The 288,358-nt window shown below is 47.6% G+C and overlaps 1 protein-coding gene and 1 pseudogene across 5 annotated transcripts; both read right to left on the bottom strand.

The window, feature by feature from the left end:
• Positions 1–56,260: 56,260 nt before the first annotated feature.
• Positions 56,261–285,478, bottom strand: SFMBT2 (Scm like with four mbt domains 2). 5 transcript variants are annotated; one of them, XM_045072350.1, is made up of 21 exons: positions 285,370–285,478; positions 264,568–264,719; positions 257,021–257,115; positions 255,111–255,351; positions 176,899–176,987; positions 174,986–175,232; positions 165,508–165,605; positions 142,509–142,610; positions 138,237–138,384; positions 124,075–124,157; positions 117,662–117,788; positions 101,895–102,008; positions 100,351–100,393; positions 98,428–98,498; positions 96,182–96,321; positions 84,782–84,891; positions 73,575–73,750; positions 71,046–71,212; positions 70,486–70,749; positions 69,631–69,759; positions 56,261–61,113 (listed from the first exon to the last, which is right to left on the bottom strand). In XM_045072350.1, the coding sequence occupies exons 2-21, from the start codon at positions 264,665–264,667 to the stop codon at positions 60,973–60,975; spliced, it is 2,685 nt and encodes an 894-aa protein (XP_044928285.1). In that variant the 5' UTR covers positions 264,668–264,719; positions 285,370–285,478; the 3' UTR covers positions 56,261–60,972. The 5 variants fall into 5 exon arrangements, with proteins under 5 accessions (XP_044928285.1, XP_004758005.2, XP_004758004.2 ...); XM_004757948.3 differs by lacking the exon at positions 285,370–285,478 and adding an exon at positions 282,495–284,384; XM_004757947.3 differs by lacking the exon at positions 285,370–285,478 and adding an exon at positions 281,772–282,454.
• On the bottom strand, positions 234,365–234,543 carry LOC123389800 (annotated as a pseudogene).
• Positions 285,479–288,358: the final 2,880 nt, after the last annotated feature.

Below are 288,358 nucleotides of genomic sequence, written 5' to 3'. Positions count from 1 at the left end.
GGTCCTGGGACCAAGCCTTGCATTGGGCTCTCTGCTTGGCAGGGGGAGTCTCCTTCTCTCCCTGCCCCTTCCCCCTGCTCATGTGCTCTCTCTCTCTCTCTAGCAAATAAATAAAATCTTAAGAAAGAGAGGGAGGGAGGGAGCCAGGAAAGAAGGGAAAGAAAAGAAACCACCTCTGCACCGGGCATTGGATGATCCACGTTCTGCCCGTCTGTGGCCCTTTTGGTGTGACGCAATTCTGTCCTGTCCCCGGTTCCTGCTCGAAAAATAAAAGAGTTGAACGAGGCGCTCTGTGATGCCTTTTGCAGCCCTGCCTTGACAGTCCCAGGTCTGCGACATCTGGCGAGCTTCTGCAATCCACTGGGTGTGTCTTTCAAAACTACTCATTTCCCTTTAATGAGCCCAAAGCAATTTCATCCGATGGAAGCGCCAGATTGTCGACGAGCCTCAAGACAACGGGGGAGGAAGGCAAGAAAGAAAGGATGACTTCGGTGCTCCCGCGGGACAAACCAGGCCTGAGCGAGGCAAGTGACTGGGGTCCTCTGCTGCCAGAAAGACGCTAAAATGAAGGGGGTTCCCATCTTCCCCAAAAGGAGGTGAGGGGATGTGGAACCCCACAGGAGTTGTCTCGATGAATGCCATTCCTCCAAGTGGGAGGTCTCCAACTATCCTTTCAGACACAAATACAGATGATAGGGGGCGCCTGGGTGGCTCCGTGGGTTGGGCAGCTGCCTTCGGCTCAGGTCATGATCCCAGCGTCCTGGGATCGAGTCCCGCATCGGGCTCCTTGCTCAGCGGGGAGCCTGCTTCTCCCTCTGCCTCTGCCTGCCATTCTGTCTGCCTGTGCTCGCTCCCCCCCCCCCGATAAATAAATAAAATCTTTAAAAAAAAAATACAGATGATAGGGCTTTGGCCTAGATGCCTTGCTCATATGCTTTTCAGAAAGTTCCCCTGCACGCTGTAGAGACGGGATCTACACTCTCACGCTTTGCTAAACTAACACACACACGCGCACACAGAGTCACACACACACCACACACAGTCACACTTGCACTGATGTGGCACATAGACTTGCCAGACTTATTTTTGGTCTTCAAAGGGAAAGTAAGTCCCCAACTTTTCTCCTGTTTTGCCCTCAAAGCCTAGTTTCATAGGGCTTAACCAACAGGATCACGTCTACACTGGAATGAGGAGAGCAGCTTAGCCCTGCTGAGAAGGGATGACCTTTACCTCTGCCTTGTCAAGCCCCGGGGAAATGAAGAGAGGCACACAGTCCGTAAGCTGCGAAAGGAAATATCTTGCCTCCTATGGTGCTTTACTAAAATCTCAGCGCGCAGGTAAAGTGATGGACGGACGGTCAGAGAATCTTCCCGAGAGTGTGTGGGTTTGCTAAACCGTCAAAGATGGACCTATATGATTGCAGATTCCAAGCTAAATACAAGAAGTAAGGGTTTTAAGACACACACACACACACACACACACACACACACACATGAAATTAGGACAAAATGGCATCTGGTCTGACCAAAAAATGCAAAGCAGTCACCTTAAACAAACAAACAAACAAACTTGCATCTTTTAAATTCCATCTCTCCCTCCACCTGACTTCCCACACGAGTCTTTCCAGTATTTCTGGGCTGCTCATGGCACCTTCCACTCGGTCTGCTCCCCACCACCCTGGGAAGGGCTTAAAGTTTTCCAAAGTTTGAGGGTTTTTTTTTCCTTTTCTTCTTTCCTTCCCTCCTCCCTTCCCTGTTTTACCCACTCCCCCCCCACCTCCCCTCTAACAACCACCACTTCGTTCTCTGCATTTAAGAGTCTACCTGGGTTTTCTGAGCTTTTTTGATATACACCTTTGCATACTCGTCTAGTTTTTTTCTAGGATTAAATTCCTACCTTCCTATACTCCTGAGTCAAGGGCCTGCATGTTTTAAATTTTGCAGGATATTGTTCACAGACCTCCACACCGATTTACACTCTCACATGAAAGAATGAGCCCAGCAACTCTGGGTGGAACACAGCTGGGAAGGAAATCTTAAAATAAGCAGAATTTCACTTTTTCCAACTCATGCTTTTTGACAAAAACAAAACAAAAACAAAACAAAACAAAAAGCAAAACAGAAACAAACAGGGGCGCCTGGGTGGCTCAGTGGGTTAAGCCTCTAGCTTTGGCTCAGGTCATGATCTCAGGGTCCTGGGATCCGGCCCCGTATCGGGCTCTCTGCTCAGCAGGGAGCCTGCTTCCCCCTCTCTCTCTGCCTGCCTCTCTGCCTGCTTGTCATCTCTGTCTGTCAAATAAATAAATAAACTCTTTTTTTTTTAAAAGCAGAAACAGGGACGCCTGGGTGGCTCAGTTGGTTAAGCAGCTGCCTTCGGCTCAGGTCATGATCCCAGCGTCCTGGGATCGAGTCCCACATCGGGCTCCTTGCTCGGCAGGGAGCCTGCTTCTCCCTCTGCCTCTGCCTGCCATTCTGTCTGCCTGTGCTCACTCTCTCCCCCCCCCTCTCTGATAAATAAATTAAAAAAAAATCTTTAAAAAAATTAAATTAAATTAAAAAAGCAGAAACAGAAACAAACATATTCTACAGAGTTTAAACTCCCTTGAAATCTTGGAAATTACAAATTCTGACGAATTAAAGCTGTTACTCCTCTTGCCTAGAAATCGCCGGGGCTGAGAGAAGAGGCAGAAACAGCCAAGCAGAAGAGGATTTTTTGTAAAAAGCACCCCCACATGTAGTCAGCAGATTCTCTTGTCAAGTCACCCATTGCTTCTAGCCCATGCTGGCTGATGAGCCCTCGGCTGTCCTCACGCCCCAGCCTTGCTGCCACGGAAGGTTCCCAGAGGACTGCTACATTCGTATTATTGTTTATTTCCACAGATCGCTAAATCGAAGAGCAAATCCTCATAATTTAAAGTGCAAGAGACTCTGCACAAAATGTGCTTTGAAGTAAACGTGCTTTGAGTTCATATTAAGCAGAGGTTGTATTAAAAACCACAGGATGGCCCGAGAAAGACACCTGCTGGGAACAGTGAGTACCATGATGGACAGTGGTATTCGCCTTGTCAAGGTTTTTTTTTTTTTTTTTTTTTTTTTTTTTTAGTCACGTACGTTGATGAGGATGAGGATTTAAAAAGCATTCTGTAGCTGCCAAAAAAATGTGCACAGACAGAGCAATATTACGAAGGCACAGGCAGATTACTAGGTTCAAGACTATCATTCAGCCTGAGCTGAATAGGCACCCAGCGCCCTGCCCGGCACCAGTCACACTGTCTGATTGTGGGCAGCTCCTCCACCAGGATGAAGGATGACCGTGGAAGGAGAGAAGGTACCTGCTTTGCATCTGGGCTTTGCTAGCAAGTACTGCCATCAGGACTTGGCAAAACGTCTGCAGGACACATCACATGGGGCCGGTACCTCACAGATGGTTCAATCTCTGAATTCGGGGTGGTGACTATTTCAGCCTTGAAGTAACCATCTTCCTGGAACTGTGTTTCAGCTTAAAAGTGACCTCACTACCATCCCCGAGGCCCTCTAATGGGGTGTGTCCAGCTTTGTCTTCCTCTTTCCTAAAGAACACAGTCTCTGTGTTAGCCATGGCCGAGGGAATGAACGGTAGCGTGTCATGTTAGGGAGCCTGGGAGATGTTCTGCACCTTCTCTCTCCAGTGTTCCTTGGAAAGTGTCTGGGTGGGTTTCTCCCACCCTTCTTTGGACAAAGAAGGTGTGGCTCCTAAAGCCTACAGTTCCAGTCCAAGATCATCACAATCCTTAGTGCGATAACTTTAAAATGACTGTTGAGTTTCTAGAAGAGCCTGCTTCCTGATCCAGCAATAAAGAAAGAAATGAAGAATAGCGTCCTCTGGCTGACATGATATCTGCAATTAAATATTGGAAAAGGTGTCCTGGTGAGGAGGAAGTAAGTTTGTGGAGTTGGAAAGGTAAAACGATAGTCTGTGGATTGGAGAGACAGGAAGGCCACTTTGGGCTGAGTGTGAGCATTAGGACTGCTCATTAGTCAGGCTTCTCCAGAGAAACAGAACCAATAGGGGATTGACAGATATGGAGATAAGAGATTTATCCCAGGAATTGGCTCATGAGGTTATGGAAGCTGAGAGGTCCTACAACCTGTTGTCTACCAGCCAGAGACCCAGATGTAAGTCCTAGAGTCAGAAGACCCCAGAACCAGGCACGCCAATGAATCTGAGGGCAGGAGAAAATGGACATCCCAGCCCTGTAAGACAGAGGGAATTCACCCTTCCTCTACATTTTTGAGGTATTCATGACCTCAAGGAATTGGATGATACCCACCCACACTGGTGCTGGGGAGTCTTCTCTACTCTGTCTACCAATTCAGATGCTAATCTTTTCCCGAAGTAATGTATTATTAGCTCTAGGGGCATCCCTTAGCCCAGTCAGGCTGACGCAGAAACTTAACCATCTCAGACTGTGGGTGTGTAGCCTCCCAAGGTTCACAGGTTGAAACCCCGATCCCCAAAGCAATGGTGTTAGGAAATGGGGTCTTTGGGCGATGACATGGTCATGAGGGTGGAGCCTTCATGATGGGACAGCGCCCTTACAAGAGGCTCAAGATAGCTTGCTTCTTGTTCTGCTCTCTGCCCTCTGAGAACACGGCACAAAGCCTTCCATCTGCAAACCAGGAAGAGTGTGTCCACTACGAGCCCGACCGTGCCAACAGTCTGGTCTCCGAAGTCCAGCCTCCAATGCCATGAGAAATAAATGTTTGCTGTTTAGGCCACCTGGTCTGTGGTACTTGTTACAGCAGCTAGAGCTGACACAGTGAACAAGGTTTTCATAGTAATTAGTGCTGGAACAATAAACACTCTGTCAAAGAAAGTAATCAACACAGTTAGGATAATGGGGTTGGGTTCACAAATAACCCCTCAAACTTCAATGGCTTCACACACCCACAAAGTCTCTTTCTTGCTCAGAAAGTGGCCCGATGCGGGTATTCCGGGTCAGCCAGTCCTTTCTTCCACATAATGACTCAGGGCCCCAGGCTCTTCCATCTTGCTGTACTGGCCACTAATTCTCTGGAGTCCTTTGCTTCCATGCAGGAAAGAGGAAGCATAAGGTGGAGGAAAGCAAGCATTTTTTAAAGATGCTGGCCCACATTAGCTCTGTGCACATCCCCTAGCAAGAAGTAATGACATGACCACGTGTGGATGCAAGACCAACCACATGGGAAACATGGGGGCCTCCCAGCCTCCCGCCACGGCCAGCTCCCCAAGGAAGAGGTGAACATCCCACCTTCTCTGGCTCCTCTGGGAAGCCTGATGTCATTTTCACGCTGAGTAGTAAGCCAGGCTACCTGAGCTCTACATTCCCTTCTGATGCTGAGATTTACTGTCGCTAAATCAACAGATAGATACCCTGTGCTAAATGAAAACACTGGTTTTCTCTACCATAGAACACTCTCAGATGCCAACTGTGTGCCTTCTTATCCCAAACGTACCGATTTTTCAACTCTCCAGACACCAACTTTCTACAACACCAACTGGGTGCCCCAAACTTCAGTGCTGACACCATCTACCTGGAGTTAGCACAGGCCCTACAGGTGAAAGTCTCAGTCCCACAAGACTGCCCTCTACTTCTGAAGCCGCTTGTTAAGTCCTGGCCTCCTGTACTTAAGATCAAATAAACCAGGGGTTCCAAAGACTCCCTCCTTCTCTTTGACCATTTACTAGAAGTGCTCACTGAACTCAGGGAACTACATCTACCAGCTTTTTATAAAGGATACAACTCAGGAACATCCAGATGGAAGAGATGCAGAAGGACAGCACAAGGGAAGGGCATGGAGCTCCCATGCTCTCTCCAGGTAACCCACCTTCCCAGGTCCCCCATCTATTTACCCCTGGAAGCTCTCAGACCCCACAGTTTATGGTTTTTTATGAAGGCTTCATCCCATAGGCATGATTGATTATTAACTCAGTCTCCAGCCCCCCTCCCCTCCCTGGATGAGGGAGGTGAATCTGTAATTGCAACCTTCTAATCATGGCTTGGTCTTTCTGGTGAACTAGCCCTATTCTGGCACTATCCAGGAGCCTACCAAGAGTCAACCCAGAACAAAAGATTCCCATCACCCAGGAAATTGCAAGGGATTTAGGAGCTCTATTTCAAGAACCCAGGGACAGGGAGCAAATATATATTTCTTATTGTGCTACTTACTCTACCCATGGCTCACTGTGTCAAGGATTACAAAATAAACCAAGTATACATAAGAACGATCACAGAGAAGCTGAATTCTATAACAGAAAGCAAGACAAATACAAAAAATAAGAGTACACAGCACAATGCGAACTGAGGGTTATAAACACTATGGGAATTCAGGGAAGAATGAGGTCATTTGAAAACTTTTCACTGGAGCAAGTGGTTTCAGGGATGGGCATTGGGAGAAGGGTAGGATTTCAACACGTGGAGATGAGGGGAGGGTCCACAGGGCAAAATAATCAGCGTGCAGAGGGCTCCACAGGCTATTGGAATTGCAATTGCTATTACTTTATTTTTATGAGCCTACATTAATATATTTTCTTATCATAAATAAATAAATGCTTCAATCAATGTTAGCATAGATGATACCCAGTAAATGGAGGCTACTAGTAGCTGTAGGCATAGAAATTCTTAAAGACTGCTATGGATTTCCTTGTTTATTTCTCCGTGTGATCATAATCGGAGGCCCTACAGCTCTCTTAAATCTCCTTGGTATTCAAGGAGACCACCTTCAAAGATCCACCACTAACTCACAGTTTGTATCTGTTAACAAAGAAAAGCAAGAAGTGAATTTCCCCCCAAAATAATATATACAGGGCCACAGCCTTACCTGAATTACTATAAGAATCCCCCCAATTTGGGGGGGGGGCTTAGTTTTGTTTACTGGAGACTAGATACCAATGTCCTAGCATAAATCATTTTACCTTCCCCTACCTTGTTCATCCCCTTGGTTAATTCAAATAATATCCAACAGCATCCACGACAGAATGAGATAATGTCTGTAAAGTGTATTGCAGTCCTTGCCAGAGCTAGCCCATCCCCATGCCCCCAGATGATTACAAACAAATATTTCAATCCTGTCTGAGGTCACTGGTGTGGGTTCTACTTGAGAGGAAGCTTCTCAGAGATTTTCCTAGTTAACCTGCCTGGTATCAGTCCAAGGCATCCATACTGTCCTTTTATAAGTGGATTCACCCTATAAAGTGGTGAGAATCTCTGAGTCTTTACCTCTTCTTGGTTTTCCCACAAAAGCTCAGGGTCTTTAAATCATGAGCAGACCTTGGCAATTAAGGATGAGCAGCAAATTTCGAAGCGTCAAAAAGATCTACCCTAGAAGATGTCACTAGCAGTTGGAACTAACTGCTCATTTTCAGGCAAAACCAATTAATTTTCACTGTCTCCCAAGAATTAACAAGGAATCGATAAGGTAGAGTCAAAATATTATTTGCAAACACATTGTAATTCAATGAGGCTGGATGGATATTTTTGAATGAACTGGACCTCAATTTCTACAACCTAAATGTTTCCATGAATGCTGCCCCTTGAATTTTTAGGGAAAAAAATGTGGAACACAGGTCTCACTTTCTGTGCATTTCCTGGAAGCTGCACAGCTAAGAGCCCATATGGCTTCTACTTGGAAAACCAGGGGTCCTTTCTGTTTCTGTCTGCATTAGAGAGAGTAGCTTGGGATTTTCCAAACCCAGTACACTAGCTCACATTCCCACAACTTAAACACGGCCTCTATAGGGAATAGAATGACTCAGCCTTGGCCACTTTCACTTCACCAAGATCTTACCAACGACATTTCCCAGTTGTCACGGGCAGCCCCTGTGTTCCAGCAAATGTGTGTGCAGCCAAATACTGAAGCAGTTACTCAAACCCTGCCCCCTTCTCCCTCCGGATAGATCAGACCGACCTAATGTGAATTCTGGAAAGAAACAAACTGATCAAACTAAATCAACCAAGTGAGTAAAAACATCCTTACAACACTTTGCCTACCTGGGGTGGTGAATTTTATATCAACTTAGCGGGGCCACAATGCTGAGATATTTGGCAAAACATTATCTTCGACATCTCTTTGAGTGTGTTTTTGGGAAAGATTTATGATAAAATTGGTGGACACTGAGTAGAGAAGATTGCCTTCCCTAATGTGGTGGGCCTCGTTTAATCAGTTGAAGGCCCCAATAGCACAAAGACAGACCTTCCCTGAGCAAAAAGGGATTCTCCAGCTCAAGGCCTCTGAGCTTCATCTAGAGCAGCAGCTCTACCTGGTTCCCCAGCAGAGGGCCTTTGGCCTCAAACTACAACTCACTCCTTAATCTCCAGTCTACCAGCCTCCCATCAGATTTCAGATTTGCCAAGTCTCCACAAGAGCAGGAGCCAGTTTCTTAAACTATAAACAACAAAACAAAACAATAACAGTGACAAAAACTATAAAACTCTTTATATATATATATATATATATATATATATATGTTACATTCACATACACACATATACACACACACATTCTACGTTCTATTGGTTCTCTTTCTCTAGAAAACAAGGATTAATGCATAAATATTTATTTGTTTATAACAAATATTAACAAACATAATTTGTTACATTTTCAATGTAATTAGGATTCACATTTTTTTTTCTCCTAACAGTGCTGTTTATGTAAGGTTCAAAGTCTACTCTATGGCCCCCAGGGATATAGAAAACCAGTATCAAATTTACTCAATCAGGTAGCTGGAAGCTTGCCCTTTTTTGGGGAGGGGGGCAGACTTTGGCTCTTTGTTCAGCTTTTTTGAGGTATAACTGACAAAAGAAATTGTAAGATATTTAAAGTGCCCAAGGGAGGGAGAAGCAAGATGGTGGAGGAGTAGGAGACCTAAATATCAGTGGGTCCCAGAAGTCAGCTAGATGTTACAAAATCATTCTGAACACCTACAAACTTAACAGGAGACTGAAGAGAAAAAGAGCAGTAATTCTAGGAATAGAGAATTGGCCACTTTCTGGAAGGTAGGACGTCTGGAGAAGTGAATCCGAGGCGATACACAGGAAGATAGACCAATGGGGGGAGGGGCCGGCTCCCAGCAAGTGGTAGAGCAGCAGAGCACAAAATCGGAGCTTTCAGAAGTCGGCTTCACTGAAGGACATCACTCCAGAGGCTAAGCAGGGGGTGGACAGTGTAGTCTCAGGACCCACAGGGTCACAGAAAGACCAGGTGGCCTGAGTTCAGCAGAGCTCCCAGGTATCAGAGCGGGGAAGCTGGCAGCAAAGATGGAGTTGGGGAGGGGCCTCTCAGCTCGGGCTTACCTTAAACCATGAGGCACCGTCAGGCCACTGCTCTTTAAGCAGGGACCACACAAGTGGCAGATGCAGCGAGACTCACCTTCCTTCCTCCTCCAGGGGGAGTGGCTCGGGAGTATGCAGTAGGAATCTGCTGGGTTTGGAAACTCCAGATGGGGCCATGCGCCAGAGATAGAAACACTCGGTCACAGGCCAGGTGAGCTCGGAGCGCGGCCAGAGACCAGGGAGACGGAAGGGATTGACTGCTTTTCTCTGAGGGCGCACTGAGGAGTGTGGCCTGAGCTCTCTGCTCCTCTGGCTGGAGAGTGGATGGCCGCCATCTTCCTTCCCCTCCTCCAAAGCTCTAGGGAAAGCAAAGCGTTCAGGGAACAAAAGCTACAAGACCAAAACAGCAGATTACTTAGCCCGGCCCCTGGCAAGGGCCGGGCAGTTCCACCTCGGACAAAGACATTTGAGAATCACTGCAACAGGACCCTCCCCCAGAATAACAGCAAGAACATCCAGCCAAGACCAAGTTCACTGATCATGAGAACTGCAAAACATCAGAGTTCTGGGAATACAGCATATAGAATTCATGGCTTTTTTCCATGATTCTTTAATCTTTCCAAGTTAAAATTTTTTAATTTTATTTTTCAATTTTTTAAAAAATTTTTCCTCTTTCCTATTTTAACCTTTTTAAACTATTTATTAATACCTTTTAAAAAAATCTTTTTAAATTTTCATTGTCATAGTCCTATCCTAACCCTTCATTGTATTTAACCTTATTTTTTGTATTCATGTAGGTTTTTCTTTAAAATTTTGGGATACAGTTTCTTCTAACAGATCAAAGTACACCCTAAATCTAGCACATGGCTTTGTTCTCGTCTCCACCTGATCAGATTCTTTCCTTTTTTTTTTCTTTCTTTTTTCATCCAACTTATCTTATCAGTTCCCTTTTTAGAATCTTTTTAAATTTTCATCTTTACAGTCATATTCCATCCCTTCATCATGTTTATCGTTATTTTTGTATACATGTAAGATTATCTTTCTTTAAAATTTTGGGAAGCAGTCTCTTCTAACAGACCAAAATACACCCAAAATCAAGTGTGTGGCTCAGTTCTATTCACCAGTCTAATATATATATATATATATATATATATATATATATATGATATAATATAAATGTATGATTTATATATTATATATGGCAACTTTAATTTTTAATTTAATTATATATAATATCACTATACATGAATATATGTTTTATATAAATGTATATGGTTATATATAATTATATATAAACATATATGACTTATATAGAAACATAATTATATATATAGATATTACAGATATCAGAGATGATGGGGTGTTGACCTATTTTTCATTGATTTTGAGGGGAGTTCTCTGTGCCTCCTAGATTTTGATACTTGTTCCCAATTATTCTAATATTCCACTCCAAAACTCTAGAACTCATACAGGAATTCAGTAAAGTGTCATAATATAAAATCAATGCACAGAAATCAGTTGCATTTCTATACACAAACAGCAAGACAGAAGAAAGAGAAATTTAAAAGTTGCTTCCATTTACAATTGCACCCCAAACCATAAGATACATAGGAATAAACCTAACCAAAGAGGCAAAGAATCTGTATTCAGAAAATTATAGAATACTCATGAAAGAAATTGAGGGAAACACAAAGAAATGGAAAAACGTTCCATGCTCATGGATTGGAAGAACAAATATTGCAAAAATGTCTACACTACCTAAAGCAATCTACACATTTAATGCAATCCCTATCAAAATACCATCAATTTTTTTCAAAGAAATGGAACAAATAATCCTAAAATTTATATGGAACCAGAAAAGATCCCAAGTAGCCGAGGAATGTTGAAAAAGAAAACCAAAGCTGGTGGCATCACAATTCCAGACTTCAAGCTCTATTACAAAGCTGTAGACATCAAGGCAGTATGGTACTGGCAAAAAAACAGACACATAGATCAATGGAGCAGAATAGAAATGGACCCTCAGCTCTGTGGTCAACTAATCTGCAACAAAGCAAGAAAGAATGTCCAATGGAAAAAAGACAGTCTCTTCAACAAATGGTATTGGGAAAATTGGACAGCCACATTCAGAAGAATGAAACTGGACCATTTCCTTACACCACACACAAAAATAGACTCAAAAGGGATGAAAGATCTCAAAGTGAGACAGGGATCCATCAATATCCTTGAGGAGAACACAGGCAGCAACCTCTTCGACCTCAGCCGCAGCAATTTCTTCCTAGAAACATCACCAAAGGCAAGGGAAGCAAGGGTAAAAATGAAATATTGGGACTTCAGTAAGATAAAAAGCTTTTGCACAGCAAAGGAAACAGTCAACAAAACCAAAAGACAACTGACAGAATGCGAGAAAATATTGCAAATGACATATCAAATAAAGGGCTAGTATCCAAAATCTAGAAAGAACTTATCAAACTCAACACCCACAGAACAAATAATCCAATCAAGAAATGGGCAGAAGCAGGGTGCCTGTGTGGCTCAGTGGGTTAAAGCCTCTGCCTTTGGCTCAGGTCATGATCCCAGGGTCCTGGGATTGAGCCCCGGATTGGGCTCTCTGCTCAGCAGGGAGCCTGCTTCCTCCTCTCTCTCTGCCTGCCTCTCTGACTACTTGTGATCTCTGTCTGTCAAATAAATAAATAAAATCTTAAAAAAAAAGAAATGGGCAGAAGACATGAACAGACATTTCTGCAAAGAAGACATCCAGATGGCCAACAGGCACATGAAAAAGTGCTCAGCATCACTCAGCATCAGGGAAATACAAATCAAAACCACAGTGAGATACCACCTCACATCAGTCATAATGGCTAAAATTAGTAAGTTAGGAAGTGACAGATGTCAGTGAGGATGTGGACAAAGGGGAACCCTCCTACACTGTTGGTGGGAATGCAAGCCAGTGCAGTCACTCTGGAAAGCAGCATGAAGTTTCCTCAAAACATTGAAAATAGAGCTACCCTATGACCCAGGAATGACACTACTGGGTGTTTACCCTAAAGATACAAATGTAGTGATCCTAAGGGGCAGGTGCACCCAAATGTTTATACCAGCAATGTCCACAATAGCCAAACTATAGAAAGAACCTAGAAGTCCATCAGCAGATGAATGGATAAAAAAGATGTGATTGATTTTATATATCTATATATAGATATAGATAGATAGATATAGATATAGATATAGTATATATAGTATATATATTGCATGCATATATTCCATTGCATAAATATGCATATGCAATGGAATACTATGCGGCCATCAAAAAGGAAATCTTGCCATTTGCAACGATGTGGATGCAACTAGAGAGTATTATGCTAAGTGAAATAAGTCAATCAGAGAAAGAGAATTATCATATGATCTCTCTGATATGAGGAATTTGAGAGGCAGGACAGGGAGTTGTGGGGTAAGAGGAGGGTAAAAATGAAACAAGATGGGATCAGGGAAAGAGATAAACCATAAGAAACTCTTAATCTCACAAAACAAACTGAGAGTTGATGGGGTGGGGGTAGGGATGGGGTGGCTGGGTGATGGACATTGGGGAGAGTATATGCTATGGTGAGTGTTGTGAATTATGTAAGACTTATGAATCACAGGCTTATACCCCTGAAACAAATAATATATGCTAATAAAATAAAAATAAATAAAATAAAGTGTCCAACGTAACTCTTTTGTTGACGTTGATGAAAAAACTCTCCGTCAGGTTAATTAACATGCCCAACACCTCACATCTCCCTGCTCCCCCCTTTTATTTTTGGTGAGAACACTTAAATTCTACTCTTAGCAAATTTCAATTAGACAACACAATGTTATCAACCGTGGAAGACTGTTTTAAATGTTAGGGGATTAAAGTATTAATCGTTTCTGATGACACTTAAAAATTAAAAAAAAAAACTTGTTGGTGATTCTATTTGAGGGAGTCTAAATACAAGGAAATCATTACATTTAATATGGAGTGAAGGTCTGGACTCAGACTCAGGAGCTGGTGTTTAATAGTAAGGATTAATAGAGGCCCGGATGACAAAATAATAGCCACCAACTTGGCCTTGGGTGAGTTGAGACGCATGGGCTTTGTGGTCCTGTGGACGGAGACTAGAGTCAGCCCCCAGCAGGAATGTATACATTCTTTCCTTCCCTTACTTAGAAGGGTTATTTATCAGCCTCTGAATGGATGGCTGTGTTTGTTGTGCCAGAACATTACCTAGGGAACATTTCAAGTACAGATGCTCAACCCCTTCCAGTCCTACTGAACCAGATCCCCTGGCCAGCGGTGGCCCAGGCCATGCATTTGCTGGGAGGTGAGGCTGGCACCTGGGGCGTCCAGGCACCTTCCCCCACCCTTGTGCCTTCCCCTCCATCTCTCTTCCTCCTGCACACATTCCCTCTTCAGGGAGGGAATATGTCAAGGTGTCAAGTGTCAAGGTTTCTCCTGCTCACATCTCTCGGAGAGTTAATTGTATGTGTCACCTTGACAGGGCCACTCAATGCCCGGGCAGCTGGGAGAAGGTTACTTCTGGGCATATCTAGAAAGATGTTTCCAGAACACATTATCATTAGAATTTGAAGGCTGAGTAAAGACGACCCTTCCCAGTGTGGGTGAGCTCCGTCCCATCTGCTGAGGGCCTGAATAGAACAAAAAGTGGAGGAGGGGTGAATTTGTTCTCTCTGATGGAGCTGGGACCACCACCTCTGGCCCCTGGATGTCTTTGCTCCTGGTTCTCGAGCCTTTGGATCTGGACAGGTCCTCACGCCATGGACTCCCCCTGGTTCTCCAGCCTTCAGACTTGGACTGAATGACACGACCAGCTTTCTCGAGGCTCCATCCTGCAGAGGGCACAGACTGCCTTCCCCACGGCTGCTCTGATTCTGCAGCACCGAGAGATCAGACAGGTTGTGCCTACAGGCTAACTCCCGCCCTTCACACTTCTCTATGGTGTCTTACTCTTTGTGTGAGGTGAGCACTTGGGACGTATGCTCAACTCAGAGAGAAAATGCAAAGTAAGCAAATACTCTCCCAAATCCCCTTTCCTTTTTAATTCCTCCCCTCAGGACAGCTTCTCCCAATCCAGTAGGGTTTTTTTTTTTCCCCCACCTTCAGACATCAAAACTTGTGCTCAGGAAAAAAGCAGAGCTTAGTAATTTAAAGTTTGATGGGAATTAACGCCACGTGTCGTCTGTACAGTAACAGAGAGACGCCTCAGAGGACCTCCTCCTGTGCTCTTCTGGATGGCTGGAAACCACACCGTGCTCTCTCCCATCCTCAGACAGGCCTCCCGGTTTGTAAGCAGCGGGCAAATTCAACGGAAGAGAGAAAGTACAGGCTTCGATATGAACCTTATGACTAATGGCTTTTGTAACCACAGTTTCCCTGAGATTGGTCTCTGGGTCTGAATCAGATTTCTGTAGGAATCCAAGTCAGCAGACTCCTGTGGACTCTGTTTTTATTTTTTGGCCCGCTGTCACAATAAAGTTGCATGAGCACAAAGGGCCAAATAAGGCAAGGTTCCAGAGAAGTTAGGTAATGAACGTCAGGCAATATCCCATTTTGTGTGATGTGATGAGCACTGGGTATTATATGCAACTGATAAGTTATTGAACGCCACATCTGAAACTAATGATGTACTACAAGTTGGCTAACTGAATTAAAATTTAAAAATGAAATAAATAAAATTGCCTACTAACAGGCAAAAAACAAAACAAAACAAAACACCAAACAACTCACTTTAAGCTTTGAAACATCAGTAGAAGCTCTCATTCCCTTAGAATTTCTCATTAAAAAATAGACAGCACTTTCAGTGTAAAGACTGATGCCCAGAGGAAGGCTATAGTGATAAGGGCCTAATACTACTCAAGAATCGTTTCATGGCGGTGTTTTCTCATATCCGCAGTGCTGGGACACTCAAGCGTGTGGGTGCATTGCTTTTCCGTGCTCCTTCCATTTCATCAGCAAGGTCATGACACCAAGCAAGATGGGGGAAATGTTGTACCAGAGGTTCACCCAGCTGCACATGGGAAGCTGAGAACAGGTTTGTCATTAACTCATCAAGGCTTCAAGGAGCTTCCACAAGACTTCAAGCTGCAAGGGGGTCCTAGGGAAATTTGAATTGGCACTCCTATCCAAAAAAAAAAAAAGTGTGAGATGCTTTGGAACAGGAGATACTTGTGGAAAAGTCAAAAAAAACTGAGCACGTCACTGACCTTCATTCTGTGGGACTGAAGGTAAATATAAGTATGTTGACCAGTTTCGAGAGTTTTCTGGTCTGACTTCATCATCTACTTCTCAAAAGGATAAAGAGGGGTGCCTGGGTGGCTCAGTGGGTTAAGCCTATGCCTTTGGCTCGGGTCATGATCCCAGGGTCCTGGGATCGAGCCCCACATCGGGCTCTCTGCTTGGCGGGGAGCCTGCTTCCCCCTCTCTCTCTGCCTGCCTCTCTGCCTACTTGTGATCTCTGTCAAGTAAATAAATAAAATATTAAAAAAAAAAAAGGTCATAGAAAGCGAACCAGGTCTTAGACAAGTTTTTCAGAGCACAATGAAATTCCATCTGAAGGAGGTTCACCTGCACACACATGGAAATAGGCCAAATAAGGAGAAAAATCTTGCATCATTTCCAATGTCTTCTCTTCTTGTTTCTCTCCGCTTTCCGATTTTTTGACCAGATGACTTGCATATCATAGGGTTTATCCTAAGCCAGCCCTCCTGGGATTGGTTGGTAACTAGCCCTCCAGTGGGCAGATGATTTTGAACTTGAAGAATGAGTCTTGGGGAGTCTCCCCAGTGTCACTGCCTTGCCTCTGTGGAAGACCCCCTTGGGGTTGAGGGGATACTGGGGTTTCACACACCTTTCCCTTTGAATCTAAACTGCCAAAAGAAAAGCTTGAAAGCCACTAGACTCTACTATCCCTAGTCACTGTCGCTCAACTTCCAACTTGTTCTGATGCCATTATATGGGGTGAATTTGGGGAAGGACTCAAAGGCAGAATCGGATAATACTGGGGTTAAACTGTGTCCCTGATAAAAGATATGTTGGAAGTCCACCCCCCTCCATCCGAATGAAACCTTATTGGAAATAGTCTTTACAGAGGTAACCAAGTTACAATGAGTCATCTGGTGGGCTCTCACCCGATGTGACTGGTGTCCTCATAAAAAGGGGAAATTTGGACGGAGCCATCAAAACGAGAAACGCCATGTTAAGAGGAGGGCAGAGGGGATGCATCTACAAGTGGAAGAATGCCAAAGATGGCCTACAAAGCCCCAGAAGTAGGACGGGGCATGGGGCAGATTCCCTCCCACAGCCTTGGGAGGGACCAGTCCTGCCCACACCTCCCCAACTTCCAGCCTCCACAACTTGGGGGCAATAACTTTCTTTTGTTTAAGACACCCACTGGGAACTTCGTAATACAGTGAGTTGAGAAGCTCTTTGGACCTGAGTACAGGGTGGAGATCTGAGGGAGATCCAGATCTTGGGTGGTCACAGGGGGCTTCCTGGAGAAGAGGGCTCCATTTTAGAGGAGGAAGTCAGCAGGAGGAAGGAGGAAGTGGGTTTCCATTTAAGGGAGGAAGTCAGCAGGAGGAAGGAGGAAGTGGGTTTCCATTTAAGGGAGGAAGTCAGCAGGAGGAAGAAGGAAGTGGGTTTCCATTTAAGGGAGGAATTCAGCAGCCCTAGCAAACAGGGCGTGGTCTGGAATGTAACAGCCCCTAAGCATTACAGTAGCATCTCCAGAGCTGGGCAACAAAGAAAGGAATGCTAACCAAACTGCTGAGTTTGAATGTTTCTATAATAAAAAGAATAAATATTCAAGTGTACTCAGTTGTGTGCCTTTATCAGGTACCACCAGGATCAGACAGCAGAACACACACCCGACAGTACAGTCAGGTTCCCAAAAGGCAGAGCCACCATGGTTCACTTCCGTGCACATATCAGGAAACCACTGGGCAGTAAGTGTCGTGACCTCAGGGTTCCCCAGCTCCCACTTTCCTCAACAGATTCTCTTAGAGCTCTGGCTCAGACACCAGCTTCTTCTGTCTTAAAAAGACTAGTCAAGTTTCCCCCACTAAGGAATTGACAGATCTCCTTCTCCTTAGCACATGGCTTTAAGGAACCTTTAGGTGGTTACACCCATCTCCTTCTCCTGCTCTTCCTCACCTCTTTCTGTCTGCACCCTACCCTTCCACCAAAGGTCATCGGTACCATTTTCTCTCTGACTCCCTCATCTTTGCACAGGCGTTTTCTCTTTCTTCTGGAGCACACTTTGCACCCTCCCTGGCCCCATCTGGCTAAGGACTGCCTGTCATTTGCATCTCACTTAGCCACTCTCTTCTCCAGGAACCCTGTGACCACCCAACACTTGGATCTCCCTCAGACCTCCACCCCGTGCTTAATTCCAAAGAGCTTCTCAACTCACTGCACTGAAGGCATCTTGGACACGAATGCTCTACATCATAGGACATGAACATCGCTCACCATGGGTCCCCAGAGTGCGGCACTTGTCTAGCACGGAGGAGCTTCCCCATGCAGTTTGCTGCATAAATAAAGAAATGCCATCTTTAGAGTAGGCTATTGCTAGTCTGGTTAGAAGGTAATTAGGGTCTGAAATAAGATAATGGCAGAGATGATGGCAGGGATCGACTTGAGAAATGTTTAGGATATAGAATTGTCAATATTTAGTGACAGGATATACGGAGTAACGGAGAACAGAGTCTTTCTAGGCTATGTGACTTGGGTTAACCTGTGGACCATACAGGTTAGGAAGGGAGGTAAGAAGCCAGGCAGGCATCCTCCTAGTAAGGCTCCCTCCTGTGGCGGTTTGGAGGTGATAGTGGTGGTTAAGTATTGCTACTGACCGAGGAGTTCATATATCTAGATTCCAGAACTCTCTCTGACATACACAGGACACTTGCTCGCCATGGGCAAGTCATTTATGATATCTGGGCCCGGTTTCTTTTTTGGGAAAATACAGGATTTGATGGGGTTAATGATATTCCTTTGAATTTCAGCATCCCATCTCTGCTGCCCTTGCAGAAAGACCTAGGCCCTCAGTTACCTTCAGGACCCTTAGAGATAGCTCTTCTCTAGAGCACCTGGGAGTCTCTCAGGATATTGGCATTCTTAAAGGTACTTTGGGTATCCCATAAATGCTAAGGATGACCTCCGCTCTCACAAGATACTTGGAAGACTCTGCCTCTGTAGGCCAAACTCTACAATTCCGCCACCCTAAGAAATGCAAATCTCAACCTTGGGCTTACCAAGGAAAAGGGTCAACCACCAGGAATGATAAAAATGCAAACACCATGTATTGGGTTTTGTTCACACCTGCTCTTTCTGAAGGGACCTGAGGCCGTGAGCTCAGGGGATGACACCACACCTCGCCAGTGTGACTCTGGGCAAAACATGGAGACACAAGCGATAGGCAGGAGACTCTAGTGGGCACTGGAAGGGGGCTGCAAGTTAAGGCTATTGCCCCATTAGCAAGATGGTAGTTTCTAGAAGGAAAATGATCTGATTTGTAAGGGAGGAGAAAAGAATCTCTTAAATTTAGGAATTGAAAAGAAAAAAAAAAAGAGAAACGTTAAACCATCCAAGTTCTTGTAGAAACGCAGTTTGGTGAAGTGGTTAAGATCAAGGGCTCTGATATTCATATCAGGTTCAACTACTATTCAGCTGTGTGACCTTGGACGAACCCAACATCTCCTGACTGCATTTTCTCATCTGTAAAGCAGGGGAAATAACAGTGTCAGTCTCACCGGGATGTTATAGGATCAAAGGAGATAAAGATGATCAAAGTGCTTAGCACAATTATTGACACCCGTAAGTCCTCCCTCGGTGTAAGGGATTATACCTTACACAATCAGTCAAGGGGTAGAGGCAGGTACAGAGCCATCCTTAACCTGAATCCCTTTTTAGATGAAAAACTGTATATACTTTTCTTGGTTTTTGACTGTGGCTTCTATATTTGCAGAACCTAATATCAGGAAAAGTGGCTTCTGAACTTCAGAGCACTTTGGGGACAATGGAACAGGGTATTTTTTAAATTCCAGAACGTACGGTGCTGTAATGGTTCTTCTCGTTGAACTGTCCCTGCAAAGAACATGGGCACTAAGAATTTAACAGTCAGTGAATTATTCACAATCACATGAAAATCTAAAGACTGAGAAACTGTCTGACATTGAAGGCCACAAATGCCTCAAATATAACCCGCGGGGTCGACCTCTTCGGGACAGACAGATTTACATTTTATTTGTGTTACCTGTTCAAAACAGGGCAAAGACCCCAGGGATTTATTTTGAAAAAAAAAAAAACGGTATCAGAAAGGCTGCTGTGGTCACTGCAGAGTGTGTGACCTGCCATGAGGCCATCTCCAGAATTCAAGGCCACAGCGACTGCCCACAGAAGATGCAGACCCTTGCTGCATCCTACAGGGTAAGAAGTACCCACCATGTCTTGAAGACAGCAGCCTTCGATTCTCATTCCACAGTGTGTTAGGAGGAGGAAAAAAAAAATCCATGCCGCACAAGTTTATAGACAAAGTTGCCATTGAGGCTCCAAATTATTCTAAAAATATTTTGTTTTCTTGTTTTTTTTTTTTTAATGTATGTGTGGGTTAAGTTTCCTCACCTTGATCTGAAGGGAGCTTTTGCCCCATGCCCACATACAGGGGAATAGAGGGAAAAGTACACTTTGTAGATTTCCGAACACAATAATACAGTGTTAGGTTCTTAAAAAATATCGGAAACTAATTTCCACACAGGGAACTCTCCTTGCAATAAGTAACCGGGATCGAGAAGGAAATGAAAGAGCCCCATTTCTCAACTTGAGCACGACGCGTACAAATCCTCGGGCTTGCCAGATGAGTCTCTGGGTGGACTGTGTGGCTTGGTTGTTAGCACCGAGATGACAGACGAGCTATTTCCAAAGAATATGTACAGCCCCTGTAGCCTAAGCCAAGTGGGATAAAATCGGAATAAAAAGCATACTTAATAAATAATACCAAGGACTAGCTATTGAAGGCTTCTTGGAGGACAGCCAGGTGGTGGATAGGAAATAGAGAACAGTTTTTTATCATGCTTTATCCTAGAGATGGAGTTTCAGTCTCCAGCTGTGGAATTCTATTCAAACCTAACACAGACCATGGAACTGGTACTAGAGCACAGAACCTCAGGGTTCTCCAACTCTGTGCCTTGGTTTCTTCCCCTGGAAAATGAGAATGCTTCTTTGCACCCACCTCAGAGGACCTGTGTTGGGATCTGTGAGCAGATGTAGAGGAAGCACTCAGAGCAGCACCTAAGGGACGCCTGGGTGACTCAGTTGGTTAGGCGTCTGCCTTCAGCTTAGGTCATGATGCCAGGGTCCTGGAATCGAGTCCTGAATTGGGCTCCCAGCTCAGTGGGAAGCCTGCTTCTCCCTCTCCCACTCCCCCTACTCGTGTTCCCTCTCTCTGTCAAAGAAATAAATAAAATCTTACAAAAAACAAAGAACAGTGCCTGACACTCAGCAAGCACTCTCCGCCGTGTGGGCTACGGTTGGGTGACTGCAGCTCAGGCCACCACCCTTGGCGTTGTTGGCCAGACCTTGTGTCCACAGAGAGCTCACCAGGGCCATGGCCGTGGGTCCCCAGGCTTTAGAATGTCGTCAAACCGTAGAAGTGGACATCTGCCACACTGTCGTGGGATTGCCTGCTTTCTGTCTTGGCTGAGGGAAGCCATTGAAAACAAGCCCCCATCCTCTGCCAGGACAGAGAACTTCATCAGGGAGTAAAAGGCAACTGGTTACATGGAATGAATTTACCTTCATGAAAAACTCCATTCCCTTCCTTGTTTTGCAGCAGATAGTGAAAATCTGTGGTGACCTCTAAGAGCCCACCGCCCTATACTTGGAAACTACCGTCCCGTGGGACAGACTCTCACACCAACAGGCTTGGAGAAGACCACGGTAGGCAGGTTCTCAAACATGTACAGATTAAGCCTCCTTTGGCATATCTGTACTTCTTCCTGAAAAATGCTTTCCATTACACAGGAATTTTATATTCTAAGTTACCAAAGGGCCACTCACCTCCAAATTGGATAAAATTGAGAAAAGAGGCCCAAAGCAATTCAGAAAGATAAGACACATATCTTTTAAAAAAAGTTTTATTTTTTTTAAAAGATGCCTGGGGGCTCAATCAGTTAAGTGTCTGCCTTTAGCTCAGGTCATGATTCCAGGGTGCTGGGCTCAAGTCCCATATCAGGCTCCCTGCTCTGCGGGGAGCCTGCTTCTCCCTTTGCCTCTGCCTCCCTCTCTCTCACTCTCTCTCATGAATAAATAAATAAAATCTTTTTAAAAATTAGAAAAAAAAAAGATAAGATACAAGGACCAGGAATTAACTAGTAGCGCGTCTCTAAACGCTCTCCAGCTTGCATTTTTCCCTTAACTGCCTATTCAGACTGTTTTGTTATTCTTGACCTTAAGCGAGTCGAGCTTTATCGGGCTTCAGGGGAACATTCTGGAGCCTCAACATCAAGGCAACTGCCGGGCCCTTTTCCCTGTTCTAGGCATGTGCAGCTTGGAAGGTACCTGAAGCAAAGCCATCAGAGCAAAGACAGAAGAAAATAGGCATGGGGAAAAAAAAAAAAAGAAGAAGAAGAAAGAAAGAAAGAAAGAAAGAAAGAAAGAAAGAAAGAAAGAAAGAAAGAAAGAAAGAGAGAGAGATAATTTAGCCCTTTGGAGTCTCAGTTTCCTTACACAGAAAATTGAGAATACTACTACTACCGAGCTTGGCGGGCATAGAACGTGTTTAGGCCGGCACTCAGCACCCGAAATTGTACATCTCCTGGAAAACACAACTTCGTTTTGTGAAAGAGCTAGGGCTCTCTTCCTTCTTCCGGGCCAACTTGACGCCAACTCTATATTAATGTAAGTTTTTAAAAAATGCCCGAAAATCAGGGGTAGACTTGGTCATAAATTACGAGGTGGCCTCCTCTGAGCCTCGTCTACAAGAGGTGCCCACCACACCCAAGCTGATGAGGAAACTGAGCAATTATGGGAGGCAGGGCTCGTTAGGAGGCTGCATTCACATAGCTGGACACTGGACATAGAGTTTCTCTCCAACGTGACAGTGAAATGCTCCTTGTTCTACCTCTCTGATCTCTGCTGTGAAAATCACTGCCTCCCACCAGTATTTGTAACACCTGGATTGTCAGATACTATGATTTCTGAAAGTGAGCCTACATGTTATCTCGGTTAACTCTGAAAATGCCTCAATTAGAACTTGATTGAAGGAGCCACCAGTTGCCCTGGAACAAACTGTGAGGCTGAAGGCTCAGGTGGGATAGCTTCCCAGAAGCCCAAGAAGGGTTGGGGGGGTGGGGCGTTGGGCAAGACCGGCCAAGCTCTCCGCACACACTCTGGCAGGTGTCAGTCACAGTGAGATGCTCTGCTGACTAGGGGCTGACCTTGATCACCTCCATCCACACCAAGAGAATCACTCCCAAAGAGTGCCTCCATGAATTCTGAATTCTGCTGGGGCTACTCCTGCTTTTCGCTAACATATGCCCTAAATCCTTTCCCCTGCAGAATTGCATTTGCAACCCAGCAAGAGGGACTCCTGTCCATCAAGTTCCCAAGTACAAACACGGCCAATACAGCCTGGCCATGGAGACCTAGAGAAGACACAGCAGCAGTATCTTCTGCAGTGGCATTGGAAACGTCTCTTCTGGAACCATCTGACCCCAACTGTTCAGCTGCCTGGCCCAAGAACACCATTAAGACAATGAAAAAAAAAAAGAAAGGAAAAAGAAAAAAAAAGAATTCTTTTTTTCTTGGTCATTACCACTGCTGAGGTAGACCTTGCCATGTGAGCACACAGCTGAAAATTCTTCATAATTTGTACAATTATAGGTTCTTCTTCCTAAGTTGTTAAGGTGTCCCCAGCTTGGCCACTTCCTCTGCCAATATTTTTATGGTTTCACAGGACTTTCCCCTGTCACTGAGCTATTGCTGAAAATTCAGAACAGGTATTAGCAGACATAAAACACAGAAGGGTGACCAGTCTCCCTTTCCACTCGAGGATCCGCACCTTGAGCAAACAGCTCATTAGTAAGAAGAGAGGAAACTCCTAAAGTTGATAGCAATTTCAGCCACTAAGCTCCTCTCATAAATGCTGAAATCATCACAGTTACAGAATGGCCAAGGGTCACCCTGATCCCACACTTCTTCCGAGTCCCAAAGCTGTTATGTAAGTATGACTATCTGCCTTCCTTCCAGAAAAATCGCTGGAGCAGCCAGGCTGGCCGTGAGGGATGAAGATGTTTAATAAACACGGTCTTTAACCTGAGCCGGGAAGTCTGGTTCTATTGTTACTTTTTTTGTTCTATTAGGATGAAAGAATACAGTTTTCCATTGTTTCTGTAACATAAATTCCCCGGTGGCTTTTGGAAGAATTATTTGCTCACAAAGAGACAGCAGGGTTGGATCAAACAATGCTCTGTGTTTCGATTTCAGTGGGCAGTGTCTTTCGGGCCGTTGTTGCTGGTCCAGGGTCTGCCTGTGAGGGCTGATATGGTGTAGCCCTGGAGGGCACCTTTATATTTATGATAGTTTCCCTTTCTCACAGGGTAACAGCTGTTTCCGGAAGAAATCCCTGAACTCTATGGTGGATCTTCTCACCCAACACCTCTAGAGGGCAGTGGCGTGCAGTGCCCTGGGGAGGAGGTGGGGAGAAATCCCTGATGGGGTCTTGACTTCTAGAACGCTCTTCAGGAAACACTTCTGGGGGAATTCTTCTGGGAGTTTGGGTTTGTTCTGTCTGAGATTCCTAGAGGAACCAATATTTGTGACACAATTAGTGTCAAATCCTTGGAGAACCAGGTGGTATTTCAACAAAAAGTGTTAATACTAACAATAAGAAGAATTAGAACTACCATCCTGGGAGGCCTTGTGTGTGACAGCTCTTCCCCACCATGGAAACCATACCTATGCTATCGCTAACGCCCACAGCAAGCTTGCAAAGTCAACATGCCTGTCCTTACTGTACAAATGTGCAAACAGATTTATAGAGCTTCGGGAATTTCCTTTTATAAGCATGTTGGGGATGCACACAAGATTTGAATGCAGGTCTGAATCCTTTTCAAGCCATGTCCCTTCTGTTCTAACACACTCGTGGAGGATTTATCAGCCATCTTATGGAAATTGCAAGGCAGCAACAACCCCCAGCATTTGGTGGTTTGCAATCACCAATGCATATTTCTCCCTCATGTTACATGCCAGGCATGGGCTGGCTCTGGCTCTGCTCTATGTCTTCTTTCATCCAGGAACCAGTTGGAAGAGCAGCAACGATCTGAGGTGCACTACTCTCATGGCAGAGAGGAACAAGCAGTGCTCCATGATGGCTACTGAAGCTTCTGCTCTACCAGTTCCCATTTCATCAGCCAGAGCAAATCATGTGGCCAACCCAGATAGTAATGGATGAGAGAAATGTCAAGGAAGGTCTTGTAGGGAGGGTTCTGGCAGAAAAACGAGTATTTATTTTTAAATATTTTATTTATTTGAGAGCGAGAGAGTGAGCACCAGCAGGGGGGAGAGGCAAGCAGAGGGAGAGGGAGAAGCAGACTCCCCACTGAGCAGGGAGCTTGATGCAGGGCTTGATCCTAGGGCCCTGAGATCATCATCTGAGCGGAAGGCAGTTGCTTAACTGACTGAGTCACCCAGGCACTCAGAGAGTAGTAAGTATTTAAAACAAACAATATACATTTGACCCTTGAACAATGCAGGGGTTAGGGGTGCCAACCCTATGCAGTGGAAAATCCACATAGAACATTTGACTCCCCCAAACTTAATGACTAAGAACCTTCTATTGACCAGAAGACTTACAAGAACATAAGGAATTAATTAACACATATTTTGTATGTTATGTTATGTTATTTATATTTATACTGTATTCTTACAATAGAGAAAAGAAAATGTTATTAAAACCATAAGGAAATACATTTATACTACTGTACTGTATAATATATATATAATATATATTTATATAGAGAGAAAGAACTGTGCTGTTCAGACCCGTGTTGTTTAAGGGTCAACTTTAATCTATCACAACGTGTCTTCACCTCAAGTTGGTGTAATGTGTCAGGAACAGTGAGTTCCGTCCAACCATCCAAACTCCCAGCCATCAGGTTTAGAAGGTACATACTGGAGTCGGAGAAAGTTTGAAAATTTTTCGTGAACTTAGATTGTAAAGGGCTCCAAATGTTTAGCCAAGAGGGTGTACTTCCCTCAACAGGCAGTGAGGAACAGCCAAGCAGGGGTTCAAAACAAAGGGTGCCTTCGGGTTACAAAGTCACAGCAAGGTCCCACTCTGACATCCTTCCACACCCCCAAACACAATGTTGACAGGTAACACAGAAACAATGCAAATCTAAAAAGGCATAAATAGGCTTAGAAAAACCTGACCTTTTCTATGAATTAGAAAAGGAATGGAAGCACTGAAGAGTGAGTGTTCTTCTGGCACAAGACCCAAGGAGGACCTCTGCCCCACTGGAGTCAAGGATAGTGAAACGCACCCCATATAACTTGGAGGGAAACCCAGAACCAGATGAACTACCTGACACTCAAGGCTTGGGTGAAACTGTCCTCATTTTATGAAAGGAAGAAGCCCTCCACCATAAGAGCCAATGAGCCAAAGGTTGTCCTGCTACCTGGAGTGATGGCTGGACCAGAAACTGGGAGTGTAGGGAATAAACAGATAAAGACACCTTCTCAGGCAAGAACCTGCTACCTTTACCCACTTCATGCCTAGACCTGAAATATCTCTAATATCAATATTCTTAAATAGGATCACAAAACACAGTTTCTAACTGAGACAACAGCAGATGTACAGAGGAAGCCACAAATCTGAAAAACTGTGTAATTGCCAGGCAGAATCTGAAACAAATTGAAACACAGATCAAAATAAAGCAAAAACAGCCTCTTAAAATGAGCAAGCAAACTATAATTCTATAATAAAGGAAGAAATTCCATGCTAAAAATGATATCCAACAAAAATTGACAATAATTGACAACAATTATATGATTGTATTACATTTGTTCAAAAATGTAACTGGAGATACATGAGATATATATTTAAAAAAAAAAAGACTCAAATGAAACCACAGGAGAGTAAAACTGTACTTTCTGAAATGAAAATTAACCTAAGTGGTAAATAATGTAAGACTAGATATTCCAAAAGAAAAGATTAATGACCTTGAAGACACAGTAATAGAAATTATCCAAAGTGAAACATAGAAAGAAATAAAATATAAATAATGAGTTTCAGAGAGTTGTAAAACAACTTCAAGTAGATACTATCCATGTAATTAGAATTCCCAAAGGGAACAAGAGAAAGAGAGAATAGGAAAAAGATAGTTGAAGAAAGGGTTAAATTTTTTCCAAATCTTATAAAAATTATGAATGCACAAATCCAAGAACCTCAAGGAATCCTATGCAAAAAGGAAAAAAAATGAAGAAAAGTGAATTAAAGTGTATCATGATCAACTTAAAGCCAGTGGCAAACAGAAAAGTCTTAGAGTACCAGAGAGAAAAGATACATTTTATTCAAAGGGGAAAAAAACACAAGACACTATAAACAAAATTAAAAAGACAAACTATGGACTATGAGAAAATACTTGCAAAATAAATAACTGGTAAGGATTAGCCTCAAGAATATATTATGAATTACACAGATCAATAAACAAAGGGATTAAAGAGTATTTCAGAGCTTCATTAGAGGAAATATAAATGTAGGCCTTATTCAGGATAGCCATAAAACATATGTTTTATTAACCCATTCGCGGGCTTCCTATTTGATCCTCCTACATTTATGTTGAGCTCTACAGTAGATTAGACTGCTTTCAATAGCTCACTTGCTTCCTGTTATAAAACTGTATATATACATGGCCTCTTCTCTGTGACTCTGTAACAGCTTCCATTCTGAGAGGTGTCAACTTCCCTCCTCTCTGAGGTTCACCTTGGCTCTGAGACTCGCTTTGACTGAGGCAATGTGGGCAATAATTGACTGTGTGTCATTCCTTTTTTTTTTTTTATCACTTTAGCTCATAAACAGTGTCTATTGTTAATTGTCAGACAAAATGAGCCTGAAAATTAATTTATTGCCTTCTGAATTACTTCCTGCCACGAGCGAACCTTTTCGGTTGGCCAAACATAACTGCTTGGCAAGTCATCAGAGACCTCCATGTTGCTGAAACCATTGGTCCATTGTCTTATGTGGCCTGTCAGGAGCACATGACACAGCTGGCCATTCAAACTCCAGGAAATGCTTCCTTCATCTGGTTTCCAGGACACCATACTGCCTAGGTTTTCTTCCTACCTCACCAGTGGCTCCAAGTCCTTTGTTGGTTCCTTCTTTCTTCCTTAACTCTCAAGGCTCAGTTCTTCCAGAACTCTCCATTTAACAGGAGGGACTGTATAGGCTATGACCTCACTGCTAGACATTCCTGTCTCAGCTTAGCCACTGTTTCCTTTAGACGACCTTGGATCCCCTGGTAGGTCTTATCGGTGGTTCCTCCTTGAGGCTCTCCTGATCTCTGTATATGTTCCCCATTAACACTGGTCATGACTGTGTGCCATTTCCAACCTAAGGCCATAAAGAGTGGTGTGTACTTCCTTTGCTCTCCCACAGTCTTGTTGCTGATCAAGAGGAAAGGGTGTTGAATATCTCCTGCCCCTCAACCAAGGTGCCAACGTGAGACACGTGCAAAAGTTTCAGGCTCAACATACAGCCCCGGGTCAAGCCCAGGAGAGAGTCACCTAACCCTAGCCAACCCACAGACTCATAAGGAAGAAAAGTATTTGCTCAGGGGCTGTTACATAGCATCACTACACCAAGAGCTACTTATTAAAGCTCTGTTTTATAAACAGAGAAAGCAAATACAGAGGAGAGAACTGTGCGCCCAAGTAACAAAGCTCAGCATCCAAACCTGGGTCTTCTTGCCTCAAGACTATGCTCTTCTCAGTTGAGGGAGGTGGGAAGAGATCTGAAGACATGAGGTTCCTTCTTCATGAAGAATGAGGGGCCCAAAGACTTAAGTGAAACCCAAAAAGGACAAAGGACGTAACCTTGGAAGAAGTAGGGCTGATCTGGATGAGGAGGGACAAAAGCCACAAACATAATGATGGAGCAGGTGTCCTCTTGAACCACAATTATGAATAATAAACAGGTATTTGAGGGTGAGGAGGTCAGCGGTTTCCAATACAGGAAGTTGTCTCCAACAGCTTTGTGCTCTGTATTCATTCATGAGATCACTGACATCACATCTTCTCTTTAACCTATGTTACTCAGCTTCCTTAGGAACACATGTGCTTGCTCAAGTCACTCAATCACTAATTCATTCATTCATTCTTTCAACAAATATTTATTAAGCAAGTATGTGTACTAGTCTTAAGTCCTCCCTTAAATAACTTAGTCTGGTGCAAGCAATCAAGTTGCTAAGCCAATCAGGAGAAGTGCCCTTGAGCTAAGATCCGAAGGAAGCCTAGAAACTAAGTATGTAAAGAAAGCTGAGGATAACTGTTCTAGACCGAAGATGATGTGCAAAATCCCTGTGGCAGGAATGTAGTACCTTCAGGGAAGTGAAAATAAAGCCAGTACAGACGAAGAAAAATAAACATAGCAGGAGCTGGGAGACCTTAATGGACAAGCTCTTGATCTCTTCCTACATACACAGCAAGATGCTGAAAGACTTTAAGCAGGGCAGAAAGTCATTTGCCAGTATTTCATTTCCCAGATGGAGAAAAGTATCACCTTCTAGGTCAGCCAACTTTGTAAGAAGTAATACATTTATTATTAAAAGTGGACTGTTTCGATGATGGGTGATGGAGACATTTGATCAGGGAGCACTGATGCTTTCTCAACAAGGCATCCGGAGCTAATAAGTTGTGGAGGTAAGCCACAAGTCCTCACCGAGCTTTATAAACACGAGGGATCTAGGAGATCTTTTTGAATGAGGTGACGTCTTCAATGGAACACCAGTCCTTTCGTTTCACAGTTGGATCCCCCTGTATAAAACAGTGCCCCTGTGAGGAGGTGGTTTTTGTAACTGAATCGTGCACTTCTTTCTAGATCTGCGTCTGACTCCATTAGAACAGAAGAGGAAAAAAAAAGATGTCGCTACCAGTTCCATATTGGAAATTCTGGGAAGTATAAATTTAAATTTAGGTTTCAAATGAACACAACCCTGCTATGATCCGTGATTCGACTGGACAAAGATTGGAAATTTATACACGACGATAATGTCATTCTTTCTTCTGAATTTCAGCAGCGGGACCCTTCCTTGGGTGGATCGAGTGGGAGGGTCAGGTAATCACTTTCCTTAGTCTTTCAGAGCGGCTATTCCAGACACTCATTTTTCTGTCTTTTTTTTTTTTTTAAAAAGATTTATTTATTGGGGCGCCTGGGTGGCTCAGTGGGTTAAGGCCTCTGCCTTTGGCTCAGGTCATGATCTCAGGGTCCTGGGATGGAGCCCCACATTGGGCTCTCTGCTCAGCGGGAGCCTGCTTCCCTCTGTCTCTCTCTGCCTGCCTCTCTGCCTACTTGTGATCTCTCTCTGTCAAATAAATAAATAAAATCTTTAAAAAAAAAAGGATTTATTTATTTATTTGAGAGAGCGTGTGGACAATGGGAGGGGCAGAGGGAGAGGACAGAGAATCTCAAACAGGCTCTGTTTGAAACTGACTGTGGAGCCTGATGTGGGGCTCAATCTCACAACCCTGAGATCAGGACCTGAGCTGAAACCAAGAGTCAGACGATTAACCAACTGAGCCTCCCAGGTGCCGCTGTTCTGTCATTTCTATGTCTCAAAATGATACCATATCTGGCGCCATCATTACCAACCCCGTCTCCATAAGCCCATTTTCCTCATCATGGAGAGAAGAGCAGGGAACTGACATTAACCTAGTCTCTGCTCCAAGCTCCAGCATCTCCATGAGCAGAGAAACAAATGCACATACCCACAGAATGTCTTTACAATTAATGATGAAATGACTAATAATGGCTCACTTAAGTCTGCAGTCAAGACTCGCTGCCTGCTCCAAGCATCATATCTTCCCCCAGCTCTGCTGGCTGATGACAGAGCAATTTTGAGGGCTTCATGCGGGTCGCTGATAGTACCCCAGACAGACTACAGCCATCTACAGTTTCCAAATAAACTGGCAGACCCTTTGGATGGATTTTTCACATTGATTTCTCCCTCTTGTTTTGGAACTAGAATGACTTTTCCATGATTTGCTTTAAGAGCTGGTTCAAATGAGACCTCCTCGGGGCTACAGACATTCATTCCTATCAAGTGCATCCCACCTGAAACCTCAGTCAGAGGATGGGGACTGGAAAATACATTCTGCCGGCTAGTCAGTAAACTGAGATCTGTGTTGGGTGACAGTGACAGATGGGCTCACCACATCAGAACCTCTGCTCCCAGATCCCTCGTCTGGATAAACATCCAGGAGTCACAGACGTCGGTGGCAGGCAACTCTGCCCAGCTTAGTGGTGGAAGAGCTCTGTGAGATTCAAACATGCTTACAGCATCGCGAGAGCCTTTATAACGTGTTTAATTGAAGACTGCGGAAGGGAGAAATAAAGCAATGACAATGTTTATGGGAGCATGTGATACTTGGGAAACTCTTGGCCAGGTTGGTGGCGGGGTGGGGGGGGTGGGGTCTGCTGGTCCGAGTTGGAAACAAGGACATCGTCCCAGCACATTTGATTTCATCACCAGGGCCACCGAACCAAATCGAAAGGGGAACAGGTATAAATGGGCGGTGCTGGGATGAGGGTATGAACAGTCAGACCTTGTGAAAGGGATTTCCTGCTCTGGTATTTATATATGTGCAGAGTATTACAGCTCGAACTGCAAGGGTCAGTGGGCAGACTGCAGGGACTGATTATGATTGTGATTTCCCAGAATCCTACATAAGCATTTGTGCACATTTATACATGCACTTTTTAAAGACATGATCCGTTTGTTTTATCAGATTCTCAGAGGGACTAAAGACCCCCCCCAAACTTCAGAATCACTGATTGAGAGCAATCTGAACCTATAACCCCACCTCTTTCCAGGCACGAACACACCTATTCCTCCCTTTTCCCAGCTTCTAATAGGCCCTGGAGCCTGACAGGACTTTTGAGGTCCCACTCTTTGTCCTTCTAGTCCTTCTGGAATGTTCCTGACATGGGTAGTAAGTTTGTATACGGATTTCATAGTCCTTCTCTGTGATACACTCTGTGATCCTTGGAAGGAATGTTGTTATAAGAAATTAATCATCAGAAGTTATCATAAAAACTAATACAGGATGCCCAAGGAGCCCCCAGGTGGGGCTCACCTGGGCTCCCCTATGTTCTGGCCCAGGTAATTAAACAATGGACCAAGGAGTCTCTAGTGTGCCCACTGATGGTCCACATGGGTTACTGCGAGTGTATTCAGCCATAGGTCAGGCAAGTGACACACATAACCCCAATCTCTCCCTCCCTGCTGCTCCGATCTGAGCACTGTGCCTATATATAACTAAGTTATATATAAATATATATATGTTTATATATAACTTAGTACTTGCCTTAAACCATTTTTTCCCTAAGTTTACAGACCATGATACAGAGAAAATAATATTTATGTCAGAATTAGCAGATCCAAGTCCTAGTCAGCATTGTTAAGACCATATATATAAACCATATATATATATATTCTACTTTTAAATCATAACCTACACACACATACAGAAGTTACTTATAAAATATATATACATGTAAAACAATGCTCATGTATATAATACATGTATATTGTCCCATGTAAATACATGTGTGGACATTTAATATCCATGTTACAAAATATATACAGATTGAAACTTGAGGGGCACCTGGGTGGCTCAGTGGGTTAAGCATCTGCCTTTGGCTCAGGTCATGATTCCAAAGTCCTGACATCAAGCCCCACGTCGGGCTCCCTGCTTAGTGGGGAGTCTGCTGCTCCCTCACCCTCTGCCCCTTCCCTCTGCTCATGCTTGCTTTCTCTCCCCTGCACTGTCTTTCTCTCTCAAATGAATAAATAGAAGTTTTAAAAAGGGGAGAAATTTGAAAGATGTGAACTAAAACTTTTAATAATGAGTTATTTGTTGAAGGCACAAAATTGTTCTCCTACTAAGAGCAATTATGGCTAGTATCTTTGGAAGCAAAATATGATGGAATCTTTGCCATAATTTTTAAAGATTTTGGTTAAACATTTCATGATTTAGCAACTTATCTAATTCAGATGCAGGTCTGCCTCTGAATTCAGTCGATTCCTCGATGTGGTTTTAATGGCCCTTGTAATCCAGATGGAGGGAGTCCCTGGTTGTGCCCAGAATTTTTGGTTTTCAGGCCCTTCCATCAGGCATCCAAACGCTAGTTGAAATTCAGCTAATAAACTCTCCTCTTTCCAGATGTTTCCATTTAATAATCAGGAGGTGCTACATTTTTATATTTTTAACATATGGGTTCAAAGTGCCCTGAAACTCTTTTGTTTAAAATTTTGGAGCTGGCGAGAAAATTGTTCCCAAGTTTTTTAAAATATGGAATATGAAAGCCTCTATAAGCGAATCATTGAAGTTACTTTCCTCAAAAAAGTCACCTAATGACAGAAACACTTCCCAAGATCCATTTTTGAAACGCTCTCTCCATAGCACAAGATTCTTTCACAAAGCTGTTTTGTTTCCCTCCCGCCACTGTTATTACATTTACCACAAAAGGACAGATTAAGTGTATTTATTACGGCTAGGTGGCACACTCTGACAGCCACTTTTCATCAAAGGGAAGGTCAACAATTTGAAGCTCTTGCCTTTTTGCGAAAGGAAAAAAAAAATGTGCAACTCATCTTCTGTTCACACCTGTTTTAACACTTTGCCACAAAGTAAGTAGCAAACCTCTGGGGGGTAGAAAAGATATTCATGGTCACTCCTTATCTTCTGAAAAAGTATGCTAAGTATGCTACTATTGAAAACGATGAAATCCACGAAAGCCACTTCCCGGAGCACAAATCCGCTGATTATTCCCCAATATGCGGAAAGCAAGTCCAGACGGAACTGTGCCCCGCAGACCCCCTGCTGGATATTCCACAGCACTGACTCAGAGACCCTCCTGCCACATGATCATCCGACCTGCACATCGAAAGCAAACTTGTATTACATTGTACCCAAAGATTAATTTATTTTTTATCTTTTTGGTATAATGGCATTCAAAATGTTTGTCCCATATGCTAATGACTATCTTAGGCGCCCTCTCTGTTCACGCCCGCAGCCCCGGGGAGCCTTCCTGTTCATCTGTCTGAGGAGCCAGAAGCTTGAGCCCTTTGCCCGTCTATGAAATTCCATATGTGCATTTAAGTAAAGGAGCCTAGAGAAGCGGCCTGTAAAGATGTCTTTTAGAGGGGAAAGCCTGAGGGCTACTGGTGCCTAGTTAGCTCAGCGTGCCTGCAGCAAAGACCCAGTGCTACCGGTTAACCACCCCATCTCCTGCTCCTTCCTCACCCGGCCTTCGATGCCAATGAAAGTTCCCCCAAACCCCAAGGACCCGGTCCGAACGGATCTCACCCTTCCTCGCAGCATCACATCCGTACCCTATGCACACAGACCGCCCCCCCCCCCGACCAGAATCCTCCTCTGCTTAAAGTGATCGCCAAGGGGGTCCTACGTAGACGGGGTCTCATCCCGGCTCGTTGCTCTCTTTTTCCTACAGAATAAAAACGCTCCGGGTCCCTTTTGCAGGCTTCCGTTGCCTGGAGGGATGCCATCGCAGAGGGCTGCATTACCTTTCCCCTTGAAGGCATCATGCGTGCAGTGTTTACGGACAGCGAATCTCCTTTTAAGGTGTGGGTATCTACATATTATAACAAGAACCTCTTTATAAATCAAGAAGCGAAAACTGGGTAACGGCTTTTCAGAGGATATCCAATACACTTTTGAAATTTCTGTCCCATTTTCAAAAGGTCAGAGTGTAATTTAAAAGAATCGAAGTGCTCCAATAAAGTAGCAGCTGCGTAGAATGAATACCTTTTTCTATCCCTACTAAACGGGATTCATATAAAAGCAAAGGTCTCTTAGACTAATGAATAGCTGTTAAAGTTAAAGGTGTGTGCACAGAATAATTTGTAGGTGCAGTTCAGAGAGTTCTGGAATTATAGCTACACTATAATTGAACTCAGGGCTTGCAAAAAGAGCTTTTAAGACCGATTATCTCTGTTTACTCTAGATCAATAAAAGTTTGTGAAACACTATTTCCAATCACTCAGTTTTCCCACTGAACTAAAATCCCCTCCAGGGAAGCCTGGGACGTGCTGTGAAGAGCTTTTTGACAGAGAATGTGGAACTCACGGAGCGGTGAGCCCAGGTCTGATGAGGGATTTTAGGTCTGAGGGGTGGAGATCGGATTAGATAGTCAGAAATCCTGAGCTTCCCCCCGTGCCCCGCAAATTCACCTGACGGTAAAACACAAGTCCTTTTTTTATCCGCGTGCTCGCCTGCGAAATGGAGGTGTGCTGTGTGTTGCCTTCCTTTTCACTGCTCGTCCCTTGGATATTGACAAATAAACCTGGTGCTTCCTACTGGCGGCGCCCACTCCTTCAGGGATTTCCAACCTGTGGCCACAAATATGTTCAAACATGTAAAAAACAGGACGAAATCACGGGGTGATTTGCGCCCTTCATGCTCTGATCGCCCGGTGGAAACAGGAACACTTTGCATCTCGATAGCATTTCGGTTTTGAAAGTAATGAGGGGGAAAAACAGTGGTTCCAGGATCCCAGAGAGGGCACTTCCAGAAAACTCCCCCTGCACAGACTCTTCTCAGGGTCACGCTGGTTGAGCGTGCTGAACCACCGGCGTTTTGAAAGCCACAAAGGATGTAGCGCACCACGTTCCATGTCCCGTCTCCTTCCTGGTCCCTTCATCTGTCGGATTACCTGTGAATACACCCAGGGTACAGATCTCCCCGCCTAAAATCTACAGTTACAAGTCGGTAACTTCCTGCTTGTTAACCACCTACGGTTTAGAAATGCGTAGAGGGTAAAACCCAAATGCTCTCTAAGTGTTACAACCGCGTTTGTTGACAGAGACATGGTCTTGAAGGATGTTAGAGCTGGAAGGAGACCATCTCTTTTAAGCTCCTCATTCTAGGACTCGCAGAGCTCCTCCAGGGAGGTGACGAGTCATTCCCAAGGTCGGCCAGTAGGGATGGCACCAAGCAGAGGTCCAACCCGACCGCACCTGTGCCCTGCCCACCTCGATACCGGGCTTCGGAGAGGACAGAAACATATACTTAAGTGATCTAAATGATTTCCCTGAGTCTTTCCGTCACAAAGCGAATGCCTTAAAAAAACAAAACCAAACACAAACAAACAAAAAACAACCGTTGATACAAAGGCTTTAGAAAAACTACTTTGTGGGACTCACACACACACGGTAGAGAAGCAAGTATCATTCCTGCTCTTCAAACACATGAGTTTACTCTTCTATTCCACAATCTCACAGAACAATCTGTGGCCCCTGGCACGTCTGTCATAAAGCCGGGAGCACGTCGCTGACAGCGCGGCACCGAGGAGAGAACTGGGTAGGATAATGGACAACCGACTCCCTGGGGCCACGTGCCTCCTACAGCCAGCCTGCCAAGGGGTCTTGTCGCGTGCGTCTCTTCTCTTTCAAAGACCCCGTCCGTGACGGTCCTTCCTGGCAGTGACTTTCCCAACCATGGTATTATTTCACTGTGATCCATTTCGTGTCACGTGACGACGACTGGGGGTGGGTCTCTCCTAGACACACCCAAGTTCTGATTTTTATCTTCTGGGAATATGGGATATTTCAGGACACTGGCTATCTGCCCGCAAGTCACCTACTTGAAAGCGACTTGTGTGATTTCTGACAGGTGTATCCGTGCGATGCCAGAAAGTCGATGCTATACCCGCGGAATGGTGGGGTGTGAAATCGGGTCAATAACCGAAGAGCTCCCGTGGCTGGGGTATATATTGGTCAGGAAATATTCACCGGGCGCCGATGTGTGCCAGGCTGTGAAGACACAGCGTCTTTCACCATCTCCAGAATTCACGCTCCATGGCGAGGGAGGTGCGGTAGAGCTTCTCGAGGTAGCAGTAAAGCAAGGGAGGGAGGGTGTCTGAGGCCAGCTGGAGACTTGGGTGAAGTCTCTGGCCCGGAAGGTCATGTTGGAGCTAGAATCCGACAGCCGCGCAGACAGACGGCAGTGGCACCAACGTGCACAAGGCTACGGAGGGAGGGCGCTCTGAACCCGGGGAATTGCAATCAACCCGGCGGGTACTGGAGGCTGAAACAGGGGCTGGCCTTCCCAGGGATCGAGGCAAGGCAGGTGAAAAAGGAGCCACCCGCCCCCTTCCTCCTCTGCAGTTCCTCTTTCCACCCGGCCAGCTCCGAAATCCCGCAGATAACCCCGTATGTCGAGTTTGGTTGCTGAAAGTACTTTTCAGAATTTCTAGATCTCTTTGAAATTCGGCTCCCGAGGACCGGGGTTTTATGCCCCTCCTAAGGGCCGTGGGCAGTCGCTGGCGGGTCTCTGAGTACCGCCCTCGGGCTCAGAGCGGCTCTGTCCCGCGGACACGACGTGCTGAGCACAGCCTTGCCCCACTCGGTGGACAACTTCGGGGGTATTCTCCGGCTCCTCTTAGGGAAAAGCTTTATCCTTTAGATTGTGACTTTTTTTTTTTTTTTTTTAAATTTTCATTTGAATTCCAGCTAGTCAACATACAGGGTAGAATTCCTTCGGAGCACAGCACAGAGAGCAGCATTCACACCCATGACGCCCGGCTCGTCACAAGGGCTGTCCTTCCTCCCCAGCCCCTGGGCCCCCCACGCCCCGCCACCGCCCTCCCCTCCGGTGACCAGCACTTTGTTCTCTAGAGTTAAGACTCTGCTTCTTGGTTGTCTCTCTCTCTCTCTCTTACCCCTTTGCTCCCTTGTTTTGTTTCTTACCTTCCACCCGTGAGTGAAATCATCGGCATTGGTCTTTCTCTGGTGGACTTACTTCACTCTCTAGCTCCAACCATGTCGTGGCAAAAGGCAAGATGGTCTTCTTTCTGATGGCTGAGTAACCCTCCATCGTGTGTACGGACCACCTCTTCCTTTTCCAGTCACCCCCGGGGCTGCCTCCGTGATTTATAGCAGCCTTATCTGCAACGGCCAAATCCCAGCAAAACATGCTGTATTTCAGATGGGCTTTGTTGGGGTCCGTTATCAAAGGAACGAGACCGAGACAAAGTGAAAGTTATGCAAAGCTTTATTCTATGCCAAGCATTAGACGTCAGACTGACCGGCCAGGGCCGCCTCCGAAGAGAGCGACCCTGTCCCGATCTCACAGGCTGGTTTTATAGGGCATAACTGCAGACCCAAGGTATGTGGCTTCTAGTGTTAAGGTGTTTACTCCTGGAATCGATACCCAGGACCCATACTAGGAACTACCGGGGCGCTAATTCCCAGAATGAAGTCCGTGGATGTAAACAACAATATGGCTACCTAGGCAATATGGAGTCGCTCTGGCTAAGCAGGCCCTAATGGTTAAACAGGTTTTAACATTAAATCGGCCCTAACAGGTGTCAAGAGCAAGGAATGGGTGGTCTACGGAATTACAAGTATGTGAACATTTTTCTGTTTTTAGATCTTGGCCAGGCACTTCTTAAAAAGAATTTAAAAATCCAGATTTTTTTTTTTTTTTAAGGAGTAAATAGAAGTCTTGTAACACCTCCCGAATTGCATACCTCAGCTGGATTCAAAGGGGCCAGGTCTCTCTGTGTGGATAATACAGGCCACAGAAAGAGTGATGCATTATTTGGATTGTGTCTTTCCAGGATACAAGAGAAAGAGTAACACCAGCATCATCTTACAAGCCGTTAGTGTGCGATGCAACTGTGCCCTTTCTTCCCCTCCTCTGCTGGGTACTGCTCAATGTCTAACTCTGGCTTAAATTTAAAAGGCAGTAATTAAGCCCTAGAACCTTCTGGTGCCAAAACTGTTCTGCAGTGCTGTTAGAGTGCTATAAATCACCACGATCTCCCCACAGGGCTCCTTCCCAGAAGCTGTCAGAGGCAACTCCCTGTTTATGGGAGAGTCTCTCGACGCTTTATACTCATTGAGATAAAATTAAGTCAAAGAGCATTCAGCTAAAATGGCAGGGTAATTAAATCAGCGGGACTGGGTCCCTCCATTTAGACTGTATCAAAGACTTTGAACTCGAGGAGCGAAGATGTCAGAGCCGTGTTCTCGCGGAGCAGCGCAGGGATGGTACTGTGGGTGTGGGGTTGCTAATGACGTCACGGAAGACCGGAGACTTGAGAGCTCTTCTGCGATGCTCCAGAAAGTGTGAACATTGAGAGGCTCCCAAATCAACTCACAGACGGGGCAAGGAGGCAGGTGCCCCAACTCAGTCACACGCAGCTCTGATGCCTAGTCGGGCATGCAGACAGGACAGAACGGTTGTGGAGTTTACAGGTCAGTAGGGAAACCAAGTCAACAAACGAGGCTGCTCTGAACAAAAGGGACGCCATGGGAATTGCTGGATGCTTGGCCGTGAGTGGTTCGAACTGGAGAAACTTGCAAACGGAGACAGTTTGATAGCCACGAGGGAACCACAGAAACTGTCCAGTCCTGGGTCCAAGGCTTGTCTCAGGGGCTCTGCGCGGAGATTCCAATCACTTTCCCCTCCACGGTGGCCAGGGGATGTGAGCACAGCTGCGAGTGGGAAACTGTCCTCATGTTACACGGAAGCTGTGTTGTTTGCAATCGCTCCGTTCGCAGTGTCAGTGGGATCGCATCCCGCCGCACTACCTACACCCCTGGGAGGAGGTCATGCTACGCCTAGACGGTAGTGTTACTCGGCGAGTGTACACAGCATCCTCCACTCCTCCCGCGGACACCTGAGTGGTGGGCCGGCCAGCGTCCAGGGGCCACCCATCCCTCGCATTTCCACCTCCAACCAGGGTCTACTTCTCCCAGGTGACCTTCCTGGACCAGCAGCCTCTCGTATGCCCCAAAGTGGCCCATATTCAGCTCTGCTAGCCCGGGGCCAATTCTTCTGCTTATCCCCTGACTTCATCTCTGGAACACGTCAGTCTTCAAGAATCGGTATGTTTCCCTTTTCGCACGGTGGACAATTCGGGAGTGTCCTAAGGTGGACATCTGCCATGCTGGAATTAAACAATGAGTCCCTGATGAGCGATTTCTGAATTGCATTCTCCAGCACATTTCAGAAGTGCGTGTTTTACTACATTTCAGTTTACTCCTTCTATCCGTTTGCGTAAGATGAATTCTGAACAGTCCGCCACACCTTCACCAGAGACTCCCCTTCCAATTACCTGAACATTCACCTCCGTATACCTTGCATCCACATCAAGGCCATTTCCTGTTTTCATGCATTTTAAGTTCTGCAAAGATCGAGGAGAGAAGACACCTACGGAATATCCTGATGGAATCTGCCCTAACCGTGCCAAGCCCCTACGAAACTCCATCATCCTCCTTTGGCATTGGACTTTGCTGGTGGCCGGCTCTGCATCAGTCAGAAGACACACGGGGTCACCCTGGTTAAAAGTCAGGTGTTGACGTAATATCTGGATCTCCCCGATTCTGGTGACTTTGTAACTGTTGCTTTTAACTACTCTTGGAGGAAATGCTGGAGGATCGTAGCTACTCTAGGGCCCAGGAAATTGAAGACTTGTTTGCCCACAACAACAGTGTCCCTTGGCTCACTCTGGTCCTTGAAACATTGCCTCTGGGACACTATTCTGGTCTCAGCACCTTGCCCATCTCCACCCTTCGGGAACATCCCTGAGGCTGACATTCCTTCTCTACAGACACTATGTGACTCATTTTCACTAGAAAACGAGTAGCTGAAAAGCAAAAGTTCTAAGTCTGTGTGGAGAGAGATTAAGACTTACACCGAGCTTTAGAGGAAACAGTCATGAGATGGCATTGGCCGTTGCAAGACAAAAAGAAACAGAGAGAACTTGCACACCCCAAGTACGTGGTCAGTGGAGACGTGCACGCCTGCCCAGAACAGCGCGATTCCACAGTACTCATGAAACAACAACCTAGAAAGGGAGTCATCGACACCCACAAGACTCGGACTTTTCCCTACAGATCTTTGATCAGACCGTTCACGTCCTTCTTGGTGTGACTTTTCCCTTCTTTGTGTCCTTTCCACTGTCTGAGAGAAGCTGACGGGCAGTGAGATTAAGAAGGCGAGGTCTTCGGAGATGGGAGGCGGAGTAAGCTTTTGAATGATCAGGAGTTCACTCAGGACACTGATCTCGCAGTGAACGTTGTTTTAGGAACGAGAACCAGATGAAGGTTAACAATTCTGACCCCAGGTGCTCTTTAGATAGGGGTAAGCCACGGAAGGACAGATCCCGTGTGCTGGGCTTACTACATCCCTCCTAACCCCGAGCTCTGGCTCTTTTAAGTAGAGACCACTCACCAACGTGCTGTCGAATAAAATGAGTGAATATTATCATCGCTACCAGCACTGGATTTCCACGTCATTTGCCACAGATAAGCACAAGGAGACATAATCTGATGAAGATAACATCCAGATTTTAAAAAAATACTTCTGGTGGAGCTGAATGTTTCTATTTCTTTAGGACCAAGATGACTAAGAGGCTGAAGACAGATGAGAAAAAAATCCCCTGACATAAAGGAGAGTTAGCATAACATAAAAAAAGCAGTGTTTAGTAAAGAGCATAGACTTTTAAAAAGATTTACACCATTGATTGCCAGAGCATTTGGATATTTCCTGATGGCGCTTTATGTAAAAGCTGAACTTTAAAAAATTTTAGAATTCACTTTAAACCTAATCTGTGCGTTTGTGATTAACCAAGGAATATGCAACTGCGGTAAGACAGCTCGCTAACCGTGCTACCTGGGGATTACACACACTCTGTTGTATTAGGTAGTTGTTCTTTTGCATATTTCTTTTACTCAAAGGGAAAATATTATAATTTGTAATTTCCATATTGCCAGGTTATTGTGCACTCTCCGAGGATGACTCTATTTGTTTGGAATCTGTCAATTTCTGCGCCATTTAATAAGACAATCTGACTTCCCCAGCACCGGGACAAGCCCAGAGGGCTGCATTTCCATTCCGCATCGCAAGGACTACAGTCCCTTCTCGGGAGCACGTGCTCGGCGCCACCGTTCGTTAACCCCCCTCCCTGGGCCATGGCTCCCCCCTCCACCGCCCCAAAGCTTAACTATTTGATTCCGTCTTGCAACAATACAATTTCCCAGACAATAGTCTGCAAGGGGATTTTCAGGCTGAAGGAAGTGATCCGGGAGATGCCGTCATCGTAGGTTTGCTGGATGCCGTCCCTGCATTACCCATGCACATGGGTTTGTGTGGCAATGGAGAGCACCAGCCCTCCCGCAGACTCTCAATTTCCACAGCATTTCATAGCCCAAATGCATTAACAGTTTTGAAAAGTGTTAAGTCGAAGAAACCCTATTCAGCCTCTGCCCGCACGAGGTCCACGCTTTACAGTGCTCTCTCCTCACTGCCTTTCAGTCCCGAAACCAAGATGCTCTTAAGACCGGGATGCAGCGGCCACATCGGCCTGCTTGATTTTGCTTTGCTTCCTCAAGTTGTTCCTCAAATAGGTTTTGCAATCAGTCCCCACGTTGTGTCCGTCATGAGCATCTGTTCAGTCCCACCCCATCAGCAAGGGTTTGTTGAATGCCTCGCTGGGAGTCGGGCGCTGGAAATACGTTGCACGTGCGGTGTGCTGAGCTGCTGGCTTGCTGGAGGCCTGAAGGGTTCTTCCCAGCTTCTTCTTGAAAGGCTCAGCTCCTCAAACCAGAGGGCACAGATGGGCTTCGGTTAACTGGAGCTGACTTTAGTTTTCACACCCATTAGAGGGTGACTGAACCACGTGGGTGTGTTCAACACGACGCCCAGGCACTCCCCATCTGCAGCCTAGGATAGAAACTACAGGCATACACACATTTAGAAACAATCCATGAGATAGCCTCTATAGGCCAGGAGCACGATTTACCAAAACCCAGTGTTTTAAGAGGCAATGTATACCACAGAGGTCAAGGGGAAGACTACTGACGCCAGACTCAAGTAACGGTTGAAGACCATGAACTAGTTAGTTTCTGTACGCTTCCACTTGCTCATCTGCAACACGGACATAGCAACAGAGAAGGTCTGATAGGGCTGTCGGAGGACCAGATGAAATAATACCTTGAATGCACAGAGGTAGCAGCAAATTCAGACGTCCTAGAGGCTTATTTGAGTGCTGAGGCAGAGAGGGCTGGCTCTGGGGGTCGAGCGAGCTCAGCGGAAGAAGAGCCGGCGTGGTTGGTGGCTCACCTTTGAAGGCTCCCCTTTCCAACAAAGGCCACTCCCCCAATCCAGGAGGCTTCTACTCGTCATGTGGTTGCACGGATCTGCTGGCTCCCAGAACCACAGATGAATATGGGGTCCTGCTCAAGCAGAGCTTCCTGTGCTCCTTAAACACTGACCAGAATACACTGTCCATTTATGCCTGGTCCATATTGTAGGTTAAGAAATCAGGAAGTTCTCTTTGCTTCTAAGTCACACCCGCCCCATAAATTCCAGCTTGTGGGCTGGACAATGGGTGTCCAACACCTGCTGGCCACTGAGAGGTGGGCACAGAGTCTGGCCCACATAAAGGCTCGGTAGAAGTCTTGGTGACATCATTGATGATGAAGATGATGGTGACAATAATGTGCTTGAACCCTGGGTACTAACAGCATAGTTCTGAGATAGGGGATTGAGCTGCCTTCTATATGATGTATGGAATTCAAACACACTTAGAAAATTTAAGCATATTCAATTTTGCTTGTGTTGATGCTAGTGAAGGTAAAGATTTTTTTTTTTCAAAAGATTTATTTCTTTATTGGAGAGAGAATGAAGGGAAAGGCAGAGAGAGAGAGAAGCAGACTCCACTGAGCATGGAACCCTGCTCATGGGGCTCGATCCCATGACCATGAGATCATGACCTGAGCTGACATCAAGAGTCAGACACTTAACCAAATGCACCATCCAGGGATGCCCAAAAATTATTAAAAAAAAAAAAAAAGGTCAGTATTGATCTTTGTAAAGTGAAAATGATGCCTTACGTTTCTACTAAAATGATGTTGGACTAGAAACTGGAAGACTCTGTTCTGGCCTCAGATCTTCCTACATCTGATTTTTTCTGTTAGAACATAAGAGCCTTGAGGTCAAGGATTATGCTCTTTAAGGTCCATGCCCAAGACATTGTACAATATCTTGTGATCATTTATAATATATTGAGCACATGAATAAAGAAATCTTCTCATGACTAATCTCAACCCATGATGATCTTTTCATCCTCTGAAGTCTTTGCTCCTCAGACGCTGTATGCAGCACGATCAAGCACTGGGTGACAAAATATCATCTGCTGTTTTCCAGTTCTGTCCTGTATGCGACTGGCTCCTTTCTCTAAATTGTAAACAACCTCGAGGTTGTCTGAACTCCCTTTTCCAAACTGGACACTACACAGTAACTCATTTCCAGATGAATTTTTTAAAGTATTGCTCGAGTTCTGGGGCCCATGCCCAATTCTGGAGATCCATCTTCATAAGGAATGAGATTCAGTGCCTGCCTTCAAGAAACTCCCAGTGCAGTGGGGAAGAGGAGCCAGGAGCCGGGGCTTCAAATGCAGTGGATATAGCAGAGCCTGGGGTTCTGCGGGAACACGGAGGAGGAAGACGTTCCTTGGACTGTGTGCTTCCTAGGGTTGCCATCTGGACTGGATGACAGAATAAATACAGAGCACATGGTGCCTTCTCCCAAAGGTGGATTCACATCCTGTTCACCTTCCTTTCCACCAGTCCTTCCTGCGAGGGACTCTATTACTAGAACATAAATTAAACTGTTTACTTTACAGATGCCAATTATAAGAGCCTTGGTAGATGTGACCACGGTAATATGTCTGGCCTAAAATAATCTGTATTGTATTAACGTCACTGTGTGTCTCTCAACATGATCGCATCACTCTGACAATGGAGCGGAAACCTCTCTCCATGAAGGGTCTGCTTATTGGTCCTAACGCTGGCTCTTGCTTCTGTAGCTCGTGACTACCCCCCGGGCATCCCGAAAAGCAATCAGAATGACCTGTCCTCACGGAGCTGGCATTTTAGTGGGGGAGATAGAAGGTGAATGAACAGACTCCGCAAATACAGTTGGGAGTGTGCGAGAGAGGGAAGAGAAGCGGGAAGAAAAAGGAAACAAAGCAGGAAGAGGAGCAGGAAGGGGACGATGGGAGCCGAAAGTCCGCTGGGGCAGTGATCCCAGCCCCGAGGGGGCATGACCGCCTCAGGCGAACATGTGGTCCCTTCCAGCTGTTTTCCTGGTACACATTTCTGGAATTGGAATCCAGGGCATTCCAAGAAGAAATACAAACAGCCAGTCAACATATGAAAAGCTAAAGTACTTTTAATATTCAAAGAATGAAAACTGGAGAATCAGGACGGCAATTTCTTTTTTCCTATCTGACGGAAGTTAAAGGGAGTCTCTAAGCCTTGCTGGCTAGAGTATACGAAACGAATGTCACTCCCAAACAGCCCATCAGAGTATCAGCTGGGACAGCCTGTTGGAAAGCATTAGCCTTGTTAATATGCGTGTCTTCTAATGTAACAGTTTTACCTAGAAATACATCCTAAGGGAATAAAATACAAAAGGATAAAATATTTCCTACATTTTCATGATTATAATGGCTTAACTGTATCTGTAGACCTTAAAGCCAGAATAAATTAAGGAAGAAGTAAAGATTGGAATGTCCAGAATAATAAAAGAGTGAGGAGTACGTGTTAGGATGTTCCCTGAATCACTGTTCATTAGAAACAACCAAATTGTTGTTGGTAGAAAATTACCAATTACAAACGAATTAGAAACCAAATCAGAGACAGCCAAAATATCTATCATAGGGGATTGCTAAAATAAATTGCCGTATAGCTATATATGAAAACATAGGTAAAAAAGGAAAAAAATAGATTATTTTTAAATAATTGAGATAATGATGTATAAAAGCTCATGGGAAGAGATGTAAGAAGTAACACTAACGTGTTCATTGATTAATGCGAGTGGCAATGAACGCTAACCACAGCAATGGGTGAGAGTACTCCAGGTCTTCACCTCAAGTCAGTTTTCTCCAAGACACGTTGGCCATGGGGTTCTCCAATTTCTTTCTCTTTGGAGAGTCCACTCTTTGAATTTATTTCTTAAGAACTATTTTATTGTTAATAATAGCAATCTTTTGTCATAAAACTACAAATGCTTTTCTAAAACTTTGCTGACTGCCAAAAATCACACCTGTAATTTTATTCTTTTTTGGTATTCATGACGATATTCTCCCATTTGGGTGACTTTAATTACTTTAATGTTCCAGTTTTTAATTCTTCTTGGATTTACTCTGGCTTTATATCTATAGGGATAAGCAACGGTGTTTTAAGTATGAAAATGGATGTAGTATTCCAGTAAATAAAAATGCAGGCATTTAGATAACATTTTATTAGTTTCAAACATCGGTACGTATGATCTCTTAATCCTTACAATGGTTTGGGATTTAGTTCCGTATCCTTATTTGTAGAAGAAAAAATTAGACTCATAATGGAAAAAAAGATTAACTTCCCCTTCCAGCGATGAGGGAGGAACAGGATATTGACCCAGCCTCCCTCCATCAGCAATTAGAAGATAACACACAGGAAACAATTATTTTCAGAAGCAGGAATCACAGGAAACAAAGCTGTCCCTGCTATCACATGCACTTTCCACTGGAAACACCTTCCGGACTGACTACCAGTGACCAGGCATCCTGGTCTGCCCTCGTTTTAGCACCTGAAAGCCTGTGCCCCTGGACACCCCCTCTCCCAGGCAAACTGGGATGGTTGTTCCCACCCCCAAAGAAGAGACTCAAACTCAAACGATGACCTACGTGGAGAGTCCAAGGGCCAGAGGCTAGGGAGACCTAGAAGGCTCTGATTTATGGAGCAGCATAATTGAGAGCAGGGATCCAAGCAGAGAAGCTTTCAGAAATTTGCAGAGAATCCTCTGGAGTCTCCGACTGATTCCAGTCTCTGCTTGTGTGTGGATCTGTTCAAGCTTCTAGAAACCAGAGTGGAGAGGCAGTCTTGCAAACACTCAGCATTCAGTGGAGATCTCAGAAAAGGCCACACCTTGGAAGTAAGGTGATGTTGTCACACTGTCCTAACTCACCCTGAAAGAGCTTATAAACCAGCCTCAAAAGGACAAAGAAGTGGGTCCTGGGCCAGAGGAGAGCACCTGGGAGTGTAAGACCCTTGCTCTACCTTCCAGAAGTCAGTGTCACTTCTATCCATAACCTGTCTGGCCTCCACAGTCATCCCTCCGCAAGTTCCCTACATCCTCGTTCTTCTCCGCACCTTGGCGAGGCTCTTGATTCTCTCAGGGGAATGAATGCAGACACCCATCCCATCCAAATGCCTATAAACTTCCCCAGCAGCTTTTGGCTTCTCCATTCTCCCTGGTGGGGTAAATCCCACCCCTTTCTGATCAACACAGACTGAGTTTATGGTAGCTATTCCCTTGCTCAACCTTGTCATTGTCCCCTGAATTATGCATCCATAAAAATATTTGGTTTAATTTTCATAATTGTGACTGTTTTTGAGTATTTGTAGAAGCAAAATCATCAAGCGTCTGGTTGAGTGCAGCTTCTTTCCCTAGATACTGTTTTTAAATATTCATTCATGCTTTTGTAGACAGCCATAAACGATCCACTTTTATTGTTCTGTGGTCAACCGATTTATCCATTTTACTAATGACAGGCGTCTGGGCTATTGAGGGCTATTACAAGCAATGCTTCTATGAACATTCGGTATATACTGATGTCCATAACAATGCGTTTCTGTGGGCCTATTTCTAATGGTGGGTTATCCCATTTACTCTTCCTGACAACACAATGATCTAGGTGCTGTTAGATCGCATAAACAAGGGCACACAGATGTTACGTTATCCAAATTGCAAAATAGAGATTCACATCTAGACAGCCTGACTCCCAAGACCCTTCACCGCTGCTCTCTAGCACACCCCCGCCATGTTCACCTCCCATTAGACAGTCTCAGAAGAGTGGGTGTCTCGTAGACATCTTGTTACTCGTGGTGCTGCCAACTGCTTGGCACATAGTACGATGCATATGCTGACTGAATGAGTGAATGCTGTTCTATATATTTTATAAGAAAACGTAGTAATAAAGATTTTTCTTGTCCTTTGGCCTTAAAAAATGCATATTTTTTCCTCCTTTGGAATAGAAACCACTCAGAACTACATTATTTGCTATTTTAAAACTTAGAGCCATAACAATGCCACGTTTTTACAGCTTATTACCAGACGCTGTTGTCCAGGCTGCCAGGCTAACATTTCAAAACATAAGGAAAACATTCCGGAGATAAGAGAATAAACAACATATGCAATAACACCACCCAGGGGAAGCTGGAGCCTTCGAGTTTCTATCAGAATTCTCCGTGGATCTGACCCAAAGCAAGCATCTCTAAAGCTCGAATGTACTCTGATTACCTCTAATTGATCGTGTATCCTTTGAACAGGAAACTGAAGTATTATGCTGTTCTATTTCTCGCAGGACACCCAATACATAGTAGATGCTCAATTAATAAGTGATTCCCATCTCTAGCTTATAGCCATGTGCCTACACTGCCCCATTTTAAGAAGCAGGCCCCTAATATAATTTAATTTTGAGGTGCAGCTTATAGTATGTTCCAAGTGAGTTCCCAATGATCTTTGGAAAATCTGAATCCAGATCTGTCCTCCAGAAGTGAATGGTGTCATCTTTGAGCCTCAGTCTTCTCATCTATAAAATGGCATCTAATAATGCCCGAGTCTTCACTGAGCTGCAGGCGTAAGGGGAATTAATGTAGCTCCTGGAACACTCCAGCACACCAGAGCCGTGACGCCTCATCGCATCCCCGTTCCCGTCTTAAGGGTGAAGCAATAGAAAAGTATATGGGTTACTTTACCTGACTCGGACTATCCACGTGGAGCAGACCAAGTCTGGAGAGCCAGCCTCTTCTTTCTCCTGGATTAGACTGGCCCCCACTGAGCCGAGACCCCTGCTCCCAAAGCATAAACATGCGCACACACTTCCTTGCACACCAAAATGATGCAGGAAAGCCTCTTTTTTGACTTTCAACAGTTATGAGTAAGCCTTCAGTTGGGCAAGGATGAATTCTGATGGGTTTTCATTGCTGTCCAAAGAGATCAAAATTTCAGGGCCTTTGAAAAAGTGATCACAAGTCTACTGGGTCAACGCTTCATGTTTATTATCTAATGTAGCTCCCAGGGGGTTGTGTCTGGGTTAAGGGCTTTGCAGGCTTGGGCAAGGCAGAAATCTTGCTCTGGTGCCTGGCCATCCGGCTGGGGCCATTTTCTTTAGCCACTGTCATCCTTAAAGTGTTAGAATTTCTTGCCAGCATCAGACAATCTGGAGATGTGACAAAAGTATCTGGATTTCTAGCTGCCTGTGGCAAATGAGAAGACATGGCCACAGGACAGACAGGCCTCTTTGTGGACAGGTGTGTCCCTCCAGCTTCCCCCAGTGCCCAGCTCCCTGAACCCATTTCTGGTTCCTGGCTGAGCCCTGGAGGATCTAAGCTTCCCGTCACACTTTAAGGTCAGTAACTGGGGCTGGGACTTTGTCCAGGGATTGGAAAAGCAATGTAAGCATCACTTCTCTTCTAAGTTTCAGCCTGAACTCACTGTACACACATCTGCTCTGTCCTCCTCGACAAGGATTTCTGTAAATGCTCTGCCTGCTTCCTATGTGGCTTCTGGCCTTTTATGAGCAGCCTGCACAGGGCTCTCTTGTTCCCTAATGCCCTTGGCACTGTGTACCTACTTTATCGGTCTAAAGCACTTTTGTTCTACAAGGTAATGTCCTCTTTGGTTTCTTATCAGAATATTAGCTTCACACGTGCCTAAGCATCTCATCCAATGTCTCCACTGGAGTTCATTCACAGGGATTATTGGGACAACCTCTATCCGCTCAATTCCATATCAAGGCTGCCCTATTTCAGGTGGGTTGGTGGATAAGGGGCACGTAGCAAAATGTCTGTATTTCAACAGTGTCAACCATTAATCATTCACGCCAATGTTGGGGGGGGGAATGGACCACTTTGCTCCAACTGTAGTAGGTAAGCATTATCAGTGTGGGGCATAGAACAACACAGACTGTTCTCACCTCCAACTCTGACGTCACGCCTCTCAGCTACAGGGGTTATGACAAGTCAGAGGGGATAATACGCAAAGCAGGTTTTTCAAACCATTTGTAGAAAACTGAGGTTTGACTAAGATTTAAACTATGCAGAAGAGACCTTTAGAAATGTCAACTAGCTGAGCACCTTGGGACTTGTTAACTTCTGTGAGCCCCATGTTCATATGAATTTTCATATGGGCGAAAATCTCATTTCCAAATAGCCCATATAATGCAAAATTCAGTTTCATCCTCAGATCATGCTCTCATATGACCTGCTGCTTGGAAGATTTTGTTGTTGTTGTTGTTGTTTTAATAATGAAGAGACTTGTAGTCAAGATGGCTTTTACGGAGAATGACACCCTGAGCTTACTGAGAGACTTAAAAAAGACATGAGTAAATAAATGATTGCACTGTCTTCTGGACAGAAAGATTCAGCAGGATAAAAGACGTCCAGCTCTCTGAATGTTCCCGTATGTTTAATATAATTCCCCTCAATATCCCAACGGAGTATTCTACGGAATTCAACAAGTTGAGTCTGAGATTCATGACCAAGAACAAGACTTAGAATGGCCGAGACGGCTTCCAATAAGAAGATAAGATGGGGAGGTTTCCCGTTCTGAGTCTCAAGGCTCAGTATGAAGCCACAGTACTTAGTGCAGTTATGACACAGGGACGGACCAACAGACCGATGAAACAGAACACTGGGGCCAGACACAGACCACACGTACACGGACGCTGAGCACGTGATGCAGGCAGAACTGCGAGTCCACAGAAAAAGGAGGAATTCTCCGGCCGTTAGAGCAGAGCAGCCTACCTGTCTCCCTCCCGCCCTGAGCAGAGTTTGCACACTCCTCAGACCCGTAACGACGACAAACGCTGCCAAGTCCCGGTGAAGGAGGGAACGTGACACTCACACGGCAGGACTGCGAACCGGGATCAACCCTTTGGATAATATGGGGAATACCAAGACCCCCCCGAAAAGTATTCTGGAGGGGTTGGAAAAGCAAAACTTACTAACTTATGAAAGAAAATAAAAGAGACCCTCTGAATGTCGCCGGGAGTAGAAAAACGTTTCTTAAACAAGGGGATAAAAGCAAGAATCGTAAAGGAAAAGAGTGGTGTGCTGAAGAACATTGAAACGGGTAACTACCAAGGCAGGGTACAGTTGACAGGGCCAAAACCGAGAGGAGAAATGGGTTTACGATGCAGGGGATTAAGGTCAAGAAGTTATTTCAGAAAAGGCTCATCAATCAGAGAGAAAGAAGTGGGGGGAGGAGGGAGGAGGAGACTGTGTACAGGTGCACAGGCTGCGAGCGGGTGATTCACAAGAGAGAAGAGAAATGGCCAGCGAGCATGCATGAAGATGCTAAACTTTGCCAGTAATTATAGAAATGCACACTGAAATGATCTGGAGTTCCCGCGTCCCCACTCAGATCAGCAATAATGAAAAACTCTGCCAGGGGTGGGTAGGGGCACGCAGCAGCGACACACAGCTCCCGCACTCCCAGTAGGGGTGAAACCTGGATGCTCCTCTTGGGACACCCCTGCAATACCCAGCAAGACGGAAAGAGGCGTGGCCCACGACCCGCAATTCCACCTGCAGAGCCAGCGTCTGGGGACACTGCTGCACGTGTGCACCATCAGAACTGTACAAAAATGTTCGTGGCAGCGTTCTTCGACACAGAAAAACAGAATACAAAGGTCCAAGAACCAAAGAATGGAGAAGGAAATCATGCGTTCAGTAGAATTTATGCAGCAGTGAAAATAAATGAATTAGAAAAATACTAACATGCATAAATCTCACAGGCGTAATATTGAGCAAAAAAGAGTAAATTGCATTATGACACAAGGAGCACAACAGTCACGAAAATATCGAAACCCCACAAAACAGAGGCGTGCGCTATCATGCTTATATACAAATGAAGTGATAGTAGAAAAATCCCGCGCACCACTAGAGAATGCCAAAGCCAGAACTGTGGTTACCTCTGGGATAGGAGGGGGGGAAACAGACTTGGGGTGGAGATAAAAGGGGTTTCAACTCCACCTGTAAGATTCTATAGGACACATCAATCAGAAGCAAATACGGCAAACCCAAACTGGGTGGATGGGACACAAACATTTATTACGTTGAATTCCTTAAAAATGTATTGAAACATTAAAAAATAGAGCTAAAAACTTTACCTCCACCCGAGTACATGATTACAAAATAAATTGGTGAGCAGTTTTTAAGTGGTACAAAACTGATTTCAACATCATGTCATAAGCAAACACGGAAGTATGCGAGACTGGTCATTGGACATGATGTGAGAACGGGAGACGGAAGAACGGCTCTTTACTTGCCACATTTTCTAGAACGCACATCCGTTACTTTAATAACGAGAAAGAAGACTTCTAACATGAACTTCCAACCCATGTCTTCAAGTAATTCAGAAAGGCTTCATGTCATGGCAAGAAGACTCAGTGACAGGAGGCTCGTTTGTTTCTTGGGCTCCAGACGACAGCTGGACCGCACCAGGACATTTGACCATCACTATTTATACAGGGCGTCTGCGAGGACAATGACAGCTGCCTCCTGTCTCAGGCTTGGTCCCCGGAAAGAAGACCCTGGAGATGAGCCTAGAAGCTGCAGCTTTACTGGTGGGATCCCAGCTGGGGGAAGGAAGGCGTGGAAGGGGGAAATGCACGGAAGCCAAGGAATAGAGCATTAGAGAAAGCACATGTGGTCGTTCAGACGTGTGGGATATCTGTGGACAGACGTATAGAGCTCCACAGTGGGGACAGGCAATCTGGGGTTGGACGGCAGAGGAATTTACCTGCTGTCTTTCACTGATCGAAGTCTGCCCACAGGACACAAACTGCCAGCATTTTCCAGGTCCAGGTTCTGGGTTCCGATTCTTCCATGGGGAGAAGCTACATCAACAATGCCCAGTGCCTCACCTGGGTGCAGAGACTGAAGGAGTAGAAACTTTGACAGGTCTGGCACCCCAGGATCTGGGGGCCCAAGGGCATGTGGCTGCCCGCATGGTGGTTTGGGACAGCATGCGGTTCCAGTCCTCCAGGGCCAGAGGAGTGGGCAAGATGGCAGGCGGTGTGCACCAGGTGCAGCGGCTGGGCTGTCCAGGAAGGAGGTGCTGGCCCGGGGTGCAGGGGACGCCTAGCACCAAGCACATCTGGGGAGATGCGTTCCTGGACCCAACACCCAACAGTGCATCTGCTGGGCCACTCTTCTGCCCCCTCCAGTGACAGCCAGCCCTCACATGCACGGAACAAGTGCAGGTCCAATGTCCCTGTAAACCCTGTTCTGAATAAGCAGAAGCATCCGCTGAGCCCCGTCTCACAGACTCTACCCAACCTGTTTCCAGCCTTCGGACTTCTTTCTCATGCAATGAAGAGGATGTTCTGGAATTTCCCTTGTGCTCAGTGTAGGAAAAACTCTGGGAACCCTTCCTGGGAATCATCAGACGGTCTCCAAGTTGTCCTTCACAAGAAGGTTAAATCCCAAGTCCCAGGCGAATGTCCCACACCCAGGCTTGTACCCAGCACTGGTCTAATGTCCTCACCTTCTCCCACACCAGCCACATCCTGAAATTTCTGCCATGTGTGGACTGTCCTTCCAGGATCAGGGTTGGTAATTCCCAGTGTGGGCCGTCCGAAGACCCATCTGGTTACCGCGGAGGCAATGATGGGCAGGGAAATTGCAAGACATCTTGAGAATGCTGGCATTTTGCGTTCTGGAGTTTTGCACTCTGTCCTCTGGCAAGGGGAAGGCTGGCCAGCTGGGAGGGCTCAGGGCAATGGAGGGTTCAAGGTTCTGAGCTTACGTGCTCCATGACCCCCCTGCACATTTCAGAGGCTCTTTCTGTCACTGTCAGGAAAAGTCACCATCGGACATCACAGAAGGAAGCCCGAGGCCACACACCTCCTGTCCTCTGCATCTCTGCCGTCCTCCTCACCGGATCCTGAGCCTGAGTTTTCAGCGGGTCTTCCCTGTGGCTGCGTTAAGATGGGAGTACCTCTACAAGCCTCCTTCCGCGCACGCACGCTGGTCATTTGCTTTCCTCAGCCTGCCTCTTTCTAAGCGCAGCCTCTCTGTAGAGTGTCTACTGATATCCTCGCCCATGTTCCCCTGCCCGAGCTAGGGGCCTTGCCCACCTGCCCTTCGTCCTCATCAGCACAGGCAGGGGCTCTAGGGAGGCTGAGCACACCACGGGGCTTGGGCACCCCGCTCCTGAAAAGTGAGAGGGTCCCAATGGCTTTCAGTTGGGTGGCAATCAGATTCCCCAATCCCATCTGGGGAATCTGTTTTCTAGAAAGCTTCCGGCACCCTGGCTAATTCAGGGTTCCAAAGGTAACACAGTTTGAGGCAACACTTATAGGCCAGTATTTGACTGTGGGATACAATTACAAGGCAACAGGCAAGTGGAAAAGAAAGCAGGGAAGAAAGCACAGCAAAAAACCCCAAAAAACAAAAACAACAAGGTGATGTGCTACAGGGTCGGCCTCTGCTTACGAAAACAAAGGGGACTCTCTGGACAGGCCACCTGGAACTCCCACTGTCCTGCAAGCACTCTCCCTACTGCTGCCCTGACCCAAGCTGGAGCTCTAGGACCCTCACCCCCCAGCCCGTGAGGGTCACTACGCTTCTGGTCAACCATCATTCCAGGAAGCGGATTCTGCTCCCACATGGTGTGTGCGTCCCAAGGATCCAGAGGTGGAGAGGTGGGGCCAGGCTCTCCAGGGTGTGACTGGGTCGGGCCTGGGTACCTGAGGCTCCCCCTGCCATGGGCACAATGGACACAATGGTTATGGTCGCCCAGATATTCTGGCTACGGACTATGTGTTTGCGGGCACGGGAGCTGATGTGCCGTGAATCGAGAATTCAGGTTCACCCACTCTGGGTTAGACTCTTGGCTTCGCACCACGTAGTATCTTTAATCCTATCTCGGGAGCATGGATGTATCACCACCTACCTTCGGCAGGCAAGAAAACCGAGGTTGTGTATCACATCCGGGGCATGTCGCAGAACAAGTGTTTCGACCCAGGACTGTCTGGAAAGCACGATACTCCTCCAAGCGGGCACCGTCCGTCTCCACCTGGTCTCTCTCTCTCCCTCCACAATGCACAGCCAATTGTCACACATCTGTCATCTTCCAAATCTTGAAGCCCAAGATGGCAGCGACTATGAGAGCAGAAACTGTGAGGAGGCTGGATGGGGCCGGCGTGGCGGGCGCGCAAATCCAGCCCCGACGGGACCGAGAAGAACGCTCTTCTTCGGGAGTCCGCCAGGCAGGGGACGCAGCACGGCACAGGAGCGCCCCCCCCCCCCCCGTCTGGGCTGACATCACAAAGCCTCCCGACCAAGTGACTCCCTGGAAACCCACGGTGGCCTGGCAATTGTTCAGATGTGGTATTTTCACCTCACGGATGAATCGTCCTGTCTTCCTATGGGAGCCACCCAAGGTCATGTCTGGGTAAACAGCATTTTTTTACGTGGTCTTTGAACCCCCGGGAACCTCCAGGAACCTCCAGGAAGCGCTGTCCCCCCTCGAAGGAGAAGAGGAGCAGCACCCGGTGCCGGAACAAAGGGCAAGGAGCTTCCGAGAACCAAAGTCGAGAAGAGCCTCGCTGGACAGCAGAAACATTAAAACTTGGCTCTTGGTGGCAAGATGGAGAGAAATGGAAGGGTTTTTTTGTTTTGTTTTGCTTTTTTATCTTTTGGGGTTTTCTTTTGCTTTAACTCATCTAATTCAGAGGTCGGGGCAAGTGTTCAGCTCCCACTTTCCCTTATGATACACTCAGTCTGTGTTTCTTTGTCACCAAGGATCTTCAAGCACAAAGAGAAATACCACAATCCTACTTGCTCAGCCCTACAACCTGTGACTTGTTTCTGGTGTATTTGGAGAAAATGAACAGTATGCCTCCCGCTTGTGTCTGCCGTCGTAGGCTTTGATTTTGGCAGTGAGGAGCTGCTGATGGAAAAAGCTTTCATAATTCGAAACAGAACACGACAGAAGCGTCTACATACAGGGCCTGCTTGTGTGTAGGGGCAAGAGCCATAAGCTGAGAAAGAAGCTGTGGATGACCAGGTGGGCCGGGGCTGGAAGAAAGACACGTTCCTCCACCACCTGCCCCCAGGGCTCGTCCCCTTGGCCTTGGCTCGGCCCCTCAGTAATGCCGAGTGTGGAGTGACGGGGGCAGGGAACAGAGCGCATCCCACCGGGGACAGAGACTGCACGGCAGGGCCGGGGGTGAAGGCACCCCTTGCTCTTCTGAGATGTCCGACACCCACTGGGATCATTCACAGGACAAGCATCCACGGAAACGTGGTCGAGCGCCACTCATAGAGCTGTCATCCTCCTGACGCAGCCGGTGGCCACGGAAGAGCCCAGCCACGGCCCCGGAAAGCCCAGAGGTGACTGAGTAGGAGATGCTGGTATGTCTTAACAGAAAGAATTAACACAAATGCCTTGAATAAAAAGTTCCGAAGCCACCAGGTAACTGAGAGATCGCACGGGACTTTCAGAGCCACGGTCATTAAAACCCTACGAACGCGCGCTTTGGTGCATAGCAGGGAGAGACGGACAACACACAACACAACCCAGCAGTAACACCGAGTGCCCTCACACAGACAGACACACACAGCACCGCAGAACTTATTTTTACTTTATTAACAATGTGGCTTACAATTTTTTCAAGTAAAAAGGGTTTCTTTTCAATTAGAATAAAAATTAAAATATAACTCTGATTTAGATTTATTTATTTACATGAGAACATATATACAGAATACAATCTTCCAGCAAACCAACAACATGCCCTTTGTCCTGCAAATTCCAAAAGTAAAAACACGAATTTTTTCCTTTTACACACTGAAACGTACACAATATATGAATCAGATTTCAATACGAACTACTCAAACTGGAATGCAAAACAGTAACGGGGCTTCTGACATTCACGACTTGGGATAGTTTATGCCTCTGGATATCATGCTAGTGCCTTCTGTGAACAACAAGTGAGATAGTTTCTCTCTTCTATCATTTAAAAGAACAATCATCTCCAATTTCCCAACGCAGCAGCTGAGTTTCAGCCCACGCTGCTCCCAGACGTTCCCTTTTCTTCGCAGTATCCATCAGGCGGACCTTGCTCTAGCTTGGCTGCCCAAGACGACTGACGTGCTCTCTGGTCCGGAATCCCCAGCATTTAAAGCCAACAAGGAAGATGGACAGCTGGGATTAGCTGGGATTAGCTCTTATCACCTGAACTAGAGCTGCTTTAAACCAAAACCCAAAGCAGCGATTACAATTTTTAGGTAAATTCAGGGGGTCAAAACTACCACAATTCTTTCATCACGTTCATGTTTTGGGGTACTTGTAAACCAACTCGAGTGATAAAAGCCAAGAGAACCAACTGAAATACTCAATCGAGTTAAAGGGATGAAAGCAATTTCCAGAAAGCTCTTGAACAGAAAAGAACAGGAAACGGCAGGAGAATCATTACATCATTACATTGTCAGAGCTGTGGGTAGAGCTGCTCCTTGCTGTTGGCCATTGCACCAACACACGTGGGCAGTGCTCACATCTCTTCAGCGACTGCTTCCTTACACGCTACAGACACCTTAATGTACTATCTTTCCCTTCAAAAATAATTGCACATGTGATCACAGCTTTCTAAAGACAAAACAGAGTACTTGGATCCTAGATTCACCACCTTAACCAAAAAGCAACCAGGGCGCTCAAACCACAAAGAAGATTTCGATGCTACTGTTTTTACAGTTCTATATACAGAAATAAGCATAAATGGGCGCTCTACGAAAGAAGTTAGGAAACCCCTAGAGCTTGCGAGACGAGGGAGAACGGCTCTCAGGTGTTTGGTCTGAGATAAAAGGCAAATCTCAGAACTTGCCTGATACGACACTCGGCATTCTGAGACGTCAGGACACGGAGACCGAGCTTCGAAGACTGACCCAAACCGACCCGCCAGATTACAGCAGGGGTCGGGGTGGGGGGAGGGTCACAGGTCTGAGACACTCTAGTGTACTGAGGAGCCAATCGAAGCAAACACAGGAAAGACGCGTCCAATACAGGTGGAGCAGGTTATGCGGCCTAACCAGGGTGAGCCCAAACATGGGGGTTGAGCCCCGCTTCCATCAGGAGCCTAACTAAAAGCGATGGGATGTCCTCTGGTCAGTGCAACTTGAAGGAAACAGGTTTCCATTTCCCTTTTTTGGTTTTTTTTTCTTTTCTTTTCTTATTTTTAGAAAAGCAATGAAGGTTGTTTGCAATGCCAGCCTTACCCTACTCTTTAGGTTTTGTTTTCTTGGGTTTTTTGGGTGTATGTTGTTGTGGGCAGGATATTTTCCCAACACAGCACAGACACAGTCAGGAAGGTGGGGGCCGAACCAGCTCACGTAGTTTCTGGATGGGATTGCTCGAGGGCTCTCACCAATGCTGCATTTCTGCTTCTCCCGTTATCCGCACTTCACAGAACTCGAAGTGTCTGCTGGGCCAGGAGAGGAGAACGTGCTTCCCAGCCCGCTCCAGGAGGTAATGGGCAGCTCGGTGGATGCGGGACCCAGCCACACAGAGGACAGGACTTTGGTCCCAAAGTACTATCATAGACACAGAGCAGAGGCTGGAGCGTCTGGGGACAGATCAGTGGGGGGAGAGGCACCCCTTGCTGGTGTTTCAACCGAGAGAGGGGTTTGCCTCGGGGCCACAGTTGTGCTGGGGTAGGAGAGGAAATCATTGTTTCCTGCCTTAAGAGACACCACAGCAAGACAGCAAAATGTGCCTTGGAAATTGGCCCTGTTGATAGGCCAGAAGCCGGTGTCAGGTGAATCCTACAGAGGAACGAACACTCATTACCACTGGTGGCCCACTTGCTACGAGGTGAAGTGCACCCAGCAGTGGAAACCCCCCCAAGAATCCAAGTTCAGGAGGACGTCAGCAACACTCATGCCAGAAGCATCTTCTTGGCCCTGAAAGGTTTACTGGCCAGGAGGGGACACATACGTGACCTCCGTGATGGTGACCCTGGAGCCAGGCCGTCTGCCTCTGGCCCCAGCCTTTCCTTCCTGACCACGCACCACCAAGTGGACGTGGGGGAAGTGACAGGTCACCGCTCAGAGAGACACTGAGGACAAGGAGGTATGGGGCACACAGCCCCTTGGGGAGCAGGACGTGTCCCAGCAACAGAGGCTACATCTTGCCCAGGCTGCCGGGGGGAAGCTTACCAGCTCTCCGGGGGTGGGGGGGCTCCCGAGATGCCTGCAAGAACCCCCACCTCCCACGCAGCACCTCTCCCCTGTGCCGTTCCCGGAAAGGACACGAGGAGGGGACACTCCTTCTGGAAACACGTTACCTTGCAGCCCCCACGTCCCCTCACTCCCGTTTCAGATGCCACAGGAATAGCTCAGCTCGAAAAGGCCACAGTGAAGGCTCGTGAGTGAGTCAGCGCAGGGAAAATGCCGACGATCTGGAAATGGATCCCCTTCCCACGGACTCCACAGGGCGGGCGTGGAAGGCCGGAAGTATGTGGCTGAGAAGCAGGAGTGGGAACCCAGGAGGAGGCGGCGGGAGACAGAAGCTTGACTGCAAGCCAACCAGCGAGTCCCTGTGGGTGCTTCTGTCCTTACCACCTGCCAACGCCACAGGGCAGGACGCCGGTCCTTCCAGCACAGGTCCCCAGGCAGACCCACTTGCCAGACGTTTAAAACCTGGTGGTGGCAATCAGCTGGGTGGGAAGGAGAAAGTCACCTGCAGGACAGGGTTCCCGTCTGCATCTGTAACAGGGACAGACTATGGACACAGGTTCGCATCAGTCGTCAGACCCTGCAACGTCCGACGCATGACCACACCTCCCAACGCACGCGGAGACAGGACAGCTCGTCGGACCAGCCTGGGATGTCCCGCCAGGCAGGAGACCCTAATCAAGGACAGAAGAGCGAGGTCACTGCAGCACAAGAGCAGGAGGCCGTGCTCCCCTTCCGGGTCCATACCCTGACTCCAAAGCTCTGGTGTCCCAGCGCGAATCTTCCCGACGGAGGGCAGCCCCCTGGGTGGGAGTGAGCACACTGGGTCCCTCACAGGCAGACGGAGATCAAGGCCTTGGTACAAAAATAATAATAATAACAACAAACAAACAAACAAACAACTCAGGCAATTCTCAGAGTCACAGATCTCCCCACAAGAGACTTCACTGATCCGATGAACTCCCCGAGAAGCGTCAGGGGCACCCTCTAGGCCACCGTGGGCTGCCAGGAATGGCAAACAGGGCGCGGATGTGATTCTCTTCCACCTCGCCTCGTGTCTCGTGGGGGTGGATCAGACTCTTCCCTTAGCAGGAGCAGAGGCGGACGAGTGGGTCCGGAGAGACATGGTCACCCGAGGTCAGCGGTGGCCATCAGCCATACCAGCAGAAGAGCAGGGCTGAGGCAGGTCACTGATCCAGAATGCTGCCTGGGCTCCCGTCGGGAACATGGCCTTCCTCCGGACAGCCCAGGGCTGGGATCCGAGCCAGTTTCATTGAGACACTCACTGCAGGATACCTCTAAGGGGACACAGCTGGCTTATTAAGAGTTTCCTGAAGCCTCTTCCCACTCCTCTCTGAAATTAAGCTTTTCCTTCGATACACAGCTCAGCACTTCCCCGCAGACTCAAGGACCCACTCCCTGATCTGGTCACAATGAAATGAGAAAGTCAGAAATAAGTGAGGTTCTAGAAGAGACTGCAGACAGAACTCTCCACAGGCTCTAGACATCCATTGCTTGGCAAGACCGGTCTCATTACAATGACATACCGCCTCCTTCAAGCCTCCTACTTCCTGAGAGGCAGCTGGGACAGGTGACGCAGGTTTAGCCCATCCTTTTACAACCACGTCCCAAAACCAATGTGTCTGAGAATGAAGCTGCCACCGAGATCAAATCGGCATCCGTGCAGCCACAGCCACACGTGCATCGTCACCAGCGAGCAGAGCAAAGCCACTGGCTGGTGTCCTCTCTGGGTTCGTGCAGGAAAGACATCACCTGTGCCTTCATTTTCAAAGCCAAGTGGGCCGTGGCTGAGGAGGGCCCTTCGCAGGAGCCTCCTGGCTTGCGGAGGGAGAAAGCCGAGAGGCGGACGTACAGAGCAGCTCTTCCTCTTCCCGCAGTGCCCAGCACTCCAGGGGCCCCCGCCGCGGTGGCGGGTGTGCTTGAAAACGTGGTACTGGCACAGAGGCTGGAGAGGCAGGAGGTCCTCCGTGCTGCCTTCTGGCGCTACTAAGTGCGTGTATCAGCTCCCGTCACCCAAAAAACAAAGCACTGGTCCCCAAACTTTCCCAAGACGCTGCTCCACCACAGCGCCGGTCCCCTCCGAGAGGGCGGCGTCAGTTGGCGTACTGGGCGTAGAAGGCCACTTTAACCCGCTCGATCTGATGGCACAGCTTGATGGCGGGCCCCAGCTTCAGCTCCATGCACTCCTGCACCGTGGGCAGCGTCAGCAAGAGCAGCGCCTGCCCGTCGATGTCCTGCCAGGAAACAGAGGCATGTGAGAGCCCACACTCCGGACACCAGGGGAAGGCAGCTGTCATGGCAGGTTCATCCCAGGGCCCACGGGCGTGCAGGGCTAGCAAGACAGACCAGCCTGGCCTGAGGACTCCCTCCTCCTCCTGGGTAATAAAACCTGTGTGCTCGGAAAATCCCAGCTACCCCGAGGCCACCCAGCTACCCACACCCAGGCCGGTGGGGACGAAGGAGCAGAGCAGGGGCACTGCCGCAGGGCCTCCTATTCCCCAGGCCGCCGGCCCCTCGCCGGGAGAGCCCCCTCACCCCCACGCCTGCCCGGTCCGTCTCGTGTCCTGCTGCGACTCCACATGCGAGCACCAGGGGAGAGCGCTCTGCTAAAAGCAGCAGCTCCGGGTTCCTTGCCAAGGTCTGACATTTCACCATCGCAACGGCTGAGAAGATGCGAGAGAGCCAGACGTAGCACTACCCAGGGCAGCGTGCCACGGAGGACCACACGCGAAGCCAGGCATCTGCCGGCGCACACGTGCACCACCCAGAAGGAGGTGTGCGACCCCGTCTTGTTCCTGTTAGCCCTCGGCAGCCGCGCACCGGGCCGAGGCACGGACAGAGCCGGGAGACACCGGGCAGCTGCATTCCCTGCGGGAGGCGGGACAAGGGCCCGCCCAGAGCTTTAAGATCACCCCAGGAGACACCGCTGCCTCTTCACCAGCTTGCTTCCTCTAACAAACGGGGCTCATTTACGTAGACACCGTTTCCCGGGGTGACTGAGTGTAAGTGCGATCCCTGCCCCCATCCACCGAGGCCGTCTTCACACGGCAGAGGCAGTAGGAGAAGGTAACGGGAAAGACCAGCGGCGGAGGAGAGCACAAACCACACCCCGCAAACGAGAATTTCTGCCCCGGGGCGGAGTGGTGAGCGCAGGGCTGCCGTCAGCCACGGAGACGCCCGGTCCTACAGCCGCACACGAGCCCCTCTGACCTCACTCATGATGACTAACACACAGGAAGCTTATTTTCTTCAAATAATGGTTTAACGGTCTCAAAAATACTCAAACCAAACCGAACAAAACACAACCCAAAATGGGAATAAATGCCAGCCTTTGGGAGGACGAATAGTAGGAATACAATGTCGTGTACCCTGCGTTTCAAAAAGGGCACCCTGACGTGCTCATAATCTCTAGTACGAAGAGCAGCAGTAACAATGCAGCGTTAACCCTTAAGTACCAAAGCAGGTGCCACTTACCATGGTCTGAATTACGTGAGCGCGGCCGTGGCCAGTCCAGGCCACATCTCACCCAAGACTCAAACTGGACCTCCTCAAACCCAGTGTAAACCGACTGGTCTTGAACACACGCCCAACGAATTTTTGATGCTCTCCCTGGTTTTACTTTTTCGGTCGTGCTTTTACATGTCACTCCACTGGCTCTTCATGTGCCACCTCTCAGGCCGGCTGTAGGAAAGGGCAGACCGGCAGTGCTGAGAGACCGTGTTCTGCTCAGGGTCGTGGGCCAAGCCATGGCACCCCCGACCGGGGACCTGGGAGCCAACTGCAACTGCAGAGGCAAACCCACCTACGTTACACCACACCGTGACAGACGGGCACAGGCCTAGGGACACAGTCTTGTGAGCACCACGGGCCTCAGAAAAACACAGCGTGAGCAGGAAACAGGATGACGTCATGAAACCACATGCAGGTGGCTTCGCCATCATGTTCAATGAAGAACAGAACAGAGGCTTACTTTAGGATAGAAGATGCTTTTTTTTAGATGGAAATTAATGCCAGAAAAGCTAGTTGATCTACCTAAGATCATTTAGTAAGAGACCACATCAGAACTAGAGCCACAGTTTTTTTTTGTTTTGTTTTGTTTTGTTTTTTAAGATTGATTTATTTGAGAGAGACTGTGGGGGGGGCAGAGAGAAAGGGAGACAGAGTCCCCCCACGGAGCAGGGAGCCTGACGTGGGGCTCAATCCCCAGATCCTGAGATCATGACCTGAGTCGAAACTAAGAGCCGGACCAACTGAACCTCCCAGGTGCCCCGAGAACTGTGGTTCTCTGATATTAAATTCTGGAAGGAAAACTGCAGCTCCAAACAGCCATACACTTAGTCGTACATACACTGTATGTCCATCCTTGGACATACAGATTCAATTACACTTGAAAGCCGCCCCTAGAATGCTTCCACAACTCTCTACAGACCATTTCAGTGAAGGTGGCCGCCATATGCACCGCATCTAACTGGAGGAGGTCCTTCATTTCTTTACTCAACAAGCACATGTCAGAGGGCCTGCTGAGAGACAGGCACACTGATGGGCTCCGTGGCTACTGCACCGACGGAGACAGATTCCCTCCAGGAGAGCAGGAGCCTCGAGGGAGGCCACTCTGAGGAACAGACCACTACAGTACAGAGAGAATCAAGTGTGGACACAAAGGCACGGGAACACAGCCAGTCCTGCTGGCGTCAAGGAGCGCTTCAGAGATCAGGAGATTCCCGTGCTCAGACCTAAGGGACCACAAGGAATCATTCAGGGAAGGACGGGCCCGTGGAGGACAAGCAGTCGATGACAGCACGTATTCGAGGAGAGCAGAGAGACGCTGAAGGGAAAGCTGAGGTGCGCCCGGACAGCAGCTGGGACACGAGCTTCTGGGGTATGTGACCAGGAAGTCGCTAACAGTCATTAGGCAGAGAAGCCACGTTCCAGGATGTGAACATCCGCAAGCTGCTACTGGACACAGTGTACCGGAATGAGTTAGGAGGCGGGAGGGGAAGCCACGAGGGACTGAAGGGGAGGCCATTTACTAGGGGTCTCAAAGCTGAGCCTGTTCAGAGATAAGATCGCCCAGAAGTGGGGTGTTCCCCACGGGATCTGGTACCGGGCCACGGAGTGGCTGGACCAATCATGAACCATACACTCTGTGTGGATCGGACACGGGATGGCAGATGGACACAGGAATACAAGGCACAACACGATCAACAACGAAAGGACAAACTGTAAAAAAGAGTCTTCCTTGGACAGTGGCTTTCACAGGCGTTCGTCTTCTCAGGGTGCCCCGTCTGCACATGCCTCATGGGCACTCTTCGGGACGCACAAACCATTTCTTAATAAAAATACATGAATGCATCTACGTCTCAGATGCAAGCCAGTATCTGTCATTCTTTCTGAAATGCTTTTAGGTTTCCCCATTTTTCTGATGCCTCACAGCCCAGGAAGGAGGAGAAGGGGATCCCCTTGGGAAATCAAATCTCAGTTTCTGAGCAGGGCCAAGTCTTTAAAGTTGTTTTTCATTTATTTGCAAAATAGGTATTAAATTATTTGTATGTTGGACCCCAACGTAGCTACTGGAGATACAAGGTGAGTGAGACTTGGCTCCCGCGTTCTCTAGCTGGGGAACAGGCACACGTATGCGGCGGCCCAAATCCACACCTTAGCAGACAGAGCTTGAAGCTGAGCCCCGGGACACACCTGGCTGGGGGAGCAGTCAGGGACGGCCTCGTGTTTAACTCACTTGTGAGAAGGCCTGGCAATAAGGGCAAGAGAGCTTTTCTAGTCTGTTTCCGCCGCTCTAATCTCGGCGTCTAGGAAAATACCTGCTGGATGCAGAAGAGGGGCTCGTGAAATGTTTGCTGAGAGACTGAAGGGGAAGACCTGGTCTGGGTGAATTTAAAAGTCAACAGACAGGTAAAGACAAAGTGAGAGAATGTGACACATGGACAGAACTCAGAAAGATGGGGGACTCTGGGGCTGTGAGTCCCCCAGGACACAGTAACAGACACGGCAGGCTGGGGGCCTGGGGAACGACAGGCACTTGGGTCTCACGGCTCTGGAGGCTGGGAAGTCCAAGACTGAGCTGCCGGCAGACTAAGGTGACCAGCGAGGCCCTGCTCCCCAGCTCCGGAGTCCTCACATGGGGGAGGGGCCAGGGAGCTCTCCGCAGTCTCTCTCACGAGGGCACTGATCCACTCACGAGGGCTCCACCCTCCTGACCCCATGACCCCAACACCGTGGGGGACAGCCGCTTCGGTCTACACCGCAGATGCGTCCAATAGGGCCATGGGGCTCCCATCCAGGGAGATGGGGGCTAGGGTGCACACACTGAGGTTTCTGGAAGTGCCTCGGCCAGCTGTCCCCGGCTACCGAAGACCCCCCACTCATCCACGCAGACCTCACGCGGGAAGAAGGACTGGCCCGCAAGGCTGACTCTATTCAGCTCCGCTACCCTCACATTCGCACTCCCGTCTAGTGGTGGGGGTGAAGATGGCCCCTTGCTGGGTCTGTTCCTAAACCTTGCAGGGCTTCTGCCAACGGAGCGCCGAAGCCGTGGGACAGGCCCTGGGAGTGAATGCAGGCTTTACAGAGCCGGAAGCGCCCCAGACGCTTTCCAGGGCAGCCCAAGTGTTCCTCCCGGGGGATGCCAGAGAGCCTCACACCTGCCACCAGGACGCGCCAGTTCCCAGACGCGGACCGTCTGACCCACTTGAACAAACTACTCCTTGACCACCACGCACACGCCCGGGGGATGAACGCGCTTGAACCTGAAGCCCTGTAATGAACGGCCAGAGTGACTGCTGCTTGTTCCAGTCTGCTTGTCCGTATCTGTTTATAAGCCTGCTGCCCCTAGGCGCCTGGAAGCATCTAAAACTGGGGGGCAATAGGGCCATTTCCAGCCCTGGCAAGCAGCCCCCAGACCCTGAGCAGTGGAGGAAAAGCTGCACAGAGAGCTCAGGGCAGATGAAACCAGACGAGAATGATGGCCAGGATCTCTGAACGGCCTCTAGACCTTTATGTGATCACAGCCCCTTCTCACTCCCCCGACACACATTCACTCGCTCATTTCGCAAATGGGCAAAGCCAATGGGAGAGTGTTTCCCAGGCTCTCCCTCCCTCTGCGGGAACAGCGCCCGAAGGGAAAGACATCTGGGTGTTTGGGCCATGGTTGAGGGGTGGAGAGTCCATGCTCTGTGGCACCACCTTCAAGTGTGGGCAAGCTGGAAGGAATGGACGTGTCCATGTCCTCAAACAGGTCCTGCTAAGGGCTGGTGCACGTGGTCATGTGGGGACCGCACGGAGAGCCCTGGGGTGAGTTGGGGAGAAACGCCCGGCCGGATCTGCACAGACTGCCGCGTGCAGGGAGACGGAGACCACAGCGGGCGAGGCACGGCCGTCTCCCTCATCACACACACCGAGCACCCTGTTTGAGACGCGGGAAGAACCAATCAACCACGGGGCTTGAGGGTTCTGTGCGGTCTGTCTGCGGCTGAGCTGCAGGGCCTCTGGCCCCTCATTTCCCGTCCTCCCCGATGACGTGAAACAGAACTCCGCACTGTTCTCGTTTTGAGAAGAATGTGCAATCCAGAATAAAACTGCGCCCCTGATTTCTCAACACCAAAGTGTCCCCTGCCAGGGGCTGGGCTGAGCGACCTGAGCATCAGGCTGTCCCAGAGGTAAGGGCAGGGGTGGCAGCTGGGTGGGGTCAATGTCACAGGTGACCGACAGGTCTGTCCCCTGACTCTCTTCCCATGTGGGCTGCGTGTGGCTCCCACCCACTGCACAGCCCTGCAGCTCGTAGGGCTGCAGGTGCACAGAAGTAACACTGGGCCCCACACTAACAGTACCGCACGGCAAGGAGCGAGGGCAACCCCCTGTTTAAGAGTCTCGTGTTTTTCTTAGAGATGTGTAGAGTTTTACTATATAATGTACACGTTTGCAGCAGCATGAACAGAGTAGAGACATTTTAAGCTGTTGCCATAACATTTCCGAATTAAAGGCATGGCCTCCCATAAAGCGGGGACAGCCCTGAGCTGACACCTTCACGAGGAATGAGTGCACTTTGCTGTCGCCAGACCATGCCCAGGGTTTCTCCCACGTTGGGGAACAGAGCCACTGTCTGCCCCGGGTCATCGGAAACCTCACGCCGTGGCTGGACGGACCCAGTGGAGGCCTCCCAAAGCAGGACCACAGAGCACTTGCGCTCAAAGACGACTGAACAAATTTGCAAAAATTAGTAATGACGGGCCCAACTGAACAGTAAAGGGCTCACGTCCCACGCGCTTTGGACAGCACGGTGGGCAGCAGCTTTTTACCACAGTCAAGGGAAGGCCGACTGTGAGGCTGGAAATGAACCGGAACACAGCTGTGATCAATTAGTCTACGTATTCTTCCGTCTCTAAGAGAAGTAAGAAGGTACATAGTAGGACCGAGTTTTTTTTTTTTTTTTTTTTTTTTTTTTTTTTTTTTTTTTTTAAAGATTTTATTTATTTACTTGACAGAGATCACAAGTAGGCAGAGAGGCAGGCAGAGAGAGAGGAGGAAGCTGGCTCTCCGCTGAGCAGAGAGCCCGATGCGGGGCTCGATCCCAGGACCCTGGGATCATGACCTGAGCCGAAAGCAGAGGCTTTAACCCACTGAGCCACCCAGGTGCCCCTAGGACCGAGTTTTTAACTGGCGTGAGAGGAGAAGGTGAGAGGCAGGGCCCTGCCCACCGCCTGATTCTGGGAGTGGGAAGGCGGCAGCACGCTTCACGTCTTGGACACCTTGGCTTGGGAAGGCTCGGAACTTTCTGGCACACCCTAAGAAGCTGGGCTCAGAAGTGCAAGGAAGGATGACTCGGCACTCGTAGCATTTAGCCTTTCTCCCGAGTCAGCCTTGTTTCCACGTTCTTGCCGAGTCACCAGCCGGTGAGAGCAGCTGCAGGCAAGCCCGTTCCCCTCTCGCCACCCCACTAACGTGGAGTTGGGGCGGGAGAGCGCCGTGCTCTGTTCGGCCACAGCCCGGCTGAAAACCATTTCCAGCCACAAGTGTGCACTGGAGTCTAAAAGTGAAATAAGGCAAAAGCACAGCTTGAGACTAATCTAGAACACGACCCTCCACATCGTAAGGCCCAGAGCAGACACTCTGTCACCGCGCTGAGTGAACCCACGAGCAAACATCCCCCCATGTTAAGCTCTGGGTCACCGGCACTCAGTGGCTTCGCCGGGCCACCACTCACAAGTGGCCGCCTGGGAAAATGCCACGTTAGCCAAAGCTTTGAGCAGGAGTTCAATCTACCGCTTTCTTTTGTTTCCGAGATAGGAGATGGCCCAAACCACACAGGCCTTCGTGGTTCTTAGCAATTCTCTCCCCGTCCGCATGTTTTAAACGAAGGGACAGGCTCGTTACTAAGTTACGTCTGATGCAGCTTTTTCCTATTTGCGTTTCTGCGTCACTCAGAGGAGGTGCTGGTCACGGCAGAGCCCCACGGCCGCCACTCAGGCCTCCACGTGTGCGCAGTCCGTGTCTGGGGCGGCTCTGCGGCGGACCGCACGGGGCCCTGCCCTGGGACGCGCGGGGACTGCAGCCATTTGCTTTCACACGGTGGCCTCGAAGGTCTGGGGGACTCGCCGGGGGCAGCGGCATCGAGGCTTCTCTTTCCTTCCTGACTGAATGCCGGACTCCCCTCTTCCCAGAACATCGGTCTGCATCATCTAAAGAAAGGCCGCCCAGACCCACGTCTACTGGAGTACGTGGTGAACGGCCCCGTCCTTACATCCGAGCGCCCGAGGGACACGCGTACTCCGTGAGGCGCTGTGAGAAGTGACAACCTTCACGCGAACACGGGAGAGCGGCTTCCACTGGAGCTTCCGTGGGAGGCTTGGGTCCAGACGGGCCATTTGTATCCGTATTAATTTAAGGGGCAACATAAAAAAAATTCCTTTTTTGCGGCTCGAAGCACGTCTTACACTTTAGCTAATTCTCCCCGTCTCAGCGGCAGAATCAAAACTCCTCTAACGTATGGATCATCTTGATCATTCTGCGTGGACCTGTCGCTAGCAGGAACCTAACGTCCCACAGGTTTTTAATGTTGTTATAAAGGAAAGAGCGAAAAAGTGAGGCAGAAGCGGCGCAGAGAGCGGCCCTGAGAGAAACGGGGCAGGTGCGGGGCTTCTGCCTCTGCAAGATGAGAGCATGTCCTTCCGTTTCTCCCGCTGAACAGAACGAGAAGCTCTGGACGGTAGGAACCCAACAACCTGAAGTGGGGGGCAGAGACGGCAGACCAGCAGGGACCTGGGGGTGCCGGAGGGCACGGCACTGAGCACCTGGCTGTCAGCGTCCCTCTACATCCAAGACTCGCCGCTACAAGCACGGCCCCTAGTGCTGCCCTGGGCCTGGGTGAAAAGGAGCCCAGGGGACGCCTGCTCTTTCTAGCTGAAGGACTGGGAAAAGGGCGGCCCAGGGAGACAGAAACCTTTCAAAGATGGCTTTCCTGCAGGACGGAGAACCGCCCTGACCCTGACCGCGACGAAGGCCAGATGGCCCAGGCTCTTAGCCCCTGACAAGGGAGCCCGAGCCAGGACTCGCGTCTCTGCTGGGCAGCAAAGGGCCCCCCACGGAAGTGTCAGCGGGAACCACGAGTGAGCCAGGCTTCCGTCCCCCCAGCCCCCTGCAGTCACAAGGAAGCACCTGTGCTCTGCCAGAGCCGGGTCCCAGAAAGCAGCCACGTCGGAAGAACAAAGAACAGAAACGCCGCGGCAGGACAAGCACACCTGTTCCTGAAAGATCTTGGCCAGTGGGGCGCAGTCTGTCAGCTTGATGAACCTCACCACGTCGGTCACGGTCCACTCCAGCGGGTTGCTCTCCAGAACGAGTCTCTCCTCCTCCTGCTGCTTTGTGTCCTGGCGGGAGAAGGGAGGCAGCGGTCACCTGTCACCACCACACCGGCGGGACACTGGTAAACCCTGCGGGCCTGAGCCAGACTTTCCTCCTCCCTCTGGCCTCTCCCCAGGCACCGGACAGACCATAGGGACGTTCAGAGCAGCTCGTCTGGGTTACAGTTTTGCCTCCAATGCCTCGTGTGCCTTGGAGGTTAAAAGAAAAGGCGCCGTGAGGGCAGCTGCTGGAAACCAAGTTCAAGTCTCGGGCCTGCGCAGGGAGGAGCATCTCCAACTGCAGAGAGGACGGTACAAGGTGCCTGAGAACGTGCAGGAGGCAGCCAGCCCTTCTGCGGTTATGCTGCTGCTGACGGTGCCTGTGCCCAAGCTGACTGCTGACGGCCTGAGGGTTTGGGGGAGACGGGATATACTGTGTCATAGCATCACAGAGGTCCCCTGTGAAGGGGAAGCCTCGTGGCCACGGGACCCTGAGGGCCTAGTCTGTCTGTTCCCCTGACAGGGATCCTCAGCAGCTGGAAGAAAACCTTCTGGAGAAACAGGTGCCATGACCTCCCTCGGAACTCCGTCCAGGGTGGGCCATCCCCAGCCCTTCTCCCCAGACTCGGGAACCAGGCTGGAGCTGCCACGACTGCTGGTTTAAACATGGAGCCCCCAAGCAAGGCCTTCCTTCTTCGACACGCTGTGTGCAGCCCCGCCCCCACAGCCCAGCTTGGGGCCCGCGGCCGTTACCTCAGCCGGGTCCTGGCCGGTGGCCACACCCTGCTCTGCCCCCTCGGTACAGGAAGCAGCCTGTGCCCTCCGGCCCCTTCGAGGCCTTTCCACGGGTGGCCGGCGCTCGGGCTCTGAGCTGCTCCTCAGGGTGACGGCCCTCCGGGGCCGCGCGGAGGGGACCTCGGCTGAAGAGGTATCTGTCTGGTCATCGCGGAGCTCAGAGCCGGTCTCCTCACTGCCCGTGTCCTCGTCCACGGCATCCCCATCCTCCTCCTCGCTCTCCTGGGGAGAAGCGACGGCACTGACTCCAGGGAGGCCGTCTCCCACCGAGCTGGCCCCATGCAAACCCTCGGGGGGCAGGGTACAAGGCCCAACCAGCCATCCCCAGCCTGTCCCCGCCGCGGCCCTCTCCTGGCCCACATGGCCGAGCGGGCGGGATCTGCTTTCAGCGGCTAAAGCACCGGGCTCCTGGTACTCGGAGTGTGCAAGCACCTGGCATCACACGTGGGCCGCAGCCCCAGCCAAGAGCCACCGCACGTCCAGGGCGCATGCAGGAAGGTGCCCTAAGCAGGACATACCTCGCCCGAGCCCACGGCCAAGTCCACGGCGGAAGATCTCCGCTTCTTCTGCACAAAGATGGATTTTCGCCGTTTCCTGCGTCTGGCGGGCTTCGGGTGTCCGCTCTCAGTGCTGGCTTCCCCTATCGGGGGCTTCACGATCTTCTTTCTCTTTCCATAGTAATAGGCTGCAAGGAGAGAGGATCCAAAACGTCTTCTCATGATCACACACACGTAGTACGTGGACACAGAGAGCACAGAGAGCAGAGGGAGGTCGGGCAGGAGAGAAGAGAGAGAGAGAGAGAGAGAGACCGGACCATTCTTCCAGTCAGAACGTCCCCCCCTTGCCCTCGTGGTTAGAAAGTGTTAGGGGCAGACCTGTGTGTTTTCAAAATTCACACGTTAAAGCCCTCACCCGCACGGCACTGTATCTGCAGTCAGGGCCTGTGAGGAGGTGATGAAGGTCTTCGAAGCGTGGGGCCTTCATCCCACAGGACCGGTGCGCTTATGGGAGGCGGAGCAGAGCGAGGAAGGGGAAGGTGCACAGAGGGGGAGGTGTGAGGACCGCAGCCAAAAAGAGAGGCCTTTGGAGAAACCAGGCCTGCCAGCACCTCGATACAGGTCTCTAGTCACACGCACAGCACCCGTCAGAGTCAGTTAGCAACTTCCAGTAACGACCGCTACATTTTGTAAATTAAACGTATACTCAACTAATTGAAACCACTGCTAAGGACCCAATTCTCAGTGATGATCCCAATCGAGACCCATCGCCCAAAGTCTCGGCCGTCCCACAACATAACCCCTACTGTTCCATCTAAAACCACATGCAGAAAGGCAGCCTTTAGCTATGGTTGGAAGGAGCCAAGAAAACACCCAAGCACACAGCCCTGCGGCTTCAGTGGAGCACACGCTCTGTGGTGGAGCGTGGCTGCCGTGGGTGCCCGCGCCCCTGCATTCCCCGCGAACGCCACCTGGCCCCAGCGTTCTGTTGTCTCACATGCAGAACGAGACCAGTGCGACCCACAAAGCAGGACGATCACAGCTTCACAGTTGTCTCCGTGGACCAGTCACAAATGAATAAGCACCTGTTCACACCCAAGACCCCGCGTGGGCTAGAACCCGGGGGAGTCAAGAAGGTGGAGGAGCAGGGGACCCTGAGCTCGCCTTGTCCCTCCAGCACAGCTAGAGTAAATATCAAATCCTCAGGAACAGCCAAGAAACTGATCTGAGGGCTGAGAAAACACAGCACACACCTACCAGTGGCTTTCTAGAAGCCAAATGCTGGAAATCTGAGTTTGACCGAATACAACAAAGGGGCAGCACACTTTCAGAATCCTGGGCTTACACTGGGGTGACTGCTGGCCTCGGGGCTCCCAGTCCTTCCCCAGCGTGGTTCTGTCGTCCCCCCAGAGCATCCGTGCAATCTGCAGCGGTATTTACGCTGACCCAGGGGTCTCAGGATTTTGATGTTTCATCACATGGGACCCAGAAAAATCTCCACGTCATTTCGTTCGTATTTAATTGGAGCTGGGGTAACCCGCTTCTTCCCGTCTGTTACTGAACAGCGTACTCCAGGGGGTCTCTCCTCTGGCCCAACGTAATGTGAGGGGAAACAAGTTCTCCAGAGAGGGCGGTGACGTCCCCGTGTCCTAGCAACACACCCCTGGCTGTCCGGGCGTGAGCGCGGGCGCAGAATGCCCAGTGGCCCAACCTCACAGACAAGAGTGCTAACTCCTGGCAGGAATGGGGCGGAAAGGAATTCTTAGGATATCCATGCACCCATACAGGGAAAACTACAAGGAGATTCACACGCCAAATGGTGGCTCAGATTGCTGGTTATGACACACGAATTGATCCGTCTCAGCTGGCTGGGGTTCCCAGCACATGGACCGCACTCCCGTGTCCCGTTCATGCGCCGGTGGTTGGAATGCAGGCTGCGGGAGCAAAGCCCCAGGCCACCGAGCCTGCAAAGGCCAGAGCTGAGGAAGGATGGGACCTGAAGAGGCCACTAAAGGCGGCAGAGGAACCACACGTATGAAAATCCTGCCAGGGAGGGGTCAGAGCAAAGGTGGAGGGAGTGGGGGGCACCCTGAGTGCCGGGAACAGTGCGGGCTGCCTTTGCACCTCGCAGCAGCCTCATCAAGGAGCTCAGAGAAGGAGATACAGATGGGAGGGGGGGTGCAGGCTGTGACAAGGAGCTCCCCCCGTCCCAGGCGGCAAAGGCAGGGTCTGTACTTCCTCAGCCTGAGGACCAAGAAAGCGATGCCCGTTACCAGCTGCAACCGAGAGCCAGCTTCACCCCGCTCTCCCTCAGCCGGGTACGTTTCCAGACTTACCGGTGCCCGAAATTCACAGCCCGCCCTTCCCACCGCTTCTCTGCCATCCTGTCCCTCCGCGGGGCTAGGGACACGTAGCGGCCACAGCAAATTTTAAACAATTCTTTCATAGCAATTCCCATGAAAAATTACTCAAAGGTTTGTTTTTTTTTTTTTAAATCCACCAACGACTTGTAGGCCCCCAGCCCCATCTCCTTTCATTCTTTGTACTTACTGTACTTGGTTTTGGTGTGAATGGAGCAGTTCTCCGGGCAGTTCTCCGAAACCAGCACGGGACTAAACAGATTTGGGCAGCATTCCAGCTTGGCACAAACCCGCCGGCAGAAATCTGCTACCTGGTCAGACGTCCGCACGATCTTGGCCACGGCGCGGTACGTTTTGCCTCTGTACCTAGAAACGAGGAAGAGCGACGACAAGACCGCACCGTTACTCACACCTGCCGGGCACACGGCACGTACTGAAAGTGGCCCCTTTATTTTCCAACCATAAGGTAGGCTGTGTGCGATTCTCCCGTCATTTGCTTTTATCATTCCTTTGGAGCTCGGAGTAGTGTTTTTAGGAAAGCACCACGTGCACCACGACCGCAACGAACCAGTGCTATGGAGCTCGGCGTGGCATCGCTCCCTGCGGTGTCTGCGGTTCAACACCCACTCCAGAACCCTTCAGAAATCCAGATGTTGTCACCTGCTGCTCATCACGTTTGAGGGAAAAAACCAAAAGACAAAAAACAAAACACTGTCTCCTGCTAAGAAAAACCACGGGCAGTGAAGTCTCCAGCATAACACTGGAGACCAGCTCTTCGGGAAAGCAGGCAGAATGAATGCTGGGTTCAAAAATGGGCACGGAGTCCTTGGGCCAAGTACTTACAGGGATAACCACGTAAATAATGCTCGGCTGGAAAGGGGAGCACTTGGATGTAGGTTCGAGCCACATGTCAACACATTTTTAAGATATCACTGGTAGAAAACACTTGCACACATCTCTGTTCGACCAGTGTTGATTTAAATGACACGTCACAGAACCCAGAATCCACCGACACAAAGAATGCATCAAAACCACGGGGCCTGTTCAACTATGCCCAGAGGTGCACCCTGATTTTCAAGTTGAAATCCTTTTTAAAGGTATTGTTTATTTTATTATTTGAGAGAGAGAGAGGGAGAGAACAAGAGGCGGGAGAGCAGAGGGAAAGGGAGACGCTCCCTCCCTCCCGACGCGGGGCTCCACCCCGGGCCCTGAGATCATGACCTGAGCCAAAGGCAGACACTCAACTGAATGAGCCACTTAGGGGCCCTCAAGTTGAAATCCTGAACAACAATGTATGTTCCAGGAAGACAGTGGGACCTTTGGTAGGTAACACTCGGGTTAGTTTTGGGAAAACTAACCACCATCCAGAGGCATAAACTGCCAAGTAAGCCAACACTGCCGTCCTGCTCGTCCCCATCTGTAGGGGTGATGGGCACGAGCTCTCTGCCAAACCTGCTTTGCACACTCGTGTTGCAGGTTTCCAAGAGCCTGCCGCAAAGCAACAGGGACACCAGGTAATTCGTGCAAATGGCGTAACGTAAGGAGAGCATCGCTTCGGTAATTTGCAAGTGAAGTATTACGTTCAAAACCTAGATCTGGTTCCCTAAGAGTAAGGCAGTGATAAAAATAAAAGGAAAATAAAAAATAAAAAATAAAAAAAATAGAGCAAACTGATCCTGAGTTGCGTTCAAGTAGGCTTTCTCTGTATGCCTCTGAAGACCAGAAAAATACTCCTTTTCCTAACAGATCGTTGTTTTTGTTTTTGTTTTTTTGTTTTTTAACAGTATCAACAGCAAAGAAATTAAATTCTAAGTTAAAAAAACCGGACTTCGTGTTCATTCTGCGTCTGGTCTCTCTGATCCCAGCCCCTCTGCACTCTTCTTGCATTTCTCTGAAGTGCCTAGCTTGGCTTTCTGTGTCTTGAGAACTAAAAAGCAATTCTTTATAGATAAAGATCATGCTTTAAATCGCATCACCCTTGAACAACTGTTGATTTTTCTAGGACCTCTCCTGACCCTAGATGTAGGCACACAGTTCGCGCTCCACTGAGGACTCTGTGGTTCACGTCTGGCTGGCTTGTGCTCCGAGCTTTTGTTATGCTTCACGGTAAAACCAGCACAGGTCCGCGGACACGGGGTAGCCCTCCTGCTCTGGGGAAGGCTTCCCTTACAGTTGTACCCACTACGGTTTTGTAGCCCTAGGGCTCCCTCCCTTCTAAAGAGCTCTATATCAAAATTCTTCAAGCTCCTTAAAAAATTAAATGATATCAAATTTTAAAATAAAGGCAAGAGAAATGTGAAAATCGGGTCCAATTCCAACCTGTGGAAGTCGGGCCCGAAGACAGGTGTCTGAGACCTCCAAATTCCGAAGCTTCCAGAAATACATTAGAAGGACGTGAAGAGGACAAGAGCAAATGCCCACGGGAGAGAGAGAAGGCTCAGCTTCTTCTTCCCTTCTGGTTTGGGACGACCCCGTGGAAGCAAGCGTTTTAGTAAACCTTTCCCATTTAGGAAATGTCAATCCAAGTTTATGAAAACAGGATCCTGGTATAGTTAGTTTAAAAGTAAGAGAATCCCCTCTCCTTGCCTGCCCTTCTGGAACAAGCCCATCAAAGAGCTATGGTGATGGAGGAGGAGGGCAGGGAGACTGGGCAGGGAAGGTGTGCAGGCAGGAGAGGCTGGGTGTCCTGGCCCCGGGGTGGGTGGATGCGGGAAACACTGGTGGTGCTGCCAGGACCTCCCATTCCCACTGCTGGCCCAGACGCAGGCCCTAGAGGCTCTGTTCAGCTCCAAGAGCTCGCCCCCTCCCCTCCTGTGGGCATCCCCCATGCCGCGAGTCACTGTAATGGGGCAAAAGGGCCCGACCACTTGGGCCCACCTCGGGACGACCATGGAGGGCCATTCCAATGCCAGAGGGGCCCGTGGGCTACGGTCCGTCTCCCCCTCTCCCTCAGGTGTTGTTCCAAGGGCCCTCCTTAATTAAGAGGATCCAGACGCGTGGCAGGTGAGGACGGAGGCAGGATGACAGCATCTCCGCCCCGCTCAGAACGCAGAGGATGTCTGCCCCTGCGGACAGCCCGGCATGGGTCAGGTGCGAAGGCCCGGATGGGGGTGAAGGGAACAGAGGGACAGGAGACAGGTTCCAGAGCGGGACCTGACCAAACACAACAGACTAGAGACAGGCCAGCCAGGTGTCCCCTGTGTGTTGGGGGTGGGTGCAAATATAGGAGAGAAAAGGCCAGAGGGGACCCCCCCCACCCACGGTGTTAGGCAGGTCGGAGAGGGGGAATCAGAGCTCGAATTCGGTCACAAGCGTGCAAGAAAGGCCAGGCTTGCGGGCCTGACGTTGCAGTCTCTAGAGAAGCTAGTCACTGTGGCTGGTGTCTGGGAACCGCATTTTGGAGGTTATCCAGGTGCTGAACTGCGCCCGGCGTGGGTGAACCATGTGTTTTGTGCTGAAAACGGGACCTGCTTGCTTGGCTGGCCCATGCCAGGCAGCGTGTTGCCCGTGGGACCAGCCCACAACAAGAGCCTTGGCCTGGGCTTCTCTGGATGGAATCATCCCATGAAAGTCACTTCCGCTGCCGGGGAAGCAGAGCAAGCAGGAGGACGCCTGACATGGAGATTCTTCCAGACCCCACCGGCCTCTCTCCTCCTCACGACCTCGCTGCGTGTCCTTACTACGTCACCGTGATCAGTTTCAGCCCACAGTAAAATCATAGCACTCAGTCCCCACAGCACTTGTAGGAAAATTCAGACCATGGAAGAGGTCATGAGGTCTCCCGACCCAACAGACACAGAAGTAAATATAAATATGTTTCTTTTTGTACATGTGTATGTCTAGACACTCACATGTGTATGTCTGTCTACACACACACACATACACACACACAAATGTCACTGCTCTGTCCAACGAGAAAGCCCAAGAGACACAACACCTCAACAGCAATGCACTTAAACGTGTCTAAACCTGGCTGCTAAATATCGTTTTTCACCTCCGCCCACCAAAAACAAACAACAACAACAACAACAAAACAAAACAAAACCCAACCAAGTCTCCTTAGAGAGGTGGCTAAGTCCAGGACGAGGCAGAGAAAGAACAAGATGATCTGGGAACAGTTCACTGGGTGAGAAAATAACCAAGTATCAAACACTGATGAGAAAGGTCAAGGCGATAAACACAAAGCCTGCTGGGGTAGCGTGGGGGGCGCCTGCGTGGCTCCGTCCGTTAGCTTCTGGCCATGGTATCGGGTCCCAGGACGGAATCCTGCATCCGGCTCCCTGCTTCTCCCTCTCCCTCTCCCCCTGCTCGTTCTCTCTCTTCCCTCTCTCAAAAAAAATAAATAAAAATAAAAATAAAATAAATAAAAATAAAAAATAAATAAAATCTTAAAAAAAAAAAAAAAGCCTGCTGGGTATGGTTCCCACTGGCCAAATCTGGGCCAACCCGAGCGTCAGAGTAAGCTGATGACGTCACCCCACTGAACGAACGTGTAGCCCCTGAACTCACACAACACAAACAAGGCTCTGAAAAGACTGAAAGCCTGACAAAGAGGGATATTTACGTAGTACAGAGCGTGCCCCCACCAGCTGCCTCTGCCCCACAGCAGCGTGGCAGACGTCCCTTAATTAGGTGATCAAAGTCAACACCCCCAGGGAGGGGTGCACAGAGACGGGCGTCAGCCAGCAGGGTGCTGTGGGAACATCCTTACTCCTGGGATACTCCCCACACACCCCCTGAACCCCGTCATGCAGAAACATGAAAGAAACTCCCAAAGAAGCAGCGTTCTGCAACGTGGTCCCTACCCTCCACAAATATCAAGGTCATGAAGGTCAGGAAAAAGTCCGAGTAACTGTTGGGGCGCAAAGGGACCCTAAGAGACAGGGCAGCCCAGTGCCCCGGTTCTGCCCGAGGGACAACACTGGGACAGTGGAGACACGAATGCTAGTACATAGCACTCGTGTGCACCACCGTTCTGATTCTGATTATGTGGGAGAGCGTCCTTGCTGGTAGGAAATGGTTATGGACTGGGCGGCGATGGGCCATCATGCCAACCATTTACTCTGAAATCCACCAGGAAAAAGAATGTAATTGTAATAAATTGTTTATATAATTTAAAGTCATTTTTCTAGAAGTCTGAGACTGTTTCCAGATAAACACGTAGAGAAGAAATAATAAAAATGCTGGGTGTATATTGACTCAAACTACATGAAGCTTAGTATATACCACGATTTCCATCTCTGTTTTCGCGTGCTGTGGGTTAGTACGGGCATTCGCTTTTGGATCTTCACGCAACGCGGGGAAGACACATTGGACCTTACAGCTCCTGGCCTGTTTGGAGCCAGCCAACAAGGAGGGTGAGTGTCTGCACAACCCTTGTTCGTGAAGACGCACTAAACATACACAGCTACCAATCTACCAAGAAACGCAGGCAAAAGGCGGCTCCAGGACTGTACCCATAGGCTGGGGTTTAATGGTGACTGCATGCACACAACAGGGTCATTTCTGTGTTCTCTGAGACGCCGCACAACGTGACCATCCGAGCCTCACAGTCTCCCAGGGCCATCGCGGGCAGGTCAAGCGTCAGGAGCTCCGCCAGACGTGGAGAGGTGGGCGGGCCATGCCCAGGGCGCGAACTGAGGGGCGCCACCGCGGTCCCCTCGCTAGCCTGTATCGCAGGTGGCCGTAGAATCCGTTCTGCAGCTCTCCGCATCGGGAAAGGCTGACACACAGTACGCCAGGGACACACTTCTGCAGGCAGAACGGGAGGGGAACACCTCAAAGCATGGGATCAAGCTCCTTGCTTTAGCCTGTCAATGTGAGTCCAGAGGGAAGGACCCTCTGCCGGGAACTTAGTAAAAGGACCAGCAAGGCTGTTGTAAACACAAGGTAAGGTTCTTCAAGCATGGAGCACAGGTTCAGTGAGGAGCAGAAAACACTGGAAGACATGATCCAGCTAGTGCACAGCAGAAAACTCCCTGGTCTCGGAAGGAAGGAAGGAAGGAGAGAGAGAGGAAAGGAGGGAAAGAAGCCAGAACTGCCGCGGCAGGACAAGAAGCGAAGATAAAGAAGGAGGGACCCAGGGAGATGTGCGAGCCGCCAGCGGCAGAGGAGCTCCGCCTCCGTCACTCTGAAGACCGCCCCCGTTCCCGGGGCACCTCGGCCTTACTGAGGCTCCAGAGACGCGCGGAACTTGATCCTGTGTTTATTAGCAGGGCGCCCGAGCACAGGCTGGGTGACAGAGGTCTCAGACACCCACTGTGAAACAGCACAGGATGCCAGAAAGCAGAGGGACGCAGGAGGGATCCTCTCCCGGGCTGTCCCTGTGGGGACCCCGGAGCCAACCCAGAGACGATTTTAAGATGAAGACAGCTGAGATCCAAAGATGCAGCAAGCAGCTTTGCCAGAGCCTCCATGAGCTGACTAAAAGCAGAAACTTCTGAGAAACGAGGACTGCCTTAAGTTCCTTCTTTGGAGTGGCTTCTCACCCTGGGGGAGAGACCAGAGTAAACCCACCATAAATCCCCTCTCTGAGGAGCTTCATGGCCATGGAAAAGAAAGACTGCTCGTGCCCACCTAAACCAACTTTTCCACAAACTTTCTTATCTTCTACTTGTTCTCCTAAAAACTCCTATGTCTTTCATAAAGAAACCTATTTGGGGGCGCCTGGGTGGCTCAGTGGGTTAAGTCTCTGCCTTAGGCTCAGGTCATGATCTCAGGGTGCGTCCTAGGATCAAGCCCCGCATCGGCTTTCTGCTCGGCAGGAAGCCTGTTTCCCCCTCTCTCTCTGCCTGCCTCTCTGCCTATTTGTGATCTCTGTCAAAAAAATAAATAAAATTGGGGTGCCTGGGTGGTTCAGTGGGTTAAAGCCTCTGCATTTGGCTCAGGTCATGATCCCAGAGTCCCAGGATTGAGCCCCACATTGGGGTCTCTGCTCAGTGGGGAGCCTGCCCCCCCCACCTACTTGTGATCTCTGTCAAATAATAAAATCTTTTTAAAAAAAACAAACAAATAAATAAATAAAATCTTAAAAAAAGAAAAAAAAAAAAAGAAAGAAAGAAACCTATTTGTTCTTCCCCTAAGGGCCTTTGCTCCATACTCTCTTTCCCCTACTGAGCTAGGGGTAACATACACATAAGCTCCAGATCCTAACTTCCCCTTCAAGTTCCCCATCAGGAAGCACTCCTGTGTGAGTGCATGGTGCACCTGTGAGTAAAGTCTTTTCTCTTGCTCATCAGTCCTCTGTCAGTTTAATTTGCAGGCTCCCAGGAACTGAACATTACAGGATACAGAAAAGGTTTTTTCCTCCTTGCCATCAAGAAGGAAGTATGGATAGTCTTCCAGTATCTTCCTACCAATCAAAGTGGGGGTTTATTTCCACATGTGAGTACATCAGGCAGGGTGGAGAAAGAGAGATGAAGACGGAGAAACAAGGATGCTGGGAAATATTCACCTCTTTCCCCCGAGAAAAACTGGATTTTGAGCCAAAAAGAAATCCAGAGTGAAAAAACCCAACAGTGATGTAACAATCCACTCTTGAATTCCAGGAGGAATTCAACTTGGGAGGACTCCAACTGGGCCAACGTTCTCTCATTCACTTGCAAAATGACCCCAGAGCAGGACCTTCTAATAGAACTTGGTGAGGCAGCGATGGGGTGTGAGAGCACAAAACCAGGTTCTACTCCCGCAGGCTGAATCCACGCCCTGAGGAAGAATTCTGAAGGAAGAACTCAACTCTGCGGAGACAGAGAAGCTTCCCATGCTGGAAGACCTTCACTCCGTTCCTTAGCCACAATGAGCGATGGTCCTGACTTCCTACAGAAGGGAGCCTTTCCTTCACTGCCACATCTCTGTGATCTTCAGAACTATGGGCAACGCTCTGGTTCACTGGCTTCTGGTCTTATGAGACACAACCCCTCAGAAACTTCTGCCATCTTTCTGGATTCCTGCATTTCAAGGAATGAGAACTCTGAGTAAGAAAGGGGTATGTGTGCGCTTATTTTGGAAAGACCCAATCCAATTCAGAACATCCTAAACTGGTCTTTGTTGGAAGCAGAAACACCAGGCCCACAACCTGGGGAACGTCCGCGCGCAGAAACTTGGGCTTATGTTCCACAAACTGGTTCAGCACCTGCTTCCTGGAATGTTAACGGCATGTTTTCAGGAGGTGATCGCATAAATCTGAGCGAGGTAAAAATTAACAAATGAACAAACTAATAATTTTTTTTTTCAACGAAAGGCCTCTGTTTGCAACTCCTTTTCCACACAAATCATTTTGCTGCCAAATATTACATCTTGCTACTCACAAAATAGAAGCATGAGTAAAAGACCAAAAAAAAAAAAGCGGGGGGGGGGGGGAGAAACACATAAAAAATCAGTAACTGCTTATGAAAAAGAGACCAAACTATCGTTTCTATAGAGCCAAGTGTGACTCACCTTGAAGTTGTGACTTCCCCTGCGTCTGCCTAAATGATAAAGAAGTCTCATTCCCTCCAGTTACAGAGGACAATTCCTCTTTAAATATTCTGAGTAACTGTAGCAAAGGACTGTGAAAATGTATTAAGCCTTTACCTAGATTTTAAGACGATCACAAAAGCCCCTCAAAGCAGAGTTAACAGTCTTTCTCCCCCCAAGAAGATTCTAGAACATGTTGGAAAACATTTAAATGTCTCTAGATGCACACGGTTGGAATTATTTTTTTTTTAATCCCCCTAACGTATAGCCTAAATTCTTCCTCCTGAAATTCAAACTAATGTAGGTCAATTTAGTATACGGAAATGCACTGGAGAGAAATGTTCTCTTCCAGGACTGCTGAATGAACTACGTGAGAACCTACTTACTCTTCGGAACCACAGCTACCTGGGTTTTGCCTTTCAATATACGCTGAAGACTCCCAGTACAGACTCCTTACCCGGTGCTCAATACTGCAGTAAGTTCTTTAAGTATAAAAGGTGTGGCTGTCAGATAAATAGGGGGAAAATCATCAAGGGACAGAAGATGACGATGTTAGGTTTTTCTCCCACGCACAGGTCAAACCTTTTCAATGGCACCTCCATCCTCTCAAGAAAATGGGTCTTTTCAGACGAGGAAGAACGAGTCAGAAACCCCAACTGCTCAGCGACTGCCCTCCCAAACCCCAGGACTGATGATCTCTTGTCCTTTTCCCCTGAAAGCACTCCCCGTGATACTGTCATTGGAGGACAGGGACCCAGACAACCAAATGCCTTAAATGCGAGTCCCCCCCGCCCCCACCCGCCGGAGGTTAATTTTTTCAGGACAGGATGTGTTTCAGCCTTCCAGCAAAATGGGAAGAAGGCCGGGCTCTCTCCTCTCATTTGCACCAAAAAAAACAGCCAAGTTGTCAAGATCTAAAATGTTGTCGTTTTACATCAGAAGCGAGGAGGTGACTCAGCACACAGTACCCTTAGAAGGAACACTCCCTCCCCCTGTAAATCTGTCATCATTAGCAGCTGCTTTTGAGACGCCACTGTGATCCAGAACTCTCGAAACCCAGGGCAGACAGACACATCCTCGTTGTAAGCTGCCACATAGGATCCGCTAAGGAACACACCGTCGTCTACGACCTAACAGGTAACACATCGCCTTCACGATCAGGCAGGGCTGACTGCCCATGTCAGTTTTGACTGTATGAGGCTGGATTTCATAAAAGCTCTGATCGACCTGGTAACGTGAAAATGAGTGCCAACACCGCAAAATTAACTCTCCCTATCATTCCGGTACCTGGGGCAACTTTCTGGCTTGTTTAGCAACAGGGGCGATTTTAATGGGGTTTAAGATTTTTGTCCCTGTCCTATTTCCTTATCTGTGAGGTGTGTTTGGGAGGTACGGAATCTTACAGAAACTGTTTAAAGCAAGTGTTTCTCTGTACCAACACATGCTCAAGTTTTTGGCCACCGCTGTTCCGGGGCATTGACCTTAGAAAATGTCGAGGTGCTGCTGATCTCCCCCTCAGATGAAGTAGAAAGATAAGGAACAGTCAGCTGGTGAAAAACCTGCTTTAGTTTCTTTTGCACTACAGGTGATGCTCATGTATTTTTTTTTTTAATAAATTCAGTTGCTTACATTTATTTCTATTTTTAAAAAAAGTAAATTGTTAACAAACCACACTAATTACAGAAGCGGTATGGCTGGAAGAGACCATTAATTTTTCCCATTAATCATAGCCTCTCAGGTAATTTATAGGGGAGGCTCATTTAAATACTTCTCGGGAAGGAGGAGATACGTGCCACGTCTCACCGGCAAGCCACTTCACACAAATAAACGTTCTCCCAACTAATGCGTATTCCCTCTGATGCCTGGGACTTGGCAGCGCATCGCTGGACCACAAATGACATTTATGGCGTCTAAAATTACAGACGTGATCAAAAAAGAAACTAGGAAATGCTAGGCCGAGAAGACAGCGAATGGAGAGTCGCCGAGTGGCATCCCGCCAACCTCACTCAGGACCAGCGTGGTCAGGAAACCACACAGGAGGATAAAACCGGTCAAACAAACCACTTCACATCCCTCAACTTCCACATGAGCAGGACAGGTGCTTTCTTTAAAGGGGGCTCAGCCACACACTCGTCGCGGAACGTGCGTCCCTGCTCAGAAAGATCTCATTTCCCAAATGTCACATCTGAAGACTATGTGAGGACGCTGTTCCACAACAAGCTGACCAGTCAGATCTAGTCTGCGGAAAAGCTAAACGAATACCAAGGACCCAAAGTCGAAGCGATTATTAACAGAAATTATCTTGACAAATTGATCTTCTTCTCTCCGCCTTCTAAACACGGCGCTCAAGCTTCTCCATCCAGCAGGGGCCGTCCGTTTCGGAGCTCGAGCAACTTGAGCAAGGTCAACGTACCCTCTTTCCAGTTAGCCTATTTGGAAATAAGCGGGACCAACTACATTTCAACCCACACCCATTTACCAAAACCAAGCAGAGGATAGGGTTCTTTTTATCTTTTAACACTGCCAACTGTCGGAGCAAAGAACATCTATCTGTGTCTGGCAGAGCTCCTCACAGTATCGAATATTAAGAGTTGTCCGTGAATCACAAATAATGACAACAGATATCCTCTCTTTCGTAACTATTCCCCTTCTGATCAAATAATCTGTTGGTCCTGAAACACAGGACATTCTGACTCTGAACGTTTATCACAACAAAGTTACAGTTAAACAAATCTCTCCTTTTGTTCCAGAATCCCAAGGCTTAAGGCAACTCCATGAAGCAGAAACGCCAATAAAGCTGCACACAGCGCTCAGCCCAGAACTAAAGAATGGCGGCCCCTCCCATCTGTCTGCACTTTGCGGGCTGTGTCAGGCAGAGGAAGGACAAGTTTCAAAGCAGCAGGCGCTTACCAGACCTTGTTTCCCAGAACTGAGAACACCTACTTTGCCTTCAGCGTCTCCTCCTGAAAATTCCAGTGAGGATCCTCCACCAGCTGCAATTCTCTCAACACCCTTCCAGGCTTGTAAGCCGCATTGATGATCATGCTAAGAACCTGTGGGGGAGAAAAGAGCAGCAATGAACTTCAGCCGCATCCACCCCGGCTAAGCCAAGAACGCTGCCCCCACCACCCGGCGAGTGCTGGCCGCACACATCTGCTGAGTGGGGCAGAGCATCCTCCGCGGCCGGACACCGGCTCGGCTCACCACCCACGGGGTCCAGAGGATGGCAAAATCCAGTCCCCCTGGCGGGCATGTGGACCGCTGGCCAGAGGGCACGGCGGACTTTCCCAGTCGTGTCTGACGGAAGAAAAGCGGATCTATTTCCTCTAAAGAGCCATTACTTTGCAATGGGATTGGCTACTGAGAATTTTTTATTTTTTAAAATAAATTTCAAAAGGAATCAGTGGGACGGAGGCAACAGAACAGATCTGCACTGACAATTCTGAGTGGACTTCAGGTATCTGTCCAGAGACTAACCAAGTATCTGAAAATCACCTGATGCCGGCTCAGTATACAGACGATTCACAAGAGGACGGTGCTCTGAGATGTAAGCGCTTCGAAGGACCGTGTGGAGTAACCAATACTCTCCCGTCTCCTATTTCCTCAAACCTCTCCTTTATTTCCAATTCCCAGCCCAAGGAAGTCCACCAGTGGTCCGTGCCTCCTGTGACACTACCAGAAAGACGGGACATTCCGCCCTGTGAACCCATGCGGGCTCTGAGAAGGTCCCATGTTCCTATTAACCTCGATGTGCCCCTTGAATGGAAAGGCCACAGAATTCAGATCCCACGGGGCAGCCCCCCCCTTCCGTAAGCCAGTCATTAACCACAAACGTCTGCAAGCTCTGGCAAGTTCCAGAGCGGCTGCCACTTGGACATACTGCGTGAAGAATGGGAGGTACGACGTAGCCTCCAAAGGACCCCCCCCCCCAGTGTGAAGTTGCCCAAAAGACCCCTTGCTGAGGATCCACCATGTGTGAGCCCCCTGTCGTGGCAGCAGGAATGCGTCACTGTGCCCGGCACGCCTGCGGGGTCTTCCGCCCTTGAGGGGAACCAGCCAGGCCCTGAGCTCACGTTTGCAGGTTTCTAAGCAAAACACACACCCCTGGGGAGGGGGTGTGAGAATCGCCATGACTGGAGTCCCTGCCAGAGCCCCTCTGCCTTTGGGGAGGACACCGCACGGTATCAGGGGGAGGATGGAGATCGACGTATGTGGCCTGGATTTTTACGTCGCAGTGCCCGAGGCACTGGCATGTTCTGCACCCTGATTTGATTCTGAAAAAGAACAAAGCTCCCTATTACAACAGAAGAACCAATCTTTACAGTATTTCAAACAGTGCAATAAGCCTGCAAGTGTCTTCTCTGAGCCGGGCCAGCGCTCCGCTGTGTTGCCAAGTTCCTATAAATCCCTGGCAGGAGCCCATGGCCCGTCCGCTCAGCCGAGGCACTAAAAGGCCAGAACAAGGCCATACAAGCAGTTTTGCAGTGTTTATGTTTTCTGTGTTAGAATAATCATCCGATTTTATTGTTTACTGTCAGTACCATTTGCAGAAATCGAGTTTAAAAATAAATCCAATTAGAACTGGCTGAAATAATGCACGAAGTATTTATCAACAGACAATAAAATTTAAACCAATTCTTTCCATTGTATTTCACGAGGAAGGGCCCAGAGCTACATGTTATTCGCTGCAGAACGAAATGTATTTGGAGATGGTGACAAGAAAATGCCTTCCAGAGTTCCATTCAGCCTGGGAACAGGCAGCCATTAGGTTGTCAAAAGCGTCTAATATTGAATAATTTTCCCATGGCATTTCCGACGCCGCACTGCGCGTTGCCAAGTTCAGCAGGCTCACCGTCAGACTTTGGGACTGTTGGCTCAATCATTCTTCTGCTCGCGACATCTTAGCGCATGACGACTACCTCTAGGAAAACAACTCAGTTGGCAGCTGGTACCACCATCCAGAGTCAGAATTACTGCTGCCTGTACCACACGGTGACTCAGGTCACTGGATTATGCTCTTGATCACAAGGGGTTGCGTGGACCCTGCCCACAATTAGCTAGCAGGATGCGGCTGTGAAGTTAATAAACATTATTCCCAAGAAACGCACGTACAGGCGTTGGGGTAACTCCAGGAGGAAACTCATGCTCCACGCAACCTTCCCTCGGCTTCTTGGAGTCCATGACATGGGTGGTGGAGAACACACCTCACGCAGAAGTCTCACCTCTGCTGGTGAACAGATCTGGGCTCGAACCCCAGTTCCATCTTGTAGAAGGATGAGTTCTTGGGGTGCCCGATTGGCTTTCCTCCTGTAGGATGGGGACACTGCCATTTATCTGGCTCATAAGGGGATCAGAACATTCCACCCCAAATACGCCATTTTGGCATAGGATTATTTTGAGTTGAAGGCAACGGAGAACTACACACAGGAGGAACTCTCCATTCTGCCCTTTCCTGCCTAGAAGCAGGGCCCAGGTGTCCCTTCACGCCCGCAGGAGGAAGAGGAGAGCAACCCTTGTCACTGGAGAAAGCAACATGTCCCTGAGATGACTCTGCAGAAACCACCTTCACTAAAAGAAACCTCAACTTCCACTGGTTTTCCTTATACTTGCCTTCCCACAGCTCAGCGCCCTAGAAGCCCGAACCCCTTTCCTTGGTCTCTCCCCTCTTCTACCTGCACTGCCGTTTGTTAAAATGGTACGGAAACATCTCAAGCATAATGGCCTCCCTGGGTTTTCACTTGTTTTCTGTGAGCCCCTGTGCACACAACATAAACCTTCCCTCCTACTGATCTGTTTTGTGGTCCGTTTAATTCACATGCCCCAGTCACTAAACCTGAAAGTAGAGATTTTCCTTCTCTACAACAGGAATGCCATGAAAAATAAAAGAGATCACATATTAGCACACAAAAAACGTTAAAAGGTAGCCCAAATCGCAGTATCAACCCAGTCCTCGCCAAGCCATAAAATAAACTGTCCAGCTCGCTATCCCCGCCAGCCCCCATGGATGGGTCAGTCTTCACAACTCTGCAAGATAACTCTGCGTCAAAGCTCCTTGACTTTCTTGCCACTGATTCCTTTTCAGAACACAACTTCTCATAAAAGTACTCTGTACTTTTAAATTCCGCTGCTTCAATTCCATTCTCGACTGACCCAAATCCGATTCCTCTTCAACCACGACACACGAGTGCTCTGGGAAGGTCACCGAGGACCTGCCACCAAATCCAATTAGCACTCCCGGCTCGCTGGGGCTCGGAGGAACCGGCCGCGCGTTCCATCGCCTGGCCTGCAGCACCTCTCCCCGTGCTTTCCCTCCCTCTGCTCCGCAGGAACAAGCGCTTATGCAGAAAGCGGGGAGCGGGTCAGGTGCGTGGGGGTGGGGAGAGGGTCAGGGGAGGCAGAACACAGGTAGGCCGTGCCAGCCACAGGAGCTCACTCTGCACACCACGTGGGGCACACAGGAGCCGCTCGACCAACGTGGGTTTCTTCCCCCAACGCCTCCCCTTTCGGGCGCTCAGAAAATTATGTAAATTGGTGGGAATTTTTTTTTGTTCACATCATGAAATTATGTGATGCCATGATTTCCTTTCATATCCACGGTCATGAAAACTCCCAAAACACCAAAGTAATTTAGATAATTTCCAACCTCAACTGTATCATATGATCAAAGTCAGAACAATGTTGAAAGTGCAGGGAACCACTTAATAAGAAAATTATTTCTTTGAGTGTCAAAATCAGAAAACACTTTAGAAAGCAAATATGGCTCCCACAGCTTGAGTTCGGCTGATTTAATGGAAAAGAGACAGATTCTCAACTTTGAAAGTATGTAATTTGCTAAATTCTAGTGACTGTGGGGAGGCCTCTCTTTGGGGGAGACTGGCTCCTGTGGAAACAGGAAGGAGAAGATTCCCTCTTGGGGAGGTCGAGGGGTCAGAAAAAGGATCTGGACACAAAGCAGCCTCCCCCACATGCTCCAACAGACATTTCTCTGCAGTGCCTTCAAGAGCCATGGTTACAATAATTAGCTTTTTACAGGAACTGGGGCCATCAAAGGCCCTCGTGGGCCTAAAACATTTCTCCTTTCCAACTTCAAAATCAGAGGAATGGAGCTAATATGATAAACAGGTTGCTTGTTTTTTGTTTTTTTTTTTTTTTAAAGAAATCTTTTTTTTTTTTTAAGATTTTATTTATTTGACAGAGAGAGATCACAAGTAGGCAGAGAGGCAGGCAGAGAGAGAGAGGAGGAAGCAGGCTCCCTGCTGAGCAGAGAGCCCGATGCGGGACTCGATCCCAGGACCCTGAGATCATGACCTGAGCCGAAGGCAGTGGCTTAACCCACTGAGCCACCCAGGCGCCCCAGGTTGCTTGTTTTTATTCCCCTGTAAAATGATAAAGAATTGTTCCTGCTTAATCAGCAGTTTCTCCATCCATAGGGTTTTGAGCCTCAGAAAGGAAATAACCTTTTCAAGTGATTTACTCCTGAAAACTACTTGTTTTCATTTCGTCTTCTCAAAAACTGACGGCTCTCTGCACACATTCCTTTGCAAATGCTGCGTGTGATACTAAATATTATCTAATGATAAACTTTATGTTCCTCACTCCTTTTGTTGTTGCAAAAATGTTACTGCTAATAATAACAATTAGACGTTTTACCAAGTGGAGAACTCCACTGCTTTGGCCAAAACTGATTTCGACTTTCATTCGATCCTCAATGGAAGGCTGACCTCCCCTGGCAGCCCACTACTCGGGAGGGGAGGTGCTCCCTCTGTCCCAGCGGCAAGGCTAGGAAGCCCCCGGGCTGCCCGGTAGGTAGCCTTTCCTCCAACCCAATCCCACGCCAAAGAACTCCTGGCTCCATTGCTTCAACTTGATTGAAAGATCATTTCTCAAAAGAGGCTATAATTCCCAGGAATTCTCTACCTGCCCCTGGAAGGCCATCAGAAGAATCCCATCAGACCCTAAATCTTCATTCACCTCAGTCACCAGAAACCCATCACTTCTAGAACATTCTTTATACCCAGAATCTGTTCCCTTAGGACTCTGCATTTCCCCCTAGTATGACCCAATCTCAAGCCCTTCCGTGCAAGCCCAATGCATCCCTTCTGCCCTCTATCATCAGCGAAATATCCTAGAACCCCACACGCTTTCCAGAATATTCTTCACCCTATAATTTTCCCTTCTGCTCTTTCCCTTCTGCACCCCAACCCCTATTCATATGTTGAAATGCTAACCTCCGTGTGAAGGCATTAGGGATGGGGCCCTTGGGGGAAGATTAGGGCTCCATGAGGTCTTGAGGCTGGCCCCCCTGTGCTGGAGTATAACTGTGAGAAGAGACCCCAGCGCCTATTCTCTCTCCCACCATGGGAGGACACTGCGAAGAGGCATCCAGCCCCACGCAAAGCAGGACCCGCTCCGTGGGCACCCCAACCTCGGGTTCCTGCCTCCAGAGCTGCGAGGCCCACGTCTGCTATCCGAGCACGTCTGTGGCGTCGGCTGCAGCAGCCCGAGCAGATCAGCCACCCGCCTCTCCTACACCGTCACCTTCCCTGCTCTGCGGACAGCTTCCCTTCCTGCAGGAGCCCGTCCACGGTCCCACCCTCAACCGTGACAACTCTCCCCTCCTCTCTCACCTTCCTGCGGCCACCTTGTTCACTCTCCCTTCTCTTCCTAGGACTGTCTGCACTTGGGGGTCCTCCTCTCCTCTAGCACTCTCTGGCACCCACCCAGGGGTGCTCCCACGCCCACAACGTGCCCGCATCACCAAAGAACAGCCATCCTTGGTTCTGTTCTTATCCAGCCCTGCTGGTGCCTTGAGGCACTGCCCTCACACCTTCCTTGGTGAGCACCCTCTCCTCTACCTCCAAGACACCAGCCTCTCCAGGGCTTCCTGAATCCCAGCTCGCTTTCCCTGGGTCCCCCTCTGTGCCTCCTCCCACAATAACAGTGGGGCTCAGGGCTCAAGTCCTTGGACCGTCGACTTCACTCTGCGGTGCACCTGGCTTTCAGCATGGCCGCAGACTCACAAACTAATGGTTCCTAAACTTCTATTTCCATCCTAAACCTTTCCCCAGCTCCAGACTTGTGTGTCTGCCTCCCCTGGGATGCTCGGTGGGCATTCTGTTCAAATAAGACAGATTTTATCCATCTGACAGCTTCCCCTTCTCAATAACGTCTCTCTTCTTAGTGCTCACAGCTGACTTGGGACACCTCCGTGAATTCTGCTGTTTTCACAGTCCATGCCCATAGTCCAAATGAAACACTCCCTGTCTCCAATATATATCAGCTTATTTGTGTACTGTCCACTCCCACGAGATCATAAGCACCACATGAGGGACTGTATTTTGTTTGCTGCTGTATTCATAGTAGTCACAATTACACCCGCCAATAGCGGGAGTTCAGTAAGTTGTTTTTTTTTTTTTAATTTTTTCAATGAATTTCAATATGAGCTCTGAAATGAGTTAAAAATATTTAAAAATATATTCAAAAGTTATTTAAAAATAGTTAAAATCAAACTGATATCAGAAATTAGTGACTAATTCATCCCAAGGATATCTTTGATACCATAAAATACACAAAATATGTGTGGATACAGACCCAGGGGGTAATATTTGCTCCTGACTTTCTTTGCTACAAAGGCCTATCCTACAGCATGATGAGAAAGTTCCACGAAGGGATCTTACCTTCCTGACAGGCAAAGAACAAAAACTTAAGCTTTGCCAACCCTCCCAGACATCGGCCAGCATGCTGTGAAGTCCGGCTTCACAGGTGACGTGTATGTGACAGTTTATGCCCACACCCAGGCTTGGTGCTTTGTTCTTTACGGGCTGGTGTTCAGCATAAGCTTAAGACAGCAGCAACGGAGCTACCACACGAAGCCACCCAGAGGCAGGGCACCATCTTGTATTTTGTTGATGGACGTAATGAGACATCACCGAGGCCAGACTTTTCCTCTGACATTACCGCAGAGCCTGAGTCCTTCATATGAGGCCACAGTCCCCCGTGACCCACTCCACCTTCTCCGTTTATACTGATGCACACAAGCCTCTTCTGAGGGACAGAAGGGACCGTCACATGCAGTATGGCACCATTTACGTGAACAGCCAAGGCTGCTCTGGATTCCTTTTCTGGGTTCCCACACGAAGTCGTTCCAGTGTTTAAGTGAAAGACGTGACAAGGAGCCAAGAACAAACGCTTGATGATACACAATGAAGGGAAAGTCAAACAAGTCAGCCCAGGACTCCCCAAACATGGGAAATAAACACGGTAATCAAAACCAAGAGACTGAGGGAAAGAGCTTCACGGGTCAACCATGTGGCAGAAACATGAACCGCGAGCCTCGACAGAAGCCAAACTCCAGCTGTCGGAACCCACCGGAAAGCCGGGAGGGTGTGGCGCTCACTCTCCCCTGCGGGGCACCGTTTGCAGGCGGGCATCTCGGATGGGGCAGGGGAGGCTGGCGCGGTGCCCGACTCAGAACAGGGAGGCCTCCGGAGCCCCTGCTGGTGCCCGTGCCATGCCCGTGAAGCACAGGGCCATGGGCACGGCGCCTAGAATCCGCAGGAAGGGCAGGTCTGCAAACTTGCCCCCTGCGTCAGACCTGATGTTCACTATTTCAACCCTCTGCTGTGATGCTCGAGACCCACTGCCCCGACTGCCTGACATTGGCTACATGTCATGGCGGGCTCGCGCAGTCGGAGATAACTGCCAGATGCCTGTCGGGCGGGGGGCCTCCGCCCCCGCCAGCCAGGGAGAAGGGGTCTGCGATCCTGGGTCCTGAGCCCGAGCACAGGAGGCGGTCACAGCGAGACCAGGAAGGACACCATGGGGTACACAGAAAGGGGGGCTCCAGAGCAGGCATCTCTGTCCGTCCTCTGCCTTGCTGCCTAACACGTGACCCTGCTTCCAGGTTCACACACCACGTGCCTACGCCTCCCGTGGACCCCACGGAACACGGAACTGGGGTGTTCTTCTAACCTGGCACAGATCTCTGTTGTGTGTCTGCAGTGTTGGTTTGCTAGGGTGAGACAGGCTGAGAGCGGTGACAGACCAGACCCCTCCCCGATCTGCAAGCGGGTTGTCACCTCACCAAATGAGGGGCTGCATCTCTTGCCCACCCTGATCCCCACTCCAAGAACAGAGCCCACAGGGCACGAGGGTACGACCCAGGCATTCCCGGGGCCTGAACGAATGAACGGCGGAGGGACCATGATTTCCTGCCAGGCTCCAGCACCGGAAGGGTCCCTGGTGTGGCACACGCTCAGGGAGCCTCGACTGCGTGTGGAGTCAGCCAGCACCTTCGTATCTGAAACACGCTAGAGCGGTTGTGGACAGCTGGAGAGCCGTGCCCAGACCACAGCGCCCCCGCAGGCCCCACACCGCTCACTCCACACCTGCTGAGGCCCCAGAGCTACGAAGACAACAGAAGCCAACCGGACAGAGGAATCTCATTCACTGGAGGTGAGTACTCCGTGCTAGTCTGCCCTCTGGGAAGCGAGGACCCTTTTCTCCACCTGCATTTCACTTCCCCAAGGTCGGCTCTGGCCACGGGCACACAGGTCAGCCACCTCCGAGCAGAACAGACGGGGGACGACAGCTGTCACTCTGCGTTTCTTAAGGACCTGAAAACCTTTAACTGCTAAAAGCACCAAAAGCCTGAGAAGCAAACGTGCTCTGTCTTTGCTCCAATTACCTCGTTCTCTTTAAGTAAAATGCAATTTGAAACCACAGAGGTTTGGGAGCTGAAGGGAGCACATTAGCATAAATATTGGCTGGCTGGAACTCCCATTTTTCCTGCACTCACAGAACTGAAGTGCTTATTTTTTTTCTTCTTCTTCTTTTCCTGCCTCATGCATTTTCTGAACATCAGCAAAAAACTAGTTTTGTCATCAGAAAATGGCTCTGGCCTGGCTTTTGCATTTGGCTGCTGGCAGCTATCGGGGAATTGGTTGGGGACAACCACTGTTGACTCTGAAAACCACTGTGAGAGCCAAAGAGCCAGGCCCTGAAGATAGGCCGGACGCGGACCAGCATGTCTGTGAGCAGAGCCGGGGCAGGTGACCGGAACCCCGGGCTGATCCCTGGAGCTCGCCGGCCTTCCTGCTCCTTCCCAATCCCTCCTGACAAAAACAGGCTCACATCCAGGCAGGCATCGCCTAACCCACAACCCGCTTGGGCTGGACCGCGGCGGTGGGGGTGGGCGGGCAACGCTCTGTCCAGGGATGCGATTCCATGTCACGACGGGAATCCTGACGCGGTCCTGGTTTCATCTCGTCCTCCATCTGCTCCATCATCCGCGAGGATCCAAGGTCCGCGCTGCCTCGCCCAGAGCTGACCAGCGGTCCCTCCACTTGTCCGTGTCACCTTGGCCTTTCAGAGGCATGCCTTGTCCCTCCACCTGCCTCGAGCACTATTATTCCGTAGCGACGAATGTCTTGTCTGTGAGACCAACCTGCCGCTTCAGCTGGGCCAAAATGTGCACCGTTCACTTTCGGGAGGCAGGGCCCAGGCGCAGGAGGTGAGCCACTTTAAATCAAGTGGGTGCCGGCGGCTGAGGACACCTGCCAAGGGCCCAGGACAAGGCCCACCCACACCTGTGCCCTTGCTGTGTCCGTCCTCCACACTCAAGGTGCCGCACGCCTTCCTTCCCGCCCTTCCCGCCTCCGGCCCCGGGCACCACGGACAGCCCAAGCCTCCCGGGAGCAGGCTGCCCGCGTCTCCTTCCGCACCGACCGTGGGGGACTCCCGGGGATCTCCACACACCTGCGCCGGACCCCTGGCGGCACGAAGATGCTCCCCCCTCTGCAGTCCTCGACCGGAGGCGCGTGAATGATGGGACCCCCGCCGAACGCCCTGTGGGTTCCATGCTCCCAAGTAAAACCCACAGCAATGGCCCCATCAGAGCTTCTTCTCAGAGTTTCTTCTCAACCACTACTTCAATTTTCTCTCTAAAAGGGATTTTTGTTTTCTGAACATGTAAGTCTTTAACTGGTAATTCCGCGGATGGCCTAGAAAGGCTAACACGCTCGGCCTCTGCTACAACCATCTCACTCTCTTTAAGGAGAATGACATCGGAAACCACGTGGACATCCCCGTGTGGAGGGAAGGCATTTGCACGGCATCACTCAGAGGGCCAGAGAAGGCCACCCTAGAGCTACATGGCTACCCAGTCCCGCCTCACCCGTCAGGCAGGCCAGACCTCTCTTCCGTTCTTTTGAAACTGTGACATTCTTCTGTACTTCCGAGTCGCCTCCAGCCGAGGGAACCGCACCCTGTCCCGACACCCAGCTGTGCAGCCGCCGCCATGCTCCCACAGGAGGCATTCTTCCCTTTGCCCAAGCCAGAGCAAGGGGCCCTTCCCATCTGTTTGTCACTCCTTGTGCTCCCAAAGCGCTCTGCTCTGCGCCCTGTCCCCCCGCACCGGACCGCCAGCCTAGAGTACGCCATCTCCCCAGCAGGGCCGTGAAGCTCCAACAGACCAGGGGCAGGGACAGCTTGTGTTCAGACATGGCACTTGGCACAGGGCCTGCCTCCAAGAAGTGGCCTCACAGACATGTGTTTGGTACATGAACATATTGTTGGGCCCCGGGAATTAAAACACATTCACTGCGAAGAACAACATCTACGTGGGGTCCTCTTTCTTAAGAGAAAACACTGATACATGTGAAAAGAGCAAAGATCACGTCCCAAGAACAGTTCAGAATGGTTCCAGAATGCTAAGCCATGTCCCCACGGGGTCTGTGGCAAGGCTATAAAAACGCACCAGAGAAGAACACCTCCGTCACTTTAACGAGGACTCACCTCTCTCTGTGGGTGGACCCCGAAAGACAGGGAGAGAAATGGGAAAGAAGCATCGAAATGATGCATGGCTTTGCCCACAACACCAACTTTAGGCAAGTGCCTGGAACCCACCGTGCAGTGAGCCCGTGCGTCCTGCAGGCAGACGCCGCAAACGGACGGCCGACGGAGGGGAAAGGCCGTGCCACCCCTGACATGGCCGAGGGGCAGCCATCCCTAACAGCACTTTCTGTCACCCATCCAGGCTTACTTACCTCTTGAGAGAAACGTCCAGTCTGCGGGCCCGGGCCTCCACTCCACACAGGCAGCCCTTAAACCCACTGCAAGGTTTCACAGGACTCGGGCAAGCAAGGTCTGGATGCCCCTCCACAGGCCTGCGAGCCTTGCCGGTCTCTGCCTGACCAGCTCCCGCCCGAGGACAGAGAGAAAGGAAGCGCGTGGAAAATGTCACCTCAAGTGATTCAAATTTCTGTTATGGCCTTCAGAAATCGTGTCTGTGTCCGGGACGCCTGTGGAAATGCACGGCCGCAGAGCCCCGCGCGCCTGGCTTACCTCCTTCAGCACCAGCACGCACTTGCCCGGTCCCACCGACTGAGGTAGCTCGGCGATCCGGCCCTTGTTCAGGTAAGGGCCCGAGAAACACCTGTGGTTGATGAAGAGCTGCGGACAGCAGTACTTCCCGTTGACAGGGCCTGCGGGGACAGCAGCACAGATCCCGATGAAACCTGCTCCAACCCACTCAGTCGGCAAAACGACCCAGAGGCCCGCTGCGTCTTAGCAGCCGAATGTCTTATAGACACAAGAGCGTAAAATTGGGGTTATTTTTTTGCTACCATATAAATGAACTTTTCTGTTTATGATGCAGGATTCAAGACACAGAAAAAGATGTGAAATCAAGACAATGATAAACAATGCATCACTGTGCAGCTGAGAAAAACAAGACACAAAACAGGAAACACGCTCAGCAACAGAGCTCAGCTCCCCTGGGTTTTCTACCCCAGAACTCCCCCACCTTCTCTTCCCCTAGCCTGAATCTGGTGTTTGTCATTTCCACAAAGGTCTATAAACTTGACCACAAACACTGGTAGACCAAAATGCATGGCATTTCGGGTATTTTTAAAGATGTCCCATAAACAGTTCTCTGCAACCTTTTGTTTGTTCGACCTACAGTTTCTACAATCCCTCCAACGGTCCACGTATATGAAGAACGTTCATCCTTCTGTCCTTTCTCTGTGTGACTCCATGACACGAAGCCAGCGCAAGCCAGCAGTCCACTCTCTTCCTGACGGACACTCAGTCACTTCTACTTGCTCGGCATGACCGACGGCGCTCTACTGAACACAGCTGTAAACAGCTGCTTCTTCCGGGCAAGAGAGCCTTCCAAGTCCATAACAAGGAGGGGACGTGCTTGGCCATGGGGGCTGCACATCTTCGGTGTCCCCCCACACGTGCTCAAACCGATCTCCACACGGACAATTCCAGTTTCTACTCCCATCAACACTGCACTGAAGCAGCTGCCATCCCACGTCCAAGGTTTGGCCAATCTCATGGACGTGCCATGTACCTCCCAGGAATCTGCATTTCCCTCATTATGCTTTCCACATAGCAGGGTCTCAAATGGCCACGGGGAAACGTGGACGGACTGAATGATGAGGTAGTACCCGAAACCTGCCCGGTGTCTGTAACAGGGTCTCGCTGTCAGCCCAGGCCCGCCCTTCCCGAAGCGTTCCTGCTGAGTTCCACTACTAGTGGTGACTCTGTCCAAAGACCCTCCTTCGGGTGGGACAGTAATTTAACAGGCCCAGAAGGGCTGTCCTCATAGGACTTCAACTAAATACCAAGAGGGAAGGAAGGAGGAGTGTTATTTTTGTGAGGGGAAGACAAAGGGAGTAATACAACAATTACAGACTCTGAAAGAAGAGCTGACACGGTTCTTTTAAAACCATTCTGAAGTGTGAATTCTATACAACAAAATTAGGCAAAAGAATTATGTCCACAGCTGCATATACATGGAAATTTTTTGGTAGGATTACCCTATCCAGAACCTCAGGAAAAAAAACATTTTAGTAAGTCTACTCAGAAAAATGCTCTCCTTATAGAAGTTTGATTGCCAGGATTCTTTCATGCCATAGAGCTTAGAATCCCGGAAGAATTCAGAGCAGTTTTCACTTTGGTTAGAAAACCGAATTCTTAATCAAATGTGTTATTTAATGTACAAACACGTCTATAATCAGAGTTGTTGTCAACGGGGTATCCACATTTGTTTTCAAAGGTCATTGTAAGATATAGAACTTCACACATTAAAAAACATAAATTATTCACTTTTATTTGTTCGACCTACAGTTTCTACAATCCCTCCAATGACTTTCAAACACAGAGGGTTTTAAGGAACAATTCAAAAGCCCCAGGGACTTAAATATTAACCAGTAATGGAAAAATGCAAGTGGGACAACAAAAAAATGTGAAAAAAAAATGGGTGCCTACTAATATTTTCAATTCTCTCTCCTTGCACATGACCATCTACGACATACATCCCTAACTGGGCTCAAATTTCCAAGGAACACATGGACTCTTCTCCTGAAGACTGAGAGAACGGTCTAGAGCCACGGACCAAGAGACACAAGAAGCAGAGAATCTGGTTTAGAAATTTTTTTTTAATAGGTATGTGTTAATAAGCGGCAAGAGCAACAAGGAGAATGAACTTAAAGTAGAGATGTTCTTCTATTGACCTAAAACCACATGCACGTCTCCACTCCCAGATCAGGACAGGATGGCCAGCCGTGGGTGGGTTCGCTTACCTGCGGTGTCCAGGTGAGGGAATAAACAAAGGTCATGAGGTATTTTCTCAACAGGCACTGTGGATGGCAATCTGTTGATCAAGAAAATACAACCATCACGGCTTGCACACTTGAGAAGAAATGCAACAAACAAAATAACTAATTAAATTAATTAACTTAATTAAGTCTTTTCCCAACTTATAGTGACTATCACGGAAATCCAAGCACATAGTAAAGCCAATGGCATGTCTGCCCCTCATGTGGTCACCCCTGACCAGTGATGTTCTTCAAGGAGGCCCCTGCCTTTGTCTCTTGCTGTAGAATCGTCATAATGCCCTTCATTATATTTTAGACACAAAGAAACATCAACTTGCATAGATTTTAATGGAACTCAGACTTCCCTTCGACAGAAGAAGCTGGTACTTTCTACAGACTAGTGTCTGAGAACTACTTGGCCTTCAATTTTTGGTGCCTTGCTTGTGTGGGTCATGGCCACACTAAAAAGACCTCCAAAGAAAGCCTATGAATGGACAGCTCCTAGAAAGAACAGTCAGCCTAGCCTAGAGCAGAGTTTGTGTTCTAGTTCAGTAAAAAGCTGCTGAATGAACAGAGAAGTAGCCCCAGGGGGAAGAGGTGCGCTGGTTTTCACAGGGCACCCAGGATGGCGGTGTGGAAACCACATCACTGAAAAATGACACAAATGCAGAGCGAACCATTATGAGATCTCAGTGGGGTCCTCTCTGTGCTGGTTCTCAAAGTGGGGTCCACACACTTGTGGACCAGTGCCACCCGGAAAAGTGTCAGATGCACAGACACACAGGCCCCATTGAAGACATCCCGAGTCGGGGGATTCGGAGATGGGCCCAGCAGTGAGTGTGTCTTATGGAGCTGTCTGGGCTGGTACAAGCGCAGGGCGGGGGCCATGGGCCCACGGACCACAGACTGAGGAGTTACAGATTCAGGCAGGGGCCACGGGCCCATGGACCACAGACTGAGGAGTTACAGATTCGGCTTTGGGTTCAGTGATGGGACCGTCTATTGTTTGCTCTCGGTTTCAGTGTTATCCAGACCACACCGGAGTCAGATTATTAACCTGCTACACGGAGCTTAGACACGAATGCACTGAAAATGCCCTGTTATTCACTGTTACTCACATTCAAATAGCAATGCACTTATTATTCAATTTCATTTTACAATTAAACCTGGGAACCCAAGAAAAATGCTGTTCTTCAATTCACTTCTACTGGTGTATTTTTATTAAGAAAACAGAACCACATTGCAAAGGTTGTGTATTGTAGTGGACCTTAGCTGCTCTTCAATATATAAAATATATATACATAAATGCTACAAACTTTCAAAAACATATTCCATGTACACACACCGCTTGATACCTTTTCTCCCTAAAATTACAACTGAAACCGGGGGTAATATACACTGAGCTAACCATGACATTTTTGTCACAAGAAATCTAATTTAATCTTCAAGAAACCCCCAAGAAACAGGTGCTTCACACAAGAGGATGCTGAGATGCAGAGCAATAAAGCAGCTTCGAGGACACCTTGCTGGGCCTGCCGAGCTGGCCTCAGACGACAGTCTGCCCACCGGGCTGGCAGTGACCTGTGATGCCTGCATGCGGAGTGTGGGTGGGGAGAGCGAGGTGCCGTCACTCTCCATGTGTGGGGCCAGGATGCCCTCCAGGTTTGCCGACGAGGACCGGGAGGGAGAAACTACAAACCAGAGAAGAGATCCCTGGTGGAGCAGAGCCTGTGTCTCGCATGTAACAGGTGCATCATAAAGACAGGTATATCTACGATCCCCTCTGTGACTGCGCCAACTGTGAACTAACCCCCAATACAAACAGCCGTGCTTCCGATCCTCTCTAAAGATGGCTCTATGGAGCTTAGCACCTGTAAGTTTTGGGAAAAAACAGAAACAGAAACGTACTGTTTTTCTGGTTGCACGACTGCAATCTTTCTCTTCTTTTGTGCTGTAAAATAGGCAAGAAAGGGCAAAAAGACAGTCAGCTTCGTTTGCAAGTTGAGCATTTTCCAAAAACATCTTCCCATTGAACTGGGTCAGTTTCAAAGTAACAATTTAAACACTGAAAAGTTACTGCATTCTCACAACTTTAATTTCCTCTAGCATTAAAATAAGTCTTTGACTAGGGGCGCGTGGGGGTGCAGTTGGTTGGGCACCTGACTCTTGGTTTCCGCTCAGGTCAGGATCTCCAGGTCGTGAGATCGAGCCCTGTGACCTTCTCTCTTCCTCCGTACCGCCTCTCCACGCTCTTCCCTCCCTTCTCAATCTCTCTCTAACATAAATAAATCTAAAAGAGGCTCTGACTCATCAGAAATGAAGTCTAAACAGAATTCCCTGCATTCAGTAAGATTAAACAGATCACTATGTTTGTATCCTCCAGATAAATACCTAGTGCAATCACGGGGTTATAGGGTATATTTACTTTTTTATTTATTTTTAACTTTTTGAGGAAGCTCCATACTGTTTCCAGAGTGGCTATGTAATTTTAACTAACACTTTTGGTAAACATTAGGGTGGAATAAGAAATGGCAAAACTGATTAGTTTTGAAGAGTTTTAAGTGGTACGATCTCAGGATAATGAGCTACAGTAACCTATGTTAAAACACACACTGTTGTATATATTTAAGAGACAGACAGAGTTAGCTGCTGGGTTAACTACTAAATACTGTTTTAATTTTGTCTTTTTGTGATCAGAAGGAAGTCATATTATGTACTTTTCAAAGCAAAGTTGAAATCTCACTGGTTAGTTAGTGCTGAGAGTGGTTAAGTTTTTATATGTTATGTCAGTAACTATTAGGACCAATTATGATTCTTTTAGGGTAAACCTCACGAGAAAAATCAGTTGTTCCTCAGACATGATAGAGAAATGGTATCTGGGGGCTCCTGGGTTGCTCAGTGGGTTGAGTGCCTGACTCCTGGTTTCAGTTCAGGTTGTGATCTCAGGGTCTTGAGACCGAGCCCCAAGTCGGGCTCGGTGCTGAGGGGAGCCTGCTTGAGAGTCTCTCCCTCTGTCCCTTGCCCCTCCCCACCCTGCTCATGCATTCTCTCTCCCCACCTCAAAACAGAAACAACAACAAAAAAATAAACAAAAAACCCCATGGTATTTAGCTTAAATTTTCTCTAATCAAAATAATGAACTTTAAACTGAAGACTTAGTTTTTTAAAGAATCTATTTATATATCATTTTATACAATCTTTATAGGTCTTATTACATTTATTTTCTATTTTACCTCTGCCACTCCATGGACCTTCACCTGCCACACCATCCTGACTTAGCTTGTCTACCTGTAAGATGCTTCCAAATCTCCATCTCTCAAAGGTACTGGAAGCATCCATGAAATAAAAACATTGTTTTTTACAACCTGGCTACAGTCTCTTTACAACACTGTCTATTCACCTCCCGAGCCCCGGACCCCGTCCACGCTGGCTCCCACCTGGGCGATACTCACCGATGGTTTTGTGCGGTGTGGTCAGAGGGTACGAGTTCGCTTCGCACCAGCCCACGGGGAAGATGTCCATGGACTCCACGTCAACAATGAACTCAGGGGAAGGAGTCTGCAGACCTGCATCGGGAAAGTCACGACAACGGGTACGGACATTACCACGGAGACCCAGAAGAAAGGAACCCAGAAGCATCACGGACACAAGGATCTCGCTCCCCGGACCGTTCAGCCGAGCCCAGTCTGATGACCGATACCAGCACCTGAAGTACCAAACAGCCGGAGTACGAGGGGTGCAAAGAAAGTGGAGATCCAGAAGATCCAAGCTACTTCCTGTGTGGGGTGGGGGGGCCGAAAAGCTGGCAGAGGGAACAAGGCCATCCCTTTCCCAAAAGTGCCTTTAATAAAAACGAAGGAAACGGGCCCGAGCTGGGGACACCAAGACACACTTCGTCTGACACCCAGCAAAGGCTGACCTTCAATTCATGAAGGTTAAGACTACCATGGAAAGAACCAGCTGGGTATGGCAACGTGGCTGTTGAGCAAGACACACAGACAGTTCCCCTAGGGAGCGGGCTCACTCGTCGGTTTGACGGCGGTTACTTATTTTGAACTCCATGGGTGGCCTGCAGGCTTCGGTCATGTCCCATCCCACAAAAGCCATTTATGCGGGAGGGTCTTTTCTGGCGGGGTCTGCCTAAAAGTCACCCCGTTTCATGGATCTACTCGTGCCTTGTGATAAATTGTCAGCACAGCTCGGAGACTCTGAGCGAGGAAATCTGCCTGTGAGGTAAGCAAAGCTCTCAAGGAGAGCTCTGGCCACAGAGGACACACTTGGAACCCAGCAAACTAGTTGAAAGGAGAAAATTCGATACCGAATCAATAGTTCTTTGGGGGAAAACAGAAAACCCAGCAGCACTGAGGGAAGACACTCATGAACTACGAATGGAAAGACGTGACCTCTATTAAGACTTCCTCTCGCTTTGCCTTGGCTGCTTCATGGAGCAACAGGAGAAAACAACGCAGTCAACAACCCCCCCCCCCACCGGCAACACCCGCCCACGTCACCACTCCCCATCTGAGGAGTTTTAAATCCTACCTCCCCCCAAACTGAATGTCCCGAAGCTCAATTCCAACAGACACAAAATGGTCCCAACCGCTGTAACGCTGACGTCTGCTGCATCGGGCCCTCCCCCCAGCTCCTCGTGGTACAGGAGATTCCGTGAGAAAGCAGCACGCTGTTCCACAGATGCGGTTCCAATTCAGCGCTAGCCCAACACTGCTGCACTCGCGGCACCCGAACACGCCGATGCACGCCGCGTGATCACCACCAAAGTCACTCCCAGCTCTGGATTCCTTCCCCAAGAGAGCAAGTACCATGATTATCAATCCTAACCTTCTCTCTCCTTAATGCTCCCAATAATCCGAAGGGTACAAAAGCTAAAGGAATGCAAGCAGCTTTGTGGGGATCAGTTCTCCCCAGCTGAGTGAATGGAAATCATTTCTGTCCCCCATTGCGACTCCACGGGTACTTAATGTACTCGCCAAAGAGACCGTCTAACAAACAAGACCACGTCCAAAACAGACAAGAAGTAAACTCCCTGGGTGGCTTCACGGAGGAAGTGACCGCTCCTGTCCCGGAGGGCGCCCGGCTCTCGAGAGGGTCTGCAAGCTGTCTTTTCCTCTCCAGACACACAAGAACAGCACCTGTTTCCCAGCTACTCAACAATGTTGCCAATGGGCTGAATTCATCTACAACATATATATGTATCTCCAGACTTATGTTTAGGTACAAATAAGATTTTCAAGGTCAAAGTAGTACTTCGAAAAGAAGCATAAGGTGAACTTGATAGCCTGTTCCTTCCTGAATCATGACCTTGATCTTCCAATATTCTGCTGGCTCAAACATCACTTGCTATTAATGCTTTAATATATACACTTCCAAAGCAAGGTATACAGTCATATATTTATATGGCTGTCTCTACCATGCTTTAAAATTCTTCAGTCATGCTCTGCATTCAGAACAAATATTTATGAGCTGCAACGTGACAGCGATGACATCTTCAAGAAGGTTATAATCCCGCCTTCCCTGCACCTTCAAATCTGACCCATTAAGGCATCCACTGAATAGGAACAGATGGAAAACTGGGTTATTTATCTCCCAGAAACATTTTCCTGACTGTGAAACTTTTCCAATCCTATTCTGAATGATGGGTATCGATTCCTTATGTCCTAGGAACTAGGACATATCTACAGCTAGATACAGCTGGCTGGACTCGGAATAATCTTTATAAAAAATAATCCACTATTTTCCAAGACCAGCGACCCACTAGCTTAGAAAATAATCCATTACAAATGTATGCGATTATCCTTGATTATTCCAGGGTTTCCACAACTACCTATACAGAGCTTAGTGGACTACTGCAATAGTCTTACCATTTTAGAGGACACCCTCTGTGAACAACACAAGGTCATGCTCAACCCTAGAGTTCATTTTAGCTGCATCCATCAATACGAATTCTACTTGCTTATCCTTATCCAGAACTTTCATCTCAAAAACCACCAAGAAGCCTCAATCTCTATCTATGGGAAAGTACTTCAATAAATTCTGGTACACCATATGACGGGATCTTCTGCCACTGTAAAAAAAGGATGAGAAACCTCTTTGTATACTTATATATAAAGATGTATCTGTATATGTTGAGTCAAATAAAGGCAGAGTACAGAACACTGTGGATATGTAGTATGCTACCATCTGTTTAAAAAAGGGGGAAATAACATATATTTATATGTGCATAAGACAAATCTGGAACCAAGTGTAAAATTCTAATACAGTGGGCGTCTGCTGGGAAAGGAACTAGGGCCCCGAGGGACAGGAGCAGGAGTGGGAGAGAGACTCTGACCATGGACACTTTCATGTATTTTTGGCCCTTGCGAATGAATCAACTAATTTATAATCACAAGCTCACTATCACTACAATAATCACACAACACAAATGCTCCAAGAACAAAAAGAGTTTCACGCACAGACCCTACTGCCACAGAAGCCAGATTAATGACGGGCAAGTGACCATAATAGGAAATAAAACCACACTATGACGAATCATTTTGCTACGAGGACAGAGATGTTCCATATTCACAAAGCATGTAAATTTGTTAAGAGTCACTTTGGAACCTTAAAATAGTTCTGCCATGTGCCACATCCAGAGACTGCGACATCCCCTCACTGGATACTGTTCCCTTCCATAAAGCTGCACCTGCCCTCCGGAAGAGGCTTAGGAAGAGAATCAGAACCAGCCCCACACTTCTGTTAAAAGGTGGGAAAGGAAGAAAAGCAAGAGGTATTTAAGGAAGCCAGGTAGCCTTGCTCAGTACCCTCATTCAGAGTCAAAGGCTACAGCAAACGGGGCCGGGCTCAAGCACGGGACGGAAAGGTAAGGTGTTGGCGAGGGAAAGTGCTCCCGTGATCTGAGTGCCAGAAACCCCAGGGGCCATCCGGCCGCCTGCTTCCCCCTGCAAAGACCCACCTACCAAGCCAGACTGTCACGTCCCTTTGTCAGCTGTGGAGCCAAATTTCTAAGGAGGAAGCAGGCAAACTGTGCGCAGTGAGATCAGGATGTGACAGGGAACAGGCGGTCTGGAGGGAACTACAGAAGTGGGATCAGACGTGTGAGCGGACAGACAGATGCCTGAAGGACTACAAACTTGCAAGCACTGACATCGGGCCCGACACTTCCCCGAATGTTTAATCTTCACAAAGACCCTGAGGGATAGGGACCAGACACAGCCCCATTTTGCAGATGAGTAAGCTGCGGCACAGAAGATGATAGAAGAGCAGCGAGGGGCAGATCCGCGACTTGACCCTGAATAAGTCTAAGTCCAGAGGCGTTTCAGATGACCTCCTCCTTCCTTCCTCTCGTTCTTGTTTCGGCCTGGGGTTTGCACGGGCTGGGTCTGTTTGGCATTGTCCCATTCCTGTTAGAGCCTCACATCCCCCCTGCAGAGTTCCCCAGATAAGGCAATCACCACCGCCTCCCACAGAAGAGGAAGAAGCCAGACCTGCCCTCAGTGCCGGCAGACGACAACAAGAAGGCGGTCGGTCAGGCATCACAACTATCCCAAGGGCAAACTCTGCATGTTCCTGCAGCAAAGCCTTTGGAGAGGTGCTCTCCCAGAGCCCCATCAAAAGCCTTCCCCCGGGGCGCCCAGGTGGCTCAGTGGTTTAAGCCCCTTCCTTCAGCTCAGGTCATGACCTCAGGGTCCTGGGATCGAGCCCTGCATCGGGCTCTCTGCTCAGCGGGGAGCCTGCTTCCCCCTCTCTCTCTGCCTGCCTCTCTGCCTACTTGTGATCTCTCTCTATCAAATGAATGGATAAAAATCTTTAAAAAAAAAAAAAAAAAAGCCTTCCCCCTCAATTCGCATCTTGCCTAGAAGAGCCGGCCCATTTCTGCTGCTAGTTACCAAGAACCCGTCTAAATCGAGCCTCAGCTTTGGGAACAAAACAGATTTGGGAGGATTAAAAGCCTGTGCCCACAGACAGCTCCCACTCTCCAACGGCCCTCTTTAATGTGCAGGAAACATTGCTCTCAGCCCGATCTGCTGAGGCAGCTTCTCCCAAAATTGTCTCATGCAGGCCATACCTCCTTTTAAAGATTTTAAAACCACCCACACTGGCTTGAAATATAATTACTTTCGCATTTGCATTTTCCCTTGTTTGATTTTTGCAATCTCTGCGAAATGCTTATTAACCACCTGACTTTTCCACAAAGTACAGAAAGGCTTAAGGGGCAGTTTTCCACACCTGGTCTCCTACCCATAAGGGGTCACATCAACACGAGTCCCTTTAAGCCATGCCACACCTCACCCATTAGATCTCAAGAGTCCTTTACGAACCCCAGCGCACACGGAAGTTCCATCTGCAGAGGGTGACCCCCAAAGGCAGACTCCGGTCCCTGCCTGGGACCCCGAGGCACCAGGTCTGAGGAAGGTGCAATTTCACGGGATTCCCGTAGATTTACTGGAACTGACCCAAGCATAGGAAAAAGCTGGCCAGAGAGGTTCTGAATGTTAACTCACATATATAAAATATCTCACTGGCTCAAAATTCAGTTGGCCAGAGAGCAGATCTTTTTGTTTGTTTTAGATTTAATTAGCCGACATACCATTACTGGTTTCAGAGGTTCATTCAGTTGTAATGCCCGGCGCTCACCACACCACGTGCCCTCAATGCCCATCCCCCAGCTACCCCATCCCCTACCCATCTTCCCTCCAGCAACCTCAGTTTGTTCCCTAGAGTTAAGAGTCTCTCGCGGTTTGTCTCCCTCTCTGATTTCCTCCTGTTCAGTTTTCTCTCCCATCCTCTTCCGTAATGTTTCTTATGTTCCACGTAGGACTGAAACCATATGATAACTGTCTTTCTCTGACTGGCTTATTATTTCACTTAGCAAAATCCTCTCCAGGTCCACCTACATCGCTGTAAATGGTGTCGATCCTTTCTGATGGCTGAGTAATATTCCATAGTGTATACGGACCACATCTGCTTTAGCCATTCATCTGCGGAAGGGCATCGCAGCTCTTTCCTCAGTTTGGCTATTGATGCTATGAACTTTGGGATGTAGGTGCCCCTTTGGATCACTACATCTGTATCTGGGGGCTACTGCTGGGTCATAGGGTAACTCTATTTTTAACTTCTTGAAGAACCTCCATGCTGTTTTCCAGAGTGGCTGCACCAGCTTGCCTTCCCACCAACAGTGTAGGAGGGCTCCCCTTTCTCCGCATCCTCACCAACATTTGTTGTTTCCTGCCTTGTTAATTTTTGCTGTTGACTGGTGTGAGAACATATCTCACTATGGTTTGGATTTGTATTTCCCTGATGCCGAGTTGAGCATTTTTCATGTGTCTGTTGGCCATTTGTACATACTCTTTGGAGAAGTATCTGTTCATATCTTCTCCCCTTTTTTTCACTGGATGTTTTCTGTTCATTGGGTGTTGAGTTTGATAAGTTCTTTATAGATTTTGGATACTAGCCCTTTATCTGATTAGACATTTGCAAATATCTTCTCCCATTCTGTAGGCTGTCTTCTAATTTTGTCGACTATTTCCTTTGCTGTGCAGGAACTGTTTATCTTGATGAAGTCCCAGTAGTTCATTTGTGCCTTTGTTTCCCTTGCCTTTGGAGACGTGTCTAGCAAGAAGCTGCTGCACCCAAGGTTGAAGAGGTTGCTGCCTGTGTTCTCCTCTAGGATTTTTATGGATTCCTGTGTCAAATTTGGGTCTTTCATCTATTTTGAGTTTATCTTTGTGTATGGTATAAGAAAATGGTCCAGTTTTATTCTGCATGTGGCTTTCCAATTTTCCAACACCATTTGCTGAAGAGACCATCCTTTTTCCATTGGACATTCCTTCCTGCTTTGTGGAAGATCAGCTGACCACAGAGCTGAGGGTCCATTTCTGGGCTCTCTATTCTGTTCCATTGATCTATGTGTCTGTTTTTGTGCCAGTACCATACTGTCTTGATGATGACAGCTTTGTAACAGAGCTTGAAGTCCAGCATTGTGATGTCCCCAGCTTTGGTTTTCTTTTTCAACATTCCTCTGGCAATTTTGGGTCTTTTCTGGTTCCATACAAATTTTGGGATTATTTCTCCCAGCTCTGTGAAAAATGTCGATGGTACTTTTTTTTTTAAGATTTTATTTATTTATTTGACAGACAAAGATCACAAGCAAGCAGAGAGGGAGGCAGAGAGAGATGGGGAGGCAGGCTTCCCACCGAGCAGAGAACTGAAAGTGGGGCTCAATCCCAGGACCCTGATCCAAAGGCAGAGGCTTTAACCCACTGAGCCACCCAGGCACCCCAATGCCAATGGTATTTTGATAGGGATTGCACTGAGTATGTAGATTAGAATAGAAATTTTGACAGTATTTGTTCCTCCAATCCATAAGCACTGAATGTTTTTCCACTTCTTTGTGCCTTTCTCAATTTCTTTCATGAGTACTTTATAGTTTTCTGAGTACAGATCCTTTACCTCTTTGGTTAGGTTTATTCCTCGGTATCTTATGGTTTTTGGTGCTATTATAAATGGGAATGATTTCTTAATTTCTCTTTCTTCAGTCACTTCATTAGTATATAGAAATGCAATTCATTTCTATGCATTGATTTTTTTTATCCTGCCACATGGCTGAATTTTGCTCTAGAAGTTCCAGCCATTTTGGGGTAGAGTCTTTGGGTTTTCCACATAATGTATCAGGTCACCTGCAAAGAATCAGAGTTAGACTTCTTTTTGCGTTTCAGGTGCCTTTTATTTCTTTTTTTTGTCTGATTTCTGGGGCTAGGACTCCCAGTACTATGCTGAGCAACAGTGGTGAGAGTGGGCATCCGTTGTACTGCACACCTTAAGGATAAAGCTCAGTTTTTCCCCCACAAGAATGCTATTTGCTGTAAGCTTTCCATATACAGCTTTTATGATCTTGTGGTGTGTTCCCTCTATCCCCACACTGTGAAGAGTCTTAAGAAAGGATGTTGTATTTGTCAAATGCTTTTTCTGCATCAGTTGAGAGGACCTAATGGTTCTTGTCCTTTGCCTTATTAATGATGTATCATGTTGATTGATTTGCGAATGTTGAACCACGCCTGAAGTCCAGGAATAAATCCCACTTGGTCGTGGTGAATAATTTTTTTAATGTACCATTGGATCCTATTGGCCAGTATCTTGGTGAGAATTTTTGCATCTTTGTTTGTCAGGGATATTGGTCTGTAATTCTCCTTTTTGGTGGCGTCTTTGTCTGGTTTTAGAATCAATGTAATGCTGGCCTCATAGAACAAGTTTGAAGTTTTCCTTCCATTTCTATTTTTTGAAACCATTTCAGAAGAATAGGTATTAATTTTTCTTTAAATATTTGGCAGAGTTCCTCTGGAAAGCCATCCAGCCCTGGACTCTGTTTTGTTGGGAGATTTTTGATTACTGCTTCACTTGGTTTGACGCTGGTTATGGGTCTGTTGGTTAAGGGTCTATTGGCTTGGTCTGTTCAGGTTTTCTATTTCTTCCTCCTTCAGTTTTGGTAGTTTCTATGTGTCCAGGAATGCATCCATTTCTTTCAGACTGCTTAATTTATTGGCATATGGTTGTTCATAATATGTTCTTAAAATTTTATCTCCTTGGTGTTGGTCATGATCTCTCCTCTTTCATTCAAGATTTTATTAATCTGGGTCCTTTCTCATTCCTTTTTTATTAAGTCTGGCTAGGGGTTCATCGATCTTATTAATTATTTCAAAGAACCTGCTAGCAGTTCTTAAGGGACTGCTGTCTCTTAAATCACTTTCTTGTTCAGAAACACAAGATTATATTTATGCCTCTTATCTAGTCAGCAAATAGCTATTTAGCGAGCAAAATGCACACGAACTCTCGTCCAAACACTGTGCTGCGTGATAGACAAAGACAGGAGCACAGTCCCACACAGTGGCACGGGAGAGGGGGCTGCCGAATCCGCGCGCTGGAGCAGGAGACCTGACTCCAGGAGACAGACAGATGGACTGAGAAGGAGGAGGAAGCCATGGCTGCTGTATTACAGCATGAACTCCTAGGGCCCCGTGAGGGTGGCAGGGCAGCAGCCGGGGAACAACTGCGGGGGCGGGGGGATGAAGACCTGGCCAGAGGGCGGCAGGGGGACATGAAGACAGAGTCAGGCGGGGCACTGGTTGCCGAGGGGATGCCCTGGTCACAGTGGCGGGCCATGGGCAGCCATGCGCTGGCTTGGATGGTCTCTGAGCTTCTCACGTGGGTCTGAGGGGAAACTCAAGCAGAGCAAATGTCGGGATAACAACTGACATCTGGCTGGGGGACACTGTGCCGGCAACTAAAACTAGGACTGGTGGGGGGGTCTGCCATGAGTGCTGGAGTTGTCAGCACAGAACGGCTCCCAAAGCCACAGAGAGACAAGATTACACAGGCACTGGGGAAGAAAAGCACTTCAAAGAGCTCTGGCTCTGACCTTTACGTGAAGGAAGCTGAAAAAGTAAAGCCAGGAATGCTCATCGAAGAAAGAGTCTGTGCCTGGCACAGTATTCTGGAAAAGAGATGGAGGGGAGGCTTGGAAGGAGGGGTCAGTATGGTTTGAATGCTGCAAAGAGAAGAAGGGAAGGGGACAACCTACAGACGGGAGAATCATCAGCGACGGTGGGAAAACTCGGGGAGAAAAAGCATCATAAGGAAAAAACCAGAAACAACCAACCAAAGCTAGAGATGGAGAATAAGTATCAAACTTCTTAGCAAGAGAAACAGAAGACAGGGGTGTGAGGAGGACTGGAGGCAGGAAAGTAATCACTAGACATCGGTCCTGGGGGGTGCCAGTCATCCACGCAAATGCACGGTCTCCCCGCAGATGCGCGGACACTCAGATGCTCACACGGACACTCGGATGCTGGCCCGAATGGAAGCGGAGTTAACAAGGCGTGCCTGGCATCGTCACTTTGTTTCAAAATGACAACCGGTTCAGCAGCTGCCTCCATGAAAGGAATACACCTCCATCAGGCCAGCAGGTGATCGAAGACCTTGTAGGTTCTATTTGCCGCAGAACCAGGTTTTCTCTCTTGACCAGGCAGGCAAAGGGAAAAGCTGGTTATGGCTAACAGCGGATGGAGATCCGAGACACGGAGCTCCCAGCCTCTCCTGCGCACTAGATCCCAGGGACAAAGCAAGCGCCCCTGGCGGTTTTCTACCCGTGGGAGGTGAGAGGACAGCAGGAGGCAGGGGTGATCTTCCCGAGGTTCTCACCACCAGCAAGCGAGGCCGTGAAGTCTGTAACAGTCCCGAGGTTCTCACCACCAGCAAGCGAGGCCGTGAAGTCTGTAACAGTTAGACTCAATACTCCCATTTCTGTTCTTAAGAAGCTTTAGGGGTGGCTAGAGCTGCGGCCACGGTGCCACTGTACCCTCGACACGCTTCGTAGCTGAAGCCCACAGCAGACCAGCAACTAAAGCTTCCTGCCCTTGGGGGATGCCACCATGTGCTTGAGAAGAAGAGCTTGCTCAGTGGTAACAGAGGGACCTTGCTTCCCGGCACAATCCTGTCCTGCTCGAAACACCGTGTTTCTTGGCTGACCCCGGAGCAGAGAGACTCCCCATCTTGTTTCTAAGTTCTCTGAGTCCTAAAATCTCACTCCGCTGGATGATAAATGAAATGTACAGCCTGGCACCGAGCTACTGATCAGAGGACACTGCGTGTTACTGCTCCCACACCCCAAGAAAATCTGAGTTCTGAGCCTCGACAGGCCTAAGGGGCTTACTTCTTCCTCAAGCGGAGCGTTTGGAACTAGTGCTGCCCAAAAGAACCTTCTGGAAGGAGGCGAACGTCCAGGAGCTGCCCCAAACAGCAGCCTCCTGCCTCACGTGACAGTGCATGACCACAGACAGCCCAACATGGGAACCGAAATTATGATTCTGTTTAACTTAAAACAAAGGAGCCACCCGTGGCTAGAAGCCACACAGTGGACGACACAAGACTAGTATCTACTGATATATCCTGAGAATGTCTCCTACAGGAGTTCCGATCTGGGGAGCATGAATTCCAAGGAGGCCCGTCCAAGAACGGTTTTGAGAGGCTCTGTGGATGGTCTGAAGTTGCACCAAAAACTGCATACATGTGCAAGTGCTTTTTCCTGAGTGTCAGTCACCCACACCGGATTCTCAAATGGGCCCGTCTCATCACAAATATAAACAGCCGTTGTGGAACTGGGACCATTCTAGAATTTCAGCACATTCTCAGTTCTAGTACGATCACTTGTCCAAAACAGACTGAATTTTCCAGGAATCTGCTACAGGAACAGCCTAAGCCCTCCGTTAAATATGTCTTCATGGCCACCTGGCTTGGGCCCTCATCCCTATGCCTCATGGAATCAAGTCTGCCACCGAGGGGCTCGGGCAGGAAACCTCCTTAGCCTTACTTAGCACGTTACCTCAGGCACTTGATTTGCCCACATGCTCATTCACTCACTCTTCGGAGCTCTACAGAGTGAGAGAACAAGGAAGGCAAGAAGCAAGACGATCCAGCCTCCAGGCCCTAAGCGGGCGCGTGGCAGACAGACAGGGAGGCTTTGAGAGGCAATGGACGGCCGGTCTGGAACAGACAAAAGGCGGCTGATCCCAAGTGTCCCCAAGAAGCAGTTAGACCACTCCTTCCCTGCTGACTGTGCTGGTCCTCTGCATGTTTGTGTTTTAATAATAAACAGAACCGAAAGCAGTTGGTAAGAACACCTACAGGGCATCATTCCCTCCCCCGGCAGGCAGCTTGCTGTTTACTCTCCAGAAAATACAAAGCAGAGTGACTTAGAGTCAGAAGCACCAGGACAGGGAAACCGCAAGTGCAGCAAACAGGCCCGTGTGGAAAGTGAAGGGTTTGCACCTTCCCGCTGTCACTAACAACCCAGGTCCCTGGCTCTGGACGCCGGCCTAACCCTTAGAGCACATGGAGGATGGGAAAGCAGCAGAGGCAGGCCGACCTCGCACAGCCAAGGAGCCAAGAGAAAATCAGATAAATCATTCCAAAATGCGTGCATTTCTCAGGAGGGGAGGAGAACTCACATCTGTTTCCTGTGCTTAAATACCTCCGCTGAAATTCTACGTGAGGCTTCGGCTCCAAGAGCCCACGGGCTGCTGCTGACAGCCCTCGGCCCCGGCAACCAGGGTGCACAGACGCGCTGCCCAGCATGTCCTGAGCTTGTCGATGTGCGTCGTGAAGCCAGCAGCTACAGCCTGGGATTCCAGAACTCCAGAAAGTTACTGCCCGAGGCTATTCACCGCAGACTCACAGACTGACGCTGACACAGCAGGATTCTCCAGGACTGAGTGTGGAAAGGTTTTGTTCTCTCCAGATTTCAGATGGTAGCAAATAGTAAAGACCAAGAGATCTTGGTAGTAACCTAATTTGGATCTGACTAAAGCTCCCTGTTCTTAAGATTTCTTGGGGCATCGGGTGATGCAGTCCATTAAGCAGAAGACTCTTGGGTTTCAGTTCAGGTCATGATCCCAGGGTCATGAGATCGAGCCCTGTGACAGGCTCCCCACCCAGCGGGGTGTCTGCCTTAGATTCTCCCCCTGCCCCTCCTGCCCATTCCCATTCTCATTCTCTTTCTCAAAAAAAAAAAAAAAAGGTAAGTAAATAAATAAATCTTTTTTAAAAAAGATTTTGATACCTCTCCACAGACCTGCGGATTCTCAGTCATCTTTGTTTTTTTTGGTCCTCTGCATGTTTGTGTTTTAATAATAAACAGAACCGAAAGCAGTGGGTAAGAACACCTACAGGGCATCATTCCCTCCTCACGTGCAAAGCACAAGAAGGCCTGCTGAGAGTCCCCTGCCCTTTTCACAAGTAAGAGCGCTCCCAATGGCAAACCAGGTTTTGGTGTCCCCTTCCAGAGCTCTCTTCAAAAATTTCTGTAGCGGCATCGCCTAAAAGAGTTAAATAATTCTGCAGAAATGAAGCCTGCTGGTCACCATCTCTTTTATGGCATAGGAGGAATTTCTGCCTCAGCCGGAAAAATAAAAGTAATATATCCAGGAAAGTGGAGCTTATCACATCTCTTCTAAACAGGAGAAAAATATTAATAATAATGGGGGTAACAGAAGCGAAGGAAAGCAAAGATGTAAGCCCTCTTAGGAAGGGAGCGGGGAGTGGGACGTCGTGAAAACAGGTAGAAGGGGGGGACCCTGAGGACAGGTGGAAGGGTGCAGGGGTGCATGAAGATGAGGGGAAGGGAGAGCGGGGTGCCCTGAGGATGGGTGGGGGGAGGGGCTACACCCTGTGGATGGGTGGGAGGAGGGGGGCGCCCTGAGGACCGGTGGAAGGGAATGGGGTGCATCCTCAGGATGGGTGGAAGGGAGCGGGGGTGCCCTGAGAATGGGTGGGAGACCCACATCCTATCCCCGGAGACAAAGCTCTGGAAGGCAATGAAGTGGCGCGGCCTGTGGGGATGTAGACGCAGGAGCACGAGGTTGCAAGGCTGGGAGCAGCACCACCGACAGCAACTCATGCCACACGGCCAACGCTTATAAATACAGATCAAATCACCTGAAGCAGAGTATTAACACAGAAGAGAAAGCACTACAACGTCCTCTCGCAAACACAAAAACCCCATCATCATAAATTGCACTTGCCACCCATCAGTGGTGAGAGCTTGCAATTCTTTTAAAATATGCGTCTAAAATAGTGCCACCTCCATCTCCTGTATTTCATTCATGGCCCGCTCCTCGACATCAGCTCTTTTATAGACACTTAAAGAACTGACTTCAAGAGAAGTCAACTAGATTAAAAATGATCATTTTAATTACCTAAAAGTGGTCAATTAGCCATGTGTTGAAACTACTTCAAATCAATTTAATGCATAAAAATAACTAATAAATTGTTACGAAGTACTTTCTACATTTACAGTGTCAAGTAAATAAATGGTCTATAATCAGAATCCCCATCATCATAAAAATAATTTAACAGCCACAAAGCCACCATGGTGAATCTCTAGCAATTATTCCCAGGACTGAAGACAGAAAATACTATATACATAAAACTGTGAAACAATGAGAAATAAGGGTCACCAAGCCCACTGTGACTTTAAAAGTAATATTCAGAAAGGTCCTAAACAGAACAAAACCCAAAACCCCCCAAATTCAAGCAAGAAAAATTAACAAAATGGCATTTTACTTTTTTGATCAAACACAATTCTGACCAAGGACTCCAGGAGGTAATATGCAACAAACTGTATATTTAAAAAAGATTTTTTTTAGTGTGTCAGTCTGGAAAAAAAATGGACAATCTATTTTCTGATCTGCTCCCTAATGGTGATTTCACTGCTACAGGATAAGAAAGCGCTCTGAAGAATAATAAGCCGATGGGAGCTGCCTCACGTTTCTTCGCTATAAAAACAGAAATTTCTATCCAAAGAAAAACAGTAATAAGGATAAAAGCCTGTCAAAAATGTTCAATATAGGCTAAATGTTGCTGCTTCTCATTCTTTTCAAGAACTGGAAAGCTGGGGCGCCTGGGTGGCTCAGTGGGTTAAGCCGCTGCCTTCGGCTCAGGTCATGATCTCAGGGTCCTGGGATCGAGCCCCACATCGGGCTCTCTGCTCCTCGGGGAGCCTGCTTCCTCCTCTCTCTCTGCCTCTCTGCCTGCTTGTCATCTCTCTCTGTCAAATAAATAAATAAAATCTTTAAAAAAAAAAAAAAGAACTGGAAAGCTGTGAGGTCTGATAAATTAACCAACAAAGATGTCGAGGACAAGGAAAGTGACCCCAGGCATATCTTCACAGCTTAGCTAGTGTTGTTTCTCCATCTATAAAAATCAGGACTCTCTCACTGTTGCCTGTGTTAGGTAATTAACAGCTGTAAAGCACTCTGGAAGTAAAAACTGCTAAATAAATAATGACTGCCAAAGAACTTTAACAGTAATATGCTACATCATAACGTGAAACATGGGCCGTGAACTCTACCGTTTTTGTTTTCCAATTAATAATGCAAGCAAGACCCCAATCTCGCAACGTGGCTTAGCACAGTATTAGGCAAGCAGGTTTAATGTAGGGACTGGAAATCACAGGAGGAATCTTATTTTTCCTACAGCAGTTGACTCAACTTTACCTACTGTAGAGAAAATAAGGCTAATTTTTGGCTAATTCCACCGACAAGCCATTTTACTTGAAAATACCACAAGCAATCAACTTTTGGAGAATTTCCTTTTATTGCACCTTGATTCTGAAACCCTAAACCACAGTATGTTTTAAACTACTTTTCTAGGAATTAACGACAGATAATGTTCACGTACAATCACTGCTCTCTACACTTCCTGCTCACTTGGACTACAGTATTTCTGAGATCGAGATCATCAGCCTCAGAATTCTGGTGCTTCTTGGACTTGCTCACTAAAGAGACAAAATTACGAGATTAGTACCAGTTCTATGACCTTGCAAATTTTCATACCAGTGGTGGTAGGAGCATGGCATGATGGCTGAGATACGGGCCAAGAGAGCTAACTTTATTATTCATAACTAGTCTTGTTTTTTTCATATACATTTAAAATAAACTTATGAATGCCAGGAAAATTAAAAAAAAAACAAACAGCAAAAATTTAGAGCACGGAAAAATGGGCAAACCTTACAGATCAGACTTAATTCCTTCTCGTTTAAAATATAACCTATAAAAAACCCACAGTGTTCTAGCTCAATCTAAAATCTGATCATGGTTCCGCTTATAAAGCATAATGTTCTCTGAATTATCTGCAGAGTTATATATATATAAAAAAAGGAGCTATGAGAAACAGTCTAAACATCATTCAACAAACAAGTCTCGTGTATTATTATATTTGGGGAGAAAGTCATCTCCAGGGACTATTTCAAGGTAAAATTAAACATCGGTGGAAGGAACCAAACAAAAGGGTATTATTCATATGAAAATGCAAATATGTAATTATATCCTCATAATAACCAAGACCCGAAATCGCAGTTTTAGTGACCCGTGTTAACTTGACTGGGGCCCTGGCGTCCATGACCATAGATGTAAAGGGCCGCCGTGCTCCAGCCACGAGGTCACCGCAGCACCTCACTTCAGGAGATTCCTCGTTAAGACGCGCGCCTCCGACCAGGTTTATATTTGACTAGTTTCCCTTGCTGGAGATCCCTGCCCGGCTCAGGGTCCGCCGCCGCGCAAGGAAGGCACAGGGGCTCCTCCCGAGAAGCAGCGCGAAGCCCGCGGCTTCCAGGCGGGCCCAGGCTCCCCGGGGCGGGGCGCGGCCGGCCTACCTTCCAGGTGAAGCCACATCAGCCTCCCCTTCACGCGGACCACAGAGGCCACGCAGAGCTCTCCTGGGTTCCTGGGGTTGACGGCTTCGAGCTTCATGTTCTTCGTGAAACCCCGACTGAACGTGGTCTGGAAGAGAGAGAGAGAGACGGGACCCTGAGCCAGGGCACAGCCAGCAGGGGCGGCACCGAGCGGCCCGCGGGCCAAGCGGGGATGCGCGCACAGCGGCACGCGCAGGCGCAATCAGACACGCGCGGACAAGCATGTGCAGGCGCTCACGGGCAGGCGCAGGCGCACACAGGCACGCGCAGACAGGCACGCGCAGGCGCACACAGACCCACGCAGGCGCACAGGCTCGCGCAGGCGCACACAGGCACGCAGCGCTCATCCATCAAACAGGGTTGCCGCCGTTGGTCGGAGAAGAACCATGACCTCATCTGCATCCCAGAATGAGAGCTCTGCGGGCACGCCGCAGGTGCCTACCGAGATCTGTAGGAGGAGATGATGGGTCGGTTCTCTGCCCAGCCCCACAGGCGCCCTTACTTCTACGCCGGCACCGAGGCGCACAGTTGTCCTCCTTCCCTGGAGGCGCGGCAGGCCTGGGCACATTCGTCGGGGCAGGGAGGCGGCCCGAGTCTCCCTCTGGCATCCTGTCCTGTGGCCCGAAGAACATTCCTGGGCGCTGTTTTTAGTGTAGGTCAGCTGGTGGTGACATCCCACAGTTTTATCTGAAACCGTATTTATTTTAATTGGTGGCTTTGGCTTCCTTTTATTTATTTTCTTAATTAAAATTCGCTTCTTAAAAAACACACCTAGGAACATTCACTCTTTTTGGTGCCCCGTTCCATGAGGGTTCGGGCTGTTAAATAAACGCGTAGAGAGTCCCGCAGCGATAACCTCTCTCAACAGGCACAGTAGTCCCTTCACCTCCAAAAGCCTTTGCACTGGCCCTTTGGTGATCAGTCCCTCCCTGGCTCCCCGTGTCAGGACCATGCACCTGTGTCCTCTTCCGAGAGTGTTGCCTCTTCCGCGAGATCACTTTAAATGGATCCACACACTGTGTAGTCTTGCTTCTTCCACTGAAGCAAAATGCATCTGGGACTCATCCATGCTACTCCACGAACGGGTAGTTCGTTCTGTTTTACTGCTGAGTAGTTTCTAGGGCCGTGCCACAGTCCATCCATTTGCCAGTTGAAGGACATTCGAGCAGTTTCCAATTTCTGGTGATTGTGAATAAAACCGCCATAAACATTCAAGTGCAAGTTTCTGTGTGAACGGAGTTTATGAGTCTGCTTGGAAGACCATAACAAAATACCACACACTGGGTGGCTTTAACAGTAACAATTTATCTCGCTGTTCCAAAGGCTGGAAGTCTGAGATCACGGTGTCGTGGGGTTGGCTTCTTCTGAGGACACTCTCCTTGGCTTATAGACAGCGGCCTTCTTGCTCTGTTGTCTCCATTCTCTCCTCCATGCATGGTCCGTGTCCTAATTACCACTTCTGATACGGACACGAGTCCTACTGGATTAAGGCTCCCCCTTATGCCTCATGTTACCTTAATTATCTCTTTGAAAGCTCTAACTCCAAATACAGTCACACTGGGAGGTACTACGGGTTAGGACTTCCACTGTATGAATTTGGGGGACTACAATGCAGCCCAGAGTGCAGCTTTCATTTCTCTAGATAAAGAATTGCTGGACCATATGGTAAATGTATGTTAAACCTTGTAGGAAACCACCAAATTAGTTTCCATAGATCATACTGCATTCCTACAAGCAGTGTGGGGCATTCCAGTGGCTAAACGTCCTCCCTAGCACCACTTGGTATTGGCAAGTTGTCCAATTTTAACCATTCTAACACATGTCCGGTGCTTGCTAATCATGACTTGAATTTGCACTAAATTAAATGTGGAGCATTTTTTTTCACACGTTTCTTTGTCATTTGTCTATCTTCCTTGGTGAAGAATCCGTTTCTCTCTTCATTCGGGGAGCATTAGCTGTGGTGGTTGATTTCTTTCAGTACTCTACAAACACTGGTTTACTGTCTTCTGCTGTCCCTTGTCCCTGATGTGAAGTTCACTGTCATGCAAACTGCTGTTCCTCTATTTGGGATCTACCATTTTTTCTCTGGGTGCTTTGAAGATTTTTCTCTTTATGTCTGGGTATCAGCCGTTTGACTATGCCAGGTGTCTTCCTATTTATGCTACTTGGGGCCCACAGAGATTCCTGAACCTGTGCATTTAGTATTTTCAGCTGCTCTGGTAACTTTTGGCCATTGTTTCTTCCTACATTTTCTCTTCCGTAGTCTCTGTGGCCATTTCTTCTAGGTCTCCCAACTACATATGATATCGTCCCTCAGGTCCCTGAGATTCTGTTCTCGTTCCTCACACCCAATCTTCTTTCTCTCTCAGTTCTTCAGATAGGATCACTTCTATCCTCAAAGTCCTCAGCTCTCTCCCCTGTCTCCTCCATTCTGTCAGGAAGCCTTCTGATGAATTTGCTTATGTTAGGTATTGTATGTTTCAGTCCTAGAATTTCTCTTTTTTATACTTTCTACTTCTCTTCTGGAACTTCCTACCTTCTCATTCACTTTTTTCTCAAATTTTAGGATATATCTGAATCACCCGGGGAACCTTTTAAAAACAGGCTGCTGGGGGCCCCCTGCGTGGCTCCATGGATTCAGTGTCAGCCTTCAGCTGAGGTCATGATCCCAGGGTCCTGAGACTGAGTCCTGCATCCTCCCTCTCCTGCTCTCCCTGCTTGTGTGTGCGCTCTCTCTCTCTCTCTGTCAAATAAATAAACAAAATCTTAAACAATAACAACAACAACAAAAACAACACACAAAAAAACAGACTGCTGGGCCTTCCTCCAAAGTTTGTGATTCATTTGATTTGAGGTAAGGTCACAGAATTTCTATTTTCAACAAGTTCTCAGGTGATGCTGGAGCTGCTGGCCTAAAGACCACACTTTGGGAATCACTGCTTTACACCAGGCTTAGTCTTAATGGGAGCTTTAAAATAACATGTCTGCTAATTCTGACATCTGGGTCATGCTGGGTTTGGTCTCCATTGATTATCTTTTCTACTGAGAATTTTCCTATTTCTTCATATGCTGAGCAACTCTGAAATCTGGATGTTTTAAATGTTATGTGGCAGAGACTCTGGATTGTGTTATATTCTTCCCCAAAGCATTGGTTTTTCTCTTTTAGCAAGCAATTAACTTGTTTGGACTCAAACTACACACCCTGTCTCTTGAGAAGGAGCTCAAATTCCCACTCAGTCTTTTGTCCTTAACTAGGCTGCCTGGAGTTTGCCTGGAAAATACACAATCCAAAAAGACTTCAGCAGGATTTATACACAGAATCTGTGGTTCTCTCTCCTGGCTCTTCCTTGTCTGTGACTCCTTTCACTTTCCAACAGCTGGGATTGCCCAAATTCTGTTATCTGGTTCATCAGACTGTGATTTTTATATTGCTGGTTTTGTTACCTCATACATCAGCTGTCAAAAAAAAAGTCTGAAAAAAGAGTAAATCACACAACCCATCGTGTTCCTTCCAAGCGACCTGCTCCCCTCTAGATCTGCTCACTTTTGTTCATTCGCCACACCCCCAAGGTAGTTGTCTTGGTATCCTGTCCAGAATCTATAGTTAACTGCCAGAGGGTCAATTCAGCCACTAAATACTCAGCCAATACTCAAAGCAAAACTCCCTCTTAGCATTATTTTTAAATAAATATAAAATTTTCCAAAGCCATCCACTACTATACATTTCAATCAGACATTACAATACTGAAAACATCTATTTTGAAATATATCAACTGAAATTAACAGGTTCCTGTGAATAACAGAGACTACATCCTTGCGTGACCCATGGGGAGAAACTGAGGTTATTCACAACTCTTCATATGCAGGTTAAGTTGTAAATGCAATGTTATCTTTATGTAACTGGAACAAAATTATTCAGCAAATGTTAAGAAAGCAATTTGCATTTTTCCTTTATGTTTCTTTGGAAATAGGAAACACAGAGATTTTAGGTGGGTTATTTTTCTGCAAGTCATCCTGCCCCGTCCACATCTATGTATTGAGCTTCTTTTTGATAATACGACTCGATAGCCTGCCTGAAAAGCCTCTAAGTAAGTTAAAATGCATTTTATCCTCCTTAATAAAGGAAAGCGACAACCGCATAACCTATTTTCGTTTCAACTCACTGCTTGAGGGTAATTTATAAAGATCAATAGCAAAACTGTTACCTGTGAGTTTATTTTACTAAGCATTTGGCTGTGTCAATCCATTTCAGCCCTGCCTGGAGATTGTTAAACGTCCCCAGGGAAATCCACTTCCACACCACCTCTCCTCTCGTACACACAAGATGTGTGATTAAAAAATGAATTCATAATAAGCATTCCATTAAAGAGCACTTGTAGCGAGCTAACAAAATTCAGCAAAGCATCGGTAATGCAATGCACATGCCAACAGGCTGATAACGACCCTGTCGATTAAATAAACGGAGGGCCAGAAACAAAGAGGGCATATTTGTAACAAGTGCATTCCTAATGAATACGCCAGCATATTCATTAGGAGCAATTTCATTGTGGAAGCTAAATCCTGAAAGCTCAGAGGCCACCTGGGGATGCGGCTACTTGCTCCACGGCAACACTGCACATGGCCAGCTGCCGGCGGAACCGGAGCAGAGGATGGGTGGAAAGCAGCCGCAGTGGAACCATGTTGTCACAGAAGAAAGCACTCCCGACGTACAAAACTAGGGGACATGGCAGGATTTCCCTCCTTCCCAAGGCTGGAGAGGCAGGCTTTGTCGGGCAGAAAGCACAACTCCAGGAGGTTTGGGGAATGTGGTAAGTATGTCCATGATCCTAAGTGAAAGATGACGAGGCCAGGACTCTGTGACAAGAGATGGCACTCTGGTAAAGAGTCTAGTGAGACGCTCTGGGACGTGATCAGCCCCGGCAGCTGACCCGCGGCTATCCTCACGGTGACTTGCCCACACAGCATTCCCGTCCTACCGCCTCAACTCACCACGAGGAGCTTTCCACACTGCAGAAGAACCTTTATGCAAACGCAGCTTCGGCCAGGAGAAAGGCCCTTTGGTCATTTCAGGAGCCCTGGTTTCCAGCTCTTCCGCTGCCGTGTTTCCATGTACGTGAGTACGAGCCGGCCCGCCAATCAACCTACTTCATTCTTCGAAATCCACTTCTGGCTCATGCTTGCTACTGAGCGTCTCCAGGAAGCCAACCCCTCTGCCTCTCAGTTCTCATGTGCTATGAGCCCCGCAGTCCAAATTATGGGGGATAGGGGGTAAGGGAGTGGCAAGGAGTCAGCAGCGCTAGGAGCACATGCCCAGAAAAGGTCTTTGATTTAGCGGCTCGCTCTCTCTGTACTATCCACTATCCCCAACTGGAGGATTGAGTCTTTTTTTTTTTTTTTTAGCATAAAGAATTAACTTCCATAACTGAATGCATGTTTAACACACAAGGCTATATATTTATGCCTCATTCTCAAAACAGAAATAATAATCCAGATCCCTTTTCATAGTTCCTAGGGCTGATAAGGTTTCAATAATTTATAAGCTACTTTATACGACCAACTCCTATATCTAAACGAGTACACATATGTGCACACTCACACACACACAAACACTCACATACTCACACACACTCACATACTCACACAGGGCTGTTTCATGGGCCATCAAGCCAACAGCTCTACTTGAACCAGGAAGCGGCGTAAAGTAAGCAAAGCAGAGAACTGCTGGGCTAGCATCTTACAGAAGTGAGCCAAGGAAAGAAGTTGACGATCACATACTGGGAAGATAGCTCAAGGGCAGAGCGTCTCCTATCGATGGGCTTATCCACAGTATGCCCCACACAGCAAATACCCATGCAATGGTGGCACAGGGGGCCACCCAAACGTGTCTTCCCCTGTCTACAGTACAGACTCGTGGCTGGAACAATTCCCCGGCCACGGCACATCTCCCAGCCTCGTTCATGGAAGGTGTGGTTGAGGAACTGGTTCTCACCAGCGGAAGGAAGGTGGATGATGTATCACGCCAGTATCAGCTGCCGTGTTGAGAAGCAGGATGAGCTTCTCCTTCCTCCCTTTCCTTACCTGCTCACTGGATTTCGGATGATGGAGTCAAGGGTTCCGGGGAGGCTGAGACTCACTGTTGACTCACTGTCATAAGCATGTGCCAATCAGGAACACCCTGGACTGCCTTCTGTGACTACGGCCCAGAGTCACCCTGATACACAACCCGAAAGAGGACTTTTCAGGACTACAAAAGCCTTATGCTCCTGCGGTCCACGGCAGCCCTCTAGTTTCGCCCAGGGAATAGAAAGCAGCCGACAAAATTGATGGTAGACGCCCTCTGGGAGAGAAGGAGTAGTAAGAACCAAGCTGCTTACATTTCTGAAGCAGAAGGGAGGGGCTTCTTCTGTCCCGTGCTGCTTGTGATAATCGGCCCAGTCGAAGTCCTGGCCGGAGTAACCTGCGCGGGGCGAAACACAGACAGAACAGCCTTAGTCAAGCTAAAGCTCCGAGCAAACGAACAGCTTTAGAGTTGGCCTCTCATTAAAACAACAAGAGGTCCAAGACAGGGCCCCAGAGGTGAAGTACTCCTTGCTTCCAGAGAGCAGGTCAGATTTCCGAGGGGCACGTGGGAAAATGTGAAGTCCAACATGCACGGAAGGTGTACCGTCGCTAGTGTAATAGGGGCCCTGAAACCAGGCCAAGGTGGGACGCGGGGCCCGATCTGCTTTGGGGGAGAGCAGATGAGCCAGGATACTACACACCACACACCCACACAGCACGTTTGTAGAAATCTACAGGAACTCCTCCTTCTACGTAAATCCTGAGTTCACGAGAACTTGCTTCGTGGTATCGTCGTGGAAACCATGAGACTTTACCGGAAAACACCACCTTGGGGGACGGTTTTTTAAAGAGTTTCAGTAAGTGGACACCTAGCGAACAAGGGGCTGAGGTTCTCCCCAGAAAGCCTGGAAAGGCACGGAAGGCAGCCACGGCCCTGCCTTGGGGGCGCACCACAGAGGAGGAAGGAAGGAGAGAATCCGCCAAGTCAGGCCAGTCTGGGTGAGGATTTGGAGGGGCACACTGGAGACCTGGAGGGAGGGGGTTCGAGACACAGCTCTTCCCACATACTACACTTAACGAAATACAGATCTTACCAAGGTGGATTTTTCCCATTCTTTATTCATTTCATGTGGCAGGAGGGGCACAAGTAAGAGTCAAGTCATGACCACCGTGATAAGACATGGGAGGGCTTGGGAATGTCATGGGAAGAGGAAACAGTTCCAAATCTTAAAATAAGCATAGCATTGGGGGTACAGTTTAACCTGGAGAGCGAAACACCTTTTCCTGTGAGTGTCATTTGCATTTCCTGTGAACAAAGGACAGCAGTGGAAGCCATTGGGATCAACGGAAACCGTGTAAAATGTCACCATAACCTTCACTTGAGCACTCTCTCTTGATGGGTTTAGGCGTATGGAAAATAAATCCACAAGGGAGTTCTTAAGTATGTTTTTGAGCCAAGTCCCCATTTTTTCTTCCCCATATCATCGTAAATCCTACACCTGCAAATTCACTTAACATGGGGACTTGTAGTTCCTAAATCCCACAGCTGCAAAGTGACTCCAGGAATTCTTCGCTGAAGAAAGTCAAGATCTCGGTTGCCTCCTCCCTCCATTTGTACTCCCAAGTACAAGGCAGTATTTTCTTTTCCTTAGGGAAGCTCAATTTAGAAGATGGAGATGGGGTTAACCAAGAAGGCAGCTGCCCTCTGGCCCAGAGCCTGACCCTTGGCCCTCTGATCTGCTGCTGGCCATGAGTGGCAGAAGTAACCCCCCCTTTTCTTCCTAAGACATCCCTATCATTCGATTAAGGCTGACAACTCCTCATTTCTATCCAACAAGGAGTTAAAATTCTTCAAGTTTTGAGATGCTGTATTCATCGAAGAGAGTTTTGAAGAGATTCTAAAAGCTTTTCCACCTGTCTTTGCCGCCAACCCCTCTCTCCAGAGCCTGATGGACAGTTCTGGCAGGGGTTTCCAGAAGGGACCCTCTCATCAGAAGTTTCTGGAAGGGACCAAATCCCCTTTTTTCTGAACACTTACAAACAAAACGTGTTTTCAACGAGATCATGCAAGTTTCTTTACGATTAATAAAACCTCCACTTGGGGAATGGCTTCTCTGGAGCTGTTTGATAGCAAATCTTTATATTAATGTGTAAGAACAGAAGAATTTGCCCAAAGACAGCTCAAAATGCTGAGAATCTATGTGATGCATCCAAGGAGGACATCTGGGAGTTGAGAGTCAGCTCTCCCCAGAGCTGCGTGAAACAAGGGGAGAACCACTGGAACCTTCTGTGCCCAACTTCCCTTATTCACAAAGCTAAGGGAAGATCTTTAAGGCACCTCTAGCTGTTGCATTTCATAACTGAGAGCCACCATTATTCATTATTCTACCGTGGCTACTTAGGATTTTTTCCCATCTTTCCGTGGTTAATTCCTTCCTTTTTTCCTCTGAGAAAAATGTGGCAGGGTAGATAAAGAGAGGTTATGAAACAAGATACCTCCTAAAAGCTCTCCACGGAATAGGGGAAGACAAGATAAATCCTGCAACAGGACCCCATTTGTTTGGGGTTGTGGCAGGCTGACTTCACTAAGGGCAAGATCTCATTCCGTTCCGATGTCTCTTCCCTGGGCCTCTGCTGCTTAGTAACTTTTGTGAGCTGACAAAAATTTCATCAAGATCATGGGGGAGGAGGCCATATAGGAAAAAATATATATAAAAGTGAGTAACAACCCATTTTCTGATATACTATGGAAACCTGGGTATTCTTTATAGTCAGATAAAACTTCCCAACGTAGAAGTCACCTCTACTCCCCCCACAGAGGCATGAGCTGGGCTTTCTATAATCACATTTATAACCGTGAACTTCCCATGGGCTTCAACGCAGTCCATCAAATGTCGTGCTCTCTGGTTTCTTAGACCTATGTTCAATCCCTCTCTATCCCGTCTTCCAGACTCGCTCTACGGGGAGCCATTTTTAATAGAATGATTTCAAGACAGAACCAAGACTTGTCGGGTACCCACACAACGATGGATGATTCTACCCCCAAAGCTCTTCATTTCCTTGACTATCTGAACAGCCTAGACCTCTCCTCCTCCTCCTCCCTCCTCTTGGGAACCTTTATTCACTTCATCACTTAAAATTCTTTTCCTTCAGGCTGATAATGAGCTCGCTCTTTGTTAGGCAGTTTTGTGACAGCTCAGAATATAACTGCTACATAAAAACAAATTGCTGTGGCTTATATAATAGAGACAACAGGGGTCAATTATACTCATTAATCAACAAAGACAGAACAAGAAGTACTGAGGCTTAACTGTAGCTAGGAAAACATGTTGTAAACCCAGGAGGGAGGAAAATAACAGAGGGGGAAAGAAAAGGAAATCAAAACCCCTTGGGCTATTAAAATCTGCAACAAGCTGCCACAGGGGACCGCTGAACCATGGCCACTGGAGTTATTTAAGCTTTTATTAGTGTTTATTCTGAACGAAGTTCCAACTCTTACGGGTCCAAAAGAGAACAGGTCGATGACCCATTTCCTTAGAATACAAATTAATGGGCACAGGACAGCCTCACTTGCAAACATCACTACTGGACGCACAAGTGGTTAATTCTTTTAGAAAACAATTAGGCAGTAAAAATGTTCACGAACTTTGACATGACAATTTCACAAAAGTTTCAAAACAATCCTGAAAACTGAAAAAGTGTCCTACGTTAAGATACACACAATGGCATTATTACTGCTCAATCTGGGGATGGGGACCACTTTACACTCCCAGATCAGAACAGAAATGAAACTCATCCAAGATCCATGGAAAATCATACAGGCATGAAACTACACACAGTTTATTAAAAAAAATATGAAAACATTATTGCTAAGGTTTAGATGGAAAGACTGCCTGGCATAAGCATATACAGAATTACCAAATTTATAGAAGAGTATGCAAAGAAAAAGACCCAAGGAAATGTAAGGAAAGCTTAGTAATGGTAATTAACAACACAGTTATCTAGATGGTGGGACGCATGGATATTTTTTTCTTCTGTCTCTTTGTATTTTCCAAGTCTTGATAGTGATCATAAATTATTTCAATAAAAATTACTTACAAGTGTAGTGCCTTTGCTCCATTATAAAAGATAAGGCACTAGTCAACCAACGAAGAGGTAATTCACATGTGACCTGAGCTACACCATGAGCACCTCCCAAGAGCCAACCTCCAGCTTCTCCTTTGCTAACAGAATCCTGATTTTATCCAGCTTCTACAGGAAATCAGGACTCTCCTCAGCACCATGAAGTGAATCATGACAACATCATATAATCATGGCGGTCTTCTTGACCTTTGCACCAGGTAGTGAATCACCACAACCACCCCCTACATAATCATGGTAGTCTCATGCCCTTTGCACTAGGAAGTGAATCACCACAACCACCCCTACACAATCATGGTAGTCTCATGCCCTTTGCACTAGGAAGTGAATCACCACAACCACCCCCTACACAATCATGGTAGTCTCATGCCCTTTGCACCAGGAAGTGAATCACCACAACCACCCCCTACACAATCATGGTAGTCTCATGCCCTTTGCACCAGGAAGTGAATCACCACAACCACCCCCTACATAATCATGGTAGTCTCATGCCCTTTGCACCAGGAAGTGAACCACGACAACCATGAGACAATCATAGTAGGGTAGAGGTTAGAGTAAGGGTTTAAAAAAAGACATCCTTCTGTAATAAAAGAGACAGAGTAAGAGCTGCTCTTCTATACTGAGTGAATATGAAAAAATTATACAATCTTCAAAAATAACATCAGCAAAAAAAAAAAAAAATCACCTTTGCCATCTATCTGACTGGCAAAATGGAGGACAATAATAAGAATCCACCACTGTAAAGACTGTTGGGAAACAGGTGCTTTTATGCATTTCCAGTTGGCATATCACTCAAAAAACCACCCCAGATGTCAACTGGGCAATGCGTCAAAACCTTTAAGAAGGTGTCTCCTCTCCACTCAAGCCACTTGCTCACACACACAGTTAATCATTTAAAAGCACTGATTCAGTGTACCTATTAAGGCACAGTTCTAGTACCGGGCATGCAGAAGCGAAATAAAAGACGACAAAAACCCTTCCCCAGGCAAGCGTACATTTCAATGAGAGGAGACACATCATGTACAAATATAAAAAGTCAGACAATCAGAGCGTTACAGAGAGAAGCAGAGAAGGGGCAGAGGGAGGGCTGTAAGTCTTGAAGAAAAGCTCAAAGGCCGAGGAACTGAGGAAGGAAGCCTTGTGGCCATCTGGGGGAAGGGCGGGCCGGGGGAGGGGCCAACAACTGTGAAATTCCAGGAGCATGTCTGGAATGTTCTAGAAAGAGCAAGGGGGGGGGTGTGCTGCAGGGCTGGGCAGAGTGAGCTGTGAGAAAAAAGCAGTAATTCCACTATGAAGCATCCTACAGAAATAATAGGATTGCTGTGCAAACATTTTATGCATCAAAGCAGATGAGCTCAATACACACAAACAATGGGGATGTGTTTAAATCATTTCTTTACCTGCAAATCATGGAACTTTCCAGTCAGGTAATGTAGGAGACATTTTGCCAAGTAAGTGGCAAATTGGTATGTATAAATAAGCAAGTCGATACACAAAGTTACATATTCTGGGAAACAGAAGTCTGAAAGCATATACACCAAAAGAGGTTTCTTCACGACAGGAAGTTCTCTCCTTTTTTCTCAAAATTTTAAAGAATGAATACATTATTAAATCTATAAATTTTTCTTTTAAAAAAGTAGTCTCTAAGCGATGTCTGGGTGGCTCAGTCAGTTAAGCATCTGCCTTTGACTCAGGTCATGATCCCAGGGAACTGGGGTCGAGTCCTGCATCGGGCTCTGTGCTCAGCGGGGGAGGTCAGCCTTTCCCTCTGCCTGCTGCACCCCCTTTTGTGCTCGCTCGCTCACTCTCTGTCAAATAAATAAATAAAATCTTTAAAGGAAAATCTTTAACAACAACAACAAAAAACCCCAGAAGTCCTAAAAAGTAGTAACACTTGTTCAAACAAGGAAATGCATTTAATTCAATCACTTTTCCCTGAGTCTCCAAGTTGCCGGCCCCTGGTTCATTGAGGGTAAGAAGATGATGAAATAGGTCCAGCTGTCCCCTGGCTCCAGGAGCCACTGAGAAGGACATGCACACGGTGCGGGAACAGGGACTCCGGGATGGAGGCCGACCTGGAGACCTGGGACAGAAACCTGGGAAGACACACCACCGCACCACTGAAGAACACAACCCCACAGCGAGAGGTCCACCCCAGAGCATGTTCACAGCACGCGGTGTAGACGCAGGAGGCATGTCCACACCACACGGGTGAGGAAGCAGGACCACAAACGTCAGGGCGCAGGCGGAGCCCCGGGAACCAGTCTGTTGACTCCTGAGCCGGGCTTCCCAACGTCCCCTCAATGCCACTCACCGTGAGTCTGCGCACAGGCTCACAGGCAAGAAGGCAAAAGACACTCGCACCTGACTAAAGCCCTTCCTTTTACCCATGCTGTTTGCTAAAGAGCTACACCCCACACCCCACACCCACCCCCCGAAGTCTGCCGGCTCCCTCACTTCCCCAGCTGACGTTCAATCAAGTCCCCCCGGTGCAGATCTTTAAAACACACACATTCATTTCCAACTGAATTCTTCTGTGTTTACATTCATAGAAAAATGCAGAGACAAAAGAACCATGGAAAATTTTTAAAAAGGGTGAAAATAAATAATCAAGTTAGTATAAACCTGAGCTATGCCAACTTCCTCATCTTTTAGAATAAAAACCAACGCTGAAATGCACTTAACATCAATAGGTGACACTATGACACCTGATACACTTCTTTGTCACAAAATATTAATCTGAATCATAACCATAATGCTAGGAGGTGTGGACGTGTCCCCAGGAGGCAGTCCACCATCATGAAAGTATCAGCCAACGGCAAAGCCATGGCAAGCATCCTGAACGAGACTGAGGCATAAGTGCAAGGAGAGAGGCTGTTTCCAAACACTGGAAAATTTTCAGATATAAAACAATGACCCAAACAGTTTTACACCCCCAATTCTTTACAATCAAAAGAGAATTTTTGTTCAAGAATCAATCAGAAAGCCAGAAATGAGAACAGACTTCCAAATCCAGTAACAGGATGGACGCTCTCGGAAGGGGATGGCATATAGTAATAATAAAAACAATTGCATAGCTCAAAAGAGAAGAAAATCTCCAGATTCCAAAAAAGCCACGAGGGCCACAAAGGCAGAGCTGACCCTTCCGGTGAACGCTCGGAGCTCACACAGGGTAGAAAACAGCCATGGACTGGAGAGAGCAGAGCCACAGGGGCTGAGACGATCACAAAACGCCTGGTCCCCGTCCGATGCCTGGTCTGCGACAACAGGACAATAGAACCAGACAGACTCAGGAGAGAAGGGGCAGACACAGCTGTTCCCAGCCCAGGGCTCCGAGTAAGTGGAGAAGAAAGGAGTGCCATGCTCCACCAAGCCAGAGGCCCATGTGGGCATGCTGTACCATTTTACAATTTTGTACAGCACAAGCTGAGATATTAACATGACATTCATTCATTCATTCATTCCTTGAATATCCAGGGACACCTCCATGTACCAGGCACTGTTTTAGGTGATGGGGATACAGAAGTGAGTAAAACTGGTTTTTAAAATCCTTACTTTCTGGTGGGGGAGATAAAGATAATAATAAATAAATACTTCCAGGACTTGTAAAAATCCTACAACACTGGGTAGGCCCTAACACCACGCTAGATGGAAGGAAGTACTTTGCTCTAAGGATTCTGGAACTCCCACAGAAATCACCACCACCACTGAAAACCAGTTCACAGTGGAAAATCACAACCCATATAACGGAACAAACGAACATGAGCGTCAAAAAGGGGTTTAAAACAAAATAACCGACTAGGGATAACGAGGGTCAACAGCAGCGAGCCCCCAAATCCCAGACTTCAATGTCCTACCATGCTTCACACACACGCACACGCATGTACACACACATGCACACACACACACACAAGATGACAAAGCCTCAATCTCACAATGATATTTTGATGAACCTTCTAGAAAATTATGGAACAAACAGAAATGTAATATGTATTTTATGTAATATTTAACGGTTGAACAGTTAGTTTACCTAATAGAATACTGACAATACATTTGAAAGCACAGCTAAAGCAGGTAATTCTGGGGGCACCTCGGTGGCTCAGTGGGTTAAGCAACTGCCTTCAGCTCAGGTCAAGATCTTAGGGTCCTGGGATCGAGTCCCACATCGGGCTCCCCGCTCAGCGGCGACCCTCTTCTCCCCCTGCTTGCCACTCCCCTTGCTCTCCCTCTGTCAAATAGATACATAAAATCTTCCAAAAAACGCAGATAATTCTGTAAATATGTACACATTCCCAAAATTGTCTCAAACAGAAGTGGTAACCATGACTAAACTTAATCACTCAAGGAAATAAATTCATAATCAACAGAACACAAACTAGAACACCAGCCAAATGGTTTTATAAGCTAGTTTTACAAAACCTTCGAGAGTCAGATTGTCCATATCCTACACACACTGCTCTGGGGGGACCTGCCTTACAAAGGCGGCTGGATAGGACATAAGCATGCAAAAACCAGTGGTACTCCATTATACTGGCCACAGTCATTACAAAAAAACAAATGAATTTTTTTAAAAAAACAAAAACGTATTCACAACAGCAAGCAAAATGTACCTTGGAAAAATTCTAGCAGAAGACTGAAAGTTATAAAAAGATAATATAGTGAAATGTCAATTTGTTTCAATTAATTAAGTCCAACACACTGTCAATTAAAATCCAATGGGACTTTTAATAGCATCTTCCAAACTGATTCTTATAAAATCCAAATTGTAAAAATACCCTGCCAAAAGCAACCAAGATAATTTTGAAAAGGAAGAAAAAGTGGAGGGATTCACCTGATGGATATCGAGACATAAAGGAAAAAGTATTTATGCGAGATGGACAAACAGACCAGCAAAGCAGAGTAAGAACAGATAAAAGGTCCTCACCCCTTACGGGACTCCCTGTCTGCCAGTGGTGGCTTTACAGATCAGAGAGGAAATCACGGACTATTCAATTCATGATGCTGAGACAACGGGTGAATCTGAAAATCCAATTCAACTTCAGAGAAAATATAAAATTGTTTTCTTTCCTCATGCCATGCAAAACTTCACTCCAAGCACATTAAAAAGAGCTAAATACAGAAAATGAAACCTCAAGATTTGTAAAGAAAACACAGAGGAACATCAGTAAAGAAAGATTTCTAAAGACATATAAACAAATCATAATGGAAAAGGCTGGTAGTATCTGACATTACAATTTCATATTTCAATATAACATAAAATACCATGAGAAGTGAAGCAACATGCCACAGGCTAGACTCTGACACGTGGTGAGTGTAAGGCAAAGAAAGCATTCATATTCAAATATAAATACTTCCATAATCAACAGAGGAAGGGCAAAAAGTATAATCAACAATGGGAACGAAATACAAATTGCCAACAAGCCAACGAGGAACTTCTCCACCGGGCCAGCGATTAGGGACGTCAAAGCGAAACAAGGAGACCCATTTCACAGCCGTCGGAAGGGCCATGTTCAAGCCCAACACACTCAGGATAGTGAGGAGGATGCGAAACGTGAGCCCCAGCAGCCATCCCACAGCTGGATGCATCCTCAGAGAGACCGCTCCCACTCGGGCACATGTACGCAGAGGCACTTCTGAATGTCATTCACAACACAGAAACCAGGAACAACCTGCAGAGGCCCTCACTGGTTTCAAGCATCACGGTCTGCTCACACAACAGGCAAAATGAATGAATCATCGATATGCACCAACGTGGAGAAATATCTATAGGACGCTACAGGGCGAGGGTCACATAGAAAGAGGCGTGGCGTCCTACTGTGTGCACGTGTTGAAAAGATCTGCTGTCAAGCAGTGAGAGCCTCCAAGTCATGCTGTGGGAGCACAACAGGTTTAGGAAGGTGGGTATGGTCATGGGCGGACAGGATGGGGGACGCTGAAGTCATGGCGGACAGGAAGGGTGGGAAGGGTCGAGCACAGAACATAGGCAGGACTTCAATTCATTCAACGCTCAACACACACTGCCCAAGAGCCGCTGGGGATGAGCACAGAACCGGAGAAAAATCTCAGCTCTCCGGATCTTTCGCTGCAGCGGAGAGACACACACGGAACAGGACTAAGAAGTAAAATCTACATGACTTGCATCTGACATGCTAAGAAGTTCTGTGCAGCGAGGCCATACAGGGAAGGAGGTGACATATGTTGGGGGGGGGGATCTGTAATTGATACTCAACAAGAGAGCGAAGGAAGACCGCCCCGGGGAAGACGGCACCTCCACTGAGACTGAGGGAGGAGGAGGGAGATGGACGCATAAGGGGACCGAGTGTCACGTCCCGGGAAAGACAAGGCCTGCGGTGGAGGGCATCTTAGGAAATGAGGCAGACAGGGAACGAGGGGGAGCCGGAGGCTGGGACTGTGACCTGCGTTTGCCACTGAGTGAGGCAGCAGGCTCTGGACCAAAGGGACATCTTAAAACACGGGCATCTTAACGGGTACATTGTAACAGCACCAGCCAACCATCAGGCTCGAGGGTAGTCCTGGAGAGATCTGACTGTGGCCTGGACCAGGGTGATTGTGATGACACACAGTCAGATCCCCAAAATACCAACGGGATTCACCGACGAACAGACACTGAGTGGGAGCAACAGACAGTCAGAGGTGACCCAGTCTTCTTTACTCTATAACACCTCATTTAGTTTTTTAAAAATCCAAATCAGGAGCGCCTAGGTGGCTCAGTGGGTTAAAGCCTCTGCCTTCAGCTCAGGTCATGATCCCAGGGTCCTGGGATCAAGTCCCACATCGGGCTCTCTGCTCAGCACGGAGCCTGCTTTCCATCCTCTCTCTCTGCCTGCCTCTCTGCCTACTTGTGATCTTTGTCTGTCAAATGAATGAATAAAATCCTTAAAAAATAATAATAAATAAATAAATAAATAAAATAAAATAAAAACCCAAATCAAATGTGGCCAAACGCCAGCACCTGCTTTAGGAGTGTGGGTATTTGTTTTCTGTCCCCTCTGGTAGGTCTGAAAGATAGCAGATCACCAAGTGGGGAAAGTTCATCAGTCAGTGTCCAGGCCTTTTCTTTAGGAAAAGACCGTACCAATGAGGGGTCGCTACTCTGCATCTCAGTAAGAATGGAAAACCCACCTTTACCTCTGAAGTCACGTTAACAATGGAAGCACCGATTACTAGCGGCCAAACAGCGGAGACAGGTGCTGGAATGAGCAGATCACTTCCAGCCCTTGCACACCCATTTGACAACAGACTTGCAACCAAAGGAAAGGCTTAATATTTCCTTCGAAATCTCCCTGGACGGGATGTTGGCCCCTCTCCTTCTACGCCTCATCCTTCACGTGACACGCCAACGAGGTTAAATCAAGTAGTTTAAAAACAGCAAGTCACGGCTGATAACCTATATACACTTTGGCTTAGCTGATTTATCTACTCGCTTGATTACCTTTTATAGTGCCTATAATACTGAATTGTCCTGCGCTGGTTTTAAGTGAATGGAGTAAAACTTCCAAGGTTCTGCCCTTTCCTTACCAGGAAAGCATTGGCTCTCCCAGAGACCTACTGAAACCTGCCTATAGGTTCTAGCTTACACACTCTCAGTCCTTAAAGTCGGGAGACAGATTATTTTTTTTAATTAAGAAATAAAGTCAAAAATATGTAGGTATGGGTCTATGTTCTTTGCAAATCTTCCCAGACCACCAGGTATCTCGTGTTTGATAGCTGCTTCCCACTGGGGAGCGAGTAGGCTATCTTTTGGGGACCAGGCAGTACATGGTAACTGTAAGCAGTGTTTCCATTTCTAACGGAAATCCAAACGATGTTAATATGTTCATGGAAAACATACACACAAGAAAACAGTGAAACTCACTTCTCAACATGTATAATAAATCCTACATACCCTATGTATAAAGCTCAGAATAACTTTTATAAGAAGAGCATCTATGTCTGTATGTTAATAAAGCAAAGAATGGTTTGAAAACATTCTACAGAAGGATCCCCAGCCCTGCTGTTGACACGTAACCCATGTGACAAACTACCTCATGAGGAAACCATAAAATCACCACCACAGAAACCTCCAGTAGCACCTCTTCATTTTACTTTGCTTTAATTACAAAAACAAATATATTTTACTGACGTGCATAACATATATATAAATATCCAACAAATACATTGCCACAAAATGATAGGAGCTCAGTAATTAAAGCCAAGACTCTGCTATAACCACAGGCACTTGAAAAGATTATTCCCTAGAACTGTAATTCTCCAACTATATTTTTCCAAATATCATGGAATGCAATTATCCAATAGGCGCACACATTTTCTAAGTAAGTATCCAAATTACACCAACATTATCTTTTCCAAAACATATTTCTAACATTTAAATTTCATAATAAATATATTTAAAATATAGACATTTGGTAAACATTTTGGTAAACATTTGGTAAACATTTTGGTAAACCAAAAATCTGGGAGACATTTAACTCCTGCCTAATGGGATAATCAAGCAGCCGAAATGCATACACGAATATTTTCCCCTTTTGTTCACCCAACTCATTTTTTCTTTAAATTCTTAAATATATCTTGTTACTACTTGGGAATTTAGAAAGTCCAACCACGCAGCATTTTGGGTATCTAGAAGTCTTTCTTCAACGACAGGGACCCCTCCGCACAAACGCTCTGATTCTATTAGCCAGCACAAGGTTAGAGATGGTCCACGGGACTTTCAAACACAGCAAGTGACCTGTCGCTAGATTCTGCAGCAGAAAAAGACTTCCCTGATCTGTTCCCAGGAGATCGTCACACTGGAAATGCTGTAGGACCATCAGAGAGGATTATAAAGATACCTAGACTCGTGTCACTGTTGGACTCTGCCGAGCACTCGCAGAGTCCCGTTGGTGTCTCATGTGACAGTCCTGAAAACTGAAAGGCAATCTGGCCAGAGTCGCCCATGAGGACCAACACAGAGGCACATGCAAGGCCTCAGGAACTGGGGTCTTCATCACAGGGCCACACAGACTTGGGAGGCCGACCCCTCGCTACTTACCAGCGCTGTGATGTGGCCTCAGGTGGGTCCCGGAAGCTCTCTGTGACGGAGCCCTGTCCCGAGGCCAGGCTCATTTTGAGGACAAAATGAGTTAGGCATGTTCAAGAGGGTAAACCATGGTCTCTAAAAGTTCACCACACTGTGACAAGCCCACGCTCTGTCACCGCAGCCCCCTAACAAGAAGGGTCAATGGCGGAGGTGGACACACTCAACAGGCATCCCCCAGTGGGGGTGAGCGTGGAGGACGGAGCGGGAGAGAAGCCCAGCGGAGCACAGGGCAGACCAGCGAGGCAGAGCAGCAGGAGAGGCTGCATCTGGGACGAGGCATCTGGAACCTCCCCCAGGATATTAGCCCCCCAACATGGTGAACGATACCCGTAATCCAGTCCCTGGCCAGCTGAGAAGGACAGCGCGGAACCCCCATATTATTTGTGGGTTGCTACTGGAATCCCGCCGTAAGTTTATTCTTCCAGGGAATCGCCTCCCCCTTTCCCTGCGATTATTCTACCATTCCCTCTGTGTTCCTTCCTGCCCGCTGTCCTTCCATCTGGCTGCTCTCTTCCGTCACCTCAGTCAGGGACAGCACACTACATGCGAACCCCAGGCGCAGTTCTTACCAACAGCAATGTGGTACGTGGTCCCAGTTTGAAATTAACTGCATGCAACCCGGCTCCTGACTGGATTATTTTTATGCGTTAGGGCATCAAATTGTTGGCTATCAGAAGAGTGACCGAGTTCTGGGGAAATTTTAAATTACTGGAAATGAAAATGTTAAGAAATGCTTCTTCAGCATATGGTTGGTTTGGTTGGTTGGTTTTTGCATAGCGTGGAGTCCAACGCGGGGCTCGAACTTACGACTCCAAGATCAGGACCTGAGCTGAGATCAAGAGTTGGATGCTCAACCCACAGAGCCACCAGGTGTCCCTTGTTGCATTTTTAAACCCACTTCTAGACACATTTAAGCGCTGAGCCAACCCTAATCACCTAGTGATGCTGTGTCCTCTGTCATGCACACGAGCAGCCCCACGCACGATAACCAAGAGGGAACCGGGGTGGACAGAAGCGGACTTCTCAAGAAGCCCAAAGTCACGCACCTCACCAGGGAGGGAGCTGGGACTGACTCCTGCGTCAAGCCACCTGAGAGACATACTCTTCTCACAATGTCAAAATAGTTTGCAACCTCAACTTCTGGAGATTAACAAAGCCACGCTTCAGTAACAGTAGGATGCCCCACCCACCCACCGCGAACCACCCAAACACTGCGTATTTTCACAGAATACGAACCTTTGGGAGGCGTGAGATTGACTCCATTTTTAAGGCACCATTGTACTGGTAAAATCCCCAAAGAATCCGCATGGCACAGCATCGAGAGATTACTGGGTTCTGCCCTTAGGTCGTCAATAGTCACTTGAAAAAAATGATTGTTAAAAACCTGCAAGAAAACACAGACCACAGAGCCAAGGATTAATTCCGTGGGATTTTCCTGAAAAGCTAGTATGAGATGCTGGCACCACTTCCAAAGGCCATAAATACATTTCATCAAAATGATTTCAGCACAAACCGACCCCTCAGTGTGTGTTATGAAATTGGTCCAGGTACGAACTGGTTGATAGGTGATCACCACGGCCATTTTAACGGCGAGAGAAGCGAATGAGTAGTACTCACATAAAACAGAGAAGGAAACAACACGGGAGGTCAACTGACGTCCAGGGCTGTGAGAAAACCAAACTTACACAGGGATACCAGGCCAAGCTTACGGCAACACCAAGACAGGCCCTGAAAGGTCAGTGGTTTCTTCTTGTCCACACCTGGGACCCACGCGCTCACACCAGATCACTGGAGAAGCTCCACTGTCGGGCTTGGGGACTTCTGGCTTCACCCTGCCTCCTAGCCCTGTGAACACCACAGGCTCCAGCCCAAGGTCACCCCGTGCACCCCCGCAGGCACATCCCTGCCTGACACCCCCCCAGCCTCAACACCCACTGCGCCAAAGCTCTTCCAAAACAGCAGTGTCTTTTGTCAAGGTGCCCCTGAAAGTCAATGCTGCTGGAACGTTTTCCTGACCACTCCGGTCCGAGTACAGGCCCCCAAGGCTTCACCCTGCATGTGCCCTCTGTCCCGGAGATCCTCATTCCTGCCTGGGGACTGATCCCAAATCGGTCTCCCCCCACGGATCCTCTGAGGGCAGTCTCCTCTCTTCAGTGAGGGAGCAGGAGCAAGACGTACCGATGGCAAGGGCAGAACGCAAAACCGAGATGGGCCCGGCACTTTTGTCAAGCACGATGGGGTTGAAGGATCTAGTATGTGAACCAGGCCAGGAAGAAAGACATCACTTTACGAGCTTGACAGACACAACCCAGTCTTTCTTACAAAATCCTAACACTTACTAAAAAAGCTAGGATTCCTGGCTCCTTCACTGACAAAATATCTTCCAGAAGCAGTCTGATTAAAAGCAAAGCGGCAGAGCGCACTCCCTTCTGTTCTTCTCGATGTTAATTCTGGTAAATGACTACTGTTGTGCTGCCCGAGGTCCGCCTTGGACAGTGGACTTGACAGAGCAAAGGACCCAACCTCACCTTCCCAGAGAGATCTTCCCTGCGGCCTGATTTAGAATCACATCCCACACGCTGGCCTGCCACCCTCCGCTAGTCCTTCCCCTGCTGCGTCTCTCTCCTTAGCACCGAACATGTCACCTTCTATATAGATTTACTGATTTTGTTTGTCTCTGCCCCCCCCATTAAAATAAAAGCTCTGTAAAAGCAAGGACTTTTGTCATTCCCAGTGTCCAGAGTAGTGCCTACAAAACCCAGTGGAGTGGGAGGTGCATGTGCACACACACACACACAGGCGGATAATTGAAGCATGGGATTCTGCTGGCTGAATCTCTTAGCACCACTGGACCCCATAAGGACGCACACTAAGGAATCTCCAAAACCTAGTAAAATGCATATTCATGTGTGCGCACTTCAAAATAAAAGCTCTATTAGTTTCTTCAAATCCATCAGGGTCATGGCGCACATGGTCCAAAAACATCGATCTGGTCCAGAACCTGCAGGTCTCAGAAAAAGACCCTACAGTTAACCAACCGGCCCAGGACTGTGCAGCTCAGAGCTAGGGACAGAAAGGGACAGAACCAAGACTGTTGATCTAAACAACGACAGATTTCACACACACAAATATGTCATCGTCACCATCATCAGTCAGTATCACACTGTTTTGGATCACCGGAAACTTAATCTATAATCGCACTGTATGGTGGGACATTTCATCCCGGACCTGCTACAGTCAACCGCTTTCTTGACTATTGGCTTCAATGTTATTTAATTCTTCCCAGGTGTGCCATGAAGAAAAGCCTTGAGGAAAATGAAAATGAGGTTTTCATTATGATGAGTAGTAACAGCGCAGCGTTATAGGCTCAAACATAATACTCTAAAACCTTTTCCAATGTTAGGAGGAATTGGTTTAATTATAAATAGTGACCATATCAGGAATATCCTGATATTTACTCTCTGTAGGGAGCCCTGAACATGGGGACGGGCCCATATGTGCTAAGGGGCCAGAGTGCACATTTCAATCCATGTGTCAATAACACAGGGCCAAGAGGAGAAGAAAAAGGGATGCTTGCCGGACAGAAAGACGGAGTGCGTGATCTTTGGTAAAAAGGCTACGAAAAACTAAAATGAAAAAGAAAATGTACCTTAAAAAAAAAACCAAGAGGGGCACCTGGGTAGCTCAGTGGGTTAAAGCCTCTGCCTTTAGCTCAGGTCATGATCCCGGAGTCCTGGGATCGAGCCCCGCATCGGGCTCTCTGCTTGGCGGGGGAGCCTGCTTCCTCCTCTCTCTCTGCCTGCCTCTCTGCCTACTTGTAATCTCTGTCTGTCAAATAAATAAATAAAATCTTAAAAAAAAAAATCAAGAGAAAATAGCCTCGCTGGCCCCATCCTCAATAAGACCTATTTAGAGAAAAAATTATTTATTGGGAAACCAAACTACTGTTAGTGGAACTCTATCCAACAAGATGAGGATCTCTGGGCTGCACCCAACCGTAAGGAGTGCGCCACATTCTAACACGATCGCTTACAACTATTTACAGGCATGAAAGTGTGAGTTCACTGCTGACAGCACTTAGCACATCTGTTGCTCTGTTTCCTTCACTGTAGAAACACCAGGTAAAGTGGACACCGTGGTCTCTTAGAATGAGGACCGGGTAATATCCTTCCAGGTAAACTGGCAGCTGACTTCAGTGTATCGGCCACAGCCGGAACAAAGGGAAAGCCTGGCCAGGCTTTAGCAAATACCACGCAACAGTTCTGGGGAAATGTGCACCTACCAGAATACACACTCAAGAACCCCAAAGGTCAATTTAAATAAAAAGGCTTTGAATACATGGTGTAGGACTGTGAGGACATAAATTGCAACCCTAAAACCGTCCTGCAAAATCTTAGTGAGTAATTTTCTCGGGCACGCAGTTATTCTTTAAATAGGTAACTGTACGAGTTACATCTAAGTAATTTATGTTCTAAAGAAAAAATGATTTGGAAAAAAGGAAAAAGGCATTTCATGATTCTAACCATTTCCCATACTCTGAAATACATGATCACCACTGTGTTTCTCAATTACCGATCATGAATTTAAAAAAGAGCATACAAATGACTCCCAGGCCCTCATCACTGTATTAACAAATCCAGTCTTCCTTGGTAAAAGAAATTAAAATGGAATTGACTTCTGGACCGTTAATTAAGTTCTCTTGCAAAAGGCCATTAACTAAAACACACACTGGGTAAGAACGCTGGGTTTCTCAGTTTCCCCGCCACCTGTTAGAGGACACTTAAGGTGGAACAGATACTGTAGGTGTGACTTCCCCAGGTGACTTCCTGCATGGCCAGGGGAAATGAAAATCAAAAAGACCATCAGACCGTCATAAAAATGACTTCACGTTAAAGGTAATCCCATTTCAAATTTGTGAAACGCAGAGGCGGGCTCTCCTTTTAGTGAAGGAAAGTCAACGGCAGAAAGGAAGCCGGATGTGGGGACACACACTGGAGACGGGACATGGGTCGGCATTTCCCAGATGCAGCTCGAACACACCGAGGCCGGTCAGCGGAAGAGGATCAAGTTACTACGGCAGTGATGACCACGTGTGACTGCCCGGCAGTTTGTGTTAACGAGAATGGGAACAAATGGACGCGTGGATGTGACCCTGGCCAACCACAGAAGGTGGCACACACTCGTGGTAGAGTTCACTGCTGTAAACTCAGCCGCGTACCTGCCCCTCCTTCCAAGTCACTCAAGGACACGTACATCAACAGTCCAATCCGTATTAACCCAATCCCTGCTTCAACAGGAGGCACATGACAACATCTGTGTGACAATGGGGGTGATTAGGACAGCGTGGCCTGGGGAGAATGCGCTCCGGCTGGTGTGCCGTGCCGTTCAGCCCCGATGTGCTGTTCCCTGCGCCGCGCCGCAGTCCACCCCTATGCCGGCACATTCCATCTGGCCCACGGTGAGCAGATCGGCTGGAGACAGTGTTGAGGAGCAAGGGAGGGAGCTCACCTTGGTCACTGATGCAGGACAGATATGAAAGGGCTCGCTCAAATTCACTGTTTCCAGCTTCATCCCAACTGTGAAGAAATGGCTTCGCAGATCGGCATGATCCTGCGGGGAAAAGGACAGAGATGCTGAAAGCTGACGGTATTGTAAATTAACTCGGGCGCTGTGTGGACGCTTTCCTTAGACATTTTATTGGGGAACTGAAGTCGGATTGAAATAATTAACCCTCCCCGTTATAAATTTCTCATTATTGCAAGATAATGCGAATTTAATTATTTTCTGCGGGCTCCACTGCTTCTCCGGGGGAAGACAACACGGTTTTGCGGTCAGGGTTAAATTCACGTTATGCAAGAAAAATCCACGAGGCCCTGCTTTGGTCTTCTTAGGTGCTCTACGTGAACCACAGCAGAGTAATAGAGGCAAGCAGTGATATGAAACACACAGCAGGTGCACCCTCAGGAAACGTGGCCTCTTGCTCCTGGAGCTACGTCGCAGGGCTTTAGAGAGACCCTGTGGCTGACACAGCTCGTCCCTGTCTCCTGTGCCCAAGAACGTACAGCTTATCAGTTACCAGCAGTAAGTGGCCAGTCTTAGGAATGCGTGCACAGAACGGTCCAACCCAGCCATGCACACCATCAGAACCCGACTCCCGCTGAATAAAGATGCACAAAGCCCCACTTTAATAGGCATCTGGCAGATTCATAACCGACTCACAGCAGCCCTGTGTGTGCCCGACAGAGCCTTCCTGCCAACTCAAGAAAACAAATTTCAGTATTCATGTTCCCTATCCGACCGCAGGGGAGGCTGGCCGGACTCTGGATAACAGGATTCATTTTGCGGAGATGGAGGTCATCGTGGAACTCACAGCCTGGATAAATGCTAGTGAATAAAATCAACGTATTTGCAGCCCGTCCCTGAGGGCATTAACAGCTGCAAATAAATCCTGCTGTTTCTAAACACATCCGTTGGCCGGGAAGTATGCAAGGACCGAGGGATCTACTACTACTTTCTTTCATCTGCAAATCTAAAGTAGATTTTTAAATAATTCAATGATGTCATTCTACACGCGTGACTCTGAGGATCATCACACGGAGTCCTGTGGGGCTGGGACGGCTCCCCTAGCCAGAGCCAGTCGGGGCACAGAAGACCTGCTTACGAAACTCCCCATCCCTTCACTGTGTCACTGGCTTCAGACACCCACAGAACCACAAGGACCCTTCTCATGTCGCCACAGTCGTCCACCAAGGGATCAGCAACCCAGTGGGTGCACAATAAATCCTGGGTCTGACTGAAGTGAAGGGTGCCGCCACGTGCGGGGACGGGGTGAGGTGGGTGACAGCCAAGAAGGGATGTGTTCGGTGCGCAACGACCTATGACAAAAAACTCACGGAGAGAGCTAGCCCATTCTCAATCTTTACGGATTCCTTAAGAACGTAACAGCTAACACTTGACAAAAGTCATAAGCATAGGACGCAAAGCACAAGGAAATATTCTTAAAGGCAAGAGATGATTTTATTGTCTTATACTTAATACAATGGGTTTTTTAAGATTTTATTTATTTGAGAAAGAGCCAGCGAGCACAAGCAGAATGGGGAGGGGGTCAGGCAGGGGCAGAGGGAGAAGCAGATGCCCCACTGAGCAGGGAGCCCGACACCAGGCTCGATCCCAGGACCCCAAGACCATGACCTGAACCAAAGGCAGACGCTTCACTGACCGAGCTACCCAGGTGCCATGACAGTGTTGATTTTTACCGGTGGCTGGGAAGCTGGCTTAGGGAAAAAAACAAAAAAAAATCAAAGAAGCAGTAGAGAGAATTAATGCATATTAACACAGTGTTAAGCACAATGCCAAGACAGGGCCAGAAACCACAGGGGATGAGACAAAAGCAGTAAACTTGAACCAAAAAGCACGAGGTGACACCTCAATGAAAAGACGGAACATTACAGTTCCTGTCAGACACCAGCACCCCCAGTATCTCACCAGCAGCGGGAACTGAGGCATATGAATTGGTTACGCAGATAAATACTTTTCCATTTCTAATTCCCCTTAGGAAAGAAGGAGTTACTCCCAAACCATAATGTAAACTTTGCCTCAATACAGTCAACAAGTTGAAGTAGTCATTGTTCGCCTGCCTGACAGGACAGAAATGTCCTCAGGTACTAAGGACCCACGTGTAACTCCAGCCCAGCCTTGGGCGACGCGGCTGTTAGGGACGCCGACCTCCCACACAGTCGAGAATCTGCACGTAACTTTGGACTTCCCCAAAAGTTACGAGTCTACCACTGACCAGAAAAGCCTTACTGGTCCCATAAACAGTCGATTACCACATATTTTATAAGTTGTCTGAATGATATACCATATTCTTAAAACAGAGTACCCTAGAGACGACGTTAGTAAGAAATTCACAGCGAGAACACATTTCCAGCACTCGACTGTATCGAGCAAACAAAATCTGCGTGTAGCTGGAGTTCACATCCACGCGGTTCTGGGGTCCACTGTACGATGAACGGCCCGGACGAAGGCAAGGTTTTCACAGAAGTTCTGCTTCTCTGTGCGATCAGACGTCCCTCCTCGCCGCCGTGCTCCCTCTCATGACTCACACCTGCAAGGCTAAACACTTCTGAGACGCGGCTCGCCAATCTCAGGAAAGGTGTAGCTTCTGGCCGCCTCTGCCCACGGCACTCTCCTTGCAACGTTGGACCCTTACCTGGCTTTGCTTCTCCTCTGTGTTTCCACCATCTGGGGTTCCTGACCACATTCCGGGCTTCAGATCTACCCACCGTCTTCAGCCCCTCACAATTTCAGCTCTGGGCCCGCTCTCTGCCTGAGATACCTCTGTTCCTGCCTTTGCTCTGAGCGGAGCCAGCCTTCCGAGCAGGGCTGACGCAGGGCGGCCAGACCCTCTCTACAGCCCAGGATCTCAGTTTGACCTTGACCACTGACCTGAAGTCCTTGGCCATCTTCACTCCCCTCCTGGATCAATGCTCCAAGCCCTCCCCGATCTCTCCAACACAGATCCCAGGCTTGTGTTGAAAACTCTGCGGCAACAGGAGCTCTCCGCTACTAGACATCCCTTCACAGCTGCCTTATCTCATTCACAGTTGTGGGGTAGGACCAGGCACTGGCTGCTTCCCTTAGAAATAGAGCATCAAGGCTTAGGGCAACAATTTGCTCCTCAGATAACCTCCTTCCAGAGCTGCAGCTGGCGTTACAAGTGTTTACCATTGAGGATTTCAGTGTATTCGGCATCAGACTCCATCGCTAGGTAAAGTGGGCATCATTTCATGCAGAAATCACACAGCTTCCTCCCTCCTTCCTGGAGGGGTCCACGGGCTTGTCTGTCGACCACCGAGTGTCTCTATCTCTCTGCTCATCCATAAAACATATCATTCACGTCAAAATCATACAAAGACATATGTGAGATGAAAATAAAGTACTAATGACATTATTATTTTTTAAAAATTTAAATGGTGTTGATGGTATGTTATCTCAGTGACCGTAAAATATTTTTAAGCAATTGAAGGTGGCGCCTGGGTGGCTCCGTCGGCTCAGCATCTGCCTTCAGCTCAGGTCACGGTCCCAGGGTCCTGGGATCGAGTCCCGTGTCGGGCTGCCTGCTCCATGGGGGTTTGCTTCTCCCTCTCCCTCTGCCCCTCCAACCTGGTCCTGCATGTTCTTTCTCTCTCTCTCAAACACATAAATAAGATCTTTTTTTTTTTTACAAGAATTTTTAAGCAATTTAAGGCTAATGCTCAGTGAGCAAAGGTTCACAAAGGAGTCTTCTCCTTGTTAATCACGGCTCAGATTTCCTACATGTTAAACTACTGCTACCAGCTTTCTATCACTTGCAAGCACACGGACCTCTGCCTTGAGGAGATGCATCTGTTTTTGTTCCAAACCATGTGACAATTTTTCAACCCTATAGTGTTTAATATACCGAAAAAGGAAGCCAGACATAATGCGAGGTAGCTGCACCCAAACACAGGCGTTTCTATTCCAGTCTCGAATAATGCACATCCACGCAGAAGAGCCCCTTAAACACAAAGTCTCCATTCCGGAGACAAGCCCAGCAACTGTGCGACACAGGCCTGCACCCCCGTTCCCACCTTCCCCTTTCTTAAAGTCACTGTTTAATCAGTACGTTAAAATAAAAGAAAAAAGAAAAAAGAACAATCCTGCAATGACCACCCGTGTCAAAGCCAAGTCAACACAATGAAATTTTTTAAAATCCAGGAGAAAAGATGAACTCAAGATGATCTTGAGTTCAATTATGACGGTCCATCGGCTGCTCCAGTGTTTCTGTCCAGAAGGGTATCCGCTCAGAGGGCTGGCCAGGGAAACTTCCAGCTGGCCCCTGGAGATCTCGAAACAAACAGGATAGACAGCCCACATGTTTGGGGCAATACTTCCCAGCCAGAGCTGAACTCTCTCGTTCGTGTTCCCCAGTCATCCTATAAAGACCCCAACATGTATTTACTGGAGTGAGCTAAAGAAACGTCCAAAACGAGATGACTTCTCAATATTCATTCCAATTCCATATTCTATGGTTCAGTCAATAAGCATGCATTAAACACCACCAACGTACCACACACATACACACACATAGAGTACTATGTGACGCAGAGCACACACGCGTGCGCACGCACACACACACGCACACACGACATTATCAGAGGAGGAAGGAGAAAAACAAAGAAGAGCTATCGAAGATCCAGCCTTAAAGAAATTCCAGAAGGAACGGGTTTACCACAGCCTATAAAAATCACTACTGCCACAACGATGGCGACCCGAGCATTTACAGGAGTGAATCCTGATTTGAAACAGGAAAGCACAAGACTTGGAAGGGTTAAAGAAAAGATTATGGGAAAGTGGCTTCATAAATTTAGCTCTGGAGGCTGGGTCTTAAAATACCGGGTTTAGGCATGTAAGTCTGATCAAAAAAGGCAAAGGGAGTCATTGACATTCTTAAAAAATAGAGTTTTTTATGATAATTAAAGAATTCGATGCCAGTAAATTTTAAATAAGACAACGCACAGACCTTCTGAGCTCTCTCTGTGCATATAAGGACATTTATATTCGTATATGAGGACATGTATAGACACTCTCATTGAAAAACAAATGTAATCACCCCCTCAAGACCATTTACTTTGGGCTGTGAATGCAGTCAGAGTACACGCGTTCATTTACGCAAACACAGCTAATCATTCTCGATGTTAAAAAACAGAGTTCCTGGCCCTTGAAGATGATTCGCAAAACTGATTATCTACTGAGAGATAAGAGAAAATCCACTCTGGTTTGAATGATGCATTCCTGCCTTTGCAAAGCTCTAGGGCATCATTCACACCTCACAATTATTGGATCAAGAATGATGTTATTCCTGAAATCAGGAGGGATTACTAAATCCTCAGTGCGTTCACAAACACGCCTGTCCCACTCAAGAAATACTGTTTATTTAAATGTCCGGGAGTCCAGTTAAATTGCTTACAGAAAAACTTTCGTTTAACAAAGACGGGCTATGTCCTTCCCATCTACACCCGTTGCTACACATTTTACTTTTGCCCTGGAGTGGTTTTATATTGATCAGAAGTAAAACGCCATTCATTTTGCTGGAGGACTGTCTTACCAGCCTACCTTAATAATCGCTCTTCAGGGAACCTTATTTTCGGTGGAAGGACACTGTAAAAGAGATTATGTGTACATCAACTTCTGTTCTCCATCAGCTTTGTTCTTTCCAGAACCCAGGAGCTCCTGCCCTCGCCCGTGACCACTCAGGCACTCTGCACTGAGAATAACTTGGTTTGGCGTGTGATGTCGAACACAGCACACTGCAAATACCTGTGAGTGCTTTCTTGTATTACCACCTTTCCCTCACAGCAGACTATGGGGGAGTGTCCATCTTACAGCAAGGAAACTAAGACACAGAGAGGTTAACTTATCCAAGCAAGGACACAGAGCTCACCAGAGAAGCCAGATCCAAACCCAAGTGGTCTGACCACATCCATGCTTAGCTTCGGCGTACAGACCAGACTAGGAAGCAAAAGCCATAAAGGATCTTTTATTTATCCATCGTTCATCAGTAAACAAACAAATAAAACTTTCATAGCTTATGGACTCCTAAAATTTTATCTCACAGATAGGTATTGCCAGGTTAAAAAGTAACAGGTATTAATACTAATCATTCACTTGACCTCCAAATTTCTGCTGTTAATTCCTAATACTTTTCTAATGGCATGTTAAAAAAAAAAAAAAAGCATCAGAGAATTGCGACACTAAAAATTATGCCCAGCATGTCCATACACGGTCTTCATCAAAAATCAACAACTGATTATGACTGCTTTCGCGTGTTCTTGAAGCCAACGAAGATTTAAGAACTGTGTGTGGCAAAATGACTACCGTGCCCTGTAAGCAGGCTATGCTTCATCGATACCCATCTCCTCACATTATCAACGTTAACGCAGACAGGTTAATCTGATAAACGTGGTTCAGCCAGTCCATGCTCCCGGCTGCAAAGGGCACACGCATCTCAACCCATCAGGAGTATTTTAAATGCCACGGGTCACACATTAATGTACACGGAATGAGGAGCAAGCCGGGGATGTAGTCCTGGCGCAGAGAAGCTTGAAATTTACTTAGAAAACAAGCAAGGAGAGATAAGTACAAACTGTCAGGCTAGAAAAGGAAGTATGGACGAACCATGGTGTCTCTGGCTGTTCGGCTTCCCAGCCCCCCTGATGTCTCATTCTACTTCACTCGAGAGGCAGAGGTCAAGGAGATTGGACGACCTCGGGGCATCCCCCCTGCCTGTTGCAGGGGTCCACCCCGGTCACCCACCACGGCCCACACCAGCCCCTGCTGCGGTCCCTGCCTTGGAAGGGACTGCCGTGCCTGGAAAAGGTTCCAGCGGCTTCTGGAAGAATCAAACCCAGCTACTGAAGAAACACCAGTGCACAGAGCGGTCTCCCTGTTAGTCATCCGGGAGGAAGCAGCACGCCAAACATCTCCGGCAGAGTGAGAAAGCTTCAGGGTGAGCAGCGAAGCCCTTTATAAAACAGACAAGCGGCCCTGAGTATTAATCTCCAGGAGATGAAGCAGAGACCGAGCAGGACACAGCAGACAGAGGGGACGGGAAAGACGGAATGCTCCACCGTTTGCGGTGCCCCTTGTGGGCCACATTCCTCCTTGAGCCCGACTCATCTCTCTGCATTTACTTTCGGGGCTGGTGGAGCAGCAGGTTATGCCCTCAAAACGTGCTGTGTGGCCATCACCGACTCCTAAAATAGCTGATGCTCCTTCCCACCCTGCCTCACTGGAGAAACACACCTCGCCTGACAGGACTGTGTAAGCATGGGACCCCGGGGGGAATGGGTTCAAGCTAATTAACACAATCCAATTAAAGTGCACTTGGTGAGGATTTCAGTGTGAGAAAAGCAGTGCTCCCCCCTTCCCCTGTGGAAACCAGACTCCTAACCCAAGCTCCACCATCAAACGCTACAGAACATTTTCTGGGGTGGTTTGGGGGGGGGCATACGAGCCTTGACCTTTAATTCTTCGTCTTCTCCTTTTTGCTTATGTTGATCTGAAATAAAACGGGCAAAAAAACAGATAGGTATTTGCCAATTTGCCTCCCCACCGCATTTTTTTAAGCACCAAAACCTCTTTTTTTTTTTTTTTTTTTTTTAAAGTAGGCTCCACGCTCAGCTTGGAGCCCAATGGAGGCTCACGCTCACCACCCCAAGATCGAGACCTGAGCTGAGATCAAGCGTCGGACGCTTCACTGAGCCCCCCAGGCGCCCAGAGCACCCCCATCTCTTACTGTCTCAACAGAGATACTGCACGGTGTAATTTTACTCAGTTCCAGCAAGGCACTTTTTTGGTCCACAGGGCACTCAAACATCGCACAGGCATCGTTTCAAAGGCCTCAATTAATTTACATAATTTCTAAGAATAGGCTTCAGAGAAGTCAAAGGAAAGTTTTAATTAGTATTACATTCAAATTGATATATAATGAACTATATGCTTTAATGCCTTTACTCCTATCAGCATGAGATGTGCTAAAAAAAAATAAAAAATCTGGTGTAATCTATCATATTGTTCCTCTTTTTGTTCTACCCGAGATCTAGTGCTCATACGTTCACTAGAAAATTACTCTCATTATCTTAGTTTCATCTAAAAACGGACATGAAGATGCCAGCATTTATTAAATCAATAGCATTATTACGTTTTAATTCCACTGCCCTGAATTAAATTTAGCCAATGAAATATTTATAACGAAAATGTAATAAAAAATCTGTACGCTGAACACTAATCAGCATTTCCATTCTTTACTTACAGCTGTAAATAGTGGTTTTATCTACGAGTCACGCAGTAAATCAAGTTAAAAAATCGTAATGAGAAAATGTAGTACCATATATACTTCAACCTGAACCACAAGATTTATAACAGGTAACTAGAGGAAGACGTATTTCACAGTAAGTCCAAAAACTGGTACACCAGGTTTAAAAAAATAAAAATAAAAATGAAGCAGAGCACAGAGAACGCCTTTCATTGATTACCATTTAGCACATAAAAGCATTTGTAAGTGGCAAGAAATTCAGGTTTACTCACAGCAGCAGCACTATGGGAAAAGCCACGGCTGATTTCGTGTGTGTGGGTAAACGGTGATTACATTCCCGCACTTAGTTCATCCTCTCCCTGATAAAGCCAGGGCATCTCTTCCCGTTTCTATGACAACACTCGGGGGAGGGGCTGGGACGGCAGTCCCAGCGCCCTGGGCCGAGGAAGAGCACGCTGGCCACTCTGCTTGGGGAGTCCAACCTTCACACCCCAGGGATGGAACGCGGCTGACACACTGTTGGGTGCCCCTTCGGCTGCCAACCCCGATGCAACCCAAAGCTTGTCCTGCAAATTAGGACCACAGCCCCGATCGGTCCCCACTCGGGAGGACACCACCCTTTGGAGACAGAAGAGCGGGTGAGGAGCACAACTGTCCCACAAAGCAGGCCGAGTTTGTGCTCCGAGCCTTCTAGACACAGACCAGCACCCGCTCCTCTGAACGGTGTTCTGACGCAGGTGGGGACGATCCCGTCACTGCACGTGCCAACGGCCAGGCCACCTGGCACAGACCTGGTAATGGCTCGAAGTCTCCAGCACCTTCCTCACAACCTTGCTGTCCTGACTGCTACCGTCCACCTGTTCCCGGGGGAGGAAAGTATTAATTCGCTGGGCTAAGTCTTCTCCTGCCACTGCTGGCCTTTGGGGGCCGATCATGTTTGTTGGGGGCGCTGTCCTCAGCACTATGGGACGGTCCTCCGCCTCTCCAGCCCCCAGCCACGGAGGCACCTGCACCCGCCTCCAGACGCTCCACCTCTAGACGCTCCACACGCCCCTGACCAGCAAATCCTCCCCGCTCAAGAGGACCCCTACATGTGTGGGCTCCTCCCTCTTCACGGTCCAGGAGCCTCCATGGTCCCCTGCGCCTCTGTCTCCAACATTTAGCCAACCCGGCAGCTCTCCGCATCTCTTGGGTTTGAGGAGCCCTGCAGACCATCCCTGGAAATCTGGACAAGGCATCTGTCTGGGTCGGTCTACAATCGCAGACCCAGTGTCGCTACTTACCCTCCCCCAGGCCACCACGCTGAACATCTAGCGTAGGACATGAGAAGATGCCACGATGGAAGAGAAAACACACACCACACCCGCACAGATACTCTGTGTATAATACAGTGATGACAGATGACTCGGGGACTCGTTAACCTGCCTGCCTCCCCCCACGGCAGCAAAGGGTCTGTTATTTTTTAGTAGTAAACTCTCACTTCAAACCCACAAACAGACGAGTCACCTAGCGGGTACTGATCCCTGAGGCCACCTTAACATGGCCAGGCCAGAAAACCCTACTTGAACTGGCATACGCTGTAAGGAAATCTGTTACATCCCACAACACATTGTTCCACTCGAGGCTGCTCGTCAAGGGGGCAAGCAACCATGCCATACACGGCCCGGATTCATTCCGTCCTTCTCCACGCTCTGGGGACCTCCTCCCTCAGTCAGCTCTTCTCGGGGCCTGAAGACGGCTGTGGGGTCCCAGGGTCCTCAGCCAGGTCGGATAATGGGCAGAGAAAGAAGAGAGAGCCGCCCCTCCCCCACGTCTCCTCTGAAAAGCCAGGTCACCCATGCTACGAACCATGCAGCTGGCTTCCTCAAATACCGCTGACCCAGACTGGTCACAGGCTTCTTCCCAAGCCAATTGCACTCAAGGGAAAATGGGGCCCCTCCTACCGGCCCACAAAAGGTGCGGAGTGCAGGTGTTTGAAAGAAACAGGGGCACTTGTTAACTGTGACAATGAAAGATCATCCTGCCCTAAAAACCAACATGGGACACCTGGGAGGCTCAGTTAGTTAAGCACCTGCCTTCGGCTCAGGTCATGATCTCAAGGTCCTGGGATCGAGACCCCACGTCCGGCTCCCTGCTCAGCGGCGAGACTGCTTCTCCCTCTCTCCCTTCCCCTCCACCTGCTTGTGCTCTCTCCCTCTCTCTCTCACTTTCTCACTCCCTCAAATAAATAAAATCTTTTTAAAAAAACAAACAAACAAAAACAAAACGCCAGCTGAGCCTCTGTCAGAGGTGACTTAAGGAGGGTCACTCAGCAGACCCCAGCTGACCTGATCCTTCGATAGGCAAATCCCACACACTCTTGGGATTTATATTCTCATTCTTCATTGCAAGAATATTCACTGGGCTCAGCCTCTAAACACCCGTGTTCACTTCTAAAGAAAAAGAGCTCGGCCCTGGGATGCTGATAGGTCTCTGTGTGCATGCTGGGCCCACCACGGGCTCCCGGCCCAGGGCAGGACAGGGGATCGACCTCTCTGAGCCTGACGACTCCCCAAGGGTCCCGGAAGCCCAAGGACACCCACCGTGTCACGCTGCTGTGCAGATAATGTCCCAGCAGGTGGAGAGGGCCCGGGGCTATTTCTCCCACCCCGTGGGGCTCAGTAATCAGAACCCTCATCGGGAATGAGCTCCCACAGGAGCACGATGCCCCCATTCACGCGAAGTCTCCCCAGCTTTACCAACGCTTTTCATCCTGTGCCTTTGCACCGCACCCTGATGGCTCTGAAAGGGTATCTATGTATTCCAGAGATACTCCGAAGCGGGGAGACTCACCACACAAGGACAAGGATTTGTGACACTTCCTGGCCTGGCCTGGCTCCCGTCCTGGCCCCCCACGGGCACACCCGCAGCCTCTCAGAATCATCGGCAGCTCAGGAACAACTGAGGTCCAGCGAACGGACCCGTGTGTACAAAATCGCAATCCAGAGGACGAAGGTTTCAGAACTCCCTTGCAGACTGGAGTTAAGTATGCATGCACGTACGGACCTTTAGGAAAATCAAGACGCCAGGGGCAAGAATCAGTCCTGCTGGGACCCAGGAATCTCACCAGCAACCCCACACGGGGCATCTTGGTAGCTACGAACAAGCTTTAAGCCGAGTCTCTACTATTCTAAACTTACCCTTTCCTCTTCTTCTTTTTTTTTTTTTTTAAGATTTTTTTTATTTGACAGAGTCCTTTCCTCTTCCTAAATGTTAAATGCAGCATTATATATTCATGTAAAAGTTTATCTGATTTGTTTATCCTGGTTCTACGTGGGGCTGGAGACAATACTGGAGGCGATTTTCATCTTCCCCTTGATTTCATGCCATCAAGAGAGGGTCACTCGGGCTGGATGGCCGTCCAAGCACATGTCATCCCACCCACGATACACACACACCCCCTCCGACTGCCTTTCTCAAGGCAGGACGGAGCTCACGGACAGCTGGGGGTTCCTGGCACTGAACCAGAAGTGTGCTGGGTGCTCCCTTTCCATCAGATCATAAACCCCCAAAGGAAAGCATTTAGACACCTCCTTATACTGGTCTCCCTTTTGGAGATACTGCAATTTGCAGGTGCCTGTTTATGAAAGGCAGGTGGAGATTAAAAGTCCAATCTAACCGGGGCCCCGGGGGGCGTGGGGCTCATGTGGTGGAGCGTCCGACTCTTGATTCTGGTTCAGGTCATGATCTCAGGATCGTGAGATCGAGCCCTGTGTCGGGTTCTGCCCTGAGCATGGAGCCTGCTGGAGATTCTCTCTCTCGCTCTGCTCTTCCCTCTACTTGTGTGCTCCCTTTCTCTGTCAACAAATTCAAAATATTAAAAAATAAAAGAAAGGTCCAACCTAACCTACAAAGGATCTCTGTGTGTTTTTAGTGGAAAAAACCAGCCTCTATACAATTTTATTGTGCCCCATTACCAAGTCCCTTGTAGAAGAAACAAGTAGAATCACTTCTTCATTGTTCTGATTAACAGAGAGGGACACGGAAAATCTGAACAAAATAAAAATATGACGTGACAATCACTTTGCAATGTTTCTGTCTCAGGCAGCTCCACTGGGCCCCTGCCCCACGCCCCAACCCCAATCACGCCGAGTCCACGCTCGTGTCATCCTGCCTTCCCCGAAACCGCAGTGACTGGTGGGAGCAAGACTCATCAGCGGCCAACAGAAGCCGTTTGGGAATGAGAACTCAGGCAGCAGATAAGGGAAAGCTGACTCTCTTCTTAAAATCTGGCTGTGCAGATCGAACAGCGAGCGCTACCAGGCCCACCGCAGGCAGCAGCATCTGGGCCCCCGCGTGCATGCCGTGGTTAGCCCCAACTCCGAAGACGCAGACTCTGTGGTGTTTGCAGTTACCTTCATCATCTGACCAAAGTTGCCCTCTTCAGTGTGTCTCTCCCAAGACTGTCTCCTACGCTCATAATAAACAAGGCGGCCCCCATCGTCCTCTTGCCATTACACAATTCACCCACCATGGGCCATGAACCCGGAGCACACGAGGAACCGCCGCCAACGGACCCTCCCGCGCGCCTCTACACATCAGGAAGGCCTGACCTTCCCCGCCGTCCAGCACCCCGCAGAGGCTCGTCTTCAAACACCTCTCCAAAATCTTGAACGCCACAGGAACGGCTTCGGAGGGGCGCTGCACGTGCCAGGCAGAGCCTTCCCACGCAGGTGTGCGGTGAGCCCAGGATGGGTAAGACCCCAGGGGGTGAGCCGTCCCTCTGACGCCAAAATGACCCCCCACCCCGTCGAAAACAGCCCTTCTTGAAAAAGAGCATTTGAGTTTAACTTGATGAGACCCTTTCGTTGCGAAACTGTCTGGTATAGACACCGTGCCACACGGGACAGGGAACGTCATGCCAAAGAAATGAAGAGTTGGCCCCACACAGGGGGCCTGCAGCAGATTTCGGTGAGAATCTAAGTGTCCCCCCCGATGGCCAAACTTAGCTGTGAGGGGTTTTTGTTGTTGTTGCTGGATTTAGCCGCGGAACGAGAGGAAAAGAAATCAGTCACCATAGAAACCACATCGCCATCCACCATCAGGGAACAGCTCCCAGGCTTTCCCACCCCTTCGGCGGCAGCAGATGGAAGAAGAAAGAAGCTCTCCTCCTGTCGCCACGCTTCGTCTTCAATCTCCGGCCTCTCACCTCGGTCTCCGAACCTCAAACACAGAAGAGCTTCCGTCCGACGGGTCAAATCGACATTCACACCGACAGGTCCATAACTCAAAGCTGAAGGGAGCGGAAGAAATCGCAGGCCGGGGGGGGGGGGTCTTCAAGGCGGCAGGAGCGTGCCCGATGCTCTTCGCGGGGAGGGCGGTACGTGCCTGGAATGTCTCCGTCTCTTGGTCCGTTTGCTCATGCTGGAAACACGACTACTAACCGTGGCTACGGGTGGCACCTCTCTTGGCTCAGCGCTAACCGCCAGAGGGAACGCGCCGCAACAAAGAAATCGCAATAGGCACCGCTTGAGATGGGACCAAAGCCACCCGGCTTGCCACGTGGCCATTTCGAGAGCCCTTTATGAACGCGTGCGAGGGCGTCCTTTAAGGAAAATCAGTTGTGTACACAGAGGCTGGGATCCTTTTAACCGAGGCTTCTGTCAAAGACAACAGACACCAGGAGACCTGGTGTTTTTCCCAAGCACTGGACCAAGGACTCTCTTCTAACCTACTGTGGGTCCTGATGAAGGAAAAGCGGCAGCCACCACGACCTCAGCTTCCCAAGCCTCCACAGCAGCCACAGATACCGATCGGAAACTGGCAATAAGGGGACGGATTGTGGCTGGAGTTCTGGGCGTTCCTATCCCATTGAAAAACACATCTTGGGTGCCTGGGTGGCTCAGTTGGTTGGGCGACTGCCTTTGGCTCAGGTCATGATCCCAGAGTTCTAGGATCGAGTCCCACATCGGGCTCCCAGTTCCATGGAGAGTCTGCTTCTCCCTCTGACCTGCTCCTCTCTCCCTCTCTCTCTCTCAAATAAATAAAAATCTTTAAAAAAAAAAAAAGAAAAAGAAAAACACATCTCTCCTCAGCTTCTGATAAAAACAGAAATAATCCAGAATTATGGGCTGTCCCCACCCAAGCACAGATTATCTATGCGGTTTTGGTGTGTATCTGAGGAACGTGGATGGGACACTGGGAACGACAAGCCATACGGTGGAACAACAGAGACCCAGAAGGCAGAGCACAGTCCCTCCAGGCCAGCTACTGGCCAACGACAGTGGAGGACATTCCTCAAGCTCCCGGTTATCTACACCGATCTGCTTCATGAGCAAACGATACAGGACACCCAGCACCTTACGAAGAGATTTTGTAAGGTGAGGTATGGAGGGCCAGACACTCTGACAAGAAAACAAGCTCACACACAACCTAGTGAATCCAATCCCCGTCAGCAAGACACACACATGGGCACGGCAACCTCACGAGCCACGGGATCCCACGGACGCGGAGATATCTCCTCGACTCCACTGCATCCCGAATATTCTCCTCGGTGCTCTCGGCAGTTTCCGCTCAGCCACAGACGGACACAGGTCATCTGAGCTGGTCACGGAAACACCAGCTCCTCAGCCCACCCACCACGGCTCACCACATCACACTCCCACGGGGTCCGCCCCAAGGACTAACACTTGCGACCTCGGAGTCTCCACTCTTCTGAGTCAATCTCTGTACTGACTTCTTCACTAAAACCATTCAAGAATTTTTACTGAGCACTTACGCTGCATCAGGCACCGTTCATGGCCCGGAGGACAGAGCTTACGCTCCAGCTAGGGAAAACAGATCCAAAGCCGAAAAGGCAAATTAGTATAGCACACGTGTGGGGATAGGTGTTACAAGAAGCACAGTGATGGAGGAGGACCGGTGGGGGGGGAGGGTGCTGCTGCTTATGGTAAGCAGAGGCCTGAACCCAGTGAGGGAAGAGGCTGGGCAGGCCGTTGGTCACGTTCCCGGTGACAGAGCATGATAGCAAAGGCCAGAGCAGGGGCAGCTCTGCGTGGGAGGGCCGGCGTCTGCCTGAAGTGGGGGTGCCACACGGCAGGGCCTTGGGCAGCAAGCAGACGGGCTGGGAGAGCCCACAGGGAGCAGGACCATGCGGGACCTGGGACAGCATGCCCCAAGCCAGAGCAGATGCCCCCGGAGAGTTACAAGAGGAAGAGTCACAGGACCTGAATTTTGTCTGAAAAGAATCTCGCTGACCACGAGAAGCAATGGCCAGCAGTCAGGGACAGAGTTCTGAAACTCACGCGGCAGTCCAAGGACAGAGGGACAGCAGACTGTCCTGGCGGCTGGGCTGATGGACCAAGAGGAGAGTGACTGAACTCGGGGAGGTCTGTGAGCCTGGAGCCACCAGGCTTCGTCGACAGATGGAACAGAGGTGTGCAGAAGAGCAGTAACAGCATAGCAGGCCAGAGACCGCAGTCCTTGTAGACGGCCTGCCTGCAGGGTTAGCCCTGGGCTGCCCTCTGGGAAGAGGCTTGTAAACAGCACTTTATACTGATACAAAGCTCCCCTCACCTACAAGAGTGGCCACTGTGCCAAGATTGTTTGCACAAACAGTAGGATTTAAATTTCCTTCTGGGAGACTAGGACTCGGGCCCATGCTAGGCTGGGGGTGCCTACATGGCCAGCCCCCAATCAAACCCCGGGTCAGGCCTCTGGTGAGCTCCCCTGGAGGACAACCGTGAGCACATGCTGTCACTGAGTTGTCCCTGGACACTCCTGAGAGGACCCTTGGAGGCTTCCGCATCAGTTTCCGGGGTGCATGCCAGGCTGCTCTTCCTTCCGCTAATTTTGCTTTACAGCATTTTGTTGTCATGGACTAACCATGAGTATGACCTCTTCTTAGTTCTGGGAGTCCTGGGGCTCACTAACCCTGGGGTTGAGCTGGAGACCTGACGCAGGCACGGAGAAGAGCCAGGCTTCGGGGACGATGCCATGGTTCTGCGCTCGCCTCTGTGGCTTAGACTTACTGCCACTCCACCGCCAATCTCTAGCTTACTTGGAATTTTCAACACACTTGAGATTTTAAACTTTTTTTCCGAATGGAATGGGAAAAAAAGATATTTGAGCAAGTTCACTTCTTTAAGGGATAAAAATGGATAATGGGTTTTAGTGACATTTCCAGGAACATTCTTTCCTTGCAATTACAAGGTGTGGTCACGAATGAAGTCCGATGGGGTACGTGCTTTCTTTCCCTGAGCTACACATCAGATTTCCCTCAGGGAAAAATGCTTTATTTCAATTAACTGGCAAACTGGGGACTCTGGCTTCTTCCCTGTAGATCCTTTTGATGTATGTGGGAGTCATCACTGGAATGTCCACAACTTAGCACTGGCAGATGAATGGAGTTAGAAATGTAGACTATGGCTTATGAGAATTGCAGAGAATGAAAAGGAACTGTGATCAGAGAAGGTTTCTGAATGTCTGGCACGTGGAATGGTACATTAATCGGGAGCTACACACCTTTTCCTATCTCCCTAGACTCCTTTTTTTTTGAAGATTTTATTTATTGAATCACCTGGGTGGCTCAGTGGGTTAAAGCCTCTGCCTTCAGCTCAGGTCATGATCTCAGGGTCCTGGGATCAAGCCCCACATTGGGCTCTCTGCTCAGTGGGGAGCTTGCTCCCCCCAACCCCCGCCGCCTGTCTCTCTGCCTACTTGTGATTTCTGTCCATCAAATAAACAAATAAAATCTTAAAAAAAAAAAGATTTTATTCGTTTATTTGACAGAGAGGGAGAGAGCACAAGCAAGCAGAGAGGCAGGCAGAGGGAGAGAGAGAAGCAGGCTCTCCGCTAAGCAGGGAGCCTGATGTGGGGCTCGATCCCAGGACCCTGGAATCATGAGCTGAGCCGAAGGCAGCCGCTTAACCAACTGAGCCACCCAGGCACCCCCCAGGCTCCACTTTTAAGATTTAACTGAATTCCCCCAAATCCGTGCATCAGATAGTCTGTGCAACTGAAAACTGAAACAGAACAGAAATTGCTGGCCGCTTTCTCCTAGTCTCATCACTTGGATGGTGGGACTTGTCAACAACCAAACGCTGGGTTGCAAAGATTGCCTAATGAGTGAGAAAGGAAGCCATGAGACGCCGTGCTGATATGCACCATGGTCACCTCTGTAATCTTACCTTTCTTCAGGCATAAACAAGTAGTAATATATGGATTGTCTTAGCAAATCTATCAGGTCCCTTAATAACAAGGCTGGCTTACAAACAAAAAATTTCTTTCCATTATTTGTTTTTCAATATAATGCATTTTTCTCTTCACTTTCACTTTGTTTGGTACCCATTTCACTAGGCCGTTGTCTTTCAAATGAATGGACACTTCTGAAAATCATCTGCATTTTCCAAATTAGGGAAATCAGAATTCCCACTAAACCATGGCACCCAAAAGCCATTCCAAGTGTTCTCTCAAATCAAGGGTAAATCACAGCAGGAATACTAACGATGAACTTGTTTTTACATCATTACTGTCCATATTCCTGCGCGATGAGGAATCCTGCATGTTAACGCTAGCAGACTGTGTTTCTAGACACAGATACACAGATACCAAAGCACATGTGTGAACACATCCCCAGAGTGACAAACGCCACAGCTTAATGAGATTCATTCTGCCAAAATACCCACTTTGTCTACTGTGTAAAAATAATAATAATAATAATAAAGAACTGCTTTGAAATACTGCTCACCTCCAGACATTAAACATGCATATCTGTATTCCAACAGCTGGACACTGTGGAAATTTTCCATAACAACACACATCTAGAGGGATTCGTGGCTGAATCCAAGCATGTATACCTTTTACCATAATGAAAATAATAGAAATAAGTCGGCCTGCAGAGAAACAGTGATAATCAAACAGTGATAACAGAGTGGGGGAGAAAAAAAACACCTTAGTTCTATTTTTGTACCCGGCAGAATGCTGTTCAAAAACTTCCAAAAATTTGAGACAAAAAAAACTTGTTTTTTTTTATTAACATGAAGCAACTATTAAGATGGTCTGGACCACATCTTCCTTATCCATTCATCCATTGAGTCAATTATCATACAGCTTCGCTTATTTGTGGAGCATAACGAAAAGCATGGAGGACATGGGGAGTTAGAGAGAAGGGGGTTGGGGTAAATTGGAAGGGGAGGTGAACCATGAGAGACTATGGACTCTGAAAAACAATCTGAGGGGTTTTAAGTGGCGGGGGGGGGTCGGGGTACCAGGTGGTGGGTATTATAGAGGGCACGGATTGCATGGAGCACTGGGTGTGGTGAAAAAATAATGAATACTGTTATGCTGAAAATAAATAAATGAAAAAACAAACAAAAAAAAAGAAAAAAAAAAGATGGTTTGAACCTCATCCCATGACCCCATGCAATTTCTCTGAGCTTAATTACTCCTGTGTAAGTAGTATAACTCAGTAGAAAGTACTAGTATAGTATTTCTTAAATTACTGGACATTCAGGAAATGCGGTTGTACTGAGTTGCATAACGTCCCCTAAACATTCGCATCCATCCAGAACCTGGGAATGGGACCTTACTGAGAAACAAGGCCTTTGCAGGTGCAGTGGAGTTAAACTGAGGTCTACCAGCACAAGCACAGGCCACAGCCAGTGACGGCTGTCCCCATAAGCAGAGGGAAACTGGGACAGGCAAAGAGCAGAGAGAAGACTACACGGAGGCAGAGACTGGAAGTAAGCTGCCACAACCCAAGAGATCCTAAGGACAGTGGGCCACCACCAGAACCAGGACACACTCCCGGGAAGGCCTCTGCCTTGGAGGCATGGGAGGGAGCATGGCCCTACCGACGGTCCCATTTCCACTTCTAGCCTCCAAAACTATGACCCAGTAAATTCCCATTGCTCTGAGCCACACAGTTTGTGGTAATTTATTACAACAGCCTCAGGATGGTGGTTGCTCTCACGATTCCAAAATTCAGCGTGTAAACATCCACGCCCTCCAACGCTCCGATGCGTAGTTATGGTTAAGAGAGTGAAACTGCCCACTTCTTTCCCACCGAATTGAAATGAGCGAACATTCATCAAAGTCCCTCACGAGCTTTAAGAACACGTACTTTCCAACTGGACCCATTTTTATTTATGGCACGTCCATTGCATCTGTCCTGCGAAAACCAGGAAATAGTCCGTATCGACTCTTAGAGCAACTGCTGATTATGAATGAAACACTGAGTGCCAGGAGAACTCTCAGCAGCCTGCCCAAAGAACAGTCAGAATTCTAACAGGAAAACCCAAAAGTGAGGGAAGAAGGTCACATTTTGAAAAATGCAGATGAATGATGAGACCTCGTCAACAGCCTTTTACAGAGAGTAGCTGTTCAATAATGTTTAATGAACTAGTAAATTATTAATTAAAACCGTTATTGGGATTAGTAGCCACTCTACCTTTTCTGTCGTAGTATTCCCGGTTCTGAACAGTAAGTCTGTATATCCAGTAATCCACAACTCTATTAACTCAAAATATTTTATTTACATCAATGAGTTAAATACACCTAAACAAATCACACATTTTTTTTTTAAATTTTATTTATTTATCATAGAGAGAGAGAGGGAGAGAGCACAGGCAGACAGAATGGCAATGGCAGGCAGAGGCAGAGGGAGAAGCAGGCTCCCTGCTGAGCAAGGAGCCCGATGTGGGACTCGATCCCAGGACGCTGGGATCATGACCTGAGCCGAAGGCAGCTGCCTAACCAACTGAGCCACCCAGGCATCCCCAAATCACACATTTGACAGGATTTCTGGCTGCTGCCTTGGAGTCTTGTTGAATGCATTCAACACTGATCACGAAAGATGCAGTCCTTGCCCTCCTGAAGCTTCAGTTAGGCAAGAAGACATGGACAGTCTGGCTAAATCAGCTAAAGAAGAAACACCACCTTAACAAAGAAGTGGCTCTCTGAGGGCTGTCTACACTGACCAGCTCTGCCCTTAGCTTTCTAACCCCACCTAGTACTTAACAGCCATGGGCAAGGATTTTCAGCCTCCAATAAGAACAACAGGAACCAAAGCAACATGGAGGGAACAAGTTATTCAGGGAAAAAAAAAAAAAGACTTTCAAAAATCAGTAATTCCAACAAGATAAACTCATGCGTCCATGTGGTAAGAAGAGGAGGCTGCGAACAGCATTCAGCAAAAACACAACCGCACAAATAAGTTCAGAAAACTTCTCATAGTGACGCCAACAGACAAGGAAATGAAAAGCAGAACTGAGATTTTGAAAAAAAAAAAAAAAAAGAAGTAAAAAGCAGTCTAGGAATAGCACGTCCACATACTCACTGATCAAGAAAGTGATGGTGGAAGCCATCATTTTAAAAAAGAAACATCCCCAAATTAAAGGCATGAGCTACAGACACCGGAGTGGTCAGTACTGTGGAAGAAAACTGATGTCCAACCACGGCCATCCACTGCCAACCCGCAGACTAATGGAGGAAGATGCAAGAGTCCGGAGAAGGGAGGGGAAAATGTGGAGTGACACCTCCAAATTCTTGAGAAAAGTGACAGCGAGCCTAGAATTCTCTACCCAAACATCAGTGAAGCATGAAGAGAGAACAAAGTCTCACTCGCTCAACATGAGAAGGATCTTGGAGGCTGCCATCTTGAAGATGGCTTCCGCCTTGTACATCTTCACGACCTGAGCGGAGAACGCCAAGGCAAGGCCGACGGAGACTGTGGCCAGTATTTGTCTCGTTCTGATCAAATACCAAACAAGGTCCCAGTCCCTGCTCTAGGCCCAGCCGCCTGGAGCTGAGGAGAACACTCCACAGAAGATGGTGCCTACTCCTGGAACAGAGGAAGCCAGGAAAGCAGAGAACAGCAGGAACCAACTGGTTCCTACCTGTAATTCTCAGGCTGTCCAGTACCTGGAGTTCAGGCTGCAGCTCCGACAGACAGGTCAACTCTGATAAACCCTAATTCTTTTAAGACCAGCCCATGATTTGGCTAACTCTAGTCAACTGAGGAAAAGCAACGCCCGCTTATTACCCAAACATCGCACGGCTATTTTCCCCTCCAAAGAGCGGGACAAGGCCTCTTCCTCCTTTTTTTTTCTTTTTTAAGATTTTTTTTCCTAAGTCATCTCTACACCCAGTGTGGGGCTCGAACCCACAACCCAGAGATCAAGAGTCAGATGCTCCACTGACGGAGCCAGCCAGGCACCCCAGGAAAAAAACCTCTTCTGAAGTAACTAGGCTTATACCTGCTTCTTACGTTGTGAAAAGCAAATACACAACACTTAGGAGGACAGACACCGGCCGTAACAGTACAAAGAGAAACAGGGAGGTGATCCCCACAAAAGTGAGGGTGCAGGGTCCCCTCACAGGGGCAGGAGAGCACGTCAGGGACGGACACGCTTCTGGGGGCAACTTCCAGGTCTAGACAAGAGGCACGAATTTACGCTTTCATCTGTCACTTTTCGAGCTGCTCACAGAATATCCTTCCAAAGAAAATCTATTGTTTCGAGAGTGAGGGACATGATCTGGTGTACACACTTAAAATACTACGAAGGCCACCATGGAGAGAGTGGACCCCAACTGTTGGGGTCCCCGGCGGGGGGGGGGGGCACACAGACACCATGGAACTGAATAGGTTATGGAAAACTGAAAGCTGGTTTTATTATTTTTATCTTTTCCAGGGGAGGGTGTTATCAGGAAAGCAAGAAAGGTAGGAAAGATCCTTCTTCGTGGCATTGCCGGCGATCACTACCCCTAGCCGCCCGTCCCCTCTAGGCTGTTCCTCAAATTCAGGAGGGTCAAAATGCTGTAAAATTCATCTACTTGGTAACTTCAGAACATGATTTTATCCCCAGTTGCAAAAACCATCTTTTTAAGTCTGATCTTGCAAACAAGGACAGTGCAGCTCGAGAAAGTTCACAATTTGCCGTGACGGGCTTCAAATCTGAGGGACCTTCAGGGTAACTGAAATTCAGGAAGCCCATGTCTGCGCCCAGACCCTAAACTCTTGCTCCCCGTGGCACATCACACCATCGGCATTTCGGTCCCCATGGGGACATATGGGGTGGAAACAGGCCCCCTCGGGCCTCGAAAGCCACTTTCCGTCAGCCGGCAGCAACCCCGATTGAAAGGCCCAAGGACTCAGGGTCCAGGGAGGCAGAGGACATTTCGGGACTCCCTCTGGGCCGCAAGGATCATCCCTGCCCACGGCATCATTTTCAAGTGTTAAGAACCCGGTGATCTGTTTCAGCTGTGTCCCCCGCTTTCTGTTGGCCTACAACCCATCACATACTCACACCAGCTTCTCGGGCCACCCAGGAAACCGAACCATCAAGAGGAGCATCATTTTCTATTATTTTTACCAAACCAGTACCCGAAATAGACTTGCTACATGTCCTGTTCCCTTCGTAAGGGGTGAGGGAGTGCAAAGGAGATGTTATTATTCTATAATAATACAACGTGCAGAAAAATGGTGAAGCCATGCCTTCGTCAGGATCCTGTGACAGGAGGAACTCGTGGACATGACGAAACAGAGCAAAAGCACAGAGAGAACATTTTAAACATGTGCAGCGCGAGTGGGCCGGTAGCCCGACAGCAGGAGACGACGGGCTGCGAGACACTTTCCACGGGAGAAGGGGGAGTGTGGAGAAGAGCACGAGTCGCCAGGAGCCGACATCTTACCTTAAATACTTCCATCGGAAGAGGAAACTGGGCGGCATCAGCGAGAGATTTTTCCAGAGCACATTTCCACTCAGATGCCATCTTCAAAGGATAGATTTCTGTATCAACAGCAAACCACATAAGCGTTTAAGGACCACAATGTTCTGCGGGGATGGTTCTCCCTTGAATTTTATCTTCTGAGTTCTCAGAGTCGCTCGGCACTGTCGCCGACTGCGAGGATTCGCACCCCGCCCCGTGAGAGGCCGCCTGCGGACAGGGTTTTCTGATGGGAAAGAGCAAGTTGAGACTCTGCGATCAGAAATGAAGAAGCAAGTTCATGGGGCCCTTCCGGGAACATGTGCGTGCATTCTGGGGGCTTCCGTCAGTAATTTATTGGCATAAACCACATCAGCCCCACCTTCAGTCGTCCACGGCCCCGAACTCCACGCATCACCTGGGAAGCAATATCCCCTGATGAAGAACTTATTAGTGGATAAACTTCTAAGCTAGAAACGACTCTCGTCTGGCATTTTCAGTGATCACGGCCTGTTTCTCACTAAATCTCTGAGTGCTCATGGGCTAAAAATAGCCCGCGTAAGCCAGAAAATTATTAAAAGGTAAATTAAAATTTACCAACCAGGTTTAATATTTACACTTGAAATGTTGCTAACACGCCACATGTTCTCCCTATTTCCCGGCCCCCCCCCAACCCGACCCAGACGGTGGGGTGCAGGAGAGGGGGGCGGGCAGAGGGATTGACGGAGGGAGGTTACTCTGGCTGAATGCAAAACGGAAAGAAAAAAAAATTGTGGGGCCCTGTTTCCATTGCCTGCTGAGACTGCAGGGGATTTTATGATCTGATCTCAACGGATTTAAGACCTTATCAAAATAGGATTTGCAGAAGCACTCACTTGAAGGAGATATGTTTATACCTTCCCTTTATCAACCCAGACTCTTTCAGACAGACAGTCAGGACATGAATATGAATTTAACCACAGTTAAAAGGCAACATTAAACCTCTGGGGCTATATTTTTAATTTCTTGCATGTCTGCTTTTCAGCACGCAGCCGTATATTCTAATGCCCACGGCTTCCGAACTCACCTTGAGCCTGAAGCTCCTATGTTCCAAGCAGTTTAGGGAGTCTTTCCAGACCCCCGTAATTATGATACAGAGAGATGCTGCTGGAAGGAGTCAGGTAATCAAGGCGCAGCCCCCTGCTGCCCGTGGCCAGCTATGCAAAGTCCTGTAAAGGGTTATTAATGACAAGGGAGGCTCTACCGCGGATGTCATCTATGATGCTTTTCAGCCTTTTATTTGCACTCTTCTACCTCGGGGGAATTTTTTTCTTTTCCAATTTGGCATTTCTGTATCAGAACAAGAATAGCATGTGATTTCTCTTAGTAGGTTTCTGACATATTTGGGGGAACCCAGTGAGGCCCCGGTTAACAGCTGTACAGAAAATGGATGAATGGTCCCTCTGACACCCACAGCAGGGCAGGGGTGCTGAGGGAGAAATCTCTGATCACAGGGTCCCACAAAGGAGGGAGAGGGACCTGTTCACAAATTGTCCCAGGAGTATTGGGGGGGGGGGTTTCAGCTCAGAGACCAGAATCTCAGTGGAGGGCTTGAGGAGGCAAAGCCCTGTCACCCCGAGGGCAGCAGGTCACAAGAGCCTGGGCGCAGGACAGAAACAACGCCCGAGAGCCTAGAGTTCTGGGGTAGGTGAGAACAAATTCACCTTCCCAGGAAGCTGGAAGCTGTTCACCGGGGAGTTTAGCCCTGGCGTGGTAGCAAAAGGGGAAGCAAGCCACGAGAAAGGATGATGGCCAAGGACAAGACAGGAAAGGTGGGTCAAGGCTGGAGAAGGTGCACAGAGCTGGTGCTGAATTCCCGCGGTCTGGGGGCAGGGGAGCCCCTGAGACAGAGAGGAGGCCAAGAGAAGGGTGGTCCATGAAAACTACGCAAGACCAGAGCGAAAGCAAGACCAGCTGGCCAGAGCTGGAGCCGGACTCCCAGAACCGAGCCAGGTGACTCAGTGACATACAGAGCCCCATAGGGACACTCGCTGCCCTTCCTGACACCTGTGTCTACAAGCACCTGGCAGGGCAGGCCTGGGGGTCCTCTGTATCATCCCCGAAAGGCGAGCCCCCATCCTCCAGGTGCTATCTCCCTCCCAGCAAACCAGAAGCTCGGGGCTACAGATGAACACTGCTGTCCCCTCAAGGTCATTAAGTTGAAATCCTAAGCCCCAAAGTGATGCTTAGGAGCGGGGGGCTTTGGGAGGTCATGAGGGGGGAGCCCCCATGATAGGATTACTGCCCTTACAAAGGAGAGCACAGAGAGTCCCCTCGCCCCCCGCCATGTGAAGACACTGCAAGAAGGCGGCCCTGTAGGGCCCAGGAAGCCAGCCGGACCCTCAGCAGACATCGGATCTGTGGGAGCCCGCATCTCAGATCTCCAGGCTCCACAGCTGCATGAGGGAGAAATGCCGCTGGTCAGAAGCCGCCAGGTCTGTGCTATCGATTCCCTGGAGCAGCCTGAACAGACCAAGAAGCCCAGGTTCCACAGGATTTGGATCTCTGTCCTACAATCTTAAGATCCTCTGTCTTCTTTCTGGGGCCATAAAGCCCTGATAATGAATGCAACCCCACAGCAAGGCCCCCCTCTCCTAGAAGGTGAAAATCAAATGCAGGTTTTTCAGGACACTCGGGCACCTGCGAAAGCTAAACACCTAATGTTTCCAATAAGTGGAGAACAACATTCCATGTGTGCGTTTCATTAGCCAGAGAGGCGCCTGGTTACACCGGCAAGTTTATGGACAATAAACAGTGCCATTAAAAGAACATAAACCATTTTCTTAAAATGATTGTGTCACAGGTAATTTAATAGAGTGTATCATGTTGATTTCTGTTTGTGGGCAAGTAATAAGCAATTAAAATCGGCCCCGATCCGTCTTTAACTAGAAGCCTCGGTGAGCATGGGGCGATTCCCCCTCTGAGCGAGCATTTGGAGGGCTCCTGCAAAGGGGAGAGCTGCAGAGAGCAGGAGAGGGGCCTGAGACCACCAGCTCGCAGCCTCAGACTAAATGAAGCCTGGAGGGGCAATCCCCTTTGTTCAGGCACCCTACACGGACCGCTCCCTCCTTCTCTCCCCGGTGAGCAAAGGCTGGTCTATGGTTGTTAACAGATGGTGGGAAGACTAGGAACAGAAATGTTCATGTCTCCCCACAAGTAATATGCTGAAGCTCTAAAGCCCAAAGGGATACTATCTGGAGACGGGGACTTTAGGGGGAGGGTAATCAGTGCTAGATGGGATCACAAGGGTGGGGTCCCCATCCTGGGATTAGTGCCCTTATAAAGAGACCCCAGACCTCTCGGTCTCTCTCCCCTCGTGTGCACATAAAAGACACCGTCCACCAAGCAGGAAGCGGGCTCTCCTGAGAACTCAACCCTACTGACACCCTCATCTGAGTCCCCCATCCTCCAGAACTGTGACAACATCACCTGTGTCGTCTGAACCCCTTGTCATGGGTATTTCTTTATGCCCACCTGCGCTAACTGATACACAATTCATTTCTGGACTGTTTCTTCACTAAGACATAGTTCACAAACTCCCTGACTCCAGGTACTATCTAAAAGAAAAAGAAACAGAAACAGGCAAAGAAAAAGAAAAAGGGAATGTTGGCATAAAGATGGCGAAGGCAAAAAAAAAATACATATATACACACACACACACACATACATACACACACACATATGGAGAAGCATCTAGAGATGAGAAAGACCTCAAAAAGTTTCGTGTCCTTAGGTTCTGCAAAAACATGTAAGACCTTGCTTTCCGAGCACCCAGAAATATGAAAACAGGCGGGGTCTCTAAAAAACTCCTGACCTCAACGATCTACTTAAATTTCTTAGGAAACCAAATATAACCATGAAACTCTTCTTACAGACTGAATACCCAGAAAACGCCCATCGCTTGCGGAAACCTGAACGCTCAGCAGCACAGCAAACGCAGAGTTAGACCCATTTCACAGAGGAGAAAAGGCAAGGGACTGCCCAGGGCTCTGTAGCAAGAAGCAGACGTGCAAGGAGAAGCGAACTTGGACCTTGGTTCCAAGTGTCTGTTCTCCTTACTCTGCCGGCTTCCTCTAGCTGGAGGCACAGGTGAACTCTTCTAGAGGAACAAGAACGATCAGGACGTGCACAGGCCATATTCCCATGCAAGGAGTAGGTCCCGGAGCTCTGCTGGGCGCTCACCAGCAGGGCATCTCTGCTTGATCAGACGCTGTCTTCAAAAGCTCCCCCTACCTCCATCAGGGGCAACGCAGACAGCCCAGTCCCGGCCATCCTAGGGGGTGTCTTCACTCCAGGACCTCCCCTCCAGGTTGGCTTCCAAAGCCCCATCCATTATTTGGCTCCTGGAAGGTGGACTTGGCTGGTTCCTGCCCTCCCTGCAAACATACCCAACCTTTTAGTCAGTCGATCCATTTGACGACTATTTGCTGAGCACCTACTCTGTGCCAGGCACCAGGGAAACCGCAGAGACATAGACCCAGATGTTCAGTGTTCAAGGAGCCACTAAAACCTCCCTGGTGGGAACAGCGCCCGGGGGTGGGCCACGCTACATCTAGAAGAGCAGCACCCTGAAGACGGGGCACTCAGGGCAATGTCAGTGGGTCACAGGGGAGGCCAGTGTGCAGGAAAATCCCACCATGAGTGCGGTGTGCCTTCCGTTTGACGCAGAAGGAAAGGGGCTCCTCCACATCTGCCTGACTTTTAAAGCTGATTTAATTTATGAAAACATCGCAATTCCTCTTCCCCCTTTCTCTGTGCAACTTGCAATGTCAGGGTAGCGTCGGAGGAAAAGACTCGGGCTGGGAGCTCAGACCAGACGCCAGCGTTCTAGTTGCGGTTCTGCTTCGGTGGGGTGACCTTGAACCACACAGCACTTGACCTCAGACTTCTGACTCACTAGTGTAAGACAAAGGGGCTGGAACGATGCCTGAAATCACGCCAGTGAGAAGTCTGACCTGACGACCTCCTCCTGCAGGTACAAGGCAAGATGGCTGGGATAGAACATTCTGCCTGATTCTCGCACCGCACTGTCTTTCTTGCCTTAGTTAAAGTTCCCTCAAGCAAAAAACAAACAAATAAGCAAACAAAGCAAAGAACAAAAACAAGAGTCTTCACTCCAGAGTACACACAGCGGGTCACCAGTGGGGAGGGGGGTGGGGCACGGGGACACAGGTGACGGGGATGGAGGAGAGCAGCTGTCGTGATGAGCACTGGGTGGCGTTTGGAGAACTGACTCACTGCACTGTACCTGTCTTGGGAAAGCCTGGACCACTAAGGACCTCAGCGGCTGGCCCCCTTCCCTGATCACCTGGCATCTCACCACGGCCTGCTAGCTCAGCATTCGTCACGGACGCTGGAGTCGACCTACACCACCAGCACCTGCCTGCGCTCCCCACCACCACCCTGGGAGCCCTGGATGAAAAGCCCTGACCTATGTTCTCCAATCTGGGCCAGAAATGAAAAGGCGCAGTGACCTTAAGCCTCTCTGATGGATGACATCAAAGCAGCTCCTTTTCTCTGAGGTTCTAAAAAAGAGCTACTTTCTATTTCCCATTTCTACCTCTCTTGGTACAGAATGGTTGGGAAAGATTGTGTCCTTTGAAAAAGTAGGAGGATTAAGTAAACTGCAGGCAGAGCCGTGGTTTGTTTCTGTAATGGTGGTGGTCCACGGGGTCGCCCAGCCCAGCAGGCAGGTAGGCTAGGGAGTCGCATGACTTCCTCTCACAGTGCACCAGAAACATCTGTCCCCTCCACCCCCACACCTCCAAATCCCCCTCTCCCACCACTTAACACCTGGGAGTAAGAACAACATCTAATATCTTTATGCAAGCATGACATTTTATTCCCACCTATATTTCAGTTGAGGAAGGAGCACTACCATATAAGTTTTAAATGACTCTGGGTCTTGAAATTAATTTACACAAACCCAAAGTAACAAGTATTATAATGATATGTAATAATTATTATATATTATTGTCAATAACAGCCCAATGATGGAAATAGCCTGAATGTCCACGGACTGATGAATGGATAAAGAAGAGGGTGGGGCGGGTATATGTGATGGAATATTACGCAGTCATCACAAAGGATGAATCTCGCCATTTGCAATGACATGAATGGAGCTAGAGAGTATAATGCTAAGTTAAGTAAGTCAGTCAGAGAAAGGCAAATACTGTGATTTCACTCATGTGGAATTTTAAAAACAGAACAAATAGGCAAAAGGAAAACAAGAGAGAGAAAGAGACCAAGAAACGAATTCTTCATTCTAGAGAACACACTGCTGGTCACCAGTGGAGAGGTGGGTGGGGGATGGGGGAGCACAGGGTATGGGGATGGTGGAGAGCAGCTGTCATGAGGAGCCCCCACCATGGTATGGAAGTGCTGACTCCACTGTGGGCTTATCTAACCCTGCATGTCAACTAACCAGGATTTAAATAAAAACTTTAAATAAAAATAACAAAACACACAGGTCATAATCACAGCCCCGTATGCTGTTCTGCTAAATGAGTTTTTGTCTTACAACTGCTTCAACTGAAGAACTGAAGGCCACATAGGGAATACCCTTTGGCCTTTTACGTTCCTCTTCCCGTGCAGAACTCCTCTTGCCAACAATTCGAATGTTGGGAAAACCACTTCTTAATGATGAATACCTTCCATGTTCTTTAAGGACACTCATGAATTCCCCCATGAAATGGACAATTCATGCCCAGAAAACTACTAAGACAAGTAAACACAATTTATTCTTATCTTATAAAGACATTAAATTATCTAAAAAAGAGAAAGCACTCTCCTATGCAAATATTTCCCAAGTTTCTATGGCGACACTTTCCATTCTTGCTTTTGAGGATGAGTCCCATGACTTCACAGCAAAGGAACACTAAAGAGAACCTAAGAAGCCACTAATAATACATCACTTTGCTATAAATGTTCACACTGGCAAATACAGGGATCTCCTAAAATTTATAAAGCAATTAGATACTAAGCTAAGATTTATACACCCAACTTCCCACACAAAGTAAATTTCTCCTGCTAGGTTATGAATCCCAAGGCAAATGTGAGCTTAGATTTTTTCTCAACATTGACAGGCCCTTTGTTTGTCATCATAGTCCAAAATTACTCAGGGTATATAAATGGATTTTCTGGCTGCTTCTCAAAATGTTGACAACAATACTACTGATAAAATACCATGTTACGTGTCTATATGTCTGTCAAATTCAACAAATGCAAAATACATGACATACAGAACCAAGATTTTTTTTTTTTCAATTAAAGCCGCTGAGTGACAGAAAGGAAAAACATTGTTAAGTCTTTGGTTTCATGTACTCGAGACAAGCACTGGCAACTAATAGGGGAGGAAAAAAATCTCTGGCAACTTTAACAAAGCATTTGGCTCTTCACTTCCGATATACCTGGTGAAATCCCAACAATCTCTGGGAGAAATTAATATTTCTATACCTTGGCACCTTTAATTCCATAAAGACCCAACATTTTTTTTCCCCCCTGAGGATACCTATCAAAAGGTTGGTAAGGCCAGTATGGGCAGCAGGAGGAATGGGAAGAAATGAGCAAAGGGCCCAGGAATTTGAACTAGAGTATATTCCCCTCTCTCCAAGCTAGATGACCCTGGACAAATAGCTTAATGTCAGTCTCAAATTTTCTCTGCTGGAAAAGGTAATATTCACACCACACCTGTAGCTTCTTTTTGTAATCAAAACAAACAACACAGCAGATGTAAAATCACCTGTCACATAGTAAACATTCAAAATGGTTAGTTTGTAAACAAGATTTTGGCCCGGTGGGGTATGTCAGGAAGCACGATGCATTCTTCTATCCAATGAAGTCTGTGGAAAGTCATTTGACAGGGCATTTGAAGCTAATTAAAATCCATGATGTGCCAGAAAAAAAGTATGATGATCTTCTGTTTGCTCTTTCCAGGTCAGGACAAATTATATAATGATAAGCATTTGGTTGGATAGTCGGATGGATGACTGGCTGGTTGGCTGGCTGAATGGCTAGTTAGACAGATGATGGGTGGATGGATGGATGGATGAAGGATGGATGGGTGGATAAATGGATGGATGGATGGGTGGATGGATGGATGGATGGATGGATGAAGGATGGATGGGTGGATGGATGGATGGATGGGTGGGTAGATGGATGGATGGATGGATGAAGGATGGATGGGTGGATGGATGGATGGATGGATGGGTGGGTGGATGGATGGATCGATGGGTGGGTGGATGGATGGATGGATGGGTGGGTGGATGGATGGATGGATGGGTGGGTGGATGGATGGATGGATGGATGGATGGATGGATGGGTGGATGGATGGACGGATGGGTGGGTGGATGGATGAAGAATGGATGGATGGACAGATGGATGAAGGATGGATGGATGGACAGATGGATGAAGGATGGATGGATGGACGGATGGATGAAGGATGGATGGATGGACAGATGGATGAAGGATGGATGGATGGACAGATGGATGAAGGATGGATTGATGGACGGATGGATGAAGGATGGATGGATGGATGATGGATGGATGATGGATGGATGGATGGGTGGGTGGGAGGATGGATGGATGGACAGATGGATGAAGGATGGATGGATGGACGGATGGATTAAGGATGGATGGATGGACGGATGGATGAAGGATGGATGGATGGATGATGGATGGATGATGGATGGATGGATGGGTGGGTGGGAGGATGGATGGATGGACAGATGGATGAAGGATGGATGGATGGACGGATGGATTAAGGATGGATGGATGAATGAAGGATGGATGGATGGATGGATGGGTGGGTGGATGGATGGATGGATGGATGATGGATAGATGGATGGGTAGGTGGATGGATGGATGAAGGATGGATGGATGAAGGATGGGTGGGTGGATAAAGGACGGACAGGGGACAAATGGGTGGGAGGCTGGGAGGCTGGAGGTTGGGTGAGTAGCTGGATAGGTGGGTAAACAGATGGGTGGTGGATGGGTAGATGGAGGGAAGTATATGGATGAATGGAGACGGATGGACAAATGAATGGATGAGTGAGTGGGTGGATGACTGGAGGATGTATGGACAGACAGAGATTTTGGAACCAACTTCCAAGACTATCAAAATTCCTAAAGAAAAAGGGAGAAAATGACCAAGTCACAGTCCCGTGTGTCTTTCATTAGTGAATCAGTGATTCCAGAGGAATAAGATCAGCTTCACCACAGCCTCCACCACTTTCTCCTTCCAGAACACTACTGAGGTCTTGAGTTCTGTTTTCCATAGAAGAGTTTTCTGCAGTCAAAATGCTTAACGTTCACATACGCACGTGTAAAAGATACCAGGGAGCTAACAAACTCTCCAGAGACACATCCAGGAAAACATCACATCCTTTACCAAATACTCCGCAGCAGCAAAAGCTTTGGCCCTTACCTGAAGGTGGGTCCATTCTGTATTTATTCTCTTGACACCAACCAACTGGTCGAAGTCTGTAATCCAAGTAAAACAACCACTGGTCATAGGATTCAGTGTCCTCCAATCCCACATAGCGAAGGCGTAATCTTCCTCCAACATTTTCAATCACACTAACTATCCAGTACTGAAAAGGGCTCTGAGAATCCTGAAGTTCTATTAAGGAATCAACTGTAATGAGGTCTATAGGGCCTTTCCCTCGCAGAGGCTGTTTAAACAGAAGCAAAACTCCTTATTTTAAACTTTATTTTAAGGTTCTCATGGAAACAGATGACAGCAGAAGATAATATTTTTTCACACCATCATCCAAGCTACTGGCAAACAGTCTGGTGTTTCCCTCCACCCCCAACCCCTTCCCACTCCTTCCACACACACGTTCATTCCCCCGGCCCTCTGTCCAACAACAAGAATCACAAGTAAACACAACATAACAGTTTGCGCTCGGCTCTCACCAAACAAATCACCCTTCCCAGATAAAATGGCATTTGTTAGAAATAAGCATCCTTTTAAGAAGACTTACACCAAACTGGCCTCCCACTAGAAAATATGTGGTAGCTCAATGTCTCTTCTCCCAGACCATGGGGCTATCAACATACCCCACGACTCAAGAGACATTCATCTTATCACGGCTACCATGTGAATGATTAAGACGCTCGCATACTTTTAAGTGAGCAAAGCATGAACACGTATCAAGGACGTGTCTAACACACGTGAATGATCAGCTACCTGAGACAATTACATAGTTATTTCTATACTCGGTCCCACTGTTGGTTTAGAGAACGTATATATATATATACATATATTTATATAATTAGTGCCCCGTATAAGCAAACTTCTCAGCATACATTGGCACATGAAAAGGGTGTTTGTTTAGTCAGTCTTGTAGGCAAATATGTTAAAAAAATATGAACAAAGTAAGATAATTCGTCCTTCTAAAAGGGTGAAGAATCGTCATTTTGATTTGCTAACCAAACAAATCAGGAGCTGTTAAGATAAGCAAATATACCAGGCAAAATCTTCACAGAATAAAACCAGATAACCGTGTCTTAGACAGCAGTGCTCCAAAAGTCAATGTCATTTATGAGAGGAGGGAAATTCACCATTAACATTAAGAGAATAATGATATCGTCAAGAACCACATCATATTCTTGTTATTTCACTTCCCCCTTTCTTCAAGGGGCATTCCCTAACCAGATGTGGTGACTCAATCATTACATATGACAGTAGGGCGCTCCTTCTGCTCTACCATATAGAGTAAAGATCAAAGTGCTTTATCACACGGTTACTGCCAAACGAACCATCACGACCGCAGATCACCTGTTTTTTCTTCGGCACCTTAAGCATACCTTAACCACACTGAAATAGGATTCGTCAATACCCCTGTGGTCTTCAGAAGGGAGGCTGATTCAATTATTACTCAACACGCGTGCGTTGTTGGCATGCGCGTACTCAACCAGAACGGAAGAGTCACTGGGACCATTTATTAGCACACTCCCAGACTCTAACAGGGCATGCTCATGCTTCGTGGTCACATCTACAGAAGAGGTCTTCTCCAGGATTTCATTTACATTCACGAATACAGGACAGAGGCTCCCATGTAGGGGATAACAGAAAGATAACCTAACGATAGCATTATTTAAAAATCTGTTCACACAGAAGCCAGTTTTCCACTTATTGATTGTACCACAGATGCAGAAGCTTTGGTGCCATGAGAATCATTACCTTAAACAATTCGGAAGGAAAAAAACAGGAAGTTAGGCTATCTGGACAGAACATCCACATGTACATGTGTACCCACTGAAGGATATAGGCAAAGGTGCTCATGCAACCGTGAGGCTTCAGACACAGACTAGCTGAGAAACAACAATACATACACCTTCCAGGAGGTTGGCCGGCGCCGTCCGGGAACCAGTCAAGTCACGAATGAGGAATTCCGTCCAGTCTGTGTACTTCTCTTTGATTGCTGGCAAGACAAAAGAAGAAGAAGAAAAAACACACCTCAGCACAGCAGGCGAGTATCAGGTTCAGTTTAAAATCAAAGCACTTTTCTTTTTTTCAGATTTTAGTTTTTATTTATTTGACAGACAGAGATCACACACAGGCAGAGAGGCAGGCAAGAGAGAGAGAGGGAAGCAGGCTCCCTGCCGAGCAGAGAGCCCGATGAGGGGCTGGATCCCAGGACCCTGGGATCATGACCCGAGCCAAAGGCAGAGGCTTAAACCCACTGAGCCACCCAGGTGCCCCTCAAAGCACTTTTCTGTACACATGTGTTGTTTTGATACTTTTCTTCATTTTAAGCATCACACTGGAGAGCTAACACGGTGACCAGAGATCTGCCCACAGCGGGTGACCTTGTGCCTGTGGCATGCTCGCGCTTGCTGGGCATCGGGGGGATTAAAGAAGGGGGAGCCCTGAAGTTTGAGGAGAATGTACTCGGGCATTTCTGCGAGAGAGAAGCAGATAGCGTGAAGCACGGAATTCGGGGAGGGGGAGGGGGATTCCAAGAAGGAGGAGACCAGGGAGGGACAGAAGTCGGAGGACAATGCCCAGATGGAAAAACAGCAGCGGGCTCTGAGTGACACCGGATTCTGCAGGTGGAGACAAGGAAGAAGGGGCTTTCTGACTGACAGACCCGGGAAGGGAGGACGTGGACGAAGGCCGCTCAGTTGTTGACCGAGTCTGGCCCCGGCTGAGTACAGGGCGCAGGGAAACAACACCGGTCAACAGCCCAGAAAGCAGACATGTTAAGTCAACAGGAAATCTCTGCCTAACTCGTATCTGAAAATAGCACAGAGGCTTGAATGGAAACAAAAGAGGCCAACGGCAGAGAAACCGAGGTAAGGAGTGGCTACAGCTCTCCAAGGACAAAAGCGAGGGGACCGCAAACTGCGGGGACCACGTTGAGAGCAAGGAAGGAATGTAGCGGAGACATCCTGAAGAACGACATTTCAGACGGTGGAAGCCAACCATCTCCGAGTGCTGAGAACCCGAGACTAGAGGAACAGGACATTCCTGGCACATCTCCCAAAGTACAGATCTCCAAAGGCTTCACCCGGTGACATCCACACCCAGGACAGGCCCAGAGCCTTCCCGGGGCCTCACAGGCTTCACGAATCAGCAACTCAGGAGAAGCATGGCCCAAATTCCCGCCTACCCACTCCGTGGATCACGTAGGGAGCCAGCAGGCCAGGGAGCACTGCCTAGAATACATCCAGTACTTGGCCTCTGTGGAAGGTTCCAGATGCAAGTGGTTTGCACATTGCCTGTGTTCTGCAGAGGCACAATACAACAATTTCTTGCTCACACCTCAAGGAGCAGGTACCGTAGCAGGCTCTGCCCTCACTGGTTACAACTGTGAGTAATTTACCCACTTATCTTGTGCTCTCTCCTCATCAGTGTCAGGGTGCTAACAACATTTTAGCCTATGGGCTGCTAGCAGTTTTAGAGAAGATACACACATCAGTGAAACCTAACCATACCGGCACACACCAGGCAATTAATAAGAAGCAGCTCGTCTTGTTGTAAGCGTATATTAAAGTATGACACACTCTCACCAAGTATTTACTGTTCATTCCCACAAATGCCAGGCTGAGGCTGCACACGTGCGCTGGCCTGATCACCAACAGAAGCGGGGACAGCAGCGACTGCCACCACTAACCCGCATCCCAGTCAATATGCCTCCCTCACACACTAAGGATCCGAAGACAACCAGAACCAAAAGGGAAGAATTCGGGCAACATAAAGGGGATCCGGACAAGGCTGCAAAGTCCAGCTTTCCCCCATTCGATGCCCCAACCACGGTTTTGCTTAAAAAGGAGCAATTCACCCATTCATCAGCTTCTACCGCTAGGCTTTTTGCTCAAATAAAATACCATCTTCCTCATTTCTACATACACACTCATAAAGTAATGCATCTATTTGGGGCAGGAACTGTTACGGTGTCCTTTTCTGTCCTTAAAAGTGTAGCCATCATTATTGAATGCTGTACCCATTTCTAAATTAGCCCCCAACTGTGTACGAAGTGATTTGTGTCCCCCCATATTCCTACTGAATCCTAATGTCCAATGCGACAACATTAGGAAGTGGGACCCTTGGGAGGTAACTAGGTTTTGCGGAGGTCATGAGGGTGGAGCCCTCCTGATGGGATCAGTGAGACCCCAAGATCCTCGACCCTCCCACCCCGTGAAATTCCAACAGAAGGAAGCAACCCTCAACCATAGAATCTGCTGCTGCCTTACTTTGAACCTCCAGCCTCTGGAACTGTGAGAAATAAATCTCTGTGGTTTACAAGGCCCAAAGAGCACGGTATTTCTGTTACAGCAGCCTGAATGGACAGAGACCGCCCTCCTGCATGCCCGCGGTTACCGAGAAGACCAAAAGGAAACGGCATACAAGACAACGGAATGAAAATCTGTATTTCCCTTGTACTTTCCCAGCATAACTTTAACTTCCTCTGGGTCTCGGGATCATTGTGACAGTGCTCTGGGGGTGACGTTTCTAACTAACTTTTCCCAAGTTCATAGAAATAACAAGGGTCACCCCCAGCTTCAAACTCAAGTATGCAGACGCCAATCCTACCCGGAGTCTTTCCATGGGAATCTATGACTCTCAAAGCTTCTGCATACAGATAAATCAGTAATTTGTAGGCATGATAGAGATAATATGAAAATTACTGTCTAACCCGAAGTTTCAAGATGAGGACAATATACAACTGTGCCAAGCAAATATGCATTCCTTATTTCTTTATCAAAAAATGACAATCAGCCTAGCTGGGTGAAATATGGTCCCATATCCGACAGATTTATGTCCATATCCACTACAAGAAGAAAGTTCAATGGCTTATTTAAGGGGTGGTTCTAACATCCACATAATCCAAGTGAACATTGAAATTAAAAATTTTTATTTTTTTTTATTTTTTTTTAAGATTTTATTTATTTATTTGACAGACAGAGATCCAAGTAGGCAGAGAGGCAGGCAGAGAGAGAGGAGGAAGCAGGCTCCCCACTGAGCAGAGAACCCGATGCGGGGCTCGATCCCAGGACCCCGAGATCATGACCTGAGCTGAAGGCAGAGACATTAACCCACTGAGCCACCCAGGTGCCCCTGAAATTAAAAATTTTTAAATAAGCCATCACCTTATGAAGACATCGTGTAATGTTGAAATTGAAGTGGGTTGGGCTGTAGTAAGAGAACAGTAGAGATGCTTCTAAAATTATACCTTGTGAGCCCTCCAGCCCAGAGCCCCTATAACTATCCATTAATGTCTCTACACAAGGCTCTGAAGCAATCTTTCTTGTGCCACACAGTATCTAGACAAATTACTCTCACTAAAAAAATGGATCTTAGCTGCAAAGATATACTAACAACTTCTGATTAAGAAGTAGAGAGGAAACAGTTCTCAGAAATACTGTTACTTTTTAAAATATATATATTTTATTTATTTATTTGGCAAAGAGACAGAGCACAAGCAGGGGGAGCAGCAGGCAGAGGGAGAGGCAGGCTCCCAGCTGAGCAGGGAGCCCAGTGCAGGACTTGATCCTGGGACTCTCAGACATGACCTGAGCCAAAGGCAGGTGCTTAACTGAATGGGCTGCCCAGCTGTTAACAGACAGAACCACCCAAACACTGCGACTTTTAAAAGAAAAACTGTTCTGGTCAACATTTAGTTCTCAAAACTCAATATTCAAATGTAAAAATTCGATTAGAGAAAATACCACCATATGTATTTTTTAAAACTATGCAAAACAAGTCTAAAATTTGCAGTCAATGGACTTATTTTGAGTAATACTAAATTCGGTTAAATTTTAGTACAATAAAAATTGCCTAGAAATACCTTAGAATTCATTGCAACAGAAGCTGACCTGCACTTTCCTGGGTGTCCACATAAGTTTCTAATTAGAAGTTCTAAGACTATAAATTTTCATTTACTACAGAATGCCTCTCTTCAAAGACTCAATCAACTAGCATGGCTATAAGAACCATCCTTCTCAAATAGGAAAAAAATTCCTTGCCCTCTGGTCATTATCTTTTCCATCGGATGATCCAGGCATTAAATTTCAGAAGACCTACAACATAGCAGACACCCAAAGACATCGAATGTGAACTCTACACCCAGAAAGAAATGATTAAAATGAAAACAAAATAGATGGATAAAAGTTTGTCCGTAACATTGTAATCATTTCCACATGCTGTTAGCTTATACGGAGACACTCCTGAGAGTTCATACGATTCTCTATTCATAAGAGTAAAATCAGGATCCTCGTATAACCTTCTCATGAACATGTTTCCAAGGTTCTATTCAGTTTTAACATTTTATAAACTTTGCATAGAAAATACATATACTTTAGTCAACTTTGCTTTTTAAGAAATCCAGGTTACACTCGTCATTTTAACACCCCGTGTGGGGAGCTACGCCTCTCTCACTGCAGGACGCAATCATGAACATCAGTTTCAGAAAGAGAAAACACACGCATGTGCGTACACACACACACACACACACATACACACACACACACACACCATGCTTCTTTGCAAAGACATTCAGAGATGGCCCTTAAGTCCCACAACAGCATTATGGGGATTACAGAGCTACCTATAAAAAGGGTTCCAAACAGGGGTGCCTGGCTGGCTCAGTCCACAGGACATGTGACTCTTGATCTCTGGGTCATGAGTTCAAGTCCCACATTGGGTGTAGAGAGAACTTTGGAGGAAAAAAAAAAAAGGTTCCAAAAAAAATGCAAGTCACCATCCCCCCCCCCCCCACACACACACCCAGGATTTGGGAAGACACCAGTCCTGTTGGACTTCCAGGCCCATCAAGCATACGTAAACACATTCAATGATTCCTCACTTCTCAAGGAGGCCATCTGCTGGGGACACTGGTCTGCGGTTCAGAGCTGCCCCTTCAGCGGGACCCTGAACACGGAGACTTGGACTGAAGTCAGAGGAACACATTCCTCCCCTCTCCATCCGTGTCAACAGGTTGAACAGACAGGTCCACGGGGAATACAGGCTGCGTCATACCTTTCCACTCACCGGGAAGATGGGCAGAGTAATTCCAATGGGCAATGAACCGCTTTCTGCTGAGCCACTCAGATCTACCCTAGCTGGAAGAAAAGCCAAGCATTCCTGCATCTTAAGAGTCTAAACACACGGAGGCTAATTTTTGTTCATGGCAATTTTCTCCACTCACTGCCAACCAAAGCTTCTTTGAATTTATTGTGTCACTTGCATTTTTGGTTCTGACTTGCTCTTTGGTTGTTCCCTTCTAGAGCTTTTTCTGCCATTTTCAAAACCTCTTGACACAGTAAAGCAGAGCATTTTCTCCTGCCGTATGCCCAGCATCCTCTCACTCGGAAGGTTGTTTCGTGGTTATGTCTTTCCTTTTCTCTCCTATCAAGTGTTCTCCTGGGGTGTCTGGTGGCCCATAGTCATGCATCACAGGTCAACTAGAGCCAACCAAAAAGCTGAAGGGGAAACTTTGTCCCAGAGCAGAGGCTTGTAACTCAGAACGGGTGTTTGGTAACTCCCATCTGAGAAGGAAATGCCTGAACTAGTGTCTTTTTTTTCCCCGAACAGTTCTGTCCATTTCTTCAGAGATGAACCCAGAGGATACACAGTGTCTCTAGTCCTTGGTTGTCCCAATACGGTAGGGAACAGAGAGCCTGGGAAGTGTTCTGACCCCATTAAACCCTGCCATTTCCAGCCTCACCTGGGACTCCCACTCACCCAGCACTGCAGGGACTCCAAGCCCCCCACAACCAAGTGTGAGGCTGCAACGGCCCCCGCCCATCTTTGGCAGTTACCAACCCTTCATGAGCTTTCAAGCTGCAGGAACATTTTTGAGATATCTTTTCTGCACAAGTCTCTCTTCAATTCTCTCTGTGTGGGTTCATGTATTTTTTTTCTTCCTTCACTATCATTTTAAAGTAGCCTCTGGAGGAAGAAGAGATAAATAAAAATGCTCCATCCACAGAAAACTCCTGGCTCACAACAGAACTGGGCTTTACCATAAGGTGTCAGGCAGCAGCCTTTGAGGTATCAGGAAACTATTCTTTAACACTGACTTCGCTAAAGAAAAGAAGTGCAACAATGAATCCTGAATTATAAATGGAAACATTTACACTTACTATTAAGAAGAAAAGACTATAAAGTTCCTTCCATTGCAGTTTTTTTTTTAAGATTTTATTTATTTATTTGACAGAGAAAGATCACAAGTAGACAGAGAGGCAGGCAGAGAGAGAGAGGGAAGCAGGCTCCCCGCTGAGCAGAGAGCCCGATGTGGGACTCGATCCCAGGACACTGAGATCATGACCTGAGCCGAAGGCAGCAGCTTAACACACTGAGCCACCCAGGTGCCCTCCCTTGTGGTTTTTTTAAAGGAAAGTATCTACATTAATTTTTCATACAGTTTCAAATTAAATTGTTCCCACAAACAGAAGGACAGGTCACAAAATGACTCAACAGGTCGACAGGATTGATAAGCTCCTACTGTGCGACGGGTTCAGATCAAAGCATTCTTATCTCCAGTAATTAATGAGATGAAGATTGTAACTTGTGAAAAATGCTGCAAAAATTATCTCTACACACAGATACACACACATACTCCTAAGTACTCACTATCTATAGATTGGAGGGAAAGTCTAAATTCAGCCTACCAGGATTCTTTCAGTTATGTAAATACACTTGCACAATTACAAAAAGTAGTATTACTATTTTGCTCTGAAGATAGGGATTTCGCAAAAACACAACCTGAGCACTGTTGGAGGGAACCACAGAGAGTGACGACTTTCAGCTGACACAGAGACAATGAGTGGTCTGGACGTCAGAACAGTCCACATCGCTGAAACACAGACTATTAAGGCCATTTTAATCCTTAAAACCTTGGTCAGTGTGTACACAGACTCTTAACAAGAAAGCCCTCGGCTACTTAACATTCTACACGTTGCCCAGAATTTTCCTCAATATTGGGAATGAGCGCAGGAGAGTTCCTCCGTGTTGAGATTAGCTTCTTATGGGGTCATACGTGACTTTGCGTGGAGACGGCTTCATTGGGTGGTTATAAGCCTTAAACGACAAAAGGCTTCCTGGCAGTTTTCACACTGGTGGCTCAGTATCCTCGGATGATGCTTTCTGTCGCTCCCTCTTTAATGCATTCCAACATTTATATAAACACACTCGGTCTCCCTTTAGAAGATCGTACTTGAAATATTGCAAAACGTTGCTTTAATCATACACGAACAAATTTCTGACAATCCAAATTTAACTTAATAAACCTGTACCTCAGATCACGGATACGAAACGACAGCCATGGGCATAAAAACCACATGGTTAATACTTTATTAATTTCAGAAACTATAATGAGATAAAAAATGTCTTCCAGAGTGGGATGATACTTTTTAGCCTTCTAATCCCTTAACTACCTCTCCCTATGTTGAATATTAATGCTAATTAATGCTAATGACCACATCTTCAAACACTGACAAACTGGTACCAAAAAAGGAAATCTGCCGTCTGGAGAATAATTCTTCGTGTAAGCCAATTCATTTTTAGTGTCTGTTCCTGCTTCCTTGCATTGTTATAAAACTGATCACCTGCTACATAGTGGGAAAATGTCAACCTCTCTTGTTACACTTTGCAAGAATAGTCTTAACGCAACAGGATCCGTCGTGCACAAAGACAGTGACTTGCTGAAGGTTTTCAGGAGAACAAGATCAATAGTGAATAGATGAGACACGAGGCTTCCATCAATACGAATGTCGACACACACAGCTCCGTATTTTTTAATTGACACTACAGAGCACACTGGAGTTCCCATTGTCCGCACGTCTCTCACATCCAAATCCAGCATCTGTCCTTTGTGTTACACACCCAAGCACACACAGACAGGGAAACAAGCACACTTGAGATCTCCCTAAAACTCAGGATTCAAACCGGATTTCTGCACTCCGACACGCCAATGCGGCCTCAACAGCTTCCCAACTTCCCTTTGCTAGTAGTTAAGTTATTCCTACAGTTCGTGCAAGTCACGGCTCCCTGGAAAAGGAATGTATTCTACTAAAGTGTGACAGTGTTTTATCTGCCTGTTTAAATAAGGCAAGTACGTCAGTACATATCTATTTGCTGTGATGCCTTGTTGAGGGGATCCGGGAGGATCACAGAGCGCTTTCTTGCCAGTTCCTAGAAATGGCATGAGGTCCGTCCGTCTGGGGCAGGAGCAGCAGGGAATGCCTCCCTCGGTGACACGCAGATTCAGGGGCTCTGTCGGAAGGAGCCCCCCCCCACCACCATGCTTGTTCTCCTTACTTAAAACCACACCCTTTCCATCCTGTACCCAGTGAACTGTGAGTCCATCATCTCCACGCCTGCCTCCCTCTGACCACCGCCCCCAGTCCCCCTCTGCACTAGAACGACCAGGCTTATCACCACAGCATAAAGAAAAAGACTGAGCCAAATCATTCCCTGTAAGTCCTAGAACCACCCAACCTTGTATAAACGCCCCCTGCCCTAGAACTCTCTTTTCTTTTTTTTTTTTTAATTTATTTTTTATTTTCAGCATAACAGTATTCATTATTTTTGCACCACACCCAGTGCTCCATGCAATCCGTGCCCTCTCTAATACCCACCAGCTGGTACCCCTTTCTGATCAATCAATACCATATTTCTCTGCTCCCCTCCAAAACCAAACGTAAGCAAAGAAGACTAAACTCACTCACTATCCCATCCATTCAACTTCCTTCCCCACGAGAACCAAGCCACCCACTGAACTGTACTACTGATGACTTCCTCCCTGAAACAAACTCCTCTCTGGGCTTCCATGACTGGGATTTTCTTTCTTCCTTCTCCAGCCACGCCTTCTCCACCCATCCCCTTTAACTTCCAATGATTAGGGGTTACTTAGAAACTGGTCCTAGGCTGGCTTGCTTTTCCTCTCACTCTGTGGTCCTCCTGTGGACAGTCTCATCCACGCCCACGACTTTAATCACCGTGATGCCAACAGCTGTCAAATTCATCCCTACAGACCAGACCTCTTTTCTGAGCCATAGGATCAGAGAGTCCTGCCTGCTTCGCAAATGTCCATGGGTGTCTGGGAGTCCTCTCACACCTGTTATCTATAAAAATCAAACTTTGATCTTTTGAAAAACACATTGATTTGTAGGAGCCCTTTATTTATGTTAGATATTAATTCTTTGTTAGATATCTCATAGCTCCCGACCTTGAATATTGTATTCAACACAAGCCTTTTAAAACAAGACATGAGATCATTTCACACAGCCAATGAATCTCAGAGTAAACTTCAAACTCCCGCAACCTGTCCCAATTTCCTGCAGGACTGGGTCCCTCTCTACTCTTCCTCCCTTTGGTCTCCACACTGGCTTTCTCTAAACTCTTCCCCTTCAGCAGCTTCATTATTGGCCTGGATATCCCCCTCCCTTGGTGTAGAAATACTTCCCCCACTGTGTCCCCAGTAAACCCAGCACCTCGACTATCCCTTTTTCGGGGATCCTTCCTAACTTCCAGGATCAGCAATATTCCCTCCTGGAGTCCCAGAGTCACTCCATTCATGGTCTGAGCACAATGTATAATTAAGTGCACGTTTGTACTCACCCGCCTCACGACAGTCCACGCCTTACTCTCCACGCCCCTTGCATGACTACAAGACGCCCCGGACCCATGATAAACACACACAGCAGACGCCCAGGACCCATGATAAACACACATACAGAAATGTGTACACTTCTGTCACAGGGGAAAGGACAGATCTAATGGCTCTGCACCTTGTGTCTATTTTACGAATCTTCTGTTGAAACACAACTTGTGGGATTCAGACGAAGAATCATTGTTACCATGGATATTATATAGACCTTTCAATAAAATACGATACAACTCAACAGCACACCACAAGCATTCACAAATGAGCTTCCACATCTTTCCTTGGCCTGGCTTGTAACTGCTCCCACATGATACCAGGAGACATTTCAGATTATGGCTACAGCACATCTAACCCAGAAAGCGAGAGATCTCACCAATTCACTCAGTGGGCATCAAAAGCATCTTAAGAGTTGGGACAGACTGTATTTCTCTGGAGCTTTCCTTCGGAAGAACAATGCACAACTGTCCCATTAGGCAACATGGATACCGTTCATTTCAGATGAGGGCATCACCCAGAAATGAAGGAAACACAAGGTACGACACGTCTTTGAGGGGCCAACTGCTTCTGTGAAGTTCTCTGAGGTTCCTAAAAACCTCTCAGCGCTATAAACAATCAAGATTTACAAAACAAAAGCCATAAAGATAAACAGTACTTATGATACTCTCAATGTGTCACTCCTAGTACTGTGCATCCAATCTATGAGCCTAGAGGATGAATAACAGCCCCTAAAACTGTTAGGAGAAAGTTAAAACCTGATCACTATTCTCTGGCTGGAGATTTTATCCAATAAAATAATGGAATTTCTCCTATTCTAGCACCTTCTCTCCCATTCTTCTCTAGCTGCCAATATCTCACCTTGCAGGCATTTCTGTTATTGCTTTAAACCTGTTCCTGCTAAAAAAAAAAAAAAAAAAAAAAAAAACCCTTCCAAAGAGTCAGAGACTTTTTTTTTCTCTCCACTAAGAAAAACTTCCTACAGGTCTTTCATTAGCTCACTCTGCAGAGAAACTGTCAAGTCTGAACTGACATATCACAAAGGTCCAAGGCTCCAAGTTCAATGGAATAGGACACTTTCTTGTTAAAGATTTTATTCTCACAGGTCTCTCTCTCACACATACTTCTTTCTTCCTGTGAAGTTACTTTCTTTGCTGTGGCAAAACAGCTTCCATTCAAAATTTTCCCTTAGGTGCAAGTTTTGAAAAGAAAGAAAAAAACAACCTTGCCAAAAAAAAAAAGAAAAAAGCTTGCATAAAACTTATATTAACATGCCCTCTGTATATATCTAATTACATGAGTCAGCCTATCTTTAAATGGTTTTCACAGTTGCTGTCTATAATGGCATATGCTGTGTGTGAACATACCTAGGACACAAGCACCCAGACATTTGATCAAACATGCCTCCAGTTTCTGTGAAGATATTTTTGGATGAAATCTGCACTGCAATCAGTGGGCTTTGAGTGAAGCAAACTACTCTTCCCAGTGTGGCTGGGCTTCACTGAATCAGGGGAACACTTGAATAGAACAAAAGTCTGACCTCCCCAGAGCACTTCTTTGAAATCAAAGAAAAGTGAATAAAGAGATATTCCACGTTCATGGATAGGGAGACCCAATATTGTTAAGACGTCAGCTCCAGCTCTTCTCATCTTGCTCTGCTGATTCTGTGCAATTCACAATCCTAGCAACTTATTCTGCAGATATTAGCAAAATGATTCCAAAGTTTTTATAAAAAGGAAAAAAGTGCATGGGGCACCTGGGTGGTTCAGTGGGTTAAAGCCTCTGCCTTCAGCTCAGGTCATGATCTCAGCGTCCTGGGATCTAGCCCTGCATGAGGCTCTCTGCTTGGCAGGGAGCCTGCTTCCCCCTCTGCCTCTGCCTGCCTCTCTGCCTACTTGTGATCTCTCTCTGTCAAATAAAAAAAAAAAAAAAAAAGAGGGAAAAATTCCAGAACAGTCAAGACAATATTGAAGGAGAACAAAGTGGAAGGACTGACACTACCTGACTTCAAGATTTACCATAAAGCCACAGTAACCAAGACAGTGAGGTATTGATGAAAGAAAGAACATATAAATCAGTGGAACAAAAGAGAGAGCCCAAAACAGACACACATATTTTCAGTCAACTGATCTTCGACAAAGGAGCAAAGACAATGCATAAGAGCAAAGATAGTTTCTAGTTTCTTCAATAAACAATACAGAAACAACGGGACATCCACATGCAAAAAAAAAGAAAAACTTAACAGACTTTGCAATTATGAATAATTACAAAAATTACCCTTCACAAAAATTAATTCAAAACAGATCATAAATCTAAATGTAAAATATCCTAGCAGATAGCATAAGAGAAAACCTAGATCATCTTGGGTATAGTGACGCATTTTTAGATACAACAGCAAAGACACAGTGCATGAAGAAAACAAATGAGCTGACCCTCATCAAAATGGAAATCTTTGGCTCTGCAAAATACATTGTCAAGAGAATGAGAAGACAAGCCAGAGATTAGGAGAAAATATTAATACAAGACACATCTGATAAAGGACTGCTATGCAAAATATACAAAGTACTCTTAGAACTCAACAATCCAATAACACACCTGATCATAAAATGGGCCAACTACCTTAGCAGGTCCCTCGTCAGGAAAGATACACAGATGGCAAATGGCATATGACAAAATGCTCCACATCATATGTCTTCACAGAAATGTCTTAAAACAAGAATGGGATACCAAGATATACCATTAGAATACCAAAAACCCAGACCACCGACAACAGCAAATGCTTAGGATGATGTGGAGCAACAGGAACTCTCTCGCTCACTGCTGGACAAAATGCAAAATGGTGCAGCCACTTCTGAAGACATCGTGGTGGTTTCTTACAAAACTAAACGTATCCATACCATACGATCTAGCAATTACATTCCTTAGAACTGAAACACGTCCAAAGGAACTGAAAACACGTCCACACAAAAACCTGCACACAAATGTTTCCAGCAACTTGGTTTGTGATGGCCAAAACCTGGAGGCAACCAAGATATTGTCTGCCAGGTCAATGGAGAAAGAGACTGGTCCATCCAGACAATGGAATATCATGCAGCACTAAAAGGACATGAGCTATCAAGCAACAGAGAGACATGCAAGAACTTTAAATGCACATTACAAGCAAAAGCAGCCTTAAAGCCTCTGCCTATTGTGTGACAAGGCTCCCTATTGTGTGATACCAACTCCATGGCCATCTGGACAAGCACAACAGTGGAGGAAGTAAAAGGTCCATGTCCGCCAGGATTGTGGGGAAGGGGTGCACAGGTGGCACACAGAGCAATTTCAGGGCAGTGAAACGACTCTATGATGACAATAACGACGGAATGTACAATACCAAGAGGGAACTCTACCACAAAATGCGGGCTCTGGGTGGTGAGAATGTGTCGGTGTAGGCTCACCCACTGTAACAACGGTCCCACTCTGGCAGGGGATGCTGATAATGGGGGAGGCTGGACATGTATGGAGGCAGGGGGTAGGGAAAACTCTGTACCTTTGCCTTAATTTTGTTGTGGACCTTAAACTGCTGTAAAAAGTTTCAATCTGAAAGAAAGGAGAGGAGATTCTCCAACAGACTGTCTTTGGACTCCACCTGTGACCCAGGCTCCTTCCAGTTCTTCTGTGGAAACGTCTTTGGACTCAAATTGCAACGTTTTCCCGAGTCTCCTCCTCCATCAGCTTCTGGACTCCCCACATCTCCAGAACCATGGGAGCCAATCCCTTAAAATACACCTCTTCTCATAGCTCTGCACACATCCTATCGGTCTCTTTCTCTGGAGAACCCTAACCAATACATTACCATATTACCATCCTAAAGGGTGGGCAGACCAAAAGGAAAGAACAAAAACACTCACAGAAAAGGGGAAAATGATAATGAATCAATCCTTAGACTTTCTTGCGGGCTGTAGCTTCCAGAAGCCTGAGATGACCTGAACCCCGCTGAGGAAGCCATGCCACATTGGAAATGAGAGGCTCTAGGTGGTGCTGAGTGGAATCCCAGGTGCACCCTGTTTTGCTGTGCGGTATCAGAAAATGACCCAGCCTCTCTGGTCAGGTGTTCTTACCTGTATAAAGCAGCCTCCTCACAGTACTCACCTGGCAGAGCCCTAGGACCAGGAAGTGAGAGAACCCTCATGAAGCCCTTGGCACAGGGCTTGCACCTTCAGGCGTGTTGCTAAGAGGACCACGCCCACTCGGATGGGCTTTTTGCAGGGAAACAAACCAATCTTAAAAACTAACCAGGTCATGATCCCAGGGTCCTGGGATGGAGCCCCGCATCGAGCTCTCTGCTCAGCGGGAAGCCTGCTTCCCCCTCCCCCTCTGCCTGCCTCTCTACTTGTGATCTCTCTCTCTCTGTCAAAAAAAATATATAAAATCTTTAAAAACTTTTTTTTAAAGATTTTATTTATTTGACAGACAGAAATCAGAAGTAGGCAGAGAGAGAGAGAGAGAGAGGAGGAAGCAGGCTCTCCGCGGAGCGGACAGCCCGATGCGGGGCTCGATCCCAGGACCCTGGGATCATGACCTGAGCCGAAGGCAGAGGCTTTAACCCACTGAGCCACCTAGGCGCCCCTAAAAACATTTTTTAACTCAAAAACTAATCAGGAAATTGTCATTTAGAAGTTATATTTTTAAATTTCGAAACTAAAACCAGACAATGATCAAGGATCATATAATTGCCTCAAATACGAACAAAAAATTAAATTAAATTTTAAATCAAGTATGATTTTAGAGTTTTCACAAGCTTGACCACTGTTACAAGCATAGTCAAGGGACGGAAGGGTATGACCTTGTTAAGTGGATACAGACAGAGGCAGTGTTTGCCAACCATTTCTGCCACAAAACACTCTCCACCCCGCACACACCCCACCATGTCTGCACTCCGAGCTGCACAGACCGGTACTTTCTCTCCCAGGCACTGTCATTTTAGTCCAGTGGTTCAATCCAGGCTAAGTGAGGCTGGCAGGTGAGATCTGGGGTTGGTGTTGAGGCTGCTGATCACACGCCCTGTGTCCAAAGGCCCTTACTCACAATAAACTGAAGTCTGCTTTCACCATGTGGCTGTCAGAGTCCTGCTCCAGAAAATGATCAGAGCTCCAAGCCACCTGGAGATACCAAGTCTCTCACCATCAACCTAGCCGCTATCCTCTTCCGGAAGTTTTTACAGGAACTAAACCATAAACATCCTCCGTGCTCCTGGCTTCTCCTCAGTCTTGCTCCAAAGCCTGAACACTGTGTTTCTGTCACCTTCCTGAAGCACCCCCCCATTCCCCACCGCCCCCGCACTGGCAAAAGGCAAGCCGGAGATTAAGAACCCGCCCTTTGCATCGGACTTGAATCTAACTCGCGTTTGGTTTTTCCAAGTCTTCGGCCACCATACTTGGACGGCTAGAAGTTTCTCTAAACCACACCTCACGGAACTGACCAACTGCGAGATCAGTTTCCTAATCCCAGACAGGCCCATCCCTCCCGCTTCGGTTTGAGCCATAAAATCCAAAACGAAACTGTGAGCACGCATGGGCTCCTCCCAAGAAGTTTCATGACTCCATCAGATTTTCAAAGGACTCTAGGACCCCAAGAAGGTTAAGAATGATGCAGAAATAATATAACTGTATTAAAATGTGGCTATGATGTATGTCACTGGACGAGAAGAGTGTTGAGGATGACCTGCTCTGCCTTCCAAAAGAGAAGCAATTGATCTACCCTCTTTCCTCAGCCCAACAGACACGAGACTTGGCAATTCTGATAATAAAACCTCTCCCGAGTCTCCAATGCATACCAAACACATCCGTGCACAGCACCTCAACTGGTACCTCCAGAAAATCTGATGAACTACTTGTTCTCGTCCCTGTTCAACAAGAAACACTCAAAGCAACTAGGCAGACCTGCAATCAGTAGAGAGCATTTGCAACAGATAGCCTTCTCTGAATTTACAAGCTACGTGCACAACGTCAATTTTAGAATAACTCTTCCAAACACACGTGTTGTATGACTGAGAAAATAAAACTGATGCAAAACAAATTATTTTAGGAGTCTAGAACGTAAACACAACTACTCAACAAAACCTTAGGTTCTGGGTCACATTTCTCAAAACTCTTTCTTGTGGGTCTAACTTTCGAAGATTTATAGTGCCGGGTAAGTCGATTTCAAGTAAGTGATTTAAAACGGAAGTTCCCATTTACCCAAAAAACCACATCTCATGAAATGTTAGTTCCCTTAGAATGAAATACTGAAAAAAAGTAATACTTTGGGAAAACACATAGCCATTGAAGATTACTTTCTTCATGTGCAGATCTGATTAACATGCTGATTACAATAATTAAAGACAGCTTTAATCACACCTCACTGGAAGTGTGTTAGCACTGAATATGAACCAGAGCATGAGAAAAGGAACGGAATGGTTCTGTCGGTAAGCATCCAACACGAGATCTGATGTATTTAGGACAAGCAGTGAAATCCCTCTAGCTGAAGTGTAGGTGAGGAAGATCAGAACATATTCTTCAAGAGAAGAGGCACGTTTCATACATAATCGGTTAGGTCCAAGCATAAGGACCAAGAGCGGGCATTCTGCCACTGATGGACGAATCCTGTGACCTACCTGTCACGGCTCCAGATGTGGTTCAATTCTTAAAACCTGTCATTTTTGTGAATACTAACGAAACTCGAACTCTCAAGACCTCTCAAGACACCGAATTACCCCACAGCAGAACTTCTTGGCAAAACACAGACTCCAGCATAGCCGCTCTTAACGATAGGATTTATTATCCAGTTATGGTAGACTGAAATCCTTCCCATCACTATATTATATGAGGACACTTTTATTGACTGTACATTTTTTAAATATGCTAGTGAAAAATTATTAGCAACAGAAGTTTGTTTTGTTTTGTTTTTTCCCTAATCAAAACACAGGGCACCTGGGCATCTCAGCTGGCAAAGTGTCTGCCTTAGGCTCAGGTCATGATCTCAGTGTTCTGGGATCAAGTCCTGAGTCAGCTCCCTGCTCAGTGGGGAGTCTGCTTCTCCCTCTCCCTCTGCTACTCCCCCGCTCGTGCTCTCTCTCACTCTCTGTCAAAAACATAAAATCTTTAAAAATAAGAAATTAAAGAAATTGAAAATCAAAACACATTCTGCATGTGTAAGTTACAACAGTCACTAGCAATTCAAAATTCTGGGGTGGAATGATGTCTATGTTTCAGGTCTGCAGACTGGAGAGTAATCCCACCATAATCTCACTCTTTCACACATTTCTTCTCTTAGGAACATTTTTGCTCTGACAACTCTATATGGCACAATTCACAGATCGATTTCTCACCTGTCAAACCCAAGGGCAACGGCAGTAATAGGTTGGCAGAGTACGACTAAATGGAAGCGAACTCGGCCAGAACCATGAACCAGGTAGGTGGGGACAGACTTACAGGGCACAAAGACAGACTGGGGAAGATGAAGTAGTTAGGAGGGTAAGATCACCGGTGATTTCCAGATCGCCAAATCTATGGTCAATTCTCGGTCTTCTGCTTACTTGACATAATGAACTGCCTTCCATGGGTCTGATCATCACCTCCCCCCTCCTAAAAACATTCTTCTCTTAGTGTTACAGATTCAATTCTTCTGTCTCTCCAAAATTCTTACGTTGAAATCCTAACCCCCCAACGTGACGGTATTTGAGGATGGAGCCCTGGGGAAGGGATTAGGTCGTGAAGGGAAAGCCCTTACAAATGGGATTAGTGCCCTTACAAAAGAGACCCCCAGAGAGCCCCCACACTCCTTCAGGCAAGCAGGGACACAAGGAGAAGCTGGCGGTCTGCAGCCCAGCAGAGAGCTGTCAGCAGAGCCCAAGCAGGCCCGCACCCTGATCCCAGAATTCCGGCCTCCACATCTGTGCAGGACACATTGCTGTTCCTGATAAGCCGCGGGCCTGGGGTGCATTGCTATGTCCACCAAGCTTACCAGGACACTTGGCCTTGGAGCCATCGAGCTCTCCTGGCCTACCTTCCTGGTCATCACTCCTCGGTCTCCTTGGCTACTGCTTCTCGTCAGCCAACCTCTGGAATGTCCCAGAAGCCAGTCCACCAGGACACCCTCTCCACCCACACTCATCCTCTCACTGATGTCATCCACGCTTGTGGCCTCAGACACGAACTGTATGCTGACGGCATCCAGTTCCCGCACCGACCAGGACTGCCCTCTGAACCCCAGACACACGTCCATCGTCCACTTTGACATTTTCTCCAACACCTCAACGGAACACGGCCAACCACACTCGGCTCGCTCCCACGGGATTCCTGGACTCTGGGACAAGTGTGCCTCTCCGGGTGCTCAGGCTGAAGGCTCTGGACGCAGCCATGGCTCAAACGCGCTCTCTCTCCTACCCTCCCACCACATCCTCCGCCCCGTACCATACACACAAGCACACGTCATATCCCGTCCGTTGGCAAACCCTGGTAGGTCCACCATCAGAATACCTCCAGAATCCAGTCGCTCTGCTACAAAATCTGCAACAAGCACCCTGATACAAGCCACTGCGATTGCCTGCCTTGATCACTGCAGCCACAGAGCAGTCCAAATGATCCATTCAGAACACAGCTCGTGCCTGAGTTATTCTGCTATTCAAAATCCTCTCTGAGGAAGAAAAGCTGAAACCTTTACCACAGCCCATGCAGCACTATGGGCCACTGCCCACTCTGATCTGCCCCCTACTGCTCTCCCCAACACCACTCCTGTCCCACTCTACAGGCTTTCATAGCTCTCCTCTAATATATCCAGGATGCTCCTGCCCCAGGACATTTGCATGTACCGTTCCCACTGCCCAGAACACTCTTCTCCCCAGATATATCAACGGCTTGGTCTTTCACTTCATTCAGGTCTCTGCTCAAATGTTTTATTCAGGAGGGCTGAATAAATATCTGCTATATTTCATACTTTAAAAATAATTGTTACTAGTGAAACTTCATTTTTACAAACATAATTTGATCTCACATAATTGAGAGGAAAAAAAAAAAAAAAGCCAGGGACTTCGTCCAGGCTCCTCTTAGGCTCCCTCAAAGTTAACTAGCATCTCAATCATGCCCTCCCTCTTTCCCAGGAGTCCTGACCCCTGCTTCTTTCTGAGGCTGCCCAATGAGAGGAGAATATTATGACGAGGCTCTACATTATCAAAGAGAAACAATTTACTTATTTAAAATTATTTTAAGAATCAGGCGAAGGGGGCCTCCTGGGTGGCTCAGTCAGTTAAGCATCTGCCTCCAGCTCAGGTCATGATCCCAGGGTCCCAGGATCGAGCCCCACCTCAGGCTCCCTGCAGAGTGGGGAGTCTGCTTGTCCTTCTCACTCTACCCCTCCCTCCTGGTCCTGCTTTCTCTCTCCGTCCTCTCTGTCTCTCTCTGCCAAATAAATAAAATACTTAAAAAAAAAGAAAAAAAGGAACAGTCCGAGAGTAGAGGGTTTTAAGAATGAGCCCAGTAGGGTTACACGGACTAGAACTCCACAGGCCACCAGGACTAGGAGAAAGAAAGTGGGGAGGGGAGAGGACACTAGAGCGTTGGTTCCCAGGAGACAGCTCCAAGTCAGAAAATATCTGGTCACACAAAATGAAGGACTCCAGACACCTTCCCTCTTCTACTCATGCAGCTCAACTATTTCAGTAATAAAATCCGTTTGCACAGTTTGAATTCATCTTCAAAATTTCATATGACCCGAGTCATAGAACTTCCTTCCACAGAAATGTGGTGGGAAATGATTACCACTGGGTAGTTAACCACAGGCAAAGTAGCTGAGAAGGAGCCCACCGTGCCGACGTCGGCCAGGACACGGAACCTTGACCCTGGGTGTCACCCAGGTCAAGTTCCTAAGCATGACAAACAGAGGAATTTCAGTGACTATTCCAAAAACAGAGATACCTAGGCAATTAGCTGGCTTGGTTTTTGTTGTTACAATAAAAAAAAGTCTAATGAAAGTGATTAATTGTAAGGAAGATGCCATAATTTCTGGAATCATGAATCAAAACCATTCATCAACTTGTAATTAAAAGAAAACCCTCCAGAATGAATCAAAATTATGGCATGGCTTCCCTTCTCCAGTGAACGAAACGCTGAGCACCTAAAACAATAGATCCACCGGTCTGCAGGCAGGAGCAGCACGGAAAGGAGGAATATGTGAGTGAATATCTGATCTTTTCCCCTTCTCTCTGTAACTGAACAGGAGATTTCAAGTAAGTCCCTAAGGTTTTGTCCTCTGTGATTCTTCAACAAACCAACCAACCAAACAAAAATACTAGGGTAATATATGACAAAATATTTCAATTTTGCAAAAGGACAAGAATATGTAAAAAAAAAAAAAAAATATATATATATATATATATATATATGGCTGCTTCTGTAGCTGTTGGTAATCCATTCTGAGTGCTCACTATAAATTCTGCCTGCCTTATTACCTAAACAGAACTCATTCGGATTATTGCATGCGGCAGTTCCTGAAAAAAATCGGCTGTAAACAGAGCCTGCACAAATTCCCTGAATTTTCTCCTATCAATGACACGAGATCAAATTATGTTTGTGAAAATGAAGTTTTACTAGTAATGATTATTTTTAAGGAATGAAATCTAACAGATATTAACTTACGGTTTTCTTCCTGTTATCACGAAGACCGTATTAGATGAGATTTATAGCTGTTTAACAAAACAGAAACTATCACATCAACCTTGGAAGCAGCAATTCATCAACTTACGTGGGACAAACAATTCATACCAGATGAGTGGAGAGGAATAAATTTCCTGCTCATTTTGCAACCATTATTCTTTCCACAGGGAGAAGTTTGGATAATTTGGGATTTTAAAAGAGGGGAGTCTATAATGCAACAGAACCTTATTTAGATATCTACTCTCACCACAGCCTGGAATTGGCTTATCAAAAAATGAAAAGATCTTGGTATTTTTGTCACTTTACCCAGGATTTCAATAATCCCAACATAACAAACTGCTAGGATTTTTTTTTAAGATTTATGTATTTATTTATTAGAAAGTAAGAGAGAGAAGAGAATGAGCAGAGGGCGGGGGAAGAAGCAGGAGAGGGAGAAGCAGGCTCCAAGCAGGACTCAATCCCAGGGATCATGACCCTTAAGGTCCAAGACCTTAAGCAGATGCTTAGTAACCGAGCCACCCAGGCACCCCAAACTCCTGGGATTTAAAACCAGCCCCAAAGGGCATTAATGTGGAAATATGCCTCTTCTGGTAACCATTGCTAGTGACCAATTCTTCTTCTTTTTCAGAATATTTCTTCAGGAATCAAAAGAGAAAAGGAATCTTTTTACTGCCATCATCTTTGGGTGATTTTATGAGCGGTTACATAAACACAGGCATGGATAAGAACTGGACAGGAACCTATCTTGTGTGACCCCCGTAGGACGAGTAAGATTACACAAGAATGCAGAGAGTCGAAATCATGACATTCTTCCCTCCTCCTGGCTCTCTTCTCTGCGTGTTAGTTAAGGGTCCTGCCTGGACTGAGACAAAGTGCTGGAGAATCACAGGCAGATCATCATCCATGGGACCTTCTGCCACAGATGCGTGGAGGCTGTATTGCGGCTCTTCTACCCCGGATGGTCCTTAACCAGAAGCATGAGCACATCACTAATTAAAGGACTTGGTGTCCTTGTGAGAGTGACAGAGAGACTCCAAACCGCCAACTGGTTTTGCATCAAGGGTCTATTAATAAATCACTAACACATTCTGAGTAATAGCACATGAGATGGCGAGGAATGGCTTGCCACTGCCTCTACAAAAAACACTGAGCAACTCTTGAACTATTCCTAAATATCAGGTAAGCGTCAGCTTCCATTAACACCACTGAATTAAAAACAGATCTTCCCTATGACCCAGCAATTGCACAACTGTTGTATTTACTCCAAAGATACGGTTGTAGTGAAAAGAAGAGCCATATACACCCCAATGTTCATAGCAGCAATAGTCACAATAGTCAAACTGTGAAAGGAGCTGAGATGTCCTTCAACACATGAATGGATAAAGATGTGGTTCATATATACAATGGAATATCACTCAGCCATCAAAAAGGATGAAAACCCAACTTTTCTATCAACATGGACGGGAATGGAGGAGATTATGCTGAGTGAAATAAGTCAAGCAGAGAAAGTCAATTATCATATGGTTTCACTTCCTTGTGGAGCACAAGGAATAACACAGAGGACATTAGGGGAAGGAAAGGAAAAGGGATTTGGGGAAATTGGAGGGGGAGACGAACCATGAGAGACTGTGGACTCTGAGAAACAAACTGAGGGTTTTAGAGGGGAGGAGGTGGGAGGCTGGGTGAGCCTGGTGGTCGGTATTAAGGAGGGCACAGATTTCATGGAGCACTGGGTGTTATATACAAACAATGAATCATAGAACACTGCTAATGTAATAAATAATAATAATATTATCATATTATCATAATATAGTAATAATAATAAATAAAAATAATAATAAACATTGTAATTCCACTCATTCACATCAAAAACAAATTTTAGAAAGGATAGAGATGGAGAAGCGAAAGGGAACAATTGCCAAGGGCCGTGCAGTTATCGAAACACATGAATCTCAGTAGAGTCTAAATGAAAATGGCCTTCACTATTATTTACATTTGATACTTTTCATTTATTTACGAGACTGCAAGTATCCCAGATCAACTTAAAAGTGATGCATTTCCCAACTGACTTAGCCTAATGTAAATTAAAATTTGTAATTAAATATGTAATTAAAAATTGGCACTTTCATGAAGGGTGCTAGAACTTTTATTAAAACATACTTATATCTTAATGTTATAAAGACGCACATTATGATCAATGGGAGTCAACAAGAAGCCAGTAAAAGCACGTAAGTCCATGACATGAGAGGCGCACAGAGGACGTCGTGAAGCAGGCAAGCGAAGTAGGGCTCCCAGCCCACATCCTTCCCCCACCAGTATCTTCACTGCCCACAAACCAAGAATGATTTCTATCCTTTTTTTAAAATTTGTTATTTCTTTTCAGCGTAACAGTATTCATTGTTTTTGCACCACACTCCGTGCTCCATGCAATCCGTGCCCTCTCTAACATAGGTTGGGAAAACCAACAGTTCGTGACATGTGAAAATTATATGAAATTCAAATGTGTGTGTCCATCAGTTAGGTGTACTATGGGACACAGCCATGCCCGTGCTGATGGCCAGACAGTCCATGGCGCTCAGGAGCAACAGAGCAAGCTGCACCTCAACGCCGACCAGATGGCCCACCGAGCCTACACACCGCCTCCCTTTCACAGAGCACACCTGCTGAAGAAGCAGGTCTTCGTGGGGCGGCCAAGTGAGGGTCAGAAAAAACGTGTGCTTCATTACGTTAAGAAATGCTTGAAAATAAGTAACACCATGATGAACAATAACCCTCCACCCAAAGAGGTTACTAATAGTGACAGAAAAATAATTAAGAAAAGTTCCCAAAAGTGAAGCAGGGAGGGGGGAAAAACAAGAGGAGGAACAGGAAGGGAGAAGAGTGACAAAGAACAAAGGAAGAAAAAACAGAACAATGGGACCACTTTGGGACATTTCGGGCAATGTTCTCAACGGCCAGATGATGGCTGAGAGGGCTGTTACACTGTGACAGCTAGAAGAGCTGGTCACTTTTACCAAGTACGGTGGGGGAGGGAACACTAATGAAAATGGCCCACCCCGTGTCCTCCTCCTAGAGCCCACCCCCACTCTTCACAAGTAGTGAGCGGAGCCTACTCTTGCACAACCTAGACTAAAAATACTCATGAAAATCTCGCTTTCAACTTCATTACAGGTCTAAATCTGTCTTCATAGAATACAAAAATAATGCTTTAAATTATCTATTATCCTTACAGGCAGAGGCTCCAGAAAGGTGCATGGCACCTGTAGAAAAGCCTGGAGCATGACTGTCACCCAGTTTTGTCCAGTCGGAGAAATTCAGCAACCTCAAAAGAGCTGGCCACTCTCATTTAAAGGCTGATTTACGCACTCAAAAAAAAAAGTCACAAACCTCTATCTACAATGGTGTGGAGAAGATAATCTGACTGTTGCATGGAAATAACTAAAAATGCTTTTTGTCAAAAATGAGTTAAAGGGATTAATGAGCTAGCAAAGGGTAAAGACTATTCAGAACCCAAATATTATCTGGAAGGAAGGATCTAGAAGGGTAAAGCTGAGCAGGGAAACCATCAATTCTCCACAGGACATTTGCCCAAACCCTTGCAACAGCTCCACAGTGGTACCAGACAGTAGACAAATACCAAAGCCCATGCATCAGGCAGTGTGTAAAGCAGACTCTTCCCATGAAGCTGAGACTCAAGCACTCACCACCATGGTCTACATCTTGAGTGGAAGGGGGAACTGGAAATAGCCACCTCACCCCCACGGGCCTGAGGGAAGCCATCTTTGGTGAAACCTTGGCAGTAACTTGGATGGTGGGTGTGTGTGAGGTGGGGGGAAGATGAAGAAACAGTCCCTGAGAATTCATAACTACAAACCAGCCCATACAACACAATCGTCCAAAACCACCTCGAGATGAACATATAATTAAAGTGTGTCATTTGGCCACAGGTTTCTAACAGAAGCAAACTACAAATCTGTCTTGAGAGACTCCATCTTTAACCCAGCGTTTAAAGAGATCTCATAAAGTTTAAAAAAAGAAAAACAAAAACAAAAACAGGAGTACACTATCAATAATCACTAGCCTATAATCATATTGCTATTTTTAGTAGTATTGTTACAATGGGTAACATTTATTAAGAGCTTATTATGAACCACTCAACAAAGTGTATGATGTATAATCACTTGGTTAGTCCTGACGACAATATTTTTTTCAAGATTTTATTTATTTATTTATTTGACAGAGAGAGAGAAAGAGAGAGCAATCACAAGTAGGCAGAGAGAGAAGGGAAAGCAGGCTCCCTGCTGAGCGGAGAGCCCGATGCGGGACTCAATCCCAAAACCCTGAGATCATGACCTGAGCCAAAGGCAGAGGCTTAACCCACTGAGCCACCGAGGCGTCCCTGACAACAATATTTTAAGGACAGCACCATCACTGCTTCTATTTGGTCAGAAAAGAGACACACTATACAAGGTCCATTAGTAAGAAAAAATCAAAACTTAAAGATTTTAGAACTTAAAGATTTCTGATACTGGTATATAGCCGACTCTTGAATAAAACAGGTTTGAGAGCACATATCTGCTCATAGGCAGGTTGTTTTTTTTTTTTTTTTTTTTTTTTTTACAGTTTATAACATGCAAAACACACAAAATTTGTGTTCATTGACTTTATGTTGTCAGGGAGGCTCCTGGTCCACAGTAGGCTATCAGTAGTTCAGCGATGGGGGGAATCAAAAGTTATCTGTGTATTTTCAACTGCATGGGGGCGAGGGGTCTTGGTGCTCCTATTCCCACATGGTTCAAGAGTCAACTCTACTTAATGTATTAAAGAAAATAAAAGAGGAAATTCAAATTCTGTAAGGAACACAAGCAACAACAAAAGGGCCCAAAAAAAAAACATGACCAAGAAAATTTTCAGCACAGACAAAAGTATGAAAATACAGGAGAAAAATTAAGAAACATGGAGACACGGTCTACAAGAAGTCTGTCTGGAATGCTAAAAAAGTGAAGGGAAAGAGGGAATAGGGAAGAGGCACAAACTAAAGACAGAATATCTGAGAATTTTTCAGAACTGATAACACACAGTAATCTACAACCTCAGTAAGCCCAATAAACCCCAAATGGAGTCAATAAAAAGAAATCTTTTTTAGAAACATTCCAGTGGACCTGCAGAACACCAAAAATAAAGAGAATTTTATAAGGAGCTAGAGGGGGAAAGACTGTTGAGCGTTAAAAGAATGACGGGCTGACAACTGATGTCTCAGCAACAATTAAAAAGCCAAAGAGTAGAGAATCATATTGTCAGTGTGATACTACAAAACACCTGTCCATCCAGCATTACAGACACAGCAGAAATGCCCCTCAATAGTAGGAGAGAAATAAAGACATTCTGAGACACAGGAGAACGGAGTTTTTCAAAAACCGTCCTCCCCTCCCAACTTAGGAAATTCTGAAAAATATACTTCTTTCAAAAGAGAAGGGATCCCAGAAGGAAGATCTAAAATGTAAACTGAATTACAAGAAAATAAAGTGTTAATATAAGAGTAAATCTAAGTGAACACTGACCATACACAATAATCACACCTGGAATTAGAAAACATGTAGAATGTTGGGATGATGAAAACAACTCTCATATTAAAATGTGAGCAATTCACAACCTGAAATGACTATGTTAAATAAAGGCTGAAAAATAATGAGCTAATAAGACTCAATTTGAGAAATCAGAAAAACAAAAAATAAACCATCTCAAAAAGAGAACAGAAACACAGAGGGCATTCACAAAGCCAGAAATTGTTTTTAAAAGCTAATAAAATTGACAATCCCCTGAAAAGACCACTTTTTTAAAAAAAGGAAGATTATCAGAAATAAAAAAAAATTACATTTACAAATGATAAAGAATTTAAATGAGGTAATAGGAGAATATGAGTACCTTTTGCCAATAGTCTTAAAATACAGATGAAACAAATTCCCAAAATCCCAAGAGTGAGTAAAACTGACTCAAGAAGAAACAGAAAACCAGAATAGTCCTATAACCTCTAAAGATGCTGAGTGCCTGAAGACTCTTATCCCTTACCACTATATTTCCTTCTTCATTGAGCCTGATTTTTGTATCCAAAATCATAAATAATAATAGAAAATTTGGCAATCCTGTATCTTACTTTGGGAAGAAATAAAGTCATCAGCTCAACACTCAATGACACTCTTATGAAGGAAAAAAAAACTTTCTACAAATATTTGGAAGAAGCAAATGTACACTATCCATTCAAAAATAAAGAGACTTCATAAATAGTCATTGACCAGCCAAAGCCTACTAACGTATGACATACCTGGCCCTGATTTATAGAGAGATGATTTTATCAGCTGTATAATATTCAATAAACATTGAACTGCAATAGAATTCATTTCCCTAGGGGTCCAGTGACCTAGCCAGACATAGACCTCTGCATGCAAAGCACAGCCCACACTGTTCCCCATAGTCAAGAGCCAGCCCTCACTATCTGTTCTCTCTTTGCTTAGTAGGTCTCCTGCATCTGTGTTGGGGCCACATAACTCATTCCAGCCAATAAAAAGTGAGGCTTTGCCTTCTCTAGACCCTTTCGTTTCCATCTACCCACAGACTGCAGTAGAGTGTGTGACCTTATGAAAACAGCAGAGCCACATGATGGAAAATGCCCAGGTCCCTGAATGGGGCATACGGCAAAGGCTGCTTGCCAATCCACACTGGACCGTGAGGAATGCAGTACAGTTACACTGAGGAGTGTCAGGCCTCCGAGACCAAATTTATCCATCACAGCAGCTCACTATGCACCCTACAGACTCACCTTGATTTCCCTAATAGATTTTTATGTAAGAATGTAGATCCTCATGTTATTCTAATATTGTAATAATAATTCCTTAAACTTCCCACAGCTTCTTCCATCCATAATCAACATTTCAACAAAGGTGACAGGTCTGTACCAATGAGGAACCAAAGACAATTCAGATAGGAAAATTGGTAAAGACCCAGAGGCCGAAATTTGCCATTAGTAAGAGGAAAGAGGTCAGCAGTTTACACCAGGGTTTCTTGACTTCAGCACTACTGACATTTGGGAACAGATCATTCTCTGTTGGGGGGGCAGAGCAGGGGGGCCATTGTTCTGTACAATGTAGGGTATTTAGCAGTATCCTTGGACCTTACACACTAACGCTAGTACTACCCAAGAGGTACTGAGTTGCCACAACAAGAATCTGTCCCACCCCCACTATGACAATAAACGTTTTCTCCAGGCACTATAAAACATTCCCCAGGGGGGCAATCTTCCCAAGTTAAGAGCCACTGGTTCAGACAAAACAAATGGTAAACAGTTTCAATCAAATTTGTTTAACAATCTCATTGCTGTCTAGACAAATACCACAAGTTCATTTGATGTATGCAAACGCCTCCCAAACATGTACACATCATACTATTTCAGACGCGAGAGAAACACCCAAGTGGGGACAAGTACAAAATCTGGCATAAACGCCAGGAGATCAGAACCCAAGGCCCTGAGATGCTTCCTCCACGGCTGGTGCAACCCGGGCCCATTCCGCCATGTGCCTTACCTTTCCAACCTCAAAGGAGAACACCTATCCAATCTCCCCAAGCTACAAATGGGTAGGAAGTTACAAAGGATAATTTACTAGCATAATATTTTATCCACTAAATATTTTAATAAGGTAGCCCCCTCCCAGTCCGTTCTCATGACCAACACAGTGGTGCAAATGATGAGAAGGACAGATCATCCAGGATCACTGGCATTTCCTCCGGGCAGGGTCTGTCTGAGTTTTCTTTTCATAACTGCATCTCCCTCAGAATTTTCTTTTATTAGGGTTGCTATTGAGTGGCTATGCATTTCCTGACGACCTACGCCATACCCTGGAGAGGAAAACCGTAGATCACAGGCAGGCTTGGCACCAGAAGGATGCCAGCCTGGGTTACAAAGTGCTCCCTGGGGGGAAAAAAAGAAAACAATGTTTTACCCCAAATTAAAAAAAAAATAAAACCGCATGACACTCCCTAGGTAGTCAGACACAAGATGAACCTCTCCTTCTTAGCCTACTGCACACCTGGAAGCCCTAAAAATTACTAAGAATTAAGTAAGTGCCCTCTTTGCACTGAACAGGATGAATCCCGAGCAAAACATTTCCAGTGGCTATCTCATAGCAGTTTGTCTTTTACTGCGACATTTCAGCCGGCTGCACTCTACTTGGCAAACGAACAGAATCTTCCATCAATGGTGACTCTCCTAATTTTTCCATTCACAAACCCACCTGCTAAGAATGTGAAGTGATTTTTTAACAGAGAATTTGGCTAATAAATCCGTCACATCGTCCGCCGTCAGGGACTGACCCACCTGGGCTTATCCTGATTGACTTGTGGCTCTCCCAGCAGTCAGTCAGCCACACGGAGCAATAAACGATCTCTCCTCAAGCTGTTATGATTAATCACCACCCTTCAGTTAAAGCCAATATCCTGCTCACATCATGTTGACAACAAGAAAAATTTGGTAATAAGAAATGGCTCTGCTTTATCTAGGCTGAAGATATATAAATTACAATCAGATTATGTAGATGAAATACAGGAGCTAAATTTATCCACAGTAACTACACTTGTCACAGCACTTTGTAATGCCCCTAAAAAAGGATTTATGTGCACGCTAGAGCCAGCGGACAGTCAAAGAAAGACTTCAGCGGCTTTCCCATTCAGATTACTTCTTTTCACTGTAGAAATCGTTAGCAGAACTCTTTTCATTTTGCCAGCCCAGAATGTGTTTATTAAATCACTTACAAAAGCTGGACTGTCCGTAAGGCATACACCATGAAGCAAACTACGCTCTTTCCTTCAGGCCGCTGAAGTATTAACCACAAACATGGGGCTCTGGGTATCGAAAGGATCCATGGCCACTTTCCAAAGCAGCCAGCCTGCTCTTGGGGCTGAATACAAGCCCTTGAGGAAGTCAGGAGACCACGGTCTGCCCTGTCGCAAGATACAAAGGACAACAGAGCAGCAAAGATCGGGATGGACAGGAGTGTTCGAGCGAGAAGTAAAACAGATGAAATAAAGCAAAGAAGAATGTGGGAACCTGGAAACTTCGCCCTAGATTCCACATACCGGACAGTAGGCCAAGAACGGCCTCATGCTTCGGCAGTATGTCCTTACATAAATACCCATCAATAATTAGCAAATGAGTGCGCTGGAACGGCTTTGATACTTCTGTTTGCAGCTTAATGGTCTGCTGAGTTTATAGCTGGTAGCTGTCTCCATATGGGGCTGTCAGCATATCAGAATGATATTTACTGAACCTCACAGACTAGAAAGTCAGACTGGAGTTATTTTCTCTCCATGGCTAATTATAAAGCCCAGAAACTGAGATTTGAATTACTTGCCAGGTAAACGTGCTCAAGAATCCAATTTCAGAAGAAGAGAGACTCAACACGATAGGAGTGAAAACGGCATAGACCCACCAACACTTGGGGGACGGTCCTGTGTTGGCCACATCACATGGCTGAAAGGGGACCATGCGAAGCGTTCAGTCCAACTTTGGAGAACCAACTGAAGCAAAACACTGATTTCTGTTCTCAGACATAGCCTGAAGCCCCTCAACCCAGAAGGATGACCCTCCTATCAACCATTCATGCCTTGTCCCTGTGAGGGGAGGTCTTAGACGTCATTATGAAAATGAACTTTACAGCGCGGTGGGTACAATACAGCTGTTCTCTCTGCAGCACGGTGGATGACAGAGGAAAACGTAGCACAGATATGAGACACTCACTAAATAAATTACACGCCCCACCCACACTGCCCAACAGCAACAAAGAGAAATGAGCTCACAGTGTAAGGTGTGAATCAATATGCCACAATTCAGTGAACAAAGTCTCAGAACAGTGTGTCTGGTGAAGCCAGTTTCATCACTTAAGTTTCTAACTTAAAATACCGTCATAAGAACATCTAAATCAAAACAGAATAGTATTTAGAAAAATGCAGCTCTTTCTGAGAAGCGAGTTCAAAGCAGAGAAAGTTCACTTTTTACTTTAGATACTGATCTACCATCTTAATTTTTATTACTTTTGTTATTTTTTTTAAAATGAGAAATTCCATTGAGCCCTATTAAAATTATTACATGATTGAAACATACGGATGTCAGAACATTAGTAAAAGCCTAATGCAGACTCACTGTCCATTTGGTTTTATTCTCTATTCCAAACGAGTATTTACTTTCAACAGAAAAAAAAAAAAAAATTAGGGATAGGTTGTTAAATGGAAGGCAGATAACATAGGGCTACCTAATTATACTACCACGGAGCAGTTTCTAGAAGTTTCCATTTGCTTGGTTGCAAAATAACCTAATCTGCTAGCCTACGCACGGTTGAAGAAAAGTCCATCCAACATTAAAAGCAATAAGCCTGCCCCACTGCATTGCTGCTACATAGCAGCAAACCCGTAACATTTATTACCCCCCAACCAGCTATGCAAACAAAACAAGAAATCCTTCTTAAAAATGAACAAACACTGCCGCTTGGATGTCTTAATGATTACATGATCTCAGGGATTTATATCTATCTCAAGCACACTTGGTGTAAAATGTGAGTTTATTGTCTCAGCCTTTCTGTGACATGAGCTCTTTGAAAAAGCAGAGGCATTTTACCTAAACAATGCTCTTTTTACCTAAACAATGCAGAAATAACCAGACCCAATTTACCAGCACAGGTAAGTAAAATGTCATAATATACTGTGATGGTTAGTTTCATGTGTCAGTTTGACCAGGCCCCAGGATACCCAGACATTTGGTCCAGCATTATTCTGGGTGTGTCCGGAAGGCTCCTTCCATGTGAGATTAAAATTCAAATCAGTGGTCTCTGAATGAAGCAGACTGCCCTCCTCAACAGTGGGTACGCCTCATCCCATCAACTACAGATCTGATGGAACAGAAAGGCTGAGTGAGATGGCACCCCTTCCATCTGGTGGCGGGAGCTGGGACAAGGCTTGTCCGACCTTCACACGTGAATGGAAACATCCCCTCCTGAGCTCATAAGAAAATGCAATAACCCCCCTAAGGGTTAAGTCCTGCTTTGTGAAATATCTGTGTTATCTCTGAGAGTGGCTGGGCGCTGAGTCATGGTCAAAAAAACCCTCAAAGTCATTAATCTACTAGATTAGCCATCCATTTTGACATTTACTTCTGATAACCCAACCTCTACTTCAACAATCAGAGCTGGAAATGCACTGCTCTCATTCCTCTTAACCACTAAAAAGTTCTTACTTAACATCGCCCCCAAATGTGACTCCCAGTAACTTCTATTCATTGACCCAAATTCTAGCCTTTGAGGTCCTACAGATGCCCAGGCAGTTAGGACACCCTCAGCTAATTTTTTCCATAATCATATTATTACATGTCCAATCTAATTATTATAACCTGGTTATGTGTATTGGGCGGGGGGCGGGGAGGTTGTTTGGGTGCCTTTGAAGGACTGACTGTCTGGAAGGGAATATGTCTCATGTGATTCTAAAACCTTCCCAACCCATCCCTTCCTTGAAACGACAGCTGTAGATCCTAGCCTTCCTCATGCTAAGAATACACAGTATTTAAACCTTTATCCTTAATACAGAGCCACTGACCAGAGTCCTGCCAATTCTCATGAATACCGATTTTCTCGTCCAGAAGAGTTAATCATTTCAAAATCAGGGGTGTCTGGGTGGCTCAGTCGGTTGGGCATCTGCCTCTGGCTCAGGTTATGATCTCAGGGACCTGGGATCAAGCCCCACATTGGGCTCCCTGCTCATCAGGGAGCTGGCTTCTCCCTCTACCTGCTGCTCCCCCTTCTTGTGCTCTCTCTATCAAATAAATAAAAGAAAAAAAAATCGAAGAAGATGAGAAACAGAATACGGAGGAGCAGCAGTTGCTGGAAGTCTTTTCCCCACAGAGCAGCCTCGTGCTGTGGAAAGCAGAGAAAGCGGCAATCACTCACCAGTCATCTGGAAACACAAGAAATTCCAGGACCTCCACACTGCAACAGCACATCCTTGGCTGATGGAGCCAGGGCAGGCTCAGAGCAGAGCCTCCAGACAGAGTTGAAACAAGCAAGCATTTAGGGGGGACAGTCTCATGACCCCGCCCCTGGAAATCAAAATAAAAACGTACATATCCGTGATACGTAATAACACGGCCAAACAGATGTGGTCAACAGAGGAGGACACAACAACCCGCTGAAGAAAAATACTTAATTTACAAATCAAAATTACATCAAATACTAAGTTTCAAATTCTATTAAATTAAAAGGAAGATGCATGAAGGACCCTGGTGTAGAAGACAAAATGGATCTCTGGGATAAAAAGACACTTGATTTTGGTATCAATTCCTGAGGCACAATAGCCAAGTTGAAGAACACCACAATGCGTTATTATCATCACGGAATTTTAAAACAAGTATACTACAGGGGCACCTGGGTGGCTCAGTGGGTTAAAGCCTCCGCCTTCAGCTCAGGTCATCATCCCAGGGTCCTGGGATCAGGCCCCGCATCAGGCTCTCTGCTCAGCGGGGAGCCTGCTTCCCCCTCTCTCTCTCTGCCTGCCTTTCTGCCTACTTGTGATCTCTGTCTTTCAACTAAATAAACAAATAATCTTTAAAAGAAATAAAAATAAATAAATAAAACAAGTATACTACATATCTACTCAGGTATCTGTAAGTGTATGTGTGCTTTACACGTTTTGAAAAGTATTGTCATTTTTCCCCCTCTTAGAAATGCCTCAATCCTCAGGACAGCCAATGGCCAAGTTGTTAGATTGTAAGTAGGCATGAACTTCATGACTTGAATCAGCTACACAATGTTTACTTTTCATTAGGAGAAGTTTAACACAAGGACTCTGTTAAATAGATCTCGAGCCATAATACAACATACCAGTCCAAGAACATCTAGTCAGTCTTTCTCCAGGTAAACACACAGCCTAGATGCTGAGGGGAAATGCAGTGAGCAAAACCACGTATGTTCTTGCTCTCATGCTCTGACATTCTGGGCTGGGGGTGGGGCGCGGTCAGCTGGCCAGTATGTTGTATGTCAGACAATGATACGTGCTAAAAAAGGAAATCAATCTGCCAAGGCGGATACTTGTCCACTGTGAGGAAGGGCTTTGCTGAAAGGCTGACATTTCAGCAGCGACTTAAGGGCAGTGGGACTCAGCAGTTATCTGGGGGAACGGTGTTCCAGGAAGAAGGCACAGCCTTTGTGGAAGCCCTGGGATGTAAATGAATTGGGCACATTTGAGGGATGGTGAGGAAGCCAAACCAGCCAAAACAGAGTCATGACGACACATGGTAGAAGACAAAATCATAGAAGGTGAGAAGAAGAGTGCCTGTGCGTGGATCCACTGATCATGGGCACAGGAAGACACTTTTAAAACCCTGTGCTTCAGGAAATCTATAGATGGCTATGGGTAATACAGGCATTTTAATATTGGTCCATAAACATGGAATAGCTTTCCATTTGTTTGCGTCTTCTTCGATTTCTTTCATCAAGCTCTTGTAACTTTCACTCCCTGGGTTAGATTTATTCCTCAGTATCTTATTTTGGATGCTACTATGAATGGGATTTTTTTTTCAGATGTTTTGTTTGTGGTGTACAGAAACACAACCCATTTGGTATGTTGACTTTGTATTCTGCCACTTTACCGAATTCACAGATTATTTGCAGGAAATTTTTGTGGATGGAGTCTTTAGGGTTTTCTATATATACAATCACATTATCTGCCAACAACAACAATTTTACTTCTTCCTTTCCTGTGTGGATGCTTTTATTTCTTTTTTCTTGCCTGATTGCTCTGGCTAGGACTTCCAGTTGTACTCCTGATCTTAGGGGAAAAGGTTTCATCCTTTCATCACTGAATATGATGTTGGCTCTGCGTTTGCCATATATGACCTTTATTAGGTGGAGGTATGTAACTTTTACACCCAACTTGCTGAGCGTTGTGTTTCATGAAAGAGTATTATATTTTGTCAAGTGCTTTTCCTACACCTACCGAGATTGTGATGTTTTAATCTCTTGTTCCATGAATGTGGCATATCGTATTTACTGATTTGCATATGTTGAACCATCCTTGGAACTCTGTGCCAGAGGATTTTTAGGCAAAGTAATTAATATGTGAATGGAAAACATAAGTCTGTTTGTAAAGAAGTTACTAAACCCAAATCACCAAGTTCATGGTAGACCTGAGAAGAGAATGCAGAGCTACTCTACAAATGACCTTTCATCAAAATCTAGAAGCAGGTACTTTCCCTGTGTCTGCAAATGCATTATTTTCACTTGTTCAGGTGAGCCAGGTCCAAAATATAAAACTAATCCCTGTTACAATGCTGCTAACATCCCGAGAGTTTCAAGTATCTGGTTAAGGTATGTCCTACAGTTTTGTTTTGTTTTTTGTTGTTGGGTTTTTTAAATTTTATTTTATTTTAGTTCAGTTAACTAACATATACTGTATTACTAGTTTCAGATGTAGAGTTCAGTGATTCATCCGTTGCATAAAGACTAAGTGCTCATCACATCACATGCCCTCCTTAATGCCCATCCCCCAGTAACCCCATCCCCCACCTCCCCTCCAGCAACCCTCAGTTTGTTTCCTAGGATTAAGAATGTCTTATGGTTTGTCTCCCTCTCTGACATCGTCTTACTTTATTTTTACCTCCCTTCCCCTATGATCCTCTGTTCTCTTTCTTAAATTCCACATATGAGGCTGTAATATATAAAGTATAGGAATTAAAACTAGGTGCTGAGAGACAGAAAGAGAGAGAGTGGGGGGAGCCAAAGCTTGACAACTCCAAGCTGGCAAGATGAATTGCCCTCATTACTCTAATATGCTGTCATACATGCCAGGCAATTTAAAACTCACTGAATTTGTTTTCCTCTCCCATCACACTAGATTCCTAAGTGTGCAGCTGCTGACTCTTCACCATTAATTAATGGCTCACTTTTTTTACAGTTCTTCCTCAAAGGACTTGAAACACTTTTCTTAAGTATTCTCCAGGATCTTGCCCCCGTGGTTTAAATGGAACCCACTGATGAGCCCGAGGGCTGCAGCCACTCATTCCTGCCCGTTCAGACCATTCATCAAGAGAGAATTAATCTTCAGTGATCGAAGAAAAGAGCTGACACTCTGAAACCTTCTTTCCTGAGATGTTTTTTTCCAGGATAACCACTCAGGGAAGCACCTCGCTACCAGAAACAGGAAACACCATCCCAGAGGAAAGAAGAGTCACGCTCACGGGTAGGCAGGTCCATCACCACGTGTCTTTTCATGGTCACCACCAGATTCTGAAGGTCATTAATATCATCCCCATTTTTCCAGATGAAGATAGTCTGTCCTGGAGTCCACTCCATCTAAGGTGAGGGGTTGAAGCAGGGATTTCAAAAGCGGTCTTTCTGGCCCCCAAATCCACAATCTTTACTACATCATGCTAAGTCCAAATGCCACTCTTCGTTGGGAGATGAAAATGACTGATTTTGCAAATGCAAACCGCCCTCTAATTCAAGTCAGCCAGCCCCACTCGCTGGCACAGCAGACGTAGCCAAGCGCTCACTTCCTCTACTGGCTGCAACAGTCAAGAGAATGAACAAATTGCCCAAAAGACATTCCTACTGAAAATTTCACTCACGCTCTTCTCCGTAAAACTGATTTCCCTCAGGACCCAGCACGTGTTCTTTTTAATTAATAATATGACAAGTTTTATTACAGGATTACTCATATATAAAACAAATTAATGATCTCTCCAAAAGGAAAGAGAAAGGACGTTCTCATTTAAAAAAGAAAATGTGTATCTCTCCTTTAAAAACTCAAAGTTCCACTTAAAGCATTTATCAGCATCGTTGTAGCAACTGAGGGTGAACGGTGTCCAAGAAAAAATGTCTAGTCATAAGGGGTGCCTTGGGGATAGGATCTCTTCTCCACAAGCTGTCTGTACGTTTCTTAAGATAATCACAATATCCTACCCTTAGTGTTTTGTTGCCTTGTTTTGTCCACTTCCAAAGAGGCTAACTGCTTGAGAGTAGGGCTTTACTACTCATCTGGATGCTTTGAGATGCTTAAGACTATGTCTTTGACAATTAAAGTAGAGATGCTTCCATGTGCAATGTACTTTTTTTTTTCCAGAAACAGAACTCCACAGCAAATGGATTCCAATTCCTCAACTACTAATATACTCTGTGCAACTCCAGTCAACATTCCAATAGGAGTTTCCAGAGAACTTGACAAATATGACCTCTAAATTGACATGGAATGTCAAGGGAGTATGGATGGCCAGGACTCGTACTCCCCAAACCTTTACACCTCATGGTCCACATGGAAGAAAGTCACATGGTACCACAGGTGGAAGCTTCCAAGTACAAACAACCAGCCCTACACTCTACCGCCCTAGGTCACCCTCGGCATTCCCCCCCTCAGACTGCCTGTGACTCAAACTGAGAACATCTTTCCTGAGACAACTGTGACAAGGAAAAAGTCAGGGGTGCAGTATGAAGGACTTTGTCCAGAAAGCAGTAGTGCTTAAAACATGTGGACAGCTGTAGGGAAAGGAAAAGGGAACAAGGGAACAGAAGAGGCCACCTAAAAAGCCACCTCCACACAGAGAGAGAGAGAGAGAAACTATGACAGAGAAGGCAGCGCCCACCATGGGGGAACGGAAGAGTCAGGGGATAGTCCTGTGTATGCCAACACTGGTTATCACCACAGAGAGAAGTAACAGAACATCACTTCCCAGCCTACCCTGCCATCAATTCCAGAGGAGAGACCTTTAATACATTATAAATTCTAGAAGTACACAAGAACACTTTGGAACGAATAAAGAATGCTTATGGAAGACGCAAAGAAGCAAGAACAACAAAGGAAATGTCTGATGAACAGACTGAGAAAATGGCGGAGAGGGGTCAGTGGAAAGTGGGTGAAAGAAACCCTCACAGCCAGTAAACATATGAAGACAAAACCATACTAGTCCAGGGAGATACCGATAAAAGCCCCAAGACGGCAGCATTTCACGCCTACCGCAACAGCGAAGTTTGGCATTGACAAGGATGTGAGAAAATGCCATGTTCACAGGCTGCTGTGACCAGAGACCCCCCACAACAAGACTTGCGTTATCACTGGAGAAATTCTCACATGGAAACCAGGACGCTTGGCCAAGGCAGTTCTTTGCAGGACTGTGGTTCATCATTATGAGAATTTGGGGAAAATGTTACGTCTACCGTGAGGAAAACTGAGAAGTTGTGGTAGAGGCATAAAAGGCAAATGGAAGAATTATTTGTACTGATGCCATCTGTGTCGAGTCTGAACATGTGTAAAAATGTTGTGTTATTAATGGAGAAACTAACATGCTACGTAAAGCATGGATGGGTAAATGAAACCCACTTTACGAGAGTGGTCAGCCCTGGAGAGAAAGAAAACAGACAGACCCAGGGTTGCACCAGTTTATTTTTTTAATCTGAAGTATGTCGAACGTGAGAATTTGACAGGGCTATCTCAGGACGGTGCGGGTCTTTTTTATTTTAAACTCTGTGCTTTTTCTGTATGTTCGGTATGTCCCAAAAAAAAGGTTTTTAAAAGGAAAGCACAGATTGATGGAGAGTCCCCTAAAACAGAAAGATGTGTACCAAAAACTTTGCGTGGAATGCTGTTTCTTTTTAGCAAAAATACATACATTATATTTGGAGATAGATATATATATATATCCCCCCCCCAAAAAAAAAAGCCCATCAGGTAGGAACCTGTTATCTCCATCAGAGAACAGGCATACAATGGAACTCTACCGGGCTATTTAAGATGCTACATATCCATCCATATTTACTGCCGAAGACATCCAAGAAAAACCATTAAAAAGCAATTTATGGAACAGCAGATAGGCAGGCCCCCACAAACATAAAATTGAATGCCTGTTATTATAAATACGGGCATGTAGAGGGGAGGTGACCTGTGCATTTGCAGGAAGCTTTGTGGAAAAAGAACTCCAAAATGTTAATAGTGGGTATCTTTACATAATGATATTTCATGAACATTTTCATTTTTTTCTGCCCTTTCCTAAACCGACAGAATGTGTCACAGCAAGTAGGAATCATTAATACAATCACACACACAAAGAAGTCCATCAGGTTATTCTGTGTTTGTGGGGGCAAAGTTCTCTCTATAGCATCTTCAGTAGCTTAGAGAATGGAGGTCTGCCGACCGACCGCTGCAATTCAGGTCACGATGCTGTGTTGACAACTAACAGAATTAGGACAGTAAGAGGTGACACCGGAGAGGAAGCCAGGAGTGGAACAGAGGGGGCCATCCGGGAACTCCTGGAACCAACAGGCTGAGCTCAGACCTCTGGTCTGGGTTCTCACGGTCCTGGCTTCCTTCCCATATTCAATGCCAAGTGTACCCGAAGGCAGGTAACGGCCATACTCACTTTCACTAACACCCCCCTGGAGGTGGTGATTTGGATCAGCTGGAAGAAACCTACAGTGCAGTATTCTGCTTGGGCTGCCATAACAAAACGCCAGCGAGAACAGCTGAACCCACAGACATGTACTTCTCCGACTTCTGGAGGCTGGACATCCAAGAGCAAGGTGCCCTCAAGGTAGGTCTCATTCTGAGGCCTCTTCTTGGCATTAGGCTGTTTCCTCCCTGATGTGTGCTCCCACCACCTCTTCTTTTAGGGAGAAGAGAGAGCCATCAAGCTCTCTGGTGTCTCTTCGAATAAGGATACAAATCCTATGGGATCAGGGCCCCACTCTTTTGACCTCACTTAACCTCAATTATGTCCTTAGAGGTCTCATCTCCAAATACACCCCTACTCGGGGTTAGGGCTTCAACACATGAATTTGGAGAAAAACAAACATTCATCTGGTAATATATAGTAAAAATAGAGCATAAATGAAATAATGAAGTTGCACCTGGAGAAGTATAAAATACTTCCGTTAGTCAAGGTCTCGGTGCTGAACCATGCATGTGTAACCTCTCTTCATACGAACACTTCACAACATTCCCTTTATTATCCTGGTAGGATACCCACTTCACATACATTTTTTTTTTAATTTTAAAAATACCCAAATTTTGACATAAAAGAATAATAAATGGAAAGCAATTTATACCAAAATAAAGTGTGTTTCAGTAGGTAAATGCTCTGGTACAGTCCTCCCAGAAGGCAGAATGTGGTAGTCAAAGCTTTTATCTACTTAGAACAAATCAACTGGAATTTAAAAGAAGAACGGATCAAGCCGAGTACTGCCGGCCCTCTTTTCCAGGGGATACCTTGAAAGAAGGACAGGTACCCTCATCTGTGTTTGCAAACATGGAACTGTCCTGAATGCAAAGCGCAGACACGCACGGAATCTTGCGTGCTGCCCGCTGCTCAACTATCACCAAGAATATGGGAGCCAGTGAAGACTGTCTCCTACAAGTGAACAACTCTTATTAAGGTCCCAGACAAAACAACTATAACCTTCCTTCCATTTACTGGGTGCTCACATGCCTGAGAAATTCATACTATTGCAGAACTATACAAAGCAGCTTGGGAGTTGGAATCGGGTTCCAAACTCTGTGAATTATGTACAGGTGTTTCCCCTCCGCTGTCCAGCAGGACATTCCAAGGTCATGGGAACAATTCTCCGTGATACAGACGGCCCCATATGCTGCAGGACACTTGGGATCATTGGCTCCTTCCCATCAGTAACTGCCCTGCTAATTCCGCAATGTTCCCAAGCTATAAGAAAGCATTCCTGGGGATCACAGATCTCTCTTATTCCATAACTTCAGCTCTGAATTCTGCTCTGAAACCATCATAGGCAGCTACAGAACACTTCTGACATCCCATGTGAGCATTAGTAGTAGTACAAATACCAATGATAACCCTTCATGTTGTCTCGAAATAAATCTTTCTTCAGCTCACACAAGAGTATCAAGTTTACTCTTTAATTTTCTAAGCAGTACATGCCAATTAGCCTCAATTTTGAATTATGCAGTTAAATATCTACCCAGTACACTGAGAAACAAAAATTTCAAATCCCTGGTTCTTCATAATCATTCTTCCTGACCCCAAAGCAATTTCTCTTTCTCTTTCAAATTTCCTTTTAAAACCCAATCAAATTCCATTATTTATGTGCATGGAGGTGAGAGGTGGGGGCATTCCAATCCCTCCATGCATCTCTTTGGGTAATAATACCGAAGGAGGTCAACATTAAAAAGAAGACAAGCCTAGGGGTGTCACCAGGCCCCGACAACTACAGGACGAGAAGTCCTTCTTGCTGCCATCTTCACACGAGGGAGTTTTGCCAGTCAATGCTCTTCTTTGCCTCTCTCATTTGGGCAGCCAGCTGCCATAGAGAAACCAGATTTTCTTGACAAGGAGATGTTCTCTCATGCCTCGTTTGCATCTACAAAAGTTTTAAGAATTGTTTCTTTAACTTTATTTTTTTTTTCTATCACATGGGCAAACTGACCTTTGTTGGGTGTACAGTTCCAAAAATTCACAATACCACCACCACAATCAGATACAGGACAGTTCCATCATTCTCCCCACCCCTCCAAAATAAAAGTTCTCTCCTTTATCCCTTTACAGGCATACCTTGCCTCTGTCCGAAGTCCCTGGCATGCACGGATATTCTCCATCACTATAGTTTTTTGCCTTTCAAAGAAATGTCCTATAAATGGAATCACAGAGTTCATACCCTTTGAGACTAGTATCTTCCACCAAGCCTAATGCCTTTGAGATTGTTTCAAGTGGCTACGTAGATCAATCAATAGTCCATTCCATGAACTGCTGGATAATATTCCATGACATGGACATGCCTATATATTTACTCATTCACTTTCTGAAAAACATACAGATTGTTTCCAGTTGGGACAACTACAAACAGAGTGCCATAAACATTTATACACAGATGTTACGTGAACCTAAGTTTTCATTTCCGCAGGGTAGATACCTAGGCATATGATTGCTGGGTCATTATGGTAAACCTATGTTTAAATGTATTTTTTTAAAAAACCTACAAACTGTTTCCAGAATGGATTTCCCATTTGACTTTCTCACCAACAATGTACGAGAGTTCCAGTTGCTCCATATTCTTGCCAACACTTGGTACTATCAGTGATTTTTTTTCTTTTTTTCATTTTAGAATTCCAACAGGAGTACTGTAGTACCTTGGTGCAGTTTTAATCTGCATTTCTCTAATGGCCAATGACACTGTACACCTGCATGGGTTTATCTGCCATCTCTGTGTCTCTTTGGTGTAATGTCTTTTTAAGCCTTTTGCCCATTTTCTAATTAGGTTACTTTTTTTTCTCCATGTTAAATTTTGAGAGTCCTTTTGATTCTGAACACAAATGCTTTGCCAGGCATGTGATTTGCAAATGTTTTTCTCCAGGGAGCAGCTTGTCTTCATATTCTTTCAACAGAGTCCTTCATACAGGAGAAATTTGTTTTTGTTTTCGTTTTTTTAGAGGAGAGGGAAGGGGCAGAGGGAGAGAGAGAAAGAGAGAATCTGAAGCAGGTGAAACACCCAGCAAGGAGCCCGACTCAGGGCTCGATCTCACAACCCTGAGATCGTGACCGGAGCTAAAATCAAGAGCCAGACACTCAACCGACTGAGCCACCCAAGTGCCCCCAGACAACAGAAGTTTTTAACTTTCATGAAATCGAATTTACCAACCTGTTTTCTGGTCTTACTTCTACAAACTCTTTGTCTCACCCCAGGTCATGAAGATTTTGCCCCATGGTTTGTTCTAGAAGTTTCATAGTTTTACGTCTTACATTTAGACCTATAATATGTATTGACTTATTTTTATGTAATTTTTGTGTATGGTTTACAACCACTTTCAAGGTTCTGCACATGGCTATCCTATTCTGAACAAAACATTTTCCTCTTTGGCGAAGTAAACACCAAAATCCTAAGAGTCCCAGATAGAACTCACTTCCAGAGGTCATCTTTCTTTCACACCTGCAAGACAAATGTTTCCCCTTTTTGTACAAAAAGATTTGTATCTTTAAAAAATTATTTGTTTATAAGAACAAGGAGACTGTAAATAGTTCAAATGTGTAGCCCTTGAACCTCTTGTCGATTTCTGCTGAACAGGAGACCAAGGCTACCTTCTCTGATGGTTGGAACCCAGGACTTACCTCTCCTTGTTGATTTATAACCAATCAAGCAATGTCCTTCCAAGTTTGTAATGGCAGATCATGCCCTTTTGGATGATTTCTGAAGTATCTCCATCATCACACACATCTACCATGGAAGACCCAACAGCCATGAGCCTTGGAAACCCTGACAGCTTGCCTCGTCTCTCCTTCCTGTCCCAAACTCGGCCTTCCTGGGAACACACGAAAGGCTACCAAGCATCTAGCATTCACTGGCTACGACACAAAGATGTGGCTCTTTTTCTCAGCAGGGTCAAAACTCTTCCTGCTTCCACATGGACACAGCGAGGTTATAAAACCATGACACGACCTCCAACACTGGTACCATCACAGCAGTCTTCCACAGACCAGCAAACATTAACAGCAGAGGTTGAGAAGACCGTGGACAGACACATTTCCACCCAAGTCCATAAAGAGAAAGAAGAGCCTCTGCTGGGATGCCAGGTGTCCGGTTACAGAGAGCTTCTCATAAACCATGCTGCGTGCCAGCAGGTCTAGTCCGAGGAGCTGCCAGTGACCACAGAGCAGGCGGAGTGAGAACTGGAGTGCATGCATGATGAGCCCCATCAAGCGCAAGCTTGAGAAGCAGCACTGTGGTACTGCCGCAGAACAAATGAGCCCAGCATGGAGTAGCCTCAAGCACTGGTCGGTCGCTGGTCTCACACATCCTGTGGTGGGAATTGCGACAGGTACAGAGGGCTGGTTTGCCTCTGCTCCACAAATACCAGGGCCTTGGCTGAGAGACTCCAAGGCTGGGAGACTCCAAGGAGTCTCACAGCGTGAGGGCAGCGTGAAGGGCATCAGTCCGTGGTGGCTCAGCGTGAAGGGCATTAGTCCGTGGTGGCTCAGGCTCCCAAGGGCTCCTGTTCCAGCCAATATGGTGGCCGTCATATGGCCTTTTATGACTTGGCCTCAGAATAAGTGACCAGACCCCACCCTCAACGGGAAATATGTCAAAGAGACATGGCGTTCTACTTAAAAGTACCATAGCTGCCAAACCTGTGGGGGTCTGAGAAGCCCTAAAGACGTGCCTCAAGGTTTCTGGGAAGGAAGGAAGTTTCCCTATGGTCAGTCTGGCCCTAGGGACCACCCTCAGTACACATCTAGAAATCTCTTCATTCTCTGCCCAAATAATGGCTGGTGAAGGCATTTTAATGTGGGGAACTCTATTCTCTGACAACTGTGTTGCAGCCTGTTTCTCAAGATTCCGCTACCGAACATCCTGAAAGATAAATCAGTCCTGTGGCTAACTTTACAACAATTCCCACCGTTTTCCAAAGTAACTAGACCAGCTATTTCCAATGCCACTGTTGTGAGACTCCCGTCAGGTCGCCGTGTAGACTTACTCCCTCTCCGGCTCACCCCAGAATTCACTTGAATCACATCCCGACTTGCTATGATCAAACGTAATTAATGCCTTTTGTCTCATTCGGAGGATGCATGTCAGCGGAGTACGTCAGCACCCCATGGCCTCATCACACAGCCTTTGAACCCTTCCTCAGGCAGCTGCGGCGAGCCCCCCACCCCCCAGGAGGTGTGTCAGCTAGAAGCTGCACTTAGTAATTGGTAATCACCATAATTACCTAATCAAGAAAACACCATCAAGCTAGGCTACCCTAGCCAAAGTGTATCGCTCCCTCTCCCTTCCTCCTCCTCATCTCACCCCCCGTCCCTGTCTGTCTGTCTCTCGTCTCACCTACAGCCTGCTCTTTCCCCAGTCACGTGTGCTTATTTAATTTTTGTTGCTTCTATAAAACCTGTCTCTGATCAAAATGCCTCTTTGTTGTGGCAGGAAGCAGAGGAAAAGAGACTCCTGGTGCCTTTTCTCCTCCCTCGGATTCATTCTGTTGAAAATGCAGGATGAGTGTCCGGAGTCTGACATCGTTTTCCAGCGCGGTTCCGTCCAACTCGGGGGCAGCAGGCCTGGGAGAGAGCCCGGCCTCCGCCCCTGCTCTCCCTGACACGGCACAAGGGGAGGGTGTTTTTGTTTCTGTTTTCTTTAAAAGCCATGCCCACTGATGTCCTGCTGTGACTTCTTTCCTACATCGCACCCTGACATGAGCACTCCAGCCTACCAGACCTTCCTCACTCATCACGTTACTGTACAGAAATAAGACTCTCATTGTGAGCCACGTCTAGTCAATCTCCCGCCTGCTAAGATCTCTTCTCCCCCTCCCATCACTCCGCAGCACATATAACGAGGCCTGACCCACCATCTCCCTGGGAGCCTGTGAATTTTTTTCAAAAGGGAAATAATTTTCACTGTGTATCTGGACAAGAAAACCAGGTCAAAACTGACCATTACAAGAATCTCAAGTAACAACCTTTAAGCTCCTGAATCCAACAGTCTTTGCCTTATAAACATCGAATGTCATTTTCCCAGGAGGCATGAGCGACCGAAGTGCGCTCCCGCATGGAGAGCTTTTCCAGAATAGTGTTTGTCTCTTACACCCATCCTCCTCTAGCTCAGCCGCTTCGGAGGTATCTCTCTAAAACATCGTCCGTCTACTCCCAGCCCCCATCCTGCAGCCAACACAGAGCGCTCCGATCTGGCCTCATGCTCCCACTTCACAGATGAAATGATAAAGACCCCAAGAGGCACGGCTTCCCCGCTATGTCCAACCCACATGCATCCTTGAGCCAAAACAACGGAGAATAGTTACAGCCCTTCTGGGAACCACAGCTTTATACTTTGTTCTGTTTCTTTCGGGTTTATCCAATGAACGTTCTCGACTAAGGTAAGAAAGGGTAGCCAAGAAGGCATTGAGTCTACATTCCAGGGACCGAGAAGGATGCTCCAGAAATTCTTGGTGAGACTACAATAGTGTTAACGTCACTGGGCAGAGGGACGCCCAGACAGCTGCAAAGCATGATTCCTGGGTTCGTGTGAGCGTGTCTCCAGAAGAGATGAGCATTTGACCAGCGAACTGACTAAAGAAGATCTCTTTACCAGTGTGGGTGGGTGGGCATCATCCCATCCACTTAGGTCCTGAGCAGAGCAAAATGCAGAGGAAGGGCGAATCCGCTCTCTGTGTCAGCTAGGACCATCCGTCTCCTCCAGCCCTCGGACATCGCTGCTCCTGCTTCTTGGACCTTTAGACGCAGACTCAGGACTTAGACCATCAGCCCCCAGTTCCCAGGCTCTTGGACTGGGGCTGACTCACCCCACTGGCCCTCCTGGTCCCCAGCCTCCACACGGAGGTCACAGGACCACTCAGCCTCCATAACCCTGTGAGCCAATTCCTACAGTAAACCTGCTTTTATAGTTCTCTCTCCGTCTACATCCATCCGACTTGTTCTGTTCTCCGAAGAACCCCAGAGTTTACCCAGTGGCATGACAAGATAATAGGAACATGAACAGCGCTAATTCACGTTAATCTAAGTAACAGGGCTACCGGTGGTGCTTATTCCTAAAAGTGTGCTTTAACCGGGAAAGAAAGGTATGGACAAGGCGCGGAATCCTTCAGTGAGTTCACTGTTCATATTAAACTAACATATATTTATTTATCCTCATAAAAGAAAAAGAGGCTTGATAAATTTTAACAACTTTCAGTCCCCTCCGTATAAAATGCTTTAATGAGAAGCCAGCTGAAAACAAGTCGAGTGGGCCATTTGCTGTAACTCTCCTCGGGGGTGGCGGGGGGAGAAAAGCGTTTCATTAAAACGTGGGTATTTCTGTGAAGGTGCGTCAAACGAATGCAGAAACACACAGAGAACCGAGGAATCTGGTGTCACCACTCACGACTGCACATCCTGCTTCTGTCCTTGAGATGCCTCAGTAACGCCATGAGCCTAAGAGAAATAACTTCCTTCACAATTTAGCTTTGTGACTTGCTACCCCCTTGCAATAGGGAAAAACAGAAAAAAGGCACCAACAAAAAAAATATGCAGAGAACAATTCAAATATCTTTCAAGACTAAACATTGCGTCCCATAAAGCTTGTAGGGCTTACTGTAATGCCTGCCAAACAGTGGTGCCTAGCGACTCAGTACCCCGGGCACATGTGGACACTGACTCAGTGCCTGTGGCCACCTGCGGTACTGACGCAGCACCTGTGGGTATTACCCCTGTGGGGAAGAGAACTCTAGAGGGTGTCCACCATGCAGCTGTCCGGAGTTCTCAAGGGTCAAAGTGTCTTCAGAGGCTTGTTGTAGAACATTGTGAACATCTCTGCTAAGGAGGACATTGGCAAACCAGATGCTTATGATATTGTATTCAGCCCAGGCCACTTCTAGAAACTTCTCCGCAGCACCAACTATCCCCTTCGGTGCAACAGGAAAGAAAGATACATCCTCTCCCTCCCGGATCTTCCTTCCTGCTTCCCCTCCCATCTTATTTCTTCTTTCCCTTTTGTTATTTGTTTGTTTGTTTGTTTATTTTTTGTTTTGTTTGTTTGTTTTGTTTAATTAAATTAATTTATTTTCAGAAAAATGGTATTCATTATTTTTTTACCACACCCAGTGTTCCATGCAATCCGTGCCCTCTATAATACCCATCACCTAGTTCCCCCAACCTCCCACCCCCCCCCGCCACTTCGAACCCCTCAGTTGTTTTTCAGAGGCCATAGTCTCTCATGATTCACCTCCCCTTACAATTTACCCCAACTCCCTTCTCCTCTCTAAGACCCCTTGTCCTCCATGGTATTTGTTATGCTCCATAAATAAGTGAAACCATATGATAATTGACTCTCTCTGCTTGACTTATTTCACTCAGCATAATCTCTTCCAGTCCTATCCATGTTGCTACAAAAGTTGAGTATTCATCCTTTCTGATGGGGGCATAATACTCCATAGTGTATATGGACCACATCTTCCTTATCCATTCATCCGTTGAAGGGCATCTTGGTCCTTTCCATAGTTTGGCGACCGTGGCCATTGCTGCTATAAACATTGGGATACAGATGGCCCTTCTTTTCACCTCATCTGTATCTTTGGGGTAAATACCCAGGAGTGCAATTGCAGGGTCATAGGGAAGCTCTATTTTTAATTTCTTGAGGAATCTCCACACTGTTCTTCAAAGAGGCTGCACCAACTTGCATTCCCACCAACAGTGGAAGAGGGTTCCCCTTTCTGCACATCCTCTCCAACACATGTTGTTTCCTGTTTTGTTAATTTTGGCCATTCTAACTGGTGTAAGGTGATATCTCAATGTGGTTTTAATTTGAATCTCCCTGAGGGCTAGTGATGATGAACATTTTTTCATGTGTCTGACAGCCATTTGTATGTCTTCATTGGAGAAGTGTCTGTTCATATCTTCTGCTCATTTTCTGATATGTTTGCCTGTTTCATGTGTGTTGAGTTTGAGGAGTTCATTATAGATCCTGGATATCAACCTTTTGTCTGTATTGTCATTTGCAAATATCTTCTCCCATTCCGTGGGTTGCCTCTTTGTTTTGTTGACTGTTTCCTTTGCTGTGCAGAAGCTTTTGATTTTGATGAAGTCCCAAAAGTTTATTTTCGCTTTTGTTTCCTTTGCCTTTGGAGACATATCTTGAAAGAAGTTGCTGTGGCTGATATCGAAGAGATTACTGCCTATGTTCTCCTCTAGGATTCTGATGGATTCCTGTCTCACATTGAGGTCTTTCATCCATTTTGAGTTTATCTTTGTGTACGGTGTAAGAGAATGGTCGAGTTTCATTCTTCTACATATAGCTGCCCAGTTTTCCCAGCACCATTTATTGAAGAGACTGTCTTTTTTCCACTGCATATTTTTTTCTGTTTTGTTGAAGATTATGTGACCATAGAGTTAAGGGTCCATATCTGGGCTCTCTACTCTGTTCCACTGGTTTATGTGTCTGTTTTTATGCCAGTACCATGCTGTCTTGGTGATCACAGCTTTGAAATAAAGCTTGAAATCAGGTAACGTGATGCCCCCAGCTTTATTTTTGTTTTTCAACATTTCCTTAGCAATTCAGGGTATCTTCTGATTCCATACAAATTTTTGGAATATTTGCTCCAGCTCTTTGAAGAATACCGGTGGAATTTTGTTCGGAATGGTATTAAAAGTATAGATTGGTCTAGGCAGTATAGACATTTTAACAATGTTTATTCTTCCGATCCAAGAACATGGAATGGTCTTCCATCTTTTTGTGTCTTCTTCAACTTCTTTCATGAGTGTTCTGTAGTTCCTCGAGTACAGATCCTTTACCTCTTTGGTTAGGTTTATTCCCAGGTATCTTATGGTTCTTGGTGCTATAGTAAATGGAATCGATTCTCTAATTTCCCTTTCTGTATTTTCATTGTTAGTGTATAAGAAAGCCACTGATTTCTGCACATTGACTTTGTATCCTGCCACGTTGCTGAATTGCTGTATGAGTTCTAGTAGTTTGGGGGTGGAATCTTTTGGGTTTTCCATATAAAGAATCATGTCATATACGAATAGAGAGAGTTTGACTTCTTCATTGCCAATTTGGATACCTTTTATTTCTCTTTGTTGTCTGATTGCTGTTGCTAGGACTTCTTTTTTTTTTTTTTTTTAAGATTTTATTTATTTATTTGACAGAGAGAAATCACAAGTAGACGGAGAGGCAGGCAGAGAGAGAGAGAGGGAAGCAGGCTCCCTGCTGAGCAGAGAGCCCGATACGGGACTCGATCCCAGGACCCTGAGATCATGACCTGAGCTGAAGGCAGCAGCTTAACCCACTGAGCCACCCAGGCGCCCCTGTTGTTAGGACTTCTAATACTATGTTGAACAAGAGTGGTGAAAGTGGGCATCCTTGTCTTGTTCCTGATCTCAACGGGAAGGCTGCAAGCTTTTTCCCATTGAGGATGCTATTTGCTGTGGGTCTTTCATAGATAGATTTTATGAGGTTCAATAATGTTCCCTCCATCCCTATACTTTGAAGCATTTTAATCAGGAACGGATGCTGGATTTTGTCAAATGCTTTTTTTGCATCAATTGAGAGGACCATGTGGTTCTTCTTTCTTCTCATATTAATTTGTTGTATCACATGAATTGATTTGCGAATGTTGAACCATCCTTGTAGCCCAGGAATGAATCCCACCTGATCATGGTGGATAATCTCATCTGTCTTTAAGACTGACAACATACAGCGCTGGTCTTAAGGAAACACATGAAGCAAAGAAACGCGGAAGCAGCTGTGGAATGGTATGTAGGGAAAGCACGGCCCTGAAGGACTCTGTGCACATCGCAGCTGACCCTGGGAAATGCCTCGTGTCTGGGAAGACTGCACTGCTGAGCGGTCCCAGCAAGGGGCAGGAGGAACTCTCCGTGCATCCTATGACCACACTGCCCTCAGAGCCCAGGGACACACAGTTTACTTCCAGCGCCAACACCTTCAGTTGCTGACAACGGGATCAAATCATCAAATACTGACATAGAAGGAGAAGAAAGTCAAGTACACCCCACGGCTGCCCAGTGGCTCACTGTCCCGGCCACCTGCCCGGAGAACAGGATGGAGACTCCTTCTGAAATCTCCGGAGCTCGCTCCCACCTTTTACAAAGTCAGATCCAGAGCACAGCCAGAAGCCGGGCCCTGGGACCCGCCACGGGGCTCACGCTTTTCGCTGCCACACATTTCACAGTAGCTGGGCATTTTCATTAGCTCCAACTCAGCCCTAAAATCAAAACTTCTGTTTGGAATTACTTCCCTCTCTTGACTGTACCAAAGTGGCATCAGAAGCTCACAGAGAAGTGCCGTGAAAATCCCAGGCCCAGGACCTGCACGGCGTGTTCCCAATCGTGAGTGGACCACAGCAAGAACCGAGACCTAGACCGACAGCGACCTGAGGTGAGAGCATTGTTGTGTCGCGGGGAGGATAAGGGGATGTTCCACTGCTCTTCATAGATACAGCCATGCCGCTCAGCTTCCCCTAACAAGGACCGTCCCGAGGCCAGGGCTTCTGGGCTGACCTGCGGAATTCAGTCTCATTTGCTGACCGCCCCACTCAGCCATGGACTACATCCCCCTCTCTGAAGCGCCAGGAACGGCGGAAGCACAACCTAGAACTTGGCTTCGAGGAATTTACCAGCAGAGATAAGCAGACAGGGGGCGCCAGACAGTTAAGCGTCTGCCTTCGGATCAGGTCATGCATGGTCCCAGGGTCCTGGGATCGAGTCCCACATTGGGCTCCCTGCTCAGCGGGGAACCTGCTTCCTCCTCTGCCTGCCATACCCCCTGCTTGTGCTCAAGAAAGAAAGAAAACAAAGAAAGAAAGGCAGACAGATAAAAACTCAGAATAGTGTAGAAGGGTTACCATAAGCTATGCCGGGTGTGGGGTTGGAGCAGGAGGAAGAGGGAGTGAGGGTTTAAAGGGGACGGGGTTCCAGCTTGGGAAGATGAGAAAGTTCTAGATGGTGATGATGGTTGCACAGCAGTGTGAACGAACTTGATGCCACAATTATACACTCAGAAAGGATCCAAATGGTAAATTTTATATGATGTAATATTTTACAATAAAAAAAAAATCAGAAAAATAAAAACACTACCCAATGTCCTGAAATCCAACCATATTACACTGCCTTAGGAAGCATGAAATAAAAACATAGCTTGGAGCGCCTGGGTGGCTCGGTCGAGGAACCGTCTGACTCTTGGTTTCAGCTCAGGTCATGATCTCAGGGTCCTCAGATGGAGACCTGCATCAGGCTCCATGCTGGGCATGAGGTCTGCTTGAGATTCTCTCCCTCTCCCTTAACCCCTCCTGCTCATGCTCTCCCCCACCCGTCTCATATATATTAATAAATTTAAAAAAAAAAACAAACCCACAGCTCAGTGATGAAACCTGAAAGCAGCTTTACCTGCTGACCCCACCCACCACATGCTTCTGGATAAAGCCTGCCCTGCTGGTTGCTACAAAGATCTTGCACAAGCAAACTTCATATAAACATCTCTTTTCTCAAAAAAGGAACAGCCTTGAAAGCATGTTCAGGAATACAGAGATATATATAAACGATACAGAACATTCCACATTTGCTTAGAAAGGGAATCCATCCGCTCTGGTGTGTAGGATGTGTGGTACCCTACAAATGAGCTCAATTTGGGTCCAAATCAGAAATAACGCTTTTAGCATAACAGGAAAAGGATACTACATTCTTAGTACTAGACACTAACAAGGGATTAAACCTGAAAGCGACGGGCTAGTGATTCTGTGCTACAACCTTCTAATGGGATTGTTTTAGTGACTACATCTGTACTCAAAGCATTTGTGGCCACCGTGCCTTATGGCGTAATGCATAACTAGCCCTTTTCTGAGAGCCCCTCGATCACTACAAAGAAAACACCTCGAAGGGAAAACAAACACTTCCTTAATGAGTATTGCACCTGCTGGTGTGAAATATCAGGCAAACACATACGAAAATTAAAGTACTTAATTCGACCCATCTTCATTCACTCAGTTCCAACAGTTCTAAAACTCCTAAATCATTTGCAAATGAAATATTGCCTTGAAATAATAAAAGTGTAAAATATGCTCATGAAGTCATTAAATTAGCCTATTTTCCCGCATAATTATGTTTTACTTTTCTCCTCACTAATTTCTTTACACTAGAATTAGCGTGAATTCTATTTGAATACAATAGCAGTTCCTGGCTCACGACAAGAGTTTTACAAATAGGAGAAGCGCAGAGCTGAACGCAAGCAGGACCCGCCTGGCCGGGGAAAGCCTCATCAGGACTCAAGGGCCGGAAGGGCAGAGCCGCAGACACATGCTCTAAAGCCACTTTGGCAGAAGGTTGTGGTTTATCTTGTGTTGTATCAGTAAATTAAAATGGTGTCGCCATTAGGCAGGAAAGTAAGGGGTAGCTGGAAATCAGACGGAAAGAACTACCGGGAGAGTGATGATCACAGGAACGGAGGTAGTCGAGAGAAAAAGGAGCCACCGAATGAGCAACGCAATCATTCACGACAAGTCCCCAGGAAGAGACACCTGAAGGAGGTAACAGGAGGGTTTCCGAGACCTGAAACTGCACCTTCACAACAGAGGACAAAGACGAAGTCTCGGGGTGGACGGGGTGGGGAGGACACGAGACAGAGAATATCAGATGAGGAAAACTCCAGAACACAGACAGACAGCGCACCCTGTGGTGTCAACTGTGTGCAGTGCCGACGTCGGAAGGACTTTCTCTGTCCTGCTTGATTAATCCAGGGAAAAAGAGAAGAGTCCCGGTTCTTTTCCGCTGATAATATGCACCCTGACAACACGTACAATGAAATAATATGTGCACTGATTTAGACACGCAGCTTTTCTCTCTGTTTCATTAACAGATAGTTTATCGGAAAGCTTGCAAATATTCCAAATGACTCAAGCGTCCCATGGTGTGGGCACCTGTGATGAGGGCCAAGGATAGAAAACAGAGACTGTCCGCTTTCAGAAGAAAAGCTATCTTTGCCAGGTCATCTGTTTTAAGGCCCGGGTTCCTGGGCCCTCAGAGCCCCAGCACCCACTCCAGCATGACGGGGTCCCCATATCTATGCTGAGGACAAGGGGTGGTGACTTTCACACCGAGAATGCCAATTACTCGAGTTCTTAGTTCATTTCAAGTTCTATCTTGCAATCCTTTCTAGAATACAAACCCTCACCAGCCTGGACCCCCACGCCACGCCATCTCACAGGTCTAAGACCACAGCAAACTCTGCTGAGCTGTCCCTTGTCTCTAGAGTTTTCCGCTGATGTTTTGGACACTTTGGTGTTTCTGTATCCAAGTCCTCCACACGAACAGTCCTAAACCAAGCCAACTCCTTCCATTGTCTCCCACAGTCCAATGGCAACAATGGCTATAAAGAAAGGCCAGCAATAAACATTGGAAAAAATAAAATAAAATTTTGAAAACCTGGCTTGTCCTGCTGAGGGCTAACCAGTGAGGAAATCTACAAAGTGGGAAAGTGAGTTCAGCAGCAGATGGAGAGGGAACTTACCCCTACAGAATCACTTTGGAATGCTGCAAACCCAGGACCAAAGTGCACACGAACTGCCCCAGAATTACATGTTCTTAAGATGGAACATCTCCTCCCTGCTCCCTGCTAAGCTTGCCCTCCCCCTCTCTGAAATAAAAATAAGTAACATTTTTAATAGTTAAGCCTCCGACTCTTGATTTCAGCTCAGGTCATGATGTCAGAGTCATGAAACGATGCCCTGCATCAGGCTCTGAGCTCAGTGGGGAGTCTGCTTGAGCTTCTCTCTCCCTCTCCCCCTCCCTGAATCTCCACCCCCCACCCCTGCTCGTACTTTCCCTAACCAAAAAAAAAAAAAGAATAAGTTAGTTGATTAAAAATAATAATATTTTTCACAAGGTAACTGGGAGAGAGTACAAGAATTCTTTAACAACTGGCCTAGTAGACAAATGAAATTCATTCAAGGAACCAGGAAGACTCAGCACAGCCAAAGGCCAGTTTCAAAGCCTCTAGATAGACTAGACTCAACTTTCCTGCAAAGAGAACTTCTGGATACATGGCAACTCCATGCTTCCCACTCCTAAAACTGTCTCTAAAGGAAAACAATTAAAAATAACTACGTCAGGGGGCACCTGGCTGGCTCAGGCAGTAGAGCATATGACTCTTGATGTTGGGGTCATGAGTTTGAGCCCCATGTTGAGTACAGAACCTACTTGAAAAAATAAAATAATAGTAACCACCATATTAACACATAATCAATTCACTCTAGATGTTGGATGTTGATCCCAAGACAATGCCTGACCTTCTTCAGGGCTTACTGCTACCTCTGCTCACCCCAGCAAGAGAGCCAAAAGGCTCCTATCACATAGGACAGGATTAGTGCTAACTCGCCAGGACATCTGAAAATGCGTAACACGGGAACTCTACAGCTGTTTGGTAACACAAAGCGACTTTTATCACAGAAGTTTAACTCAAAACAACCACAATTAAATCTGACGTTCATCCTGGGTCTCCCAATGGAAGAAAAATGGAAGTTCACAGCTCTTAACTCATCATAAAATATAATAAAAATAGCATTCCTTTTGTTTTGCGTTTTGGGGGCAGCAGGGAGGTGATGATCTGTTTTTAATTTTTATTAATCCAAAAATTTTGAAGAACTAGACTACATTTCACTTCCAATAGAAGAATATTTTTTTAAAGATTTTATTTATTTATTTGTCAGACAGAGATCACAAGTAGGCAGAGAGGCAGGCGGAGAGAGAGGGGGAAGCAGGCTCCCCGCTGAGCAGAGAGCCTGATGCGGGGCTCGATCCCAGGACCCTGAGATCATGACCTGAGCCGAAGGCAGCGGCTTAACCCACTGAGCCACCCAGGCGCCCCTAGAAGAATATTTTTAAACAAATATGTGGTTCTACTTTGTAAAAACCATTTTGTAAATAAAAAGTCTTGCAATCCCCATAGCTTCTCAATTACTCTGTACAAGCCTGCGCAGAATTATCCATTAGAGACACTTACTGAAATACATACAAATGACATAACAAGAAGGCTAATTATTGCTTCAGAAACAATACAGGCTGGCGAAATGGGTGGGAGTATTGATTTTATAAGGTTGGCTTTGAATTGACCATGATCGATGTCAGGCAATGGGGAGATTGGGGGTAGGGGCAGTCACCACGTAGATCATCTACTTTGGGGTATAAGGAAATTTCCCACAATAAAAGAGTTGTAAAAGCAGAACAGGAAGAGTATTTTGACATTCATTAGGAAAAATAAAAGTTGCAAACCACAGCAAGTAATGACTAGAGCTCCAGATTTTAGCAGAATGTGCCAACATAGTGTTGAGAAGTTGACGACTTTGGGCATTAATTATTTTTGTCTTCTTAAACCTACCTGGTCCGCAGCTCACTGTCTCATTAAAATGGATCAGTGTGGAGGTACCAAGCCTTCCCAGTAGGAGAACCTCAAAAACTAATAGCCAACTGGTACTAATCTAAAGGGGAATCCCATACAAATCAATTTATGACTGAAAACTACGAAAATCATGTGTTCAGATCACATTTCTTAGCCTATTACCAACACGATATGGTGCACCCTTAAATGTGCATCCTGAACAAATCCATTTGCATACACAGTGGAATGGGGAACTCAGACTACCATTCTAGAATATTCTGAAGGGAGTGAGAGACTACAAGATTAAGATATCAACAGTAAGTCTTCCAATCAAAAACATATGTAAGTGTATATACCTAACTCCAATTTTAAGAAAAAGTAATCATCACTGTCCTATGTCATTTGTTTTATCCAAAACTACCAGGAAACCATACTTAAAAGACCCAAGATATAAACTACTCTAACACAAATTAAAAGTAAAAGCAGTATTACCCATAATACAATGTCTTCGGGAGAATTACAATAGCGTTCGTTGGGGAAAAGGAAGAGAGAGATGTGTCGGGGGTTAAAAAAAAGAACACAATGCCAGAACCTTCCTATATAAGAAAACCAACACTGATTCAGGCAGAACAAGCTTATAATTCTGATTTAGGATCATACTAGTAAGGCCATGGGAAGTTTCAGGTAAAGGAGCAGAAAATGGGACTCCACGTCCACAACTCCTCTAAGCTCTTGGCAGGGTTGTCATAGTTTCCTGAAAATTCAGTAAGAAGAAAGGAGAAAATGTTCACTCTTAATAGTATTCTCATCCACTGACCCAAATACCATCCACCAACTGGCAATTATTCATACGCTTCCGGTAAGAAGCCATGGCAGGTTTTCATGTGACTACATTAGTCCAGGGCTCTTGGTGGGACTCCTGTGCTGTGCGCACCTACATGGATCTGTCCCTGCCCAAGGCTCAAGTCTTAGGCACTTTTGCCTTCATGGGTCAGGAACATGAGACCAACATGTGGGTGTGACATCTTGAAAGAAAAGAGGGCACGAAGAAAGTTCTCTGGCTGTTTCATCTGTAATTCATACTTAAATTTTTTATGAGCTCTGGCACACGGATGATAGAAGAAGGATGGAAGGGATCTCAGGCAGCAAAATCAGCAGCAAAAGAGGACCCCCAGGGAAAGAGAGGGAAGACAGGGGAGGGGTGGACAGGGAGGCAGGGCCAGGAGGTCCCCGGAAACAAAATCGTCCCAGCAAGAGGCGGAAAGTAGAAAATCGCGCTTCCCCATCCGTGAAGACTGGGCCAACTTATAAAGGATAATTTCCAGATTCTGGAGCTTGCAGGTTCCCCAGACCTTTCTAAAAGTCGGAGTCCCTTCAAGACCACTCCACGTAGACCAACATAAGAAAATCAAAGCTTAAGGTGAAGTATCTTCAAAACTATTTTTGACACCCTTTATTCTGAGGCCAAGTCTACAACCGCCAAGTGATGGATATCAATGAGGATGCTGCCATGGATCCCGAAGACACGGACGTCCAAGCCTGCCCTCTCCGCTCGCCCATCAGACACACCAGCCAAACGTGGTGCTCAGTCTTTGCGTAAATGGCCCTCAGCCCCTCAGCCCCGGGTTTCTCACAAGGAATCCCATGAAACGACTGGAATGTAATCTGATCAGGTTGGAAGCTTCAACCACAGTTTACAATCCTACTTTGAGCCCCGAGAGACAGTCTGCTTAAAACCACTGACGCTACTGAAATCGGAACGAGTCACCACTACCCGGCTAAGCACTACACCCTTACCGTGTTCCAGAGCAAGAATAAAGGCTTCGAACAGCTGAACTCTGTCGTCTTCACGCCTCAAACTCCCCATTCGACACTAAGGACCCAAATGGCCAGAGCTGCTGGCCGAACTTTGAGCCTCATATTTGACGGTACAACATCATAGAACATACATCCTGTGACCTTCGCTTTTTTCTCTTTGTGCAAAGTAACTCAATCAAACTGTTGCTTGTTCTTCTGTCTTTCGAGACACGTGCAGGATCTTCTTGTCCATCGTATGTTCTAAAATGATACAATGCTATGTCTGGGGGCCGGGGTTGGGGGGACAGGGAGCTCCTTTTATCCCCACAGGTTCATCTTAAATAGTTAAAAACACTGAATTTGTGAGTGAGGGTATTTTGCAGGCTATAATAAGACACCGCAAATTTTTAAAACAAGCCTTTTAGAACTGCTGGTCTCTTGAAAATACTAAACTGATAAGAACAGATACGACACTCGATCTGAGCCAAAAGGCCAAGAAGCGATGTCTCTTAAAGATATTGTACACATATTAACCGATAAACTCAAGCTTATGAAAACAGGATTTGAAAAATGAAAAATGGAATCTAGGCCCAATATGACACATTTAAGCACAGAGAAATGCAGAAGTAGTAAGTGATTTTTTTCTGCCCCAGATTGGGGTATACCTTAAAAGCACAGTAAAGAGTATTGCTGGTGTACCCCAACTGTGAGAAAGGCAATCATATCGTGGGCCATCAGTCTCTTTAGAAGTTAACAATACAGGGGAGAAGCACATATATTAAATCAAGAGCAAATGCTACAAGGTAGAAATTTAAGATACTTTATCACCTATAGAAAATGCATTTTTACTCCCAAACGGGGAAAAAAAAAAAAAAAAACAGTTTGGTTTGGTTTTATGTTTCCAGCACTTTTACATTTTCCTTGAGACATTTGGAAAGATGAAATAGTTACCCTCAAAAAAGTGTTTGTTAGCTAAATGCATTGTAGCAGACACTGTGGTCTGTCCCTGAAGGCCATTTTTCCCCTTATTTCTCTTAGCAAAAGCAGCTTCCACACCTGGGGAGGTTCAGCTACAAAGCTGGGCTCCCCAGCTGCGGACCACATCTGCCACCCTCCTTTGCAATGGGGGATGGTGATGTGCTGAATTCTGGCCCACGGAAGGTGAGCAGCAGGTCCGGGACTCTCTCCTGTGTCTTTCTTGCTGGGAACACGAAGGAGACTGGAGTTTCCATCACCCAGTGGTGCTGAGGTCCCCCATCCTGAACCACTCACCCCTGGCCTATTGCCGGAAGGAGGGACAAGCTTCTAAATGACCGTGAGCCACAGTATGTGGGGGGTCTTTTTGTAACAGACATTTAAGCTGTATCCTGATACATAAACCATGCGATCAAGGACCTCAGATGTGCTATAAAGCCAAAATCCCCAGAGACTAAAAATGGGAAAGAAAAAAAAATAAAGGGGCCCATGAAAATGAGAAGAAAAAATCAATCATAACCCAATCCCTGTGCTTCTAAAAACCATTTAAATCTTCATAACACAGTTGACCCTTGAACAACGTAGGGTGTCAAGGCAGGTAATGGGGGGTGACGGGAGCCGACCCTCTGTGCAGTCAAAATCCAAATACAACTTCTGACTCCCCCAAACTTAACTACTAACAACAGCCTACCATTACTGACAACATAAACTGCTGATTAACAAATCCTTCGTATATGTACGTACGTTAAATGTAATCTATAATGTATCCTTAAAGTCATTTAGAGGGGCACCTGGGTGGCTCAGTGGGTTAAAGCCGCTGCCTTCGGCTCAGGTCATGATCTCAGGGTCCTGGGATCGAGCCCCACATCGGTCTCTCTGCTCAGCGAGGAGCCTGCTTCCTCCTCTCTCTCTGCCTGCCTCTCTGCCTACTTGTGATATCTCTCTCTCTGTCAAATGAATAAATAAAATCTTTTTTTAAAAAAAAGTCATTTAGAAAAGTGTAAGAAAATGTATTTATGATACTGAACTGTATATATCAGAAAAAAACAAGAATATGTACGTATAAGCGGACCTGTGCAGTACAAACCCGTCGAGATCAAGGGCCAACTGTACTTTTAGGAAGCCGTATTCATACGCAGGCAAAGTCAACCTATATTCCTCTAAATGTGAAAGAAAACATGCTTTTGATAGCAGAAAGACGAGTTACACTGAGAAGCTGAATAGGCAAGCGTTTCAAAAAAAAATTAAATTTAATCTAATATACTGCACTTAAATATTTGTTAAAGAGCTGCTGCCAACTACGCTAATAGAACGTTTCATTGACACTTATTTGCCAGTTGGTTATTTATGTGAATGTCCTTCTGGCAGAAATGCTTTGCAGAACTCCAACCTGGCAGGCCCCAGAAATACATACACTTTACTGAAAGGACCATTAACGGGACTTATAAATCTAAAACTCCATGTACATTAGGGATCTAACATTAATTTTGATGGACTAACAAATTACACATTAGATGTACAGATGAAGAATGAAAAAAATGGTGCTTTATTCAGTTCAAAAAACAAATCTGGGATTCAGTATCACTCCCAATAACATTAAACAAGGTATATAAATCATCCTTTAATCTCTGAAGGGCCATAAAACATTTAAACCAGAAAATAGGCTTTAAATTTTATTTTCTTTGGAGATTTTCGAAGAGTTTTGTTTTGATTCTGTTGGAGGGTGGTGGAAAGTTGGTGTGGGTTGGCAAATTATTTTGCTTTATGACAGTCTCAGAAGATATTCATCATAGAATTTTCTAAGAAATAAGCTGGTCAGATACTAATGACTTCACATAACTATCTAGCGTGAAAAAAAATCATTAAAGATGATTTTAATGGCAGTAACTCCTTTCTATGGTCCACGATGGGCTTTTGGGGGCTATTAGTCACCATTGTGTAACGACATCAAACGGGCTTTTTAAAAAATATGCATTGTTTAATCAACAATGCTTAAGCAGCTCTGTCGGCTGGTCGGAGACAACCAGAAAAACAATAATTACGAAAACCCTAAAATCACACTTCTCTTCAGTTCTGCAGCACTTCCCTCTGCTTAAATCTCTTCAGAAACAGAAAATTCCCAGTAGCGGAACGTCTGTGAATTCTTGCTCCGTACCCGCAGAACGTTTGAAAAGAGGAAGAGTTGGGCCATGTGTTTGGGGTGCTCCTTCCATCCTCAGAGCTGTTGTACGTGACGAGATCCGTGCTCACCTTTGACAACTTCTTTTTTAAGAAATGCTTGACACAAATTCTTTTCACAGAAAAGACCACCTCTACAACCCACAGACCATATCTGGCCTGCTCTGAATGCGAGCTCTTGGGTACGTCGTGTTCTCAAACACGGGGACGGACGCTCTACCTGGGCATTTCACCAGCGTCCAGACCTCGGGGTCTGCACGAGGGGTGACGTGACGATCGCCACGCTGAAACCCACAGAGGAGACGGTGACAAGAGGGAGCAAAGCAAGCCCTGGACAGCCACGCGAAGACACGGAGGAACCTTAAGTGCAGATCACTGGACAAGGAACCAGGTGGGAAAGGCCACCTACCGTACAGTTCCAGCTATCGGACGTTCTGGAAAAGGGAAGACCGTGGAGACAGTCGGCAGAGCAGTGGTGACCAGGGCTTGGAGAGGGGGCTGGGGAGGAATGAGTACGTGCAGCGGAGAGGGTTTTCTGAGCAGTAAAACTGCGTCATGGGATGCTCTAGATTACGGTATCCTTGCCATGAGGGAGCTGTCCGACAGAAGGTACCGCCCCCTCCCCAAATGAACCTCAGTGCCAGCTGCGGACTTTCCATGACGACGCAGGTTCATCCATGTTACAACGAGTGGGGAGACACTCGTGCTGGGGGAGGCTGTCCGTGTGCTGGGACAGGGAGTGGGTCGAACCCTGTTACTTTCCCCACAATTTTGCTGTAAACCTAAAAACTGCTCTTAAAAAATAAAGTCAGGTTTTTTTAAAGCACCAGACACTCAAGATCCTCAGGCCAGGGGCTCCTGAGCCCTCCCCACCTCTCCGATCCCCAGCTTTCCCCCGGCTCTGACATCTCAAGAATCTAGAAGGTAGGACCCTCCCTCCCCACCGTAACCCCCTCCTTGAAACTGGAACAGCAGAGAGACTCTTCCCCAACCTCAGAGAGGTCAAGGTGAAAATAACCAACACAAAATGCCACTCCATCCGTAAACGCAGCAGCTGCCCAGCTTCTGGACATCTGATGAAGTCCTCGGCACCGTTCCCAGGGTCCAATCCCCACCTCCGGCTCTGGTGTGGTTCCAGGACCGCCACCCAGGACGCACAGCAGGCAGAACCAATGACAGGCTAAGGCCACAGGACACCATCTGGGTGCTCGCCAGCTTCAGGTCTGCCCTTTGTATACCCCTCTGCTTTCCCCAGACCCTTAGACGGCATCACCGGACGGCCATCCTGCTCTTCACCGATCTAAGACACGGTGTTTCAAAGACCAGCTGCTGTCAAAGCAGAAGTCACCCAGCTTCTAGGATGCCTCTCTGGGGAAGCACTTCTCAAAGAGGAAGAAGGCTCAGAAGCCCTCTCATGGGTACATCCCAAAAGGAAAACATACCACTCAGCTCAGGACCCTCGAGCCCAGGCCTGACTGCTAGGACACACACGGCCCCATCCAAGTTCCCTTCACTCAAGTCACCCATGTGGGGTCCCAGAAGCATCATTTATGGCTCCCTCCTCCTGCCTCAGGGGGTCTACCCTGTCAGTGGGTTAGGCCAGCCCTGACCTTGACCTGCTATATTTCCCAGTCCGGTGTCCAATCTTGCTGTAGGTTCTAGATCTGTCTTCCACAGGGCCCATGCTACTGCCCAGAGTCTTGCTTTGCTCTGGCCAGTCCCAGGCCCCAGGCCTGGACCCGTGACCGGGACTTCCCACGTGGAGTCTCCATCCACCGCGTCTCAAGAGAGAGCGGAACAGTCACAAGCCCACCCCACCTCAGAACTCACCCAGTCGCACAGCAGGTCAGCCTGGTTCTCGATCGTGACAGCTGCCCCCGGCAGGTGTCCCCAGCCCATGCTCCGTCTGAGCATGGGCCCGGGCCCCTCGCTCCTTCCCCAGGCGACTCTGTCAGCCACCAACAAAACAGCTCACCTCCCGACGTCTCAAAACACAAAACTCATTAAAAGGGATGGTGTGTGCACCAGGTCGATGCCCCGAGGCTGTGCTGTCTTAGGGCTGCCCCGTGTTTCGGGGAGACAGACTAAGGGCTGTTTTACAGGGGGGGCTCGGCGCTCGTAGAAGAGGTCTAATCTCCTTACAATAATGACACATTCGACTCAGAAAGCGCCTGTCCATCAGAGAGAAGCACCTCTTTGCTCCTTATTCCCCCACACTGCATCCCTCTGTAGCCACCTGCTTACTAGATACAAAATAAATGTAAGACCTGCCTGAGCACTGAGAGTCCTATAAATCAGTTACTCGGGCTTTCCCGAATGAGAGCGGACACTTTGCTGTACATCGACCCACCATCTCCGGAACCTGTGGACGGGCCACTTGCTCCGCGGTAAGCGGCATTAGCTAGCCCTTGCTGCCTAGTGGGCGAGATGCCCCCTCTCCCCAGATCTTCTCCCTTCTCCCTTGCGATCGGGCTGTCGGGCACCACTTTTCTGCAACCCAAGTGTGTATGACCACGGCCCTCCTCCCCGCTTCGAGCCACTCTTCCAGGACGCGCCAGGCCTCCACGCGAGTTCAAAAGGCTCTTTAGTAAATAATATGCACCCACCGCTCCCGATCAGTTTGTGTTGGTGGCTGCCCTTATTTTGTTTCAATTAGGGCGGAACCTTTGCTCTGAACAAACGTGAGCTTTACCTGCGTGTGAGGCTTTTAAAAAAAAATAAAAGGGATGGGGCGCCTGGGTGGCTCAGTCGTTAAGCCTCTGCCTTCGGCTCAGGTCATGATCCCAGCGTCCTGAGATGGAGCCCCGCGTCGGGATCCCGGCTCAGTGGGGAGCCTGCTTCCCCTTCTCTCTCTCCCCCTGCTTATATTCCCTCTCTCGCTGTGTGTCTCTCTCTCAGATAAATAAATAAAACATTCAAAAAAATGTTTTAAAAGGTGTTAGGATGGTGTGGAACAGGAAAACCACGGAGAGAGCAAACAGATCAGTGCTGGGCTGGGGTCGGAGGGGACGGAAGGGGAGGAGGGATGGACAGAATTTTTAGGGCAGTGAAACTACTCTGTGTGACACTGTAATGTCACTGTACGCCTGTCCAAACCCACGAGCTGTGCACCCCCGAATGTCAACTATGCACGCGGTCACGCTGGGGAGTCTGCGTAGGTTTGCCGACTGCAACAAAGGGACCCCTTGGTGGGGGGTTGATAGTGGGTGAGGCTGTGCATATGTGGGGGCAGAACGTACACGAGAAATCTCTGTACTTTCAATTCTACCATGAACCTACAACTGCTCTAAAAAGTAGTCTTTAAAATCATCAATCCATAAATAAAACTTAAAAGTGAAAAAAACACCACCCTTAGCCAGACGATGAAGGAAGAAAAGACATTATTTCTAGATTCCCTCCTGAGTTCATACAAATCCCATTTAATAGACAAAATGATCCTAGAAGGCAGCTATCATTACCCTGCATGGGAATCATGAATGGCACAAAGTTTAGAAATGAGGGAGCTTGTCCAAGGTTCATACGTTTAATTAGGATCTAGAAGACACACTTCTTCTGATGACAAAATGTTCAGAAGGCCTCGCTTCTGCTATCAAATGGATAAGACTGTATCCACAAATAATTACAATGCCAGGCAAAAATAACTTTGAACAGAGGCATGACCAAAATTCCCTGAAATGGTGGGAAAAAAGCAATTCCTCATCGTCATCTGGGGCTCTGAGCAGCTGGGTGGGGGCTCCCAGCCCCGTGAGCCCTCTCTGCACCTACAAGATGCAAGAGATTCCTCACGGGACATCCCCTCTGTCCCGTCTAGGAAGGGGGACCGTCAGAGCCTCTTGCATTTAAGCCAAGGAAAAGAAGGAATAAAGTGAGGCTGAGCATCCTTCCCACCTCACCGTCGGCTTCCAGAGAGCTTCTGTTACCTGCCCTAAACCTCGGGGCTGACAGCAGCAGTGTGTGAGAAAAAGTCAGGTGTTAATCAGCCATTCTGCAGGTGTGGAGTGGGGTGCAAACAGGTTAAGTGACTTTATTCCAAGATTACAACCAGGGACCAGCAAGAGGCAGAGCTGAGCCACCAGCCAGACCATGTGACTCGGACCAATCCTAGCCCCACTCCGGGAGGCCAGAAAACCACTCTTCCCCGTACAGGAGCCAGCTCCAAACACACTCACTGATTTCATTTAAATACCAGCAGGTCACAGGGCAGAGAGACCTCTGCCTTCATCCTCTGGCAGACCGCTGTCGATGTCAGGGGTCAGACTTCTGTTACCCATCAGGTCAACCTGCAGCTCTTGTAAATTTCCACTGCAGGCCACCCATTAAAAGCCAAACCTTTACAAATGTTTAGCTTAAGAAAGATAAATGTTGAAAATGTGGGGGAGGGGGGAAGTGCTGTCTCAGAGAAGTTCCCACTCAGACAAGAAGAAAGATCCTACCCAAGTTTCCAGAGATCAGAATTACCTTCCAAAGCATCTTAGCAAGACAAGAGTGAGACCTTGAAGAATCAATGGCCAGAGCAGAAAATACCAATGAAGAAATACGTACACTAGCAGCTGTCATGTAAAAACATCCATTTCCGTGGGTGCATGGGAGGCTCAGTCGGTTGAACATCTGACTCTCGGTTTCAGCTCAGGTCGTGATCTCAGGGGACATGAGATCAAGCCCCGCATCCCAGCTCCACATTCAAGCAGGGTGTCTGACTGAAGAGTCTCTCCCTCTGCCCCTCCTCCCATTCACACTCGCTTGTGCACGCTCATTCGTGCTCTCTCTCAAATTAATTTTTTTTTAATTCGTTTCTAGGGTGCCTGCATGGCTCAGTGGGTTAAGCCACTGCCTTCAACTCAGGTCATGATCTCAGGGTCCTGGGACTGAGTTCCCCATCGGGGGGTCTCTGCTCAGCAGGGAGCCTGCTTCTCTTCCCCGCCCTCCGCCTGCCTCTCTGCCTGCTTGTGATCTCTGTCAAATAAATAAATAAAATCTTTAAAAAAAAAATTTGTTTCCAAAAGTAAGCCCATCATCTGAGTACATTCTATTGGCCAAAAGTTGACTATATTACAAATGAAATTCATGTAAAATGCTAAATACTAACCATATCATATATTCCCACCAAAAAAGCCACTGGGCGTTGGGGCACCTGGGTGCCTCAGGGTCCTGGGATCGAGCCCCGCTTCGGGTTCCCTGCTCAGCAGGGGACCTGCTTCCTCCTCTCTCTCTCTCTCTCTCTGCCTGCCTGCTCGTGATCTGTCTCTGTCAAATAAATACATTTTTTAAAAATCTTTAAAAAAAAAAAAGCCACTGGGCGCATAGTAGAACCTCAATAAATAATCCTTGGTAGACTGACATAAAACTGTTTCCATTCCTACAGCAATAGTAATGAACAGCTGCCGGCAGCCACGAGAGGGCTCCCCCCCTTCAACCCAAGGTCCTCCCTCCACCAGCTCCTAGTGTTCCCATCAGTGAAGAACCCTGGAGCAAGACTTGCCAGGAGTCCGTGACTGGGATGGCAGTTCTATGAAAGCCCAGCTACGAGACGTCCTTTCAAAGCCGTGAAACACCTCTCAACACCTAAATTACGAGTCTGAGGTAGGCATGCACAGACGTTCAGAACACGCACCTTCCAGGTTATAGAGCCCACATATCCGCCCAGGAGAGCAGGAGGGACAACTCTGCTCTTCAAAGTGGCCTTTCATCCGACACGAGTGTTATGCTTTACTGCGCACATCCCCCCTCCAAATGATTCTGAAAATCTACACTCGCCAGTCATGGATTTTCGATGGGGCATTCTAAAATCCTTCATTCATTCAGATGGTTGCAAAGGATGTCATTTCCCATGAGTGCACATACGACATTTGGGAAAAAACTGCCACATCGTTCACATAACTGCACCCGGGAAAATGATTGGGCCCCTCCGCCGCGCACTTTGAAATGCACCGGAGCGAGCGCTGCCTTACCCATCTGTGCGCGCTCCCCTCCGCCGCAGGCCAGACCCATCCCACACCCTCCAGCTACAATCCCACAAACTAGCTTTTCACTCCCAACTGTTTTTCTGCTCGTCCTACCATACTTCCCTGCAACAGAAAGAAAATGTAATATGGAATTTAAAACTTTTTAAAATTCCTCCAACCATAAGCTAAAAAAAAAAAAAAAAAAAAAAAGTCTTTACTTTTTTGGTCCCGATCAAAACTTAAGTAATGTCACAAAGTTTGACAATTAAGCTTAAAAGCATAAAACTGTAATGTGGTATCTCGAGTGAAGGAGGCTTCGCTTAAAACACGGGTATTTTGAGGGGTGCCTGGGGGGCTCAGTGGGTTAAGCCTCTGCCTTCAGCTCAGGTCATGATCTCGGGTCCTGGGATCAAGCCCCACATCAGGGTCTCTGCTCAGCGGGGAGCCTGCTTCCTCCTCTCTCTCTGCCTGCCTCTCTGCTTACTTGTGATCTCTCTCTCTGTCAAATAAATAAATAAAATATTTAAAAAAACACACACAGATTTTTTGAGTTCGGTGTCCCAAAAATGAGGCAAAAGATGACGTTCTTCTCTAAAGCAGAAGGCAGGCTGGGGGGGGGGGGGCAGCAGGAGAAAGACACCTGTTGGTGTCTTCTCAGGCAGATGGGTTTCCAGAGACCAACAGAACGTGTGGTTCCGGAAACTGAGTCCTGAGATGCAAGCCGGGCCAGGTCATGGGGGCCGTGAGAGACCCGCTGTGGAAGCCTTGATTCAGGGCCACTCCCCTACTCCAGACTGGAAAGAACCCAGCAAGGGTACAAACGTGGGCCCCCCCTGCCACATCTGTGGGAACGTCCTCAAGTTATTCATCAAACGCGCTGCGAGATAAAGGCTGCCCCTTCCTCCTCCGCTGGCAAATAGATCTTCATCAGAACAGAATCGGCAAGTATGTAAAAAGCTATGGTTTACGTACGCGCGCAAGTAGGCAAAATGCCGAAGATTCATAAATTTAATTATGATGGTGTGTCTGGCTGTTGATGGGCTAACAATGCTGGGTAAGTAATAAATTAGAGATTTCCATAGTTCATAAATCATTACATATTTACTCCATAAAAGTTATTTTCCTTGTCCTTTTCTCAGAAAAAAAGCATTAACTATCTAGTTAAAAAAAAATCAAGATTTTTCACATAATTTGTATTCTATTCACAGCAATCCTCTAAGGGAATAAAAAATAAAATATAATTATATCCAGTCTATACAATTTTAATATTCTCCATCAAAACAAGGCAAATCAAAATACAGAAATCAAAATTGCAAGGGTTTTTTAAAATTTTATTTATTTATTTAGAGAGAGTACACAAGCAAGGGAGCAGGGACTGAGGGAAGGGGAAAGCAGGCTCCCCACTGAGCAGAGAGCCTGATATGGGACTCGATCCCACCACCCTGGGATCATGACCTGAGCCAAAGGCAGACGCTTAGCATCCCTCCAATTATTTTATTATAGCTTTTCAAAAAAAGCTATTTTCCCTGTAAATATTCCAAATCACCTAATAGGAAAATTACAAATTATAATTAGTATCAAAATTTTTATCTAAAATATTTCAATAAAATTTAGTATTTTATCTACTTTTTATAAACATAACCTTCATTAAATGTCTTTCTAAAAACTATCCACCGTTCTAGCATCCAACGACCTTCCGGCTGTTGATGTAAAAAAATCACTGTGTCTAGAGCTAAACACACAGGTGTGAGATGAGCATGAATTTATACTGTAAAATATCTTCATTTCATAAGCAAACTTAAATTTAGTATTGTTTACTATCCCTCAGCCGACGCCCAAGCGTGTCACGAACTCTGCACCGATTACTGACCGCCTCTGGAAACACACCATGGGACACCAGGAAAGCAACAACAACAACAAAATAGAAGGACACTTAGAACTACTCAAGAGGGAAACTTTATAAGCAGAAAGTCTCCGTCTGTGCTCCCCGCAAGGTCGATCCTCAGTAACATGTAGCATTATTAACACACACATCACTTTTTCAGGGCAATGCCACGACCCACGAAATCCACAGCCATCAGACACAGGCCTTGTCTCCATGGGCATAAGAGATACGCAGATTCGCTTCCCTTGTGCCCGACCAGCGTTTGTCCCAGACAGAACGCTCAGAATGAGGCGTTCTCTGTGCCCACACTGAGTCCAAGACCCCCGGGGGCTAAGAAGGTCCGGAGACTCGCTGAGTTTCTAGAAGGCAGATCCCAGGCCAGACGCCCCTCTCGTCCTGGTCTAAGTACGATGCGAACATCAAAGACCCCTGCTGTGCTCACATTCACGTGTGGCCCTTCGCAGAGCGGAAGACAGACTATAAAACGAAGACGCAAGCCCTCAAAGCAGCTGAAGCCATGGTCAAGTCACATCACCTACGTCTTCAACGCATCATGGGAGCCAGCATCCAGAAGGCTAGCTGCATGAGCCACGTGGCTGGTCAGCAAGCCCGGAGGTGGAGGGCGGGCACCCTCAGAGAGCCCCACACAGCTGTGTGTGTCGGGCGGGGAGGAGGGGTTCCTGTCAACCTCTCGGATAAATGCAGAAGGCATGGTCCTAGAACAGAGTGCATGGTCCTGCAACAAAGGCATGACCTTGGAAACTTGAGCCTTAATGGGGGGGGGGGGGTGGGGGGGAGGGGGAACTTAACAAGCAGCCATAGGAAGGCACAGTCTTGCTCAGGAGCCCAGGGCAGGAGAAGGGGTGGGAGCAGCTCACCAGTGCAGTGGGCTAGAGGACAGTCAGAGGCATGATGGAGGGGACAGACGGTGTTGGGACTCCTGGTTCTGGGCGGGAAAACACAGGCAGGTGAGGCTGTGAACAGTCAGAGGTCCGAGGAGGGCCATCTGCTCCAAGGTGCCTGGAAGCTTCTTAGAGGAGCTGCATTAGGGTCCCAAGGGGATTCAAGGGCCCGCCAGGGCAGAGACTGGAGTGGTGTGGGAGGCCAGCACTACTGGGGCCCATCAGGAGCAATCTGGGGCTGGGACCTTCAATGGGGGAAGGCGGACAGAGAAGGCAGGCCCTGGTGAGGAGATGAAGCACCCACAGGAGGCCACGGAGACCACAGAACTAACCGCCTCTAGCCCGGAATCAGACCGGGCCCGACCCCCAGGAGATGCTGCCGGATTAAGCAGCAGGAGAAAGGAAACGCTTTTACGACAAACACCAAAAGGGAAAATCTTACCGTGCCGCTTTGAGCTTACAGTTTTCACGGAGTGCAGAAACACCCAAATAGCATCTGATAGAATTTACATAACTTTACATAATCTCATGATTACCACTTGGCAAGGAAGCTCCAGACCGAATCTCTTCCATTTATTTGCCTCCAAAAATGACGAGATGGAAAACATTCTGGACAAGGAGCGTTCTATCCTCTTCTTAAAAGCCCCAAGAAGCCAATTCTGCAACTTTCCTTGGTCATACGGTTCCAATATTTCAAGTCTAAAGATTCGAAAGTCTTATTGACACAACTGAATCAATAAACAAATATTTACTGACCCCCCCCCCCGGCTACTTTCAAAGCATGGACTTCAGAAGGTGGGGGAGGGAATCGCCCTTACCTTCAAATCTACTTCAAGCTGTCGGGCCTGGGGACAGATTCAGCCTTGCCAAGCCACATTTTTCAAAAAGTTGCCAAAGGTCGTCTTAGGGTTAAATTCAGTTAGCAGGTACACAAGCAGGGACACAGCAAAAATATCGTGGGGGTGAAGCCGTTTCTAACTGAGGAGCCGTGATGCCAACAGGACAAAATTCACAACGGACTCGTTCACTGGGCAAGACAGTGACTAAGGGGACATGCAGGACATAGTGAGTTTCAGAAAACAACTACGAACACCGAGCAGTAGGATTAGAGAAGAGACCCGAGTTTTTCTGATAAACAAATAGTTGTTCACCACTGCCTGTACAAGGTTTTTGATTGAAATGAGGACCTTATCTTTTTGTATGTTTTATTTTTTTTGGTTTTTGTTTCGTTTTTCTTTCCATAGGCTAAAAACAAAGCAAAACAAACACACACACACACACAGTTTCGTAGGCGTCTACTCAGCGAGCCCATTTAGTTCAGAGCCCTCTTATAAACCTCACTCAGTGCTCTCTGGATTCTTAACATTCAGAACGTTTCTGAGCGGAAGGAAAACTCGGCAATCGCACGGACCAGCGTGCTGTAAGCTGGAGCTTCGACATGAGGTCACGCGCTCGGAGAAGGCACAGGACACACGGGGCCCTCCTGGTCCACGCCCGACACTCCGATACCGCCAGGACCCAAGCAAACAAGAACCAACACACAAGGGACAGAAGATGACCTGGAGGGCAAGCAGATGACCACCTGGACGGACAGGAGCTCCATGACACTTGGGACAGTGATGCAAACAGTGGTACTGCGTCAGTTCCAACCCTATTGCTAAAATGTCACTTACATAATAAACTAAGTAATAAATACAACACGATCAACTTCAACCTCTTAGAGTCCACAGTTAAACAACCAGAAGGTCTGTCTGTCCCATGACTCCCCAGTCCTGTGCGTCACCTGCCCCCAGCTCTTAATTTATAATCAACTACAGTAAAAACAAAATCCCCCAGAACAGTCCCGAGACCAGGCTCCAGAACCTGGAAGCACCCACCCGCGTAACATAAGGCCCTGTTCACACTTGCTTCTAACACTTCATGAATAAACATCCCTTTATTCAAATAAGTTATATATTAACTAACTCCCGGTAATTTTGATTCAACTTGGGATGGTAAACAGAGTCATTCTGGCAAGACTGCGGAGTTTGCAATTCAAATTACAGAAATTTTAATAATGGGGAAAATAAAAATTAGTGGCGTGATTCCTAAGGCACCGTAATTCCAACACTTTTTAACGGCGACAGTCGGAAGCGCGCAAAAATATTTCTCCATTGGTAGGGTGAGGGGTTTTATCTGGACGGGCATCATCGCACAGACTTTCCTGCAGTCCTACAGGAGCATCCCCTGTCAGGGGACACGGCAGGCACCGGCGTGAGCTCCAGACTCTCGGGCCCCGGACACTGAGAGGCAGCAATGCTCGTTCTCAGTAAATAACAGAGAAACAGTCACCGGATTAAATGATTTCCGTACATTATCACCATAAACAATAATTATTTGGCAGTTGCCCTTTGCGGGCTTTGCATGTGCTTATGAATAAATCAAGCCTTATTGATTTCCTAAGCCAAAGCGTTTTACCTCTCGCTCCCCTAATAAGAACTCTAATCCCCTGGTGCACTTACCGATGCTTTAATGTAGTACGTCTCTTAATACTTCTAATATGAAAGATTAGCGCCAATGAGCTCATGGGCAGGAACACGGCTCTTTGGACGGCCCGTCGGCCAGTCCACCCAGGTCTCTCTGCACACGTCCTCTCTAACAGAGTTCTCGCCGGCTGACCAGAATCACCCCTTAATGAAACAGGGGAGCTGCCACTGGCCTGTTTCCTTCTGCGTAACACTGAGCAGAAGAATGACGGCTCGCATTAAATCAAACATTAAATTTATCGCAAACAGCAAGGCAAGAAAATACGGGACCACGAAGGATGCTACGTGGTTGGTAAAGCTATCATCTCGGGTCACAGAATGACTGTCCTGGTGCAGTGGCTCCAAAAGATGCTTAAGACTACTTGGGACGATCCCAAAATGTCCTCCGAGGTCTTGGGTGCTACGATCCCAGTCCCCACAGGAGAGGGGGCTCTCTGCTTCCTCCCACTGGTGGGCAAGATCACCCCACACCCTCAGCCCCTGGCCCCGCCGCCCGTACTTTGAAGCCGTCATGCTTGCACTGACTGCGGCGGCCACACTTCCACGGACTCTGGCTCCGGGAAGGATGACTCCCAGTTCTCTGGGCTCCAACAGGGAACCAGAGTCAACGACTCTCGAGATTCTTTATCGAGGGAAATTCTATCAGCTGCAGGTGATGACGGACCCCAGGCACGCCCAGTAATTTCCCAGCCTCATGTGTCCCCCGATGCACTGAAGCCTGATCACCCCAACAGTAACACGGAAACTTCTGTGCTTCGTACAGACTCCTGGGCTGGGCTGCCACAGATCCTAGTTCCGAAACCGACTCCACGCTTCATATATACGTGAGGAAACTAGCACCCCTTGCTCCTCCTTTCCTTTGCAAGGACCCTAAACCCAGGCATGTCGGACTGGAAAGCTCTTTGGATGTAAGACAGGCTCATTTCAAAGATGAGGAAATGGAGAGGAAACCCACCTCGCCAGCAAGGTTAATGGCAGGGGCCAGATAAGAACCAGATCCCTGGCTCTAGCCGCGATGTTTCTGCCTTTACAACGACCCCCTCCTCCCTGAGATCGGTAAGAAAGTCCACCACCGTGGAGAATCCCAAAGAAAAAGCATTATGTGTCGTGGACTTCACCTTGTGTTAATATCCTGTGATGCCTTTCAAGTTTAATCACGACAAAGACTGACCGGGTACAGATGCAGAATTTCTAAGGATATTAGCTCTCTAAGACAGAAAACCACACAAACAAGAATCCTTGTTCAAAAATAGATTCCCCGATTCCCTGCGGAACCACCGTTGCCTCTGGCTACAAAGCAATAATTATCCTGTACTACAGCGATCAATAAAACCTTTTGCCCCCACGAACCTGCTATTTCCTGACTTTGTTCTCTGCACTAAAGATTTCCAAGTCATATTGATTACCTACTAAATTTTTTTCAAGTTCTTTAAAACTGGCAATAAAGAAATTCTCAAATTAACATAACTTGTTATTGTTGGAGCGGGCTTCAAATCTTTCCATCACGTTAATGCTTCCCCCCCTTTACAGGGTGTTCCTGTTTTTCATGGAGAATTTGTCATTTTAAGTGTGTCTCTGTCTTGCCTAATAGCACAAAGTCAGTAGGATACAAATTTGATGTTGCTTCTGGAACTGTGACTGCTGCCACATTTTTCATCCAAGCGAGAAAGAAGAATTGATTAATAAACTATGCCCTCTCTCTCAAGCAACAGCATGGATTTCTACCAAAGGAACCCATTAATTAGCTCTGAGAGTGTTAAAATTCAGCACTCTGGAACTTGCCTCTAAAACGATTCACTAGAGAATCTGTTATAAGGGAAACCATCGTGCACCCCTTCCAAGGGCATTTAGCTGCTAACGTGTCAAACCTGGAGAGTGAGTCATGAATGAGATAAGCACGGACAGCAAGAAGGCAGGGAGGCAGCCCAAGAACCCGCCCAAGGGGGGCATGGGCATGGCTGTGTGGCCATCAGTCGTGTTTGGAGCTGGGCAAGTGGGACGATCTCTCGTTCTTCGAGTAGCAAGGATATACTCCCAATATTCCATCAGCACAAACCATCCATCCAGACCGGTTTGCTTCATGAGAGGACAGAGCAGGGAAATTAAATAACCATATGTTACATTGTATCTTCTCACCTCCATGGCTGTTTTCATTCAAAGCAAAAGGAGTATTACTCAGTCTTAAAAAAAGAAGGAAACTGTATCTGCACAACTCAGGAAAATTAACACGAAATGAACTAAAGACCTCAATGTAGAGCAGAAACCATAAAACACCTAGAAGAAAACACAGGGAAAAAGGTCCTAGCCAGCAGTCTTGGGGTGATTTTTTGGGATATGAGACTTAAGGCACAAACGATAAAATAAAAAATAAATAAATAAGCGAGACTACAACAAGCTAAAAAGCCTTCTGCAGAGCAAAGCAAACCATTGATAAAATGAAAAGACAACCTATAGAATGGGAAAAAATATTTGCAACCATGGAGTTTATCCAAAATATTAACTCATACAATTCAACAGCTTAAAAAAAATCCAATTTAAAAATGGGCAGAAGTGGTGGCTGGGTGGGGTGGCTCAGTCAGTTAAGAGTCTGCCTTCAGCTCAGGTCACGATCTGGGGGTCCCAGGCTCCCTGCTCAGCGGGGAGTCTGCTTCTCCCTCTGCCTCTGCCCTCCCCTCCACTCGTGCTCACGCTCTCTCTCTTTCTCTCAAATAAATAAAGACTTTATTAAAAAAAAAAAATGGGCAGAAGCTTCACCCATTTCCCTTCATGTATTTGGTGAAGGCAAGTGAGAGACTCAGGTTCCCAGTTATGGAATGAATAAATCACGGGGATGGATGATACCACGTGCAGGATACGGCTGACAATACTGTAACGCCGTGTAAGGGCTCGGGTAGGAGCTCTACTCCTGTGGGGACGGCACGAGACGCAGAGACGCTGAATCACTGGGTTGTGTACCTGAGACTAACGTAACGTGTGTCAAGGATACTTCAATTAACAGAGAAAGGAAAACTGAGAAGCAGCTCCCAACAGACACTTTTCCGAAGAGCACACACGGGTACCTCTCCACATCACTGACCATCAGGGAAATTGCAAATCAAAACCCCCCGCAGGTCTCACCTCACCCCTGCGGAATGGCTGTCCTCAGACAGACAAGGGACAACATGCTGGCGAGGGTGTGGACAACAGGGAGCCCCATGCGCTGCTGGGGGGCGTGCCCGTCGGTACAGCCTCTCTGGAAAGTAGTACAGACGTTCCTCGGAAACGTAAAACCAGAACGACCTTACGATCCAGCAATTCTGTGACTGGGTATCTCCCCAGGGGAAACCAAGACTCCCTGGGTTCACAGCAGCCTAAGTTACAGCAGCCAAGACCCGGGAACAACCGAAATGTTCACTGTAGGTACATAGGACGGACTCTTCTTCAGCCGCAATAAAACGAGGACATCTTACCATCTCCCACAACACGGACAGCCCCGGAGGCATTACATTAAGTGAAATAAGTCAGACAGAGACAAACACTGTAAGCACCTTACTTCTGTGTAGACTCAAAAGAAAAAACAAACAAACAAAAACAAAGAACCAGTAACCCCCATACTACAGGAGATGACATGTGCGGTTGCTAGGGCCGTGGGGGGTCAGGGAACTGGAGGACGGAGGTCGAGAGGGACAAGCGTCCAGCTCTGACCGTACAGGGACAGCAGGCGCAGGACGCTGACGCTGCCGTGTGGTACAGCTGGAGGTTTTCAGACAGTACATCCCGACAGGTCTCATCACGGGAAAAACACACTTTTTTCTTCTGGTTCGTCTTTGTCTCTCTACGAGAGGACAGCTGTGCAGCAAACTCACACGGCTGTCGCTTCCCTCCATCGCGATAAAACTGGAAGGGAAAAGAAGGGAAATCCCGGGACACGCCGCCCACGGACAAACCCTGAGGACACAACACTGAGGGAAAGAAAGCAGGACACAAAAGGACACACACTGCACGACCCCAGGTACATGAGGAATCAGACGTGCAAATACGGAGAAGCAGGCTGTGCAGTGGAGGCTTCCAGGGGAAGGAAAATGCGGGGCTGCGGCTCCCTGGGTCCAAAGCCTCAGTTATGCAAGACAAAAAGGTTCTAGAGATGGGCTGACACTGTGCATACAGTTCACAAGTTTCCATCCACTTAAAACTCTGTGAAGAGGGGAAAAAAAATAAGAGATAGACCCATAGTGCAGGCCCGGGCTAGGACGCGCTGCAGAGAGCTCTTCTGGGCTCAGCCCGCTGTGCGTGCGTGCAGACCTGGGATGGGGGCGCAGAGATACAGCGGGGACCGGTCACCACCCACGAGCGCCCCTCCCTCCACAGACAGAGCAGAAACAAGGCTCACACTCGCAGCTCCAGAGACATGCAAAGGCCAGGAAGAAAGGCACTTCAGGGATTCCTCTCCTCAAGGGCATTAAACAATAAACAGAGACCATAACCTCCTTCCAGAGTATTCGCTCCCTGGATGAGCACCTACTCAGACCTCGCCAAGCACAGGTGTCAGCACCAGGCCACCCAAGTGCACGATTGCCCACCACGGAGCCCACCGCGGAGCCTACCGCTCCGGGTAAAACCACAGAACAGAGACTAGGGCTGCACCCGCCCACGGCCGAATGCTGAAGCAGAGCGGAGAGCAGACCGCCGCCGGCAGAACAGTACGCAGCCAGGAAAAGGCATGACGTCCTGAGCCACGCAGTGAACAACAAGGGTGAGCCTCCAGGACACGATGCAAAGTTCAAGAATCTGAATGCAAGCGGCCTCACATTCTGTGATTCCATGTGTTTCCATGATCGAGGCCGTGGAAGCAAAGCAGGCCGGCAGCTGCTAGAGCCTAGGGCATGGGAGAGCAGAGCGGCGGTCTTCCCTTACGCAGTGAGGACAACGCTCTGGCATCAAGACAATGATGACGGTTTGCAACCTGTGTGCAGCCAAAAATCACTGAAAGGTACACTTTGAAGGGCGTATTTCACGGTACGTGTATCATCATCTAATTTGTTTTCAAGGATCAGTAAGGGGGGAGGGGCAGGGTGGCAAATGTGACCAATTCTGAGGGCACCAGGGACTTTGTGAGCAAAAACAGGGTCTGACCTTGACCGCCTGTGAGCCTGTGGCTGGAGGAGGCAAAGGGGTAGGAAGACGGCCTGCGCGTGGGGGAGCACAGGTGCAGTGACCCAAAGCTGGACCAAAGGGCCTGTCTCTCTCTCTTCTGAGGCACTCAGGGGCCTTGATGTCAGCCAAGGCCCAGGCAACATATCTGGTCCCTACAAACGTCCTGGAAATGCAACTCAAGCTCCACGGGTCATGGGTCGTGCGTCCATGACCACCTCTTAGCAGTCCCTCTATTAGGCACGGCACGGGGGAGTAGAAAGCCGCAGACCATTCCCACCAATCAGAAGAACAATATATCAGAACTTCAGAAAGTAGATCAAATCTCAAAGTCCTGGGCGAAAGCAACTGCCAATACGGGGGACAAAAGAGGAACTCAAAACTCAGCTCTGCAACGTTACGTGTCAGGCAGAAAGAAAGATATCAAGTCCAGGTTAAACTAGACGGACGGGTACTATGAAGACACCACACAGCCTTGAGCCTCGGCACTCAGGGTCTTCAAGCATCACCGCGACTGTCACCACGGGATCAAACACTGAAAACAGGGTGTTACGATTCAAATATTTGGAAAGGCGGCTTTTCTCACTTACGGGATCAGACGAGCTCCTCGGTTTCTCCAACTCCGTGCCACCGGCAGTTCGAGCCCCGTGATTGCGTTTGGGGGACTGTCCTGTGTGGCCCCCTGGCCGTTCCACCACAGGCCAGCAGCACCCCACTGTCATAACCCAAAATGCTTCCAGACACGGCTGAATGTCCCCTGAGGGGTACGGTCGCTGGAGGGAACCACTGGGTTTCCGGCAACTACATGTACCTTCTCTCTACAAGCTCTGACGATTCCCTTGGGAAGAACGTCCTTCCTCCACATCTGCCTGGTTGTCTCCACGCCTCCCACGCTGACAGTCTCCCCACAAGAAGACAAATGAAAACTTACTAGAGAAGCCCGTTCCACGGGCTCTAGGCGACTGTTCAAGCCCAGTCTCGGGGCGCGTGGGTGGCTCAGTTAGTTAAGCAGCCAACTCTTGGTTTCGGCTCCGGTCTTGATCTCACGGTCGTGAGATCGAGCCCCACATCAGACTCTGTGCTTGGTATAGAGTCTGCTTCAGCTTCTCTCCCTCTCCCTCCAGCTCACACTCTCTCTCTCCCTCTCTCGGAAATAAGTAAGTGATGTCTTAAAAATGCCCAGTGTCTAAAGCAGAAGAAAAGCAACACCATCCATCTGCGGGGGGACACGAGGTTCCTGTGACGTGCCTCCTCCTCTCCTACCCCCACTCCCATTTGAGGACTAGACTCCAAAGTTTTAGTCCCCAAAAGGCCACGGAGGACTCAGCGGACACCTAAAAATGCATCCGGGTCCCCCTCCCACTTAGGAGTCCTCCTCACACGGAAACTCTCGAAGAACCCACAAAGCACCAGACCTTCCAATAAATCGGTTTTGGAGTCTCCGCAAGCATGTGGAACCATGATCATGTGCGACTCCAAAGGCCTGGGGGCTTGGGACACGGGCTACCTGGCCGTCCAGACGCAGGGAGCTTACCGTCCGGGGGCATCAAGGCCTTGTTGTTTTGTGTGCACCACCCCACGGGGTGCAGATCCGCGATCACCACGTCACACCAGAAGTCGGCCCGGCGGTCCTCGCCGTATCCACAGTAACGCAGAAGCAGCAGCTGCCCACACGTGGTGATGACCGTGGCCACCCAGTACGTGTCGGGGTTGTTCTTGTTGGCTACCTCCAACTTCATCCCCGGCTGGAAATTGCTCTGAAGACTGATTTCAACCTTCAGGAAGGAGAAACACAGGGAAAATGTCACTGCATCAGACACATTGTATCAGTTGAGAACTACTGAAAACCCAGCACTTGAAAACACTATTCCTCTTGCCCTAGGGCAGCTGGAAGAGAAATACAAGAAGAGCCACCCACCAGACGTTTACCAGTAGCCTGGATAAGTATCAGAGATTAAAACAGACGAAATTAACTTCAGTAATGCATCTTATTTAACTCAAATACTATGTATCCCAAATGTTGCCATTTGAAGATGCAATCAACATGAAAAAAGACAGAGTTGTTTTCCAAGGCAGCCCACAAAATCCCATGAGCTTTCTACGGTCACCCCACATCTCCGGGTGGACGGCACACTTCCAAACTGCTCAGAAACTCCACGTGGCTAGGGGCCACCGGGAGAATAGCACAGCCTTTAAGAATGCATTTCTTTTTCTTTTTTTATTTAGGGGTGATAGTGTATTAATATGTACCAGCTGTCCCCCAAAAAGGAAGCTTTGCAAGCCAGTGAGCCATGACATTGGAAAGCTCACGCATCGGACATCCCCAAGGAGCAGCTGCCTGATTTATACGTGGCTCGTCGACGGGTCCACGCAACTTTTCCTTTAAACGTGGCCCACAGGCCTGGGGAAACTGTGCGTCGGGAAGGAAACTGCACTGTGGTTGGAAGGAAAGTGGGAGAAGTGACTGGATCAAAGGGAACAGGGTGGCTCCACGTGGAGAAATGTTGATGACTTCCTGGTCCAGAAAAGAAGCAAAAAATTGTGGATCGGTATCTCTTTCCTTAACTTCCTCAAGGGATCCAGCCAAGTCACCCCAGCATCTTGAGAGGCAAAAAGGCCAAAAGCAAGAACCGGCTGGAAAAGTACCCCCGTTTGCTTACCAGACTCAGGCTAAATCTTTGCCTTGGATAGCCCAGTGGAAAAGAAAAAAAAAAAAGTTTCTCAGAATTAAATTTTCATTTCCAGTAAAGCAATAGTAATGCCGCAGAACTCGGGTTCTGGAAATTGAGTCTTTCCCTTGCTAATGATAAATTACCAAAATCTCATACATAAGCAAAAGTCTGATAAAACCTCCATCTTTTATTTCCTGGACCTTGTCCTTGGCTGGGCACATTTTGTGCGTTGCTCAAAGAAATATTACTGAAGAAGATGATTTTCTGGTTTGATCCAAATGTGTTCCAAATATTTAGTTATTTCCTCTCATTTCAATCACCTGCCTACAAATGGCTCTAAGACTTACAGGTGTCCTTTTGAAATAAAAGTATTCATTCAAAATAAAAATCATTATCCTTCCTCGATAACATTACTCAGCCTATGGATTTGCCCTGTTTGCTGGCTCTTTACTCCCATCAGTCCTACCTGTCTCAGGCTGTGTGCCCTTTGCAGGGCCACGTCTGTCTGCTGCGGTGCCTCAGGGTGCAGAATAAGGGTAAGGTGCCCACGGTTCCGCCCAGAGCCCCGCCCAGGGCCCAGCCCTGTTAGCGGAAGAGATCAAGTTCAAGGACGGACGAGGCGCGTACTTCTGACAGCTGGCTGCCCTCCCCTTCTGATTTCTAAAAAATCCTGCCTCCATTTCCCTTTTCTTCCCAAAGGTTCAGCATCGTCCTGCGGATGCCCCTTCCCACCTTCCGAATGCAGACCAGAAAGACAGGCGGGGTGACGTACGTGCTTGAAGGATGTGTGAGGGGCTGCGCTGGCGCCTGTTTCTTCCAGGTACTCCCCCCAGTTAAAGCCGATTTCCTCCAGGCCCGAACCTTCTTCTGTCAAAAGACAAAGGGAAATGGAAGAATGTCAACACCAGAGCGAAGAGCGGAAAGGCACCAGCCTCCCATGAAGCACAGGGGATCCTTAATGCAAGAGACAAGGGAACTCAATCAACGGAGCAGACGGGTCTTGTTGAGGGCGCTGCTGAGGGCCCTGGGGGCTCAGTGGGTAGGTCAGTGAAGCATCTGCCTTAGGCTCAGGTCATGATCCCAGGGTCAGCAGATCCATCGAGTCCCGTGCCCAGCTCCCTGCTCAGCCCAGAGCCTGCCTCTCCCTCTCCCTCTGATGTTCCCCCTGCTCATGTTCTCACTCTCTTTCTCTCTCAAATAAATAAAATCTTAAAAAAAAAATAAATAAATAAAAATAAATAAAACAGGATGCTGCTGGTCCTGTCAGCTTCGGCGTGGGAATTGTGGAATGTTGACTAAGGAAAGGGAACACTGAGGAAATCCTGCCTGAACTATGCTGGCAAAATCAAGTGTAAAATTAAGTGCTCTCAGGCAAATGAAAAGCGATTTGTTTCGGGGCATATCTGCTGCCGGTTAGAGTGCTTGTTGGGAATCAGCCTCTGTCACGGTGGCCCTCCCTTCTCCGGGGAGGTTGGAAGACCAGGTCAAGGAAACCTGGACGTGTCGACAGCACGGGCACCTCAGAGTGGTGAGAGATTAGAGATCAGACAGCAACAGCACAGACTGTTCGTGTCCTCAGGGACCTCAGGAAGCACTGACTCTGATGTGCTTCCAAGGAAAAAACTATCTGAGGTCCAGAAGCCTTGCTCGAGTATGTGAGGTCACCTAGCAACTTAGGGACAGAAACCAAGCAGCTGCCAATCAAGTAATTCCCAAAACATTTAAGACTGTATGTAAGATACAATCTGTATAGTCAAAAAGAACCCACTGACTCATTTTAATGCATGGATAACAGTATCATGCATGGATTCCAACGGGAAGAACACACAAGCTGTAAACATGACTTTAACCTCTCTCAAGGCTATCACAACATAAAGAACATAGAGCGTAGGCCTGTCCACACATGTGGCTAAGCGAAAGCATCGAAGTTTAGCTTCCCTTTCCTTGGGAGAAATGCAACGGCTGCTGATGCTCAAGCTGTGAATCTCCTATAAGCAAGAGCCTGTTTCATGGGCCAAGAATAAATACTGTTCTCAGCCACATTATTAATGGAGAAATGTTGTGCCCTGGCAGATGAGCTGGGGAATCAGCAGCAGGAGGCTCTTGGAAAGAAAGCCATGCTTTCTTCAATTTAAGTACGGAAAGTAATTTTCTGGTGCTACTTTGTATCGTCTCGGAAATGGACAGCTAATTTTTGGAAAGCCAAACAATGCTAGGTTAAAAGCAGTGACCTTACATTTTGTCTTCTAAATCAAAGTTGCTCAGAATTAGCCTCCTCGAGTTGCTCCCTATGAGCTGGTTTATAATTCAATGTGAAGGAAAAATAAAAGCGACCCGAAGAGGAAACCCTTCCCTCTTGTTTTTGTCCCAACATTCCACTTTATCCAGGGACTAAGGTCCTTCCATTGGAAACAGGCTCCCTGAAAAAAGTCAGCAGGTCCTGCACCAGCCACTTAACAAGAGATGTTGCCGAGACACCATGACGCAAAGCTGCAGGAAACACAGTTGCTTTCTGGAAACCCCTCCAGGTGTCGCCCAAAGGCTCGACTCACAACTCTTTGCCCAAAAGGCCGCAAGCATCAATTACCAGCTTTGCTTTCTGATGGACTAGCCAGAAGCATCCGCACACATCTCATTTGCTCAGGGCACCTGGTGCAGAGGAAGTCTGTGACTTCTCCACAGCCTACCTGTCCGGCCCCCACTCAGCCCGTGCCACCTGCAGGCCGGCCCACCGCAGCCAGGGTCACGCATTTCCGGCCCCACAGAGCCACCACGCAGTCACAGCAGTGCCGAAAGACCCATACAGGACTGGGGTGTCAGCTCGGTGCTAACCGCTTTGCGTGCATCACCCCCTTTCGTCCTTCCCAAAACCCTGACGGATGGTGCCTACCACCCCCATGGCACATGACAGGAGCCCAGAGAGGCTGGGGGCAGGGGGCGGTCACCGGGACCACGCAACTGTCTAGTCACAGAGGCAGGAATCCCACTGGGGCTGTCCTGTTTCAAGCTGGAACTGTCCCGAGACACCTCTCTGTACCTCCCTTCTGCCTGCATCATGCGTGGGGTATAGGCTCTCCAGCGCCACTACCCATTCCTCCTCCTGGAGAACCCAGGGCACACTCGGGGCCAGCTTCTCTGTCTTCCGTGCCGCTGAGCACGAGAGCCCTCCAGACCCCAGCCCGGCAGCAGGATGATGCAGGAAGTGCGGGAAGGCGGGAAGCGGTAGCCAAGCTCAGAAAGAACAGCGCATGCAGAGCCCCCAGAGCCTTCAGCAGCAGGACGAGACTGGGAGGGGCGACAAGGGTATGAAACTCGGGCCTGGGCCTTCGGAGGCAGGTGGTCCTGGGAGAGCTGCGGGTCAATGAACAGCTCCTGGGAACTGGAAGGGATCTCGTGGGGAGTGATGGCTCCCCCGGCATCAGAAGCATCTGTCTGCGGACACACCGCAGAGGAAGGGCCTGCAGCAGCCAGCGCCTGGGGCCGGAAAGCCCCACTAAGCTTCAGCACCCACCACGCCTGGAAGGACCAGGGAGCCCATCGCGTGGAATCATCCGTGCGCGTGAGCCCGTGGCTTCAATCTCTCCGCTCCAGCCTTGAGACCGCTCGCTTCGGTTCTCCACGCTGCCAACAACTTCAATCGAGGCCGCCGGCATTCTCCCCAAACCCCGTCCTCACCGGGGTTTAACTCATTCATTACAAACCGAGCTTCTCTCCCTGCGACGAGCAGGCTGCGGACGGCTTCCAGGCTCACGCGGGCGTTCGCTCGAGTCACCAGGGGACGGAAAGGCCCCCCAGGGACTCCCCAGCGAGCTCGGAAGAACCGTTCCACGCTCTACCGTCCCAGGAAAATACTTCGAAGTCAAAGCTGGCATGGGATTTTATTTAAAAGCTCAAGCCTGTGTGCCCAGCATCGGTAGCTTCCAACGATAAAATCATACACAACGCGCAGGGGTCCCCACCAGAAGGCCTTCCCCGACCTGTGACTCACAGCACGTCCCCCAGGCACACGATCCACGAACAGCCCGTTCTCTGCAGACCTTTCAATGAGCAACAGATAAACACGCACCCTGTTTACGAGAGGAGGTCTCATAAACCCAGAGCAAATATTTACAGCTGACTCATAAACCTCACCAACCCATAAACATTTGATCAGGGAAATGCTGACAAGCTCCGTCCCCTGCCAAGGCACCAGTCAGAAGTGTTTCTCCCTGTGATGTCAAGAAAACAGGCCATGAAACGCGACCAAGAAGACCGCACGTTCTCCAAGAAAACAGGCGCCCTCATTAGTGGCCATTCAGTGATGGAGAACAGAAGGCTACTTACGGGACCAGCCTATTCCCTGATAGATAGAGAAAGCATGCTCAAAGTTCAGGTGTGGATGCTGACACACCTTACCCATGCGAGTAGAAAGCAGGGTAAACACGGCTCACACACACTCTCTTTTTTTTTTTTTTAAGGAATCCAATCTCAGGTTTTGGTTTTAGAGTCTGAATTGGGCTAACTTTGCAAGGCTGAGCGCTAACGTCCGTGACCACTAGCCAATAAAAGAACGGAGAGCCTGCAGGTTTGGAGCCCATGAAATCTCACACGACACCTAGATATTTCTTGGGAAAAGAAAGAAGAGAAAGGTTTCCTCGGGAAGAGAAAGAAGGCTTTACGTAGGCTGACAGGGCGTTCATACCACCGCAAGGTTTAAAAAGTACTTCCATTACTGCATTAAGCAGACTCACAACACGAAGGACGCTGGGAAAGGGCGGCCCAAGGTCACAGGAAGGACCAAGTTCACGGCCGCAAGACGTCCCCCAGGGAAGGGACAATCAACCTGCACTCAAGACGATGCAGACGGCTAGAGAAATTTTCCAGAAAGACACACACACACAACCTAAAAATCACCCAGTCACCCAGTTGGGGGGCGGGCAGGGAGAGGGGAAGGCAGTAACTTTTCTAAAGAGAATTCTTTGGGGTCTTTGTTTTGTTTTGTTTTTAACAGGGAACACAAATGGAGTCATACAGAACCAGTTCCCAGCACCAAGAATCAGAAATCTGAATTTTTCTAAGGAGAATGTTGACTCCTTTCCTTCCAAAATTTAAACAACAACAACAACAAAAAATCTATGGGACTGCAGTTAATGTATTCCTAGCACACACAGAGAAAGAAAGAAAGAGAGAGAAAAAGGAAAAAAAAAAAAAAAAACCTGCTTAAGCCCACGTTCCCAGCATAACCCTTCACTCAGAGGCCCGCCCGGTCTGAACGTGCAACCCCACTTTATCTCCAGCTTCATCGGGAAATTACATCCAGCCAGCCTGGAAAAATCATGTCAAGGAGTCTATTTATCACCGTGTCGGCATGTTGTTTGGCTTGCTTTGATCACGGCAACTGGAGAAGCCCAGAGTTCCCGGCACCAGCTCGGGTCCCCAGCCTCCCCCGCCCGCCGGGTGACAACGCCGTCCGCCCTGTCTGCTGGGGAGGCCGCCGGCTCTGGGGTCTGCGCTCATCCCGGCCACATCCTCTGCGCCCCTGGGAGGAGTCGCCGTTTCCCGGGGCGCCTGTTTCCTTTATAGGACTCAGATGCCAGTCAAACTAGGATTTGAGCTTTCATGAGTAGAAAAGGCAAAATGGGAAGTAAAAAAAGCCGTTAGTCCGATTCGGACCTCACCGCGGTCCGGTGAAGCTTTAGCGAAAGTCAGAGGAGAGGGACGGCTCGTCCGCGCGAGGAAGGGCAGCGGCTCGGGGTCGGGCGTGGGCACACCAGTCCCAGCAGCCGGCCCGGGACCTGGGCTGAGAAGAGCTCCAGGCACCTATGCGTAGTCACCTGCCGGGGGAGATGGCCCGTGTCCATCACATGTGGGGAGGGGACAGCAGACAAGTGGAGGAAGGACAAGAAAACAGCTGGGTCGTGCCCACGTCCCAGAAAGAGCGTGTCTGCACATGGAGGGGGCGCGCTTGGCGCACCTTGGTGACTTCGTCCCGCACGGAAGGGCAGGTGTGACCCACTGTGCAGAGCACCTGCTCCCGGGCCTCCAGATGCTGGAAATGAAACCCTGGCCCCAACCCAAGAACCAAGGGACTTCGCCATGTTGTCCGGTGTCCCCCTCTTTACCATGCGGATGATATAAGCAGCTATTTCACGGGGTCATGGAAGGGTAAACCAAGTCAACAGACACAAAGTGCTTGCAGAGTGCCTACCATACAGCTCAAACTCAGGGTCACGTACATACCTGTCCCTGGTCCACAGAGAACCAGCTGCGCCTACCTTCTCCTGCTCTTCTGGTGAGCGGGTCCGGCACGAAATGCTCGTGGCCCCAAACATGTCACAGTGGGTCCCACCACCAGACACCCCACCACCAGTCACCCCACCACCGACGCCAGAACAGACCTGTTTTCTGTATCGCCAGCTTGAAGAGGAAAATAAGCTTCCTGAGGATTCGTACTGCCTGGTTTAACAGAGAGTGTTCGAGACGACCCTGGGTTTCTGGCAGTCGGCCTCTGCCCTCTACAGAGGTTTAGATCCTGCCCTAAATTTATTTCTCCTTGAGGAGCCGCTCTTCGTGTCTCATCTAAAAGTCTCCGAAGAGCCGCTTGTGGAAATTCCAAGAAGAAAGGAAAGATCAGCCACATAAAGGGGAGAAAGGCTCCTGGGCCCATGTCTATGCATGTTAAGACACTCTGGAGTCCTTCAGAACTACCATTTCTAGAAAAAAGCCTCCCGTCTCGTGTGATTCAGGCTGCCGTCGTGCATGAGCAAGGAAGCCACCATGAAGCGTGTGCACACGACGGGCCTTCGGCACAAGCCCAGCCCAGCCGGTGACAGAACAAATCTCCTGCTTCCCTATTCATGGGATCCCCCACGAGGAAACGCAGCCCAAATAATTCTCCCGAAACCGTATTATTGCCAATGGGCTTCAAAACCTACGTGAGCTCGACAGATATATTGCCGCTGCAAGAAACTGAGAAGTCAACACATGTTAGGTTTCTCAACAGGCTCGAAAACACACTATTGAAAACGAGGAAGTCACAGACATAGGACCGTTCTGCAAAGGCACGGTGAGAGCCCGGGGTACGAAAAGTGGAAATATAATCTCACGCAGCAAACCTAAGACAGAGTTTTTTTAAAAAGCAGATTTGTACTTAAATAAGAGTAGGGTGAAACTTCCGCCTATGGGACTGACTTTCCTCAGAAGAGAATTTCCATACTTCCACTGGGGGACAATGTCTCAGCTCTGCTTCTAGAAGTTTCCTCACTCCAGCTTAGGTACAGAAGGGAAATAGGGCAGGTAGGGAAACGGGGCTGATTAGGAAGCAGACACGAACGTCCTTCTACATATTTAGGCAATAACTTCAGGGGTTTCCAGATTTTTTTTTGCAGATAAAGATAGAAATTTGAGTTATCGCAATAAATCCAATGATATCGAGCCATCGGTAATGCTGCCCTTGACCGCACTCGTCCAAATAAAAAGGCAAACATCGTGATTTCTCCAGGTAAGTGTCAAATCTCCCACTGAGTTAAGGATCAACAGCTTTTTACATGAATTCACCAGAGCGAATATTCAAGATCCAGACAGCTAACCTGTCCTGATTGAATTTGCTGTGATGAAAACAGAGCAATCATTTAAAAAAAAAAAAAGAAGTAGCTTTCTAAAACGGACTCTTGTGTAAGTATTTAGAAAAAGATGCATGAATTAACTCACTGATGAAATACTAACATTCGCTCTAAGGCTGGTTAGGTGTTAGAGTCCTTGCACGGAGGAAAAACTTGACCACAGGCTCACGTGACTTAAATTTCTTTCCCATTCGGCACTTCTCTGAAAGACACGCTCAAGGTTTCGGAGGGGAGGGGAGGCGGTGGCGTCGGTGCCTGGGCGGATCCTGCTGTCCTGTCCCTCAAAGCACTTGGGAGACAAGTTTGATATTCCCACCTCCCTTGCACTGGTGCAGACACAAGAGTCATTCTGGTGAAGAGTTTCTGAGCAAAAGGGCCAGCTGTGTCTTGGGAGCCAGATGACGTCCCTGTTGATTCAGGACCCGTAACAGAAAGACGGTGCGTCCTGACTGGCAAAAATGACATATAAACATTTTACTGTGTCAGCCACTGAGACGCTGAAGCGATCTGTCACATCCCTGTGACCCACCCCTCACCATCTAGTTTTTTGCATAACTTTCAAGCTACTGTAGGCTTCTAACTATGACAGCAGATGCTAGGAAGAGGCAGCGTGAGGGATCTAGAAATGTCCAGCCCACTGATGCCTGAACATTTTCAGGAAGATCTGGGTCACGGAATCACTACGTCCGAGAGAAAAATCCAGAAAACAACGCCCCACCTGAATCGAGACCTCCATGACCGCTCGCTGAGCTCTGCTGTTTCTCCGGGGGTGAGGAGGCGGGTTCCTGCATGCTGGACGCGGACAAGCTGCCCTCCATGCCTAGTGAGTAAGGGTCCTCCTCTCTTAACGCATCCCGCAGCAAGAATTACCTAGGAGCAACCAACAAAGGAAAAAAAAAAATCAGAGAACCTGGATTATTTTCTTTTGTTTTTCAAGTCCCTCCCCGCCAGATAAGAGCATCCTATCAGATCTGCTACCGGGTCATCCTAACAGGCAGGATGCCGCATAACGCTGGTAACGGAAATACCCACGCCCGGGGGAGACGGCGCGCGTGTCCCAAGCAACGTGCGACCAGACCCAGGCAAGGGCTCGACGTTTGCCAAGGTGCTTTCTGACCAATCAGACTTTTTCGAGCACAGCCCCGCGAGTCTTCGCTGGCATTCTGCTAGGACGAGGTGGAAAAACAGGTAAAATTACAGGCGCTTCTCGCGGAACCTACAATTCAGTTCATTTACGTTCCAGCTCACAAAAGAGCCGGGCACGCCACTCTCAAGGGTCGGCCACGCTCATCGCCGGTGTTCGACACAGCCACGCGGGCCTTTTAAATCTTGCCCTCGTTCAACGTCTGCTTGTGCTGCACACGTAGATGAAAGTTTAAATCAGCAAAAGAGCAAGGATAAAGGAAGGCACAGTAACTCTCCACCTATGAATAGAATATTTTGTCACCCACATAAAGAAAATACCTTTATTTATTTGTAAATAAATACCTTTATTTATTTGTTCATTTAATAATGTAAATAAATGCCTTTATTTATTTATTATTTATATATTATTTATATATAGTATATAGTATTTATTATTTTTATTTATTATAAATACATAAATAAATAATTTGTCACCCACATGAAGAAAATATCACTCCCTTTTAAGCCGCCACACACGTGCACGCACACACACTCACACTCGCACATACACACGCACATGCCCCTTTGGGTGCTATTCAGTTGACTTTCCTGGAAAATTATTTTGAGGTCAGGTCAAAATTAAAGGTTCATAAAAGGTTCACGAGTCCCCTGCACCACGGCAGGAAAAAGGCAGAAAACTCTCGCAGGAGAAGACCGGCGAGGTCCCAGGTACCCGGTGCGGGAACTTAACCCAGCACCAACTTACTACCCACCTGTTCATCAAATACTACACCAGACGCCGTGGGGGTGGGGGAGGGATACGAAGCCATTTGTCCGTCAAAATTCAAAGGAAGAAAATACCTACTTTCGAATAGGAACCATGGAAATGTCGAGACTGGCTCTTCCAGCGGCAACCTAAGCCTCTTGCGGGTACGAAGAGAAGTACACAAATAAGAAAATGAAATGACAGATTATCAGGTAAACGTAACCAACTGGGAGACCATCTCTGACTCATGCACAGCTTCTGAGCACAGGTGCTTATGCTGCTTTCTGAAGCAAAAGTGAGCCTGTGCGATCTGAGGACCAGAAGTCAGGACGGGGACACAGGAGAAGACAAGGCTGTCCCAGGAAACAGGAGGGCACTGGTTAAAAGGCTGAAATGGCTTCCGGGGTTTAAAAGTCCCATCAAGGATCAGGAAATACCCCAGGCTCAACGGAGCCCTCTGTGGGGCCAAGAAAGCAAGGCAGGACAGTCCTACCCCGCCCTCCAGCAGCGTCTAAGACCGACGGTGCAAGGAAACTGGGTGCATCCAGGAACGACCTCAACCTAAACGAAAACTGGTGTGTTTTTCTTTAGTTTGTTTTGTTTTGTTTTGTTTTAAGAAATAAGTAAAGGAATGCATGGAACAGATACACGGGTTCCAAGATGCTTTAAAACAGAGGGCATTGGCAACCCCAGCACTTTGCACATTGGGGCTGGCTAATTTTACCGCAGCGACAACCGTTTGCTAAAATTGCACACGCGATGACGGGCAGAACTGCATTCTCCTAAGAGCACTCCTGCTACCACGCAGACGCTGGGATTTGTGGGCAGCCACGGTTCCGGAGGTCCCCTCCCTGCGGGGCAGCATGCAGTTGGCCGGGCAGGAGAGGGATGGGCCACCGGGGCTCCCCACAAGCCCTGGTGCCCTAGGCCTGGATGTCACAGCAGGTGGCGGTACGCACCGTGTCCCCAGCGCCACCGGCATCCAGGAGCCATGGCCACTGCCATCGGCAGAGAACTCACTTGTTGATAAGCAAGCGTGGCCATGCCACCAGAGACCCAGGAGCCAACAAGCGCCCGGGCAAGAACAGGTACGCGGAGCACGCAACCACAGCACATACCTGCCCATGACGCCGGAAGCATGGGTGTGAGTTCGTGGATCCCCTGATCACCCAGCCGGGGGGCACCCAGAGGAAGGTGCGGCACCCTCGGGAAACACTGCCTCCCTCACAGATGTCCACTGGGGTCTGTCGGGGAGATCACCGAGGCCTGGGAGGGCCAAAGCACAAGCAGCTGAATGACACAGGAGGGGGAACCCCTGGAGCCAACGGCGTATCAGACAGTCCAGAACAGAGGGCATCCCCACAGGGCACAGGGCGCACGCAATGACCCCTTATAAGCTGGTCAGGGACAGGGACACTAGAGACACAGGCAGAGGCAAGCAAGGCACAGAAGCCGTGATCACCACAAGGAAGATGGGGCCAGGCAGGACCGGAGGAAGTGCTAGCGGAACAGGCCCGAGGCTGAACCCCAAGGCCAGGAGGCTGGTTTGCCCAAGTGAGGACCCCAACCCTGTGTTCCACTCTGCGGACAAGAGCAGACACCGCAGGATTTCACTGCGGGAGTGCCATGATTCGACCTGTTCCAGGCAGCCGTACGCCAGACAGATGGACAGACAGGGACAGGACTCAAACAGGACCCTGTGGAGGAAGGTCTGGGGAGAGAAGAATCAAACAAGTGCACAGCATCCTTCACAAGGCCAATCCAGGGGACGTGCTACAAACGACCCAGGGGTCCCCCCAACATTAACAAGACTCAATCTCTTCACAGCTTGGAGGTAGCTTCCTAGACCAAATCCCTTTCCACAGCTCAGTCTCCACAGCGCGTGCCCAGGCCGTGTCTGTGGACATAAACCCGGCCAGAGAAACCACGTCCAACAGGAGAACGACAGACCGCTCCACAGAAACGTACTTTCGTGGACTTCGTGGGGGCAGCAGAGCTCGCTGGTTAAAACCAACCCCGAAGTCCTACAAAATGAGAACAGGATTTTGAAAAGAAAATCCTTTCCTACCGCCAACCCCCGGCCCCCAAAAAAGGCTATTTTTAAAAAGAGGCATATTGCATTTTGGTTCTTAAAATACATATTAGGTTCAAGACCAAAGGTAAAGCTTTCTATTAATGAAAGTACCTTTATTTTTTTAAAGACATGAAAAGAAAGCTCACAAAGCTGGGTTTTTAAAGGGTAACTTCCTGTTTTTTACAATACACTTGGGACCCTGTGTAAAGTTAATCCCACTCTAATTGGCTCCTCTTCTCTCTAAAGCTGTTGAACACCACAATTAGAGCAACTTGGAGAGTAGCAAGGCTGTGATCTAGCTGTGTGACCCAAGCAAATGACTTGACCTCTCTGTTCCTTCAAACTTCTCATGAAAGCTTGATTAGATGCAATCCAGAGCCCTTTTCAAATCTAAAGTTCTACAAATCTACCAGAGCTTTTTTTTCAGTGTTAACGGTTTTTTTCTGCATTCAGATTACCTGTTTATCTGAAAGAAATTTAACAGAATAAGCACCCTCCCCTGTTAATTCTTTCCACCTCCTCCTATCATTTGGAAAAAAATCAGAGACAGTTAAGTAATTTTAGCATAAGCCAAGCAAAGTCTTGTTAGTAAGAAAATGGGTGGGGAAGAACACTTACTAGATAGTATTCTAGAGCTAACCAGAAATTATTAGGGGTTTTTTTTTACCTATTTTGAATTATTTTTAAGCCAACAAGGTCCAGTCGAACTTTCTAGACCTGCGGGGTCTAATACAGTAACCACCAGCCACATGTGGCTACAGGGCCCTTGAAACGCAGCTAACATGAAAGATGATTTCAATTTAAAGAGAAAAGAAAAGATGATTTCAATTTTAATTTTCATTAAAAAGTCAGAGTGGCTGCTGTATTCGGGAGAAAAGCTAGCCCACTGCACAGGTAGGCCAGGGTTTACTCGATCTGAATTTGGAGCCTGTCATAAATAACCATCAATCCTTGGCTCTCTTGAAAGTTTTAATTTAATAATAGCAAGCTCATTAAAACAGAACTCAGGAATTTTAAAACCTAGGAAACTTCAAAAAGAGTCTTAACAGCTTCCCTGTGATATCCCACAAACACTGCAGAGCAAACATTCCGATGAAGCAGATTTTTACAGAATGTGCTGCATCTTTGCATCACTATAATTTCAAAGAAGTAAAGATCTAATATCCGAAAGCAAGCATGTCACACTAAAATCGCTTCCTGTTCTCATTCATCTATAAATTCAGGAAAATCAGTCCAGCTCAAAAAATGAAATCAGGCTTAAAGTTTATCTGGGAAGGAAAAAGAAAATTAATTATTATTTATTTAGTAATTATAAGAAATGAGTCATGTATCGATGGCTTACAGAATACTTATTGAAAGGGGAAAAGTTTGCTGAAGTTTTTATGACTTCTTAGGGATTCAGCTCTCTGCCCTTGCCCCTGGCCAGACACCGTAAAAAGGAAATCAGGGACTATAAAGTAAGACATCAATTTAAATGCACCAAATCAATCATTTTAAATAGAACTCAAGGGTAGCATTATAAATATCAAAAAGAAAGCCACATCAATGAGTGGCAGAGTTAAACCTTACGTTATTCTATAAGGACGAGTGACAGGACTCTTGTTTACAGAGGAGACTGCAAAATGTGTTTATTTTAGTAAATGTCGCATACACTTGCACTTTTTCTTTTTTTTCTTTTTTAAAGATTTTATGTATTTATTTGACAGAGAGAAATCACAAGTAGATGGAGAGGCAGCCAGAGAGAGAGAGAGGGAAGCAGGCTCTCCACTGAGCAGAGAGCCCGATGCGGGACTCGATCCTAGGGTCCTGGGATCATGACCTGAGCCGAAGGCAGCGGCTTAACCCACTGAGCCACCCAGACGCCCCACACTTGCACTTTTTCAACCATATTTACTGGTTTCCTTCCCATAAAAGGTATACACATGCTGCAGAAGTCTAGAAAATAAAAGTACAAAGGAACACATGAAAATCACTTATCATTCTAACACCTGGGAATAATTAGTCTTATTTGGAGAGAAGGTCCCCCTGACAGCTTCTCTGCGGGGTTTCAGCTCACCTAGAATTTAGAATTTTAACTCGCGTTTCATTTACCATCACACAGCAGCACTTCTCCCACGTCATTAAAATTCTTCGAAAACATGACTGGCACAATTTTTATTATAATACGGAATACGGTAATTTATTTCCCATTCCCCTCATACTGACCATTAAAGGGTTTTTTCTTTCTCCCCATCATCAGCAGTGCCGTGTCCACCACACTCAGCCATAGATGCTAGCAGACCTCCGAGGCTTCCTTCACAACGAGCTCCAGAGGTGAGATGAGGTGCCCAATGCAGGAACACATCTAAGCCTCACGACCCACGCCACCTGCGATCCCACGGATGCGAGCCTCCCAGAGAAACGAGGCCACGGAAAGGGGGCCTGGTGTACGCTGTCCACTCCTGCCACCACGTCACAGGGAAGTAAGCATCATCTTGTCTACACCACCCCCACTTAGGGCCCAAATCCCACCAAACACACCCTACAAGGACCGTGCTCCCTTTTTATAAGTCTGTGGTTATGATGCTCTAGTCGTCACGGTTGACCTCAGGATGCGCGCTAAGCTTTTGTCCAAAGATTGACGTAAAACGTGGTGTTTGGTTTAAAAAAAAAAAAAAAAAAAAGTCACAGTTCCCAGCAGCGGTGACCAAGGTGCTTCAAGCCCAAGTAGGCCGAGGTCCCCGGGAAGTGAAAACAGGGCCTCCTACGCTATGCGCGGGTGAGCCTCATGGCGGGAAGGTAACCCGCACTCGAGGGGGTCCTCACTAGCTAGAATGGTGCCCGCTGCCGCAATGGTTCTCAAAACTGAAGGCACAGAATCAGCTGGAGGGCCTGCCGAAACTCGGGCTGCTGGCCCCACCTCCGAGTCTATGGCCCACAGATCCAGAGAACTGCCTTGTTCCTCTGCATTCTAGCAAGTTTCGAGGTGCCGCGGTCGCTGCTGGGCTGATCACTGCCCTCAGGAGATCCCCTGCTTGATGAAAAGACATTAGTCTGTCTGGGACGCCTGGGTGGCTCAGTGGGTTAAGCCGCTGCCTTCAGCTCAGGTCATGATCCCAGGACCCTAGGATCGAGTCCCACATCGGGCTCCTTGCTCAGCAGGGAGCCTGCCTCTCTCTCTGCCTCTGCCTGCCTCTCTGCCTGCTTGCGTGCTTTCTCTCTCTCTCTGACAAATAAATAAATAAAATCTAAAAAAAAAAAAGAAAAGAAAAAGACATTTGTCTGGGCTGCTGAGAAAGATAACACAGTTCTTCATCAAGAGAGATTTAACAAAGGTGTACCTCCCCAAAAATATTATATTTTGGCAAGGGGAAGGCTGGTTCTCCCAGAAGTAGCTCCGCGTTGAAGAGTCTTGCATGGGAAGCTGCGTCCCTTACAGAATGCCGGTCACCTCCGCTCCATCTCACAAAGTCGAGCTTTGCGACCGCATCTGCCGAAGTCAGGCCACCCTCTTCCCCATAAAAGTCCGGTAAGAGTTACAGTTTGTCACAAAGGCCTCGCGTTCACTCTTCATGGGGGAGCCACGCTCTTTATGGAACTATGTATCTGGCCAAATTACTTTTTCCAGGTCTCTTTTCTCGAAAAGCAAAAGGGAACTGGCTTGTACAATCTCCACGGACGCTTCCCGCGGTCCGTCCCTCCTGGGAACGCTCTCCCTCTTCAGGACTTGGCTGACTGCCCTGGTGTTCGTCTCCACACCGCTGGTAACTCACTTAGGAACTTGCCCGTTGCTGTCATCGCGTCATGTGCCCACACGCGGCCCGCTCCCCCGCACTCTCTCCCTCCTGCCCTTCGCCTCCTAACAGGTGTGACCCCAGCGGGTTGATGAAGACGTCCAGCTGACCCCATGGCACATGAGGACTGGTTGCCCGTCCTCATACAACCGTGCTCTGGAGTCAGTCATGATCTTGTTCCTTCCGTGTCCTTTAACATACTTATCACCCATCCAAACACAATTTTTCCACTACCTACTTCTCTTCTTGATAAATTGACATAAATAGGCATTTTGTTCATTTCATCTCAAGAAATTTCCACCCGGGCCTCTGCTCTGCTCCCCTCCAGGCTGCCTTCTCTGCCATCTGAGACCTGGCTTCTCTTTCCTTTGTCACACTTCCTCTCTTCTGGGTCCCCCATGTCTCTCTTTTCTCTTTTGAGGAGGTATGTCCCCTAAGAAAGGACTTAGGTAGAAAACAGGAGGCCTTGCATGGTTGAAAATGTCATTATCTACCATCACGATTATTCCAGAAGTTTAGGTGGGCAAAAAAATTCCAAAGTTGAGGGACACCTTGGTGGCTCAGTTGGTTAAGTAGCTGCCTTCAGCTCAGGGTCCGGGGCCAAGTCCCGCATCGGGTTCTCTGTGCAGTGCGGACTCTGCTTCTCCCTCTCCATCTGCTGCTCCCCCTGCTTGTGCACTCGCGCTCGCTCTCTCTCTCACGTTGCTATCTCTAATAAATAAAATAAAAACCAAAAACAAAAACAAAAACCACACGGTGGAAAAAACACGAAAACACCCTCTTGCAGAGTTTTGAGGGCTTCTGTCCACGATCTCACAGCTTCCACGGGGGACATCAGTCAGCGGCGCAGCTCCTGGGGCCTCTGACGATCTGCTTGTGGCATCAGGGCACCCAGACTTCCTTCAAGTATGAAATTCATGTTCTTAGACTAGGATGTTTTCTTGAATTACTGCTGATTTCCTCATCTCTGTTCTCTGCTCTGCCACCCAAATATTCCATCAAATGTCAGACCTCTTCAATCTGCTTAATGTTTCCTCTTATGTTCTGTCACTTTATTTTATTTTATTTTTTTTAATCTTCCACTTGAGATCTACCTTCAGCTTCTCCCTCTAGCTCTTCTACGGAGCTTCACGGTTTAACTGCATAAAGCTCCGTCTGAACTCTCATGAAGACTCCCTTTCCCACCCCATCTGGTTCTTGCTACCGGGATGCAAAGTCTAAACTAAACCCTCCCTGCGGTGATTCATGACCTTCTTTGAGAGATTTGTAAGTTATTTTGTTCCCTTGGTTGGTACTGGTCTCTACTTGTCATGTTAGGCACCTTCCTCAGAAGACTGGCAGCACTTTGTGGTTTGTCTTGTTTAAGAGGAGGGGGGCCGAGGGGCTGGCTGGCGTCTCTCGGGTCATTCCAAGAGGAAACCTCACCATCAGTGTCTTTACTCTCAGGTTGGTCAACATACACTGGAAAGGCTTCCACCCTATTCCGTCAGGGAAGGCGGAGGTCTCTGCCTACTGTCAGTGGCTTAAAGGGGACATCGCAAAATACACACAATCCCTTTCCTCCCTGAGATGAGGCACGTGAGGGCTCCAAGAACCATCTCTCTCTTAAATCCAAAGCAACAGAGGGTCCAGCTCCAGATCGCCCTTTCTGGGAGTCAAAAAATTCTCTTCTTTCCTTACCTACCCCCCTACCCACTAATATACTTTTTCACCTTGATCCTGTTTTATTAGACATGATAAATGTCACTCTTTCACTGCGCAGAGACAATTACTCAAGCGCAGGTGAAAACACGAAGCTTTCTACTGGAAGTCACGAGGCCTCACAAGGGCTCACTTTAGCGAACTGCATTACGCTAGCAACAAAAGAACTGTCCCAGAGTTACCCGGACTGCTCAGAGGGATCGGCCTCAACGTCGTTCAAGAAACTTGCATCGTAACTTATTAACATACTCATGATCTCACACGCGCTACTCCGAAGTGGGAAGAGGTTTGCGGTCGTCCGGGTCTCTCCGTGACTCAGAAAAGCGACTACCCTCCGGAGAGACCATAAAACGCCAAGGTCCAAACTCAAAGCTTATGAAATTCCAGACACGCCCGGGCTGCCCGTGGATGACTCCTGTGTCTGAATCGCGCAGAAAAACAGCCTCATTTCCTACTCCGGGCATCTCGAAATGAGCACAGGACACCCAACCCAAGCGAAGACCTTTCAAAATATTTCAAATAAAGGGGGAAAGATCGGGGGGATTCTGAAGGACGCACAACCCAATTTTTGTCCGAAATCTGATCTCGGAGAAATCACCGCTTCCGTCTTTGGAAGAAGCAGCCGGCAAATGAGCTGCCAAGTAACGGCCTGGGACGGCGAGAGCCGCTCCAGGAACCGCACCTGGGAAGGGCTTTGGGGAAGGAGAGCCACGTCAGGTGCCAGGCGCTACTGTCCAGGACAGCGTCCTTCTGCTCCTATCCACCCTGTCACCGGATCACCCCGCAAATGACGCCTGACTGCGTCCAGCCCCTCCTGACGCATAACAGCCAACACTCCGCCTTTCGAAAAAGAAACAGGTCCTGCCTGATTCCATCATCAAGTGAGACGAGCGGATTCTGTGGGGCGGAAGGTTCATGAAACGCTGACACCCACCATACTCTCGGAGTCCGAGTCCCCTTGATTAGGACAGCCATTTACTGGCCATTTGTCAACCGGGCTTCGTCGGTTTTCACTCTAAACAGACTGAAACCTGACACACACCGCTGCCCCGGCATAAGAAATGCTAATTCTTTACGATCGGATTCGTACCCCAATCCTGGGAAACAAGATATGTGGGGATGAAAGGGCCTCCAGGAGTCAACACCGGGGCTGGCTGGCTGGCGGCAGCCTGCGGTTCCCACAGGAACAGACCGTGACCTCTAATTCCTGGTTTTCACTGTCACCTCTTAGCCTCCCGGCCCAACGGCATGTGTTACTCGAGCAGAAAGTGAACGAGATGCAGTGCTTCCGACGGGGCACCGCGCAACCGGAGAAAACCCAGGCAAAGGGCAGAGAAGCGGTGCAACATATCAGAAGCCCACTTACTTACTTACTCTTTACCTACGGATTATTTACAGACTGTTAACTACTTCCTTGCTCTAAACAAGGATGGGGCCTTGAGATCCCCAATGGAGTCTGGTAGGCGATAGGTCTTTGCATCGAGGTGGTGATAAAGGGTTTCTTGCACCAGAAATTTGCCTCCAAGCCACCGAGGCTGAACACCATCCTCAGGTGACCCTATCACTGACAGACACCACATACTTTACACCAAAGAGCCTGGAAGGGCCTTACGATAAAAAAGCACGCGTTCTAGAATTCGCAGACATCTTCCCGCACGGTCCTGACATCCTGAACTAGCCCTGGGGTTTCCCTGTCACCAACAGTCTGGAATGAATCAGAGCATCCGTCCAAGCCTCTGACGAAAGCAAAGGCATCGTTCGTCTCTGTGGGAGACGCGTATCCCACGTTACACGCCCGTGCGTGGAGTCACGAGCCCATGCGTCGTACCCACGATCGTGAGAACTCAAAAGGCAGAGAATTCTGACAGCGGATCCTTCTGCAAGCTAGACATGCGTAGACAATGTCTAATCATCAGCGCCTAATTTTCTGCCGGGATTTTACGTATCCATTACTTCCGGCAGCCCAGATACACAGCAAAGATGCCTGAGAGATGCCACACACTTGAAAACGTCTCATGGAAGCCAGCGTGGAGAGCCGTGCAGTGTCCCCGGGGATTCATAAAACAACTGAAGAGCATTTCAGGTGTTTACTTGAAGCCATACCAATAACCATAAAATTGGGCATAAATCAAATTTTATAAATCATATCATTTAAATGCATGAAGGAAGTTGGCTCCAGGGGCATCCAATTGCCTATCGTTATGCAAAGTCAATAAAAACACCCTAATTTAGCTTGGTTACAGAACACAGGGGATGTAATGAATGAAGACCTGGGCTTGGCACTGGAATGTACCGATCATGAACCTGAAACATGCAGCAAGCAATACTGTTTGATCTGCCAAACACTGGGCCTGTCCCAAAAGTCTCGCCTCCTAGGCACGCGGGACAGGGAATCTGGGTTTTCACGGACCTTCCTCATGAAAACAAAGTGTATATGGGAGGAGAGAGTATTAAAGCTTCCCCTGGAATGGAATAAAGACCCAAAAAACAAAACATTGCCCATGGTCTGAGCTGGATCCTGAAAGCTTGCATAAAAAGAGGCGAGTGAGGACCTCAGGGCCCAGCTGGCTCCTCCCAGACTTAATCTAATGAACTGTGTTAAGGCACTGAGGTTTGCAGCCGTAGACGGACGGAAGGGGGAAAAGTGTCCTGCATTGTGCAGCTAGCAGGGAAGGATAAAGCATATGTAAGTTAAAGTTTTAAAGACAATGAAAGACAAGGACCAAAATGAGGCTCCTTGTTCTCTGCTACTCCACAGGGAGCTGTCCTGCCTCCTCCAAGGGGAACGGAGAACCAGGACGGCTGGGTTTGATTCCAGAGTTGGCCGTGTTTCCAGACCAGGGGATGTCAGCTCTCCTTACCCAACATCAGGGACGCACACGTGGCCGGGACGCACACGTGGAGGATCTCAGAAACTTTCAGCTGCAACACAGAACATGACTGTGATCGAAGCAGATGAACTCTAACTTAGGGAGTTCACATCAGCAAGGATCTGAATGCTAAGACAAGCAGGCTTCCCGCAGAAGGACGCGTGTGCGGCGTGCACTTCCCGCCATACCACTGACTCTGTCCTCCTGCTCACACTGTGCGGGCGAACCACCGCCAAAGCCCTCCTCTCCTCACTCCCACTTCTCCACCCTTCCAAAGGCAACCGGGCTTCTTCCCTGCAGGAATGAGGGCAAACACTGCAGTGATGCAAAGGGAATGCTGGCCTTGTCCTCGATCTCCAGTCATTTTGGGGGACGTTTCTGCGAGCTCTCCACAGGGCTGGAGAAACGATGCAAGAGTGGAAGCCGGTCTAGAACGGTCTCAGGAAGCTCTGCTTTTTTGCACTGAACCCCTACAGCCTGGGGCGCATGGGTGGCTGGTTGGGGTCTCCTTTCAGCTCAGGTCATGATCCCAGGGTCCTGGGATCAAGCCCCACATGGAGCCCCACATGGAGCCCCACACGGAGCCCCAGGTCTGGGCTCCTTGCTTTTCCCTCTACCTGCCACTCCCCCTCCCTGTGCACACGCTCGCATGCTCTCTCTCTCTCTCAAATAAATAAAAGAAAGTCTTTTAAAGAAAAAAAGAAAAGAAAAACTACTTAGAAGGGAAAATTCTACCTCTCTTCCCCAGCTGTCCCAAGGTCCTATGGAGTTCGACTCTGCACTTGTCCACGACTTGAGAATTTTTCCATTTATTTTCACCTATACACTAGTGTGGGAATGTCTTTCAGGGAGGAGAAGAAAAAAGAAACTGATGTGTATGAAAATCAAGTACCTTTTAATTAAACTGAAATTTCAGAAACGCAACACTTTTCAAAACTGTAATGGTCAAGTCACAGGATGAGGAGCAACACTCTACCCCAACCCAGAGCACTGAATATTTTCACTTTCCCATTTAAATACAGAGATTTAGCCTCCTCTAAAGGCTCTGCTCCCCCATGACCACCCGAAATAAATGCAAAGAGAAAATGCTCCAGTCTTCCTGCACTGCAAATCAAGTTCAAAGTAAACAAATAAATAAATAACCAACCCTGTTTATACGATGCCCTAGAACCACTCCAAAAACTTGATCTCCTTATCAATAAAATATAGATAGCAGCACTCACCTGTAAAGATTAAGCAAGCTAACACATTTTAAATGTTCAGTGCAGTGTCTCACGCGGACTAAATAATCAATATACAATAATTACAGTTTCAAGACAAGGCAGGACTAGGATTCACATCCTACTCTGTCTCTTGTCCTAACTTGCTGCCAAGTTACTCAGGCTCTCTAAGGCCTCAGTCTCTTCTGTAAAATGGGGTAATATTCCCATAAAATAAAGGATACATATATACAAAGCAGTAAGTACTAGGGCTGGAGAATAGTTCATGCTCAAATAAGTAATTATTTTTAACACCATCTTCAGGAAATCGCTAGTTCATAATCTTATTAATTCCACAATGCTTTCATTGTTAATCTTTACCTACAAGATCAAAGTGTCCAGTTTTTTATATGAGCATTTATTTAAATTATGTTTAAAAAGAGACTTGGAGGAAACTTATACTTGGAATTACAGATTCTCGTATTATGGCTTAAAGTGATGCGATTTATACGTCAGTTTTAACTGAAATGGAAAAACAAATTTGCTAAATTTAGGAGAAAGCAAACATGGTACAGCTTAGTAACTTTTTATAAGGCTTTTGTTGGGGGTGCCTGGTTTCTCAGTCAGTAAAGCGTGGGACCCTTGATCTCAGGGTCGTAAGTCTGAGCTCCAGGTTGGGCATAGAGATTACTTAAAAATATTAAATAATAATAATAATAATAAAATATTTTTTTCCTCATCCAATAAAACTTTGGGGGAGGGAATCACAGGATAAAAATCTGCCCCATCTTCCCCTGTCCCACCAGCACCAGAACGGCCTCCTATTAGCCGTACTCTACAGATATCACCATATGTGTTCACAAGCACTGTATCAACCCAATGTGCCATTTCCCTTAAAAGAAAATCAAAAAGAATGAAACAGAAAAGCACAATGGATTCTTTGCTTAATCACTGTCAATGACCTCTATCTTCTCACAAGGACAGAAACCTTAGAGACAAAAGAAATAAAACTTTCTGATTAGCGAATGTCATCCTATCAAAACACAAGGGACCTAACGATCAGTATACGGTGAAACATAATCATTTGTTTATTATGTTATGTTGGTCATCATACAGTACATCGTTAGTTTTTGATGCAGTGTTCCGTGATATTAAAATTCATTAGGGGCTGACCAGACGGGATCGGAGCACTACTGATAAGATCCTTCGGAACCTTGTTCAGTGACCTTCTATGGATCCTGTAAGATCCCCTGTTCGACTGCAAGCTCTAACCCAAATACCTTCCCTTATTTACAATATACAGTCCTGTCTCGTTTACACGGACTTCAACACGGCCAACTCTCGTTTTAGCCAACAAGATCACGTCTCTGGAGTGACCTTGTGACTGTGGCTCAGGAAGACATTTGGTCTAGTCTAGTCTAGTCTCACAGAGAGAGGTAGTGTCGCTGGCTTACACACAGGTTTGATCTCTAGGTCCACTGACATATGATTTTTTTTTTTTTAATAAAGTACACTGTTGTAAATCTATTTTCTCCTCCTTAGGATCTTAAGAACTATTTTTTCTCTAGCTTACTTTAATGTAAGGATACAGTGTATAATAGAAGTATAAAATATGTATTAATCAACCGTTCACAGTATTGGTAAGGCGTCTGGTCAACGGCAGGCTATTAGTAGTTATGCTTTCAGAAGTCAAGTGATGTGAGGATCTTCCACTGGGGGTTGGGGAGAGCTGTTGCCCCTCACCCCTACACTGTTGAAGGGTCGACGGTACTAACAGCCCAACTTAAAGAGCAGGAATGGGGACACCTGGGGGGCTCAGTTGGTTAAGCGTCTGCCTTCAGCTCAGGTCATGATCCCCAGGTCCCGGGATCAAGTTCTGCACTGGGCTCCTTACTCAGTGGGAAGCCTGTTTCTCCCTCTGCCTGCTGCTCCCCTGGTTGTGCTCACTCGTACTCTCTCCCCGACAAATAAATAAATAACCTTTTTTAAAAATAAAATTAAATAAATAAAGGGCAGGAATGGTAAATGCAACATCAGACCTAGTTCTTTTACTCCCTAGGCTACCAGGAGGCCACAGTCATCTACCCACACGGTCAATACTAGTGGAAGGAGGTCCCAGCACTCACCCTGTCTGCAGTGGCGGGGTACGCAGGGTTATGTGGAACAGTCCCTTTCAGTCTTAGGAATTCCTAAAGCATCCTCGAATCAGGTACTTCTTCATGACTTCTGCTCAAAACCACAATGCCCTCACCCAGCCCACGATACTATCAAGATCATATATGAAGCCAGGGGCACCCGGGGGGCTCAGGTGCTTGAGCACCAAACTCTTGGTATTGGCTCAGGTCATGATGTCAGGGTCCTGGGATCAAATGCCGCTTAGCATGGCATCTGCTTGAAATTCTCTCTCCCTCTCCTTCTGCCCCTCCTACTCATACTCTCTTTCTCTCTCTAAAATAAATAAATAAACCTTTAAAAAAAAAGTTAACGGATTATATATGAAGGCTACATTTGTGTGTGTGTCCATCTCTACACCTCCCCTTTTCCAGGGCATGAGTGAAACCCAGCCCCACGTGCAGCCTCTTTCCCTCAATAGTGTCAGCCCTGGACCCCTGCAGAGGGAACCAGAACCCACCAAATGTCTTCCTGAGCCACAGTCACAAGGCCCATCGTGCTTTCACTGTACTTTACAGGCAGGGGTCTGAAAGATGAATTGTTTGAGCATGCCTACAAAGATGTGTTGAACCACTGGTCTTTTCCCCAGAAGCATGGAGAAGCATGCTTTTCAACAAAAGCATGGAGATCGGAGTGAGACTCCAATCCGATGCACATAAGGAAGCTGCAGCTCAGAAAAATGTTCTAAGTGGTCCAAGGCCACACAGCTAGATAGAAATATCTCCAAAGGAGAACCCAGACCTCCTGATTCTGTCCTCTCCTCTGCCACAAAATCCGGTGGTTAGATCCTGAATGCCCAGGTTGGTTTGTTATGACAAGCAAAATTTCCCTAACTTTTTCTCCATATTTGTAAAACAGGGACAATACGTTTGTACTGGGGCAATGCAGATGTAAAAACAATTAGAAAAAAAAAAACATAACATGTGCCTTGAACTACATATGCTGATTTCATTTTGGTACAAGAACTTTTTACAAGCTCTTCTTTCCAACCACTGTACTGTTAGATGAACTCCGAAAGTTCCACTAGTGAAATAACTATCAGAAAAGGTCCAAACCTAGAACCCTAGAACTGGAGGTCATTCAGATCCCCACAGTACACCATTTTGTACGAATTATTTAAAAGGAGGAGGACATCAAAGAGAAGGGAGAGGAGAAGAACTCTTACTCTGATACCCTGACAGAACCTTTCCACTCTAGTACAGGCCCTCCAGAGCGTGACTTCCATTTCAAGGGTTTTGCCCCCCCAAAAGCACCCTGTACCAAGGAAATGGAACCCTCATCCGCTTACTGCTCAGAGCAATGCTTCCAACACAGGCGTGGTGAGTCCTTCGTGGGCACCAGTTCTCAGAGAAAAGTGAACTATGTCATCTCGGCCAGAGCAGGCAGAAATGGGATTTGAGAAACATCCCCTGCTCCCCGGACAGCCACGGGAAGATCTTAGGACAAAAGAGGAATAGAAAGGCTAATTCTAAGATCACTCAGGCTCTTCTCCCTCTTCCGGAACCTATTCTGCTTTGTTTGTTTTTAAGCAAGAATCATGAACCTCTGTATTGATACCAAGCAAAGTTTAAAAAAAAAAAAAAAAAAGAAACAGAAAGAAAACAAAAAAACTAACCATGGTTTCTGCTAGAAAACACTAAGAGGAAAAGCTCTCTCAGATCAATGACTCCCATCATTAGTGAAATTCAGGTCCCAGCAGGGTGGCCTGTTGGAGGTTCAAGGTGCTGGAAGCCTGATGGGAAATAACACACTTCTTGGCCTGGCAGCTCTCAGCCCGCATTTCTAGAAAAACACACATCAAAACAGGGTCGCTGGGTGCACGCTTCTCTAGACTGGGGGCGCTGAATCAATCGCCCTGCCACGGGGCAGTGGTTTACACCGCCGGGAGAATGGGTCCTTCGCACAGTGAAAACTTTGGTGGGGGAGTGGAGGGTTTCTGGCGTGCGTGGGTGTGCTCCTCCCCCCCCTCCCAGGCAGGCGGCATGGTCCCAGCTCCCAGCTAAGATAAGGATCTGAGCCGATTATTTATGGAAGGGCGGAAGCAGCGTGTGCGTGCCAATTTAATGCTTACTAGGGGGAAAGTAGCAATCTCCTATCGCAAAGAAGCGCCTGGCCAATTCCTTCTGGCCACCAAGGCCTCTCCCCTCCCCGCCTTTGTACCCGCTCAACCTCTCTCCCCACCCCCAGCGGCCTCCCCAGAATGCGGTGACCAATTTAAGCCGGTTTTCGCGTTTTCTCCGACCTGGTGAAACCTGGATCCGCTGGCTTGGTGTAGACCCTCGAATCGGTCTCCCAGGTCCCTCGGCGTCGGTGGGAGGGCGGAGGGGTGAAGTAAAGTGGATCCGCCGATGGAGGCGGATTCAGGCAGGGTCTGCCCTGGTCGAAAGCGGTGGCCCACCCGTGGGCTCCGATCCGCAGCGGCCGCGCCGCTGGAGCCGACAAAACGCGGTGCGGGGCGGATGCTCTCCGGAGCCGGGACTGCGCGCGAGGCTGGAAGCCCCAAACCCTCCCACGCGCCCGCGGGGTCCGGGAACTCAGAGGAGGGGGCGCTGGGGTGAGGAGTGCTGACTACTGCACTGCAAGGGGAACGCGCATCCCTAGGACCAGCGCCGGGCGCCCTCTCTTCCCGGAATCCCACCCAACTCTAGAAACCCAAAGATCCCGAAAATTCCGAAAGCGAAACTGCAGGCGGGTCTCCAGAAGTTTGGGGACGGTCTCCCAGGCTTCCCGGCGCCGGCTCTGCACTCCGGACACCACCGATGCCGTCAAGGCCGAGCGCCCCTGACCCTGGCGTTCGCTGCGCACCGCCACCTTCCGCGTCCCCGGGGCACCTCCCTCGGTTTTTTTACGCGGAAAGGGCCCCGGCCCCAAGCCGCAGCCCCGGTTCCGGGGCGGTGGTCGGCCGGGCTCCTGCCGCGTCTCGGTTCCGCCCCCGACCCTCCCCCCCCCCCCCAAATACACACACCTCCCGTCCCTTCCTACAGGAAAGGGAAACTTGGACCCTGCGAGAATCCTGAGGAATGTTCTTTGTAATCGGTTGTATATTCGCTTCCACGGCACAGCTCGGTGCAAAATCGCGGGTTTCGGGGCGTTAGAGTGAATTGTGCGCTTGTCAGCGGCGACGTCAGGAGGACGAGGGGAGGGGTTCCCGGCTGAAACTGCAGTTTACAAGCACAGAGCCATTTTAGGCTGGTTTCCACTCCAGCGAAGCCCACGGGAGAGCTGTCCCTGGAGGACCCGCTGCCAGCGCACGCTGCCAGGGCCGGGGACGCACCGCGCGCTCCGCCCGGGGGGCCAAGTCGGTCCCGGCCACAGTGTCGCGATCTCTCAGCCCCGCCGCCCAGGTGGGAAGGAAAATCTGACGCGGGGTCTCCAATCCTAGGGTCGCCTCCCCTGCACCCCCACCCGCGGGACACTGCGAGAGACAGGCCTCTCGGGCAGCGCGGCGTCCCCTTAAGTGGAGAGGACAAGCTGACCCTACGGATCTCCCCTCTAGGCCCCAGCAAATGCCCGGAGACCCCGTTACTGCGCTAACTACAGACCTAGCCAACACACTATGTTTAACCCTGAGATTGAAACACCTCTCGCGCACTGGGCCGAGGCGCCATCAGGTTCGCCGGCCCCGATAAGGTCCCTAGGACCTGCCCTCTCCAGGGCCGGGGCGGGGGCGCACAGCCGCCGTACAGCCCCCTGTCCCCTGGGTCCCTCCCGCGCGACCTCCGCTCGGCGGCAGCTGCGTCCTGGCCACTGGCGACCCCTGTTGGAGATCCCCGTTCCTAGCTTAGGAAGCTCGGGTTTGCTTGCTTCCCCTCCGACTTCCCCCTCCAGGCCCCGACTTTGCCCCCAAACTCCAGTCGCAGACCCTCCGGGCCCCAGAAGCCGGTCTTTCCCGGACACCCCTGAAACCCCCATGCCACGGCGGCGCCCCTCGCCTACCACGGCCGGAGGTCGCCGCACTCAGATCCAGCCTTCTCCAGCAGGACCTAAGCAAGGGCCACTTTCTTCCGAGAACACTTCTCCCATCCCCCACCCTCCCTAGAGCTCAACTCCAAAAGCAACTCGTGGCTTCCACCCTACCCACTTGGCCGCCGAGGCCCGCGCGCCCACACCTCTCGGCCGCGCTGCTCTCAGGGTCCCCACGCCTCTGGCGCGAGGCCCCCACTACCAAGCGCGGCGTGCCCCCAGCACACCCAACCCCGCGGGCGCCTGCAGCCCGACCGCACCCAACACCCCGACACTTAGTCCTTTACTCGGGGCTTCCCCCCGCACAGAAGCCAGCATACGGGGAGGGCTCCTCTCGAGAACGCCGCAATAAATCATTGCCTCTGCCCTCATGTATTCTGCACCACGTGTCAGCAGTTTGTCACGTCAAATCGGGTTACTCTGGCTCCAAGACGCACACACACATTCGGGGCGTTTGTCTCTGACACCCCCCAACTGCACACGCCGGGATGCACACCGATCCAAAAGCACACGCAGCAGTTGTGTTCGGCTGCCCCAGTCTGGGCCAGCGGCACCCCTTTTCCCCTTGGCAATGGACTGGACACGCAGACTCCAAACACGGAAAAAACTAGGGCAGCTCCTTCTGTCTCCTTTTTCCCACTTAATTCGCTAAAACAGCTCCCGGAGCAGCCAAAGAGAGTCGAAACTAAGGCACCGCAACTCCGGTGGGGTTTTTTCCCACCTCAAAACCTTTATTTTCAGTTTTTAAAAGCCACCTTAGCCCGCCATATTGGAACGGACACGGTTTCCAAACACTCCTTCCCCGCAGTTGCGGCGCTTCCAAGAAAACGCAAGTCTGGCTCGGGCTCTGGACGTGCGTCCGGCCCCCGCGAACCCTCCGCTCCCCACCCCCTCCCCGGGCTCCCCCCGCCCCGCTTCTGCTCCTCCCGCCGCCCAGGGCCAAAATCAATAAATACATCTAAGAGGTTCCTACTACAGTTGTTTTCTTTCTTTCCTTTTTTTTTTCTTTTTTTGGAGGATTTTTACCAACACACACACACACACGTTTAAAAATAAAACTCCAAAGCTAGATCGGATGAGCAATTTTGAAAGGAGGTCACATGAGAGTAGACAACAGGAAAGCCCCAAGTGACAGGATATTACTTTAAAGAGGAAAAAAAGAAGAAGAACAACAACAAAAAGACCATCGGTGCCGGAGCACGCTCCGAAAACTCCTCCTGACAATCTCTTCTCGGCTGCACAGGCACCTATTTCCAAGGGGGCGACTCCGAGTGCGTAACCGGTTTTCAACACGCTTGGTGGCCGGTCTCCAGTCCTCACCCTACCGTTTTCCCCCTCCCCGCCCCCAACACAGACACCAAAAAAAAAAAAAAAAAAAAAAAAAAAAAAAAAAAAAAAAAAAAAAAAAAAAAGAAGAAGAAGAAGAAGAAAGAGACCCCGACGAGGGAAGCGACCGCGGAACGCGGGGTGGCCAGGACGGCGGCGTCGCCGAAATGAGGAAGGTGGGCGGCGGGAGGGGCCAGCCCGCACCCGGGGAGGAGGACACTTGGCAAGTCCGCACGGCCGCCCGCGAGGCCGGGTTCTCCAAAGCCGAGGGGCGAAGCGGCTGGAAGGGGACGGGCGGGGGCAGCGAGAATGACAACCCGGAGCGCGGAGCGGAGTTTGGGGCTGTGCTCCGGCGCGGCCGCTCTGCCCTCCCGCCGCGCTCTCCCGCCGCACCCCTCCTGCAGCCTCCCACGGCCGCGCGGGCCCGAGCGCCCGTCTTCCCCGAGGCTGGGGGGCAAGCAGCTGCCCGGCGCGGGCACTCGCCCTGCGGGCCGGAGGTCTGCTCGCCCCGCGGGCCGGGCGCGGGGACAGCGGCCGGCGCGGCGTCCTACCTGGTGAACTTCGTGCTCCCCTGGGCGGGGACCCAGGCCCCGGGCGCCGCCGGGGTGGGGGGATGGGGGGTGGGAGGGGGGCGCCGGCCTCGCTCGCCCGCTCGCGCCGCCTCGCCCCGGCTCGCGCCGCCTCGCTCGCGGCCCGCCCGCCGCCTCCCTCGCGCGCCCGCTCGGGTCCTCCGCCTCCCGCTAGAGCCTCATTCCAATATGGCATCCTCGCTGTGCGCATGCCCGGCACTCTTTTTTAAGATGATTATTTCGTGTGTGCAGCGAACTCCGGCAACGACCTTCTCCCGCGCTCGCCGAACGGCTCCAGCCCCTGAGCCTGCGGGGCGCTCGCGACGCCCTCCGCGGCCCCGCCGCGACTCCCCAGCGCCTGGGCACACCCCCACCCCCAAACACACACACACACACACACACACACACACACACACACACGGGCACACTCACTCGGGCACACACACACGGGCACACCTCCCGCTCACACGCCCCCCCTCCCCGCCCCGCTCCCCGCCCTCCTCCCCTTCGGCTCCCTCCGTACACAATCTGCAGAAAGTTCACGGCAGGGGTGTCTCCGCACACCCATCTGCAGGGGAATCTGGGCAAACTGCGCATATCTCCCCGGACACTGTGCTCTGGATCTGCAGTCCCCGCTGGACGAAGTGCCCGAACTTGCGCTTTATCCGCCGGGGGCTGCTTTGCAGCGGAGAGAAATTCAATCCTCGCCGCCGCCTCGGCCCCGCCCGCTGCGCCCCCCCACCTCCCCCCCCCAACCCCGGCAATTAAATGGAACCTTTTCTATGGAGATTCGGACTTTCCCTGGTCCCCTAGGGAAGGCGGGAGAGGACCGAGGGGAGAGGTTTTTCTGGGAAAGGTGCCTCTAGGGGGAGGAAATTAAGTTGGGGCTGCTCGGGCGAGCTTGCAGCTGCGATCTGCATTGCCCTGGCAGGACGCAGGTAACGTGGGTCGCCACGGCGTCTCCTGGGGCGGTGCCCGGGCCTGGGCGCCCGAAGAGGGCACCTGGCCGTGGCCGGCTATTGTAGGGTGGGGAAAAAACTCCCTCCCGGGGGTGTGGGGGGGGGGGGGACGTGGCCCTCGGCGACTGTTGGAGCGAAAGGGAGGCCGCGCAGCCGGGTGCAGGGCAGGGTTACCCGCCGGCGTGCTTGGGCACGCTGGCACCTTGCCCGGGGAGTGGGGGTGGGGTGAGGCCGAGAGGACTTTCCGGGGCCTAAGGCGCAATGGCTAGGCAGAGAATGCGCGGAACGTCCCCAGGTCGGAAAAGCTGGCGACGCCCGAGTGAGAAAGACCGGTGGTGGGCCCCTCCGTACGGAGGCGCGGGGAGATGATGGTCGGGGGCAGCAATTGATTTCCCAGGAAACTAGCGACACGGACACGTTTGGTCAGGGGGGTTGAACTATAGCCACAAGGTGTAAAATTCCCCCCGAGTCTCTCAATTTTGTGTCCATCTCTTTCCTACGAACCCCCTCTTGCCGTACCCCCACTCTAGTTCATGGGGTCGGAAAGATAGCCGGGTCCCGAGCCTCCTGCGCTCTAGCAACTGCACCCACCTTCCCCGGCCCTGCCACCCTAAGTGCATCCTCCAAGGCCCGGGCAGCTCCGGCAAGGGCCGTCTCCAAGGAGAGGCGGGCGCTCCGAAGGGCCAGGGACAGTGCGGGGACCTGGGATAGAGTCCAGAGATCAGAGTCCGACCGCGCGCGGGATCCGCGGGGTCCTGAGATGGTGGGTCCTTTGCCCGACAGCGGGGCCCGAGCTTGTCGGGAAGATCCGCAGGAGGGACATGCTGAGAAATGGCTCTTGCCAAGCCACGAGGTAGGGGGTGTCCCTCCAGTGAAGAGGTCCCTGGAGCTCGGAGATGCCCGGCGGGCGTTGGCCCCAGGGAGGCCCCGCGCACGTCCAGTATGGGGAAATGGGATTTCCTTGCACCTCGGAGAGCGCTCTCAGAGGTGACCTCTTCCGTCCGTCACACCTCTTTGAGGTGCCACCTGAGACCCAGGGAGGTTAGACGACGCACACAGTTCAAACTCCATCCCGAGTCTGCGTCCTCTCCAGCTTTCCGGTCCCCTCCTCTTGGGAACACCAAGCTGGAACCCCTAGCTCCTGCATGGCAGGTCTCTGAAGGCAGAGCGTCCTCCATCGGACCGCACCCGGTCCCTGCACATCAACCCTTTTACCCGCATCCCCGAACTGCCTCCCTCGGTGCGGTAAAGCAGCTCCACATTGAGTCAGAGGGACGCACCGAGGCTCGGAGGAATCCAGAATGTGGCCTCCGGACAATCCCCGGGCTCTACTCGCAGGTGTCCTTCACCCAGGTCACCTCGCTCCTTCAACACAGTTTGGACGGAAGGGAAGGCGCGAAGGAAACCGGGGACCATCCCATGCCAAGAGGATTTGCACCGCTGGAGACGCAACCCCTGCGCTTTTCTCCTGGACGGGGTCACCAGGCACTGCCAACGCCGAGAGCGCGGCGGCAGGAGGGCCCCGAATGCCTATCCCCTCCTCCAACTAGCCCGGCTCCCCGCCCAAGCGCTGCGGTACCCCGGCTACTGACCCCCCCCCCCGGGGGGGCGGCTACGCCCCTCGCCTCAGGGACCCGCGGCCTTGCCAAATCCCGGGAAAGCCACAGAGGACCGCTCCCTACGCAGGACTTCCGGACCGCCCCTGTGCACGGGGGAGAAGCCTGTTCCCTCTCTAAGAGCTGTGGCGACGTGAGCTGCCGCCAGACTGCGACTTCAGGCTTGTTTACCAGGTTGAAGTCATTATCATGCTCGAAACGTTAGTTTATCTTAAAAAAAAAAAAAAAAAGCAAATGCAAAATAACGTCTAATCCCTAACTGGATGACCTTATCTTACCGTTCCTCTAGAGTACTGGACTCTCTATGTTTTGTAACTTAGCAATTGTGACTACAAACAGAGTGCAGGAGGTCCATTTGGGGTACCTATCCTGATGAAAGAAACAGTCATGAAAGCC

The sequence above is a fragment of the Mustela putorius genome, unplaced genomic scaffold (assembly GCF_011764305.1).
Source record: "Mustela putorius furo isolate JIRA1106 unplaced genomic scaffold, ASM1176430v1.1 tig00004033_pilon_pilon_pilon, whole genome shotgun sequence".
NCBI classification, from domain to species: domain Eukaryota; kingdom Metazoa; phylum Chordata; class Mammalia; order Carnivora; family Mustelidae; genus Mustela; species Mustela putorius.
The sequence above is the reverse complement of the archived record's forward strand: the minus strand, read 5'-3'. Positions and strand labels throughout refer to the sequence as shown.

Excerpts from the sequence above, each read along its gene's own strand:
- SFMBT2 (XM_045072350.1), bottom strand. The coding sequence starts at position 264,667 with ATGGAGGGCAGCTTGTCCGCGTCCAGCATGCAGGAACCCGCCTCCTCA. Across the intron at positions 175,233-176,898 it reads CGGCCAACCTCCTGGAAGGT|CCTCTGCGAGGGAAAGGCCC; the intron begins GTATGTATTGTT and ends CTGTTTAAACAG. Across the intron at positions 71,213-73,574 it reads TCACACCAAAACCAAGTACA|CCTATTACTATGGAAAGAGA; the intron begins GTAAGTACAAAG and ends CTCTCCTTGCAG.